Here is a 261,605-nt window from a genome sequence, read left to right on the forward strand (position 1 = left end):
CGCGAGATCATGGTTCGACCAATCAGCGTCTTGGCGGTACTTCAAAAACCAGAAACGTCGGCCGATTGGTCAAATGGGCGATCGAGCCGAGAATTTGACATACTGATTCAAGCCAATGCCTGCGAGAGATGGGTCGTCGCCGCCGACTTCATCTCCGAGCTCACACCTTCGCACCATCGGAAACATCCTTTCCGAACGCTATTACAGAGAAAGGAAAAATGGATACCGAGCACTTTGATTCTTACGTCCTCTATGGATCCTGCATGTTGACGGCTCAAAGAAATCAGCAAGGCTGTGGAGCGGCTTGTGTTAACTACCCGGACGGAAGCAAAGTCGAGTATGCCCTCCGATTCAACTTCGTAACCTTTAACAACGAGGCAGAGTATGAGGCTCTCTTGGCGGCCGGTGGCTAGCCAAGAGCATGAGCGCAAAACAAATCAGCATTCACAATGACTCCCAGCTCATAATGAATCAAATAATGGCAGACTTCGCAGCAAAGGATGCCTCCATGTCCGCCTACCTATCGGCAGCCCACCAACTCCTACAAAACTTCCAGGCCTGTGAGATTTTGCAAATTCCCGAGTTAGAGAATCCACGCCGATGCACTCGCGTTTAGCCGGCAATAAATGATAGGATCGGAAGGAAGGTGCGGTGGAGATATTATCCCACCAAGCACGACAACGGCTGAGGTGTGTACCGTGACGGGACGAGGACACATGGATGTCTCTAATTTCGCCTTCTTGTGAGCGGAACCCGCCCACCGATAAGTCCCAAGCTCGAAAGCTACGGTACCGATCGGCAAGATACACAATCGTCGACGATGTTCTGTACAAGCAAGGCTACACCACGCGGTATCAAATGCCTCACCAAAGAGCGGGGACTACATCCTTTGGGAAGTTCACGGGTCTGCGGTGACCATTTAGGGTCCCGGCCTCTGGCGCACAAAGTCTTCGACAAGGGTACTTCGGCCAACCTTACACCAAGATGCAAAGCGTCTTAGTCAAGAAGTGCGACAAATGCCAAGCGTTTCATAATATCCCTCACATCCCTGCCGAGCCTCTCTCACCGATCGTAACCCCATGGCCTTTCACCCAGTGGGGATGGACTTGATCGGCCCTATGCCGCAAGGCAAGGGACATGTCAAATATGCTATTGTTGCCGTAGATTACTTCACCAAGTGGGTAGAGGCCGAACCCTTAGCAACGATAACAGCAGAGTGGAAGATTTCATCCGGACGAACATTTGCTGTCGATTCGGAATCCCCTACGCCATCATCACCGATAACGGCAAGCAATTCGATTCGGAAGCCTTTAGATAATTCTGCACTCGCCTCAAGATCAATCTGTTCTTCGCTTCGCCACTCACCCCCAATCGAAAGGCCAAGTCGAGGCAATGAACAAAATAGTCAAGAAGCTATTGAAACGGTATCTTGACAAGGCCAAAGAAGCCTAGCCGAGAAGCTTCAGAGGCATTATGGGCCATCCAGACATCGTCAACGGCAACCGGGAAACACCGTTCTCCATAGCCTACACGTGACGTCCTTCTTTTGGATGCGGTGCGATTGTGTGCGGGCGTGCCAGACGGTCTACCATGCGTCGAGATGGTGATGAGGTTTGGGTCGAGGATGGTTTAAATGATGCGCCTATTTCGAGTTCGACTCTGATCAAACGATTGTGCCTAGAGAGGAACCGATCTCGGCCGTGTTCACGGCCGAGCTTCAAGGCCGTTTAATGGTGGTGTTGGTGGCGGGTTTTAGGCGGTGCTTCGGCGCGTTGCTCAGAGAGCGACGGTCGTATGATATATGGGGTGAATGAGATGACAACAGAGATGGTGCTTCGGCGCCTTGAAAATCAAGGGTCGTATGATATATTGATGAATGGATTTTCCTTATAATCTACCACTACTCCTAGGAAAGCAAATAAAGGTATTGAAAGTGCATTACAGGAAAATATAATTTGCTCCGTGGGAGGCTTTTGGTTTAGTGTTTGAACTCCTTGAATGTAGTCTTCAGCTTAGTATTTATAGGGGGAGTCCTGGAGGGACAATCGAGTCCTGCATGGTGGAGTCTGATCGGGGCAAGTGGGTAGTCAAATCGGCATTTGGGATCGTGAAGCATGGTGGTGTTACCCCCATAGATCCTGGTAAATCTCGACCACCGCCTGATCGTGGGTTTTGCCTCTTGGCCGTGGGAATGCATTTAATGCCCTGGTCTGGTGGTTGGTGATCTGACCTCAAGTTGTAAGATTACTTGTGAGAATATTGGTGCCTAACCACTCTGATTTCCATTACCAAATCTTGAATTCAGTCACTTCCCCTTTCCCCTCGTGCATTAAATGCTTCTTGTGACTAGTGGGCTTGCTACGATAGTCAGAGGCATTACTTCATTAAATGGGGCATGGGACCCGAGGCCACGTGGTGATTTAACCACAGTATCTTTGGCAGTGGCCTTTACGGCCTTCGGCTTCGACCTATAACACCTCGGTCGAGAGGTTTCGCCTTTGCAGCTTTTCTTTTGTTTTTAGGAAGGCAAAATGCTTAACGAAACGTGGCCGCTTCGGTTCATGAGTAGGTGCTAGAGCCGAGAGGAAATCCCTTCGGTCTTTAGGACCGTAATTTATTAAAGGCACAAACATTGCCCCACATCCCGAATTCTTTGGTCGCGGCTGGGCAGAGGCCGAATGGATTCTAAGGGATGAACCTTTGCATTCATCCGAAGTGATTGCTGGCGCCTTAAATGCCTACGCGAGCCGTCATTGCCCAGACTTGCGCGAGCCGTCGTTTCATCTTGTTAAATGAAACTACGGCTCTGGGCTTTCCACACGTCATCGCGCACGCGAGCACACTATCGACCGTTACGTCTCTCGAGAGAGTCATGCCCTTCGTCTCTCGAGAGACGCATGCCCTTTCGTTTCGAATCCTAGTGCCAAGATAAAAAGCCTTGCCTTCTTCATTTTTCTTTATACTTTCAGAATCCTCAAACGCCCGAACTCTGCCAAACCATTTCCTCAATCCATCAACCCTTCTAAAACCCCAAGTCTCAGCACTCCATTCCGTTGAACTCTTCACCCCTTTTTCTGAGCGCTTGGTTCCTCCATTTCAACCTGCTCGATGGCCCCCTCCGTGGCTTCTCCAAAACCGGGGTTGAGCCATATTCGCCGATCCTCGTGTTGTAGCCTGATCCAGATGGTTTCTCCTATCCTGCTGTCCACCAACTATCCTTCGTCTTGGAAAGTCGACGTGGGCCAAGGCCCTGGTGTGGCCGAGATTCCTTCCTGGCCCTGGGGGAGGATGACCTCCCTCCTTGTGAGGCCGTGGAAAGACTGTAATGCGATTGATGAAGATGGGAGGGCTTGGTATGATGTTTCCAACTTGGCCACGTTTGTTTGGCTTGGCACCTCGGTCGCACCCATGGCCGGAGCGACGGCCCTGCCGCCCCACGATTGTGCCCTGAATGACGGCCCCGCCATGGCTGGAGGACGGCCTTGATTGCACCGGTTTCACCCATGTCCATGGTGCGCTCGGCCATGGCACGGTGGACGGCCGGCTTCAACCCGCCACCCATGTCGAGTGGACGCTCGGCCATGGCTCGGTGACGGCCTTGGCTTTAACCCGGTCTCACCCATGTCCAACGTGACGGCCTCAGCCATGGCCGCAATCTGAAGATGTGGGCGGTGGAGGCATCGCTTAGGAAGAATCATCTACCTGCTCTAGCGAGGGATTAAGAACCGCCGTTCTTTTGTAATCGACCCCTTTCTTTTAATCTAAACGAAGTATAACCCCATTTTTCTCTTTTGACCGAATGTATGTTTTTCTTTCATTTTTGCCGATTGTAAACCTCATAACCCATTCTTGGTCGTCTCCCATAATGACAGGGTATATTTCTTCAAATACTGGTCGTTTATTGGCAAATTATGCTAATCTTCATCCCTATCTCTCAACTGAAACGCACCTCGGCCAAGAATTCGTTCGATAATAAACGGCCCTTCCCAATTGGGTGAAAATTTGCCGAACCGAGGGTCCTTAGTTCTGTTTGTGCCTAATAAATCTCGGTCCTAAAGCGACCGAATGCGGACTTCCTCTCGGCCCTAGCACTTACTCATGAACCAAACGCCACGTTTCGTTAAGCATTTTGCCCTCCAAAACAAAAGAAAAGCTGCAAAGGCGAAACCTCTCGCCTCTCGATCGCGGTGTTATAGGTCAAAGCCGAAGGCCGTAAAGGCCACGGCCGAAGATACTGTGATTTAACAAGATCTATGGGGGTCACACCACCATGCTTCACGATCCGAAATGCCGATTTGACTACCTACTTGCCCCGATCAGACTCCACCATGCAGATCTTTTCGGCCTCAATTGTCCTTCCAGGACTCCCCCTATAAATACTAAGCTCAAGACTACATTCAAGGGGTTCAAACACCAAACCAAAAGCCGCCTACGGAGCAAATTATATTTTCCTGTGATGTACTTTCAATTTGCTTTCCTATGAGTAGTGGTAGATTGTAAGAAAAATCCATTCATCAATATATCATACGACCCTTGGTTTTCAAGGCGCCAGAGCACCATCTCTGTTGTCATCTCATTCATCTAGGTGGCAAGGTCCCTACAATGTTACTAAAGTCTATCCACACGGCGCTGTGGATATTACAAATGGGAAGACTGGTTTCGAGTTTAAAGTAAACGGTCATAGACTCAAACACTACTTGGAGGCGCCGTTTGACAGTGCAAAGTCGGTGACTCTGAAGGAACCGGTGATTTGACCACCAGGCTTCTGCAAAGTCTAGCTACAGACTTAAAATAAAGCGCTCATTGGGAGGCAACCCAATTTTTCTAAACTCTCTAATCCTTTTAATTTCAACAAAATAATAAAATTTAAAATTTAAAAAAATTGTTGTTTTCTTTAACTAGATGTTTTTTTTATTTTCTTTCTACTCCTAACACATCATTGATCCAATGCAGGGCGCAAAAATCAGCAGACAAACATCAAAAGCAAAAAAAAAAAAATCCTAGGTCGAATCTCGCACTCACAGAAGTCTACACAGGAACGACACAACAATCAAGAAACATCAAAAGCAAAACAAATCCTATGCTGGAATCCTGCACCCAAGCAGCAAATCTACACTGGAATCATGCACCCAGCAGCAAATCTACCACATTTCCAACAACAAAAGATGCAAGGGATTCGAAATTATACCTATGAGATGCACGGATTGGGGGTCCTCAGGGCTTTTTGCTGTTTTGTCTTTTGAGCTTGTGTGTTTATTGCCCTTTCCCTTGAATCTCTCTTGGATCCGCAGACCTTACACAGCGAGCACCAATATGAGTACCTGCATGGGCAAAGAACACACATCTCTACACATCACCCACAGCTCCCAAATCAGGACCCAAAACAAATTCTGGAATTATTCTTACCTTCGGATGGATATCGGAAGGCACTGGTGCTGCGAGATTGAGGACCATCATGGATGCAGGAGGAATTTAGTGACGGCACTGGCAGAGGTTTGAGACACAGGCATTTACCAAGAGGCGTCCAACACCTTCAGATCAGACTCCTTAAGGTTAGCATGAAGCCAATCAACAGCACCAACGGGCTCATTTGTCGACACAGATTGTGTTGTAAACTCTGCTCTTGCCCCAACTACTGACGAAGCCATTGCACGAGGAACCCAACCATATGAGAAAATTTGGGGCTTTTGACAGAATGCATGTGAACCAGAGTGGAAAAGGCGATGATGACCCAAGAGAGCCCTTGCTATGAGATCTACAAATCATTCGAATTTGGGTTGGGAATCCAATGGATGGCATCAATTCAAAAGCCAATATAAAATATATATATATATATATATATATAAATGAATGAATTGCTGGTTTCGGTTGTGACAGAAGCAAAGAGAGACAAGGCTCTTGAGTTCTTGAGAGAGATGAAGAAGGAAGAGGGCGGAGATGGATGGGTTTCAACTGAGAGAAGGAAAATATGTTTGTCTGCTTTGCAATCAGTGATGGGAATGGCCAAAGTGTGGTGTTGGAGGAGTGAGACGAAGGGGATCTAATATTTTTCAAATGACACTACAGCGGCTGCATCAGGTTATATTGTCGCTGCCGAGTTTGACACAAGTGCGGAGTTGGAGGAGTTGGTCAGCGCCTTTATGCAAGATCTCCGCTCCTGGTCCTGCCTTCAACCCCTGTGGTGTCAAATTTCTGGGTATTTTCTTTCCCTTTTCTTTTCTTTTATTGTTTTTCTCATTTTCTGCCTTACTTTATTTTCTTTATTTATTTTTGTTATTCTCTTTTGCTTTCCTAGTTTCTTTTCCTAGAGTGTTTTCTTTATTTTTTATTTCCATTTTCTAGGATTTAGTTGTTTGGTCTACTCTTGTTTCTTTTGCTTATTTTCCACACCTTGAGGACAATGTGTGATTTAAGTTTGGGGGTAGGAAAGTAAATTTTATTTTTTTTTATTTTTTTTTATTTTTTATTTAGTCTTGTTTAAAATTTTCGTTTTAAAGTTAATATCCATAGATTATTTTAAACTTTAGAACAAATAGACATGGTGAAGATTAGTCCCACAATAAAGTCTTTTCTGTTTATTGTTGCTTAGACACTAATTCATGAATTATACTCTGAAATTTGCACATCACACCAACATGATTTGTGGGGAGTACGATTGAAATATTTATTGTTTGTCCCAGTGTGTTTTAATTTTTGTTCTATATAAATAAGTTAGTTTGTGTTATAAAGTAATAATTGCCTCACCCGAAGCTTTGCCTAGTAACCGGGCCAGTCTTGCCTAATCAGCAGTGATTCTCGAGTTAAATCGTAGAGTTTTTGGCATGAGGCAGGGTGGTTAGTTGGTTTCGTAGCCTTTTCAGCTTGAGTTAATAAGTCCTTAGGGGTGTTCTACACCTAGTGCCCTAAAGCCTTAGTGGTTTGGGAGTCATTGACCTAAAGCTCGCTACATGGGTTGAATCGAAAGCTTAAGGGAGCCGACATTGCACAATCACTACTGTTAAAAAAAAAAAAAAAAAGAGAAAAAAAAAAGGAGAAAAAGAAAAAGAAATGTGTGAAGTAAGTGTGTGAAGTATGAATAAAAGGGATGAGATGTAAGGGTTTTAGTCGAGTCTCTTTAACTATGATGGTTCACTTTACACCGAAGGAAGTTTGTGAATTCTTTTCTAATTGATTCTAAATAGCTTAGACTTAGTGGTGGGATGAATTGGATCCTTTGAATAGATGTTCTAGTTTTTAAAATTCGCTATGGATTGCAACTTGAAGGTGGAAATTTTGTTCTGGTTAAAGTGTTAGCCAGATGTCTAGTTTGTTAAGTTTTTATTTTTGTTTGAGTCTTGTTTTGCTTGAGGACAAGCAAAGAGCTAAGTGTGGGGGTATTTTGATGAGTCGATTTTATATTATATATTTAACCCTATTCTTAATATATTTTGGTTAATATTTTGGAAGAATTTTGATACTTTGAATTATATTTTCAATATAGGACTTTCGACTCTCTCTGGAGCAAAACATAATCAAATGGACGAATTTTGGAGTAATTCCAGTTGGAGGACATACGTGAGTCACTTAGCTTGATCGTATAAAAATATCAGACTTTTACACTAAGCGATGATTTCCTGGTGAATAAATGAAGGAGCGATGTGCAGTGCTGGAATAGTGACGTTTTGGGCTTATATTGCGGTTTTGGAGCCCAAGATCGTGGCCTTCTGGAGAAGTGTTCGGAATATTTTTATCTTTAAAACGAGCTATCTTGGGCCAGATTTGGAGGAGATTTGAGACCAAAACGTGGCTGGGCAGATTTGGGCAGATTCTCCTAATCCAATTTGGACTTTATTTCCTAGTCTGATTTTATTTTAACTTAATTTCCTTGTGGGGATTGGGTAGCTAGGTTTTAGGAGGTATTTAAGCTTCTTTTCACTGCAATTTAGGATCTCCTTTTAGAACTTCTTTTTGGCTTTTGGAGCAATTGCTAGGGTTTTGGATTTTCGCTACTTTGTGTTTTCATTCTTACTCATTCGAATGATATTTTCTTGGATTTCAATTATGATTATGTGTAACTAATTCCTTTTGCTAGGGCGAGGCCGTAAGCCTTAGCATGAATATGTAGTTTTATTAATTTGCTTATGAATGGATGCATGTTTGCTTTGAATTATTAATCACTGTGTTTAAAACTATCTATCTATTTTAATGATTGATCACCATTAGGATATGTAGACAAGTAATTTGATGCAATTTCTGTTGGAACATCACCTGAAATTGAGGAGGGCTTCTTGTGATTAGTAATTGTAAGTTCACTTAAGGCGAACATCACGCTCTTAAGGGTTGCATGGTTTTTCAAAGGGTTTTCACAAAGCTTAATGAGTCTTGCATGTTTATATTTGATCTGAACATCACAGACGGATTGCATGTTAGATATTACGTTTTCGCTTGAACATCACAAGGAAAATATGCATTAGGAAAACCTAACCTTCAAAGCATATATGTGGAAATTCATAAGTATTTGATAGAATTGCATAGGATTGCGACGGTGTTGGCTAAGCCCTAGTTTTCTCTAAATTGTTAGTCTTTAAAAAGAAATCGTTTTTCTTCTTTGCTGTTATTATTTCCCAACTTTCAGATTTCTTTTACTGTTAGTTTAATCTTTTTCAAATTCATAAACTTCAAATCTTTGATAAAATCTATTTTAGTTATTAATTAAGAGTTAGTTTAATTACAGATTAGTCAAACAATCTTTGGGGACAACGACCTTGCATGAGCATTTATACTACAATTACCTTGTATTCTTGCAAGTATTTTCAGTGATTTTAACCCTGTTTGCGCAGGTACTAAAAATCCTATCAACAACCTCATTGAATACAAAATATAATGCAAACAATGATATCGGTGGTGTATTTATTGAGGTTGTTAATAGTTCATGTCAATGAGAGCTATATTCAATTTCTTTGAATATGTACACTACTATAACAACATATGATGTTGGCAATAATGCAAACGATGATGTGCGTCGGTGGTGAATTCATTGAGGTTGTTAATAGTATATGTCAGTGCATAGTTGTGTTTAATTTCTTTGGATATGTAAACTATAAAATCACATTCTGTACACACAAGTTCATATGATTTTATATTTTTCACATATTCTTGGTACACATATGTTTATATTTATATGATGTCATATTTTTCACAAGTTGAATCTCCAGAACATGTGAAAAATGACTATTGAACTCGAGAACCCTTGATATTAAAAGACTTGGCGTCATTGTTAGCATTATTGCCGACGTCATATGTGTACATATCCAAAATAATTGACGACAACTCTGCATTAACATGTACTATCAACAACCTCAATGAATACAAAATCTAATGCAAACAATAACATCGGTGGTGTATTAATTGAGATTGTTAATAGTTCATGTCAGTGTGAGAGTCGTCTTCAATTTCTTTCTACTATAACAGCATATGACGTTGGCAATAATGCAAACAATGATGTGCGTCGATAGTGAATTTATTTGGATATGTACGCTACTGTAACATCATATTATGTACATACATATTCATATAGTTTTATATTATGTTCTGGATACGCACAAATAAAAACAAAAATTGAAGAAAGATTTGAAATAGTAATAATAACAAATCCGGTTTCCTGTTCACACAAATCAACGGGGGACTAAGTAAGCTCTGAATTTTTGATAATTTGACTAACTAAGCTCTGGTTTTTTTTTCCTTTTTTTTTTTTGGGTTTGTTTCCATCTTTTGACTAATTAAGATTTTTGATCAAATGTCGTCATGAAGTTTGTTTCCAGACTGGCCCCTCATTTCTTTTTCAACCTCTTTGGGTCTGCGTGCCCGCGAAGTTTTTGTTTGTAATTCTCTTTTTCGCACTAATAAAAAAAAATCTTCGACCAAACCGATCCAAACCCACATCAAATCCTAAATCTAAGTCCATTACTGGTTGTACCTAAAACACAGAACTTTGGCTCCTATGGTTTCTCACAGATTTTCCCAAGCTTTTCATTTGAGGAAATAAAGATTGAAACTTTGGGGATTTGAGTTGAAGAATCTGCTTACCTGGGAAAGAATAGAGAGAAACTCTTATTTGGTCGAGCTAGACATGGGCTAATTCATCCCAACTCGAATCAGGGAAAATGAGTCTTGACACAGAGAGAATTCAAAGATAGAGATTTTATTCTTTGTTCTCGTCATTTCCAATTTAAGATCTAGTAAAAATCATTTAATCAGTTATAGCTTTCAAAAATCACATGAAAATGGCGAATGAGAAATCAAAGAGAAAACAAGGGGCTTTCTGCTGTCTTTGAATCAAAGCTTCTCAGCTATGAATACTCTGTAACCAGATCTGAATAAAAAGTTTGCAAAGCGTTTGAGAGTTGGGAGACCATATACGAACTCGCTTGGTATTAGAGGTTTTTCATTTTTATTTTTTTCGAAATAAAAGATTCTTTGTTTAATCACATAACTACATGTGTCAAATAATTAGAGAAATGACATATATGGTATATCAAATTGGGGACAGCACAACAGTTAGGTTTTTCCCTAAAGTTTTTATAAGTCATTTAACAAAGGGGTAAATTTATCTTTAAAATTTTGAAAATAAAGTGAGTAAGAAAATATGATATGCGAGTGGAAATAATAGCGCTTTTTCTTCTTTTATTCCTAGACTGCACTTTCATCGATTAGGGCAATTTTTTTTTATAGATATTAATAATTGGGCACAGTCTAGACTTTGAAATATTCTTTTGTTGCTTATACCAATATATATGTCAATTTCGACTGAAACAAGTTGACTAATTGTAAAGGAAATGAAATTTACTTTTAATATATATATATATATATATATATATATATAAAGCAAAAAGTAGAGAATGGTGAAACATTCAAATACCAAAAAATGCCCTTGATTAAAGCAAACATTAAGAATTGAAATTATTAATTAAATGAGGATAATATGGTAAATTCACATTTTTTAATATTTAAAAAAATTAAAATTAAAAGAAAAATCAGATAATGGATCATATTTTTATGGAACACAACTAGAGGTGTCAAACGGGCCGTGCCGTGCTGGCCCATCCCATTTAAACTCGTGCTTTTAACGCTGTCGGGCCGGGCCGGCTCATTTAATTTATCGGGCCGTGCCGTGCCAGCCCATTTAGTAAAATTATTGATCCCGGCCCGCCCAAAGCCCATGTCCATATTGAAACGGGCCGGGCCGAGCTCGTACCGTGCCCGTGCTCGTGCTCGTGCCACACTCGGGCCCAAGAACCAATCCATTTAATTTGAATTTGTTTCACTTCATTTTTTTTTTCACTAGATAATTCAAATTATAAACATTAAAAATATAATTAGAGGCAAGAAATGATGAACTATTTGAAAACATTAATCAATCAAACATCCAAACAATATGAAAATGGCAAATGGCAAATGGCAAAAAGTGTGAAACTCTACAAAGTCCACTTCAACTTTTCATCTTTAAACAACTTATTATTTTATATGTGAAATAATGTCTTGCTTTGATTATAAGATAAGCATATATGTCATATGTACTGATTAGATATCAAGTCCAATATTGTTTAATTAATTTGTAGTTGATATGTTTAATTCGGCCCTATTAAGGGATGACATCATACAAATTTCATAACAGTGTTTGTGATAAACTGATAACCAGTGTGAAAGTATAACAAATAGTCTTACTACTCCACTAATTAATCTTATCTTTGTTTTTTTGGTCTGGTAATTAATCTTATCTTTAACAAGTGCCGATGTGCATGATATTCACATGTTGCAACAGTGGCATGGACATTGATGAATGAAAGAAAATACAAGTGTACGATATATATTTCACGATCTTTTGATTGGATCTACCCAAAAAGAGTCGGGATATGTTCTGCAGCAGCAATATCTTTTCGTCATGTATGCTAATTAATGATACGTCATATATTTATTATTTAAGCATGTTCAATTTTCAAAACGAGAAACATAATCAAGCCAAGCCATGTGAATATGAAGACATAAACGAAAATTATGGTTTAGTTAGTGGGAATGCTTAATTGGAGATAATAATAACAATTAGTGGCCAACGAGAATGCACAACACATCTGGACATTTAAAATACTGTAGATTAATCTTTATAATTTGTTGGGGTTCTTGGGCATAGACCTTCCCAAAAAATGTGGGTCTGTATTGTATTCTATGTTGAAGAATCAACACCCGATTTTTTGGGATTTTGGTGAAGTTTTTTAAAAGTTCATATATGTAGTCAATCAGAACTTTCTACGAGTCAATAGAAATTTAGATGTATTAATATAAAAAATTATAATGCAATAAAAAGAGATATAATTCTTTATTTTCACATTGCCCTAATATGTTGTTTCATTTTGTTGCATCCTAATTTCAATTTGCGGTTGGATGATTTGATGCACGCAATTCATATCCTATATTTTATTGTCCTGTTTTCAAAGAAGCCACTAATTAACACGTAAGTATGAACGGTGACATAAAAAATTGATAACAAGACAAATGACGTAAGGCAACAACGGAATGGATGACGTCGGACGACTCGCCACTATGCACAAACGTGGTGGAGTAGTGTACATAAATAAGACATGAACAGATATATTTCATGATCTTCTGATCTGCACAGAAAAAGAGAGTAAACTGTTTTGTCAGCCATAGGGTTAACTGGGGAAAATAATAATAATAATAATTTGTGGCAGATATAAACTGCCACTTGTATGTTCTACGGTATTCTATATTCAAGAGTCAAAACACGAGATTTGTATGTCTTTTATTTTTTGTTTTCTCAAAAAAATAAGCAGTTCGTCGCAGATTTTTTGGATTATCAGACGAAAATGACCTATCTGTTTCTATAGTTTAAAATTTGGTAGAATTGTAGGGCTTTTCGCTTTCAGACCATGTCGATCATTTCTGATTCATTATCTGTCCAAAGCCATTTTTTTTTAAAAAAAACAATAAATAATTAACATATAAAAGAAGTTGGGTCCAATGTGAAATGAGGTGGATCCTTGTTATTGTATTAGACTCAGTAATCTCTGGTACAACATACACTATTAGCTAATCTTATGACACTTGTCCTCATTCTTGCATCATACTTTAAAACACCCAATTAGAGTAGTTGCCCTTCCTATGACATATCATTATATTGTCTTTGTGGTGAAGTAATTATGTGAGTTCTGTTTTTAACCTTCAAAATGAAATTGAAGCTCTTTAACACAATTAAAACCCAGGTTCTATATTTGTTCCGGAGTTCGGATAGGAAAATACTTAACTCCTTATTCGAACACTATATGTGTTCTTACTATTTGGGATTTTAATAGGAAAATATGTACTTGACTCCTTACAAACAAATCACAGTCTGAAAATCTGTCTTTTTATTTATTTATAATTATATTGAGGTACATTTACGTACGTGGCCACTGTGATATTTGTGATGGCCTTTTGTCAATTGTTTTCAACCTTATTGTCTCTTTCAGTTTGAGTAGCTTCACATGGAGATAACATGGGGAGTAATATTTTATTTGGGACAAGTTTTGGACTACAGTACAAACTGAATATGGCTATAAATAGGGCAGGCATAATACAAGGATGCTGCACCAACACATCAAGCTACGAGCCAATACCCGTTCTTTAGCCCTAGCCTTTGAAATCCCCAAGGCTCCCTACCCTAAGTCATCATCATGCTTGGCGACCTCGCAAAAAATTTGTTTTCTAAAGTTGAGGCTAGCCTGTTTTCCATGTCTGATAAGAAAATCTTGGACCAAATTTATGCAACTCATTATGTCAATGTTGATACTTCCTTTGATGAGGATTCTCTTTTCGAAATTGTTGAAAACATCCTCAAGCATGCAATCCAAACTGTCGACAAAATTGTGCAGGTACTTTATCACAAATATTCTTATTAATTATATATTATCATACCATTGATCATTATTAATTATTATTAATATCTAAAGCACTGCTACATAAACTTGTGGGTTGTTGCAGGGTACCCAAGTGCATGAGGAAAACATAGAGGAGAAGCCCCTCAAGGCCAACTTCAGTACACCATTATGCATACTTAAGTCCATAGCCAGCGAGGTAATTACCTCAGAAAATAAATAATATTTTTTTTTTATATTGCTCGTAACAAATTTTCATGTACATACATTATTTTTTATTATTTTTTATTGTTTGCTTTCATATTTTTCATATTAAAACTATTAAATACTTAAATTTTCAGATGCAATGCAAACCTCCTGGTGAGAAAGTTGCCCATGAAACTGCCCTTGCAATACTGAACAAGCTGTCAAACTATTCATGGGAAGCAAAGGCAGTGCTGACTCTGGCAGCTTTTGCTATGGAATATGGGGAGTTCTGGCTCCTTGCCCAGGCTCAGGAATCGGACCGACTTGCCAAATCAATTTCAATCCTGAAGAGAGTCCCTTTCCTCCTCAAGCCCTCAAACCTGCAAAAAAGAAGGCAAGCAGTGCTTGAGCTTAACAACTTGATCAAGGTTACAATGCGAGTTATCGGGATCTTCGATCAGTTCGAAAAGCTTTCCAGTTACGATCCAAAGGATGTGCCGGAGTTGGCCTTAGCAATGGAACATATTCCAGTGGATGCGTATTGGGCTATTGTGACTCTTGTTGCGTGCGCAACTAAGGTCACTATTCTCACCAGTGATGAGTACGTTAACTCTTCATTCTTAATTGATGTCTGACAAAAAAAAATTCAATATTTGTTTAGTACTTCAAAATAGTATGACCATGGTGGTTCCCTTTGTTTCAGGGACAAGGAGCATGACCTAGTCCCATACGCTCAAAAAATCCATTTCATCCTGAACACGCTTAACATACAGCTGAAAAGTTGTAGAAAACAAGTTGGTGTGTAATACTTGCAGATCCTTCATTAGGAGTCATATTATAATATTAATGAAAAATGATGAAAAAGGTAATTTTTTTATAATCCACAGAGGACGCAGAAGCTTACCGGAGGATAAGGAAAATCTTTCGAACTCCTACTGAAATCAAGGAGGTTTTCAAGGCCCTGATCTACAGCAAAGACAATGTTCAGCCACTGATTGATGGTTCTGCTAAACAAACGGTTTGCTCTACTGCCCTTACAGATTGCTGTTTAAGAAGTATATTATGTTTTTAATAGAGTGAAATTGTGGTGGCCTAATTGTTTAAACAGGTTGATATCGACATCCTGAGGAAGAAAAACATACTACTATTCCTTTCAAGCCTAGATATCACTGATGACGACATTTTTATCCTCAAACCCATTTATGAGTTCACTAAGAAAGAGGACGAGCATAAGATTGTGTGGATTCCAATCGTCGAGCAGTGGACCGATGAGCTGCGAAAGAAGTTCGAGACCCTGAGGATCAAGATGCCGTGGTACACAGTGCAGATCTCTGCACCCATAGCTGGTATCAGGTTCATCAAGGAGGAGTGGAACTTCAAGGGTAAGCCTACATTGGTGGTGATGAGCCCACAAGGAAAGGTTGAACATTCCAACGCATTCCACATGATTCGGGTATGGGGACCCAAGGCCTTCCCTTTCACAGAAGCAAGAGAAAAAGAAATCTCAAAGTCTCTTCAATGGTTTGGCAATTTAATCAGAGAGATTTATCCGACTCTACCCGACTCTGTAAGTTCCTTTTAATTAATAATTCCAACAAAAACCATACATTTATCAAAGCCATACATTTAGGGTCCCTCTGACATTACCCGTATTTGAATCTATGATGTTAATTTGATGATAAAGCAAGTTTTTGTGGTTTAATTTATTTTGATCAAACAGAAAGAGGATGAGTACATTTTCTTCTATGGAGGCAAAGACAAAGACTGGATGAAACAATTCAAAGAGAAAGCAACTGCTCTTGCAAATGATCTCATCTTGAAGGAAGCAAAGATTAACATAAAGTTGTTTTGTGTGGGGAAAGACAGCAAGGGAGAAGATGACTTTGGCATTCTATGGCGCTTCTGGACCGGAATAGAAAGCCTGTTCCACACCAAGATAAACAAGCAGGCCGACTCAGCCACACTAGAAATCCAAAAGCTACTTTCTTACAAAAATGAAAGTGGATGGGCTGTGCTCAGCAAGGGGTCTTCTTTGGTTGTCGCTGGTCATGGTATCTCAATTTTGAAGGTGACAGAGGACTTTGACAAATGGAAGGGACAAGTGAGAGAGAAAGGCTTTGAGTTTTGTTTCACAACATACTATGCGAAGATTGGCCTTACACCTTGCTGCCGCCTTGATATTCCAGGCTCTACCGGGAAGGTCCCGGACACAATGAAATGTCCCGATTGCAACCGTAGCATGGAGACTTTTATCAGTTACAAGTGCTGCCACATTGATGCCCCTAGTGTGCATCATTAAGTTCTGGGTTTCGTTCTTTTAGTACCACTGCTAGGCAGTGAATATTATGCTAGAATAAAAGGGTATCTAATTTCCCATTCCTGTAATGTGGAGTACAGATTGTGTAATTGTTCTATTATGTTTCTTTCGGCCAGATTATTCATGGCAGTCTTTGTGATGTTAATGTTTTATTGGTTAATAATGTATTGAATAATTTCAATGTACTGGTTGTTGGCTTTGAAAGGCATTACAAGCATGTTTGAGCGTCTTATATATAGCCCTTAGGTGAGGCCTTATCTTTTAATCATTGAATCAAGCTAACCCAATTGATCAAAAGGGTAAAAGATAGGACTTTACCTAAGGACCATATATTAGGTCTCACTATAAAATGACTCTTGGAAATAGATTAGTTTGGGTTAGGTTATGCAAGGGTCAATGCCTAATTAATTGGGTCAATGGTTTATTAATATATATATGAGACTTGAGCCTTAGGCTCTATGATTTAAATTAAACCCAATTGATTAATTGATTATTTTAAAATTTAAATATTAGATAATGTCTTTAAAACGTTATCTGATTGGGTTGTCTTTTGTGAGATACAGGCACCCTACAAATACATATGTTCTCTTATAGAGAAATATACATCAAATTCATAGACAACTTCATATCATATTCCTATATAAACCTGAAGGATAAACACACAGATTTCACCAGAAATCAAAGCCCCAGTAATAGGACTTTGATTTAGATAGTTGTATTTTGATGGAGTAGATGCTTGCAAAACTGTAAGTACTTAGTAGGGGCGAAATTTTGTTTCAAGGATATTGCAATTTTGCCAGTCTCTATCTGCAAGAACAGTCAGTTCTGCAAGCCTCATATAATATCTTTGGTATGGATCTTTAAAACATACCTATCACTACTACGTTTCACTATTTGCGCGACGAAACATTGCGCGACGAAGAACAACTCGTCGCTTAAAACATACTTGCGCGATGAAAATGACTATTCGTCGCGCAATCCACTGAAAATTTGCGCCACCAAACTTTTTCGTCGCGCAAAATGTATATGCGCGACAAAACAATTTTTCGTCGCGCAAACAGAGTTAAAAAAAGCGGGGGGAATTTTTTTAGCGCGAAACATTTGCGCGACGAGAAATATCGTCGCCAAAGGCAACATTGCGCGACGAAGAAATTCTCCGTCGCGCAAAAAGGACAGTCCCCTCATTTAGCGCGACGGAAAGACGTTTCGTCGCGTAAGAGAACAAGAGATATTTTATTTTTTGGCGCCAAAATGACCTGGGTGGGATATTTTCTTTGCGCGACGTAATTACATTTCGTCGCGTAAAGTTCAACGCTTACGTGATTTAATATCTTGTGTTGCGCGACGGAATTTTGTTTTTGCGCGACGAAATTTTGCGCGACGGAAAATTCCAGCGTCGCGCAAAAGTAAGATGTCGGCAGGTGTTTGCGCAACGAAAAATGGGTTTGCGCGATTTAATTATTTGGTTTTTTGACGGGAGTTTGCGCGATTTAATAAGTATGTTCGTCGCGCAAAGTCCTTCTTCTTCATATTAGAATTCTGCCATTGCAGAGGCGAATGCAAAAACAAAGCATTCGCCTCTGCCTTTCTCTCAACCTCTCTGCTGCTGGGATTTCAATACATTGATTGGGTAAGTATTTTTCGTCATTAGTTTAAAAGTATTAATTTAAGTTCGTACTAAGGTTTTTTAATTTGTTTTCGTTAGGGATATTTGTAATTAGCGATTGGTGGAGAACGATTGAGAAGGTATTTTATTTGTTTTATATATGTTTAAAATGTTCTTGTGAAGTTATATTTATATTATGTTGTGCGTAACGTAGTACAATCTGTTAGATGTACGAAGTTAATTGAAATTAACTTCGTGCTTTTATTTTTATGTTTAGTAACACTTAGTTTCCCGTTCGAGATTAGTTGGATTTCGTGCATGGATGCGTAATGCATGACTGCGGTCCAATTAATTCTTGAATTGTCCCATTATTTGGACAGTTTGGTAATGCATAGTGTTGTCACGTAATCTATGGCTACAGGATTAGGTTTCGATTGTGGATATTTCGTTGTCATCTCGGTACGTTCTTCGGGTGGTACATAGGTATTTATACCTATGGCCACCTCAAGAACTGAGCGAGATGTGGCGAAATTCATCCATGTCGAAATCTAATATCATGTAGTCGTAGGTTACGTGGCAGGAGTATGCATTCCCGAATGGGATAGGACCCTTACCGGAGGCATAAGGTGACATTATAACTTCGTATGAAGTTGTTGTGATTGTTGTGTTGTGATTCTGGTTTCAGGAATTATGGACAGAAGGTGGATACAAAACCGCAATGATGCGCAGATTTAATACTTGGATGGAATCGAGGATTTTATTGAGTTTGCACGTAGACACAACCCGGGTGCAACTAGAATCCGTTGTCCTTGTAGGAGGTGCAACAACACGTTATGGGAGACAATTGAAAATGTTGGATTTCATTTAGTAAGGAATGGAATGATTGAGACATATAGCATTTGGAACCTTCACGGGGAACAATTAGAGCATGCTTCGTCTTCAAATGCCACAAGAGTGGACAATGTTCAACCTATTGTGGATGCTAATGATCAAGTCATGGATATTATACAGGATGTTTTTCCATTTGCATCGACCAACATGAATCAAGAAGAGCAAGATGATGTGCCTACACCAATAGACAGTGCGGAGTTTGAACAATATGAGAAATTGTTAAAAAATGCCAACCAAGAGTTATACCCGGGGTGCGAGAGTTTTTCCGTTCTCAAGGCCATTGTGGAGCTAATGCACGGAAAAATAAAGTATCGTATGTCGAACCTGTGTTTCGATTACTTTTTGGGGGTTTTCAAGAGAATGCTTCCGACGGACAATTGTTTGCCGAAAGACCATAAACAGGCGCAGAAGGTGTTGAATGGTCTTGGATTGGGTTATGAAAAAATCCATGCTTGCAAAAACAATTGCATGTTATTCTACAAAGAGCATGAATCGTTGGATACATGTCCTATATGCAATGAGTCGAGGTTCAAGATGACATCTCAGAATAGGACGACTAAGATCCCACAAAAAGTCATGCGTTATTTGCCCCTAAAACCTAGGTTGCAGCGATTGTATATGTCGACGCATACTGCCACAGACATGAGATGGCATCAGGAAAAACGGGTAGACGATGATGTGATGCGGCATCCTGCAGATGGGGAGGCATGGAAAGAGTTCGATCGAACGTTCCCGAGTTTGCTGCTGATCCCCGAAATGTTAGATTGGGACTTGCCACTGACGGATTCAATCCGTATGGGGTTCTAAACCAACACCACAGCACTTGGCCGATTTTCGTATTCCCATATAATTTGTCGCCTTGGAAATGCATGAAAAAAGAATACATGATGATGACTGTTTTGATAACTGAGGATCCTGGGAGGTCAATCGATGTTTACTTAAGGCCGCTGGTTGATGAGCTGAAGGATTTGTGGACAAACGGTGTTCGCACGTATGATAAATCAACTGGGAAGATGTTCACTTTGCGGGCAGCAGTTATGTGGACTGTGAATGATTTCAGCATATGCAATGGTTTCTGGGTGGAGCACAAAAGGTTATATGGCATGTCCTGTATGCAAGGAAGATGTAACTTCTGGTTGGCATACCTGGAAAAGTTTGTTACCTTGGTCATCGGAGATGGTTGCCATGGGACCATGAGTGGAGGGAAAAGATAAAGAGTTCGACGGAACACCGAGCCGCTTAGACCCAGAGAATGGTCCGTGATGAGATATTGACCAGCTTAACTGTTGATTTTGCTCCCTTCGGGAAAACAGTTAGTCGATCGACCTTCTACACATATGAACTGGACGCACAAGCCTATGTTTTTGAGCTCCCATATTGGTCGAAACTAAAATTGAGGCACAATCTAGATGTGATGCATGTTGAGAAAAATGTATTCGACACATTGGTGGGCACGATTCTAGATATCGAGGAAGACAAAGGACACGATCAAAGCTCGCCTTGATTTGGAAAGAATGGGCATACGAAGGGGTTTATGGATGAATAGGGACAATGATAAAGCTAGAAGGGATCTTGCATTCTTTTCTATGAAACCGAATGACAAGAAAGAGTTTCTCAAGTTTGTATCACAGAAAGTTTCGATGGGTATGCTTCTAATATCGCACGTTGTGTGAATGTTGACGGGGGTAAATTTACTGGACTTAAAAGCCATGACTGCCATGTGTTTATGCAACGCCTATTTCCTGTTGGTATTCGACACCTATTGCCGGAAGATGTAGTGAAGCCAATCATTTTGTTGTCCAGATTTTTTTCCCAACTGACGGCGAAAACTTTGCGAAAAACGGACATGTTTCAGTTGCGCCATGACATTGTCCAAGTCCTATGCAAGTTTGAGATGATATTTCCTCCAGCTTTCTTCACAAGTATGATGCACGTGATGGTTCACTTGCCAGAAGAGGCATTACTTGCTGGTCCTGTCAACTATCGCTGGATGTATCCAATAGAAAGGTATATAATCCTTATCATTTGTGTATGCATCATTATCACATGCTTGCTAATTTCAATCATATCGTTTTATTTTGGCAGGCTTCTCGGAGAGCTGAAAAAAAGTGTACGCAAGCATAAACCCGAAGGATCAATCGTAGAGGCTTGGGTTCAATATGAGTCGCTTACTTTCTGCGGAATGTATTTAAAAGATGTGGAGACGGTTTTCAATCGTCCTCAGCGCAATCATGATGGAGGTATGAGAAATGAAAAACTTTCTGTTTTTGCCCAAAGCGCACGACCCTTCGGAGATCCCGGACGCGAGAGTCGCTTTAGAAATGATATGGAGGTAGCGTATTGGTTCGTACTGAACAATTGTGATGAGATCATGGGACACTTATATGAGCATGAAGAGATGATGAAGCGAGAACATCCATCACATTTGGTTGGCCAGAAACACCGTGAATTGTTTCCACAATGGTTTTTGGATTCTGTAAGTTATCAGTGTTTGTTATTTGAGAAATATAAATGTTTTTTATAAATTTTGTCAGACTAACATATGAATGGTTTTGTATAATATTAGGTGAATAAGTTGAAATCATCGAATTCACCAACTTACAGTGATGAGTTATATAACTTGGCGTTCGGCCCGATTCGCGCTGAATTGTTCTCGGGTTGTAATGTCAACGGTGTCAAATTTTTGGCCGAAGCACGAGATGACAAGTTGTGTACTCAAAACAGCGGTGTCCATATCCTAGGTGGAGGCGAAAGTACGGACATTGATTTCTATGGCAAACTCACAACTGTCGTGCAATTGCTTTACAAAGATCGATACCAAGTGATCATGTTTAAGTGTCGATGGTTTGACACCAACCCAAATAGGCCGGGAAGTGTTAAAATCGATCATGGCTTACTATCTGTGAACATGAACAGAACTTGGTATGATGACGACCCTTATATTTTGGCAAACATGGCAACACAAATTGTGTATCTAGATGACCCTAAAGCCGGAAGCGGTTGGAACGTTGTTCAAAAGATGGATCACAGGAACGTGTATGCTATACCAGAACTAGACCCAACTGACAACAACGTCAACAATGTAGCTGACCAACGTTTAGAATCTTCAATGGAAAATGATGCGGAAACACTTCGAGATACTAATGTTATACAAGAGCCATTTCAAATACAAGGAGTGTCTTCAATCGAAATACCGATTCACTCAATTACAATTGACCTCGGTGATCTTCCGCGATATGATGTTGCAGTTTGCCCGAGCAACGACGATGATGTAGTTATAGAGGAGGCGGAGGAAGAGGAGGAGGAAGAGGATTGGGAGACCGAAAGTGATGATAGCAACGATAACGAAAGTTATTATAGTTTAGATGATGAATGATTAATTTTTTTTGTAATTTTATTATGTTAGTGGACATATTTTGTGTAATGCAAATGTTTTCATATATGTACTTGTTATATCCAAACATTATATATGATACCAAGTGAAACATTATTAAAATAATTGTAGTTATAAACCATTGGTAAATAAATATAGCCAACTAATTTGTATCATAAAGTTTAAATTTATTTTCACAAAAAACTTTTACAAAATTAAAACCATAAAACCGAAAAAATGAATACAAAGAACATAAGATTATCAACAATCATTCCATTCTCAAATCGAAAGAAAATAGAATAAATCATACTTTCATACAATTAATTATATGTAATGATGAATACTTCAAATTAATAATATGTGAATGCAAATAACCTTGCGCGACGAAGGCATAATTGTCGCGCAACTTTTGCGCGACGGATAATGTACACGTCGCGCATACTCTATCATTTGCGCGACAAATAATATCGTCGCGCAAGTGCCTTTAGCGCGACGAAGAACAGACCTCGTCGCGCAAACATATACATATATATATATATTTCTGAAATATACACACGTATATAGTTGAAATTGACGATCGAAGTAGTTCACTGTATTCACATAGGGTTAAACAGTATAGCTGTAAAAAATCATCAAAATCAGAGTCAAAATAACCGTTAAATCATGACTTTTCGTTTATAACCGTCGAAACGTTTTGTCCCATTACTTGAGCTCTGAATGTTTTTTTTTTCTCATTTTTGACGTATAAGATCTCGAAGTATAAACAAACATATTTGACGGCTAGATTACTGAAACTAGTTTCCTAGAATACGTATTCCATAAAAACACAATATTCATAAAAACTGAATAATTCCTTTATACATTCCTTCAGTCTAACATAAGATTATGTGATGTCTTGTACTGTAAATATCTGAAATTGAAGATCGAATTACATCTCTGTATTCATATAGGGTCAAGAATCGTAGCTGTAAAAAATTTTCAAGATCGGAGTTAAAATCACCGCTGAATCGGGACAATTTGTTTAGAACCGTCGAAACGCTTTGTCCCGTTACTCAATCTCTGAATGTTCATTCATTATGATTTTTGACGTATACGATCTTGAACTATGAAAAAGAAGATTGCCGGTTGGATCATTGAAACTAGTTCAGAGTTCGGGTTTAGGCTTAGGGTACAGGTTTTAGGTTTAGGTACTAGGTTATGGTTTTGCGCGACTAATATGTGCCCATTCATCGCAAGAAAATCAATAAAAAATTCCCTCCTCCCCCGCTCCAACACTTAGTGAAATTTTTTGGCAAAAGTTTGCGATTTAATACGTGCCCATTCGTCGCAAAATCAATAAAAATTCCTCCTCCCGCCTAACACTTGGTGAAATTTTTTGGCAAAGTTTTTGCGACGAATAAGTGCCCATTCGTCGCAAAATCAATAAAAATTCCTCCCTCCCGCTCCAACACTTAGTGAATTTTTTTGGCAAAGTTAGTTTGCGCGATTTAATACGCGCCCATTCGCTATGCAAAATCAATAAAAAATTCCTCCTCCCGCCTCCAACACTTAGTGAAATTTTTTGGCAAAGTTTGCGCGATTTAATACGCGCCCATTCGTCGCGCAAAATCAATAAAAATTCCTCCTCCCCGCTCCAACACTTTGTGAAATTTTTTGGCAAAAGCCGCTTTACGCGATTTAACACGTGCCCATTCGTCGCGCAAAATTTTGTGTCAACAGCTAGCATGCGCGACGAATACACATTCGTCGCGCAATCTCATTGCATTGATTTTTCCCCGCAAAATCAAATCCCAAAATTTTGGGCGGCTAGACAAGTATGCGCGACGACACTAGTTGTTTTGTCGCGCAAGGTATATCTGTTCACAACTTTGCGCGACGAAATCATGTTTTTAAGTCGCGCAAATGTCAAATTTTTATAATGTTGCGCGACGAAAATGTTACTTTTTCGTCGCGCAAAGTTTATTTTAATGAACTTTGCGCGACGGATATCTTTATTCGTCGCGCAAAGTCGAATAAGTTTTCTGAAAATCGCGATCTTCTCCTTCTTCCCCAATTTCTCAAACCGAGCCCTAAACCTCCATTTCTCTCCGCCGTGACCTCAGCCCTTACTCCGCCCCAAATCAGACCCCCGCCGCCACCGCCGAACCCAGGAGCTTCTCCGCCGTCGCCGTCCATGCTGCCGCCGTGAATTGCTCCGCTTAGGCCGAATCTTCGCCGCCGTTGTTCTCTACTCCGCCACCAAATCCGGCAATTGAGGTATGCTTTCTGGGCTATTTTTCATGCTCTAGCTGATGGTTGTGTAGGATTTGATTGATTGTGTGCATAGGGTAGTCAATTTGAAACCCTAGGTTTCGGCCGGTTTTGAAATTAAAATTCCGGTCACTTCCGTCCGTTTTTCGGGGTAGGTCCGAGAACAAAAGTGCCTCCAATTGATGTTTTAAACCTAGGGTAGGAACCTTGCCCCTTAATTTGTAGGATTTCCCGGGGATTGTTATCGCTTAGGGCACCCACGCCGCCGCGTGTGGTGGCGCGTGGGGTATCTGTGGCATAGGGCATTTTGTCCCAGTGCAAACATTTCGTTGTCACGAGCACGTAGGTGTGCTCGGATTGGAATTTGGTTATCGTTTGAGTGTCGAACGGTTCGAACCTATTGTGCGATTTTAGGGTTTGATATGTTCGGACCGTTGGATCGAGCTGAAACTCACGTATGTGGTACCATGTATTTATAGGATCGTTTAGGAATCGACGGATCGTGGATCGGAGTCCCGGATACTCCGAAATCGCAAACCCTAGGTCAAACTATGATTTTAATTAGTTAGTTCAATTTTTTACTGACATTGTATGTGCTACATTGGATTAATGAAATTGTGCAGATGTCAGACTTGATTAGACGTCGTAGGACGGTGACGGCTACACCGAAGTTCGAGCTCGGCCACCGTATCACCGCCATCGCCCAAAGATCGATGGAGCAGACCACGCTAGCTGGTCCTCGGGGATCCCAGCGGCTGCATCATCATCTTCTTCGGTGGTGCAGCCTCTTAGCGCTAGGCGGCGACACCGCCCGCTACTACCACCGACACCACATCCATCGATCAGATCGGTGCCTCGGGGCACCTACATGTAATACCCTTCCCCTTTCATTTTTTTAACATTTTTTTAATTGGGAATTTTATGGTTCAATTTGATTGTATATGTAACAATATTGTCATATCCCTTTGCAGCCAAGAGGAACACCCGAGGGCCGTGTCGGCACCTGAAGACGGCGAAGGTCACCCGGTGACCAACAATGACAAGATCGGATATAACGAGCGCCATCGGGCTGCACGGCGGACTTGCATAGCTCCTTGGCCCACGACATTGGGCACGTCGTTCGGACCCATTGCCCGATGCAATGGAAGTCTTGGAAGGTCATACCTGACGAGATCAAGATGCAAGTTCGCGGCCAGTTGTCGGTATTTTTCCTATCTTTTAATTGTTTTTCTTTCAAACTTTATATATTTCTATTACTTAATGTATGTAATCAATTTATTGCAGACGAACTACGACTTAGAGGACATCAACGAGGAGACTTTGGCGTACGTCAACAGACTCTTCGGTGAGAGGTACAAGCAGTGGAAGAGCGACTTGCACCACCATTTCCAGGCGTTTGATGATCCGCAAGTCGCTCTTCAGGAGGGTTGCCCGAATGAGCTTGAGGGGCGGGAGGATAGTTAGGCGTGGCTCTGCGCTCATTTTCAGGCGCCCGATTATGTGGTATTTTTTTAATAATATTTGTTTAATGTTTATTTTATTTTTTATATCTCATTATTATTTAATTTATTTATAGTTCAATGATTACGTTTTATTTTTTGTATAACAGAATAAAGCCCAAGTGAATAAGGGCAATAGGAAGAAAAAGACTCTTCTTCACCATTCCGGCTCCAGGCCCTTCTCATATAGGATGGATGCACGGTGTCGGGTAAGAATAATATAATTTATATTTAATTTTTAATACGTCATTATTATTAATTTCTTTTGTTCATACTAATATTTTTCTTCTCTTGTTCAATTAAGTCGAAATTCTGCAGATCGACGCCTTTGGTGACGTTTATGTTCGACTGGGAATGAGTTGGCCGAGTCCCTTCATGTAAGTATTATGTATTTTTAATTCTTATGTTACACTTTCAATTTATATGCATTTTTTTATTTATATTTTATGTAATGTTAAACAGACGACGATGGTGGAGAGGAGCCAGTTGGTTCTTCAAGAGTCCGCCTCCCAACTTCCTCCCGAGACTCCGATCAAGTCTGTGGATCCTCCGCATGATGCTGGATTTCATATTTTGACGCAGACGTTGGATCAGACTCTCGGGAGGAAGCCGGGAACGTATTGTAGGGGGATGAGGAATGCCCGACGAGGGAACCTCGACCGCGTCATCGTCGCAGCAAACATCAGTGACTGCTTTGACATCGCGGGTTGCCGAGCTTGAGGGTCGATGTCGGTGATTCTGCAGTCCCTCGCGCGGTCCGGCATTCCAATCCCGAATTTTAGTGCGTCGACCTCCGAGCCCGTCCACCCCGAGCATCCCCAGCACACCACGGCCCCTGCAGACACCCATACCTCCGAGTTGCATGTGGCATTTACCAAGTAGATTTCGGAACATTATTTGATTAGTTTTTTATTTTTATAATTATTTTTACAATTTGTATACATTTATTTTATTTTATATAATAGATGTTTTCTTTACGATTAATTTTTTTTATTGTAATTTCATTTTAATTAAAAAAACCAAATTTATTTTTTTACAAAATTAAAAATCAAATAATAATAATTTTTTAATAATATATATTGCTTTTGCGCGACGAAACGTAAATCGTCGCGCAAAAACATTTAAATAACAAATCGACAAATATATTTTAATCTTGCGCGACGAGTAATTTCGTTGCGCAAGATAGTATGCGCGACGAATAAGAAGTCGTCGCGCAAGGTTCATAGTTTCGCGCGACGGACAATTCCGTCGCGCAGTTTTTTTGCGACGACCGCTGTTTCGTCGCGCAAATATTTGTGCGACGGACAATGAGGTCGTCCCCAAATGTTTTTGAAACGAAGTTGTTATACGAGCGCAAACTGCGCGACGAATGTCATTTGTTCGTCGCGCAAATCCTTTCTTCACGAACTTTGCGCGACGGATGTGCGCGACGAACTTCGTCGCGCATAATGATATGCGATTAAAATCATTTTTGCGCGACGAATACCCTTTCGTCGCGCAAAGACTAAAATGTAGTAGTGTATCTAAAAGGTTACCAACAAAAAAAAAAAAAAAAAACAAAGTTTCAAGAAACCAACTACTTAAATCTGAAATGTATAACGATGACAATCAAAAAACCTACACTCATAGACCTGAGCTGCAAGAGTAAGCACTGTGAATAACACAAGACGAAATTTACAGTCTTGTTCTTATTCATTTGTTTTGACTGTCTTTCCCAAATTCAGAGTTCCTCTCTCGATTCCCAAACACCTATTTACAGCAAATGTCAAACCAAAGAAAATTTGTGTATATAATCTCAAAACTAAGGAATAGAACAACATTGATGAAATAAAAACCCAAAAGTAAAATCCCTGAAGCCCCAAAATCCACAGAAACAGAAAAACACATAGAAGTAATGAATTTAATTTTCAACCAACCTATTCCCAAGTCGCTTCAAAAAAATCCAAGCCAATGTGAAACTTTATTGCACAGAAAAACTAAGTCATTAATAGGAAAATAAACGAAAACTTCAAAAATTCGTAAATCAACATAAATCTAAGACCTAGAAGTGAAATCGGAATTTATAAAAAAAACAAATGAAATTGCATAAATGGCATGAGTCGTGTTCTTGTAAGTTGGAAGATGGAGACTTGACCATCGTGGAATTGAAATCTCGTACTTACGTCCAGAGGATGCAACGCGGTGTTGGTGGCAAACCCAGCGACGGCGCCGACGATGGCGGTCTCCCACTGCCACTACGACGCCGACGACATTTGAATTGCACGGCAGATTGAAAAGCTTGATGCGTCGGACTACAGCGGCAGCCGCCAGGTCTGAAACAACCACTGTTACCTTGTGCTGTGACTTTTCTCTTCAGCCGCTCATATAACTCCGTCGTTTCAGGATTTCAAATCGAAACCACTAGGTCTTGTACCAGTAACAAAAGACTACCGAGGGAAGAGAGATGTAACGACGAAGTTGGGTTATCGATTTTGACGGAGGAGTCTCTCTTGGAGGTCTGGTCGTGGGCAAGAGTTGAGGGAGGGAGAGAGATGAGGAAAATTAGAAAGATTTGAGAGTTGAGAGGGCGCCACGAGAGTTCAAGAGTGAATGTTTTCGAGCTTGGGGGAAATCTAAAATTTTTAGGTCTGGAGTGAACTCTCTTAAGGAGCTAGCGTGTTTTAAAAGACGACGTTTGTAATTTACAAGCGTCGTGTTTTAAAACTCAAATTGATTTTAGTGGTATATTACGACGGTTTTGTAAAACCGTCGTCTTTTAAAACACGACGACGGTTTTAAACTTCACCGTCGTCTATTTAGTGTCGTGGTTTCACAATTTTGTAGTAGGGATAATTATATCATGTCATGAAATTTGGTTAGATTTATGGAGTTGAGAAAATAATGGTAGAAAAGAGGGTAATGGAAATAGTCTTTTATGTAGTTGAGTCTGACCATTGTAGGGACCAAGTCCAGGCGAGCCCGTGTGCATAGTAGACTAGGAAATCGGCGGTATAATTGTCGATTGGTTGATTTGGGCTTGGAGATCAATGGTGTAGACAAGACGCGACTAACAAAAGGGAATTATGAGATGATTGAAATGAGTGTTAGTTCATATAAATTGGCATTCGGGACCAAGTGGTATAAGCATGGTATGAGACGTGCATGTCCACTTGTCCAGTTATATGAATTAACGGGAGTAGATGAAAGGCATTCATGCATAATTATTATTAATGTGGTATTTGGTTGTGTGATTGCATGTCACTTAATATAATTATATCAATCTACTGTGGTAAGGTCTCATGTCCATACTGAGCGGTGATTGCTCATCCCTCACCCGATTTAATTTTTCGGTTGAATTTGTGGGCAAGACAAGGACTAAACCAGTTGAGGCTGATTTATATAAGAATGATAGAGCTGGAGCTATTTTTATAAGAGAAGTTTATTTTAAATTCATGTTTCGGCTTTTATTTATTTTATTTTAGTTTTTATTTTTTAACGCACTGGGCGCAGGGTTTCCATCGACCCTTGGGTTTGGGGTGTGACATGTAGTAAGGAGAAATTATTGAGTGCTGCTATTTTCATCTATTGTTCTATTTTCTCTTATCTTCAAAATTTTAAAGATAAATTTACCTCTTTCTCCCTCATCTTGACGAAACCCCAACCGGCCCACCATCCAGCCACACATCCGAACCCCACCTCCTCTCTTCCTCCTTTCTCTCTTTACCCCTCCCTCTTCAACAACCAAGGCCCACCTTACCATCTGTCTCATCTTTCCCACGCACCCACCCACCCTCCCCCTCCTCCCTTTTCCTCCATATTTTTCTCCTCCCTCCTCTCGACAGCCACCCCCTATGAATGAATTAATTTTTTTTTATTCTTCTTCTTTTTTTCATTTGCTATGATTTTAGGTTGAATAACTCACATGGTTATTGGGTTTTGGATTGGCTGGGGTTGAAGGCTTGAAGCATGCCTTCAATGAAAGCAAGGGGCAAGCTGTAGGGACTTGGGACTAAAGGGTGTTAATGTATGCATTTTGAGTTTTTCTTTTGGCTTCTCTTAACAACTTTGTAATAGGATTTGTATTGTTATTTATCAAGCTCAAGTTTAGATTAAGAAAAGCTTCTCTTGGTGTTCTTATCTAACTTATATCCTATGGAGGTTCAAGCAATTTGACAAAGGTAAGGTGTGCATTGCATATCATTGCATTAAATTGTTTTTATAAAATGATGACTAGTCATCTGTTTCTCGTATGACTAGTTATCCTTGCTCTGTTGGATTTCCAGCTGGATAACCAACTTCTTTGTCCTATTCTCCTTTCTCTCTCTGCTACAGGTGTGATTCTGACCTAAAGGAATTTCAGTCTGTAAAGGCTACGAAATTCCTCTTTGGGCAGCCGTCTCTTTTGTGTGGAAGTTTTGGAAAGATTGTTTTGCTATCTTTCTCTTCTTCTTCCTCAAGAGAGAACCAAATATTTCATCTATGAGTTTTTCCAATTGATTTCTTATTTGAAAAACTGCATTTGAAACACGAATTTGCATCTAGCTACTTAAATCATTCTCTCATTTATATCTAGGTTAGATTCAAGACTGATTTCTTCAAGAGTATGGCTTCTTGAAGAAATTGGTCATTCTCCTTTGAATCCAAATTGGTTTTGGTCTGTGTTGGAGCTTGCAAGCTAGTGCCATGGGATGAACGAGCTGGAGAAGGAGTTGCCATTGCCATGAAGAACTGAGCTTCAAGTTTTGCTAAGTTTGAGAAGAAGATTGCACGAAGGAGGTATAGCTTATATTCCTAAATAGATCTAGGTGTTTCTTGAGCTTGGTTGTGTTTCCTTTGTAAGAATCTTTTTCTACTTAGTGGAGTGCCTGGTCGGTTGATGACTCCCAGTTTTTCCCAATAGTGGTTTTTTGGGTGAACAAATTCTGTTTTGCATATCTGTAATTTTTCTGGGTCTGTGTTCTTGGTGGTTGACTAGTCATCTTTATCTGCTGTTTGGTATTTACTTGATAATAATGATTTCACAAACTTTCACCATAGTTGTTGCTAGCACAGAGGATGCCTAAATTGATGGGTCCTTCTGAGTGCCTAGGTTGTCACTAGTAATCTTCTAGAGTTGCAGGTACTTTGTAGCATGCTCTGTGTGTTCTCTTAATTGTGGTTGTTCATGACTAGCAGTTGACTAGTCATATGTGTATTTGGTGAAGGTCTAAAGTGTGTGAAGATTGTTGTGTTGATGTGTCTTGTTTGTGTCGTTAAATTTACCTCTCGTCACCTAAGTACCAATTTCAAAGAGGTGTCTTTCGGGAATTTTTTTGAAATTGTGATTGGAGAAGAAGAATAGAAAGAGGTTGATGTGTTTGTTTTGGTTATGTTTTTAATTTTTTTACTTGAGTTCTGGGTTTTATTTGAATTAATAATTAAAAGGAGGAATAATGGTGAGTGGAAAGATAGAATTGTGTTTTTTCAAATTTACATGATGAATGGGAAGAGAAAGTTAATGAGAAAATAGGAAGGGGAATGCTAGCAACCTTCTCTCTAATCTTCTCTTTTGGACATTCTCCCTTTTCCTAATGACATATGTCATTTTCCTTACTCTTAAAACAACTTCATTAGCGAAGGACCCACTAGTATAGTGGTTTGGAGTATTTACTCCCTTAGGCAAGGTCCTGAGTTCGAGTCTTAGCATCTTTGTAGTCAAGGGCGGAACCATGAATTTTTCAACGGGTGGGCTAGCTAAAGTTATTAGCTTAAATTTTCATGATTAATTTTTTTGTTACTTCAATTTCTATAGTCTTTCTAGAAATAAAAGTAAACACTAAATCATATAAACCAAGCTAATTCACAGCTCCACAGACTAATTTTCAATAAGTTTTAACATAAACTAAATAGGGTTTAACACCATAGTGGATGAACATCTAAGGCTTTTTACCTAGATTGACCTTAGATTCCTTCATGCATTCATATTATACATGAAAAGTTATTTTATGTCAAAATATTGACTAAGTATGAAAAATGAGTTTTCGGAATAATCATTTTCTCAAGTTAATTTTTGGCGGCTTTTATTCCTTACACATCAACTAAGAAAACTTGATTTTGTGGGTTTTAGTATGAAGTATATATTGACTTAATGAGCCATCATTGTTATCCTAAATCGTATTTTGCAGTAAAGCTGATTTTTCATATTTTGACTTGGTGAGAATTTGATTTTCTAGTATTTTTTTATTTAAATCCAAATGAGGGGAACTTCTTTATTTACATTTTAAACTTAAGTAAATTGAATAATATAAAAATAAATAAAAGTAAAATGACTGTAGGCTATAGCCCACTGTAGTCCTTGACAGGGGCCCTGGTGGTGCAAGTGGTGCACAGGCCCCTGATTCTTAAGGGCCCCAAAAAAAAAAATTCTTTATATTATATATATATATATTCATAATATGAAAATTCTATATGTAGTATAGCGTGCGAGATGTTTACACAAGGGCTTGTCTAGTGGAGTTAGCTCCAGCTCTTGTCCATTTAAGAAAGAGCTAGAGTTCGGTTCTTACTGAAGTCAGTCTATTTGTCTATTTTATATTAGTTTTGCATTATAACTAAAAAATTTACATAAATATATATATATTATAAAAAAAACCTAGAAAGCCTTGAAATAAAGGAAACGTCCAAGCTAAACACAGGAGGCCTGGAAAAAAAAAAAGAAAAAAAAAAAAAGCTAACCACAAGAGGAGTATATATATCCCCCAAACACTTTCTACTCCTTACCTATCGTTCTTTTTTTAAGTATTTTCTTCATTCAAAACAAAACAAAGAAAACTTCATGTTTTCTTCTTTCTCTTAAACTCTAATTTTCTGGTAAGTAATCATCATCATTCATCAATCTCTCTTTGGTTATTTTTTCAATCCTTTCACAATTTTTGTTATTCTTTCAATTTTAGGAATTTCAATACCAAAAAGAGAAAACTCTTTTCATAAAAAACCACTCAAAATCAAATAGTCAGATTCAAATCTCAATTCAAATTCAGATATGTAACTAAATTGTTGTTGACATTTGTGTGCAAGTACTCTTTAATTGTGATTGCCAATTTTTTTTCCTATGAAACACGGATTACTTATTGGAGGTAGCAAGGGAACTTGTAGGGGCACAAGGAGCTTATTTTTGTACCAAACATTTAATTTTATCAAATAGAAACATTTAAATTTTTATAAATTTGATTTCTGATTGTCATTACATATTTATTGATGGTGACTTTTACTTATAAAAAAATTGTTTATGACATTAAGTTATGGCAAATTTTTATTTATAGTATTTTCGTATTAGATTATGTGAGGTCTCAATTTAAGTTTCGCACAGGGCCTTCAAAATCTCAGGGACGGCCCTAGTCCTTAATGTGGTTCCGCCCTTGCTTGTAGTGTATGTATCAAATATCATTTTGTTCTCTTTGCCGCTCTCAGCATTTAGTGCTAGTATCAAATATCAAATTTACAGGTCATTGAGAAAGGAAAGTTAGAAAAACTAGATAGAAGAATAATGTTGCGCAGAATGTCCCAGTATTGCAAAATCATACGCTATTAGGTTAGCTTCGCGGAAACATCCTTGAGTACTTGTTTGACCCCCACCTTATGAAATATGCTGCTTCTTTTTTTTTTTTTTTTTTTTAATAATAATTTTTTTTTATAATTATTATAACATGTGTGAATTCTAAATGCAGAGGCTCGGAGCAATAAACGCCATAAATCTTTTGCCATCAAACTGTAGCAAAGACCTTTCTACTCCTTAACTTTACTAGCTAGAATATTCTGTCAATATGTATCTTTTGCCTGAAAAAATATTAACTAATTGGAAGGGAAATGAAATTTACGTTAAAAAAAAAAAAAAAACAGTAAATCACGTTGTAGTACTAGAAACACGCATTACAAACTTAATTAATGGGACAATAACTTTTCCATCTTCTTCATTATTATTCTGGACAGTAATTCTTGCAAAGGTTCATGTGCTGTCACAAATTAATCTGGAAATGTTTCCAGCGGTGATTGTGAACTGTAGCAAAAGACCTTTTGAAGAAAATTAAGTTGCTACTTTTCCGTTCTGAAGCCAAACCGCGCCATTCTTTCCTTCACAATTGTCTTGGCAGGATTGTATTCTTCCACATGGCCCCTTTGGTCCATCTCCAGCAGCACCAAATAATTCTTCTTCTTGTGTAATTCGAACATGTCCTCGATGTTTCTGATTCATTCTGGGTGGGGTCTAGCTGCGTAGCAAGACAGTCTTTCCGCAATGTGCAACAAGTATTTGTCTTCCTCCTCGTGTGCCTTCCACTTATTTTCCCCAGCAATGGGGATCCACACAGTCTTATACACATCCATGTTCTCCTTTTCTATTCGTTCATTAACGTGCTTGATAAGTTTAATATGAGCTTCAGAAATATCCAATCCCGAAAGGAACAAGAATAGTTTACTGCCGCTCAGTGTATCGAAATTCTTGAGATATTTCTATTTGGACAAAACAAAACAAAAAAGCACAATAATGGAACCAGTCTTTATCAGTAATATAAGAATAGCAATGCAAAACTTTAGTAACATGCTAACCGGATTGGGAGTGTAGGCGTCAATGATCGATCTCGACGGCACATCAAAACCTTCGAAAATGAAGTGTTTCAACTTCGCCGAAGATTCAGATATTGTCACACACAGCGACTTCAGGCACTTCAGGATGTCTGGGTCCAAACGGAGAAATAACTCTTTAATCTTCGTTAGATTGTCAACTTCATCCTGTTTAAATAATTAGGAACGCAGTAATTAAGGTTCATGCCAAAAATCAAATTACAGAGTAACCTATTGTTTAAACATTTACGAGAGAGAGCAAACCAGTTTCTCGGTAGAACCATCAAATATGGTCGTCTCCACATCAACCCCGCCACCTATTCCTTCCGAAGTTTCTGTGTCAGTCATGGCAAACAGGCTCTTCTTAGCGGCCTCTATGATGGCTTGGTTGGTTGGAAACTCTTGTCTTGGGTTTAAGGCAGAACACAGAACAACTTTTGGGACACCTTAATTAGGACAGTGTCGTATAACCAGGATCCATCTCATTATTATACTGCCAATTGCCAGATGCTATGTTTCTGATTGGATCCAACTTCTTCTTATGGACCTGATATATATTATATACATTAATGCTTTTCTTGTTTCAAAAAATTAAAGGGCTTTTGACTGATAATAGTCAGAATAATAATGCCTTCGTGATTTGATTCTTGAATATAGATTAATACAATAAAAATTCTGCACCAGTTTGTGTCTGCCACAAATTTTTATTATTTTCTCCAGCTAAGCATTCCGACACTAATCGTAGTTTATCTGACATCTCATTAGCATATACATAACATATATTATATATACGTTATTTTTTTCATCCAGTATCCATACCAAAAGTGAGAATGTGATACGAGGACTCCAGACTTCCGTGTTAATTAGTGGCTTCTAGAACACATAATAAAATATAAGAATATTAATTGTCGGCATCAAATCATCAAAGCCAAAGTTGAATTTAGGATGGAACAAAATGACACAATAAAATATAGTATGATGGGGGCACATATATATAGGTGACTGTTGCAGCAGCGCTGCATAGAGGTGGGCATGGTCAGGAGTGGATCGGTTTTATTTTAAAATTGTGATTGAATTAATCACTTTATAATGATTTGATTTTTGACAAAAATCACGAAGGAAACTGTGAACACAAAAAAAAACCATTTAAAAACAGTTTGATTTGGTTGGTTTGGAACTAGCCTAATTTTGTTTCTTTTTTGCATTTCTTCAATATTGTTAGCCTAATTACATAAAAAAATTCACATACCTTTTTTTTTCATTTTCTAGTGTGTCAAACCATCCTGAAAGTCAACATGCCATGCAAACATGGGCTTAGTCAAGTTGGCTAGATAGATGTGCTCATTACTTTGCACCAGAATTCGAATCTCCCTACCTGTACCTTAGATTAGATTAATTAAAGTAGAATATCACTCGTATAAAAAAATAATAATTAAAAAAAAACTCAACATGCTACAAAACTTCAAAGTTCAAGAGTTATTATAGCTACAATTTAAATATCGATAACTTCTAAGTTCCATCAAACTTCAATGAGTGGAATACTGTGTGAACACCAATATGCATAGTTAGAGGTCTTTCACATTTGTATTTGGTGTCAAAGTTTGTCCAAACATCAATTTTAATCTTTTACCATTAATTTGTCTCCAAAAGAGAAGCATTTCTCTAAATGAAATTCAACCTTTCGTTAATTATATGGTTAGCATGATTTATATGATTTAATATATACTTTTATTTCTAGAAATTTATAAAAAAATGTAAGTACCGAAAGAAAAATTATCATTAAATTTTAAGTTAATAACTTTAATTAACCCACCCATTGAAATTTTTTAGTTCCGCCCTATTATGGGATGACATCATACAAATTTCATAACAGTGTTTGTGATAAACTGATAACCAGTGTGAAAGTTATTGTCTTACTACTCCACTAATTAATATTATCTTTAACAAGTGCTATTTAATGATACGTCATATATTTATTGTTTAAGCATGTTCAATGTTCAAAACGAGAAACATAATCAAGCCAAGCCATGTGAATATGAAGACATAAACGAAAATTATGATTTAGTTAGTGGGAATGCTTAATTGGAGATAATAATAACAATTAGTAGCCAACGGTTACTTGTCTCTGATTGTACACTACACAACACATCTGGACATTTAAAATACTGTAGATTAATCTTTATAATTTGTTGGGTTTCCTGGGCATAGACCTTCCCAAATAATATGGATCTATGTTGTATTCTATGTTGAAGAATCAATACAGGATTTTTTTGGATTTTAATGAAGTTTTTTAAAAGTTAATATATGTAGTCAATGAGAATTTTTTACGAGTCTATAAAAATTTGGATATATTCAATAAAAATTATAAGAGCATTCACAATGGACTCTCTAAGCCACCTCCTTAGACAAATTTTAGGGAGGAATGATAAAAATGCAACTCCAACCACACTCCCTATCCACCTCATAAAATAGGGAGTCCTCTAGGAGCTCCTAAATATGAGGAGAGAGAAAGGACTCATAGTGGCTCCCTATAATTTAATGTTGCTTTATTTGATGAGTATTTCAAACCTTTATTTAATGCTAACCATTTTTTATTTTATTTTTTAATAGGGATGGACCAATCAAAAAAGAGTTATAGCATTTATGACTCTCCAAATTATGGAGTATGGTTGGAGTTGAAATTTTTTAGAGAGCTACTAAAATAGCTTTCTTAGAGCATCTCCAACCGATGTGTCAAACGTGCCATATAGATGTTTAACAGCTAGAAATAACATCTCACATCACTCCAACCGATATGTCAAAGCTGATGTGGAATGAAGGCTAGAGGTTGAGATGTTATTTTTGACATCTCAAAAGCAAGATGTCAAATGAATATTTTATTATTTTTAAAGACAGCTGACTATTACTTTCATTTATTATTTTCCTTTTTTATTTTTTTTATTCTTTATCTTAAATGATTTGACTGTTACAATAATTATTTATTTGACATATCGGGTGGAGTGTAAAAGTATGTAAATGTCAAATTGCCACATCAGCCATCAAATTTAAATTTGATGTTTGGTATTTGACATCTCCCTCGGAGATGCTCTTATATTCTTAGCCAAATTTTAGCTAAAAAATAAAGAGCGTCATTGTGGATGCTCTAACGCAATAGAAAGAGGTCTAATTCTTTACTTTTACACTAGGCTCTCAAAAATTCAGAATCAGCCTAGCTAAATTCATACTTTTCCTATAATTACTAATTAGGAATTGAAATTCTCATCAAGAATTGAATTTCACCTATGAACGATTCCTGCATTTACTTTACATCAATGACTTGAAAAGTAAATAGGGCCCACACAAAATTAGGAATTGAATTCTTGATTTTGGAGAAATTCAATTCTTGGATGTGAGGTGATATTCTAATTTCTGGAGAACTAATCCATTAGGAACTCATCTTTTTTACCCATTATATCCTCATACAATTTTCAAAAATCCAAATTTTCCATCTACTTTAACTCAATAACGAGGACATTTTAGTAATTAGTACCATTTTTACCCCAATTATGGTTTAGTAAAAAACTTCAATAGGAATCCGAAATCTAACTCTCCTCAATCCATATTGTTTAGTATACAACTTCAATAGGAATCTGGAATCTAATTCTCCTCAATCCAACTCCTTCTCAATTCAATTCCTTATAATCCAATTATGGATTAATAAACATATCATAAATGTTTTAACACATAATTACGAATTAATAAACATGTCATAATTCAATTATAGATTAGTATAAGACAACCCCATCACCAATTGCTCTAATATCAATTTGTTGCATCCTAATTTCAGTTTGCGGTTAGATGATTTGATGCACACTAATTAACACGTAAGTATGAACGGTGACATAAAAAATTGATAACAAGACAAATGACGCAAGGCAACAACGAAATGGATGACGTCGGACGACTCGCCCCATATGCACAAACGTGGTGGAGTTGTGTACATTAATAAGACATGAACAAACATATATCATGATCTTCTGATCTGCACAGAAAAAGAGAGTAAATTGTTTTATATTTAATCATGCATGTTCAATTTTCAAATACGAGGAACATAAACATTCACACTTTGTCAGCCATATGGTTAGTTTAGTGGGAATGCTTAACTGGAGAAAATAATAATAATAATTTGCAGCAAAACACGTGATTTTTATGTCTTTTATTTTTTGTTTTCTCAGAAAGATAAGTAGTTCGTCACAGATGTTTTAAATTATCATCTGAAACTGACCTATTTGTTTATGTAGTTTAAAATTTGGTAGAATTGTAGGGCTTTTCGCTTTCAGACCATGTCAATAATTTCTGATTGATTATCTGTCCAAAGCCATTTAATTTTTTTAAACAAGAAATAATTAACATATAAAAGAAGTTGGATCCAATGTGAAATAAGGTGGATCCTTGTTATTGTATTAGACTTATAGAAATCTTAGCTAATCTTATGACACTTGTCATGATTCTTGCATCATACTTTGAAACACCTAATTAGAATAGTTGCCCTTCCTATGACAGATCATTATATTGTCTTTGTGGTGAATCAATTATGTGAGTTCTGTTTTTAACCTTCAAAATGAAATTGAAACTCTCTAACACAATTAAATCCCAAGTTCTATACCGGAGTTCGGATAGGAGAATACTTAACTCCTTATCCAAGCACTATATTTGTTCTTATTATTTGGGATTTTAATAGGAAAATATATATTTGACTCCTTACAAAGAAATCACAGTGTGAAATCTGTCTTTTCTTTTTATAATTATATTGAGGTACATTTACATACGTGTCCACTGTGATATTTGTGATGGCCTTTTGTCTATTGTTTTCAACCTTATTCTCTCTTTCAGTTTGAGTAGCTTCACATGGAGATAACATGGGGAGTAATATTTTATTTGGGACAAGTTTTAGACTAAACTGAATATGGCTATAAATAGGGCAGGCATATTGCAAGGATGCTGCACCAACACATCAAGCTACGAGCCAATACCCGTTCTTTAGCCCTAGCCTTTGAAATCCCCAAGACTCCCTACCCTAAGTCATCATCATGCTAGGCGACCTCGCAAAAAATTTGTTTCTTAGAGTTGAGACTAGCCTGTTTTCCATGTCTGATAAGAAAATCTTGGACCAAATTTATGCAACTCATTATGTCAATGTTGATACTTCTTTTGATGAGGATTCTCTTTTCGAAATTGTTGAAAACATCCTCAAGCATGCAATCCAAACTGTCGACAAAATTGTGCAGGTACTTTATCACAAATGTTCTTATTAATTATTATTATTAATTATATATTATCATACCATTGATCATTATTAATTATTATTAATATCTAAAGCACTGCTACATAAACTTGTGGGTTGTTGCAGGGTATCCAAGTGCATGAGGAAAACATAGAGGAGAAGCCCCTCAAGGCCAACTTCAGTACACCATTGTGCATACTTAAGTCCATAGCCAGCGAGGTAATTACCTCAGAAAATAAATAAATATATTTTTATATTGCTCGTAACAATTTTCATGTACATACATTATTTTTTATTTTATTTTATTGTTTGCTTTCATATTTTTCATATTAAAACTATTAAATACTTAAATTTTCAGATGCAATGCAAACCTCCTGGTGAGAAAGTTGCCCATGAAACTGCCCTTGTAATACTGAACAAGCTGTCAAACTATTCATGGGAAGCAAAGGCAGTGCTGACTCTGGCAGCTTTTGCTATGGAATATGGGGAGTTCTGGCTCCTTGCCCAGGCTCAGGAATCGGACCGACTTGCCAAATCAATTTCAATCCTGAAGAGAGTCCCTTTCCTCCTCAAGCCCTCAAACCTGCAAAAAAGAAGGCAAGCAGTGCTTGAGCTTAACAACTTGATCAAGGTTACAATGCAAGTTATCGGGATCTTCGATCAGTTCGAAAAGCTTTCCAGTTACGATCCAAGGGATGTGCCGGAGTTGGCATTAGCAATGGAACATATTCCAGTGGATGCGTATTGGGCTATTTTGACTCTTGTTGCTTGCGCAACTAAGGTCACTATTCTCACCAGTGATGAGTACGTTAACTCTTCATTCTTAATTGATGTCTGACCAAAAAAAATTCAATATTTGTTTAGTACTTCAAAATAATAAGACCATGGTTGCCTTTGTTTCAGGGACAAGGAGCATGACCTAGTCCCATACGCTCAAAAAATCCATTTCATCTTGAACAAGCTTAACATACAGCTGAAAATTTGTAGAAAACAAGTTGGTGTGTAATTACTTGCAGATCCTTCATTAGGAATCATATTATAATATTAATGAAAAATGATGAAAAAAGTAATTTTTGTATAATCCACAGAGGACGCAGAAGCTTACCGGAGGATAAGGAAAATCTTTCGAACTCCTACTGAAATCAAGGAGGTTTTCAAGGCCCTGATCTTTAGCAAAGACAATGTTCAGCCACTGATTGATGGTTCTACTAAACAAACGGTTTGCTCTACTGCCCTTAGAAATTGTTGTTTAAGAAGTATATTAGGTTTTTAATAGAGTGAAATTGTGGTGGCCTAATTGTTTAAACAGGTTGATATCGACATCCTGAGGAAGAAAAACATACTCCTATTCCTTTCAAGCCTAGATATCACTGATGATGACATTTCTATCCTCGAACCCATTTATGAGTTCACTAAGAAAGAGGACCAGCATAAGATTGTGTGGATTCCAATCGTCGAGCAGTGGACCAATGAGCTGCGAAAGAAGTTCGAGACCCTGAGGATCAAGATGCCGTGGTACACAGTGCAGATCTCTGCACCCATAGCTGGTATCAGGTTCATCAAGGAGGAGTGGAACTTCAAGGGTAAGCCTACATTGGTGGTGATGAGCCCACAAGGAAAGGTTGAACATTCCAACGCATTCCACATGATTCGGGTATGGGGGCCCAAGGCCTTCCCTTTCACAGAAGCAAGAGAGAAAGAAATCTCAAAGTCTCTTCAATGGTTTGGCAATTTAATCAGAGAGATTTATCCGACTCTACCCGACTCTGTAAGTTCCTTTTAATTAATAATTCGAACAGAAACCATACATTTATCAATGACATTGCATGCATGCAATTTGAACCAAATCCATACATTTAGGGTCCCTCTGACATTACCCGTATTTGAATCTATGATGTAAATTTGATGATAAAGCAAGTTTTTGTGGTTTAATTTATTTTGATCAAACAGAAAGAGGATGAGTACATTTTCTTCTATGGAGGCAAAGACAAAGACTGGATGAAACAATTCAAAGAGAAAGCAACTGCTCTTGCAAATGATCTCATCTTGAAGGAAGCAAAGATTAACATAAAGTTGTTTTGTGTGGGGAAAGACAGCAGGGGAGAAGATGACTTTGGCATTCTATGGCGCTTCTGGACCGGAATAGAAAGCCTGTTCCACACCAAGATAAACAAGCAGGCCGACTCAGCCACACTAGAAATCCAAAAGCTACTTTCTTACAAAAATGAAAGTGGATGGGCTGTGCTCAGCAAGGGGTCTTCTTTGGTTGTCGCTGGTCATGGTATCTCAATTTTGAAGGTGACAGAGGACTTTGACAAATGGAAGGGACAAGTGAGAGAGAAAGGCTTTGAGTTTTGTTTCACAACATACTATGCGAAGATTGGCCTTACACCTTGCTGCCGCCTTGATATTCCAGGCTCTACCGGGAAGGTCCCGGACACAATGAAATGTCCCGATTGCAACCGTAGCATGGAGACTTTTATCAGTTACAAGTGCTGCCACATTGATGCCCCTAGTGTGCATCATTAAGTTCTGGGTTTCGTTCTTTTAGTACCACTGCTAGACAGTGAATATTATGCTAGAATAAAAGGGTATCTAATTTCCCATTCCTGTAATGTGGAGTACAGACAGGTTGTGTAATTGTTCTATTATGTTTCTTTCGGCTTGATTGTTTATGGCAGTCTTTGTGATGTTAATGTTTTATTGGTCAATTATGTATTGAATAATTTCAATTTACTGTTTGTTGGCTTTTCAAGGCATTACAAGCATGTTTGAGCGTCTTATATATAGCCCTTAAGTGAGGCCCTATCTCTTAATCATTGAATCAAGCTAACCCAATTGATCAAAAGGGTACTGTAGCTGCCGGCGCGTGGGCACTGTAGCTGAGGCTCACGATTATATATAGCCCTTAAGTGAGGCTCACGATTTGGAAGTTTTCCGGCGATGCGATATCGCTTTAGACACCCACGCGCTGCCGCGCGTGGGCACTGTAGCTGAGGGGCATTTTTGTCCCATTGCAATCCTCTCGATGTCACGAGCGCGTAGGTATGCTCGGATCTCATTTTGGATACCGTTAGAGTTCCGAACGGATATCGCATATCGCGTATTTTCCGGGTTCGCTAGGTTTGGACCGTCGGATGGTCCTGAAATTATAATATGTTGATCTGGGTATTTCCAGGATCATGTCGGATTCGACGGATCGTAAAATGGAGTCCCGGATACTCCAGAAATGCTAACCCTATGGTTAGGGTTTTAGTAACCGTCCGATCGTGCGATCGTGAGCGATCCGACCGTCCGATCTGGACCAAACTTGCAGGACGTGTGTCCTAGACCTTGTAGAACCTATAGGAACTGTCGGATCATGATTTGGAGGTCATGGGCCCCGCGGGCCTGTTTGACCAAGTTGGGTAGTTTGACCCCGGGTTGACCTCTAGACTTTCGTTGTGTAGTTCTATCATCCCAGGAGGGTTAGAATGACCTTAGTGACAGGTCTTGGGCGTTGTTGAGTTAAATGGTTTATGCGTGATTTTAGGATATTATTATATAATTTAAATTGCAGAATTATCAGATGCTTTGCCAGGGTTGAGGCTTGTATAGAAGTAGAATTTATATTTTATATATTAAATTGTGTGGATGGATAAAGGTAAATAAAGCGATTGAATGTTAGCTTACAGTGCTATACGCACTACCCCACGTACCCCATATTGTGATCATGTTGAGGGTGGTGAGAATGTAGCCAGCCCCAGTGTGAGGTCGCACGCGTCTTTGGATTAGCCGGCGTGTTGGACTCCCATACGTGGCGGGTGCGTCCCGGACGTATGAGGAGATATGGTTGTGTGAGGGCTGGTGAGAATGTAGCCGCCCAGTGAGGTCGCACGCGCCTTTGGATTAGCGGCGTGTTGCGGACCCCATACGTGGCGGGTGCGTCCGGCGTATGAGGGAGATGTGATTGTGTGATGGCTTGTGAGAATGTAGCGTGCCGGTGGTGAGAATGTAGCCAGCCCAGTGTGAGGTCGCACGCGTCTTTGGATTAGCCGGCGTGTTGATGCACCCCATACGTGGCCGGGTGCGTCCCGCGTATGAGGGGAGATATGGTTGTGTGAGGGCTGGTGAGAATGTAGCCGGCCCGGCAGGAGGTCGCACGCGCCTTTGGATTAGCCGGCGTGTTGGCGGACCCATACGTGGCGGGTGCGTCCCGACGTATGAGGAGATGTGATTGTGTGATGGCTGGTGAGAATGTAGCTGCCGTGGCTGGTGAGAATGTAGCCGTGCCGCAGAGGTCGCACGCGTCTTTGGATTAGCCGGCGTGTTGACCCATACGTGGCGGGTGCGTCCCGACGTATGAGGAGATATGGTTGTGTGAGGGTGGTGAGAATGTAGCCGTGCCCGGTGTGAGGTCGCACGCGTCTTTGGATTAGCCGGCGTGTTGGCGGACCCACGTGGCGGGTGCGTCCCGACATATGAGGGGAGATATGGTTGTGTGAGGTGGTGAGAATGTAGCCAGCCCGCAGAGGTCGCACGCGCCTTTGGATTAGCCGGCGTGTTGGCACCCATACGTGGCCGGGTGCGTCTCGGCGTATGAGGAGATGTGATTGTGTGATGGTTGGTGAGAATGTAGCCGTGCCGTGGCTGGTGAGAATGTAGCCGAGCCCAGCAGGAGGTCGCACGCGCCTTTGGATTAGCCGGCGTGTTGGCACCCACGTGGCCGGGTGCGTCCCGGCGTATGAGGAGATATGGTTGTGTGAGGGCTGGTGAGAATGTAGCCAGGCCCGGTGTGAGGTCGCACGCGCGTCTTTGGATTAGCCGGCGTGTTGATGCGGACCCCATACGTGGCGATGCACGTCCCGACGTATGAGGAAGATGTGATTGTGTGATGGCTGGTGAGAATGTAGCCGTGGCTGGTGAGAATGTAGCGTGCCCAGAGGTCGCACGCGTCTTTGGATTAGCCGGCGTGTTGGACCCCATACGTGGCGGGTGCGTCCCGACGTATGAGGGGAGATATGGTTGTGTGAGGGCTTGTGAGAATGTAGCCGGGCTCGGTGTGAGGTCGCACGCGTCTTTGGATTAGCCGCGAGTTGTGCCCCATACGAGGCCGGGTGCGTCCCGTCGTATGAGGGGTGATACTGTGATTGTGTTTGATGGGTTGTGATGGATAAATATTAGAATGTATGTAATTGTGTGGTGGTAATGGTTTATTTGATATTAGGAGCCAGGATAGATACGGAAGAGCTATGTGTGGCTTGATCCCTTAGCAGGGTACGTAGGCAGCCTGAAGTTACTAGGTGCAGCCACAGATTAGACCCCACTTAGGTGGTCTTATTGAGATTGGTTTGGACCTCGTTGATGGTCCCGAAACTTGGTTGAATTGAGACTCGTCCTGTGGACTGAGCAAGTGAAGGTGTGCATAAATAGATTTTGAATTTGGTATATGCATGTTTGATGCATTAAGTTATTTTAAAAGCATTGTGGGCAGTTCTGCTAGAATAATTTGAAGGCCGGAGGCCATTTATGTAAATTGCATGAGATTATATTGTGCATACTGCCAGTTGGGTTATAAATGTGTTTTATGCGGGTGGAAATTTTGGGGAAATGTTCAATTTACAGGGGAGACTCTGCAAATTTCGGCAGAAGTCTCGTGCCTCTAATCCTCTCGTAAACGAGGACATAGATTTAAGGAGTGAACTGGCATGGGGTGATGCCGGGGTCTCCGCAGAGTTTCGCCTCGGGTTCCGGGAAATTCGGGACGGTCCTGTCACCTGTAAAACTATAAGCACTTGGTAGGGGCGAGACCAATGACTTGAGTATTATATATAAATATATATGTTAATTTACTAATACTAATTGATGTTGGCAATAATGCAACCGGTGGAACACTTTCCGGCTGGGCTGTCCATTGGAACACTTCCCCCAAGCCTTGAGCTAGGCGCTTGCTGGACTTGCTCTAAGGGGGAGATCCCTCCACTTACTTAGACTCTGGTTTTGGACGCAAAGGTAGCGGCTAAATGTGCCACCTTATTAGTTATTCTAGGAACAAAAGACAAGACCACCGCCTACACAGCCGCCATAATGCTTCAAGAACTATTGCAGCGCAGATCGACGCCCCTTCACCCCAGCCCCTTTAAACACCCCAGCTTCATCACGTATCACCCAGCCCCACCCATCACGCAACGTTTGTGACGTTCATGCCCCGTCACAATTGATTTTAACAAAAGTCATCGGAGGGCAGGACCATTGTTGAGTGCCCATGCTTCGATGTTCTCCGCCACCTCCTTGGATAGGTGTCGTCTCCTTCCCCTACTCCTTAGTCTGCAAAAATTCAGTTTGCTATTTGATCATAAGCTACACAGCCTCAGCTGGGTGAACCGGAATCCCTTCAAATACCAGATTGTTTGGCACTTCCATAGCCGCCAGAGCCCGTATGCAATGGAGCTCAGCAATTCATCCCTCCTGCACTCGCAAAAACGATCACACAACTCCAACCATATGTCCGCAAAGGTCCCCCCCTGCAACGTCCGAACATCTAATTGAATGGAGCATGCAAACTAAAACAATCGTGCATAGTTGCAATGGAACAGAAGATGGGCTACCGTCTCGTCGGGTTGCTGACAGGATGGGCACGCCGAATCAATCTGCATACCCGCTGCCTCAAATTACATCGCACAACTAAATAGTTCCGACAGCATCTCCAGATGAAGTGACGAATCTTGCCCGCCACGTTCAGTTCCCAGATTGATTTCCATAGCCGTCGTCCTCCTCTATCAACACTAGTTCCTCCATCCCCTCGTCTTCCAAGGAGGCCATTGGAATCCAACTCCACTGCCACCCGATACCCCGACTTTACAGTATAGATCCCATCTTTTATAAAATGCCACATCAAACTATCCGGACATCCAAAGCGACTAAGTGCCATGGCCAGAATGGAATCAGCATACTGTTTTCAAAAGACCAGTGGTGCCGCATAACTGGATCACGAATTTATGATATTTAACTGAGGCACAAAATAATTATTAATCCCAAGTGGTTGGTTTAAATTGAGTTAGGAAAGACCTGAAATATGAGCCATGACATTTGTACGATGCCAATATATATATATATATATTTGTGGAGAAGATGTTTCTATAAAATAAAAGCACCTTGAGAGCATGTTTACAAATCAGTAATTGATATGTTTACGTCATCGACCAAGTCTTCCTTCGGTGAAAAGAGTTTACAAACAACTAGAATACCTACATAGACTAGTTTATGAGAGTGATACTACATGTATTGACCAACTAAGGATGGATAGACAATCTTTTCATAAGCTTTGTCAAATTTTGGTCACTAAAGGAGAACTACGATTGACTCGAAATGTGTCCACATAGGAGATGGTTGCAATTTTTTTAAACATTCTTGCACACCATCATAAGAATCGCGTCATAAAATTTAATTTTACTAGATCGGGGAACTGTTAGGACATATTTTCATGAGTACTTGAAACAATGATTCGATATCTATATCTAGGTCAAATTCTTGATCAATTTGTTCAAGAATGGTTTCTTGAAGAAGTCGATTCCTTTTTACATCGAATCTACATTTCATACATTTGTTACTATCTAGAGCTGAGTTGTGGTGTAGCTGATGGACTAGGTGCCACTTCCATAAAGAACAAGCTTCTAACTCAACTAAGTTTGGATAAGAATGTTGCATAGGGAGGTAGTGCTCGTTTTCTTAATAGATCTAGGATTGTTTGAGCTTGAGTTTACTTTTGCCTTCTTGACTTAATGGATTGCCTTGTCGAAGTATTGACCCCCAGTTTTTCCCAATAGTGGGTTTGTGGGTGAACATGTCTTGTGTGTTTATCTGAATTTTATGTCTAGCTTTATCATGTTTGTAATATCTATGATGTTGATGAATGCTCAGGCACTATACATCTTAGTTGTTGTTAACACAAGAGATGCCTAAATTGACGGGTCCTTCTGAGTGCTTAAGTTGTCACACAGTTATTTTCTAAACTTGCCCGGGTTTTTGATTTGTTTATTGCTTGTGTGTGCTGATCATTGTGTAATCTCTGGTGTGTGTCTAGTAATAGGCTAGTTATATAGTTGTTTGAAATACTTTAGTCAGATCCTTGAGCAGCTTGTTTAGTGTTTGAATTTACCACTTCCACCTAATTACAAATTTCAAAACTTCAGAACCATGTTAATGAAAAACTTAAAAGGTCATCATTTATCAACTATGCCTAGTGGGCCAATGGCGATATTTAATTGCAACAACATGTGACTAACACCTCAGCAACATGTGAAACCAATGTAGAGATGTGTATTAACGTAATAATCTAACAGTTGAATGGCTAGGATTAGAAATAATATTCCCAACATATATGTTTAGATCAGACTACTTCCAAGCCATATATCATCATGGATGTCCTAACATTCAAAAAGCCAGTCTCTCAAGTAGATAGTTACAATAGTGTGGAGAACGCTGAGGCTGCTGATCAGAAGAGCCTGTTTGCCCAGACTGACACAGAAATCTTGGAAGGCATTTATGCCACTCATGTTGTTTGCCATGAGCACGATGCCCTTAATGTTGATTCTCTTTTCTCCATCACTGAAAGCATCCTGAAGTGTTCGAAGCAGATCGTCGATCATATTGAGCAGATGGTATGTATGCAAATATTACTTGTTCTTTTTCAAGTAATGAATATCAAGTTACTGATGGTATCATATCATGGCTCTTTGCTCATTGCTGTTGCTTTCTTTGGTTGTTCTTTGTCATTTGATATTAATTCGCACAAAATATGCAATGAGTATGTATTTCATTTGGTTAACATGTAGAACGTACAAATCCTCACGGAACCCATTGGAGAATTTGATCAAATATACTTCAAATCCTCAAAATCAATTGTCGGAAAAAGGAATTCAAATCTTGTCAAACAAGTTCCTTACGTTTTTTTGTTTTTTGATTTAAATGTATTACAAATTATTCGGGTTAATCGGACTTGGGAATGTATAGGAAAAGTTACTAGAATGGGGGTTGTATTTCTTTGTACTTCTGAAGCTTCAATCTTACCTGTAATTGATTTGCTTGTGCCTTTGTTTGCAGACCCCACGAGTAAATGCTGAAACCATAGATGGAATAACTATCCCACCCAACTTCAGCACCACGTTGTGCATTCTAAAGTCTATTGTCCGTGAGGTCATTATCTTTCATTATTATACCTTAAAAGTTAGTTTTCTTTTCTATTATTTAATTTCTTTTTCTAAATCGTTTGGCGAGAACAAGAAGAATTTCTAACTTGGGACATTTATGTAATGTAGATCAGAAGAGAAATAACACTGACTAAGAGATGAATGATGATATGTGCCGTGGATATATATGTATAGTCATGATTCTTGACAATATTAAGTCTCTTCATGTAAATACATTATATCTAGTCATAGTAATGAGATATGAAATTTCAGGTGTCATGTAAGGCTCCAGGTGAAAAGAATTCCCACGACGCCACGCTGAAAATACTTAGCAAGGTGCCAAAGTATTCATGGGAAGCGAAGGCTGTGCTGGCCCTGGCGGCTTTTTCTTTGGAATATGGAGAGTTCTGGTTCATTGCCCAGCATCAACGATCTGACCAACTTGCCAAGTCTGTGGCATGCCTTAAGGGAGTAGCAGTCCTTCTCAAGCCCGAAAACCTCAAGCAACGAGGCAAAGCACTTGCTCAGCTCAACAATGTGATAATGACCACGTTGGAGGTGATTGATTGCATCTTAGAATTGGAGAAGCTTTCCAGTATTTATAATGAGGTAAAGGAGCTGAGAGAAATCTTGACAAGTGCAAGGAAAGATATCCCAGTGAATGTCTATTGGTGTATCGTTACAACTGTGGCTTGCGGCACTAACTTCACCCTTCTTACTAGTGATGAGTAAGTTTTCATCCATCTTCTCCATGCCAATACTTCATATACGCTTAATTCATCTTATTCCAATGTCATCAAGTTAGTCATACCTAGACTATATTCAAGTGACAGTGATTCACTTAATTAATGATCAACTGTTTAGATTGATAACCGAACAACAAAAGGCGTACCTTATAATTAAGTTAAACAAAAGAAAATTATATGACTGCTTTAATTCTTCCATTTCAGGGGGAAGTCACACGATCTTGTCCAGTATGCTCAAAAGATCACAATCATCCTTAAAAACCTTAAGGGACAGCTTAAAAGCTGCAATAAAGAAATAGGTGGGTTACTTGTTGAACATTTACAAGGAAATGTATGTTAAAATATTTGATTTGTATGTTGTATTCTTCTCTATAAGAAGGTACATATTCATATATATATATACACACACACACGTGCATAAAACAACCAAAGTAAGAAAGTCCTAGATATAAAAATGTTAGTTTTAGGGAGAAGAGAGGTTTAGGAAAATGGTTGATATTGTTTAGGACAATAGCTTGATAATGAATAGAAAACTTTTTGAAAGGATAACAAGATAATTTTATTTTATTGATTGAAATAAGAAGGGTACAAGGGCTTTAGAGTTGATTGTATACAAGAGGTGATTGATGTGAGTTTAGACAGCTGGTGGTTTTTTCAGCTTTCTTAACTTGAATACATTAGTGGGCTGTTATAGCTATATATAGAGTGGCTAAACCGACTCTGTAAGTGGGCTTTTTGTTTAGTTAGGTCGGTTTGCACAGTAACCGACTTTGTCTAAGTAATTTCAGCCATATATTGTAGTTTTCTACTAGCTTCATTAACTAGTGTTTAGGGAATACAACCACCGACTTTTCATTCTATATTATTCTAGAAAATTCTGCTGTCTTGTAGAAATCTCTCTCAAATGTGCATTAATGTTTAACACTTCTCCTTAATGCACATTTGTGTAATTCCGAGCATGTTACGTAGCATTTCGAATCTTGGTCTAGGGAGTGCCTTAGTAAAAATGTCTGCAATTTGCTCTTCTGTCTTGCAATACTTGAGTTCAACCTTTTTGTTTGCTAAGACTTCTCATAAGAAGTGATGCTTGATGGCGATATGCTTTGTCCTGCTGTGGAATACAGGATTCTTCGCCATTGCTATAGCAGACTTGTTGTCGCAAAGTATTTCAATAGTTTCTGTTTGGCACTCTCCCATATCTTCAAATATTCTTTTGAGCCAAATAGTTTGACATGCTGAACTTGCTGCTGCTACATGCTCGGCTTCTGCTGATGATAGAGCCACAGTCTCTTGTTTCTTTGATGACCATGAAAATATTCCTGATCCAATTGTAAATGCATAGCCTGATGTGCTTTTCATGTCATCTACTGATCCAGCTCAATCACTGTCTGTGTAGCCAAATAGTCTTGGATTTGTAGTGGGCTTATACCATATGCCATAGTCAATTGTGCCTTGCAAGTATCTTAATATTCTCTTTGCTGCTCCATAGTGTATTTGACTTGGATTTTGCATAAATCTTGACAATAAGCTTGTCGAGTACATGATGTCAGGTCTTGTTGTTGTTAAGTATAGTAAGCTCCCAATAAGACTTCTATAAACTGATTCATTAGCTTTACTTGATCCATCTTCTTTTCTTAATTTCTCATTGGTAATAAGTGGAGTAGCTACAGTCTTGCACCCGTACATTTTGAACTTTTTCAAAAGATTCTCAGTGTACTTTTTCTGGCATATGAAGATTCCATCTTCTTCTTGGTTTATTTCATTGCCCAAAAAATAGTGCATCAACCCAAGGTCACTCATCTCAAATGTTTTCATCATATCTTTTTTGAACTCTTGAATTATATTTTCATTGTTTCCAGTGCAGATGAGGTCGTCCACATATAGAGAGACGATCAAGATATCAGACTTACCTTGAGTTTTAGTGTAGAGAGTAGGCTCGCTTTTGCTCCTCCTGAAGCCTGCGTTGATGAAGTACTTGTCTATGCGGCTGTTCCATGCTCGTGGTGCTTGCTTAAGTTCGTACAAGGCTTTCTTTAGCTTGAGTGCTTTATTTTCTCCTCCTTGCTCAATAAATCCTTGTGGTTGCTCCACATATATTTCTTCTTCGAGCTCTCCATTTAGAAATGCAGACTTTACGTCTAGCTGATAAATTTTCCATTTCTTTTGAGTGGCTAATGCTACCAGTGCTCTTATAGTATCAAGTCTAGCAACTGGTGCAAAAGTCTCGTTGAAGTCTATGCCCGGCTGCTGCGAATAGCCTTTAGCTACTAGCCTTGCCTTATGCTTTTGTATTGATCAATCAGGATTAAATTTGGTCTTATAGACCCATTTAACCCCAATGATTTCTTTGTCTTTTGGGCAATCAACGAGTTCCCATGTTTTGTTTTTCTCAATTGTTTTAATTTCTTCTTCCATAGCTTTTCTCCAAATTTCTTCTTTTACTGCAACTTCAAAACTTTCTGGTTCTATAGTTATGAAGTTGCAAGTTTCATATATATCTTGGAGTGATCTAGTTCTTGGTTTTGGTTCTGGAGAGCCTTCATGTTGTATAGCTGGAGGAGTTGTAGGTTGAGGAATCGTACCTGGAGTTTCTTCATTTTCCTCTCTGCACGGTTGTGTTATAGTTACACTTTTCTTTTCAACTTTTTCTTCCTCCCAGTTCCATGAAGCCGATTCATCAAACTCAACATCTCGGCTTATCATGAACTTCTTAGTTTTGGGATTGTAGATTCGATAGCCTTTAGATTGAGAACTGTATCCCAGAAATATACCAACTTCAGATTTTTCTTCTAGCTTGTGTCTTTTCTCTTTAGGGATGTGCACATAGCAAATGCATCCAAATACTTTGAGATGCTTTGCTGATGGCTTTATATTGCTCCAAGCCTCAATAGGAGTCTTATTTTGTAAGGCTTTTGTTGGGCATCTATTTAGCAAGTATACTGCTGTATACACAGCTTCTGCCCAAAATGTGTTTGGCAAGCCTTTTTCAAATATCATGGATCTTGCCATCTCCATGATGGTTCTATTTTTTCTTTCTGAGACTCCATTTTGTTCAGGAGCATAGCCAACTGTTAGTTGATGCTCTACCCCTTCATCTTCACAAAATTTGTTGAATTCTTTAGAGGTATATTCTTTTCCTCTATCACTTCTTAGAGCTTTAATATAGTGGCCACTTTGTTTTTCGACATGGGTTTTGAATTTTTTGAAGATATTAAATACTTCTGATCTTTCTCGCAGAAAATAAACCCACGTCATTCTAGTATAATCATCTATGAACAGGATAAAGTACCTGTTATTATCAAGAGATGGAGTCCTCATGGGTCCACAAACGTCTGTGTGAACAAGCTCCAACAAGGCCTTAGCTCTCCAAGCCTTTCCAGATGGAAATGCTTGTCGATGTTGTTTGCCAAGTTGGCAACCTTCACAGACATCATGGATCTCTTTTATGTTTGGAAGGTCTCTCATCATATTTTTTGATAAAGAGTTTTTAGTGCATAAAAATTAAAGTGGCCAAATCTTTTATGCCATAACCATGAATCTTCTACTTCTGCTTTCATGGCTGTGGCTTTTACATGTTGCCATTGGATAGGAAAATTTCTATTTTCCATCTTTACTTTTGTTATTATATGATTTTTATTTCTTTTATCAAATATTGTGCAGGAGTCTCTAGAAAAGTGCAGAGAGTATCCATTTTCAATCATTTGTCCAACACTTAATAGATTATGCTCCAGGCTAGGTACCAGTAGAACATCTTTTATATATTTAGTTCCTTTATTAATTTGGATGGAGATTGTACCTTTCCTTTTGTCTCCACCAGTGTTCCATTTCCTAGTTTTACTTGTGATTTTACAGACTTATCTATGTTGGAAAAGATACTTTCATCTCCAGTCATGTGATTACTACAGCCGCTGTCAATATACCATTTTTTGTTGGTTCCTTCTGATGTGGCTTGATGAGCATAGAACACATGCTCATTCTTTTCACTTTTTTCTGAGTAATTGGCTTGATAGTTCTTGGTTCGACAGTCTTTTTCTATGTGCCCAAATTTTTTACAATTTCGACATTTGGGCTTGCCACGAAACCAACAATCTTTTTCTAGGTGGTTTGTATTTTTACACACCCCGCAGGGAGGATAGTTTTTTCTTCCCTTTATTTCTTTTTTATTTCCCCAATTCTTATTGGATTTATAATTTTCTTTTCTAGAACTTTCTCCAATTTTCCTTTCCCCTTCTTTAGTTTTCTGAGACCTTAAATTTATTTTTGACTGAAAGGGGCTTTCAACTGAATTTTCATTTCACCTACTCAGTCTTTTCTCATAAGCTTCAAGAGAGCCAATTAGTTCTGTCACTGACAGACTAGTTAAATCTTTTGTCTGTTCAATGGCAGTAACAAGAGGATCATACTTATCAGGAAGACTAATAAGTATTTTTTCTACAATTCTTGAGTCATTAATATTTTCTCCATAGGCTCTCAATTGATTAATTATTATTTTTATTTTAGCATAATAGTCTTGTGTGGTCTCAGAATCCTTCATTTTAATATTTTCAAACTCTCTTCTCAAAGTTTGTAGTTTAACTGCACGTACCTTGGCATTGCCTTGAAATTCCTCCTTTAAGGTATTCCATGCTTCCCTTGCAGTTGTGGCTCCCATGATTCTTGAAAAATCGTATCATGCAAGGCTTGTTGCAGGGCATATAAGGCCTTCGCATCTTTTTGTTGATCTTACTTCAGTTGCCTCAACTGTTCCACAGTTGGGTTTTCTGGATTATTGAAACCACTATCAACTATGTCCCATAAATCTTGAGACATAAAATAGGTCTTCATTTTAATACTCCAGAAGTCGTAGTTTTCTCCCATGAAAATAGGAAGAGGGTCAGAGTTTTGGCTAGTGGTAGACATGATGGAGGAGTAGTGAACCAACGCCCAAGGTTGATCGGAACTAGGCTCTGATACCACTGTTAGTTTTAGGGAGAAGAGAGGTTTAGGAAAATGGTTGATATTGTTTAGGACAATAGCTTGATAATGAATAGAAAACTTTTTGAAAGGATAACAAGATTATTTTATTTTATTGATTGAAATAAGAAGGGTACAAGGGCTTTAGAGTTGATTGGATACAAGAGGTGACTGATGTGAGTTTAGACAGCTGGTGGTTTTTTCAGCTTTCTTAACTTGAATACATTAGTGGGCTGTTATAGCTATATATAGAGTGGCTAAACCGACTCTGTAAGTGGGCTTTTTGTTTAGTTAGGTCGGTTTGCACAGTAACCGACTTTGTCTAAGTAATTTCAGCCATATATTGTAGTTTTCTACTAGAACTTTCTACTTGCTTCATTAACTAGTGTTTAGGGAATACAACCACCGACTTTCCATTCTATATTATTCTAGAAAATTCTGCTGTCTTGTAGAAATCTCTCTCAAATGTGCATTAATGTTTAACAAAAAAGATTGGTCTAGTAAATTGATTAGGAAGTAAATCTCCTAAATTTGCTTGTTCTTGCAATATTGACGATTTCTTTTCTTTCTTTTCCTTATTTAACACAGAGAAGCTACAGACCTACATGAAGTTAAAGCAGCTCTTTCAAGTTCCTACTGAAATTATGGAGGCTATTAAGACCCTGATATTTTTCAAGGATGACATGAAGACGACCATTTTTTATGGTTTTACTAAGAAACTGGTTTGCTCTCTCATATCACGTTGCTTCTTCATTTGTATTTGGATCTTTGTCATGTGCTTGTTTTTGTTTGAACTTCAACAAGGACAGAAGAAGAACGGATTAGCAAGCACCACATTTCCTTATCGCATGCATAAATTATTTTTATCAGGTTCAGATAGACATCCTAAGGAAGAAGAATGTGTTATTATTCATTTCGAGCTTAAACATATCTGACGGTTACATTTCGCTTCTCGAACCCATCCATGAGCTTACAAAGAAAAAGGATGAGTATACGATTGTTTGGATTCCAATTGCGGAGGAGTGGCATGAAGAGCAGCAAATCAAGTTTCAGACCCTGCGGGATAAGATGCCATGGTATACAATAAACCAGACTAACGCGCACATATCAGGCATCAAGTACATTAAGGAGGATTGGAACTTCAAGGGTAAGCCTATGCTGGTGGTGTTGAACAAAAAAAGTCAGCTCCAACATTCTAACGCTCTCCACATGATTTCAATGTGGGGATGCAAAGCCTTGCCTTCCACACAGAAGAAACAAGAAGAGCTCTTACTTTCTCTCCATGATACTTGGTTTGCCGCGGTAGTAGGCGAAATTCACACATCTGTATCCAAATGGGTAAGTAACTTCTTTTTGAACATGTACAAATGGGTGTTTTAGACCTCTTGAAGGCGCTTACTTAATTGACACAAATTTCTGATTACATCTTGGCCCAACAGATGAACGAGGAGAAGTACATTTTCTTCTACGGAGGGGATTCAGTATGGACGAATGAGTTCAAGGAGAAAGCAAGCGCGGTTATAAATGGTGACATCATAGAGAAATCAAATATTTCTATTGAGTTATACCATGTGAAGAAGGGTGCAAATAATAGTGGAATGGTTGACAAATTTAGCACCTTCTGGGCCGCCATAGAAACCATGTTCCGCATCAAGGTTAGTAATAAGCAGTTAGACCACGTTGCACAAGACGTTCAGAAGCTACTTTGCTTAAAAAATGATAAGAGTGGATGGGCTGTTCTTCTCCACGGCCGTAAAGTGGTGACCATTGGTGCTGGCCCGACAATCTACAAGGCCCTGGAGCACTTTGACACATGGAATCAGAACGAAACAACAATAACAGTAGAGACATTGGGAAATTGTTTCAATGCTGAGCATGAGAAGGAGAAGAAGAAGGAGTTTGAACAAACTGGTCACGTTTGCACCTGCTTTGACATCTCAAGCGCCGCGGGAAGCACTTTAGAGGACATGATATGCTACGAGTGTGGCAGTCTCATGGAGACTTTCATCAGCTATAAGTGCCACCATGTCGAGAAAAATGGTACGTATACAATGATAACTGAAAGTAATGTTATGTAAAGTGCGAACAATATATGTTGCACCTGCCATTATTCCCAATGCATTGCTCAAGAATTCTTTCTATTTATTTTTTGTCGTTTCGGCAGATGATAGTCGCCAGATATTGCCTGCATGGACTAAAGCGTGGAATCTGACAATTTCTGAAGCTTCCGCAAAGCTAAAGGAACTGATGTTTGGTGATGGTCCTGTGCCATTGGACATGATCCTTGATGCTCTATCCCAATTTGGGAGTGATTATGGGAGGACCAAAATCAATTCTAGTTGGGTATAATCACATTTGTTCAAAAAATTGGGTGTTTGCCAAAAATTTAAAACCACTTCAAATAGGTATTTAAATCACTTACCCTCTGGATAGAGGAAAATAATTGGGATTAGTTAAAAGTCAAGAATTGAAGAGGAGAATTTGATATTTCCATTGTTTGGCAACTTAAAGCACGAAATTTATTAAATAACTTGCGGAAAAAATTGTGGAAATTGGGGATAAAGATTTCAAAGTTTAAATCCCTCCAAAAGAGGCATCATTTCACAATTTCTATTGAGAATGAATTCGTTTTTCCTGTAATTTTTGTCAATTACAAAATTCGACATGCATAAATCCAAACACTGAAATTATTTAGTGCCAGAAATTTAAACCATGGAGATCTAAATTCCATCATTTTAAAATTTTATGCAATTTCAAGGAGAACGGGAATCACTCGAGGTCTTTTAATGAAAGTTTAACTATACCAATATTATGCCTATTATTGTTACAATATGGCCAAAAAAACCTATCACTACAATCTATGTTGCCTATTATTTTTACAATATGGCTAAAAAACCTATCCCTACAATCTATGTTGTACAGTATAAAAGCACTTCTATGTTGGTAGCCAAGCAATAAATTGAGTCTATGTAAACGCGCTACTAACATAAAGTGATTATGCTAAAATCACTTCTACAGAAACACTCCCAAACAAAATTTGATTTGACCAAAATTTTCCTGAACTTCGAACAAGTTAGCCATTGGAAGATTTACACTCTAAGTAATCCTAACCGCCAAGAAGAAGGATCCATACTTAAATTAGGTTAAATGGCAGTGTATAAAGAAGATTGAAAGTTAAAGAAATTCTCTGTACACAATTCATCTCAAAAGATATAAAACTGTTCACCATTGATCCCTATATAGATTCCAAACATATTTCAAACCCATTCAGAAATTTCTATGGACCAATTCCAACACATTTTTAACCATTGAAGATTGCCCTGCCACTTGCTGATTTGATTTCCAATTGACGTACCATTTGAGTTGTGAGTTGTGATTCTGCTTAATTTCTTGCTGCAACCACTAGCAATCATTCCTAACCTTAGCCGCACTCTTACTCCCTCTCTCCCAAATTAAAAAACTCAATAGAAGGGGATGAAGAAGAAGAGTCACTACCCCTCCTCCCCGCTCATCTCCTCTCCTCTCCTCTTTCGTTTTGTTTTGGGGAAGTGAATAAGTCCCTTTGGCGTTTTGAATAAGCCTTTTATTCTCCATCATCTCTTTGCTGCAATCTACCCAATTATTTTTTGTTTTCATTATTAATTTTTTTTTTTTGGTTGTCATTATTGTTGGATTGGCATATTTGTCCAATGTCATGCGCAATTATGAGCTGCGCTACATCTTAAGAAAAGAGACATCTGCATATAATGTGAAACCCAATGAATAGTAAAACTGTGAGCCGAACTTAAAAGTCTAGTGAAAACCAGTAAAATAATTAAGACACAAAATAGAAAATTAACTTAAATTAAATTGATTACTAGCTAATGTAATTTTAGAGACAAAAGTGGTAATTATGCGTGTATCACAAGCCCAAAAAAAAAATCTTCTTTTATTTTTATTTTATATATATATATAAACAAACGTAATCTTCCATGGCTAAAGGGAAGAGAGAGAGATAGCTGTTGTGGGGGTGGAAGGTTGGGGTCGATGCGGCTGTACTAGGGTTTTGCTTTAATTTGTTTCGTTTTAAACTCTAATCTTTTTTACACGGGCGATATTAAGGGAGAATGATTCAAACACAAGACCTTGGGTGCATAGATAATTGTTCTTAACCACTTTAACTGTAGTTTCTTCTTTTTAAGCTCTGATTGAAAAATTTAAAAAAAACTATTATTCATATTTTAGATGATGTGGCTTATCCACATAACCTGCCACATAAATGTGGTACAAAAAAGGTGGCCTCCTTAGCATTACTAGTGCCAAATTTTCTGAGAGCAAACCTAACAATAGAGCCACAGTACAAAAATTTTTGAACAGTACAAGTACTTAGTTGACTGTTGAACAAACATGTGATGAAAGGTAGAATGAGAAAATAAGGTGGAAATAACACAACTCTATGACTCGCTCCGAACGAAAATGCTGGCTACATTTTCAAATAAATTATTTTGATTCTGTTCAGATCCAATCGGACTTATTTATTCCCAACTCCACGACTTGCACAAGTAGCAAAGTCGTCCACCGCCATCGACTTTGTTACTGCCAACGTCACCTTTATCTACGTCACTATTTTTTGTTTTTCGATTGGATCTATTATAGTTTGTTAAAATTAAGGTTAGTGGGGGATGCATATTTTTAATATTCAAGCACGTTCAATTTTCGAAAACGATAATGATAATTAAGAAGACTTAAGCCATGCGAATGAAAGACATGCGACTTTCGATAAAATTCAGGCTAGTGGGACTGCTTAATTGGATAAAATATTAATAATAATTAGTGGTCCAGATGGAAACATCCTTTAATCTTTAATCACCACTTGCCCGGGACCTTGGGCATGCACCTTCCTAAGAGACTTTTTAAAAAAAAATTTAAATTTATTTTAAAATTAAAAAAAATAATGGATAGTTATGTTTCATAAAAATAAGATCAATTATCTGATTTTGAATGTTAGAGCATCTCCACCCACAAAGGCTAAGTCTAAGGCAAGGGCAAGCAATAGCTGCCACTATTCACGTGAATAGTGTCAGCCTTTGCATTTGTGGTTCCACCCATGAGGGCAAAGTCTAGGGCAATTCTAAGGCAATTACTATTCATTGTACTTTATTTCCTATTTGTTTATACTTTAAACCATTAATTTTGATAAGCTTTTTAGATTATATTTTCGGTTGTCACGTGTCACTATTTATTATAAAATTTTCATTTAAAATTTAAGATAACATTTTTCAAATAAAATTTTCAAATAAAATTTTTGGATAAAATTTTCGGTTACCACGTGTCCATATTTATTATAAAATTCACATCTCACTCATCATACAATTGAAATACCTACTCACTCATCATACAATTGAAATATTCTTGGTCCTCATAGTCCGACACAATGGAATACAAGGACAACTCCATCATTGGTGGAGGCGGTTCCACCGGATCACGACGTGGGGGAGTATTTTCCTTTGGAGGACGTAATAGTGTCATTATTTCTGACACGGAACGCACACAGGAACGACTGCGGGCATTGTTCACTTGAGAAACCATGTGTAATGGTTTTTCTCTTTTTGGTTTTGCCGTGACTAATCTATTAAAAAAAAAGAAATTGAAAATGCAAGAAATATATATATATATATATATATATATAAAGACATTAAATTGAATAAAACGGATTTTTTTTTTTTTACCTCGTTGCCAAGATTTTGACCTCTTTGAACGTTTGTCCACAATCCTCCGGCTTTGATGGAAGATGACATTTGTATTTTTGCACAAATGAAATTTTGTAGTACAAAATTTGGTGTGGAAAGTGAAAAATATTGGAAGGAGATGAGTTTTTATGAAGATTTGGTGTAGAAAGTGAATAAAATGGTTAGGTATTTATAGGGAAAAAATACATAATTTTTTGGTATTTTAAAAAAAAAATTTAACCATCAAATTTCTGGAAAAAGATCAAGCGCCCTGTCGCGACACGTGGCACTTTACCGCTGGATTCGCAATGATGAGAAATCAAATTTTTTACCGCGCGTGTAATTCACGTGCCAACAAGAAAAATTTGTTTTATCGGCGCTAACGCCACAAAACTGGCTTCACCAGCGTAGTTGCCCTTGGCTTGCTCGGCTGGTGGGACCCACCACGAAACCGGCTGCTTCTCTTGCGCTGGAGCCATCTCGGCTCGCCAGGCCCTTTCCCAGCTTGGGTCCCGCTGGACTCGCTCTTACAAGTTTGAATATTTAACCGTTCTCGCCTTTTGCTATATACGTAGATAATAAGCCCGCAACGCCATTATTGTTAGCCGCGAAGTTGACCACTGACGCCCACCACGGCAATACTTATCACAATGCTTAGTTTACATCTAAGCAAATAGTTACTTTCAATTATACATGTCCTTTTTACGAAATGCAGAGCCACTGTGAATTTTTCTGTCCTTGGCCAGAAATAGGGTGAAATTCCTCATAGTCTCTCTGGGCCTCGGAAGGGAAGGTTGTTCCGCGGTTCACCGCTTGTTGGCCCCTTCCTCTGAAAAAAAAATAAAAATGATACATGTCCTCGAACTCATATAGATCCAGATCAAGCTGGTGCTGATGTTTGCCTTGAACTCATATTATATATCAATCTAAAAATACAAAAACATATATAAAGGCATCAAATTAAGAAATGTTTCTTCCACATGAACGTATGGAATTCCATCATCTTGTTCATGAAGAAATGTCCCACGTTTGAAGTGGGAACAATGAAAATGGAGACCCATAGTTCACGGGTTTTCTTGTAAGTGGTCCTAAGGGGCGGCGAAGCCATTCGTCCTCCAAAACCCTTACAAAACCTCTCCTAAAAGCTAACGACTTTCTAAAATTGGATACCAAAGTGGGGCGCGAAATCAATTTTGCCAGCTTAATTCCTCGACACAACATTTCCAGTAGTGAGCACGAGTCCCAGCGATGAAATTTGCCCAAACACTTCGTGTACATGAATTTTCAGGGTATTGTCAGGCGATGGAACTTAGGTTTTTCTGGCCAGATTGTCTCCTAATGGACATATTCGTTGTCGTAAATTGTGCGCTATCTCGAAAGCTGGCGCTACTTCGTTGTCGAGGATATCCTCGGCAGAAATGAGTTTTTGTGTAGTGGATATATATTTCACCCCATTACAAATTGATTTTTAGGATGAAACCTCAACTTTTTTCATGATATTAGAGCAGGTTTGCCCACGTGTGAAGTCTCCACATCAACCAATTAAAATTTCATAGAATTGAAGGCTTTTAATAATAAAGAAAAAAAATTACATATTGACGTGCATGAAAAGAAGTTGGAACCAATATGAAACGGGAGGCAGTCAGATATCATCCGAATCTGAATGCTGCAATACATTGCACATGGCAAATTGGGAATAAAATAATGAGGTGGAACCTTGTTACACGTTGCTGCCTTAATTAAGGTTTCCAAGGTGGAGAAGCATATAGTACTATAAGTAGGGCATGCAATAGGTAGGCACTTTACAAGTCGTCGTTTGCTACAAGTCAGTTATAAGCCATCTTAAAAAGCTTCCAAGTCATATATCATCATGGTTGTCCTAACATTCAAAAAGCCGGCCTCTCAAGTAGACAGTAAAAATGGTGTGGAAAACATTGAGGCCGCTGATACGAAGAGCCTGTTTTCCATGACTGACACAGAAATCTTGGAAGGCATTTATGCTACTCATGTTGTTAGTCATGAACACGATAGGCTTGATGTTCATTCTCTTTTCTCCATCACCGAAAGCATCCTTAAGTGCTCAAAGCAGATCGTCGATAACATTACGCAGAAGGTATTTCTTGCACTTTCCAAAAGATATTCTAAAAGGGATATTGCTTCTCTTCTTCCCTACAAAGAGATGACACATGTGTAAAAATTTGACCCGTGTGTAAAAATAATTCATGAAACACAAAAAGAAAAATTTCTACACACATGTCACACTGTCATTGACAGGAATTTAGGAGCTCCTACTTATGGGAGGAGGGAAATATTTAAGTGGGTTGTATTTCTTTGTAATTTCCAAGCTTCATATGTTTCACCCTTGATGGGAGTTTTTGAGTGTTAGAACACTTGTAATTGATTTTCCTTTGACTTGTTTGCAGGTCCCCCGAGTACATGCTGAAACCATGGATGGAATAACTATTACACCTGGCTTCAGCACGCCGTTGTGCGTTCTAAAGTCCATTGTTCGCGAGGTCATCACATTGCATTATAATTTATTTTCTTTATATCATTCTTTAATTTATTTATTTATTTTAAATCAAGGGAAGAAGGGATTTGAATTTGTTACATTTTCTAACATTGAGAAGGTTATTAGGTACCACTTAAGTCAAGAGCTACAATCAGTGAAATATGAGATCCATGAACATGATGATTATATATATTCTTGATTCTTGACATTAACTTTACGAATGTTATTATTTATATGAACTTATTCCAGGTGCCATGTAAAGCTCCAGGTGAAAGTTATGCCCACGACGCCACGCTGAAAATACTTAACAAGGTGTCAAAGTATTCATGGGAAGCGAAGGCTGTGCTGGCTCTGGCGGCTTTTTCTTTGGAATATGGAGAGTTCTGGCTGAGTGCCCAGCATCAACAGTCTGATCAACTTGCCATGTCTGTGGCATTCCTTAAGGGAGTGCCAGTCCTTCTCAAGCCCGAAAACCTCGAGCAACGCAGCAAAGCTGTTGCTGATCTCAACAATGTGATGATGTCCACGTTGCAAGTGATTGATTGCATCTTTCAATTGGAGAAGCTTTCCATTAGTCATAACGAGGTAAAGGAGTTGAGAGAAATCTTGGCAAGTGCAAGGAAAGATATCTCGGTGAATGTCTATTGGTGTATCATTACAATGGTAGCTTGCGCCACTAATGTCACCCTTCTTACTAGTAATGAGTAAGTTCCACTCCATCTGATGTCCATGCTTACATATCATGTATAACACTTAATCAATTGTTTAAATTGACAACCGAACAATATAACATGTACCAATAAACTGCTCTGTACGTAGTATAACTGTTTTAATTACTTCATGTCAGGGGGAAGTCACACGACCTTGTCCAGTATGCTCACAAGGCCACAATCATCCTCAATAAGCTTAAACAACAGCTTAAGATCTGCAAAGAGGAAATAGGTTGGTTTACTTGATTACCATTCACAAAGATGCATATGTTGCTCTTGCAATGCAATGCAATGATGAAATTCCTTTTTTGTCTTATTTAATACAGAGAAGTTACAGACCTACACGAAGCTGAAGCAACTTTTCCAAATTCCTACAGAAGTTATGGAGGTTATCAAGACCCTGATTTTTTTCAAGGGTGATGCGGAGACGACCATTTTTAATGGTTCTACTCAGAAAATGGTTTGCTCTATCATAGCACATTGCTTTTGAATTTATATTCATATGATCCTATGCTGGTTTGTTATGTGCCTTTTTTGCTTGAATTTAATCCAATATGATTACAACGGCTAAGATTACGATTGATCCATTTCTTCTTTTGATAGACTAATATTTATTTGGGTGCATGATTATTTGAACAGGTTCAGGTGGACATCCTAAGGACGAAGAATGTGTTGTTGTTCATTTCGAGCGTAGATATATCTGAAGATTACCTTTCTCTTCTCATACCCATCCATGATTCTCTAAATGAAAATGATGATTATAAGATAATTTGGATGCCAATTGCGGAGGAGTGGACAGAAGAGCTGCAAGTCAAGTTTGAGAGCCTGCGGGTTAAGATGCCATGGTACACGGTAGGGCAGATTAGTGCACAGGTAGCAGGCATCAAATACATCAAGGAGGATTGGAACTTCAAAGGTAAGCCTATGCTGGTGGTGTTGAACACGAAAGGTCAACTCCAACATTCGAACGCTCTGCACATGATTTCCATATGGGGACCCGAAGCCTTGCCTTTCACACATAAAAGAGAAGAACAACTCTTGAGTTCTCTCCAAGATACATGGTTTGTTTCCGTAGTGGGCGCTATTCACCCATCTGTATCAGAATGGGTAAGTTCTTTTTAACAGATCCTATCAACGTGTAGATACGCATTTTGTAATTAGCTTAACATCTAAGAAACTTACTATATATAAGTGTACTCTTAAATGGATTGTCGTTGTTGATTTTTGCATGGATTGTCTTTAAAGGATAACAACAATCATTGAGTGGCAGGCGGGATATAGAATGTTGGCATTTTTCTTAAATGCAACCATAGTGACTGAAAGCTAACTTTGTGTGAATCCTGGTCCAACAGATCGAGAAGGAGAAGTACATTTTCTTCTACGGAGGGGATTCCTCATGGACGACTCAGTTCCATGAGAAAGCAAGTGCATTTATAAATGACGACGTCCTAACGAACTCAAAGATTTATATGGAGTTATATCATGTGGGGAAGACCGCAGATAGTAAGGGAGGGGATGACAGCTTCAGCACCTTCTGGTCCGCCATAGAAACCATGTTTCATATCAAGGTTCACAATAAGCAGTTTGATGACGTGGCAAAACAAGTTCAGAAGCTGCTTTCCTACAAAAATGATAAGAGTGGATGGGCTGTGCTTGTGCAAGGCCGTAAGCTTGTGACCATTGCCGCTGGTTCCACAATCTATAGTGTTTTGGAGCACTATCCCCAGTGGGGTCCTAACGTAACAATAACAGTAGAAAGTTTGGGAACTTGTATTAATGGCGAGCATGAGAAGGAGAAGCAGAAGGAGGTTGAACTAACTGGTCACGCCTGCAGTTGTTTTAACATCTCAAGCGTTGCCGGAAGCACCCTAGAGGCCATGGTATGTCTCGAGTGTGGCAATCCCATGGAGACATTCATCAGCTATAAGTGCTGCCATGTCAAGAAGAAGGGTAAGCACACAATGATAATTAAAATCAAAGTTATGTACGGTCCAACCAAGTACAGTAAGTTGCATACACGTGTTATATGATCACTTAGTGTCAACTTCACATGCAAAAAATTTCACTTTCCTAAAAAATCAGGGCTATTGGTGTATGATTCACAAACTGGCGTGGATGTTGCACTTGCCATTAAACCCAATTTGATTTTTTTTTTTTTTTTTCTCTTCCCTTTGTTTTTTTTAGGTCTCATATTTTTCTTCTCCCTTTGGCAGATGAGAGTTACGAGATGCAATTTATAAACACAAAAGCGTGGATCGGGACGATTTCTGAAGCTTCCGCGAAGCTGAAGGATTTGCTGTTTGGTGTTGGTCATGTTGACCCGAACATGATCATTGACCCCAACAATTTGAATGAGGTTAGCATTTGAATTCTTATTCAAATCTTCAGACTGGACTAGGATTTTTTTATGTTTCTGTCAAATAAAAATAAATAGATTCTTGACCTATTTCAGTTTTAACTCATTTTCCTACCTTCAGATACTTCGATATCTGACTTAATTATTTGCATTTAATATATTAGTAATAAGAACTTATATCGTGGTTTTTTTCTCTTTGTCTAAACAGAGCTACCCCTCTAATTTGAATGGCCTGTCTAACAAGAAACTGTTCTTGTTCTTTTCGAGCTTGAATATTTCTAAAGAAGATGTTTCATTCATCCATAGAGTTGTTGAGCGAACGAAGATGGATAATATCAATGGGTACAAGACGGTTTGGATCCCCATTGCGAAGGAAAAGAAGTGGAATGAGGCCGGAGCGATAAAGAACTACAAGCAATTAGCGAGAAATCTGAAATGCTACGCAGTAAAACCCCGTGCAGAACGCATCGATATTATCAAGGAGAAGTGTCAATTACCCAACGACAAACATTTTCTGGCCCTGGTGGTGACGGACCAAAGGGGGAAGGTGATAGAATACAATGCGATAAACACAATTCGGAAACATGGAATGACCAAGTTTGGCTTCAAAAATTAATTACGCCACATGAACCTTTGCAAGAAGTACTCTCCATGTCCAAGATAATAAAAGAGTGAATTTTAATTACAGTTGTGTGGCATGAAAGCTTAATTACAGTTGTGTGAATTTTAATTTATAACATGAAAGTTTAATTTTATTTTTCCTCTTCTTTTGTTTAATTTCATTTCATTTCAATCAACCTTCCACATGTATCTTGAAACAAAACCGACACAATATGCCACCAGTCATACTCTATATTATTGTTGATTCGTGCTCTTGCAAATAATTTAATTTGGTATTTTTGAATAGTCTATTCTAGGTGTTCGAAAGTTTACATCATAACATATTTTCATTTAATAATATGTATTTTTTGGTTGCAATATGTGTTTTATCATAAAATTTATTGAAAATTAGTTATAATGAAGCTATGAACTAGTATGGTTTATGTAATTTAATGTATACTTTTATTTATAGAAAAATGATAGAACTTGTAAGTTATAATATATATATATATAATGAGATTTTAAGCTAAAATTTTAGCTAACCCCCATTGAAAAATTTATAGTTCCTCCTCCCTTCCATGTCTTGTTTTTTTTTTTGTGTGTTGAGAAATTCTGGAATTATATTCATAATGCAGCCAAAAAAAATCACTAGCCACACAATGCCAATACAAACTAGCAACAAAGGACCATTAAAATAACATATCAATCTAACATCAAAATTAAAACAATCTGGGGCTCCTCCATTACTGATCACACATGATTGAAGATACACTTGTGAGAATATGAAGATAAAAAGTCTCACATTGGAAAATTAAAAAACCTTGCAAGGGCTTATAAGGAGTTGGGATACTCCTACCATTACCAATTGGTTTTGGGGTGGTGTTGAGTTGTATTCTAGCTAGTTTTCTTTTAGCTTTCCTTGACAACTTTGTAATAGGACATGCAATGTATTTCCCAAGCTCAAGGTTATTGAACTATGTTAAATTGTTATCTAGTTGTTCTCCGGTGGTTTGTTCATCAATGACTCAACATAATTAAGGGATGCAAAGGTAAATTTTGCATTACATTCATTAGAATGCATTAGGTTATGACTGGTCAACTTGTATGTGTTTGACTAGTCATCTTTTGTGCATCATGAGGTCTGCCAACTCATTACATTTCCAACTGGATCCTAAAGAATTTTGTCTTATTCTCTGATATTCTTTTGCTGCCATCTGTCTGTTTCTGACATATGAATTTTGGGTAAATGGTCCATTAATTATTTGGTAGCCGTCACTTCAGGAAAGGTGTTTTTGAGAGGTTATGAGTTTTTCCTCCTTGGCTCTCCTTTTCTTTGGAGTGATTTCTCCATCTTTTCATAAATGAGTTTTTCAAATTGCTTTTGAAAACTGCTTTAAAAATGAAATCTGCATCTAGCGAAATCAAACACATACTCATATAGATCTAGGTCAGATTCTAGATTGATTTATTAAAGAGTATGGTTTCTTGAAAAAATTGATCATTTCATTTTGAATCCAAATTTCTTGTTCCTGTTTAGAGTTAAGTTGTGTAAGTTGGTGCCATGGGATGAACGAGTTGAGGAGGTAGCTGCCATTGCCATGAAGAACTAGCTACAAGCTTTGCTAAGTTTGGAAAATAAAATTGCATGGAGGAGACATAACTCGCTTCCTAAATAGATCTAGTTTTCTTGAACTTGCTTCTGATTTCTCTATAAGAATCTTCTTTGCTTAATGGATTCCCTGGTCAGATGATGACTTCCAATTTTTCTCGATGATGGCTTTTTGGGTGAACAATTTTCTGGGTTCGTTGTTCTTGCCTTTCTGGTGTTGTGTTCATACTGTTGACTAGTTATCATCTTAATGTTGCTGTTTATTTGATCTTGATGTATTCACACACACTTCTTACCTTAATTGGTATCAGAGTTCCGGCTCTTAACGCAAATAGAGAGATCCTAGGAGGATAGTTAGTGTTTTAGTGATGTTACCATGGAAATGGACAGAGTTGATAGTTCTTGCGACTCCTCTCTATACTTTGATGGGAATAATTACGCTGCTTGAAGAGAAAACTTTGAGATATTCCTGGATGCTCTTGATGAGCATGCATATGAATATGTCACAAAAGAGTGGACTCATCCAGTCAAGACTATTGATGACCAAGATGTACCAAAACCAATATCTGAATGGTCAAAACCTGAGTATCTTGCTGCCAGTTCCAATAAGAAGGCCAAAAATGACTTAGTTCCAACCTTATCTAGCACCTAGTTCTCTCACATTCAACATATTCTGACAAGACCTGCCCTAAATTCCTTGAAATCCGAGACGAATCTCGTCTAATTTCGGCATCACTCGATGTTGGGCCCACATTTTAATAACTGAGACTTTCTGCCAAAATTTTGGCAAAGTCTGCTCTGTAATTTGGAGAACCCCAAAAATTTCAACCTGCAAAACAATCACAATATATTCCCAACTAGCAGCATGCTTTCAACATTCAACAGTATAAAATGAATGGCCTCTCTGGCCTTACAAGTATATCCTAACACTATGCCAAATTTTACTTTACATTACACCATATAGACATCGACAAATCTAAAAACCGATGCTATTAGTATTTTAGACATCGATTTTATAATTAATAAGACTAAAGGGGTATAAAGGCATCAGCACAAATTTTAGGGGTTTTTTACTGATGACGTTGATTATACTTTAGCATCGATGATATAATTTATTGATACGTAAAGTGTTTTTTAATAATTTTTTTTTTAAGCAGAACAATTATACCAACGCCAAAACCATGTCAATGCCGCTATAGTGATTTTTTTTTAACAAAACATTTTAACTCTCCCCCGCATCCCTTTCTCTTCTCTCTCGCAATACTCACTCTCTTCATTTCTTTTCCTCCATCGATTTCTTCTACATCATCAATCTTTGCCGCCATCCTCTCTATCCTTCATCTATCTCTACCGCCATCTTCTTTCTCCTCTGTCTCTACAGCCATCTTCTCTTAAACCCTAAAAATTAGAACCAATAAAACCTAATTTCTAAGCCCTCTTTTGATATCTCTGATTTGATTTGATTCGAATCCAGATCTGAGGACGCGATGGGCGATTTCAACCTCTCGCGCTTCATTGTCGCCATTATTCATATCTGAGGTAAATTTGGCGACTACTTCGTATAGAGATTTGACGAGTAGCAAGTGACGAATCCAACAAGGTATCTGTGTTTTCAGAGGAATATGAGTATGACTAGTTGTGTTGGCTCAGGTCCAATGGAATATGAGTATGACTAGTTGTGTCCCTTGGATTTTAGCATATAAAATGTGTTCTTGCCTAATATGTCTATTAAGCTATTGGGTCAGTGTGTTTTATTCAAATTATTTTATTTCAACATTTTCTTGTATTTTTTTTAATTGTTCTTGTTCGTTTACTTGCTATTATTCTGCTGAAAAATATCAAATGAAAAACTTAACTTTAAGATTCTATGGAACTCAAATAGCATATGAGTTCTAAATTAGTCTATCATGTTATGTTCTACATTCAAGTGGACTAAGTCAGTTAACCCTTGGATTCTAAAAAGTACATATGGTAGTTCTCCCTTGGCTTTTAGCAGGTCAAAAAAATTTCTTATCTGTATTTTTTTTCCTACATAGAACCGTTGAAAATCCTTTTTCTTATGTTATTTTGAATTTCTGATGATGTCATAATGATATAGTTGTTGAAGTTTTCTTTATATTCTTTCTCATTTGTTTGGTGTTAGTGGTTTCCTTTTAGTTGTTTCTGTTGTCTGAAGAAATTAGCCAATTCTTGCTTCTTTTTTTTGCCTCTCTGGCATGACTACTCTTCTTCCCTAACACATGCGTGATTAAATGGTTTTAGTGCCAGATCCACTGGCTTCTATATAGCACTTAAACTTGTCACAATTAGATTAGTCATGCTAAACTACACCAGTGATTGCTTTAATAAACAAGTTTAAGTCCTTTGGACATTTGTTCGTTTGAATTCCATCTCATCACATTTGCCCTTGAAATGAAGGAATAAATTATTTTCCTTGTTGATGGTCAATTTCATGGTTTGACAGTTATTTGATGATGTTCTGAAAGTTTTTTTTTGGTTGAATTTTGCAGGGGAGTTGGAATGTACAGTTCCAAGAAACCCAAAGATGAGAAGGAAGCAGTTTCAAGCATCTTAGAGGACCTACTTGCACAAAATGACATGGTGAATATATTTCGTTGAATGTCCATTTGGTTTTTTGGTTTGGTCTTGAAGCCTATGAGTAAATTACAGTGATCATTTCGGCATACGGCTCAGTATCTGTGTAGGCTGATGCTTGTTTTGATGAAGAAGGTTTCTCCTATGGAATTTACACTAAAGCTATCAAGCTCATTACAGCAGATATCGTGACTAGCTATGTATACTCATTGTTTTGGGGATTCCAGGTACCTCACATGTTATCTTATAATGTGTGTATTGGAGATATGATCGACTATTTATATACTCAATATATTTCTGTTTGTACCTCACATCTTATCAAATGCTAATTTAATTTGTTTATTGGTTTCTTCCTTCTTGATTCTATGACGCAAACCAGCACTCTGGCAGGAAATCAAGTTCCAAGCTACTTTGTTTGGGAAGTCCTTTTTACCATGGCAATTATTGGATATGGCCTCTTGCTCTTCGCTCTTCTAATTGGAAATATGCAGAATTTTCTACAATCTCTTGGACGGAGGTACTACTTTCTACTATCGTTTTTGCTTCTTCAGTGAACTCGCTCTTTGGCTCATATACCTCACCACATGTATCAACGGTGCGTATGTCCTAGGATACTCTGTTAATTTCATGCTTCGTCTAGGTTGAATAGGCAGTGTAATCCAGTAGCTTACTCAGGTTTTCATAACCAGAAATTTTAATACTCTCAGGTTCAGACATACTACAGTAGGTTGAGGCCACTAAGCTATAGAGGTGCAGACATACTATTTTGGTAGTATGTCCTGAACCTGAGTGTAGAAATTAAACTCAGAAATCTCGACCCCCAATTCCCACTATTTTTTCCGAGTATCATTTAATAAGTTTCATGTTTAAGTTGAAAAACAATGCAAATATTAATATTTCCTCTTTACTTCCGGACTTTTAACTAAATTCCGAATTAGTTTTCCTCCGTTGGATGGAGGAATCATTTGAAGAAGAAAAAAAATTGTTATAATGCTTTCTTGTTTCAAGAAATGAATTCTATGAAATTTTAGATTTTGGAAACAGTTTATAGTAATACTTAATCATGAAAAGAAAATAAATAAATTAAAGAAATTAAAAAAAAAAAAAATCATGTTTTGATTCTTGAATATAGAATAGACTCAATAGAGCGCAATTCAGTCCCTTGACCTATTGCCAGGGCTAGAGTGTAAACCGTCCCCAAAGACACCAAGTATGTGTGTGAACATGTCCCACTATGCCCACTAGCCCATTGGGCACATGCGTGGTCTTTTTATTTATTTATTTATTTTTAAATAATATTTTTTTATTAGAATTAAAAAATAATAATATGGGTAGTTATGTTTCATAAAATAGGACTTATTATTTGATTTTGTTTTTAATTTTAAATTTTTTAATATAAAAAATATGAATTTATCATATAATCCTCATTTAATTAATAATTTCAATTCTTAATTTTTGAATTAACCAATAATATTTTCTGGTTTGAATTAACCAAAGATATTTTTTGGTATTTTAAATGTTTCATCATTTTCTGTCTTTTGCTTTATATGTCCCACTATGTCCATATAACAGACACATATAAGTGCCAATTAAATTTGTGTTTCCCACTAATTATTATAATTTTCTCCAAAGAAGCATCCCCCGTTACCATAGTTTATCCAAAGTCGTGTTTAAGTCTTTCATCAACATGCATGAATAAATATATGGAATATCATTATTGTATGTACCGAAAGAAATTGTGGCTTCAAAATAAAACATTTTATTCTTTTTTGTGCATATCCAATCGAACATCGTCAAATATGTACTTCGACTTGTATTATATATATACTCAACTCCACGACTTTGCGCACAAGTGACAAAGTCGTTCAACGTCATCGATTTTGTTACTGCCTTACGTCACTATTTGTTTGAACAAAAACGATCATCTGACGTGCATGGTTGGTACGAGGACTCCAGAGTTGCGTTTTAAATTAATGGGCATATTTACTTATCAAGAAAAGTAAAAGTCATGAATCCATATCCAAGATTAGAGCAAACCCAAGACCTTTTCGGATTTACAAATTATCCACCAACATGAAACTGCTGATAGCGAGACTCAAACATTGGTGGGGGGATACAGTACAAGGACCTTACCAACTGAACCAACCTTTGTTGGCAAGGTATATACAATGTTACATATGTGTGTCGAGTAAGAAAGCTAATAAAATCTAATCAAAATGTGTATAAAAAAAAAAATTAGAAAGAATAGTTTTGTAATTATTTATTATCTAAGTTCTCTAACAAAGTCTATTTTTATTCTTTTTCTAAATGAAGTCCTTGATGATAAGAACACAACTTAAATATCCAAGATTGAACTGCAACAGGATTGAGACTAGAAAGGCCAACCAACAGGACTAGGGAAGCTTCTCTCCTTAAAGGGTTCCAGTCTGTCTTAGCATTGAGAAGGGAACCCAAAAGCATATTAACATGTTCCCATGTTATGATTATTTACTCCAATTAAGCATTCCAACTAATCTTAATCTTATCCAAAGTCGTATACCTTCCAAGTCTTGCTAATTATGCTTTTAATAGTAAGTATATGACATATCATTAGCCTACTTGCCCAAAGAAATTGTGGCTTTCTCAAACTAATACAATTCATTCTTTTTCTATGCAGATCCGTTCAAAAGATGGTAAAATATATTCCTACTTGTATATACAAAGTCAGCACCTGGAAAATGATTAATGTTTTCAAAAAATAGAGATCTCGAAGTTGTTGGATATACAAAGGTTGATTGGGCTGGCTCCGTTATAAACAGATGCTCTGCTTCATGTTACTTCACTTTTGTGAGAGGTAACCTAGTCACTTGGTGGAATAGGAAACAAAATGTGGTTTCTCGATCTAGTGCTGAAACAGAGTATCGAGGAATGACTCATGGAGTTTGTGAATTACTGTGGATCATAAGACTATTGACAGAATTGGGTCTCAAGCCAGGAAAGCCAATGAAGTTACATTGTGATAACAAGTTAGCCATCGATATTGCCCATAATCCAGTTCAACATGATCAAATTAAACAAGTTGAGGTGGATAGAAATTTTATCAAAGAAAAAATTGAGAAGAAGGTGATTCGCCTACCATTTGTAAGATTAGAAGATCAATTGGCAGATATCTTAACCAAATCTGTTTGTGGAAGAGTATTTCATGACTCACTTACCAAGTTGGGTATTGATGACATATATGCACCATCTTGGGGAGGAGTGTTGACGTGAGTCTCCTAATTAATCAAGAAGATTTATTTCCTTAATTAATTAAGGGATTTACTTTCCTCTGTTTTATAATTGATAAATCATTGTACAATTAGAAGATACTTTCCTAATTTTTTATGTATCTAATTCCTTGTAAAGCCCACATGTAAACTCTTATATATACCTCCTTATGAAGAAGAATAAAGTTAACATAATACATTCAAACCATATTCATATTTTAGCAAGGATAAACCAACCGGGGCGCCAATTTTAGAACCATCAAATACGTGGTTCACTTTTTTGTTATCGATAAACCAAGGTTTGGAATCTCTCCTCAGAGTCAGAAATCTCCATCCCACCGGGCCTGCTCGTGAATCTCAGCTGCCTTGCCATTTTGTTCTGAAATAAATAAAAGCAAATGACAAATGTACCCCCACTGTTAAAATTGCAGATTACATGTTCTGTATTGTGCCAAACGACAACCAACACCAAAGAAACAAGAGACCATCTGACCATGATATGACACCAGCTGGTTCTTCGCGCATGCATGTGCTTGCACCTTGCAAGAAACAAAAAAAACAAAACAAAAAAAAAAAAGCGCGAGTGGCATAAATAAATACCTTGCAAATTCTTGGCTTCTGCTTGAGGGGCCGGCGTTTTGACTATTATGATGACTAGACTACCATGATTATGGCCTATAAGAAAGACTTTTTACGATAACTGAGTGTTGAGTCTATAAGAAAGTCGCCTATTCATGAGGGTCTCTAGGGCTTCTGCCTGTCGAAGCCTTCTGGAAAAGAGTTGCAGTCTTTAACAAAAGTTTTAAAGTATTGCCACTAATTATTACACTGTTTTCTCTAATTAATTTTATCCAAAGTCGTAGACCTTTCATTATATTCACATGGAACATGCTTCAATAATAATAAATTATTTTATATGACATCTCTTTAGCGTAAATTATTTTTAGTCACTAAAAAAAGCTAAAAATGTGACTGAAAGCCTTTTTAGTCACCAAAAAAGTCAAAAAATGTGACTAAAGCCTTTAGTAACCCTCACAACAATCACCAAAATTGGTGACAAAATGGTGACTGTTGCCACTTTTTTTTTTGTACTGGGAGCAGCCAAGCATGAGATTGTGACAATGTCTGAGAAAGAGAAAGGAGCTGAAAAGCCTTTGGTACGAATGTCTACAAATTGTTCATTGGAGGACACTAACTGTAGAATAATATTTTTTTCGATAACACGCTCCCTGATAAAATGAATGTCAATTTGTTCCATTGATTGACTAACTTTTTATTTGAACTAGGGAGAGAATGTAACACCCCGACCCCAAATTTAATTACTCATTTAAATTATTTAATTGAAATTACGAATTTACCCTTGGGGTAGGGGTAATTTGTTCAAATTGACAGGACTCGCCTCGAATTTTTCGGAACCCGAGACGAATTCTGTGGGAATCCCAGCATGCCGGGCTCACCCATTAAAACTATAACCTCTTTTCCCAAAAAGGAATAAGGGCATGAGACTTTCTCCCGAAATTTCGGCAAAGTATCCCCTATAAATTGAACATTCCCCAAGTTTCAACATGCACAAAATTCGCAATTTAATATCCCAACAGGCAGCACGCACAATATAATTTCATGCGATTCATATAAACGGCCTTCGGCCTTCAAATGATTCGAAACAGAACCGCCAGTACTGTTCTTAAATCAATTTAATGCATTAAACAATGCATATAACAAACTCAAAACTAAATTATGAATGCCTACTGAAATCAACATAAAATAACTTCTTCAAATGTCCAACATACGAGGTTTTAACCTCTTATCATACTCGCATCTCGTTTTCACCCAAATTTCAGGACCAATCTCAATAAAACAATAAGAGCAAAGTTTAGCTCGTGGCTGCACTTAGGCTGCCTACGTACCCTTACTAAGGGATCAAGCCACACGTAGTTTTTTTCCTAAAACCCTTTTTACTTTAAATCACAATTCACCAATCACAATCTCACATATCTCCCCATATGCCTGATCTACCAACGCCACGTATGGGGTCTGTCAACACGCCGGCTACTCCTACGACACATGCGACCTCAACATAATATCACATATCTCCTCATACGCCGGATATACCAACGCCACGTATGAAGTCTGTCAACACGTCAGCTACTCCTACGATACGTGCGACCTCAACACAATATCACATATCTCCCCATATGCCAGATATACCAACTCTACGTATGAGGTCTGTCAACACGCCGGCTACCCCTACGACGTGTGTGACCTCAACATCATATCACAAGATGGTACTTATACCGTGTAATCAAACATATTTATAATATATATATATATATACACACAATTTTCACTATTGCAAAAACCTTAACCACGATATAGCATCCGATAGTCTCTCACTGTAACACAATAAATTAATATCATAATCCCACATAACCAACATACAATCAAGACTTGTCACTACGGTCATTTTAATCTTCCTAGGAAGGTAACACTAAGTCTCAAGGTCAACCGAAGGTCAAACTACCCAACCTTGGTCAAACGGGCCCACGAGGTCCACGACCTCCAAATTCCGATCTGAAAGTTCCTATAGGTTCTACAAGGTGTAGGACATACGTCCTGCAAGTTTGGTCCCGATCGGACAGTCGGATTGCTAACGATTGCACGATCGGACGGTTACTATAAACCTAACCTTAGGGTTGGAATTTCCAGAGTATCCGGGACTCCGTTTTACAATCCGTCGGATCCTACACGATCCGAGGAATACCTAGATCAACATAAAATAAATTTAAGACCATCCAACGGTCCAAACCTATCGAACCCAGATAACGCGCATTAGGCTATATCCGTTCGAGACTCAAACGTTAACCAAATTGGAATCCAAGCACACCAACGCGCTCGTGACATCAAGGGGATTGCATTGGGACAAAAATGCCCCTGAGCTACAATGCCCACGCGCCACCACACGCGCTGGCAGCGCGTGGGTGTCCAAAGCGATTAAGCATCGTCGTAAAATCTCAAAATCTCGGCTCAAGACTCCTACCCTAAGTGTAACACCCTATTTGGAGTCACTTTTGTTCTTGGGCATACCCTAAAAACTGGCCGGAAGTGGCTAGAATAGCGATCTCAAAATCGGTCGAACCCTAAATCGAAAATCAGATAATCTATGCTCAAAATTTATGAAATCCTGCCCAACCATCAACTAGAGGTTGAGGAATAGATGGATTTCCACACCTGGATCGCCAAAAATGGCAGCCGGACGACAGAGAACGGCCGTGAAGTTTCTGTCAAAACCGCTCGATTCCCGCCTTATTCCGACGAAATCACAACGATCGACAACGTGACTGGCTAGGGTTGAAGAGGACAACACCGGCCATTACCGCCCCACACTTTGGCACCAGATGAAAGAACGGCCGCCAAAACGTGGTCGGCTGTGGTGGTTGTTGCTAGAGAGGAGAGAGAGAGACTGCGCGGGGAGAAGGGGAGGGAGAGAGAGAGAGAGAGAAAACCAGATTTTTATCAAACTCTTTTTCGCCAAAATTACGGTTATGCCACTGAGGGTATTTTGATCGTATCTCTCTTATTACAACTCCAATTCGAGCCCACTACGTGTGTATAGACTCATCTCAGTACCACCTACACAACCAAACCACTCGTTGTACCAAAATCCTTCCAGATAAGAAAATGACCAAATTACCCCTACCCCAAGGGTAAATTCGTAATTTCAATTAAATAATTTAAATGAGTAATTAAATTTGGGGTTGGGGTGTTATAGAGAAATATTCAATTTATGGAGTAATTTTTTGGTGTGACCATTATATGACCACAACATGGGACGGAAATACCCATAGAGCAATAGATCTAGTTGGTAATCTGGTTTTGATTGGTTAGGTCAATTCTCAATCTCCACACGTGAATTCTAAATGGTGCTCGATAAGATTGGTTGGTGTATTCAATTAAGATTTTAATAGATTTTAAAGTAGTTAGAACTTTCTGGAATTTATAGAGTTTGATAGATTTTAATAGATTTTAAAGTAGTTAGTACCAATTGAATTTCATAAGAATTTTGATGAAATTTGTTGGAATCTTATCACAGAGTTTGATAGATTGTTTTTATTCCATTTTTATAATTATAATAAACTTCTATAAATTCGAAAATTATAGTGGTAGGTCATCATGTTTGATGTTGGTGATGGTAGTACAGATGGTGTGGTGGGAATGGTAGATTCATTAATGGTGGTGGGGAGAATGGTGAAAATGACCATGTCAAGTGGTGGTGGTGGTGGCAGTAGGAGATGGCAGTGGTGACGACGGTGGCGCTGACAGTGATAGTGACAGTGGCGGTGGTGATATGGGGATGGTAGTGTTGTTGGGGTGTAGGTGGTGGTAGTGGCTTTGGGATGGCAGTGTTGAAGGTGATGAGGTGGTGACGGTGGAGGTGGTTATGATGGTGGTGGTGGTTGAGGTAGAGTAGTGGGGTGGAGATGGTGGCGCTGAGGTGTTGGTGTGTTTGGGTGGAGCCGATGATTGTGGTGGTCGTCTTAGTCGTGGTGAGGATGGCGAAGGTGGGAGTGGCAATGACGATGATGGTAGAGGCAATAGATGTGGCAGTGGTAATGGTGGCAGTGATGGTGGCGGTGGTGGTGACAGTGGGGGTAAAGGCAAGAGTGGTATTGGTTGTGGTGGTGGATGTTGTAAGGGTGGTGACGGTTAGGGTGGTGGTAATGGTGGGAGTGGTAGCGGTGGTGGCTATGGTAGAAGTGTAGGTGGTGGCGCTGGGGGTGGCTAAGGTGATGGTTGTGGTAGAGGTGACGACGGTGGGAGTTGCAATGGTGATGTAGTGGTGGTTGTGGATGTGGCGGTGTGGACGGTGACAGTGGATGTGGCAATGGTGATAGTGGTGGTGGCAGGGGCGGTGGCAGTGACGATGTTGGTGATAGCCATGACAAAATAGGTTGGTGGGGGAGGTGCATCAGAGAGAAGGTTAAGGGTTGTGCCGTTGGTGGTTAGTCAGTGGTCGCAGGGAAGGAGGTGGCTGGGTGGGGAGTGTGGTCATCAATGGTCGTGCGGCTAATAGAGGTGGGGTTTTTTTTTTCCTAAATGTTTTATATCTTTTTGTTTTTATTATTTTCCTTTAAAATTTCGAATTTGCCCCTTAAATTGATGAAAATTTATATGGACATTCAAAAAATTGACGGCGAGTCCCTAATTAGTCATTTTTATATAATTTAAGTAATTAATTTATTGGAATAAATTGACAATTATAACAAAGGGGCAAAACTAACCGCAATTTTGCCTAAATTTAATGGGAAGCATGAGTTACCAAAGAATATTTATTTTAAGCTTAACAATATTGAAAAGAAGAGCGCAATAACATTGCAGTACTTGAAACAAAAACAAACATCGGTGGGCACCACAACATAATATTGTGGCCCATTATTTTATCAAATGAAGACATCATAGCACAAAAAATAGGAAGAATAAAGGCAACATCATGTTTATGCTTCATCAAATATACTCATTTTAAGCCAGTGCAGTCATCAATGAACGTGACAAACCAACGGAAACCATGAGAAATCACATGGGTAGGGCCCCATACATCAGAATATACTAACTCAAAAGGCATTGTAGCTTTATTATTACTCAAGGGAAAAATAGTACGGTGGCTCTTGGCCATTACACAAGTCTCACATTTGAAGCTAGTCTCATCACACAAACTAAATAGTGAAAGAAACAAATGTTTAAGATAACCAAATGACAGATGTCTTAAGCGACGATCCCACAGCCAAAATTGTTGCTTGTCTTTGACACTGGCACTTTGGACTTTATTAGAGACACAACCACAAATTGCTGCAGCAGATAACTATAAGTAATACAACCCTCTATCCGTTTATCATGCCCAATCTTCTCGTGAGTCTTGAGATCCTGGAAAAAATAATGGGAAGAATAGAAAGTAGCAGACGCATTAAGTGTATCAAGTAAACGCTCAACAGATAACAAATTGCAACGAATATTTGGAACGAAGAGTGCATAGGACAGAGGTAAAGAAGAAGTGAGGTGGATGGTGCCTTCACTGGTAACTGGGGAAGGTAAACCATTAGCACTAGTAATATAAAAGTCATGAGGGTTATGAGACAACTCATCAAACATATTATCATCAGAAGTCATATGATCAGAAGCACCAGTGTCAATTATCCAAGTATTAGAACTCATACATGGCATGGTATAAGAAGCACAAAGATTTGCAAACGGGGTCGGAAGACGAGCCTCATTTTGAGTCACAGTACAGGCGGCCTTGGGACCGTACATATGAGCTTTGTAGTCAGCAAACCAATCGAGATAACCATGCTCTTTAAAAGACTTCTCAGAGTAATGATTCTCATTACAATGACGACACTTAGGAGGACCGTCAAGAGAGCTAGGGGTAGAGCCAGAAGGACGAGACCCAGCAGGAGAAGAAAATTTTCTGGATGAGGAGCGATCGGTCATGTCGTGCTGTGCGATCGGTGGTTGACGTGTTGGGTCAACTTTGAGGGCCATTAAACCTCCTCCAAGCATAGCGGATTGACGGGTGTCTTCCTCCAAGACCATGGCATAGGCTTCGAGAGGGGGCAGAACAAGACTAAGAGCAAGGATATGGCTACGAACACCATCATACGGTGGATAAATTCCTCCAAGAAAATCATAAACTCGATTGGCTTCAATTTCTTTCAGACGACGAGCCCCATCATCATCATACTTAAACTCATGTGGATGCAGACAATCAATCTCCTGCTAGATAGTATGGAGTTTTTCATAGAACACTTTGACAGAATCATCATTCTAACATGTATGTATGGACTGCAGTCGGAGTTGAAACAATTGAGAACTATTTTGAGTCACAGTATAGGTCTTTCGAGCAGCCTCCCATATATCAAAAGCAGTATCACCATGTTCAAACATGGCCCGAACTGGCTTAGTCATGGATTGAAAGCCATAACTGCACCAGGCAATTATCTTCTTCCCATTCGGCATAGACAGCGGAATCTGAAGACGTTCCTCCCATTAATCCAACTTGCCATACGACTAGTAGTAATTGTAATACACGCACCATGAGACCAAGAGGCATAATTGGAGCCGTCCAATTTGTCAGAAGTAATCGAGGTAGAGTAATCACACGAGGGACGTTCCTCCTTTGTTGCAGACGCATTAGCACCCACCATGTCTTTGGAATAATCATCCATGATAACAGCATAAAAAAAACACAACACGAAGCAAATATGACAAACCCAACACAGGTCACCAGAAAGTCGCCTCTGATGCCAAGTCAAACAATATGGGTATAATATTTTTCATATATATTTCATTCTCCGAAATACAAGGTTACAAACCCTAGTAGAGTTATACTATGAAATAAGAAAAGTCCTAATTACATAATATCTATACAAAAGGAAATAAATAAAATCCTAATAGAATAATAAGGAAATATCCTAATACGACTAGGATATCTCGCCAACACAAACGCGTCTTCTTCTTGACATGGCAGCACTTATAGCTGAAGAATGTCTCCATGGAATTGCCACACTCGTAGCATACCATTGCCTCTAGGGTGCTTCCAGTTGCACCTGGGATGCTAAAGCAGCTGCAGACGTGACCAGTTTCTTCAACCTCCGTCTCATGCTGTTGATTAAAAACTTGTCCAAAGTTTTCTACTGTTAGTATTACGTTCTGATTCCAAGTGTGGTATTTCTCGAGAACCGTATACATTGTCGAACCACCAAGGGCCACAAGCCTACGGCCTTGGATGAGCACAGCCCATCCACTCTTGTCATCTTTGTAGGAAAGCAGCTTCTGAACTTGTTTTACCACGTCCTCAATCTGCTTATTGATAACCTTGATATGGAACATGCTTTCTATGGCGGACCAGAAGGTGCTAAAGCTGTCATCCCCTCTGTCATTATTTGCGTTCTTCTCCACAGGATATAACTCAATAGAAATCTTTGGTTCTTTTTTGATTTCATCATTTATAAGGGCAGTTGCTTTCTCCTTGAACTGATTCATCCACACTGAATCCCCTCCGTAGAAGAAAATGTAATCGTCTTTGTTCTGTGGGAAATAAAATGTATATATAGAGTTAGTTTCCAACTGCGCGATGTTTGCATTTAAGAAAAGTGATCACTTTAAATCCTAATTTTTCATGAGAACATATTATCTTCAGCCTGCAATTGAATCCTAAGTTTTTAAGGTTCTCCTTTAAAATCATCCACGGAAAAAAAAAAAAAAAAAAAAAGGGACCAAATCAGAAGTTATTTAGTCATTTGCTTACCCTTATTGTCGTTCGATTTTGATTTGATACACAGTGTTTGCCTATAGACTTTAGAACACAACAAATTTCTTATATCTATTTGATTTTTTTTGTGTGCATGCATTACGTGTATGTGCAATTAGCATGGACAACGTAAATTATAAAATGAACATCCATCAATTTGTTAGGAAGAACTCACCCATGTGGATATCTTAATGCCATCCATTAACGCGGAAAAACATGTATCTTGGAGAGAAAGTAAGAGCTGTTCTTCTTTTTCCTGTGTGAAAGGAAAGGCTTGGCATCCCCATATCGAAATCATGCGCAGAGCGTTGAAATGTTGGAGCGGACTCTTTGTGTTCAACACAACCAGCATAGGCTTACCATTAAAGTTCCAATCCTCCTTGATGTACTTGATGTACTTGATGCCTGCAATGTGGGCACCAGCCTGGCCTACTGTGTACCATGGCATCTTAGCCCGCAGGGCCTCAAACTTGCGTTGCAGATCTTTAGTCCACTTCTCTACTATAGGAATCCAAACAATCTTATACTCATTATTATCCTTTGTAAAATCATATACGGGTCTGAGATGAGCAATATAATCCTCAGATATCTCTAGGCTCGAAATGAACAACAACACATTCTTCGTCCTTAGGATGTCGATGTTAACCTGTTACAAATTAACATTATGCACGCAATTATAAAATAATGTGCATGACACAAATTTGTATATATCTTTATTCGTTCAAAATTCACAAGAAATTAATGTGCTATGATGAGAGAGCAAACCAGTTTCTCAGTGGAACCATCGAAAATGGTTGTCTCCGCATTATGTTTGAAAAAGATTAGGATCTTCATAACCTCCATAATCTCAGTAGGAATTTGGAAGAGCTGTTTGAGCTTCATGTAGGTCTGTAACTTCTCTGTATTAAATAATACAAAAAAGGAATGTCAGCATTGTATTGCCAGAGCAACATATGCATTTCCTTGTGAATGCTCATCAAGTAAACCCACCTACTTCCTCTTTGCAGATCTTCATCTGTTGCTTAAGTTTATTGAGGATGATTGTGATCTTCTGAGCATACTGGACAAGGTCGTGTGAGTTCCCCCTGATATGAATGAATTAAAACAGTTATACTACGTTCAAATCAGTTCTTGGTAAATGATACTTGGGCGATGTTTATACGTTATATTGTTTGATTGTCAATCAAAACAATTGATTAATTAAGCGTACATGATGTATAAGCATGGAGAAGATGTGGATGAAACTTACTCATCACTAGTAAGGAGGGTGATGTTAGTGGCGCAAGCTACGGTTGTAATGATACACCAATAGACATTCACCGAGATATCTTTCCTTGCATTTGCCAAGATTTCTCTCAACTCCTTTACGTCATTATAAGTGGTGGAATACTTCTCCAATTGAAAGATGCAATCAATCACTTGCAATGTGGACATGATCACATTGTTGAGATCAGTGATAGCTCTGTCGCGTTTCTTGAGGTTTTCGGGCTTGAGAAGGATTGGCACACCCTTAAGGAATGCCACAGACATGGCAAGTTGGTCAGATTGTTGATGCTGGGCACTCAGCCAGAACTCTCCATATTCCAAAGAAAAAGCCGCCAGAGCCAGCACAGCCTTCGCTTCCCATGAATACTTTGACACCTTGCTAAGTATTTTCAGCGTGGCGTCGTGGGCATTCTTTTCCCCTGGAGCCTTACATGGCACCTGAAATAATTGCATGTGTAATTACTATGATGAGTTATATATGTACTAACTGATAACCATGATAACCATTGCAAGAATGAAGAAGAAAGTAAGCAAAGAAAGAATAGGAAACCTCTAGATTGATTGCTCTAATTCTCGGAATATACAGAGAGAGACTTAGCTTTCATAAGCTATTACACAACGCTAAACAGACTATTAACCATCTAACAATATTGGAATCTTAACAGCGTGCTATTAGTTACAAGGCCAGCTGTAGTCAACAACTCAGTCAATGGACACCTGTCTTCACTAACATGAATCTGACTAATATTGTCTAGAATCAAGATTATATCTACAAACATATACTAATTAATCATGTATCTCAATTTCATTCATTCTTGCGGTTGGTTTTGTGACATTTGTTTTTTCTCCATATCCTTTTCATTGTTAGAATGAATAATGTTTCCCAAATTCGAGTCCCTACTGATGAAAATAAATTAGAAGGCAATGAAATTACCTCTCGAACTATGGACTTTAAAACGCACAAGGGCGTGCTGAAGCTGGGTGCAATAGTTATTCCACCCATATTTTCAGCATCTGCTTGGGGGACCTGCGAAACAAGTCACAAGCAATAAATTACAAGTGTTTTAATACTCAAAAAACTCAGCTCAACGGTGTAGTATATAATAGTACCATACATACCTTCTGGTCGATACTATCGACGATCTGCTTTGAACACTTAATGATGCTTTGAGTGATGGAGAAAAGAGAATGAACGTCAAAGGAATCGTGGTCATGACTAACTTCATGTGTGGCATAAATGACTTCCAAAATTTCTGCGTCACTCATGGCAAATAGATTCTTCTTAGAGGCCTCCATGTTTTCAATACTTGTAGTAGTACTGACTACTTGAGAGATTGATATGGAGGCCGAGCCCGTGGGGATGGCTTGCTTGGAATGGAAACTCTAGAATTTGGGGTTTAAGTCAGAACACAGAATAACTAGGATGGCTTGTCTTTGCAGTGAGTTCGGTATGCCTGCCTACAGCCCTATTTATAGCCTTATAAGCTTCTTCACCTTGGACACTAACTAGGGCGGTACCGTATAAGAAGGATCCACCTCATTATTATACTCCCAATTTGCCATATGCTATGTTTCACTTTCACATTGGATCCAACTTCTTTTTATGCGCATGAATGTGTATTAAATGTTTTTCCCCCTCCGTTTGGATGAAGGAATTGAAAAATCACATAGAATTCTAAAATGACGGAATTTAAATCTCCATCATTTAAATTTCTGGCAATTAATAATTTTAGTGTTTTTATTTATGTATGTTGACTTCGTAAAATGACAGAAATTACAGGAAAAACAAATTTTTGCCCAATAGAAATTGTGACATGACACTTCTTTTGGCGGAAATTAAACTCGAAAATCTTGACCTCCAATTCCCACTAATTTTTCTGCTCATCATTTAATAAGTTTCATGCTTAAGTTGAAAAATAATGCAAATATCAATTTTTCCTCTTCAGTTCTCGAATTAGTTTTCCTCCATCCAAATGGAGGAATTGTTTGAAGAAAAAAAAAATTGTTATAATGCTTTCTTGTTTCAAAAAATGAATTCTACGAAATTTTAGACTTTGGAAACAGTTTATACTAATGCTTAACCATGTAAAGAAAATAAATAAATAAAAGAAAAAAAATCGTGTTTCGATTCTTGAATATAGAATACACTCAATAGAGCGCAATTCATTCCCTTGACCTATTGCCAAGGCTAGAGTGTAAACCGTCCCCAAAGACACCAAGTAGGTGTGTGAACATGTCCCACACTATGCCCACTAGCCCCTTGGGCACATGTGGTTTTCTTTTTTATTTTTTTATTTTATTTTTAGAATTAAGAAAAAAATAATATGGGTAGTTCTTATTAATTGATTTTGTTTTTAATTTTAATTTTTTTAATATAAAAAATATGAATTTATCATATTATCCTTATTTAATTAATAATTTCAATTCTTAATATTTGAATTAATCAAGGGCATTTTCTGGTATTTTGAATGTTACACCATTCTCTGTCTTTTGCTTTATATGTCTGGCTATGCCCATAACAGACACATATAAGTGCCAATTAAATTTGTGTTTCCCACTAATTATTATTATTTTCTCCAAAGAAGCATCCCCCGTTACCATAGTTTATCCAAAGTCGTGTTTAAGTCTTTCATCAACATGCATGAATAAATATATGGAATATCATTATTGTATGTACCGAAAGAAATTGTGGCTTCAAAATAAAACATTTTATTCTTTTTTGTGCATATCCAATCGAACATCGTCAAATATGTACTTCGACTTGTATTATATATATACTCAACTCCACGACTTTGCGCACAAGTGACAAAGTCGTTCAACGTCATCGATTTTGTTACTGCCTTACGTCACTATTTGTTTGAACAAAAGCGATCATGTGACGTGCATGGTTGCCTCGAGGACTCTGGAGTTGCGTTTTAAATTATTATCAAGAATAGCAAAAGTCATGAATCCATACTCAAGATTAGAGCAAACTTTTCGGATTTACAAATTATCTACTAACATGAAATTACTGATAGCGAAACTCGAACACTAGTGGGGGAATATACAATATAAGGACCTTACCAACTGAACCAACCCTTTTTGGGAAGGTATACACAATGTTACATATGTGTGTAGAGTAAGAAAACTAATAATACTAATCAAAATATCCAAGATGATAAGAACACAACTTAAATATCCAAGATTGAACTGCAACAGGATTGAGACTAGAAAGGCCAACCAACAGGACTAGGGAAGCTTCTCTCCTTAAAGGGTTCCAGTCTGTCTTAGCATTGAGAAGGGAACCCAAAAGCATTTTAACATGTTCCCCATGTTATGATTATTTTCTCCAATTAAGCATTCCAACTAATCATAATCTTATCCAAAGTCGTATACCTTCCAAGTCTTGTTAATTATGCTTTTAATAGTAAGTATATGACATATCATTAGCCTACTTGCCCAAAGAAATTGTGGCTTTCTCAAACTAATACAATTCATTCTTTTTCTGTGCAGATCCGATCAAAAAAGATGGTAAAATATATTCCTTCTTGTATATACAAAGTCGTCATCGACTTCGTTATGCCCTACGTCAGCGTAATTTTCAAAATTTGAGAACTTTTGTTAAAGACTTGAACGTGTTTACCGGCGACTTTTTCAAAGATTTTTATTTTTTTTATCATAGAGAACTTCAACAATATCAATATAACACTTCAAATGATGCCGGTGGTGTATTGATAGAGGTTATTAATACATATAAGCAGTGCTGTCGTTTAGTTTGCTCATATCATACGGCTTCTTGACTTGTGCAGTGCAGCATCTGCACATCTACATTCTCAATCGGATCTGCACACATATATGATGGAAGTTGAGATTCCATCCCAAAATTATTTGGCAAAATGAGGAGTAGCCCAACTCCTTATAAACCCAGGCTAGGTCCAATAACATTTCAATGTAGAACAAACACTCTCAACAATATACATAAAGTTGAAGCCAACAACCCAATAATTAATCTAACATCACATTCTGTTACCTTGAGAACCCTTAATTTTTAATTAAAGACTTCAAGGGAAACTTTTGGTGAACTATGCCTGTGGTAATATTTGATTGTAAAATGTGATTATGATCACATTGGCACTTGCTAAAGATTAATTAGTTTAGATTAGTCAGGCTTCCCACTAGTTATCAGTTTATAATCTATATATATAAAGCAAAAGGTAGAGAATGGTAAAATTTTCAAAATGCTAGAAAATATCTTTGGTTAATGCAAATAAGAATTGAAATTATTAATTAAATGAGGATAATATGGTATATTAAAAAAATTAAGATTAAAAGAAAAATTAGATAATAGATCATATTTTTATGGAACACAACTACCCACTATCTTTTTTAACTCTAAAATAAATTAAATTTTTTTTATAAAAAGAAAAAAGAAAAAAAAAAGCCTCTTATGCAGAAGAGTGCAGAGAGGCTAGTTTTGTATGATGTCAAACTTTTTATTATTATTATTATTAATTTTTATAGAGAAAGTGATAATTGTATTAATAAATTAGGCCTAAAGACCATCAACCACAATGACAAATACCTATAAATGGGCAATACAAATATGAAAGCATAAAAAACCACACAGTGTTAATCAAGATATAGGCCATAAAAGGCCAGAGAAATTTCGGCGTAAAAGTTGCATGCCTGAACAAACTAGACATGAATCGCAGGGCCCAAATCTACCAATACAACTACAACTTTTAAACTCTCATAAGTACAAAATATATGTAGAGACTAGAAAACAATCAAATACCCAACTCAAAAGGAGATGCAATTATTACAAAATAAGAAAACTGCAAACAAATAATTAAGATGCAGACTCAGACCTCTACCAGCTCATTGTGTTTCTAGCTGGGTCTTAAAGAATTTAATCTTATTATTTGATATTCTTATGCTACCAAATGTATGTTTCTAACTTATGAATTTTGGGTAAACGGTCTCTTCATTCTCTTTGGTAGCCGTCACTTCAGGAAAGGTATTTTTGAGAAGTTGACTAGTCATCATTTGAATATTGTCCGCTTTGGGCCCCTCTCTCTGCCCTAATGGTTTTGTTTCTGAGAACTCACAACCAGTGGGTCACCCATCATGGGATTGCTTTAGCACAAAGTAACATAACTAAGGAGTTTCCATGATCTCTGAAGTCAATAAGCTCCCAAAAGGTCTCGTGTTAGATGGAGGTGAGCATGTACATATAAAGCACATCACTCCCTCTCCATTAGTCGAGGTGGGATGTTACATAAGATATGACATCGTACAAATAGTTGATCGAAGGTACAAAACTCACAACTTTTTCTCTAAACTGTTAACAATTGGCTAATCTATAAAAAATTAATCTTTCAACAATCGCCGATCACGAGGAATAATAGTTGATCGAAAGTCGCGTTTTAAGTCTTTAATTAACAAAGGTTCTCCGGTTCAATGTTAGATTAGCGTACAGATGGAAAGAAATTAAAAGAGTACTGAATTGTTGGCGTCAACTTTAACTAAATAGGTTGTATGTGTGCAGTGCAGATCCCATCGTGAACGTTAATATACAATTACAATAATAGTAACGTACGTCAAAAGACTCTCTAAAAATTTATAGTATTACAACTCATCATATCCACAAGAAGTAAACAAAACGGACGTCATCAATTCCGTTACTGCCAACGTCATTTAGTATAGTAATAAACACGATCATATATGTTTCAAATCTTCGAGGAAATCAAAACTATGTCCCATTTTTCCCTTGCTAAAATTTGAGATTCACAGAACATGCTGGATGTATACAATCTTGAATTTCTTCATGTTGGATGAAAATGACAATATGCAAGTGCAGTTGTTGGAGCTATTCCAAGTGATCAGTTAAGGTTGAAAATAGATTAGAATTAGACTAAGGAAGAGTTCATATTCCTTTCAGTATAACCAACAACAACAACAACAACAACAACAAAAAAAGGAGAATTGCACAGTAAAATATAAGAATATTGTCAATTGACAATGTGATGAAAGCTGTATCCATCTATATATATATATATATATATATATATATATATATATAGGTGTGTGTATTTTCGTTCTAGTATGATCGAATATAAATTTATATTGACAGCTGCCAGAAACAAAGAAAAACATCAACTTGACCTATTTTTGAGTCTATAAAAAGATGAAGTACATGAACAATTTTCTGCACACCAATTTTTCAGTTTCGAGTTAATTAACCCGGTGGGTCACTGAAGCAACGCCCTCAAGGTACAATCGGTTCCCTCTTCCTGTTGTCATTTAATCTTTCTTTTTCTTTTTCTTTTCCTTGTTTTTTAATTGTGATAAATTATATTTCAGCCTTTGGAGACAATAAATGATGATGGAGAATGGTATACAAGGTAGTACCAGAGACCATACTTCAGTTCGTATAGTAGACGAAGGAATTGGGCTCGAGGCGTTGGAAAAAACAATGAGTAAAAAGCTTTGCCCTCGTTCACCCTCCTGGGCTGCCAAATGCTGCATCTTCAGAGTTCCCCCGGTGCTCAAGAGACATAAACCAGACGCATATGAACCTGATTTCATTTCAATCGGTCCGTTTCACAGGGGAGGTAAACAATTTCAACACATGGAAAATGTGAAACAATGGTATTTAAATAATCTTTTGTCACGCAGGAATCTGAGTTTGAAACACTTAATCGATCACATTGTTGAGCTAGAGCAATCCGCCCGTGAATTCTATGCTGAACCACTTGATCATCTAAGCCAGAACGACATGGTAGAAATGATGATACTTGATGGTTGCTTTCTGATTGAACTGTTTCGGAAGTACCAATCTCATCAGGAAGATGTTGATGACCCCATCTTCAGAATGGATTGCATGTTCCAATATCTATGCCATGACCTCTTGCTGCTAGAAAATCAGCTACCTTGGTTTGTTCTCCAGCATTTATATCACCTTACCCTCGACCCCTATAAATCCAGTCCCTCCCTCACCGTACTCATGCTCACAGCCTTCACATCACAAAAACCATTGAAGCATAACTGCGACTCCTATCTAGGGTATGTTTATGAGGAGAAGCATGATAAAAATTGCAAAACTCTGCACATACTTGATTTGATAAGAACTTCGATAGTTTTCCCATTCCAAGACCACAGAAAAGAAAAAGAAAAGGAAGCGAAGGAGAAAAAGAAAAATGTTTGTAGACCAAAAAGAAGAAGAAAAAGAAAGAGCAATGACCAATTGGACACAGATATGGACTCGGAGTTTCCTCCTGCAACTGCTCTATCGGAGGCAGGCGTTAAATTCCGAAGCAATACAAAAGCTGGCAGCATAATGAATATCGAATTTGAAAAAGGGGTCTTCTGTTATTTTGGATACAAAAGGGGTACTTTTGAAATCCCACACCTATCAATTGGGGAGTTGACCGACCCATTATTTAGGAACCTCATTGCCTTTGAGCAATGCTATCATCACCATTCGCATGAGATAACATCTTATGCATTTTTGATGGATAAACTCATCGCTTCCAGCAAGGACATGGAGTTTCTGTGTGATAAACGGATAATAGATAATTGGTTGAGCGCTGAAGATGGTGCCAAGTACTTCAGCAAGCTCTGCAATGACACCGTGCTAAAAAAGTTCTACTATGAGGCACTCTGCGAAGAAGTGAATATGCATTACAAGGTTAAATGGTACAGGTGGCTTGAAAAGTTGAATCGTGACTATTTTGCAAACCCATGGAGTGTCATTTCTCTCATTGCAGCTGCTATACTTCTGGCTCTCACTGTCGTGCAGACTGTGTATACCATTCGCGGTTAGCTTTGAAGGACAAATGTTAATTGTTTCTGTTTTGTTGTTGTTGGCACTAAGCTTTGCAGGAGAAGTGTTCGGTTTTTCTGCTAAACTTAGTGTAATGCTCTTGTTGTAACTTTCTACTAAAAACAGCTCGAGCGTTTTCTGGTAGAGAAAAACAGCTCGAGCTACTTTTGTTAGAAACTTTTAAATTACTGTTTTTGTTGCTTGGTCTCTATGAAGCCACGTTGGTGGCATTTGTGTTGGCTATTGTTAGCCTTTCCTTTTAGTTGGTAATAAGCTGACCATCAAGTGGGCAATTAAGATTGTAATAGATATTTGGTAGAGAGAGTTGCCCTTCAAGGGTGAAACAAGTTTGGTCTGTAGTGCTCCAAACCTCTGAGTTCATTCTCTTATTTATCATTCTCTTTCTCTTATCTTTGCATATTAATCTCTTGAGTGATTTGCTGTTAGCATTACCAAAAAATTTCCAACCTTTTCTTCACTATGTATCTTGATGTACCGAATGCAGGGAATCTCAAACATTCGAATAACCCTACTAATCAAACTTCATCATCAAGTTTCTGATATGTTTCCCTTACAGTTCTAATTCAACATAGTGGTACACGTGCCTAAATCTATAGGCCATCTGAAAACCCCAATTCTGGAATCTCTAATCTCTGAAATCTCAATTCCTGAAAAAAAAATTAATTTCTCCAAATGCCAAGTATGTCATGTTTCTGAAACTCATGAATTTCACAAATCTCAAATCTTCTTGTCTCAAATTCTCTTCTAAATCTTCTTCTTCTTCTTTATTATTCTTCATTTCTTCAAATCTTCTTAATTTCTAAGAGATCATTAAGTTCCTGTCTTCTCTTTCCTTCTATCTTAGTCTCTCTGATTTGGGCCAATGATTGCGTTTACTGTTTTGGGATAGTTGTTGGGTATGCAAATATTTGGCGGATTAGATTGGGCATGTGAATCATGATGGTTAAGCGTATTTCAAGCATGGGTGCAAAAAAATTCTGGCATATGTTTTACCAAGTATATGGACAAGGCTTGATTCTCCATTATATTTGGTTGGAGGCACAAGAATTTGGTTAAATCTACAAGTTAGTTGGGCCTTTGTTCTCAAAAGGCTTTTGTGAAAACAAGTAGTCATCGCTGAAACATATAAATTCGTCACAGTTAATCACATTTGAGGAAATTTCTGCTTAACTTCCGTCACCAATTGTCTAATGTGACAGACCCGAGTCGTCACACATCTTCCCTATATGTGACGAATAGTTTGTAACCCATATGTATCAACTTGGAGTTTAATCCAAAGATCGCAAACACTGTCTCTCCCCAACTCACGGATTTACATAATTTTTGATTAAGATGTGATTCACACCTTAATCATATAATTTAATAAAACCTATAACTAAGGGTCAGTTTGGAATTGCCGAGCTGTGAAAATAATCGCTTTCAGATTTGCTATAAAAGAAATCAACTGTAAGATAAAGTAGTTTGGGATTTGGTAAACTTTTTGTTAAAAATGTTGTTGCTACTAATTCCTGCATAATCAGAACATGATTGCCACATAATCATTAAACCCAGTGCCTTTTCAAACGATTCTCTGTATAATCAGAAAGCACCTCATTAGCTGATTTCCCTTATGATCCGTTTGGTTCACGGGAAAGGAGGCTTCAGAATGAGAATTCAATTGCTTTTCCATATTTGGTAAGTCCAGGTATGGGAAATGGTTGCCTAGCACATGGGAAAGTAGGGGGAAAGTGAAACCCTCCTCTTGACTTAGGTTCTGTTTTCCCTCCTCATGGGAAAGTTTGGGAGAATGAGCCAACATTTAATGCACAATTTTCATAACTATTTTGTCCCTATGATCAATTTAGAACTACAACGTATCATTAAATGCATTCTTTTTTTATTTAATTTAATATGGGTGTAATTGGAAAATTATACAAATTTTATTTTCCATTCCTATTCAAAACAAACATAGAAAAGGAAACAAAGTGAAATCTCTCGGTTACTTTCCCGACATTACCAAATGTGGGAAACGAATCTTTCATTATCATTCCTTGGGAAATGACATGGGAAGTGATTTCCCCTCAAATCTATTCTGTGAACCAAACTGGGCCTTATAGCTTTCTCTCACAGTAATTTTTAAAAATAACTGATTTTCTCATAATTTACCAAACGGCCAAGGCTTCTAAATTTTTTTTTATAAAAAAATCACTTATCAGCCCAAATAAGCAATGTCAAACAGGCACTAAAATTTGAAGAAGATTAAAGTAAATAAATAAATATTTCACATCGAATTTTCAGCGGAAACAAATCACATCCAAAATTTTACTTTTTTACATTATTTTACAAGTTAGAACTACTCAAGAGCAAACTAAAAAGGTAGCTCATCATTCAACCACAAGCTATGTACACAATACACTCTATAGGCATGTCAAAATCATCACCGAATTTTGTTAATTGAAGTTGACAAGAGTGGTTGGACTATCTTGATCACTTTCTTACTTCTTGGCTTCTTGTTAGAGTTTGGGCTGCTTCCTTTCGTTACCAATGTGGGTTAAACAAATCAATAAGTAATTTTCAATTCTTGTATATTGATATGTGTAAGGATTATTTATATTATATTTGTACAATAAAGATATAAACGATAATAGCCTTAAATGGTAGTAATTACAAATATTTGTTGAGCAAGTCAACTATGGTGATTAAGAAGAATTAGGTTCTTCTCCCTTGATGACTGCGTGTGCGTTGGCACTCTTTACGGTTTGAAACATGCTCCTCAAGCTTAGAATGCCAAATTTACTGGATATCTCCGTTCTCTTGATTTTACCATATTAATTTTTTGAATTTTAATTTTTTTAAATATGAAAAAGTGTGAATTTACCATATTATCCTCATTTAATTAATAATTTCAATTCTTATTTGCATTAATCAATGACATTTTCTAGTATTTTGAATGTTTTATCATTCTTTGCATTTTGCTTTATATATATACAAGGGCATTTTTTGGTATTTTGAATGTATTACCATTCTATGCCTTTTGCTTTACATATATAGATTATAAACTGACTAATCTACACTAATTAATCTTTAGCAAGTGCCGATGTGATCATAATCACATTTCACAATCAAATATTGCCACCGGCAAGTCTGACCCACCAGGCATAGTTCATCAAAAGTCGCCCTTGAAGTCTTTAATTAATAATTAAGGGTTCTCAAGGTTAACGACAGCACTGCTCATATGTATTAATAACCTCTATCAATACACCACCGACATCAATTGAAGTCTTGTATTGATACTGTTGAAGTTCTCTATGATAAAAAATAAAATAAAAATCTTTGAAAAAGTCGCCTGTAAAAACGTTCAAGTCTTCAATAAAAATTGTCAAATTTTGAAAATTACGCTTTTCTGGATATTGATTGAGAAAAAAAAAAATAGTGACGTAGGGCATAACGAAGTCGATGACGACTTTGTATATACAAGTAGGAATATATTTTACCATCTTTTGATCGGATCTGCACAGAAAAAGAATAAATTGTTTTAGTCTGAGGAAGCCACAATTTCTTTCGGCAAGTACTTACTATTAAAGCATAATTAACAAGACTTGGAAGGTATACGACTTTGGATAAGATTATGTTTAGTTGGAGAAAATAATCATAACATGGGAACATGTTAAAATGCTTTTGGGTTCCCTTCTCAATGCGAACGTGAAGAATCAAAGTATTTTTTATTTTAGTTTTTTGGTTTCTTTTATTGAGGAAAATGTAATAATCCGTACTTTAGAACTTTAGTTAAAGACTCCGACTTTTTCCCAGAAGACTTTGTTTTGTCATTTTTTATTTGCAGAGAAGTACTGGTGAATTACATACCTGTAAGACAGACTAGAACCCTTCAAGGAGAGAAGCTTCCCTAGTACTTGGTGGATCACCCCACATTTCTCTTTATTCACCTTATATTCTAATTCAAATTTTCACCATTTCTAAGAAAACTCCATTATCTTCCCAAATTACTCCTAAATACACACCTATCAAAAAAAAAAAAAAAAAAAACTCATCAACCTCACGCCCGACGCCCCGCTATCTAGAGAGATAAAAACACTGTTATCAAATGTGTATATTATTCTATTATTATTATTAAGTTGTAGTAAATGTTTTGATTTTATGTTATTTATTATTAAAATTCCAAGGAGGTTTTGGTTTTATTTTCAGTAATCACACTTCATAGTCACCAGAGCTTTTAATTTTGTATTATCAATCATAGTTTTGCATGTGGCCATCCTGACTCCAGTCTTTCACATACTCTCCAAGATATCTAAGCCAATTCATCAAAGACAAAGAAACTCAAATTGACATTTTTATTTTTTTCAAGGGCAGGGAAAGACGAGTTAGATTCAGTCTATAGGTGTGAGGATAACTGTCATACCAGCCCCCCCAAGAAACTCAAAATTGAATTTGACTTATTCTACGTAATGGGGTGTATGGGAGTGTGTGTATAGATGTATTAGGGTTAAGTATTAAGTAGTATGACATTTTTTGTCTTTTTACATAATAATAAAACTTAAGAACTTAATGATTTAAATATTGGGATGAACAAAGAAAAGTGTGGGGTTTAAATAGAAAAACTCTTTAGATATACAATTTGAATCTCTTTGTGATTAATTACTTAGTTGAATGAATATGAGAATACAGTGGGGGCGCGGCAAACTCTACTACTTGGACTAGACACCTGATAGTGAGACCAAGCTTTCACAACATTTGAGCAAATTTCTGCACAGAGAATATTCGGGGGTTGATTCTTCGCCCTTCGAGCTTCCTTTTTTCTCCTATTCCTTGATCCCTGCGAACAAGACCAAAGTAAATAGACCACACTAATGGGTGTTGGCCAAAGATCATCCGATGCCTAAGCTAGTTAGATGATTTTGAGAAAGATATGAAAATAACAGAGAAAGTTGGAGTTTTCTTTACGGTACGAGAGAACTGGGTGGTCGAAAAATAGTAGTGCTCTTGCCTTCTTGGATTTTTCAGAAAATAATTCCCACAAATCTCTAATTTATGGTAATATTCCTTCTTCTTTTTTTATGAAGGTAATTTTCCTATTTTAAGTTTAAATGATTGGCCAATTAAATGGAGCACAATTATTGACCTACAAAATATTTCCATTATCCATGTGGTGTCTCATAATTAGTTGAAGAAATTATAGACTAGTACGGTATCACCACATCAGTTGATAATACTTCCACTCAAATATTGCCATGTGTTTTTAAAAAATATAAAATATAAATATTTTTCCAGCTAGACATTTGGGTCTCAATTTTACCCTTTAGAACAAAATTTTAAGAAGAAAAAAAACAAGACGATGACGACTGCCGCCAAGGTTTGCATTGAGTCTACCCCTTTCTGCCGCCCCTTCCCCATCTCTTCCTTCATCTAAGTTTCTCTCCCTCCATCTCTCTCTCTCTCTCTCTCTCTCTCTCTCTCTCTCTCTCTCTCTCTCTGAGAATCAATTTATTTAATAGTTTGCTTTTATCATCACATTCCATGGGGCCCAACCTTATCTCTGCATATCAAGAATTTCTAAGGGTTTCTTAGTTAAGTTTTCTTTACAGATCCCTCTGGATATGTGTTTCTCGGATATTCTCAAAATTGGATAAAGAGAACTTGGATATGGAGGTTTTGAGAGAGATGATGGCAACCTAGATGAGGAGACTGAAGGATTTGGGAAGGAAGGGGGGTGGAATACAAGCAGAAAGGGAGGGAGAGGTGGAGTGGGATTGCGAAGTGGATAGAGGTGGGAGGGTAGGGCACGACGGAGGGAGACTGAATTGGATAAAGGTGGATGTGGCACAATCTTTTTAAAATCTTTTATTTTAATTCTAAAGGGTAAAATTGAGACCTAATGTCTAGCTGGAAAAACATTTAAATTTTCTTTAAAAAAAATACATATGTCAATATTTGAGTGGAAGTATCACTAGCTGACGTGGTGATACCGTATCATTCTATAATTTCTCAATTAGTTGCCAAAATATGTATTCTTAACGTCATCATTTTTGGTTATTGTCCAAAAAAACACGTCATCATTTTGGTTATTGCCCACGTCACAAAGTTAGGTCACCAGCTATGCTTTTCTATTTCTTTCTTTTTCAAAGACATATTATTTTTTTAAAAGAAAAAGAAAATTAGTGAGCAAGGCAGTGACGAAGTCGATGACGTTGGACGACTTCGTCATTTGTGGAGAGTCGCGGAGTTGTGTATAAACAATATGTCTCACGATCTTCGATCGGATCTGCAGAAGAAAGGAGTAATTTATTATAGTTTGACAAAATTAAGGTTAGCGGAGGATGCAATTTTCGAAAACGATAATGATAATTAAGAAGACTTAAGCCATGCGAATGGAAGACATACGACTTTCGATCAAATTCAGGCTAGTGGGACTGCTTAATTGGATAAAATATTAATAATAATTAGTGGTCCAGATAGAAACATCCTTTAATCTTAATCACCACTTGCTCGGGTCCTTGGGCATGCACCTTCCCAATGCTTACCAATCTCTTCGCATGCACTTCAATGCTTGTAAGAGACTTTTTATATAATAAAAAAAAATTAAAAAAGATAATGAGTAATTGTGTTCCATAAAAATAAGATCAATTATCTGATTTTAAATGTTACAAGTTTGAATGTTTAACCATTCTCTGCCTTTTATTCTATATATACAGATAATAAGCCCGTGCCTCGTCATTATTGTTAGCTGCGAAGTTGACCACCGATGCCCACCACAGCAATACTTATCACAATGCTTAGTTTACATCTACGCAAATAGTTACTTTTAACTATACATGTCCTCTTTTCGAAATGCAGAGCCACTGTGAATTTGTCTGACCCTAGTCAAGAATAGGGTGAAATTCCCCATAGCCTCTTCAGGTCTCGAAAGGGAAGATCGTTCCGCGGTTCGCCACCTATTGGCCCCTTCCTCTGGAAAAAAATAAAAATGATACATGTCCTCGAACTCATATAGATCCAAATCAATCTGGTGATGCTGTTTGCCTTGAACTCATATTATATATCAATTTAAAAATACAAAAACATATATAAAGGCATCAAATTAAGAAATGTTTCTTGAAGGCTTTTACTAATAAAGAAAAAAAATTACATATTGACGTGAATAAAAAGAAGTTGGATCCAATATGAAACGGGAGGCAGTCAGATGCCATCAGAATCTGAATGCTGCAATACATTGCACATGGCAAATTGGGAATAAAATAATGAGGTGGATCCTTGTTACACGTTACTGCCTTAATTAAGGTTTCCAAGGTGGAGAAGCATAGTGCTATAAGTAGGGCATGCAATAGGTAGGCACTTTACAAGTCGTCGTTTGCTACAAGTCAGTTATAAGCCATCCGAAAAAGTTTCCAAGTCATATATCATCATGGTTGTCATAACATTCAAAAAGCCGGGCTCTCAAGTAGACAGTAAAAATGGTGTGGAAAACATTGAGGCCGCTGATACGAAGAGCCTGTTTTCCATGACTGACACAGAAATCTTGGAAGGCATTTATGCCACTCATGTTGTTAGTCATGAACACGACAGGTTTGATGTTCATTCTCTTTTCTCCATCACTGAAAGCATCCTTAAGTGCTCAAAGCAGATCGTCGATAACATTGAGCAGAAGGTATTTCTTGCACTTTCCAATTCTTCCCTACAAAGAGATGACACATGTGTAAAAATTTGACACGTGTGTAAAAATAATTCATCAAACACAGAAAGAAAAACTTCTACAAACATGTCACACTGTCATTGACAGGAATTTAGAAGCTCCTATTTATAGGAGGAGGGAAATATTTAAGTGGGTTGTATTTCTTTGTAATTTCCAAGCTTCATATGTTACACCCTTGATGGGAGTTTTTGAGTATTAGAACACTTGTAATTGATTTTCCTTTGACTTGTTTGCAGGTTCCCCGAGTACATGCTGAAACCATGGAAGGAATAACTATTACACCTGGCTTCAGCACGCCATTGTGCGTTCTAAAGTCCATTGTTCGCGAGGTCATCACATTGCTTTATAATTTATTTTCTTTATATAATTCTTTAATTTATGTATTTTTTAAAATCAAGGGAAGATGGGATTTGAATTTGTTACATTTTCTAACATTGAGAAGGTTATTAGGTACCACTTAAGTCAAGAGATACAATCAGTGAAATATGAGATCCATGATGATTATATATATTCTTGATTCTTGACATTAACTTTACGAATGTTATTATTTATATGAACTTATTCCAGGTGCCATGTAAGGCTCCAGGTGAAAAGAATGCCCACGACGCTACGCTGAAAATACTTAGCAAGGTGTCAAAGTATTCATGGGAAGCGAAGGCTGTGCTGGCTCTGGCGGCTTTTTCTTTGGAATATGGAGAGTTCTGGCTGAGTGCCCAGCATCAACAATCTGACCAACTTGCCATGTCTGTGGCATTCCTTAAGGGTGTGCCAATCCTTCTCAAGCCCGAAAACCTCAAGAAACGCGGCAGAGCTATCACTGATCTCAACAATGTGATCATGTCCACGTTGCAAGTGATTGATTGCATCTTTCAATTGGAGAAGCATTCCACTTATAATGATGTAAAGGAGTTGAGAGAAATCTTGGCAAATGCAAGGAAAGATATCTCGGTGAATGTCTATTGGTGTATCATTACAACCGTAGCTTGCGCCACTAACATCACCCTCCTTACTAGTGATGAGTAAGTTTCATCCACATCTTCTCCATGCTTATACGTCGTGTATGCTTAATTAATCAATTGTTCAGATTGACAATCAAACAATATAACATATACATCGCCCAAATATCATTTACGTAGTATAACTGTTTTAATTCATTCATATCAGGGGGAACTCACAGGACCTTGTCCAGTATGCTCAGAAGATCACAATCATCCTCAGTAAACTTAAGCAACAGCTTAAGATCTGTGAAGAGGAAATAGGTGGGTTTACTTGATGAGCATTCACGAGGAAATACATATGTTGTTCTTGCAATACAAAGCTGACATTCCTTTTTTGTATTATTTAATACAGAGAAATTACAGGCCTACATGAAGCTCAAACAACTCTTCCAAATTCCTACTGAGATTATGGAGGTTATGAAGATCCTAATCTTTTTCAAGCATAATGTGGAGACAACCATTTTCGATGGTTCCACTAAGAAACTGGTTTGCTCTCTCATCATAGCACATTAATTTCTTTTGAATTTTGAATGAATAAAGATACAAATTTGTGTCATGCACATTATTTTATAATTGCGTGCATAATGTTAATTTCTAACAGGTTAACATCGACATCCTAAAGACGAAGAATGTGTTGTTGTTCATTTCGAGCCTAGAGATATCTGAGGATTATATTGCTCGTCTCAAACCCATATATGATTTTACAAAGGAGAATAATGAGTATAAGATTGTTTGGATTCCTATAGTAGAGAAGTGGACAGAAGATCTGCAACCCAAGTTTGAGGCCCTGCGGGCTAAGATGCCATGGTATACGGTAGGCCAGGCTGATGCCCACATTGCAGGCATCAAGTACATCAAGGAGGATTGGAACTTTAATGGTAAGCCTATGCTGGTTGTGTTGAACACAAAGAGTCAGCTCCAACATCTCAACGCTCTGCGCATGATTTGGATATGGGGATGCCAAGCCTTTCCTTTCACACAGGAAAAAGAAGAACAGCTCTTACTTTCTCTCCAAGATACATGGTTTTCCGCCATAATGGATGGCATTGACACTCAGATATCCAAATGGGTGAGTTCTTCCTAACAAATTGATATGGATGTTCATTTTATAATTTACGTTGTCCATGCTAATTGCACATACACGTAATGCATGCACACACAAAAAATCAAATAGATATAAGAAATTTGTTGTGTTCTAAAGTCTAAATAACTTCTGATTTGGTCCTTTCTTTTTTTTTTTTTCCTTTTTTTCCTTGGATGATTTTAAAGGAGAACCTTAAAAAATTAGGATTCAATTGCAGGCTGACGATAATATGTTCTCATGAAAAATTAGGATTTAAAGTGATAACTTTTCTTAAATGCAAACATCGCGCCGTTGGAAACTAACTCTATATATACATTTTATTTCCAACAGAACAAAGACGATTACATTTTCTTCTACGGAGGGGATTCAGTGTGGATGAATAAGTTCAAGGAGAGAGCAACTACCCTTAAAAATGATGCAATCAAAAAAGAACCAAAGATTTCTATTGAGTTATATCCTGTGGAGAAGAACGCAAATAATGACGGTGGGGATGACGGCTTTAGCACCTTCTGGTCCGCCATAGAAAGCATGTTCCATATCAAGGTTATCAATAAGCAGATTGACGACGTGGTAAAACAAGTTCAGAAGCTGCTTTCCTACAAAGATGACAAGAGTGGATGGGCTGTGCTCATCCAAGGCCGTAGGCTTGTGGCCATTGGTGGCTCGACAATGTATACGGTTCTCGAGCAATACCACACGTGGAATCAGCAAGTAACAATAACAATACAAAACTTTGGACAAGTTTTTAATGAAAAGCATAAGGCGGAGGTTGAAAAAACTGGTCACGTCTGCAGCTGCTTTAGCATCGCAGGTGCAACCGGAAGCACCCTAGAGGCCATGGTATGCTACGAGTGTGGCAATGTCATGGAGGCATTCTTCAGCTATAAGTGCTGCCATGTCAAGAAGAACTGAAGAAGGCGTCTTTGATCACCTAATAATTAATAATGCGCCACGCAACTACGATCGAGGTTCCAGAGGGTTAAGGAATGCATGTCTTTTTTCGCATTTTAGTTCGTGTCTTTATTTGATAAAATAATGGGCAACAATATTATGTTGTGATGCCCACCGATGTTTGTTTTTGTTTCAAGTACTGCAATGTTATTGTGCTCTTCTTTCAGTAATGTTATGCTTAAAATAAATTTTACTTGGTAACTCATGCTTCCCATTTAATTAAGGCAAAAATGCGGTTAGCTTTGCCCCTTTGTTATAATTGTCAATTTACCCCTAAATCCTTTTTTTTATTCAATAATTTAATTACTTAAACTATATATACAAATGACTAATTAGGGGCCCGTTGTTAATTTTTTGGATGTCCATCTAAATTTTCATCAATTTAAGAGGCAAATTCGAAATTTTAAAGGAAAATAATAAAAACAAAAAGATATAAAACATTTAGGGAAAAAAAAAACCCCACCTCCATCAGCCGCACTACCATTGATGACCACCCTCCCCACTCAACCACCTCCTTCCCTGCGACCACCGACCAACCACCTCCGGCACAACCCTTAACCCTCTCTCTGATGCCAACCTATTTTGTCATGGCTATCACCAACGTCGTCGCTGCCACCACCCCCGCCACAACCAACGTCACTGCACCACCACCATTGCCACATCCACTGTCACCATCAACACCGCCACATCCACTGTCACCATCAACATCGCCACATCCACATCCACCACTACCATCACCACTGCAACTCCCACCGTCGTCACCCCTACCACAACCACAACCATTGCCTCAGCCACTCCTAGCGCCACCACCTACACTACCACCACAGCCGCCACCGCTACCACTCCCACCATTACCACCACCCCAACCATCACCACCCCCACAGCCTCCACCATCACCTCCACCACCACAACCTCCACCACCACAACCAATACCATTCTTGCCATCACCCCTACTGTCACCACCACTGCCACCATCACTGCCACCATTACCACTGCCACATCCATTGCCTCTACCACCATCGTCACTGCCACTCCCACCTTCGCCATCCTCACCACGACCACGATGCCACCACAATCGTCACTGCCACCCAAACGCACCACCACCCCAACACCACCACCTCCACCACACCATCACAACCACCCCTACCGTCCACCCCCATCACCTTCACCACTGCCACCCCAACGCCACTACCACCACCCACAACCCAACAACACTACCATCCCCATATCACCACCGCCATCACTTTGTCGTGCCACCGTCGTCACCACTGCCATCTCCTACTGCCACCACCACCACCACTTGACATGGTCATTGCCACCAGTCTCCCCACCACCATTAATGAATCTACCATTCCCACCACACCATCTCTACTATCATCACCAACATCAAACATGATGACTTACCACTATAATTTTCGAATTTATAGAAGTTTATTATAATTATAAAAATGAAATAAAATAGAGTCTATCAAACTTTATGATAAGATTCCAACAAATTTCATCAAAATTCTTATGAAATTTAATTGGTTCTAACTATTTTAAAATCTATTAAAATCCACTATTAAACTCTATCAAACTCTATAAATTCCATAAAGTTCTAACTACTTTAAAATCTATTAAAATCTTAATTGAATACACCAACCAATCTTATCGAGCACCACATAGTATTCATGTGTGGAGATTGAGAATTGACCTAACCAATCAAAACCAGATTACCAACTACATCTATTGCTCTATGGGTATTTCCGTCCCACTGTTGGAAAATGCTAAAAATTATGGGTGTGACATACCTTCACGTGGTGTTATTAGTACACGTGTTATAATTTAGATGCACGATAAACTTGATATGTCATTACCTAGATTAAAAAATAAACACACATGTTATAATATGCATGAATTGGTAACACGTTGTATAATGGTCACACCAAAAATTTACTCCATAAATTGAATGTTTCCCTCCCTAGTTCAAATAATAGTAAATTTGGCTTACACCCTTTAAATTCAATTTGCCGTACCTAAAACCCTTCACTTTTTGTTCCCATAAATAATACCCAATTGTATAAGTAAAAACCCATGACTAGGATCTAACTCAGCAAATTACCTAATTAAGCATAAAATCTGATTTATTGTACTTTTCAGATTCCAAAAATACCCCCAACTAAGCCATTATTGCATTTTGTATATTAATGTATGAATCAATATGGAAATAGTTTTTAATTGGATTGTATATAATGACAGATGTTGAATTTGGAAAGATCTCCAAATGGTTGTAATGGATGTAAGAATTAATTTTGAAACATTTAAAAAAAAAATTTAACAATAAATTCAAATTTGGGTAATTGGTTTGTTTAATAAAATGTTTATGTTATTTTCTTTTTATGAATTATACATGACTAATAATCCACTTTATAATTGTTTATGAATAAAACTGTACATACTGATTATGTTGAAAAAATAATGTACCTATTACTTATTTGTTTTAGGAAAAATATAATTTACCTAGTATGAAAAGTGTACATAATTATCTATTCCAATATACCTACATTAATTTTAGTGTACTTACAATTAGGATTTAGGTATTATATGTCATCCAATGTACCTACTGACAGAACCCGTCCCGAATTTCCCAGAACCCGAGGCGAACCTGCGGAGACCCCGGCATCACACCCAAGCCGGGTTCACTCCTTAAATCTATGTCCTCATTTACCAGAGAGGACTACGGGCACGAGACTTTCTGCGAAATTTCGCAGTAGTCTCCCCTGTAAATTGAACATTTCCCCAAAATTTCCACCTGCATAAAACGCATATTATAACCCAACCGGCAGCATGCACAATAAAATCTCAAGCAATTACATAAATGGCCTCCGGCCTTCAAATGATTCTAGCAGAACTGCCCACAAAGTTCTCAAAATAACTTAATGCATCCAACATGCATATAACAACTTCAAAATCTAAAAACGCACACTTTCACTTGCTCAGTCCACAGGACGAGTCTCAATTCAACCAAGTTTTGGGACCAACAACGAGGTCCAACCCAATCTCAATAAGACCACCTAAGTGGGGTCTAATCTGTGGCTGCACCTAGTAACTTCAGGCTGCCTACGTACCCTACTAAGGGATCAAGCCACACGTAGCTCTTTCCTATCTATCCTGGCTCCTAATATCAAATAAACCATTACAGCCATACAATTTCATACATTCTAAGATTTATCCATCACAACTCATCAAACGCAATCACATATATCACCCTTCATACGACGGGACGCACCCGGCCTCGTATGGGGCCTGTCAACACGCCGGCTAATCCAAAGACGCGTGCGACCTCACCACTAGGCCTGGCTACATTCTCACCAGCCCTCACACATCCATATCTCCCCTCATACGTCGGGACGCACCCGCCACGTATGGGACACATCAACACGCCGGCTAATCCAAAGACGCGCGTGCGACCTCCTGGGTCCGCTACATTCTCACCACCGGCACGCTACATTCTCACCAGCCATCACATAATCACATCTCCTCATACGTCGGGACGCACCCGCCACGTATGGGGTGCATCAACACGCCGGCTAATCCAAAGACGCGCGTGCGACCTCACACCGGGCTGGCTACATTCTCACCACCGGCACAGCTACATTCTCACCACCATCACATAATCACATCTCCTCATACGCCGGGACGCACCCGCCACGTATGGGAGTGCAACACGCCGGCTAATCCAAAGCGCGTGCGACCTCCTGGTGCGGCTACATTCTCACCACCCTCAACATGATCACAATATGGGGGGGTACGTGGGGTAGTGCGTATAGCACTGTAAGCTAACATTCAATCGCTTTATTTACCTTTATCCATCCACACAATTTAATATATAAAATATAAATTCTACTTCTATACAAGCCTCAACCCTGGCAAAGCATTTGATAATTCTGCAATTTAAATTATAAATAATATCCTAAAATCACGCATAAACCATTTAACTCAACAACGCCCAAGACCTGTCACTAAGGTCATTCTAACCCTCCTGGGATGATAGAACTACACGGAAAGTCTAGCGGTCAACCCAGGGTCAAACTACCCAAACTTGGTCAAACGGGCCCGCGGGGCCCACGACCTCCAAATTTCGATCCGAAAGTTCCTATAGGTTCTACAAGGTCTAGGACACACGTCCTGCAAGTTTGGTCCAGATCGGACGGTCGGATCACTCACGATCGCACGATCGGACGGTTACTAAAACCCTAACCCTAGGGTTAGCATTTCTGGAGTATCCGGGACTCCAGTTTATGATCCGTCGAATCCTACACGATCCTGGTAATACCTAGATCGACATATTATAACTTCAGGACCATCCAACGGTCCAAACCTAGCGAACCCGGAAAATACGCAATATGCGATATCCGTTCGGAACCCTAACGGTATCCAAAATGAGATCCGAGCACACCTACGCGCTCGTGACATCGAGAGGATTGCAATGGGACAAAAATGCCCCTCAGCTACAGTGCCCACGCGCCGCCACACGCGCCGGCAGCGCGTGGGTGTCTAAAGCGATATCGCATCGCCGGAAATCCTCCAAATCGTGAGCCAAGACTCCTACCCTAGGTAATACACCTAATTTGGAGTCACTTTTGTTCTTGGGCATACCCCAAAAATTGACCGGAAGTGGCCGGAATCGCGATCGCAAAACCGGCCGAATCTCAATTCGTAGATCGAGCTACTTAGCCTCAAAATTTATGAAATCCTACCCAACCATCAGCTAGATCATGCAGAAGGGATGAATTTCCATACCTTGATTGCCAAAAATGGCGGCCGGACGACGGAGAACGAAGCCGGCGAAGTTTCTGTCAAAACCGGCGCTTTCTCCTCGTTTTTAAACACGGCTCTGGCGGCGAGACCCTGGGGTAGGAAGAGGACGGCAGCCGGTCATTTTGGTACCGGCCCGTCGACTTTGGTGGCCGGACGAGAGCACGGCCGGCCAAAGCGTGGCGGCCTCCATTCTTGTCGCGAACCAGCGGAGGGAGAGAGGCGCGGAGAGAGAGAGAGACTGACGGGGGCAATTCCGTCTTTTAACCAAAAATCCATTTTCCAAATATTTACGATTATGCCACTGAGCTTCTTTTGATCATAACTCTCTCGTTACAACTCCGATTCGAGCCCACTACGTGTCTACGGACTCATCTCACCGTGCTCTACGCAACGGTACAACCGAAATTCCCAAATTCCTTCCGGGTAAGAAAATGACTAAAATACCCCTATCCCACGGGTAATTTCTCAATTCCACTTAAATTAATTAAACATGGGATAAATTTGGGGTCGGGGTGTTACACCTACCATTTGAATAATATACCTACTACGAATAAAGTACCTATTATTTATCTAATTAATGTACCTATTTTTTTCTATAAATAATATAGCCTTTTTTGTCTGAATAAAGTACCTATTATTTGTTTTATTAAAAGCAATTTTTTTAAATTAACCTATTTTCTCTCTCCAAACCTTTTTTTTCCTCTAATAATGTACCTATTTTTCCTCTCCAAATAATGTACCTATACACATTTACAGATATATTGTAAAATAATTTACCTGTGGGTAAATAATGTACCTATATTTTATATAAATTATTGTGTACCTATTTTTAATTATGAAAAATATACGCAATTAAAAGTAACTGACTTTGTTTTTTTTTTTTGGGTAAATAATATACCTATATTTTATATGTATATATTTATATTATATTTTTCATAGGTACATTATTGGATATGTAATTTACATATTTTTTTTTTTGTTTGCAATTTTAGTGGGCGAGATGTGAGAGGGAATGACAACTAAAAGAAATGGGGTGATTGATATGCTATTAATAGGGAGTATATTAATTACAATTATGGCAGTTAATGAAATGCTTGAAATAAAATTATAAATAAAATATGAAGTTTAGTGGCAACGATGTAAAAACATAGAAATACTACGACCTCTTATATCCTACTGGTCATTTAAATTTGAAACTGGGTTTTACACATAGATTTATAGAGTGATGGGTATATGTCTAGGAAATAGAAAATGTAGGGGTCTATATTGGACAAGCTCTTCAAATAAAAATTTAGTCAATCAATGGAACAAATTGACATTCATTTTATCAGGGAGCATGTTATCGGAAAAAAAATATTATTCTACAGTTAGTGTCCTCCAATGAACAATTTGTAGACATTATTACCAAAGGCTTTTCAACTCATTTCACTTTCTCAGACATTGTCACAATCTCATGCTTGGCTGTTCCACTCCTGAGATTGCGGGGGGATGTTAGAGTCATATATTAGACAGATCAGATTGTGACAAGTGGCACTATCTAAGCCTAGTTTTGTTAGCTCAACTGTTAGTGTTGTTAGAGTATTGTTGATGCACAAAAATGGATGAACACTATTGGACCCAACTTAGGAGTGAGGATGTCTTTGGTCTTGTGGGCCATTCGGTAGACGTGAGTAATCTACAAGACAAAGAGCAATGGTAAGACCTTGGGTATTTGTGTGATACCAGTCGAAAGCTCTCCGACACTTCATTTAGTTTAAGGACAAAGTGATTAATATATTGGACAAAGTAAGGACTTGGTAGCCAAAATCAATGTTACCTCGTTTTCTGGGACTTTAGCCCTTTTTATAGAAGACCAAGGTGGTAGACCTTGGATTATTATTTCGATGTGGGATTGTGGGCATTGCCTGAGAGGTTGCCACCTGGCTTTACCCAAACTGGTGTGGCAAGTGCCTTCTTGAGCTAGACCGGCAGGTTAGGTTACCGAAGGTTAACCTACTGCCGATGGTTTATATGTTTAGCCTCAATGTTTGCACTGGGCTCTATGGGCTTCCCTTGTAGGTCCCATGTTCCACATGGCATGAAACTAATGGCCAAGATCATCATATATGGTATAAACAAGTATCTCAATCTGTTAGAGAGGTTAGAGTGGTGGTTGTTATGCTAATGCTCTATATAAACACTTTAATCAGTGTGTTGTACAATCATCTGAGCTATTACAATCAATAAGATCATTTATTTTCTCTATTGCTTAACAAGGAACAACTTGTGTAAGTTTATCCATTTTCAATTTCAATCAGTAATATAATCTTAATCAGCAACAAGATCATCAATATGTTCAATGGAAGAGAGACTGCACAATAGAAGAAAAGAGTTCCAGAATTTTTTTATTAAAACATTAAATAAAAAGAAAAGTTGTAAGCAAATATCAATATTTTTGGCTATATAGATATAAGCCCACTAATAATATAGTGATGTAAGGCAGTGACGAAATCGATGGCGTTGGACGACTTTGTCCCTCGGGCAGAGTCGTGGAGTTGTACAGAAAAAGAGTATTGTTTCAGATTGAAGCCAGCCACATACAATTTCTTTCGGACGTACGCTAAAGAGATGACATATAAAATAATATATTATTATTATTAAAGCATGTTCCGTGTGAATATAATGAAAGGTCTACGACTTTGGATAAAATTAATTAGAGAAAACAGTGTAATAATTAGTGGCAATACTTTAAAACTTTTGTTAAAGACTTCAACTCTTTCCCAGAAGGCTTCGACAAACAGGAGCCCTAAAGACCCTCATGAATAGGCGACTTTCTTATAGACTCAACACTCGGTTATCATAAAAAGTCTTCCTTAAAGAAAGAGGACAAGTTGACTTGCACAAAAAGAAGTTGGATCCAATGCGAAACGGAGGGAGGCAGTCATCATCAGAATATCTAAATGCTGCAATATTATTGTTGCATTAGGCAAATTGGGAATATAATACCGAGGTAGATCCTTGTTAAACGTTACTTACTGTCCTAATTAAATAGTTGTCCAAGGTGAAGAAGATTGTACTAGACTTGTATAAATAGGGCAGCAGGCAGGCAGGCAGGCAGGCACTGAACTCACTGCTAGGATAAGACGACTATTACAAGTTTTCTGTCTTCTTCCTTCAACCCCCAAGAGTTTTCAGGCCATCATCATGGTAGTCATAACAGTCAAAACGCCGGCCCCTCAAGCAGAAGCCAAGAATTTGCAAGGTATTTATTTATGCCACTCGGGGCTTTTTTTTTTTTTTTTTTTTTTTTCTTTCTTGCAAGGTGCATGCACATGCATGTGCGAATAACCAGCTGGTGTCATGTCATGTTCAGATGGTCTCTTGTTTCTTTGGTGTTGGTTGTCGATTGGCACAATGCAGAACATGTCATCTGCAATTTTAACAGTGGGGGTACATTTGTCATTTGTTTTATTTATTTCAGAACAAAAGGGCAAGGCAGCTGAGATTCACGAGCAGGCGACGGGAAGGTCCGCCGGGGTGAAGATTTCTGACTCTGCGGCGAGATTCCGAACCTTGGTTTATCAGGATAACAAAAAAGTGAACCGCGTATTTGATGGTTCTAAAATTGGCGCCCCGGTTGGTTTATCCTCAACTCTTTTATACTATATCAAAAAATAATAATAATAATTTCATAGATCCCTTTGATATCATAATTTTTTACTTGCTATTTTAAATGAATGCGTTTTTTTTTTTGGTCTAAATTTTCTAACAGGTTGAAGTCAAGAATTTTGATAAGCTGATCACGGGTAGGAATCTGTATTTGTTCTTTTCGGGACTGAACCTTAATCATCTTGATATCGACAAGCTCATGAAAATATATCTTGAGGGAAAGAAACCACCCAATAACCACAGGATTGTGTGGATCCCCGTTGTGAAGACGTGGGATCAACACAAGTTTGATAATTTGGTGGCTCAGATGCCGTGGTACTCAGTGGAGTTTTCTCGTCCCGCACAAGCATGCGTCAAGCTGCTCGAAAAGGATTACAGCTACCACGAAAGGCAAATCGTGTTGGTGATAAATCCAGCAGGGGTGGTGAAAAACAAAAATGCTCACCCTGCGATTCTACGCGATGAACGATTTGCAGAATTTCCTTACTATACCTAGGGCCAAGGAACTAAGAAAAAGAAGAAACGTGAAATCTTTTCGTGCAAACGTCTCACAGTCTGTCAACTGCTTCACAAGATTGCATTGCAGAAGATAATAAACGATGGAAAATCATCATCGTAAAACGGTCTTTTATTATAATTATGTTGCTAATTAATGTGTGCTTTCCACTATTTCCATATGTCTTCATGTTAATTGATATCTCATTATTTTCGTTTCTTCTTTTGAAAATTTAAAAATGTTTTCCTTTCTTATTTAGAAACCTGGCTCTAATACCAACTGACGTAGTGTGACAAATAAATGGCTAAAACCACAGCTTAGAACATAAAACTCTTGAATCTACTGAGAAGATATGAGGAAACCTCAAGGTTTATTTGATAAACTTGAATAACATAACATAACCCTAGCCACTGGTATAATATGTTTAAATACTCCTAAAAATAAACAAAGGAATTAAAATAGGAAAAGAACAAAGTTTCCAAAAACTGTAAAAACTTTAAAATTGGATTTCGGACTACTAAACGATCTCGGATGCCCCAAAAAGCTCATGCATCATATAAAAGCAATGTGTTTTACTCATGACACCGTTCTCTTTGAATCAACCGGTCATGGGCCCGATTCTGAGCTCGAAGCCCAAGTTCGCAGTTTGTCCGATTTGCCCTTGCACACGAGTCGCTCCAGCTCCTCTTTGAGTGCTTCCGCCATTTGTTCTACATCATTATGTTACTAGAACTTTTTATTCATGGCGCATATTTCCCGTTGTGAAGTTCTATGCGGCTTCAAAGGTTTTACTTTGTTGTGGTTTATGTTCTATGCGGCTTCAATTCATTGATAGGTCTAGTGACCCTTGGTTCCGTTAGTTCAATTGACATTGTTGTAGAAAGCACTCCAAGATCTTATTATCAATAGACTATACAAATAACAAATGCAAACCAATAAGAAGAATCGAACGCACACACCAAGAAATAAAGCAAACAATCACAAAAAACATAAGAATTTATAGAGGTTATGCATTGTGCCCACATCTTCTTTCGTAATTGCCCCCGAGAAATTTCACCAGTAATAAGAATAGCTTTGGTTAAGAAAACCCCATTCATTCTTATAAACCTTATATCTTAATTTCTCTCACACCCTTGGGCCAACCCAATTTGATACCTCCCTTGTAATCTAAATGTTCAATGTAGCTCCCGAAAGTCCTAATTACACTTCATAGGCTTTGGGTTACAATTTAACTTGAAATAGGAAGCGAGAGCCCATTAAAAATAGGATAAAACAACAAAAATTAGAGAGACCCGCGAAAACCAACCGATCTCCAACTAGTGATGTAATAACCCGGTCCTAAATAAATTTTTATTTGTTAATTTATTTAGATAAAAGACCGTTTTACCCCGAGAATATTTTATTGGGTTTAAAGTTGACTTTTTGACCAGAAAGGAATTTGGGAATTTTGATAGTACTGTTGCGTAGGGCACCGCGAGATGAGTCCGTAGACATGTAGTGGGCTCGAATCGGAATTGTAACGAAAAAGATATGATCAAAATACCCTCAATGGTACAATCGTAAATATTGCAAAAAAGGTTTGATAAAAATCAGAAAACCCTTATTTCTCTCTCTCTCCTCCCGATCGCGCCTCCTCCCTGTCAAAACAGCAGAGGCGGGTTTTCCGCCGCCACCGCTTCCTCCAGCCACCATTCGAGGTGGCACTAGTCCCAAAATGACCGGCTGGTCTTCCGCTTCCAACCCCAGCCAAAATTGCAGAAAATCCAGCGGTTTTTCCGAATTTTCAAACCGCTCGTTCTCTCTCATTTCTCCACCAAATTTAACGTTTAAGGTGTGGATTTCTACCTATTTTTCATGATATAGCTGATGGTTGGTTAGGATTGCATCAATTTTGAGTGTAGGTAGATCGATTTTCGAATTAGATTTCGCCCGGTTCTGGGATCGCGATTCCGGCCACTTCAGGTCACTTTTTGGGGTAGGTCCAAGAACAAAAGTGGTTCCAAATAGGGTAGGAGCCTTAAGTCGGGATTTTGAGATTTTCCGGCGAAGCGTAATCGCTTTGGACACCCACGCGATGCCGACGCGTGTGGCGGCCGGTGGGCACTGTAGAAATAGGACATTTCGTCCCAACATAATCTCCTAGTCCACACGAGTGGGTAAAGGTGCTCGGCTTTCAATTTGGATACCGTTTGAGTATCGAACGGATTTCGCCTATTGTGCGTTATTCGGGTTTAATAGGTTTGAACGGTTGGATCGCCATGAATTTAATATATGTTAATCTAGACATTCTTAGGATCGTGTAGGATTATACAAATCGTAAAACGGAGTCTTTGATACTCCGGAAATACTAACCCTAGGGCTAGGTTTATAGTAACCATCCGATTGTGCGATCGTGAGCGATCCAACCGTCCGATCCGGATCAAACTTGCAGGACTGTGTCCTAAACCTTGTAGAACCCATAGGAACTTTCGGATTGGAATTTGGAGGTCATGGGGCCCATGGGCCCTTTTGAGTTTGACTTTTGGTTGACCGTGAGTCTTCTGAGGTAGTTTCACCTTCCCAAGAAGATTAGAATGACCGTAGAGGAAAGTCTTGATCTTTAGTTGAGTTCTGTGGATTATGTGGGAATAGGATATTAGTTTATTGTTTTAAACTAGGGGAAATCGGAAATAAATATTTTTATTTATTGTGGGAGATTATTTGATGGTTAGGTCACACATGGCGTAAGATTTTTCGGCGTGTTGACAGACCCCATATGTGGAGTTGAATTTTCCGGCGTATGGGGAGATTATTTGATGGTTAGGTCACATGTGGCGTAGGATTTTTCGGCGTGTTGACAGACCTCATACTTGGCATTAGATTTTCCGGCCTATGGGGAGATTATGTGATTATTAGGTCTCACACGTGGCGTGAGATTCTTCCGGCGTGTGAGATAGGCCCCATATGTGGCATTGGATTTTCCGGCGTATGGGGAGATTACGTGATTAACAGGGAGATGAATAAAGGTATTGTATGTGGTTAGAATCGGAATTTAGTGAAAGAACTATGTGTGGCTTGATCCCTCAGTAATGGTACGTAGGTAGCCTGGGGTCCCACCCAGGTGCAACCGCTGATTAAAATTTACTCATGTTGTTTTATCGAGTTTGGTTATGACCTTGTCGTTGGTCCTGAAACTTGTTTAAAACGGAGAAGGGATTAGATAATTGTATATACTCCTATTTGGCTACGGGAGGGTGGTGTTAGTATGTTGTGGTCGAATTAGGGGCAAAACCCATTTGGATTGTTATACGATTTGGGATGAGGCCTTAAACTACTCGTGATTGTATTAGGAGGTCCAAACCTCGAATGTTGGATATTTAGGAAGTTAGATGATGGAAATTGCATTTGGCATTCATAAGTGTTTGAATTTATATTTGCCCTGTTTAAGGTATTATTTGGCTTAAGGACTTTGGTGGTAGTTTGGTTATAGATTATTTGAAGGTCGGAGGCTGATTATATGAATTGCATGAAACTATATTGTGCATTCTGCCAGTTGGAGATATTAAATTGTGAATTTTGTACAGGTTGAAATTTTTGGGGAAAGCCGACTTTATAGGGGAGACTCTGCTAAAATTTCGATAGAAAGTCTCGTGCCTTTATTCTTTTTTGAAAAAGGAGGTTATAGTGTTAGTGAGTGGGCCTGACATCGGTGTGATGTTGGGAATTCCACAGGATTAGTCCCGATTTTCGAAGAATTCGGGGCTGGTCCTGTCAAGTGAGCACTCGGTCACCCAAACACACCTAAAATCATTAGAAAAATTATTGATCTTTGATAAGGAAATGACAGGTCTCTGCATCTCCTGTGATTCTCTGGAAAATTCTAACCAGTTGGATGGCAATTCTCGACTGATCACCTGCTATTGTACGATCTATGCATCTCGCTAACAAAATCTGACCTATTAATAGATTTGTTAGTATTGGCTTTCCTTGGCAAAATCGTAATGTTGCTTGTAATTTTTAAATCCTACTCAAGCTCAAATGTTTAGTCTAGGTTTAGATAGGTTTAGACATAGTCATCTCAAGGTTGATACAAGTTGAAACTCATGGTCCTTCATGCAAAGTGGCAAAAACCTCCTGTTGGGGTCATCAAGATCAACGTGAAAGGTGCCTCTAGAGCCCATAATGGGGACTGGTGGGGACTGGTGGCGGTGGCTTAGTGGCGAGGAATGAGGATGGAGACTTTGTTGTTGCAAAGGCTTGTCTTTTTTCCCTGGGTTTCATCACCAGCGCATGCTAAGGCCTTTGCACTTAGGGAGGCGTTTCAATTTGTTGGTGATATGAGCTTTAATCACTTGCAGGTGGAGTGTGATGCTTTGGAGCTTGTCCAATCCTTGCGCTTTTGCCTAATACTTACATTATGAATATCTCTAGAATGGCCAACAAAGTGGCCCATAGACTAGCACAACTATCTTTAACTCTGACCTCAGCATCCACTTGGTCTTGGGAACCTCATGTGATCTTCACTGATGCTTTGGTGAACTTGTACCTAACTTTCGATTTACCCTCCATCTTTTTTTTTAGGGAGTTTCACTAAAACACCCAAAATGGGGATTGAAATTATAAAAAAACCCAAGCACTATTTAAACATATAAACACACCCAAAATCCATCATTACACACACTCAAAACCCATTTATAAACACACCCAAAAAGTTGACTTTGGGGTTGATTTTGGGTGTGTTTCTATATGTAAATAGTGCTTGGGTTTTTTTATAAATACATGTCTAGGATTGGGTTTATTTATAAATTTGTATTTTTTTTAAAGAAAATTAAGGATATGGACTTCTTTTTTTGCCAATTTCCCCTTACCGTCTAAATCCGCAACATTTCATCCAATTTGCTGTTGGCAAAGTGGTCATTTTGTACGTTGAAAATAAATATAAATAAAATAAAATAATTTGAATCAATAATGATAGAAATAAATTTTTTAATTTTTATTTTTAAAAAAAAGAGTAGAGAAAATGTTATCCTCAGTCTTCATATTAACCTCTGAATTTCTGCTTACCAACCCCATTTCCTATAAGTCTCATACTCTTCTTCCCCAAAATCAAACACATCGCATACAACAGCACCAAAACCTCTATCATATATTTGAACAAAAAAACCCATATGTCTAAGACCCGTGTCTTAGGGAAACAAGCGGTGAGCAATCCCACATCGCTCAGGGAGGGAAAGGTGAAGTGCTTTATATAATTAACATTGTGAATTGGTTAATGTGATTAATATAGTGTTTTTAGCCTTTTTAAATATCGTTTTAGGCTTTGAAATATTGCCCCTTCCTTGAAAAATTTTTGAATCCGCCGCTAGTTGTGTGCATGGCCTCCCTATAGACATCCCCTTCCCATGTCAATTAATCCCTCACTTGAGATCCATCTTTGAAAAATTCGAGCCCTAACCTTCGCGCCTCCCTCTTTGCCAGCTCTCATTCTCCCTCTCTCACAATTCAATCAATCATCGCATTCGCCATCCATCTCGTACACTGCTACTTCACGTTATCGCACTCTCTTTGATCACGTCACATGCACTCAACGGATTTCACCTCGTTGAATCTCACTTGATCTTGAGGCTTTTATTGCACTACTTCATTCTTCGTATGAACCAATTTTTATCGCTAGATGAAATTACCTATAGGATGACCAAAGATGCCTAGAGGGGGTGAATAGGCCAATTTAAAATTATAATCAATAAATAAAAATAAACTTCAGTAACATGGTTGATATGGCTTATCAATCCTGAAACATACTGAGCATAAAATAAATGAACATGCAGAGAATTATTTTATGTGGTAAAACTCTGTCTCTTAGGAAAATTCACGAGATTCCTCAGTCCAAAACAAATCCACTATAGAATGATGATTACAAGAAGTACTCACACACTTATCCTAGACACATTCTAGATAATATTTACAGACTTCTTCGTAACTCAACTTCTATCACAGGAGGATCTTTCGACACTCCTTATTTTGAATACAATATTGGTCATGATTGATTAAAGCTCGCACACGGTCTTAGTGCCCTCAACAGTATGAGTTACCAAACATGCAAATGAATGCAATATGAATGATGAAAGTATTTGATAAATCACCAAGTAAACATAGAACACTTGATGACTTATCTCAAAGATATGCATAGCGGCTTTTCTTAGGAATTCTAGAAGCTCAAAACAAATATATATCAAAGTCATAGTTTGCAAAAGAGATGCATACAATGTTTTATACAAAACCCATTCTCCTCTTTGCAAGAGAATTGCAAAAAGCCATGAATCAATATCTTGCCATTGATTAGATTTCATACTTTTAGAATCCTAATTGATTTCGTCAGCTCTATGGCTTTCACTCTAACCAATTGTTTATAGAAGGAAACACTATTAATCATGGAAACCAATTTGGTATTAATTAAACAAGCTCTCCAAGTCAAAGAAGAAAAAATAATGTTTTAACTTAAATCAAAATATGGTTCAACTAGGAAAGAATCTCAAGAGATAAAATCTAAATCCTATTAAAAATAGGACTAACATAAAAGTACTTGAGTGAAAATAACTCTAGCTAGGAATCCTATAATGAATGCATGATTATGTCATGATTTACCTGAAATCAAGTTCCTCATATCGATCAAGTCATATTTTGAAAATCCATGATTAAATATGTTGCGCCAAAACTTCTAGTAATAGATATTCACACACTAATTCCTGACCTATGCTAGAGTCTACAAAATGTCAATACAATTTTCATACTAACACTAGAACTACTTCTTGATGGATTTGTTTGTTGGTCCCTCCATTTTGTTTGCCGACTAGCTCGATCCAGTCGTTAATTGCGGCCATAATATCAGTCGAACCGCACCATATCTAGCCCTTAGTTAAAGCGTCTTACATAATGACTATTATTATTAAAATCCCAAATATGTTCGCAATTTGCTGATAGTAGATGGAAAATAATGAGGTTGATTCTAAGAGTAGCGGTGATGTTATAAAAGCTCAACCATTAAGCATAAAGGAAAATAAGGAAAGGGGGTTTGTATGAAAATAAACTTTATTTATTATTTATTTAGGGAGTATTTGAACTTAAAACATTTTGCAACACTAAGAAGAAAAAATTGTACCACTAAATTAAGAGCTAATTGGTATAAGAAACTGAACTTTTTATCAGTAAAGGTAAAATGAACATTCATCCCACGATGGAATAATTTAAACTAATTACACACTAGGAGCATATATATATTATTGGTGAACTGTATAGTATGTCTGCAATAGGGTGAGCACCAGAAGGATACAAGCTGCAACCAAAGAAATAATTTTCCATGGGTTAGATAAATACTCACGGTTCAATATTTCTAGCCACTTGCTCCATCCTTTGCCGTAGTATGTATTCACTCGAAAGCAGAGTTCACTATAGTAGAACTTTCGAAGCAAGGTGTCATTGTATAGCTTGTTGAAGAACTGAGAACCATCTTCTGGGCTCAACCACTTACCTAGTACTTCATTTTCACAAAGAAGTTTCATATCCCTGCTGGAGCAAATGAGGTTGTCCATCAAAACTGCATACGATGTAATTTTAGGGGAACGGCCATGATAGCACTGCTCGAAGGCAATGAGGTTCCGGAAAATTGATTCAGTCAGCTCTCCAATTGCTAGTTGTGGAATTGTGAAAACTCCATGTTTGAACTCAATGTTCATTATGCTTTCAGCGGTGCCGTTTCTGAATTTAACGCCTGCTTCAGATAGAGCAGTCGCAGTGGGAATCAATTGTTCCTCTAAGTTTTCAAATGATTGATCAATTTGACATTTGAATGGGAAAACTATTGAAGTTCTTATCAGATCAAGTATGTGCAAAAGTCCATCATCATGGTCGTCGTCATCGTTGTCGTCATCAACCACAACAACAGCCTCACCATCTTCGTCATCGCCATATTTTTTTTGAGTCTGCGAAATTTTATCGCCATGATCATAAAGATAACATAGATAGGAATGGGAATTATGGTGCAATGGTGGATGTGAGCTGAAGGCCTTGAGCGTAAGTACAATGAGGGAGGTATCATCAGGTTCATCGTAGTTCCTGGTAAGGTTATACAAGCGCTCGAGGACAAACCAGGGTAGCTGATTTTCTAGTAGCAAAAGGTCATGGAACAAATACTGGATCATGCAATCCATGTTGAATATGGGGTCATTGATGTCCCTGCGTTCCTCATCATAGAAATTCCGAAAAAATTCCATTATGAAGCAACCGTCAAGTATCATCATTTCTATGAAGTCATCCTGGTTAATATGATCCAGTGGTTCTGCATAGAAATCACGAGCGCGTTTCTCAAACTCAGCAAAGCATTCTTTTTCTTGATCTAAAACCTTGCCAATGCGTTCGATGAATATTTCCAAGCTTATATTCATGCGGGAAAGAAGGTTATGCAAATACCACTGTTTCACATTTTCCGTGGCTTGAAATTTTTTATGGCGTCGGCTATGAAGGGGTCCGATTGAGACGATGTCAGGTCCATATGCCTCTGGGTTATGTCTCCGCAGCAGCGGAGGAACTCTGAAGATGCAGCATTTGGCAGAGAAAGGTGAAATATTAGGGCGCAGCTTTGCTTTCATAGTGGCTTTCAATGCTTCAAGTCCACCTACGTCGTCTTTTGTAACATTTGAAGTATGACCTATACTTGTTTGTATACCCTTTGCCATGACCCTGGAGCAATCTAAACGGGCTGAAGCAAGTTAGTTACACCAGAATATTGAACCAAATTATAATTAGCCAATAAACTTAATAGAATGTTATTGTAATTAAAATAAGGGATAATTGTCGAAATGTCACTTGAACTTACACGTCAATTTCAATTTGTCGCTTTAAAGAAAAATTTAAGAGAAATGTCACATTAATTTTTCAAATTTCATGTTTTGTCACCTTACTTTAGCACCATCCAATGTTGTATTCATTTTGAAGGGTATTTTAGTCTTTCCATTTTTTAAAAAAAAAATAGAGAAAAAAGAGACCTCTCTCTCCCTTTCTCCCCCACCCCAACCTCACCTGCCCCCAAAACACATCGCATAAGACCCTCTGTCCCCCCTCTTCTCTCTCTCTATGACCATGTATAAAAAAAAATTATAATGATTTTTCCATTTTTAAAATACCCTTGAAAATAGAAAAGACTAAAATACCTTTAAAATAGATGGAAAATTGAATGGTGTTAAAGTCAGATGACAAATCACGGATTTTGAAAAATTAAGGTGACATTTCTCTTAAATTTTTCTTTAAGGTGATAAATTGAAACGAAGGTGAAAGTTCAGGTGACATGTCTACTAAATTTCCTTAAAATAAAGACATCTTTTATTTTTGGGTTGTAATGCAATGATTAGAACAGTTCATATTTTAGGTTCTTAATATTATTCATACAAAACATATCATATAAATCGAAAATTGTTTAGCCTTTTGGGTTGAAACTTTTCTCTCTTAGAGTCTGTTCTGTATGTTTTTCTTATTATCCAAATTTTCCCCCTTTATGTTTTTCTTCTTTTAATAGCTATAATGATGCACATCAGCTCTAGTTCTTACAATGAATAAACTTCCACATCATCTTTGTTTAAAACTCTTGCATATTGCAACGAGTTTGTAGCTCAATTAGTTAAAAGCATTTACTCTTATACCCGAGGTCCTTGGTTCAATTATCCCTCCCCAAATATCGCTTGAAAATATATATATATATAAAGCTCTTGGATTTTATGAGAACTAAAAGCTAAGAAACATTGAAATATTTGTGTAAGTGTTTTGTCTCCCTTGATGCAGAGGCTAAATTTATATATCCTATGTTTATAACTTGGGCGTTGCAAGAGCAAAGTTATATATAACCCACAAATACAATTATTTCGTCTCAAGCGATCTTCAATTTTAACCTGCCTAAATTGATTCAGAGTAACAGATCTAAATTGGAGTGATTATATTTAGAAACTAACTCAAGAACACAGTTTTGAAGGACCCATATAGCCCAACCTAACGCATCTTCTCCATGGACCATGCACCAAAACAAAAACAAAAACAGAAGAATATTCTCTGACGATTAACAATGACAACTTCTACTTCAAAATCAAACAAAAACAAAACAGCATGTATTGTAATTTGTATGTATACCTTGCTAATTACAAAGGGGAGAGAGAAACAATATTGTACCTTTCTCTTAGAAATGCCCGGGTAGTGAGAGATGAGAAAGCGTTTACTTTCAGATATCAATGCTTGAACAAGAGGAGGAGGGATGCGACAACAACTACAAAGCAAGGATTTGGAGTTGAACTTCCTCTTCTGAAATTTGTTGAAGCACTTCATCTTTTTATATATAGACTAACATGCTGCTCTCCTCCTTCTTCTATTTCTTTTTATTTTATTTTTTATTGTTGATCATCATCAACTTGATGTTTTTATTGTTGACGAAGACCTTGGCATGCAATTTCTCTTTCTACTGATGACAGCTGGCCAAGAGTAATATTTTATTTTGATGTGCACATGCAATGCTTGCAAAAGCATATTTTACGTATGCAGTTTTCAGGATTAATTGTGGATCAGATCTGCACATAAACAAAGTAATTGTTGGGAACCGAAGCCAACAACTGGCTCCAATTTCCTCCGATACATACGCCAATTTTATATCATGTGCTGTATTTCATTATTTATTTTTAATTTTCAAAACACGCACCAAAAAAAAAAACAGTATTAAAAGTGCAATGATGCCGATGGTTTTTCTCAATCTTTGGCAGTGGTTATGGCGGCGGTACCTCCTCGTCTTTCAGATCTTGGGGCTTTTTTCGGGGTTTTTGGCTGTTATGTTTTCTTTAGCTTTTCAATTGGGCCCTTTTATGTTTATTTTGTTTGGGTTTATTGCTTTCTTCTAAACGTATGAGAAGTCAGGAATGAAAAAAATTCTCTTTCCTTTCATACTTATTACTAATATGTAAACATACCATGAATAACATGCTTTTCAAGGTAGTATTTGCATTTGTCGACAAAGCGAATTAAATAGGATAGAGTTGTTTGAGAGCAAAAACCATCCTCAAATTAGGGTGGCCTCTAGCCAAGTGCAAGTTCTTTGATAAATTAGATTTGGTGCTAATGAAGTTCATCCCATATTCAGCGTAAATTAGCTATGTAGAAAGTGACATCTAACCCGTTTAAATTCTTACTAGCAGACCTATTGCAAGTTCACACAAGAAACCAAAATAGACGATGCGTGGACCTCTTTTGGTTTGAGATGGGTTTGTCTTCTGACCCAAAATAATAAAAAATAAAAAGAAAGAGAGAGAGAGATGTGTTTGTCAGTTTCTACTGCCATATGATGTTTTTATTTGTTTGCTTCTATGGAAGTTCTGCTAATGTGGACTTTCCTTTTCTACTCAAGCCTGATATATTGTTGGCTCATTTTAGAGTATAATCTTTTGGAGCTAATGTAACACTCTTCCTTTCACTAAAATATCTGATTAATCTTCCTCAAAAACTGAATATATTTCAGATAGTACTGTAGGACATGTCATATTATATCAATGAAAGTGATTCGAAATATCTGATTCTCATCACTGAAGGATATATATATATATATATATATATATATATATAACACATAATATTTGATAAGAAAAATCACAAAATCTAGCTTTTCAAATTTTTTGTGGTTCTAGTGGCGGTGAGGGGTTAGACCATCTCCAACCCTTGGGGTGGAAACTCAAATTTTGAGTTTAGCCTCCAAAAACCATCTCCAATCCATGTATTTCGGGGGGTGAAAATTTGAGAAATCTCAAATCTTGGGTGGAATTCAGTCCCTTTTTGCTGGACTGATAATTTTGTGGGCCCAAAATCTGCTTTTTATTATTTTTTTTTGAAGCCCATGTGCTGCACAATGTTTCTTGGGCTTTGGTTCTGTTGTTTGAGCAACTTTGTGCCAAAAATCTGATATTGCTGGTTTGTTTGTTTGTTTTTTTGTTTTGTTTTGTTTTTTTTGTTTTAAATATTCCAACAACTATATTTGTAATCAATAATCATGATTAATTTTAAGCAATCTCAACGGCAAAATTTAATGATTGTCGTTTATTTAAAAATGCTTAGATAATTTAAACACACTTACATAATTCAATGAAGAGTTCGAATTATTCCGGGCATACGTATGGTATTATACTTATTTTTATTTTTTAAGTGAAATTCAATTATGTTTTGGAATTTTATTTTTTTTAGATTAAAATGTTTAGAAAATTAAATCACGAGTGTTGAAACAAAAAAAATGTCAAGAAAAATTAACAAGAAACAAAATTTAGGGGTTAATCATTCTTAAACAATTTAATAAAGTTGCAGACTCAAATTATGAGTCTACAAGGTTGGAGGAAAAAAAAATTTGAGTCCTGAAAATACATGAATAGTTGTATTTTGGAGGGTGAAAATTTGAGTTTAGCCCCAACATGGTTGGAGATGGTCTTAGGGGCTAAAACTCAAAACTTATTATTTTAATTTTTTATTATTTTATTTTTGATAAAAATCAAACCATATAAGGAAAGCAACACAACAATTTTGAGCAAAATTAAAAAAGACAAACACTTATTTATTTATTTTTTTCATTTTCATTTAATTTTGTAGGTACTAAGAAAAGATATCTAAGTGTTGGATTTTAAAGCATAGAGATGAGTTTATGTGAGAAGAAGATGAAGATGAAAGCCTATTTATTGAGGTTTGAATGTAGAAATGTAATTAGAATAAACAAGTAAAAGGTTTGAAGTATATTATAAAAAATAAAAAATAAAGGTAAGAAAAGGCTCAATTGTCATCGAAGGCACCATATGATAGATCCTCATAGGCCATTGCATTTGTTAAAGCGGCTTTTGCTGCACCCTTTTTTTATTTTCTAAAGCTTACTGTGGGGCCCACTCTTGCCCAGCCATGGCCAGCACTTGTATAACCAGCCCCTTATCTTCCTTAGGCCAAACACAAGCATTAGAAAGTTTTTTGTTTTTTTTTTTTTTTTTTCATTTGAGACCAAATCTGGACCTAGCCCAAGAAAAGTCCCATTAGACATGCTTTTACTGCTTTAATAGTACTAGTAAACCAACAACACAAAAAATAAAGACATCACAAAGGACAACCAGCCCTTATTGCCTAAGTTTTAAGTACAAAACATGCTTAGAAACGTACTTCCATGTCCAGGTCCAGGTCCAGGTCCAGGTCATATATATAATCATGCACAAAATACCATGAACAAGCTAATTAAGAAACTGGTCCTAAATAATCAGCGTCCAAACCGATCACAGCACGAAATTCCCTCTTTTCTGGAAGCCATTGAGTACCAATGACAACGAAGCGAACCACGGTGTCTCTTTCGATCTTAGACGATAGCTTGTCATTCAAGAACATTGGATTGTCTCCACGCACGTATTGGTAATCCGGCATGTTCTTGCTAGATAGAAATACAGTTTCAGGCTGGACCGCATTGCAAGAAAACTCCATATCTCAGCACGTCCTGAACAACACCCAGCAAGACCTCTCCCTAGAAAAGCTTGAAGGTGATGCCGCTGAAAAGAACTGGAAACTCCACCTCCCCAGGTCCCTGCTTCACTCTGCCATCTCCTATGCTGTCCACAGATGTGACAGCAACATAGTACCCAACATCTTTGGCTGCCTTTCTTTGAGCAAAATCGTCAAGCAGGTGGTGTACGATTGATCTTTGGAGCATAGGTCCTAGGCTTTCAGCTGGGACTAAAACATCCCAGGGCAACTGTACTTTGAGAAACATAGTGAATTAACTGTTTTTCTTCTTAAAAAAATACTACATATTCATACAAAGAGAACACTGAAGAATACATATAATATATATACACACACAACACAAACACAATAGCTAGGGTTTGCAACAACTACTTGTAGTTAATTAGTATACCTACCACCCTCATAGTAAATTGTCACCTGCCTCAATCCTCAGTGTAACGTGTAGACAGCTGCATAATTAATGTGGGGTTTAATTCAAAATACCTTAAATATGTTAGCTGGTTTGCTGTAGTCAGGGCTACGTTCTGCTAAGGGCCTTTCCTCCAATGGAATGGTGACGGGAGCTGCTTATTAATTTCCTGCATTCATGGTGGTTCAGCTGTAATTGCTGTTTTAGTAGCTAGGTTCGTTCTGGTCCCTAAAGCATTATATCAACTTTTGTAGCAATTTGAGAGTTGGCGGGATGGGCTGGGCTTAATAGAGGGTCCACTTTTGAAGGCCTCGGCGAATGAAAGGGCCATGTAACCGAGGAGGCTTTTTTTTAGGCCAAAATTCACTTTTGGTCTCTATAGTTTGGCATATTAACCATTATTGATCCTATAGTTTTAATTCTATCAATTTTGTCACTGTAGTTTCGTATTTGTAGCAATTCAAGGACATGTTAGTATTTTTGTCAATATTTTTAACGATGCAATGGGCAATTTCGTCAACCCAAAACCCTTAAGCATAAAAGCTTGTCTGAAATTCTCTTCATTTCATATTAGGACTCGAAATTCAATCACTAATCCCAATTTTTGAAGAACCCTAAACCCAAATTACCAATTTCAAGCCCTAATATAAAATTAGGGAGGTTTCAAACGAGCTTTTGTGCTCAAGGATTTTGGGTTGATGAAATTGCCCCTTACACCGTCAAAGAAATTAATAGGAATACTAACTTGTCTTTGAATTGCTACAAATACAAAACTACATGATCAAAATTGACGGAATTGAAACTATAAGGTCAAAAGTGGTTGAAGTGCCAAACTATAGGGACCAAAAGTGACTTTTAGCCTATATAAGTGTACATCTCTGCGCTTGGTTTGCGGGGAAAGGTGCTTATTAGGAAGGGAAATCATTAATTTCCCATGTTTGGTGCCGAGATATAGGAAAAGGTTTACTCAAAATGAAACCCTTCTCCATTCCACGTGAATTTGACATCTCTGAGGTCATGTTTGGTTCATAAGAAAAGAGGCTTGAAGATGGAAAATCAATTGTTTTTATATATTTGGTAAGTCCATGCATGGAAAATGGTTGTCTGACACATGGAAAAGTAAGGGCAAAAGTGAAGCTCTCCTCCCTTCATGGGTTTTGCTTTTCTCCTCATGAGAAAGTTTGGGAAAATGAGCCAACATCATGATCATGTTGTCCCCATTAACAATTTAGAATTACAATATAGCATTAAATGCATTCTTTTTTTATTTGATTTCATATGGGTATAATTAGAAATTAAACAAACTTTGTTTTACATTCCTATACAAACCAAACGTATAAAAGAAAATAAAGTGGTATTTCCTGGTTACTTTCCCATGATTACCAAACATAAAAAAGGAATCTTCCATTTTTTATCCCTTGGAAATGACATGAGAAATTATTTCCCATCAAATCTTTTCCACGAACCAAACGGGCCAAAGGTGATGTTCGACTTTCTGATATTCAGTCCATTCTCTACCTCTGGCTTCATTTTTTTTTTTTTTTTCCAAATAATACGCGTATCCAAGAACAACAATATAAACCAACACTATTAAGTGCATGGGCCAAGATGCCATGGATTAAACAAACAAAAATGCTAGAATTGATCTGTTTTAGAGTGCGAACAGCAAGTTATCCAGGATAAAAGTGTATATTAATTCCTTGCTAAGAAAAACAGCAAGAGACTTCAACCTTTACTCAGAAAGATCCGAAGTTACTCACATGATATTAACATTCCAAAGACAGACTGATACAGTCAGCAAAAACACTAAGCTACAAAGGGATTGGCAAGAAGGTAACCAAACTAAGAAACTGGTCCTAGATAATCTGCATGCAAACCAACCAACGCCTGAAATTCTCTTTCTGATTCAAGCCACTTAGTCCCAATGACAATGAAACGAACCGTGGAGCCCTTCTCAATTTTAGACATCTTGCTATTCATGAATACAGGATTCTCCCCAGGCACATAATCATAATCAGGCATCTTCAGCTTAGAGAGATAGATGTTTTCAACTGGGCCACAACTCAGAAAAACTCCATGCTTCAGAACTTTGTGGACAACACCCTCTGCAATCTCTCCCCTGAAAAGCTTGAAGGTGATGCCGCTAAAAACAACTGGAAACAGCACATCCCCAGTATGCTCCCTGACCCTACCCTCTCCTATGCTCTCCAGAGTTGTGAGAGCAAGAAGGTATCCCAGATCCTTGGTTGCCTTTCTTGATGCAAATTCATCCAGCAGTTGGACCACAATTGACTTTTGGAGCATCAGTCCTTTTATATCAAGGCTCTCAGCAGGGATGACCACATTCCACGGCAACTGTACTTTGAGAAACATGGTTGCTTTTTCCTACCTGCCATACACCAAAGAATGAATCAGCAACTAAAAATACATTAGTTTTAATCCATGAATCCTTCTCAAAAGTACATTAGATTTTAGGAAAATAGAACTTACGAGCAGAACCAGTTCAACTATGGGCCCTACATTGCCCGTGAGAGGAGGGGTGTTAACCTACCGGCAAAAACTATTTCCGTTGTTTCTACGCATGACTCAAAGACCAAAAATCCAGTTGTCTCTTTATCTTCACCTCTCTCTATGAAATCTTTGGATTCAATCCATTTGGAAAATATATCCTCATTACCATATGCATGTCATCAAATGCTGTATTATTAATTATTCTACATACCACAATCACATTTCTTTCTCAATAAAGTAACTAGACAGAATAAGAAAGGTAAAGTTATATACGCTTGCAATGAATGCTCCCCTGCTTCCTCAACACTCATCTCACTATCTCTTTAATCTGGCACTCATTCCTAACTAGAATGACCAACCAAACAAAGAAAAGCCGAAATAAGATATCTTATCAATCCTCATCCCATGCACCAACCTTTATTTTAGCTTTTGAGATCTTGAGCAAAGGAATAAATAAATAAAAACAATCCAATATAGAGCTCCAAAGAAGATGCACTAACGCTAAAGATGCCTTCTTTAGGACAATCTTATCTACAAATTCATTTCTTATTTTTCTACTTCATTTCAGAGTTTTGGTCCAATTAATCCTTAACATCTAAACAATTATTTAGCTTATGAGATCTATATATATCACTTCTCTTTAAGTACTCCATTTCCCAAATCTGATATCTGTAGACACAGAGACCAATAGTTATGGGTCAAGTAATACTTTGTTTCTACAAAGATGTAGTATAGAGCAAACATAAATGCATTAACCAAGTACATGCAAAACTACATCAGTCACCAGTTCCTCCGACTCCATTACCATATATTGCAAATCAAAGCTTTATCTATGAAATGAAGTCATTTTGCTCAAAACACAGATACAGAAAGCTTAAAATACTTGAAAGCACTTGACTTTAACCTTATAGAGGTAAAATTTAAAGGCCCTGAGACCAAAAAAAACTGAGGATATTGAAATTTGCGAAAGCTTAACAAAGAGGGCTCAAGGGCAAGAACCTGGTTACGATTTAAGAACAAAACCCGATAGAAAAACTTACTGAGGCTCTACAGGTGGGACGAAATTGATGTGTAAGAAAATTATTGGAAGGTGTTCACGCAATTTGTATGAGTGAGACCATGCAGCACCGTGCTTTGATATAACAAGCTGCTTAGGGATGTTTGGCAAGTTGGTCAGCATAACCGCTAATATCAGATAAGGCCAATTTAAAAAGGTCACACCTATTCATCCTAGTTTTTTTTCTTATACAATCAATATCAGGGGTGGGTGATTCGAAAACATGACCTCGTCGGGTGTACCAATAGATGCTCTAAACTACTTGACTCACAATTCCCTTGCATTCTAGTTTTTCTTTTTTCAAATACATCCTAAAGTCAATACTTGAAAAACTAACAAAACAAAACAAAACTACAGCAAGTTTAATCACATTTGGTAAAACTGTTAATAAAACTTGTTTGTGGAAAAAAAAATTATGTGAACAGTTTTTCCGAAAAGAAAAAAAAAATTTATTTCTCACTCCCCTCTATTAGAAAGAGAGGCTTGGCTCTGAAATGGAAATGAAAATCGAGTGTTTCGTGGTTTAAAAACACTCCCCACCCAGCAATCCCTAGTTGTTTGTTGTGGAAAACCAAATTCCATTCCTTCTGGCAGGTGAGTAGAACTCATACGCTGATACACATTAGCAAGAACTAACTGCCCCCAGTGAAACAAAGTGAAGCAGCAACTGACTGATACTAGGTTCTTTAATTTTATTTTATTTTCTTTGTTTTAACTGATAGAAAACACTATAAACAAGATTCTTGAAAGACATACAAGACAAAAGCAACAAAAGAAACACAGTATGAGTCTAAACCATAATCACCATTTTCCCATTCCCTCGTGATCTTTCTATCTCCGTGTCTAAGGTAAAGAGGCCCTGACACCACAAAAAGCTGTTCGATCTATTCACATGTTCTTCAAACCACACACAACCATTTTACCAAACCACAAAATCACATCACTCAAGCATTCACTGTGAAGCAAATTTCACTAACTGAATCAACAAACCCAGATCGAATTAATCAATTTATATGAAACCCATTTACTCGAAGAATCAAATAATTCAAGCGCAAACTTACATATACATAGAGAGATAGATAAAGATTAGGGTTTGCAAAACCTTAAAGCACGCACCTTTGAAAGGCTAAGACCTTGAAGAGGAAACGGAAGCTTCAGGAGCTTGGGCTGAGACAGAGGGGCGAGTGCTCAACCGCGTGGAGCCCAAAAGACTGGTCCCTCGGACGAAGAAGCACGAGCTCACTCACTGAGCCAACGTCTCTGGTCCTCAGCCGAGCAGAGCTTGACTGCGTGAGGGAGAAATTTTGATATGCTTTATATGTCATGCCTTAAGCTACAATTGCAGCCACCTGTTTCAATTGCTGAAAGCCACGTGGATAACTAGCATGCCCATTTTCATATTTTGGAGCCAAAAATACATTAACAATGTTATGTCTGACAAATAAAACAAATATTTCCTCAAAATGAAAAGAACAATTATACATTCTAATTCACGGACGCATTTGTTAAGTTATTATTCCCATTGAGTAATACATTTGACTCCTTGAGTGGTGTAAATGCCATTTGAAGGGTCAATTTGGTTGGTTCCTTGCTCCCAATTTTGGTGTTACCATAGAAAATACTTCTCAATGAACCTCTAACTTTCTGTGTTCGTACTGAATACGCGAATGTAGTGTATAAAGTACTATTGTTAATGAAAGTATAGAGGGTCAATTCATTATTTACATGAATAATTCTCTTCAGTCAGTTTTCCAATGTCAAAGCTGAGCATAACTAGTAGCAAACATGTTTTTGTAACTAAAACACTCAAAATGTCTCTTCCCAATCAAACTGTCCAGGTTTTTTAACCACTATTAATGCCAATTTAGCATTGTAGCACCAGTTTGGGAATACATTTTGCTGCCCATGTCCACATCACAAAGAAAATTAAGATCTATTGCCCATGAGCATCTTAAAGGGTAAAACTGAACTAGTCTTCCTATCAGGTAATTACAAATTCACAAAAGCAAACTTTATATAGTTTGAATCTTTACAAATCCAGTCCATCAGGACCAGTAACGGGACCAAGCAAATCACCCTGTAAAGTGGCAAGCATCATAAACTCCTTTGTTATATCTTCCCTCCTCATCCATCTGACTCCAAACACCTCGAAGCGAACCACAACATCTTTCTCTATCCTCGCAAGGTCATCATGCAAGAAGACGGGTTTTTCCCCAACAACATAGCGGTAATTTGGCATTTTTCGAGCAGAAAGAAAAACATATTTAACAGGTCCACATCTCAAGAAAACCCCAAGTCTGTGTACGTGATCAACAACTCCTTCCAAGATCTCTCCCTTGTGAGGCAGGAACATCCGACAATTGAAAACTACAGGGAAGAACACATCTCCTGAGCTGTGTACAACTTCTCCTTTGCCGATCCTCTTTATGCCAGTGACTGCAAGAAAGTATCCAAGATCCTCGTCTGCCTTCTCACTTAACAAACCCTCCAAAAGCCGTGTTACAATGAACCTCGAAGAAACAAGTTTGTCCCTGTCTAGATTTTCAGCAAGGACAGCCACTTCCCTGAGCAGTTCCACTTCATAAAACATGTTCAGATCTACTTCAAAAACTGGCCAAAAGAAACAAGGTTACAAAGGTTTCAGAATCAATCTACCTGCTTCTTAGGAAACGCATAAAGAGAAAACAAAGGCCCCAGAAAATTGAAAACAGATAATGAAAAACGAGGACCTCTCTAAATAATAGAACCGGTGGCCTAAAGGGAGCTAATTAACTATCAAGCATCGACTGGTTGAATGGTGCAAATACAGAATCATATGTATCACCGTATCAACAGCAGTAACAAACTAGGTATATATTCAATCAGGAATTAAAATTTCCAAATAACTGGAACAAGTCTGTTAAATGAATTTTCTAAGTGGAAACCTGCTGGTGGTGTCAAAGTCAACTCAGAAATTGGGCAATGTTATTTCTATCAGACACAATTATCAGAAAGACCTTGCTAACGAGGGAAACATGATACATAACATGCATTCAAGAATCATCCATTCACAAGAATCAAGAAGGCCACATACATTCTCTCATCTGACTCTTATAAAAGAACTCTAAATCCATTCTTAAGAGATGCATCTCTTCCTCTTCGGCACTGCTAGCCAAACAGTTGAGCACCACTCAGTTTGTTGGGTATAACTCATTAAATTCCCTTCAATCAAATATACAGTTGATTAAAAAATCTCAGTTATAATCATATTACAGTAATTGAAATAATAGTAGGATTCTTAGAATTTCAATTTCTCAACAGTAGAAAGCAAAATTCTCTGCTCCAACTAATCTTTAACATCTAGACAATCCTTTAGCTTATCAGATCCTAACTTCTCTCTGTAAGTCTCCATTTCTCCTAAAAATTTATCATTTCACATATCTGATATCGGTAGAGCAAACATAAATGCATTAACCAAGTACATGCAGAGCAGTTCCTATGACTCCATTAATATACATTGCAAATCAAAGCTTTATCAATAAAGTCATTTTGCTCAAAAACCCAGATACAGAGAGCTCACAAATACTTGAACGCATATGACTTTAATCTTAAAGAAGTAAAATTCAAAGGCCATGAGACAAAAATTACAAATCTGAGGATATTGAAATTTGCGAAAGATCAACAAAGATGGCTTAAGAGTAAAAACCTGGTTACGATTTGAGAAGAAAACCCGATAGAGAACTTACAGGGGCTCTGAAAGAGATCCACAGTTAGGGCGAAATTGATGGGTAAGAAGAAATGGAAGGCTTTTCACGGAGTTTGAATGAGTGAGAGACCACGCAGCACTGTGTGTGCAGTTATGCTCTCTCAAGGTGCTTTGTTTTATAACGAGCTGCTAGGGGATGTTTGGCAAGTTGGTCATCGTAACCCCTATATCGGATAAGACCAATTTAATAGGTTGCCACCTATTCATCCTATTTCGTTTTTCTTTTTCTTTTTTCCTTAACACAATTGATATTGGTTTTCTTGTTTCCAATACATCTTAAAAAAGAAGGAGAAGAAGGACACAACCACGGCAAGTTTAATCATATTTGGTAAAATTCTTAATGAAATTTGTTTGTGGAAATTTTTTATATTATATAGTTGATCTGAAATTTTTAAATAAATTTTAAACTCGTATTTGTTGAAAAGGGAGGCATAACTCTAAAAATGGAAATGAAAATCAAGCATTTTGTGGTTTAAAAATCCGTGTGTCTTTTCCATGTATTACTACAAGTAACGTTCTTTTCATGCATCATTGTAGTAACGTTCTTTTCATGCATCATTGCAGTAACGTTCTTTTTGTATATCATTGTCAATAACGTTATTCTCGTGTATCATTGAGTTACGTTATTCATATGTATCGTTGGCAATCACGTTATTCCTGTGTATCATTGGTCGTCTCTCAGAGTCTGAGTCACACTTTTTTGTTTATTTCTCGTTTCTCCCATGTAGAGTCTCTTGTGACTATGAATTACACATTTTTATTTATTTCAAGATTGAGAGGGAAGAAGAATTTAGTGATATGAGAAATGAAGAAATGGCATAATATAATCATTCTTTTATTAAGTTGCAAGATTGATTAGTAGATTCAGTTTGTGGTTAATAGATATAGTTTGTGGTAGTAATAGTGATAATTTGCTATAAGAATTCTAGGTCTCCTCTTTGACGTAGGATCTCAAGTGCTTGAGTAAATTCTTAATCATTTGAATTGCAAGCCTCTTATGTATACGTTCAATTTGTAATACCATGTTTAAACATCCAATCTCATATTTACCTTCAATTGCAATCCTCAAACACCCAATCTCATATTTGAACCTACCAATTAAAATTTGGTCCCTCTAATAGAGATAGAGAGAGTTGGAGTACCATTTAATCTAAAGATTTAGTCAGACGACCAAAATGTAATTCGGGAACAAATTAAAGAAGATTTCCATCAAAAACCTTAAAATGGAAAATCCGTTTTCTTTTCTTTTTGCAAAAAACAAAAGGGTACAAGTGCTGCCAAACAGCGTTTTAGATATTTACTCCCCCGCCATGGATAATAAGAAGTCAGCAACATAGCCACAAAATAAAGGAAGAAGAAGAAGTTACGCTGTTCGTTAGCCTATCGGTTGAACCCCCAAAAACCTCACAAAACCCTCGACAATCTCACAGTTTCATCCATCAATTGTGTTTGTTTAGTTTCGACATTTTCACTAAATTGATGCACCTCTGTCTCTTTATTCCGTGATGACTCTTGTGCCCAGTCGTCAACTTTACCCAACGAGCTTATTCGACTCATTCCAGAGCTCCTTCTCAAAGTTCCATGGCCCCCACATCCATTTATTCAGGTGCGGATCCTCCATTCCTTTCAAAAAGCACACTTTCTATGCCACCCACTACACTATCAGCTCTACCTTAAACCCTGAGCAAAACCCACTAAGGAAATCAAATTTTGTTAGGAAAAATCAACCCATTTCTCAATATAAACCCAAGAAGAATTTTTCTAGCAGTAGTTGGATTGATAAATGGAATGAATCCCACAAACATAATTGCCCAAAGCCACCCCGGGCTGTGTTGGACTATCAGAGTAGTGAAAGTGGGAATTTGAGTGGTTCAGGATATGCTGAGGGTGATAGCGGTGGGGGTAGAAATAGTAGTGGTAGTACAATGGAGAAGATTGTTGAGAAATTGAAGAAATTTGGGTACGTTGATGATAGTAATGAGAATAAAGGGGAGGTGAGAGACAGAGTGATGGAGAAAGGTTCTGTGGAGGATATATTTTATGTTGAGGAAGGAAAGTTGCCAAATTCAAGAGGTGGGTTCTCGGAGGAATCACCATTAGGGATAGAGAATGTGTTTGGAGGTGATGGTAAGGTGAGGTTTCCATGGGAAAAGCCAAAAGAGGAAGAGAAGCAAGAAGAGGGTTCAGTGAGGAGGAGGAGTAGGACTTCATTGGCAGAATTGACGCTTCCCGAGTCAGAGTTGAGGAGGTTAACGAATTTGACATTTCAGAAGAAGCACAAGACTAGGATTGGTGGTGGTGGTGTTACTCAAGCCGTAGTGGAGATGATCCATGAGAGATGGAAGACTTCAGAGATTGTGAGATTGAAAATTGAAGGGCCACCAGCTCTTAACATGAAGAGAATGCATGAGATATTAGAGGTTTGCTTCTTATGATTTTAGTTACAGCTTTCTGTTTATGCTATTTTGTTTTAAGTTATATTAGACAAATTTACATATTTTATCATATTTTGAGCTGTAATTATTGATTAGATATTAATTGAAAGGATATATAGGGATTTTTTTTTTTGGGTCAAAAGGATATACAGGGATAAAACACAGAAAGTATAAAACAAAACTTGTATTTTACATCTCTGCAAGAATTTCATGTCCAGTAGAAAATGGAGGGCTGCCTCTGGTTCTTAAATATATGCCACAGAATAGCAAATGGACCTAGAATTTGAAGCTCAAGGAATTTTCTTCGCTGTTGAACCATGTTGATTGGTCAGTGGAACTGAACACAAATATCTAAACATTTATTTGTCCCTTAGTTGGTGGATGTTGAAGGTAGAGACTCTTGTCCAAATTGTTTGACAAACAGCTTTTGTAGGCTTGAAATGATCTGAATTAAAAGCTTTCCTTTTTTCCTTTTCACTTGGTATTTATTTTCTGTAATGAAATCTTTCATTAAGAAAAAATAAAGAAAGAAAAAAGTAAAAGTTTTTAGAATAGCATATTTGAGAATTTCTTGGGTGTTCCTATCCAATTTGTTTTTAATTTAATTTTGTTCTCTGTTGTTATGATCAGCGAAAAACTGGTGGTTTGGTGATTTGGAGGTCTGGCACATCCCTTTCCTTATACAGAGGTGTGAGCTATGAGGTTCCTTCAGTAAAACTAAACAAGCAGATATACAAGAAAAATGACACTTCTTCCGCACCTTTTCCAACTGTTGCTGATAAATCTGTGGGAGACTTTGCTGAGCTTGCTTCTTATAGTAATGTAAAAACACCCAAAGAAAAGTTAGAGAATACTTCCCAGGAGAAGGAAGACACAGAACAATTGGCAGAAGTGAAGTATGAAGATGAAGTAGACAAACTTTTAGATAGTTTAGGCCCTAGATTCAAAGATTGGCCAGGATGCGATCCATTACCTGTAGATGCAGATATGCTCCCGGGGATAGTTCCTGGTTACCAGCCTCCCTTCAGAGTACTTCCTTATGGAGTGCGATCTACCCTTGGTTTAAAGGAGGCAACATCTTTAAGAAGGCTGGCTAGGGTTCTTCCACCACATTTTGCTTTAGGTATGCATTTTCATGTGTTGCACATAATTGACAAGATGCTTATTTGATTATTGTATACATTTTGTCTGTAGGCCGAAGCAGACAGCTCCAGGGTCTAGCAGTGGCCATGGCTAAATTATGGGAAAAAAGTTTGATTGCAAAGATTGCACTGAAACGTGGTGTTCAGCTGACTACTAGTGAGAGAATGGCTGAAGACATAAAGGTAATGGGACTCGGTTCGATTTATGACTTACTCCTACCTAATTATTGTCAAGGTGCACCTTGCCACGTACTTATGTTGCATTCAACTACTAACTCAAAATTGGTGTGCTGAGTTTCTAAATCAATGGGTGAATAGTACCTCATATAGTTAGTTATTGAGTCCAGCTATCAGTATCTATCATGTGAATATTTTAGTAGGCAACTGGGAACTGGAATATGATATTCTTGGCAGATTACATTCGTAGTGTTGGCCAATTGGCTACTTATTAAGAGAGAGATAAAGAAAAAGACAAGATTAGCCAGGTCCAACTCTTTTGCTAGAGATTATTAGTTAGTAGTATGAAAGTAAGTTGACTCACTGAGAGAAGTTTTACATCAGAAAGGGAGTGCATCCTTTAAGGAAACTGAGAAATAAATTTATTTTTGTCTAAGGGCATACCGAGTGCAATGCAATGTCTGTCTTGTTCATCCTTCCATAATATCATTCTGACTGTTATATAGTCAATGCTTTCTTCATTGCCTATTTTGTGGGAATTAACCAAATCAACTCTTAAACATAAAATTATAATTCTGTGTGCTGTTACTTTCAGAAATGCTTTACAGTTGTGCCAGAGAAAGTAGTTTTCTTTGTTTTCCTAAATTATTTTGCTTCTGTGTTCATCCTTTTGTCTGGAGTGTATATCTAGATGTTTTGGCATCGGAATGGCATCTCTGTAGATAAGGTTATTCCTTTACGATAAGATTAGAGGTTCTGGGCCTTCTGGTTAGTTTTTTTCCAATTGCTACTTATAACATGCATGGTTTGTTAACATTGAATATTAAAGGCTAGTATATCACTCCATATATTCATTTGTAAATAATTGGTAATAAATCACTTCATCGCCCACATATTTACATCTCTTCATATTAGCTAATGTGTATTCTTGATTCATATTTATACAATTAAATGTTATTTATTTGCTGCAGAGATTGACGGGGGGTGTCATGCTATCTCGAAACAAGGACTTCTTGGTCTTCTATAGGGGGAAGAATTTTTTGTCACCAGATGTCACTGAAGCGTTACTGGAACGGGAGAGATTGGCAAAATCCCTTCAAGATGAAGAGGAACAGGCAAGGTTGAGAGCTTCAGCCATGATCATACCAAATGTTGAAGTAGCACAACACTTTGGTACCGCTGGTACACTTGGAGAGACTTTGGATGCAGATGCTAAGTGGGGAAAGAGGTTGGATAAAGAAAAAGTTATGCGAGAAGCAGACATATTAAGGCATGCCCATCTGGTCAGAAAGCTTGAACGAAAGCTTTCCTTTGTAAGTACAGAAACTTGGGATTGTCTTGCAAAATTCTCATTGGATTTAGTATAAGAAACATCTTGTAGTCTAACAAAAAGTCTTTCTGTCATAAGTCCCTTTGAATACTTAATATGCTATTTTATATCACGCTGTTCCAGTGCTAGAATTTCGCTTCCTTTGAACTTTTGAATTTTGTCTGTTAGGCTGAACGAAAGCTAATGAGAGCTGAACAAGCCTTATCTAAGGTAGAGGAATCTTTGAAACCATCCAAGCAGCAAGCAGACCCAGAAAGCATTACTGATGAGGAGAGGTTTATGTTTCGTAAGCTTGGGTTAAGGATGAAAGCTTTCTTACTTCTTGGTATAACAAGTCTCCATATACCAATTTATCATGCTGTGATTTTATTATGGTTTACTTATCGAAATTTGATTTCTTCAGGTAGACGTGGAGTATTTGATGGTACAGTGGAGAACATGCATTTGCACTGGAAGTACCGGGAGTTGGTCAAGATAATGGTGAATGCTAAAACTTTTGAACAGGTCAAAAATATTGCATTAGCACTTGAAGCAGAGAGTGGAGGTGTCTTAGTTTCAGTAGACAAAGTCTCCAAAAAATTTGCTATAATTGTGTACCGAGGAAAGGACTATCACCGACCTTCTACATTGAGGCCAAAGAATCTTTTGACAAAAAGGAAAGCTTTGGCACGCTCTATTGAACTTCAAAGACAGGAGGTATCACTAAAAATTTGAATGCTAATAACTGCTGGTTTCATAAGATATTATGACCCATATGCCCGGAGTGATTTGCCACTACATGTAGGAGGCTTTAAATTGCTTGATATGTTTTTGTGAACAATAATGGTCCTGACTTATTTTTCTCTTTGTTGAACAGGCTCTTCTAAAACATATTTCAGCTGTGCAGAGTAAAGTGGACACTCTTAGATGCGAAATAGTATGCCCGTTTATACATTTTAGTTATTGCTATTACAAGTCTAACTATTTTAAATGGCAGGAGAAGTATATATACCACCCACCTTTTCCCTTTTCATTCTAAGTGGCTCGTGTTTCACATTGATAGGAACAAATGGATAGTGTGAAAGATCAAGGAGATGAAGCATTGTACAACAAATTAGATTCTTCTTACCCTACTGACGATGAGGATTCTGAGGTTTGTATTTACTTGATCTTCTAAGTTTACTCTTTTTGTTAGTTAAACCAGTTGTTCTAACATCTTAATCCTTTTGTTCTCCTTTTGAAGGAAGGAGATGCTTATCTTGAAACATATAACAGTGAAAACGATGGTGAAGATGAAGGCAATTACTCAATTTGCAATCCTCACCTGGAAACCAATTTTCCATATTTCGAGAATCAGGATTCTCAAACAGAATTGGAAGTTCCTCAACACCATTTGCATGCAGTGCCGATGAATTCATGTGCTGGATCGGACCAAGATGAGGAACGTGACTCCCTACAATGATGGTATCAACTGAATGTAAACCATTGGTAGAACAGCATTCAGAAATTGTCGAAAGGGTTGTGGGAATAGCATCCTGGTTGCTTGGAATATTGTACAGACAATTTTGGGAGGCCGACGTATATGTAACTTTACATTAGTTTTTTGGTACACAAGTTTCTGTCATGATCTCTTGCCATGTTTTTTAGTTCTTGTGGGAGGAGTTGGATGTAGCTGGTTTGTAGAGCATATTGATGTTTTCAGGCCTCAAACTTGTGTAACACTTTTGCTGAATAAGCATTCTATGTAAATGAACATGATTCTTCAATCCCGGTGGATATTTTTCATCACTTACTTCTGTCTACAGCTTCACAAGCTTCATTATTGATAATGAAAGATTTACTCTTTGGTTTCATACAGACTGGGATATCAAACAGGCCCTAAGTTTTCTTTCTTATTTTTCTCAATAAGGGTTGGTAAGTAAGCTTTTGCTCTAATAAATTCAAGGAATTGCGTTATAAAGCATTGCTCTGATAAATTCATGGAATTGCGTGGTTTTAATTAGTTTAGGCATATGTGTTTCATCTTCTCTTTTCGGTTGAGTCGTTCATCTTCTATGCTGTCAAAGTGGTTTTAATTAGATTAATATATATTAATTATAGTCCTCATCAATGCTTCCAATCTCAATTATGTAGAATTCCCAAAGCCTTAGTGCCAAAGCATTAGTTTTCAACAACTATGTTTTTAATGCTTCCAATCTCAATTATTTTGAGCCTCTATATTATTTCATAAACCACACAAGAAACTGGAGATCAGAGCCATTCAATTCAATCCAATTTTCCTCTCCACAAAGACATGGATTGCTTAAGGTTTAGTGGCCTCCATGAAACTTCTGCCAACCCCTATGAGCTTTTGGTCCAGGCTGCAACTCTCATACTCATTTGACATTACTTGTTAGGCTTTCTCATCACTTCCTTTGTGTTCCTCCACATCTACTTCGACTTCCATTTCCTCCAAGGCATTTTCAATGGATTCAGAGGCTACCCTGTCGACTTGACATACAACTCCGACTCCCACACCGCAGCGTGGTTTCCAGGTGTCATGTTCTCCATGGCCGGTACTTGGCCACACCGTGGCTCACGAGCCCTCATTTGCAGAACTTTTTCCTCAATTTCTTTGGCAACCCTCCAGCTGTCACTTACCAAAGAGAACTATTTCGTCTGTCGGATGGTGGTACTATTGCACTGGATTGGGCAGTGAGTTCTTATGTGTTGCCTAAAGATGACACAACCCCTATTGTAGTAGTGCTTCCTGGACTGACCAGTGATTCTCAATCTTCTTACATAAGACATCTTGCTTTCAACACGGCCAAAATGGGATGGAATGTAGTGATCAGCAACCACAGAGGACTTGGTGGTGTTCCAATTACTTCAGACTTGGTTTACAATTGTGGATGGACCAACGATATTCTTGAAGTCTGCAATCGCCTCCACCATAAGCATCCCAAGGCTCCATTGTTTCTCATTGGAACAAGCATAGGTGATTACAATCAATTTTCTTCTAGAGTAGTACATTTCGCTCGAAATTTCCATATAACTTATCTCGATATCGATGTTTTTCGTAGATGTTTCTACTGACATTGAGTATATGTTAGGTGCCAACATCTTGGTCAAGTATCTTGGAGAAGATGGAGACAATGCCCCAGTTTCTGGTGCTGCAGCCATTACCAATCCTTGGGACTTTCTCATTGGTGACAGATTCATTCGCCGTACCCTGCTGCAGAAGTTTTATGACAAAAGCTCGAACACTTGGCCTTGAATGGTACTCACAGTCACAGCTACACCAGCATTGCTATTCCTGGCTTGCGAATTGGAATGGCAAGATGCGTTGCATTCGGCATTACCATGCTACCTGTGATGTGGGCAAGTTTGAGACTGTGGACACGTTTTATAGGAGCACAAGCAGCTCCATTTATGTGTGCAATGTGTGTGCCTCTGCTTTGTATCAGTGCCTTGGATGATCCAATCTGCACCAGAGAAGCCATTCCTTGGGATGAATGTAGAGAAAATATGATGTTGTTTTGGCCACCACAAAGCATGGGAGTCACTTAGCTTTCTTTGAAGGAATTTCTGCGTCTCGGATCTGGTGGGTGAGGGCTGTGGATGAGTTTTTTAAGGTTCTGCATTGTGGCCAATATATGCATGTAAATAAGAAGATGAAGACTTCTTCTGGCTCAGAGTTGCCATTAGGCTCTACAGTTGATCAGGATAAGAAACTGGTTTTATTGGGCAAGGTTGCTGCAGCTGTTGCATTGGCCAAATTAATTGCCAAGAAACTTGGCTTTGCGGCCTGATTTGTTAAAATTATAAATAAATGTGTTATTGATCCATTCGACTGAGTGCCTGTCAAGTAAACAAGCAAAATTTGATGTTACTTGTAATTTTTCTGAGATGTATGTTCTAAATATTTTGGATGCAGAAAGAATTCTGAGTCTGTATGGTTGTATAGCTGTGTTTTTTTTCTTTCTGAAATCATTCAATCAAACAGCCAGGCCACTTGCATATTCAAGATGCTAAACCTTATCAGTAGGGCCTGGCTGTTCCTTAGTATATAATTCATAATTGTCTATTCTCACCCTAAAGTATTTTTGCTATACAATTGCTGATGTGATCAAGTTTAAGTTTTGGATATTGCTTGCCTCCTTCCTTGTAAAGGGATATTTCTCTGTCCTGGGAATCACGACACATATTCATTAAAAACATAAAAAGAAAAACTTCTGCACATATATTACACTGCTGTTAGTAAAAATGTTCCTATTTACATGATAAGGAGGGAAGTATTATCCCTTTTAAGTTTTTCTTCCAGAAAAACACAGAGCTATGTGGCAGAAAGCAACAAAAGAAAAAACCATATATGCCGGGTTTCCTGCGAGGAAACAACTTGGACTAAAAATGACTGACTGGAATTTTAGATTCATGGATGGGTTAAAAGACTTGGAGCCCACAAAGCGACCCCCAAGCCATTAAGTTTGACACGCCAATGCAAGTTGTGTGACGTGTCCTTTTGACTACGACGTCCCCTATATAGCCATACGCGCTAAAAAAAAAAAAAAAAGAAAAAGAAAAACAAACTTGAAAAAAAGTCTCCTTGACCAAAACCAGATAGTTGACCACGTGTTAAATGCGTTCTAACTGGAGAAAAGAAGTTTAAGTGGAGCCAAGCATATAAGGCTCCACTTCTGGAAACTCGGCACAACTAAACTTGGCTCCACTTATATATTAACTGCCACAACTAAAATTTGAAGTTCCCGGCACAAACGCGGAGACAGGGAGAGAGAGAAGAAGAAGATGAACATGGACCAATATATCCTTGAAGCACTGGAAGGTGAGTTTTTGTTGTATGAGAGTCTTCCAGTACTAAACCAAAGAGCTTTTGTGCCCTACACAAGCAGACCCATCACTGAAAAGGGGCTTGATAAGCCTCCTAACTCCATGAACATGAACAAGAGGATGGTACAGTTCCTGAGGAAAATTTGGGCACCTGCAACTGCCCGAATCGTAACCGGAGAGGACTGCAGAGAACGTGGTTTTAGCCACATGCTCAACGAGCGCATGAGGAGGGAGAAGCAGAAGCAGGGCTACATGGCCTTGCATTCCATGCTGCCTACTGGAGCCAAGGTTGGTGTTTAATCAATTAAATTAAATTATTGAGAGCTGTCTCACTACTCCAGAATTGTCATCTGTACTTTTTTTCGTGTGATTTAAAATGAGGAAGGACTAAAAAAAATATTGTGTTGCATTTTTGCAGAGTGATAAGAACTGGATTGTGCAAATGACAGCCATGAATATTCAGCAGCTGCAGAGGTATAAGGAGGAGCTGAGAAAGAGGAACATGGAGGTTGAAGCCATTTTGGTGGCAAACGAAAAGGAGCGAGTGAATTGGAGCAAGATTAGATTAAGGGTGGCAAATCCAACATCAGGGGTTGATTCTATGCTGGAGGTTCTTAGGTGCTTGCAATATTTGGGGTTGAAAGCCAGAAATGTTCAATCTAATTTCTCTGCCCAGGAGTTTTCAGCAGAGCTGGAAATTGAAACCAAGGTCTCTCTCTCTCTCTCTCCCTCACAAAAGTATTACAACTCTTTTTTTCTGGTTCTTTTCTTCAAATGCTAGCAAGCCTTTCTAAATTAGAGAGTTCAAATCATTTGTCCCCTGTCATCAAGAAAAAAGAAAAAAGAAACAAATTTGCTCTTCAAAATTGGAATAAGGTTGCTAAAGGACATTGCCTCCTTGCTTCTCATGAGCTGTCTTCCTTGCATATTTTCTACATTTCAGCTCTATTAATTGATTTGATTTTTTTTTCTTATTTAGAAGTTAAAATTAGATTTGAGAAAAAGAAAGGAGGTTACATAATTGCCCATTTAATCACAAAAGTATTATATGCGTAGTTGAAGTATAAAATTAAACATGCGCGAAGTCATGTATATGCCTAACATAAAATACGACTCTCCAACTCTCCACGTTTCTCTAATTTGAACCACATATCACACTCACTGTTTACCAATCAAGGTTGAATAGTAAACCTCAAAAATGTGTCACCTTTTGTTTCTTGGCCAACAATGACACCTACGTCTAAAAGCTTCGTGCATGGAAATAGATGGGAAGGTATCATAGAAAAAGTCCTATTCCCAAATTGAAATATAGCAAAATGCACACGTGGTCTTTCTCACCAGTCACCCTCGCGGCCTTTTTATATATATATATATATATATATATATATAATTCTGAACTTCCTCTATTTTATTGTACTTGTTGTAAGATTGGGGCCGCGGAGATAGAAGAGGCCTTGCAAGAAACCCTCTATGAAGCTGAGAGGAAACTTCGGTTTTCAATTCCAGGCAGGTGAAGGGAAGAAGATCCATTGAATTCTTTCCCCAAGAAAAGCAGCACTGATTGATTGCTAGCGTAAAGTCAGCTCAGTTGGCTTCACTTTTGACCTTTAGTATTGTAACTATGGTATTGGACTTGGGGTGAAAATGAAAATAAATGGATCCATTTTTGTTTCTTAGTGGATTGAAAATTTGATGCCGTCAATTTGACTATACTGCCAAGCATGAAACTATATTATTATACTCTAATTGAGCACGAGGATAAGATATAGATGGCGTAATAATATATGAATGGCTGATGAGCTATTTGTATTAGGTGAAACAAAATATAAACTAATGATAAAAGAGCCCCCAACATAGGGGTGGAAACTGGCTTGAAATTTCCCCATCATATTAAGTGTGTCCACTCTTTCAGGATCAGGTGTGGAAAATCCGTTCTAATCACGTTTCAGTATCATACAATAATTTCCGAAGTCGGCCATTTTGCATCCCTTTTAAGTTTGGCTGACATAATCAAGCTGCAAAACAACGTCTACATGGGGAGTGAAAAATGCTATAGACCAAATGAAGCTTTGAAGAGGAGGAGACTGGGAAACTACAGCCTAATTGACAGTCCAAAATGGAGATCCTATTTTATCCTCGTTGTGAGAAGACTAAGAACGCAGCGTTGTCAGATTGACCAGTCTATTGCCATGACCTCTTTAGGGTAAAATTTGGTAAAATGTGTTAAATTCATATGGAGAACCCCATCAATTCAAGCGTTGGTACTTATAACATCATTTGGCAGTGATTTTAAATCGGTCCCTACTTCTCCATACAATCACTTAAAACCACTTAAAATATTTGTATAGAGAAGTAATTCTCTATAAAAGTGATTTTTGACCTATCCAAATTCACTCCCAAACCAACGGCACTTGATTAATATCATGGTTTGGCAAGGTTAAATAACAAAACCGCTTGTTGCTTTGAATCCTAATGCCTTCATTCAGAGGCCAAGTCCACCGTTAATAGAGTTCGTCTCGTGAGCCAAGTTTTCACTGATTTGATTCCCAATTCCATATCTTCATATAAATCATGTTCCATTCTAATGCGTTCTAGAGAGTAGCGACAATTCTAATGGGTTTCAATCAATACAAACTGGCAGCTTACACAAACTCGTAATTGGCTAGCAAATCAAAACCTCCTAACCATATTGATGCCTCTAAATGTACACATCATGTAATATGATATAAGTTGTGACTAACGAAACACAGATTTAAATTCCAGTTCTCATACATTAAATAGAAAATTGAGATCATTCGTCTGAAACCCCAACTGTAAATTTAACTTCCATCTAAAGCGTAATCAACGCAAGTCGAAACATAAACAAAACTGAATAGTAATGAGCAAAAATTTGATCGGCATCAAAGTCTTCAGAAACAACACGATTAGATATCTAGACAGCAGGAAAGGATCTCACTTAAGAGGAATGAACCTCGAAGAGTGGGTGGCACCAATACCAGGCCTACCGTGCTTGACAGGCTTGTATGAGATTGAGAACTCAGCAAGGTAGTGGCTGATCATTTCAGGCTTGATTTCAACCTGATTGAAGGTCTTACCATTGTACACACCAATAATGCTTCCAATCATTTCTGGCACTATAATCATGTTACGCAGATGAGTGCGGACTGGTTCTGGCTTTTCACCGGGTGGAGCCTCCCTTTTCTGTTCCAAGCAACAAAAAACTCATGATTAGCAACAAACTTTCATCAGCCAATACAACCACCGGCAAGAAGACTCAGGAGGAACAAGGAACAAAAATACTTGATTCTGACACCAAAATAGTATTTTACAACATCAATGCTCATCTGTCACCAGCCATTAATCCAGATAATAACAAACACTGGCATTCAAGTGAAATTCCTATTTATATAAACCCACAAATACAAGTTCCACTACCAACAAGTGCATAAAAGTTACCAATCCATCAGTCGAAATATAGCTCAATGTAAATTCAATGATGGGAGAACAATGAATTTTCTAAAGTAAATTTAACTCAAAAATTAGTTCAATTTGGTTTTCGCTAGATCCATTGCAATTTTTTAAACAGCAGGGCCTAACAAATCACAACTTACATACTGCCCTGCCAGCACCCTTTCACATTCCTACTATGACTTTTAAGGCCCTTAAAACTACCACATTGAGCATACAACTTATTTCTACAGTGAGCATAACAATTCAGCACAAAGCTTATATGAACGTAATAAGAAGAATGGGCGGGCAAACCAACACAATACCATATTTAATAATCAAAATGAAACCAAGCATATATGGAATAACAGTAATACTTGGTTTATACTTTCATAACACAAATCATTTGCACTAAGAAAAATCAATTTTGATAGAAATTGATGCATTGCACATATGCTTGAGCATGGGAGGCAACTTCAGGATAGACATTACCATCAACTATAATATATCAAAACCGTTATTAGATCACAACTTTGAATACTAAGTATGAATTTTAGCTGATTACTTGGAGAAAATGAAAAGGCGAAAATAACAAACACATCTGATTCACAAGTAACACATCAATCATCAAAAATCACATAACCCAACTAAATACAAGATCCAAACACAAAATATGTAACATTTTTCAACTAATAGCTTCAGGAAAATTACCGCTTTGCGCAGCTTCTTGATCAAAGCCATGGGCTTGCGCTTGAGACCCCTCTGAAACCTATTCATCACATAAAATCCAAACCAACGAACTCAAACCCAATTCACAAAACCACCAACAAAGCACAAAAACAGATTTTATCTAGTGATTCTAGTGAAATATTTTACCTTCTGCGAGCTCTGGCAGGGAAGAGCTTAACAAGCTCATCAGTCGACATGTCAAGAAGAGCATCCAAATCGACACCTCTGAAGCTGAACTTCTTGAACGTCCTCTTCTTGGGAACTCCAGCTGCCGCCACATCGGTCTCAACGTCCGCCTGAAAACCCAGATAACATACAGAGAGTTAACAGAGAGAAATTAAGAGTGAAATGATGCGATTCACAGAGAATGTGGAGTTGGAGCTTTACCATGGTTGTGGAGCTTTCGGAAACGGAAACACTAGGTGGGAGAAAAGCTCAAAAACCTTTGGATCTGTGGCCGCTAGGGTTTTCGAGAAGCAAGAGGTTTTGCAAGCTGAATTTATATCTATTCGATTGGGTGGTGGTGCTCTGGGTATGAGTAGCCCTAGAACGAGATTTAAATTGGGCTCGGTTATTGGGCTGATCAGGGGGCAAGGAACTGGGCTCTAATTAAATCAAATCCTTGGAGTTTTTTTTTTTTTTTTTTTGGGTGGGGTCAATTTATTTGGAAATTTTCTAAAAAGAATATGGTTATATAATAAAAGATTGGGCTGTTATATAATAATTTTTTCAATAGTACGTTTGTTATTGCCCAATATGCAAAAATATCTCTCCTTTGTGAGTATGTATTATTCGTGAAAAAATGCCTATGTACATATCTTGACACACTAGATAATGCTCGAATAATTTGGCATTTCCTAAACAATAAGTAAGTTGGGCCAGGTTACATTGGTAGTTTGCTATTATACCATAATATAATGTGAGCATCCAATTCAAAACGAATTGGGAATGAGTAAATAGGTCGAAGATGTTTTATAGTATTAAGCAAGGCTTCAATTCCCTCATGTGGGATTCATACTCATAGTAGTTTCTTAAGTGATAAACTGTTAATAGCATCCGTTTATCTCAAATATATTGGTCGATCTTTTTTCCCCATTGGATAAAAATGTGATCATCTTCTTACTATCATTCTTTCTTTTTTGCGTGTGTGACAAAGTAGCATTTTATTTCATTTGCGTGGTTTTATTTTGTTTGTTCCTTTTTATGTATGGTACGGTTTTGTTAGTGTTATTGAATTATTTTCTTCCTTTTTATTTTCTTTAAACAAACCTGTCACAGAAATGTGTATAAAAGTCCAATGCATTCTTAAAATTTTCCATTTACAGAATTTCAAATAAAGACGCAAACATGGATCAATCTAATTTGTTAGCGTCTTTGAAATTTCAATTTTCTGAATGACAGCTCTTAGCTTCTGCTGAAGGCTTGGCCTTGAAGGGGACAAAACAAAGTCTTTCCAACAAGAACCAGGCTCCAGTATAAGGCTTGGGTTCTGCATATAAAGCTCGTATATGGATTCTGCATCAGAGTTCAAACTGCTTAAGTTTGTCAAGCATTTGATTTCTTCAATATCTACCAGTAGCCTGTTGACTCCATCCTTCCATCCTATCAGCTGCATATTTACACACAAATCCTAGTCAGTAAATTTCATGCTATGCATATGCACGATATAGCTCACGTTAGCTAGCTAGCTGATCACAGGATGTGACAATTAACGTGTACTAACATAAAAAATAATCATTAACACATCAAGTCTCTCGTCACGTAATGAGACAAATGTGTATAAAAATATAGTCTCGATAAGTTAGGAGTTACGAGACTTACCATAGGAGGGCCAGTCATGGAATTGGTGCAGTAGAGCCTGGCATTATCAACAAGCTGGCAATATCCGTAAAAAGCGCTAGCAAATCTCTTGTGGGATTGCAACTGTGAATTCACCCTCACTGCCCTCCTAACCATTATAGCTCTTCTGATGCCTCTAACAACAGCTAAATAAGCATCACAAACAACTCCAACCAACTCAATTCTGTATGGTTTTCTCTTGGGTTCCTGTCCACTATTAATCTTCAGCTGGTCATGAAGATCCTCTTCTTCACCCACTCGTTCCCAATAGTTTTCAGTAATGGTGCCATCCTCAGCCACCTTGTACCCAACTCCCATCCGGTACCGGCATTTGTGAACGTGCCGGGCCATGTCGATTGTCTGCTCAACAAAGGGTGCCCACGACAGGGTGCCATCCATGATCACATCCCGTCCTTCGTTGAGTGCAGTCACTAGGAGCGATGATGCAGCATCAGTGGATGATTGGTGCACCTGTGTTGGTTAATCAGTCATTTCATAAAATCAGATAACTTGACTTCTATAATGGGATGCTGCAAATAAGGAGAAATATCACTAAATTAATAGCTAGTCCTTATGATGTATGTAATTCATTTAGTAATATGATTAATTGTTAATTAATACATCAACTGTTACATTGTTAGACGAATTTATGTACTCCGAAATTTTGATCCCCTTAACATTACTCTTCTACAATATTTCATAGTTTCTCATATCATATCTTGTGTGTGAAGCAAAAGGTAACACATACTTACATAGCATAAGATGTCTTCATATTTCACTTCCCATGTAACAGATATATAATAATATAGCCGTAGTGAATGATTGTTGATACATGTTAATCTTATAATGAATCTCTGAGATGACATGAGAGAGATTTACCAATTCAGCAGTTTGGAGCATGTCAGTGTGGTGACCTCTAGAGCTGAGGGCTCTGTAAATCACATCTGTCTCTTTGAAAGCATCTGCCTCAACAACCACAGCCTTTGCTGCTGCTCCTGACCAGAATGGCCTGCATATATATGCCCGACTAATTAGCACACTCCATCAATATCATTAACTACTACATCATCAATAAATAATATGACCCCCAAGTATTACTCTTTGAGAATGTCTTTGAGCACAGTGCTCTTGCCAGCGCCCATGCCACCACCCATAAGTAGAAGCACGGGGCTCCTCTCACTATGGGCCACCGGCACCATCACGTCCGTACATTGTGATTCTGCCTTTATTGCTTTCATTTCCTCCACCAACGTAGAGAACACCCTTGTCACTTTTAGTTCCTTGCTGATCCTCTCAAATCTCTGCTTCCTAAACCAAAGTCAAATACAGTCCCAAAGATTAGGCACAAATGATATAAAATAGTCCCATTAATTTCTAATATTCTCCTAACACCTGCAAAATATTCTTTTTCCCTTTCTAAAATGTTACACATACACACTTATACGACAAGTTAATTTGGTACGTGCTGAAACCCGTAGGGTTTGGCTCAATTGGTGGGGGGATATATGTAAGAATTATAAGCTAGGTTAATGGTTTGAGCTCCTTCCATCTACTTGTATTCTTTCAACACAACTATTGTTTTGACAGGAAAAAAAAACAACAGTTATCTTAACTTTCTCACATGACTTGGATTTTACGAAGAAATTATAACTTTTCACATGACTTGAATTTTACGAAGAAATTGTAAAATCATGTATGACTTTTGTAGGATCCATCCACCCTATGGAGGGAGTTAGCGTATGCGCGTGGTATTTCTAAAAGGAAAATTCATAATCGCCATTGCTAATGTGTCCAAATCTGACAGTTCCCAACAGATGCGTTTGTTGTCATATGTTAGTAGATCGGGTCGACATATCTTTTGTGTGTTCAAGTACTGATTTTCTGACCACAATGAGTAGTACATGAAAACGACTCGGCCTTAGTCTTTATTGAAATATTTATTGTGTCATTCTTTTGTTTTTTTCTTGGAGGGCTAAGTATTTTGTGTTTTGAGGTTTTCTTTTTTATTTAAATAAATTTTAAAAAAAAAAAATTGAGAGCGGAGAATTCAAACACAAGAACTGAAGTTTAAGGGATAAATACGGAAACTATTAAAAACAAAGTTGGTGGAAGTCACTAACGCATCTCAGAGGAGAGACTTATCCATTCATTATTGGCTTACTTTACTTCCTCTTTAATAAAGTAGAGATGAAAGGCTTGTCGTTGTTGTAAGTACAAAATTCTTAAAAAGATAGGCCAAAAATGGTTTGTTTATCCAAAGTAGGCGACTTCCCTGGCATCATTTCCAGGTCAACTATTGAGAGGACGAAGGCAGAGGCTGGGTTTTGCCTTTTTTTCTTTCTTAATTTTGATTTTTTCTAAGCGCAATTCGATATTGGATTATTGAAAACAGAGGGTACAAAAAAGCGAAAAATATTTGTTGATGTTGTTAGCGTAAGTGGCTCGATACAAGTCATAATTCTACGGTTGAAATATATGTGGACTATTCCTTGCAAATAGAGCAAGGGCTAGTGGAGCAAAGGCAAAAGCCTCAGTGAAATCCTAGTGGCGACTTAATTAGTTGGGATACATTTTGCTCAATTTAATCTATTTTTTGTACTTTTCTTTTATCAAGAAGAATAGGAGGAATAGTTTTATTTGAAAAAAGGAAAATATATTTATGTGCTATAAGTAAAGGAAATAACTGTAAGAGAAAGTAACCTGGTAGCTGTCAATACTAGGTCTTTGAGCTTCGTTTTCTTCTTAGTCTCTACATTCAAAACCTGCAAGTTAGCCATGGAGAAGTTGATAGATAAAGAAAAAGAATATAAAAAGAAGGTGAATAAATAATAAAATAGAAAAGAAAAGAAACCCAAATGTGCTAGAATAAGAATGTAAAAATATTTACCTGAGATATCATAAGAGTAGCTTGACTCCAATGAAATGCAAAATAAGTGAGGATGCATCTTTCAAATTCTTGCATTAAACTTATGCAGAGAGAATCTGCATCTGCTTCTGAAGCCAGATATGCATAGATGCTATCTTCACACCCTTTGGATTTTCTCAAGTAATCATAAGCTAACTTGCATAGCTGGGGACACTCATTTGCATCTAAAATTCCCAGTTGCCTAGCTGCACAAACAAATTTATAAATAAATAAATAAATTTAATGCATTTTTTGAAATAATTGTGTGTTCATGACAATAATTACCACACAAAAAATAGATGAAATTTGTGAGTAAAATCCAATAAGCTACCTAAGGTTTTTCCTACATGATATAACATTACCAACATAATGGGAGAATCTCTCGATATTTCCGACACGGCCGGATTCTGTCCTGTCTATCCGTGGTGGGGAGATGTTGTTTGGGGCTCTCAACGCCTTGGACGACTTTTTCCGGCGATAGCTACTGGTGGCGGCTGCGGCTGCGGCCGCGGCAGCCACGAGCCCAACAAAGAAGGCAGATAAGATGCGCATTGTGAGGTTGACCTTGGCATACCCACCAACATCTAAAAACATATCATCAAACAGAATTTTGATATTAGAGAGAGAGAGAGAGAGAGAGAGAGAGAGAGAGATGGGTTGGCTTAAGGCTTACCATGGTGCTGCTGCATCTTGTTGAAACTCAGAGCAAATTCACTTTGAGTATAGTTTGGGCGAGAGAAATGCTTTGGCTTTGACACAGCTTTCATTGGACTCACTCGACGGGATTGAGCATTTGTTGCTGTTTTTTTAATGACTTTGACAACGAGGGGCCGCCTTTACAAAATGTGGGTCATGATATATATTATTCTATTTCTATCACAATAATTTGATTCTTTTTTCTTTTTAGTAAATATCTTTCAACATTGAGAAAATAAATATGATTGTTGCCCACGAGAGTCATGTGGTCCGATAATCGAATCTAAGAATTTCTCCTAACCGAGTTAGATTTTAGTTTTGTTATTTTAAAATGAAAAAAAAAAAAAAATTGTAATAATTTTGGAACAATATAAACCAAAAGCTTATAATTATGTGACTCACTCCAGTCATCGGTTCAGAAATTCTCATGGAATATGGTGATCACCATTTTTCCTTTGAATCAATAAGGCCAAATAAAATGATATAGTATTGTCAACGTGTTTAATCTGTATAATATCTTAAAGCATGGATGTTGCCAAATACCTTCACCGGAAGCCGGACAAGAAGTCAAAATCCAATGCAAATAGAGAAATAATAAAGAATGAAAACAAAGCAATAATGGAGTTGATGCCATGTGATATTGAATCAAATCGTGATGATGATTGATCAGTAGATGTGGATTCAGAGTTGAAACTTGTCCACCACCAAATACACCATCTTGTTTCCTTAGTGCGTTTCCACTAGTTGCCCAAGCCAGGGCACGACAGGCCCAAGCCTAGGCTGCGCGTTCCAGCAAGCCAAACTTGTCTGGACAAGAGGCGGGTCCTAAGAAACCTGGCTAGTTTGTAGGCAGCCAAAGGTCAGGACTATTACTACTCATGTGAATAGTAGCGGTCATTGCAAAAATTTGTGGTATTCTCACGTTGTTTCTTTCTTTTCGGCCGAAATGGCACACAGAAGGAACTTTTGGTCCTTCTTCTTTTGAGTGAGGGGCTTGCCACCACCAAACCCCGAATTTGGGCTTAAATAGAATGTGAGTAGATGGATATGTTGCGTCCGATATCTGACTTTAATCAAACGATTGTTCGGCCGAGTAAGGAACCTCTTACCTAGGTTCTTTTACTACCTCGGGGTCAAGGCTTTATGTGAGCTACCAAATGATGTGGAGTGGGTGGAGATGAAGATTGAAGGTGAAACGTAATGAAACGAAGAACAAGTGCGAAAAGTAAAGATATTTAAACTTAAATATAATTTAAAAATAAATGCGTAAAGTAAAGTGCGAAAGATAAATAACATAAAGATAAGAATTAAAGTGCGATAAAATGATTCAAAACGATAAATAAAGCAAGAACGAAATGAAAGCGATAAGAACAATAAAGTAAAATGAACTTGAAATTAAACTTAATTGAAGTGCGATAACAATGAAAAGTAAAGCAATTGAAATAAACTTGAATTTAAATGACAACAAAATATAAATTGAACGAGAATTTAAACTTACACTAAGAAAAGGAAGAACTCGCTACACTAGGTGTATAAAAAGTAAAATCATAAGTCTATGAAAAGAAAAGTGCGAGACGAAAGATAAGTTTGTATTTCTAATGTTGTGTGTATTCTGTCTTCATTTGGTGAGGTTTATATAGGGCATTCGTTAGTCCATGGGCTGGCCATTGAATGACCAAATATCAACTCTTTTAAAACTCTTTCCTTTTGAAGCCCTTGAATTCGTGGGATCACATTGGTGGAAATATTCTGATTGCTCGATTCTCTCATGTTTTGAAGTATGCTGAACTATCATCAATCTCCTTGATTTGTTTCCTTGTGAGGCCTCCATCACATGCACATTGACCTCCAGAAATCTTGAGCGTGAATCCGTGGCTTAGGTCTTGACCTTCGAGATTTCATCTTGACATCTGGTGGAACCTTGTGCCCCTTGAGTTTTTAGAATTCTAGAATTGGCTTACCATTTGACAAGATGGGTGGTATGGGAACTCCAAATATTTGGACGTTGGGCTTGGCCCTACATTGGACTATATTTGAGTTCTCAAATATTTGAATATTGGGAACTCGGCGGACATACCTCCCGCCGAACTTTAACTCCCTTTGCCCGACTTTGCTTGCCCAAGTGTTGAGAGGAGAGCGTCAAGGTGTGCAAGGAGAAAATTCGCCATGGCCCAGTTTTTTGTAATGAGTGGCTGACTAGGTATTTAAGGAGTGTCTGGCCCAACTTTTTGAGAATGAAGCTTTAGACCACTTTTGCAAGGATACGCGGCTACTTTTGCAAGGATAAGCTCGACTACTTTTGCAAAAGGAAGCGTTCGACCATTGCCTTTGAAGAAAAGACCTTGAATAGAAATTAAAGAAGGTATTTACCTTTTATGGAAATCAGGCCACCTTTTTGAGAAAGCACTTGCCCTAAGAATTCCGCTAGAAATTCTCGGCCCTTAGGAATTCTTGTCGCTAGGAATTCTCATGAGAATTCTGAGAATTCTTCGCTAGAAATTTTTGCATTAGGAAATCTTTTGTCGCTAAGAATTCTCGGTTGAGAATTCTAGTGAGAATTCTCGACTACTAAGAATTCTTGGCTGGTAGGAATTCTCCTCGCTAGGAATTCTCGGTCGCTAGAAATTCTTCCTTGGCAAATTGGGTGAATTTTGACCACTCCCAAACACCCCTATTGACATGGCAATCACTATTCACATGAGATATAAAAGAGGAATTTGTATGGTGTGGAAAGTGAAAAATAAGACTAAGTATTTATTTTTAAAAATTCTGACATTTTTAGTTTTTTTTTTAGATTTTTAAATTTTTTTGTTGTTGCTAACGTCATTGTTGACGTCAGCACACTTAGTCTAGAGGTCAAGCTGGTTTAGCCTACGAGCTAACTCGATTGTGTGGGTCCCATAGCTTGCCCTCACAAGCGTGGCCCCCTAGAAGCACTTCCCTGGGCTTGGGCCCTATCCTGCCAGGGCTGCTGTCAATGGGTGAAAACGCTCTTAGAAGCTTGTTAGTTTTCCTTTTAAATTAAATATCACCACCACTTAAAACATGAAAATATGGATTTAATTAGAGAACTTTTTGAGTTTGAAGGAAATTAGCAGACTCCTAAGTCGATGGATTATGTAGCTACCAATCTAAAAAGCTTGACTGTCTCTAACTTCATCACAAACCAAGACTGCTTCAAATAGTGTTGTGGTTATTTTCCTTTTCAACTAAAATTTATGTTGTATTATGAGCATTCCTACATTAATCCTTAGTAATATATTTTCATTGAAGGGTTGTGATGTTTTGTATCATCAATTTGAAGGATTCTTTCGTAATTGACGTATGAATTGGTTTATTGGAGAGAAAAGAAGCAGGCGATGATAAACGTGGTCCTCAATTACACCTTCTTCATCTACAAAGTTTCACTAAAACACCCAAAATATGAGCTAAAATTATAAAAAAAACCCAACATGGAATGCACTTTAGAAATACACCCAAAATCCATTTACTACATAAGAAATTGGTGTTGAAGTCGCCCAATCCAATTTTATAAAAAGCCCAAAACTTTTTTTTTTTGGTTACAAAAGTCCAAAACATTTTATTACAACACAAATGTAACTTAGCTACCATAACAACCACCAAATCTATGCAAAACAAAGCTAAAATTTCAGAGAACAATTTCAACAAGAAAAGGCTTCAAAGGTAAGACATTTAAAAACCAAACCTTTATTGTAGTTGTTGACTGTCTCCAAGACAAAATTTTAACTTGCTCAAAAAAGAAAGATATTTAGTCACAAACAGTATAGGATAATAACACTGAGTTTCCTCTAAAATCCTGCATATCTACCACCGTAAAGTTCTATAGGGTAATAACACTGCTTGTTTTCAATGAAATCCTATTTTGAAGCATGTCTACTACTATAAAGTTGTGTAATAACACTTCTTTTTTCCTATGAAATTCTATTTCTAATGCATTTATTTTCCTTTTGAAATCCTATTTCAACTACCCCTTGTAAAATTAGGGTACTGCTGATTCCTTGAAATCCTATTTTATGCATGTCTAACCATCCAATATAGGGTAATCCTACATTACCCATCCTTAGAAATCCTATTTCTAATATACCCCTTTTTCAGTATAGGATAATAAAGTTTCATATAAAAAAAATGTTTAACGATGAAGGGACTCAAAAACCAATTGAATATACTCATATTCAAAATTAATATGATAACATAATCAAATATCACAAATGCTCAAACCAAAACACAAAAAGCAAATCCACAACCAAACTTTTGAAATCAATCCAAATTATAAACAAAAAAAATTAAAATCAATAAAACTGAATATCTAATACAAATTAGAACGAAATTAGAAGCTTATCTCCAAATCGACAATAACAAAAATTATACATGGATCTACATTTCAATTCAAAAATTATGAAAACTTAACCGCAACTTAATTAATATGAAATCACCCAAATCATACTACAATAAAATCAAAAAAGTATTTTGTGACGTATTGAATTGGTTACATATTGAGGAGATAAAGAACCTCGATCGACGGAAGTGCGCACATCCACAAAAGATTATGGCTGATTGGCTTTAACGATCGTCGGCCTTGACCGATCCTTTCTAAACGTGGTCCTCTTGGTTTTACTAATTTAATACTAAATGGGTAATAAAGGTATTTCATTTAAGTAATTAAACTAAAAAATGTAATAGCTTCAGTTTTGGGTATATTTTGGGTGTGTTTATATGTTTTAAATAGTGTAGGGTATATTTATAGTTTCATGTCTAGAATTGGGTATTTACAATATTTTTTTTATGTGCAAACTGTGTAATCGGCATTTTGAGTTAACTCAAAGAGAAAGAGAGACATAAATTATTTGGTTTTATTAACATTTTAAGGGTGAGCATCAAACCTGCTAAATTATTTAAACGTGCCAAACTTTGTTGTCAAACTTAATTACTTTTTGTTCAAATTTTGTCATTTCGTACCAATGGACTTTTGTCGCGTGTTAAAGGAAAAAAGGAAAGAAAAAACCCACTCCAAATCGGACAGATCAATTCGACTCGCCCTTTTTGTGGTTTTGTTTTTGTTTTTTGCAATTTGAATGCCCAATCCTAGTCCAAATGTAATATGGAATCCATTTTACGTATGCAAAAAAACAATAAACCAATTCATAGTTTAGTGGTTAGAAACTCAGCATGCGAATGTTAAGTTTTGTATTTAAAAGGCAACCTAAGTGCGTGAGAAGATGGTTAGAAGGCAACTTAAGTGTTTATTAATTCAAATGGGGATGAAACGTGTAAAAAGTTTCAACGGTTGAAATCAGTCGTAAACTTCGATGTGCTACTTTAGCCAAATGATAATGCACATTCAATACTTTAACCAAATAATAACTGCAATCATTGAGAAGAGCTTCTCCTCAAATTAAATATTTTATCCTAATTACTTAAACAAATAATTAACTGAGGAAAATTTTTCTTAATTTCTCTTTAAATGGTGTATTTATTTATGTTTATTTGGAAATTATGATTCCAGAGTATGGCTTTCAAAAGAAAGTTGGTAGAGGAGGAGGCTTTGTGGTGATAATGGTGATGTTAATGATTGCCACTGTGCTTATTTTTTCACCAAAGATCCTCTTTATTTCTCTCCACATCCTTCCAAGTTCTCTGTTCACTAGTTAGGCATGTCCCAAAAGTCACTTTTTTTAAAAAAATTCTTCTTTTATTATAATTATATATATACACACACACATGGTGATAGAATTTTATTATTGTAAAAGTTAGTTGACTACTTTGAGAGAATATCGACGAAATAAGGGAAACTTTACCATTTTGAGAGCACCCCGACATGGAATAACAGAACTTTATTGATAAAACAAAAAAAAATTACTTGATTATTAATAGTCATTCTTGTGCCCCATGAGCCAAGCATCGGCATATAATCTTTTCAATGAAAACACCTTACAACAACCATGAGCAAAATGCAGAATCAAAAGTCACTTTAACGTTTTTTGTCTGTTTGAATAACTTGTAAAAAAAGCCACTTGACTCTAATGTGTCATAATTAATTAGCACGATGTCTCAAAAGATTTGGGAACTTGACTATATCATCTTCCTTTTATATAATCTGTCCCAAACTAAAATAATGCTTTATCCAAACAATAATCTTACAGGCACCAAACAATTCTTCTTTTCCAGTTAAAATTTTATCCTAATTAATTAAGAATGAACTAATTAAAGGGCACTGTTTGACACATGTATAAATAATTTATCAAAAATATAAAGAGAAAAATTTATGCACACATGTCAAACTGTGATTGGTAGAATAAGTGATCCATGCGTGTTAATGCGCTTGTACCGCTAACCAGAGCGTTTGGTGTTAAGTTCTTGAAGAAATATATAAGTTGTGAACCTAATATGTGGTGGAAGCGCAACCCTTACGGGATAATAGCTATTGTGTCGGGCATAATAAGGACATTGCCTTTGGAAAAAAAACCCTTTAAATCTTTCGTATATAATCTTTAGTTGACTACAATTCCTAGATTCAGCTGCAGATAGCCCTTCATGTGCACAAAAAATATCCAACGAAAAAAATTTCAGAAAAATCATGTACATAAGACGTCTAGCAGAACCACCCCCCTCCCCACTCTTCATTTTGCAAAACAAAATTCACAGGCAGGCCAGGAATGAATAAATGCCTAAAACTACAAGCCTAACATTGTTTTTCTCTTCACTTGTTCTCTCAAATCTTCTTCAGATGGAAGCTTGCCATTGCCCTTTGAGGTCGCAGACCACCATGCCTTCAGCTCATCCTGCAACATATGATGGGGGTGTAACCAGCAAGAAAACAGAACAAAGGTGATAAAATTTTAAACATCTTCACATGCATTTCCTAGGGCGAATACAGATCCTGTTACGACAGAACCCTTGTTAAAGTGACACAATCACATAGAGCATGAACTTATGTAATTTGGCATACAACTTGAAAAAATTAAAGCTAGCATACAACCAAACCCAATTGGCAACAAGGCTTAACATTCCTAATATGGAATACCCTCAACACACCCTCTCATATGTGGCGCCACAAAAGCCAAACACATGACAGACTAGGTGACGTGGAATACGTATGACTATTGGCCTGACATGTAGATTGCCTCCTCTAATAACCTAAGAGAATTACAGCATCAAACTCAAAACCAATCGGCAATGACAATGCAAGACTTAATATGGGCTAAACCGCCAACCCAGAATACCACATGCCAAGAAGACAATGGGCTTACATAGTCAACATCAATGAAATGTAAGCATGTTTACAAGTTACAACCAATGAAGCCCAAAAAATTGGAGGAATCAAATTGATCAAACTAATAGTTGGAATGCATAGAGGGCCATACACTGCGAGTTGAATCAAGTGGTTAGAAACTGAGATTATAATTACCTCAAGGAAATCATGGTTTGACACATATTGGCTCTTGACCAAACATTTGATTCCCCCAACAACAACAGCTATAGAGTCCACATTCTGTGGACAAGTCTCTCTCTGAGAACCTGTGCGTTAAGAGAAAGAAAAACGAACAACGAAAACAGAGAAAAAACCTTAGCTTAGTTATCAAATCTTCTTCCTGATTTAATAAATATATTCAAATCTTCTTCTTTGTCTATGGATTATCTATAAAGTTAGTTGAGAAGCAAAAATTAAATTCTAGTTATACCAGTTATGCAAGACACATAGTATCCAGTTCCCCCAAGTCCTTCTCCCCACTTCCCAAGCCGCAGGCGCAGGAAAAACCCCTCCAGTTGTGAGAGTGACGTATGGGAATTCATCCATCTGATTCCAGAAAATACAAATTACACATTAGAACAAGATTAAATACTCAAGAAAAAGAATCTATTCAAGCTTTAACTTAGATAAAGACTCAAGGAAAAAGCTGCATAAGTGTTCCTTTTAGTTGTACCGAGTTCTATTTATTTACTCTTGGTCAGATTTTTCCAAGGTTCACAACAATATCTACTGGAGTCGGTAGGATCAAGTCTTATTAATTAGGTAATTCAGCCACTTGTAAGTGAATACAGGGAGCCACCCAATTTCTTCACATGCTAAGTTTCAAAGAACATGCCATCAGAATCCAATGGTTTATTGACTAATTCACCTCATCTTATAAGTTCTTTAAAGTGTTGCTTGGTAGAATTGTAATTCACTATCAATATTCTTACAACTACAATCCAAAATTTCTACTTTGTATTTACCCAAAAAATAAAACTTCTATCCTCTTGTCGGTTTCCTTCAAAGATTTTACATCTACACAAGATAGAAGAAGCCTTGTCCAGTCAACTGATCAAAAACTCTATTGAGGATCTGCTTGCCTAAAACGTGCTGCTTGTTAAATTTCTATGACCAAAAATTTTGAGAGCACAATTATCTTAGGGTGAATAAATTTCATAACCCGAAGGCCCCAAAATAATCCATATATTTTTTCAAAACCTTAAGAGGTGCATACGCCAATTACCAGAGCTCATACGAAGTGTGATTCAACAAACTACATTATATATGCAAGAAAAAATCCTCTAAAAATATTTGACAAGAAAATATAATTTACTATTGAGGGGCCAGTTTGTATGCTCTACTTACTTCACGACATCTGTGCGAGACAAGCGAAGCCTTCTTATAGAGTCAAAGATTCCTTTCGGTACATCTGAAATCTGTGCATCGACAAACTTTGACAAGGGCATTAACTTATTTTCCCCAGGGCTTGAAGAATTATATTCCTTAATTGAATTTGGATGAGATCTCATTTTCTTCGAGACTATCATCTTATTCGTCTTCCAGCTCAAATTAAGATCTGCCTCTATTCTTGAGTCATCCTCATCAAATAATGTATGAGCAATAGAAGCTTGAAATTCACTCTCCTTACCAGTTAGGAGCTTCACATCATTTATTGAATTGGGCTTCGTTTCACTCTGACTGCAGTAATAATCTAAACAAGAAACATTACAATCCAATTGAGATTCTCCCATTGAGGGCGCATTAGGACATGCCACGGCCCAATGACTGCATTGAGAACATCTAATGCAGAACGAAGGAAAATGTTCAGCTCCAATATAGGACTTGCATTTACTGAGTAATTCCTGAAGTTCAGTGTCTTTTATCTCTGAACACTCTCGTAAATGGTGACCTTTTCTGCCACAAAAGAAACAGGTCATGTTTCCATAGGCGGCATTACCTGTTGCACCAGATGGGGTGATGTGCTTAAGAGCATCCAATCTCCTAGCAAAAGATGAAGCCATTGCTTCCGAACCTCTGAATTTAGGGGAAGGAAAGATAGGGTTGAATTTGGACATGGACTTTTGATCATTCTGGCCTTTATTATTGAAAGAAGATGAACCCTCATTGTCAGCCGCAAAATTCTGAGGATCATTACGAATGACAATAACTAAATCTTCAGCAGACTGCTCCTTGTTCCCCACATTTTTGCGGTCATCGGAGCACTCAAGAACTCCATCAGTACTCTGTATGTAACGATTTAAGATTGATGACGGAGCAGGTGTTTTTTGAGTAAATCGAGTTATCCACAAGCTTTCCAGAAGGGCAGTTCTACGACCAAATTTATCAGTTGTCTTCCCTTCAGCTTGTGGGCTAGATTCAACATCCTCTACACTCTTTTTCTTGCGTTTACCCAGAGAAGAGTTAGAGCTAGCTCTGTCTTTCTTTTTATGAAACCGAAAGTTGCATGGATTCTTTTCCTCTGCAGAGTTAGTGTTGCCTTTCTCCTGAATACATGCTGCTTTTTCAGATGAACTCTTAGATCGGGCTGCTGAACGTACTTCATTTCCAGATGAAGATTTTCTGCTTAAATTAATTTTCTCCCCATGAAAGGCTTTTGGAGTGGTATTTGACTCAAGTTCTGCTGATATTTCTCCTATTTGATGATTGTCATTCAACATCCTTGCTTCTTGCTGCTCTGCCTTTGGGCAATACAAGGACTGAAAAATTGACTGGAAACCGATATTTTTTAATCCAGCATTTTGGTTCTTGTTGCATGTGATAAGCTTCTTATCAGAATGCGCATGTCCATGATCAGGATGTGCAAGTGTAAGAGCAAGAGAAGGTGCCTCATCTTGCATTGATTTTGAATACCCCTTCACCATGCTGGACATCCAATTCATGAAGGAGCTATCTTGTCTAATATAGGATATGCATGCCGGCATTTCTTGAATTTGCTTTCTGAATCTTTTACTCCCAACAATGAACTCGTCTTCAAAGTTCCATCTCTTCTTTCCTAATGAAAACAACCCTGCACTATTACAGCTCTCAACACTCTCATGGCTATCATCCTCATCTTCTGACATTCTTCCATTAAGATCTCCATCTGATAATGCTTTTTCTTTGCCTTTCCTTTGATATTTTTGGATTTTACTGTTAGTTGGAGAGTCTTTAACCAGAACAGATTTGTTTCCAGGAAGCATTTCCACATCCTGCTCAAACCTGTCTTTAACCCCTGGGGAAGATTCTAATCCTAAAATCTGACTCTCTGCACCATAAGCATGTTCACTTTTGAGATTTTGTAAATCATTCTCAGCAGTTACCTCCATTTTTTCCAAAGGCCTTCTGCCTTGGGGCCTTTGATTCTCCACTGGAGAACCCAAAGCTTTACTTTCATTCACTGGGTGAACTTCAGAGGTCGAAACAAGATCCATTTCCATTTTCTGATTGCCAACATCAGCATGTCTATCTCCACCAACAGGATCCCCCAATAATGGTTCATTTTGTTCCACAAAAGGTAGTATTTGATCTGATTCAATTAACAAGATATCAGCCCCTTCTCTGTCAACATTACCTGGAGGTGTATAATCAAATCAATAACATGTTATATGTAAAACACATAAAAAGTCTGTGTTTCAGGGAAGGCAACATGGACTGAAAGAACGGCTCAGGATCTGATTTTTCCCCCGAGCCCCTAGTGAAAGTAACCAATTTTAAAGCAATTTGAACATTAGCTGCTGGAGCTTTCTAAATTCATCTACCGAATTTACTTTGCCATACTGAAAATGAGAATAGCAGGACGCACCTGACAATGTTGGAAAATCTTTTTCTCTGGTCTCAGGTATTTCATCTACTTGGAAATTGACTGGAGTGCAAATTCCCTCCTGATTATATGGAACAGATACTTCCACTGCTGCTTTAACGTCCTCCACATTACCACCAGTTCCTGCAAGGAGGGGTTCCTCAATAATTCTGGCAACAATTTCCCAGGAAATAAATAAACAAACAAGAAACATAAGAAAATCCTACTACAAATTTATCATTCTACAACTCAACAAATCTTCTTATGCTTAAGAAAGTGAACTCAACAAACCTTCTTATGCTTAAGAAAGTTAGGCCTACTGAACTCCCGAATACATAGGACTTAATATGCCTAACAGAACTATCCTTACCCGTCTCATGTTCACGACTCGACCCACATGCAGGCATGATGCCAGCATCGCTTGTGGGAGACATCGTCATATCTTTACAGGCAGCTTCACTCTTTAAATGCGATGACGTTTGTGGTGTTACAAAATTCTCTTCATCAATAGGCTTGTCAGTAGAAGACCTCCCGCCTGTATTGCTTTGTGGTGGTGAAAGAGTGACATTGCTTGGACCTGCATCCTAGAAAAGTAAGATTTTTTTTTATTGGAAAAGCTGAAATCAGCTCATTTCAGACTCATACCTTTGTCTTTAGACCAAACTAATTCTGACAGGGGCTCAGCGGCCACAAATGTCATGTGTATCGTTGAACCTGCATTTGCACCTGCACCTGAATCACTGTGCAATATTCTCTGAATGCACTGATTTGAATATCCCAGAGCAAGTCCTAAATCAGTCCCAGGTTCTATGTTCTCATTGTCCACTTCCATTTTTAGCTTGATTAACTCCATTGTAAGCTATCCTGAAACTCCAAAGGGAACCTAGTTAGTCTCTTTTCATCATGCTAAACATGCAAACTATGACTACAAGACTATAATTATCAGTTTTCATTCAAGTTCCAGGCTTACAATAAAAGATATGTGATGAACCACCCCTTATAATTCTAGTTTGAAAATCATGGGCACAACATTTAAAAGCAATCCTATAAATATGTAAGAAAACGTAATCCCCTACGGAAATGAGGCACCTTATAGCTAGATAGTAACCATCCTTTTCTCACAGAACAAAAAGGGGATAAAACATTAGTACATCACAAGTCCCGCCATCAGCCACATTATGAACTATAAATCCTTGCCTTTGTGAAGAGAAGGTAGTTTTGACAATTAAATATGTATTGCTTGAAGCACATGCAACCTTTCTGACACCTGTATGAGATAGATGTAACCTACACATCAATCTGTCTCAGCAATGAGGATTCTTAACCGCAAATCAGAGGGATTGGCAGTTGAAAGCCATAGAATTCAATTACCTGTGATATTAATAAAATATTTAATTAGGTTTCAAAATTTATTCATATATGGTGTTTTTTTTAGGAATTTGATTAAATGCTTCTATTGTTGAATTAAAAGATATAATTGATGAAGAAATGAAAGAAAAAATATTGTTCGACAAAAATTGAATCCGAAAAGCTTAAGCTGTTATGGAATTGGCCAACATTGTATATCAAGCTAACACCCTCCCCCACGTGTAGCCTTATCCTACACGTGGAGAGGCAGAGAGACCTATAGGTGCAGCCCCACCCTGCACCTTGCAAACCAACAAAGAAGTGGGGAATAAGGATTGGAGATTTTGAACCCAAGAACTCCTGCAAACCATAACTTTAATACAAAGTTAGACACAACCATTGAACCCCAAGCTTAAACTGTTACGGAATGGACCAACATGCATGTAAAGCTAACAAATTTATTGCTGAGAAGGTAAGAACAATGGAAAGCACACGAGGCAAATTTGAAAACACACCATGATAAATTTTTGTTCAAGAGTTGAGAATTACACCGAGAAGTTGTTTCGCAGAAAGGGATTGGCATATCTAAGTATCCAGTTCCCTCTGACCCAAACAAGTGCAGAAACTAAAATTGCACACTGCTGAAGATCTTTCTGTAAGAACAAACCAAAGAGCATGAAAACACTGCTCACAAAGTTGACCTCTTCTTATATATGATTCTGTATGACACTAGCCCTGATAAAAGAATCTGCGATATATATTAAGTTTCGGGTTCTTCATCACAACTATTTTCCGTTCTTTTTGCTAGGGGAAACAAAAGTAATGGTCTTCATATCTTGACAATAGCTAATAATAATAAGGGTGGGTTTCCAAAGGTCATAAATGGACTGAAGGTTAGTCCTTTTCTATGCCAGAAAAAACCAGTTCATTTTAATCAGCCACAACGAAATATCAATGGCATAGCGGTTGCACTCGCAAGATTATAATTTTAAGCCAAAAAAGAAAATACACTCTATATCCCAGATGCAATTATTCTGAGGTCATATTATCTGAAAATATAACAGAAGCTTGAGATAAACTTTGAAAACAACATGAAATTTTAATATGAGTTGAACTGACTTCTTGATTCTTCATGACAAAACTCCACAAGACGATTCTTTCCCATTTGCATGTGCTTACAAGTTACAACAGTGTGTTCAAATGGTAATCTCAACCTTTCTTTTGTTAACTTATACAAAATCAACACGAATTTATTAACCAAAACAAAACCAAGTTCGAATTACATATGTGATCAGAAATTTGCAAGACAATAACATGGGGTTGGAGAATTGAAGTAGCACCAAAACAACAATTGAGAAAAACCCAAAATAGAAAAAGCATTTATAGTGAAGACCCGTGTACCTGTTGTCCCTTGAATCCATAAATTCTTCTCAAATATGCCAGAGAGAGAGAGAGTGTGTGTGTTTGAGTATTAAAACAGATGGAGAGGGAAACAGAGAAAGAGGCAGAGAAGGGGTTGCAGTTGAAGCAAAAGAATGCCTGCCAATGCGTCCTTGAAGCAGAGAGTTACAGGAAGCTCTAACCTTTTGCTTAGATTCTGAGGGATGAGGTTCAGGGGCTGCCACGTGGACCCACTGCATGCCAACGACACTTCTGGAAGAGTCATTATATCTGTCCAGCTTCAGTAAAAGCGGCATTACTTGTAAAGGCATATACAGTCCACATTTACAAAGGAAGTCCACTAAAAATGGTAAGAATTTACAAATGAAATAAAAAAGTGGAGTTGGGTTCTGAAAATTTTTGGTACAAGAGAAGAGAGATGTCCATGTTTGTTGGCAGTGCATGCAATGTAGATGCCGCTTTACTGACTTAAGAGACAAAGGACAAACGGGAGTCGATTTCATTTTGCCCTTTTCTGTTTTCACTTCTAAATCAGAAACTTTATTATGTCATTAGATGTGTCGCTTAGCCGCTAATAGCAAATATCCACCAAGTAGATTTTTTTTATTTATTATTTATTTACGGCTTTTCGTGGGGTCAAAACTTCCTAAAACCAAATAACTAAGAAAGATAGGAGACATGGCATGACTACGAGATCAAATAATCAATCTAATTCTTAATTCTTAAGGTATTTAATTACGAACCATGACCAGAACATTACATGCATTTGAAATTTTTACAGCACTTGATTATACTTGCGGTGGCATCTATAATTGGTAATTTGTGAGTATCTTTTATACTAAAAAAAAAACTGATAGATGGAGGTAAACCAATCTTCCATTGTACAGCAGAAGAGGACAAAAGTTCTTTAACTCTACAAGAATGAGGCTGCCAACTGTTATTCAAGGCCCACCTTTAGGATAAAAATGAAAATGATACAGCCTAAGGCCATCTTTAGTTATGGACTATATTCCAAATATAGCCCTAAAATAATCCAAAATTTATGGCCCTTTGGCCCTTTAGCTCTCCAATCAAACCACATGTACCCCAGTTTTGGCCTATGCCAAATTTTTTGTGGGTCTCATACATGTACTTTTGAAAAAGATAAATTATCAAGTGCGAGTAAGAGTATGAATCATCTCGTGTAAATGCATATACAAAGCCCAACATTAAAAATGCTAACGTCGTCTATGACTGGAGATGGCCTAACATTATGGTCACCATAAACTCTACAATTATGGAAGGCAGTGGCTTTTGACATGGACTCCCCAGTATGATTAATCCTAACATGCAATTAGTAGGTTAAACTTGAACCAATTCTTGCTATAAAATAAAAAATTAAAAAATTAAGGGTCCATTTGATAATCATTTCAATTTTAGTTTTTAAATTTTATTTTTTGTGCTAGAGTAACAAAAGTGAAAACAAAAACTAAAAACTGAAAACTGAAATCCATTTGAAATTGTTTTGACTTTCAAGTTTTTGTTTTCACATTAGTTACTCATCCCTCTCATCTTCTCTCTCAATCTCATCCTCACTTCCATTCTCACTCTCATTTTTCTCTATACTCTAACACAATAAATAAATAAATAAATAAATAGCGATCTAAATCATTTATTTTTTAAGGCATCTAATTGTGATCGTAAAATAGACGAACGTAACGTTTTAAGAAAGCACTAAAATGACATTATGAATTGAATGGTCAAAAGATTTTGAATTCAAGTTATTTTTTCGCAGATATGATATTTAAATGAATACCTAAAATATAGATGGTTCAAATTATTGAAATACAATACGAGTGGACCCTACAATGGTGTGTGTGTGTATATATATATATATATATAATTATTGTCAATGACATGTTTACTAATCCGTAATTAGATTAAGAGGAATTGAATTGATGATGAATTGAAGTAAGGAGGAGTTGGATTGAAGAGAATTAGATTACAGATTCCTATCGAAGTTGTTTACTAAACCATATGGATTGAGAGGAGTTAGATTCTGGATTCTTATTGAATTTGTTTACTAAATCATATGAAATTGGAGAAGGAGGAGTGGTACTAATAACTAAAATGACATTGTTGTTGGGTTAAAGTAGATGGCAGAAATCCTCCATAGGTAGAATTCAATTCATGATGAGAATTCTAATTCCTAATTAATAAACACACTATAAATTCATTTCAATTTAATATTAGGGTTAACATCCATGGCCCTATCTCAACCACCAGCCGAGGGTATGGACCCTTCGACATCGCTAGTGCTTTTATAACGTTTCAGAAAGGTGGGATTGGTCTCTTTCAAGCCTCTCCATCCATTGGGACAGTACATGAGGGCATGTTGTAGAATAATCCACAAATACTAGTTTCTTTCGTCATAAAAGGCATTGATAAGATTAGGGTTTATCACGACTGGCAGTGACAGTGAGACTAAATGGGAGGAGCAATCATAGGAGAAAGATGAAATCAATGGTCGTGATTCTGTTCCAGCTGCCAGTGCAATGGGAAATTTTTGGATCTATTCGTTATAACTTTAAAAAGTGCTTGCCAGGCTGAGAGTTGAGGCTATCAAACTCACTATTGATTAGGTAGAAAATCTATTTGCGATAAGTGACATATTAACGTAATTTGAACATGCATATTAAATGCTTAGAAGTAGAAAGTTATCTTGTGTGATCGCAAAATGTGGATTTGGGTGCATGTTTTATGATGATCAGATTGAATTGATGAAGAGTGTGACCGTAATACTGTCATATAATATTATTTATTAAACATATTATAATATAAATAGATTATAACACTATGTAACGGCTTTACGGTCATAGCGCAAAATCTCTAGTTATTTCGGGGTGCGCAGCAAATTACTCTGGTCTACTGGAGGTAGGAAGAAATTTTGGTCGACTTGGGATGGTGAGGTTGAGGCTAGAAATGAACCCCAAGCTTAGTCCAGTAATTATAAGTTGTAGCCCAAATACAAATTTCTCAACCTTGTCCAGAATCTCCTGATCCATAATAGTTTTTGTTGATTCTGGCCATTAACATGTGTTTTTTTTATAAAGATAATAAACCATTAACATGTTGAAGTGTTTTAATATGTCATGTATTTGTAACTTATAATACCCGAACATACAGAGCTTCACCCATATAATTCCTCTTAGCTTGAAAAATTTGGCGATATACGCAAAATAAAATTCCAGAATAGACAAATGCATAGACATATTATGTTGAAGGTTTGAAGCCAATACAAACCTTTACCCATATAACTTATCTTAATTTGTAACAATTGATGTGAAGATTTGGAAATAGAATCCAAGAATATGAAAGCAGATAGAAAGACAAGACAGCTTATGTCTGAAATTGACTAGAATGACACTCTTCGCACGGTACTCTCATCTCCTTCGGGCAAATCTCTGCCCCACTCCAAGTAACAATCCTTTCCCAATCGCACCTGTGTGAAGTCCGCATACCAGAGCCACAGTTCCACCTATAACTATCCATTTCCAATCAATGCCATTGTCATTTTGTCTTGTATTTTTTATGGTTTGACCTTTTTCTTCTTCACCAGATGCTGGCTCCAAATAATTCATGCTTCCATCAGAGGATACCTTAGTGGTGATTCTAGCCATCAGAGCACATTTAGATGGAGATGCCTCTGATTTCCTCGCATTCTGGTATGCTCTCATACCAGAGTGTAATTTCTTGACAGTGCACCACATCCCATGACGGACACCCAACTTTGCCACATCTTTTGGGATCCCCATGTCTTCATAGTGTACGAGGGTAACCTCACATGCAGATAACTGTCCATCCCCCTTCCGAGACTCAACTGCATTTATTTTTCAAATACAGCGAATGAGTATAAACCATTACATTGTCGCCAAGATTGACCAACTTCATGCTGCAAAATCAGATTGTTAACCGACAATTCTTACCAGCCTTGATAATCCAACTAGAGAAATAATGTTCCACACGTCTGGGCTTGTCACGCTTAGGCAAACCTGGATATGGAACACCCTGCAATTTTGTAGCTCACACAATAAGACTCACAAACATATGAATTAAACCTAGTTACATGTTTTATCTGAAAAATATAGTAGACATGATGCTCTCTTAATATGGACAGAATAAATCAAATGCACAGCATGCTGAGATGAGAAAAATTTTACTACAGAAGAAAGAAAGAAAAAATCATGTCTTGACTTCCAGGTTTCATGGTTTTGTTTTGTTCTCCAACTTTCAAATCTAACTCAAGTAAACCTGCCTGACCCATTCTTGTACTCCTTCGACAATGTGTGCCGATCAAATCAAACCACTTTCTTTTCAGTTACACTAGGTTAGCTTTTCTGATGATCAATTAGATTCAATCCAACACGTCTCAGATCTATCCTATGTTTGACTCATATCAGAAACACAATGACCCTGGTTTTTTTTCTTTTCTCTAAGGTGAAAAATATGGAATTGCACGCCATTACGGATCTCCATCCCTGTTTTTACAAGATCAACACAATCTCCTCACTCACTAAGTAAAAGAAGCAATTGATGAAAGAAGGCTATAATGCAAGCAACAATGAGGATATGCTTTAACAAGTACCTTTGTCACACAATAATAAGTTTTTCCAGCCTCCCATATTCTTCGACCAATTAAATATTCCCGATCACTGCAGAAAAAAGGGAACTGCATCGCAGAGAAACAATGTGGAAAACAATCATTCATATTTTCAACTAGAAAGAGATGCAAGGAAAGCATGGAATCAGCATACAATTGCCTAAACCCTTTGTTCCACAAACCTTTTTAATCCAGTGAACAATCATAGTTCCAGTCTGAGGGCATTCCTCCAATATCTTACAATATGTAAGCATTGGATCCCATTTTGGTCGAAACTCATCATCCCAGAAGAAATCTCTGACCAACTCGTGAGTTGCATCCTCAAAGACAGTTCTACTACAGTATACAGTGGGGCCTGTCTGATAAGCAAAACCACCATCAGATACTAAACAAGAATCAGGGTGACTGAAAGAGCTACATGAATCGTTTTATTAAGCAATAAGAGAGAGGAAATTATAGCCAACAAATTTGTTAGGCATTTTCAAACATCCAACTAGATTTGAGAATATATGGAAAAAGGGATAACATATGTGCTTCTACAACTTCTGCAAACAAGATTGGCTAGAAGAACATCATACTTGAAATGCAGATGTCAATTGAGGATTATAAAAATATATGTGAAAAAAAGCAACAGGTATACAAAACAGACATCCCTGCCATTAACAATTTCTTGAAAACAACTATTTACATGTCGATAGTTCTCAGACAGATGTTTTCAGCAGATGAAACACAGAACTTAAATGCTAAAGGGGAGAAAAGGTCAAAGTCAGAATCTACCTCAGGATCATGACGCCATGCTTTGTATGCCATGCTCGGGGTAGACCTCTCCATCAAACTTTGCCATTCCATCTCTCCATCTCTCCCTCCAATTAAATTCACTAGGTGCTCTAAATCAGTTTCTGTGACAACATCCTGGACTCTCTCGGCACCTCTAGTGATGGATCTGTGAGAAGTGAAGGTATCATGAGGCAATGAATCAATTAAAGAGACATCAATATTCCAAGCACAATAGTTTTCAAGGCAACAATAAGAGACAACAAAAACAGTAAAATTATAAGGATCGCAACATCTATACAACTAATAAAAGGGGTTACTCTTTGATTTCCAGTGTCTACTCAACAAAAGAAAATATTTCTTGCTTCTCAAGTGAATTAAAGAATACATAGTAATCTGACATCCCCAGCAAACTAGACTAACATAGCAGTAATAATACAAATAGCCCCAGTAACATGAATAACCATCCAACCTCGAATAAAAAGATTGTAAAAATCCCATCATAAAGAAGAAACAACCGAAAAGCCATTCAAAATTCTAACATCATAACATCACCACATTCAAAATTCCAACTTTGGAATAGGCAATTACTCTGTAAAACCGAAAGGCCATTAAAAATCATAGAGTTCATTCAGTTCCACAAAATTCCAAATGCGTTCTAGCCCTCTAACCGGTCAGCCATCATATGTGTGGCTTCTTGCGTATCTGCCCAACAAATACGGAATTCATTTAACTAAATCTTTTGGAAGTCCTTAAATTTGTGTTTTCAGTATGTTAGAAAAGTATGACTAGATTACATCTTCGAACTAATATGTCCTCCACTACACGAATTACATAATTAAAATGTTGAACAACAATATCGAATATCAAAATACATTGACAAAAGAATCCGAAAACATCAAATTCAAAATTTTTTAAAAACTATAAACTCCGAGCGAAACCGTAACACAATTCAAATATGTTTACAAAGGTTTACTATTGAAAGCTGAAACAGCTAGAAACTCACCCAACAATGTCAGTGCCGTCGGCCGAAAGCTTCGGCGCGGCTAGGGAAGCCGAAGCCGCCGAGTCCGGAGCCGAAGACGGGGCAAGTTTGCCTTTACTCTTGAAATTGGTCCAAATCGTACGGCAAATGGAGAAAGCGGAGAGCGCCGTGAAAGCGAGCCAGAGCCGGCGAGCGCCAAAGCCCGGCGGCGCGGTCCAGAGGAACCGGACCTTGCTCCGAAGCCCAAGGAAGAGGAGGCCCGTCCACCTGGGCCTCCATGACCACCCGATCACCAAGCCTATCATGACGGCCAACCATATCGGGACTGCGCAGAGCAAAATGTCGACAAATGTTTCGGTTATCGAGGGTTTTGTGAAGAACTCAACCACATACTCCACCAGATCGTAGATCATCGCCTCCATTTTCTTTGAAACGAGCTTTTCCGAGAAAGTGTTTTCCCGAGAAAATGAGAGCTCGAGAAAACGGACCTACATCGGCGTTCGATGACCGATCCCTCTCTATGTGTAAAGCGATCCAATAGAATTAGGAAGAAGAGGAGAAGGTAGAAAAATTCTAGAGAGAGAAACAGCGAGAGTTTCAGGCGGTTGTACGGTGATATGACGTGGCAACGTCAGGACCGTTGATGGAGGTTGGGTTGGGTGTGAGTTGTGTTTCATACGTCAACTTTTTGGCGCGTGGAATGTCTGGTATGCGGATTTTTTTGGCAGGTGAGGCACACGAGTGAAACAGAGAGTGGGCGGTCTGAGATTGAGGTTAAAGGCCATGTGAGTTCTTGGGGATAAGATTTTTTATTTTTGTGTAGTTAAGACGACCCTTGAACTGTTTAAGAGACCTACAGATATTCTTTTGTCGCTTATGAAGATCGTGTGCTTTCCAGGTAGATGACACATCAGTGGACTTGCAAGTCGTCTTGTGACATCTGTCACAGGTTTTACCTTATTCTTCCCCTCAGCGCCACGTGTACTCCATTCTATTTTTTAAAAAAATTTATTAATGATTTGGTCGAAAAAATGATAGTGAAATAAATTTACTATTAATAGTAGTCATGTTTTTATAAAATAAATTTTTATTATAAGAATATAGGAATGCTAGTTATCTTCTTTTTTCTTTTTCCTGTCACCTGATATAATCTTTTAATTTTTAAGTTACACTGTCAATGATCATCATCGTAATTACTCGGACCACTATAATCGTATTTTATATGATAACAGTTAGATGGGGTAAATGATATTTCGATGTGATTTGAGTCTTTGCAAGGATAATCTTTAAATAAGTGACTTTCAAAATAAACGTAAGTGAACATGAAAGCAATTCAACCCAAATTAGAGTCATTACAATTGACTAATCGAGGCTTTAACGTGCCAAACCAGGCATGAGCTGTCTTCATTGCAATATTAGAGGGAAAGTGCGATGCTGCATGCTGTGAGTTGTGACACAGTTTTGGCATCATCAACAAAATTGTCAAGACACAACATTAATTAATTAGGACTATGATGAGGCATAGACATTAGATAAAGCATAATATTGAGCCCATTTTCTTGAGTCTGTCCATGGGCTAGGACTTTGATTTCGAAAGGTGAAAGGTATGGTTGAGCATTTCAGACCGAAAACTGGTCAAATTAGACCGATCGATATGGTTTTATATTATTTTTGTTGAATTTTCGGTGTTGAACCGAACTCTCGTTTAAAGCTTTAAAAGTTCTTTCCTTCTAAATTTAACATTTTTCATTTTACATCTCACTTGAAGGTACTCTAAGATGGTAAATGGCACATTATTAACATATATACATAATACATTTACATATACAAAGCTATTGAAATGAAGTTTCCGAGGCTAACACAACTTTGTGTTTGCAAAAATGTTGTGATTGTGATGCCCAACAAAATTATCTCTTTCGCTCTTTGAAAATGGACTTTCCAAAGCATTTTAATTTGCTATTGAACACTTTATAGAATTTTTAAATGGTCAATCACAAAAAAGCACACAAAAGTATATGGAGAGGAAAAGAATTCCAAATGGCTTTATCGAGCATAGGAATTACTTTATATCCTACATACTCAAGATGTCTCTCCTCTTTTGACTCCCCTGGGGATTACAAAGTATACACATGACACAGTAATGTATATGATTATCTGCTGACGTATCTAAGGATCCAAATTTGATGTTAATTCTCTTATGATTGTACGGTTTAATAATGGTTGCCAAAATCAATGAAAAGGATAGAACATGATTTGGGTTTAGCTATATCAATTACATATCTTATGAAAATATCTAAACATGTGTGTTTGTTCGAGGCGCAACTTCACATAACAATGTGAAATACATTATAAACGGTGAATGTCACGTTTACTTTTATGAACGAATCCCGCGCAATGTGCTAGAAGTAAATAAATTTTCCTCTAAGATTAGTAGAGCAGTAAGATGCTAATTCAGGTGAACAACTATTCTGTTTGACAATTGTTCTTTTTTAATGGATTATTTTTTGACAATTAGCCCACACATTGAGTGCTTCACTGACATCCTCCTCAGAAGGACTGTATGAAGCATGGATATGGCCCCTCATATACTATAGCAAACAGTTTCCACATTCATGAGGCTCATAAGCCATCTCTGATCAGGCCCCTACCCAGACCTAAGATTTTACTGCATAACTTTATGTAGCATTCCCATTTTCAGAAACATATGAGTGCAGATTCAAGTAGAAACATTAGTACTTGTAAGAGCATTAAATAAAACCACATGGTATATGGGACAAATAGTTATTATGTGGTGGGGGCTTAGGCTAATTTAGTGTTGGTTTTTCTTTTTCTTTGTTTATACAAGCAATACTAAAAAAAAAGAAAATCGAACCTAGGATCTCGAGTGCAAGAATAAATGGCCTTAAGTAACCACTTCATCTACAAGCCCGTTACAGTGTTAGTTTTTCATGCCGAAGTGGGATCTGACCCACATGGGATTTTATCAAAAGGGAGGAATATATTATATGGGGTAAGACTATTAGGAGCTGGGTTATGATGATGGCAGTCATAAGGTGAAAAAAGGAGTGAATTCAAAGCTCATCTTCATGCAACACATAAAGTGAAAGCTCTCCCTTGGCTTATATTCTTTGCAACTCCCCACAAGCAAAGCCAAATTGGCAGAAAAGTTCAACCCCAAAAAAGATGATACATTCACTACACAAACACAACTTTGTTTTTATTTCTTCCTTTTCATTCAGTCATATTTTCACACAAGCCCCTATCACTGTTTTTCAACGGACTTAGAAGAAACATATAGAATATGCACAGGGTTGCATTTGAAAACAAACCCAGATGAAAATAGTTTTTTATTATTTGTCTCTTCATCCAATTTGTCAAACATTCAGACATACAAATAATGGATGTAATCGATCTTAGACTAGATGTAAACCAGAAGAAATTAGTCCTACTTTAATTTCTTCTCCTCATTAAAAGAAGTGAGTGATTCTTGGTTGAGTTTGCTTTAAAGTAAAAACTATAAAACCTGTGAATCTGTGATACATTCCCTGTCCGGACTGAAAATCTTCTCATTTTGTTTCATTGTTCTTATTTTTCTTCAAATCCCATTTTTGGCTGTAAATGAATGGATGGAGAAAAGTAAACATCGAATGATAATCCAAATGTTAAAAATAAAAGGGCAGATATACAATATACACTTACATGTTGAAATGGAACAAGATTGTCGAAAGCTCTCGGCATCCGGACATTGATCAATGATGCATAAAAGTGTGTACATATAAAATGGTCAGTAGGAAGGAATGTATTGCAGGCTTGTTTTGTGTTGGGGGGAATGAAGCCTGGTCCGAGATCATTCGGATGATCATGTTCTTTGCTTCAAAGGAATGGTCTCGAACCAGACAGCATTCCCCTCAACTATTTGTGACTCATTTGATCCAGAGAGAGAGAGAGAGAGAGAGAGAGAGAGAGAACTGTTTGTGTATAGATTTTGATTTGGCCATGCATTGGTTTTCATGGGGCCTTTATATACGTGAAGATGAGAGGAGTGTTTTATGTGGGTCAGGTGACATGGTAGTGCCACTTTCCACGGCTTCCCTGTCATGCTTATTTGCTTTTCACAAAGCATTGGAAATCAATTTTAGGCTCCATTTGGTGTTAGTACCTCTCAGCCTTTAGGAGGAGGTTTAAAAAAGAAGGCCAAGTTGAGTAAGAAAAATAAAGAAATTTCATTTATTTCCTTACCTAATTTTGTTTGCTTCAAAGACAAGAAATTTTCTACTGAAAAAAAAATCAAAATTTGTTTGTTCTTAGAACCAGAACCACAGCAGTTCTAGGAGAAGGGCAAAAGTAAACTTGTCAAAGGGATTGACCATTTGATGTAGTTTGGTGAAAAAGATGAAGACCATTTGTTATTGACAATAAATGGCCTCAAATGACGGAGGACTGGGTGCAGAATTCAAGTCAAAGCAAGAGCAGCTTTTAGCATGTAATTAAAGACAAGAAGAAACCTCTGTTACCTGCCCTGCTCTTTCTTGTAGCCTATTTGTTATGATTAGCTCTTTAAAGAATTCGGTGTTTATCTCTACATAGATGATCAACATTGCTGTGGCATACTGAACAATGATTCTTAAGCTGAAGTTTAATTAGCGGATTAGCGTATGGTAATCTTGATTTGGGTGTGTAAAGAGTATAGGGTGTCTGTCTCTTTTGATTATTTTTCAAATGCGAAGATGGTGTGGATGATAGGTGGAAAAGCTTTCACCGATTAAGGGCGTGTACGTGCCAACGGGATCTAATCTAGTGGAAAAGGATATTGATTTGCAGATAGTAGTCTCATGTTCAACTCCCACGACATCTTAGTAGTGTGTGTAAGAAAACCCCCTCTCTTATCTAACTTTTGGCCAACCCAAAAAAAAAAAAAAAAAAAAGATTAAGGGCATGTACATCTCTAAACAGTGTGATTCCAAGCTTAAATGGAAAGAAATTGCAGGTTGGCCTGTTAAAGATTAAGCAGATCAACCAAGAAAGGAAAAAAAGAAGAAGAAAAAAGAGCAATAGATGGTGTCGAGAGCAGTTATTTGAAGATTTAAAGTTGAATTTCTTGATATGGGTAGTCAAATTGTTAGACAGAAATTATATCAGACATCTACCGACACATGTTACACATGAAGAAGTGGGTTAAGAAGCAAACATGGCGGTCCTATGCCTTTAATAGATCCCCACATCCTATTAGGCAAAATATATATATGAGCATAAAAAATTATAGAGACGTGGTCATATTTCCATTCGAAATGAATGCCAAGCCTACTTATAGGAAAATCCCTACTGCCCAATGCACTGCAAAAGGACATAGACAATATGATCCTAGAAAACATGCACATGTGATCCATTGATAAATTGATCAGGCAGTAGGTATGAGGTGAACTGTAAATTCAAACGTCTCTTACGTTCAATTCAACCCCTTAGGAAGACCAAAATATCCAAATTTACTTGACGCGTATGATTTGAAGTTATTCCTATCTTGACCTTACTAAGGTCTTGACCCAATGCGAAAATCGATTGTGGGAGCTTTCCTCCTTACCCTAAAAATAAAAACAGAAAGCGTCTCTGCTGAAATTACGAATTTTATTTTTTGGTAGTTTCAAAGTCAACATTAGTTACATTGATAAAAAAATTCAATTTTCTGCAAAATCACCATTTAGGAATTCAGATATGTTCTAAGTTAGGATTGAAAGGCCTGTAGTACTTATGTACTTGCCTAACACTCTTCTAATCTTGCCAACGTGGTTTAGCCCAATGAAAAAAGATCTTGACCTATATGTTCAAATGGTGATTTGCAATAAGATTGAAGAATGACTTTCCTTGCAAGCAGTGCCAAAGTTACCATATCCTTGTAGTGTCATGAGGCATGTCCTCCTTTGTTAAGAAGAGGGTTTGTGATTCTAACCAATTCCAAGATTGCGTATTATGTTAATAGGAATTTAAGATGATCATTCATTGCTAGTAGAATTGGGGGCAAATTGCAGTATACTTCATGTGAGGGGCTGCTGATGTCAATAATATTCCGTTCTAATGGAACACAGAGTGGACGCAATGCCCTCCATGATATAGTTCCCTAATTAGGCTTCTGATTAGCAAGATAGAGACTGAGCTGTGAATTTTGGACCTTGAACATGGTAGAAATGCCAATTTGCTAGAGTCAGTCGCTCACAAGTAAGGACACATGTAAAGAAAAGCAAGTGGTGTGAACTCAAGAACTTATAGTGGAGCAAAATCTAAAGCCTCTGTCCTTTTGACTGGGAATTTTGCTTCCACAAATGAGGCAAACTGTGCTCACAAAGTCGTTTTTTTTCCCTGTTCAACAACGAAAAACTACAACATTGGGCACTTTACTCTCTATGGATATCTTTTTCTTTTGTCTTTAAAGAACTTTTCATAATGAAGCTTACTACAATTTAATCAAATCAAGGATTTCCATAGCACAATTTCCACCTTAAAGAAAGCACAGATCAATGGGGGCCTTGCCTTAGCTTTTTATTTCTCTCTATTATAGTTACAGTAAGTAAACATCACTTCCCATACACCATGATGTAACCTGGACATACAGGTACACAATCTTCACTGAAAACATGGATGTTTTCATCATCTAAATGTTACAAACTTACAAGTAAGAATATTGACTCTGCCAATAGAAATTCTATTTGTTTTCTGTCTAGGGGGAAAAAAAATAAAAAAAGGGATAAAATTCATTTATTATAAACTGAAGTACAGACCAAAATTAAAAGAAGCAGGCAGATGGTGCCTCATTATTATTGTTTTTAAAATAAGTTGCATAGAGAAATAGGTTGACCTCCAACATTTAATTAGATTATTCAAACAAGTGCAAACTGTCTTCTTGGGAAATAAATAGCTCTTCATATACATGAGTGGATATAAATTACAGAAGATGTACACTTACACATTACACACAAACGATGCAGCAAGTCACTGCCAGTTACAGAAGCATGAAATGCAAATAATTTAGAGCAAGTCACAAGATTGAGACAGACACTGAAAACTCTCTTTTTCTTATAAATTACGAAACTCACCAGAAAACTCAAGATTGAACAAAAATGTCCATATGCTGTCCATTTAGGCTGGTAGGAACAAACTTGTTCATCTCATCCATGTTCTTAGTCTCATCAATGAATTCAGAAACAGCATTACCCTTTTGGATGTTGATCTGAGCTACACTTTTTGGAGAACCAGCATAAGTGGTGTCTTCTTTGCAGTTACCCATACTGTGACGATTTCCTCGACCAAAAGTTCCTTTGCTTCTATCTCCGTGGGATAATTTGACCGTATCACTGCAGCTCTTCCTCCGGCCAAGCTTTGGTGATTTTGCACGAGTTGGTGGCAGCTGGCATCCAGAGAAGCAAAACATTAAGAAACTTGAGCTGCTGTTTACACATATATTAAAACTATAAATTCATTACTTCTTACTTCCTCTAAAAATTTAGCAGAACCTGTGGTTTGAAATAGCATATCAGTATCTCATACAGGGTAAGAAGTAAGAACGAGATAATTCTCTGTATGACCTTTTTAAGTTCAGTCTTAGGTGGAGGTCCCTCATGGTAGAAGCTTGGCATCGGGTTTGCCTTAAACATTAAACTCCTTCTCAGTTGCTTGATAGCTGCCTCCTTCTCGTCCTTGAAATTCCAAGATTGTGAAGCAGCCAAAAGCAAAGAAAATATTAGAACGATCAGCCTGAACTAAAAAGCATTAACAGATCAAAAGAAGTGCCAGAAAGCAATGGACCCGCAGACACCATCTGTTCAACATTATGTGAGAGAGAGAGAGAGATAGAGAAACTTGAGAAAAAATCAAACCTTGGTCCTTGCTTCACTTTGAGTTTTTTCAGCCTCCAGTGCTAGGTGTTTCTCCTCTAACTTTGTATAAAACTAAAATTTGACAGCATAATAATGGCTTAAAGTTAAGTTCTTAACTAGGGCCATTTTTCATCATGGAACTTATGAAATTAACTGCACATAATAAAAATCAGTGAAGGCAATACCTCCTTCCTTTTCTCCGCACGCTCAGTGCATCTAAATGTTGGAGCTGATGCAGCAGTTGCTCTGGACCTAATAGTCCGTGATACTGTGCTATGCATGTTCAAGGAATAGAATTCAAATTCAAATAAGAAATGAGTAGTAGGAAAAAGATAAAAAGACAAATGAATCCAGCTAAGACTTCAAATTGTAGTAGGATACGAGGAAGCAACAGAACAGGAATCTTCCTCATCAAGATGTTTCTTCTTATCTGGTTGCAAAGGCTTCCTTGATATCAAAGGTGATATTGGCTGCATAGACAAAGATGTCATCAAGAAATTTTACTGCTTCAACAGAGATAATACATGCAATCAAGTCAAAGAAAAATCAATAGAAAATCTTTCAGTATATTACAAACTTCTAGGGCAGGGCAGGGATATGTTACAAAGTTACATCCAAAAGAATAAACAAGAACCAACCAATACATAGGGAATATTAAAACAACCAATATTGCATTTCTAGGCTTAGTTGGCAGGACCTACCTGGTTATGCTTTGTGGTATGAAGATGTCGCAGATCACTTGTGTTTGATAATTTATTGCCACCATTTCCGCAATCAAGTACAGCACTGACTGGACGAGTTCCACATAAAGCACGCTTTTCAGTCGCCAAGGTAAATGGCTGTGGAACAGTGTGTTTTGTTCTAGCATTTCCAGCAGCAGATTTTGATGTGTGATTTACAGATGTTCGTGACTTATTACTATCCTTCATTTTCCGAGAATTCAGTTGGACCTTCTCCACAGGCCGGTCATTCTCAGAATTCAAGCCTACTGCATTCTGATCTTCATTAGATTTTTCAACATGACTCATTTGAGAAACATCAACAGAGTTTTCTGTAGTACATTCCTTCACTTCATATTCCTTTACTTCAATGCTCTCTTCCAAATTTTGGGGTTCACGATCTCCATTAATATGCTCATATGACTCGGAAATCGCATGATCGCTGGGAATTCTCTCATGATTTGAATCATGAGAAAGACCTTCTGAATAAACTATCACACATTCTGATTCCTTGTCCATGCAAATATCTGTAACTTCTATCCCCATTGCACTTGCAATACAGAAAAAACACATAATTGTATCAATACCATTATACGTTTATCTGGTTTGCAAACTAATTGAGTTACGGTTTTTAAGTCATCCAAATACAGAACAAGTTCACCTCAAAATAATACACATAAATAACTGAAAATATTAGATACTATCCTTCTGGATATGCTGCTGCTGGGAAAAAAACTAATTTATTGTTGCTTACCAAAAAGAAGAAGATGAAGGACAGAGGGGAACAAAAGAAGATGCAAGAGAAGATTAAAGAGTGAAAAAGATAGAATTGCAATAAGTTACAATATAATGTGTTAAACATTGCACGTTAGAAGGCACACCACATGAAGAGAAAAAAAAAACAAAGCAATTGCAGAACAGCTATAGTATCTAACAGAAATGTGACATGATTTTAGTTTAGGATACTCAACATGAGTTAGAATCATTATGATTAAGTTTCTAAAAGACAGATGAGAACGCCCCTTCTTTCACAACCACCCCTCCAAAAGCCAAAATTTTTTTTCCTAAAAGGACAAAGCTCCCCTATGTTTCACTTTTCCAAGAGGAGGATTTGTATACTAAATTTTCTGCAGATAAATGGAGATTACCCTGAAGTAGCAAAAGAAGATGATGGTTGAGCAAAAAATATGTCAGAGCAAGTGAGGAGAGATGATAAAGAATACAAACAATTAAGAAAAATTATTCCATTCAGTGAGTATGATGCATTTGGTGAGTATGATGTTAATTATTTAACACAAAGTAGCAAGAGACAGAATCATTTGCTTTCCCAACAACCAGAGATGCGAAGACAAATAAGGGGAACAACACTAAGAAATAAAATAGGTAGGTGTGCTCATTCCATAATTCCAATGATGAGTCAACATAACACCTGAGAAATCGCGAAATAAAGTCTCAGGAAGAGTAACACAGAAGAAAAAGACTGCAAGGTGTTTACAAAGCAAAAGAGAAGCACTTTGTACTAAAGTTAAACTCAATAAGAGGCAATTATGCGACACGAGCATAAGTATATGACAGAAAAGCAAAAACAAAGGGATTTCAACAAATATAGAATCTCTTTAATAAACAAAGTCACTTATTAACTTCACTTTCAAATTTTATGCAAACTAACAAATATGTAAACATACACTAAGCTTGAATTTAAAAGGTATAAGGATCTCACAACTCAAATCTTTTGGAGTAAATGCAAAACAAAACACACCCAATTTTCCAAACAAACACCGAAAGAGCATGTGCAAGAAATTAGAACAAATAAAAACGGATTATCATGGTTAATTACCCCAACTGAACCCAATATAGCGATTAGCTTCGGCTGAGTAAATAAGTTTTTTTTTTTTAATTCAAAAATAATCAGGCATTTTTCTTTGACACATACACACGCAAACCAATATAAGGACAAACCCATTTCACCTCAAATGGGCTAACTTGTAATGAATAGTAACCACATTTGAGTAAAGGCTTAGCTTTCTCATGCCCCAGATACTGAAAATACACCAAAATCCAAACAATTTCGTATCTTTTCTGTGCTGCATTTTCTCAACATCCAAACAAAGATCTACAGTGACGGCCTTCACTTCACACACAAAGCAAATAAGTACATACGCATACATGATACACATATATGCAAACAACAGATTCAAAAATCTGGGTATTCATATAAAAGCAGCAAAATCAAGCCAAATGCACATGGAAGCATAACCAGAAACAGATCAAACAAAAACGGCATCGCACAAATCGTTGCTACATTTCATGCATTCACAAGCATAAGCATTTGAAGCAGATCGAAAGCCAGAAACCGGAAGAGAAGGTGGCAAGCGTGGTAATTTACTCACGGTTTTAGTCCGAAGTTTGAAGAAGATGTAGAGGATTTCACTGTGTGTGCCAGTGAGCCTCTTCGCCTCTGTGTGCACGGGCCTTGTCTCGCTCGCCTTATCGAGCTGTTATGTTTTCAAGCGTAGTGAGTTTTCTGTTGCTTTCTTATATATGCGCACTGCCTCGTCGGCACTAACGCCGTTTCTTAACGGCCTTCACCTTCTTCATTAATCATTATCTTGAAATAAATTAATGAACTCTAATTTTCCACTTTTTGCAGGTATGGATAAGAATTTGTCATTAAAAATGAGAAGGATGAAAAAAAATAACAATATGGAGGGATAAATAATATTTTTGTATGTTAATTATTAAAGTAATTTTTCAATCGATAACTTTTTCTAAAATATAGCTTCACTACTCTAATGGAACACTTGTTTTCATACTCACAATTCCGAATTCAATTTTCGTCTCTCTTAAACTTTAAACTTTTTCTTTCAAAAAAAATTCTAGAATTGCAATCATAATTCAGCTAAAAAAGCCAATAGCCATAAATGCCTATTATAATAACGGAACGATGTAACATCAACATTAAGACAATTTAGTGCGTCTCCACTAACGATTACGTTGGAATACATAAAAATATGACATTACTAAACCTTAGAATACATTGGCCAATTAATAGTTCTATGTAATTTAGTGGTAATGAGGTGTTTTTTCATTAAAAAAGAATAAGAGTGGTAAAGTACTACAATTTAGAAGGAAAGGGAGCTCCTTCTATTTTCAAATTTATACCTTTTTTTTTAGGACAAACAAATTTATACCTTGTTGGGAGAGAATCATTAAAGCATTATTTCTTTCTTTGACAGCATTAAAGCCTTCTTTTTAGATGCGTTGGTATTCCCAAAAATTAGCAAAAAGAAAAAGCATATGGGTAAACAACAAATAAAATAAACTAGATAGAGCCTTCTTTTTTTAAATTGACTATTTGGGGTTTGAACTGAAGGAGAATTGACCAACTACAAGCATTGCAAACTAACTAGCAGCTTTGTTTAATTTATAAATGCATGATTTAGGAAAATGTTGTATATTATTACTATTATTTTCTTTGAAAGCAGTGCTTAATTATATGATTAACTTTAATCCTTCTTTTTTTTCCTTTAAAAAATATTTTTTAAAGGATAATTTGGCAAATTTGTTGGTGCTAAACGTGAGGGTTAGAGGCCTTGACGGAGGGGTTGTCAAATTATGAAGAAGATGTTCATGACTTAACCAAAAAGCAATGAAAGAGCAAACGTTCCATCTGTAATTATTGCATAGGCCCCCTCCTTTGATTATTCCTGCTTAACCCTTTTGATAAAGCCCCAACACCCTCTAATTAATCCATCAATCCATTTATTTTCTTTAAATGCCCAAAATACCCATGCTCATTCTCTTAAACTTCATTATTAACAGCTATGTCATTCGGGACATCTGCCAGGTGTTTTTCAACTTGATGTGTGATTACTGATTTATTCATCTCATTAGAGGGGGGAAAAGAGGCAGTGCAGTGCAGCATCAACTAAAACTTGATATACAGTATTTGCTCATTCCTTAACAGCTTTAAATTTGTAGGGTTACTAATTTTTGTGTGATACGGATCGTAGATGTTCTAAGTATGATCCTCATTTCTTACTTCATTGTTGATTTGCACGGTATATGATAGTACGATACTTTTATCTTTCTATCTCTCTTTCTTCTTAACACCTTGGGATTTTTACAAATTCAATTACACATCTTCAATAATTTATGCATGCAACAATGCAAGACCCACATGCGATAACTGATAGCCGATATTCCTATGTTGTACGTAAGTTTAGAAATCTTAATTGCAGGTAACATGGTATCCAAACAATAAAAAATGAAGATGGAGGATTATGACTGTTCAACCTCCCTCAGCTAATTAATTTTTATCAAATTAGAGAATCCTAAACATGCAGTGGGTGGAGGAAAAGGGTCTAAACAATTGTGGGGTGAACCGAAAGTGAGGTTATAATTGATATTAGTGGGTAGTTGAATGGCAGATTAATTGAAGATAATGAAGATTATGGAGCAGATAAATGTGTAGTTAGTAATGGACAGGATGAGCCGGTGGGTGGGTGTATGTAAGTGAGCTTGTGAGCTGTGAGGCTCTATGACTTTTGTGGTGTTGTTGAAGGAAGTCGGAGAAAGGGTGCCATTTAAGGCATGTAATATTAAATAAATCAAGTTCATGTAGGGACACACCCGTGATTGGGGCCCACATCCCCCATATCACGGCTGAAATTCAACATTGAGCCATTGATCACGGGTCCCACATTGGACATTTAACATGCCAACGGACATGATTGCCTGTGAAAGTTTTGTGTGTATTATGTGATAAACTTTCATTCCTCTTCTGCTTTACTATGGATGGCTTACTATGGATGGTCATAAGAAGAAACGGAACTTCCCCACGTCACTAACGCATAAGAAATTCAAAAGGTGATATTTTAAATTATTTTAATGTACGAGGAGGAGGTTCGAACTCGGATACAAGGGAGCATGCACAGTGCATTCCTCAACTACCTAACCCACATTTGCATTAGTGAAGTGAGTACTAATTTATCAAATATGAGGTTTTCTTGAAGGAATTAATTTTTTTTTTCCTTTTTGAGTGCAAAAGATATTGGAGAAAGAGGATTTGAACTCACGACTGAATGCTCTTAACCAATTAACCTACACACTCCTTGCAACAAATTATTTCTCAATAAGTACATGTTTGGTGGAGAATGAGAAAAAATTAAAGAGGAAAAAAATTAGGTGAACTACAAAAATTTACTATGGGCTACATAAATAAGCCCAAAAATAGGGCTTGGGCTTGATCGTTCAATTTCTTTTAGGGTCAAGATGAAATCAAACGGACCTACAATTTCATGTTCTCAATGCAGATGGTAATGTTGCAATTCCAAGAAGCTCACAAGGGCAAATCCGTCACTGGGAATTAAGCAACTACCACCACTGCGCTCTACAGCTTGCCTAACCGTACCGTTAGAGCATAACCGCAAGAACATCCCAACCAATCATACACGACCACGTGTCTATTTCTCATTGGAACAGCATGCCCAGCCCGCCGATATAAACCCGTCCCGTCACACTCGACTCAAGACATTTCACGAAGCTTTCCATCAAAACTTTCCCGCCCTTTACACACAGAGAGAGAGAGAGAGAGAGAGAGAGATTTCAATGGAGGCGAGTGTAGCTGTTGTTGCAGAGGAGCTCAAGGCCATGGAGATAGCGAACGACAAGAAGCCTGTTGTTGTTGGTGATGATGGTGGCGAGGCCAAGAACGCTACTACTGCTGATATCGCTGCTACTGCTGCTGATAACGCTGCTACTGCTGCTGAGTCTCAGAAGAAGACGAAGAAGATGAACAAGAACCGAATTCATGTTTCCAACTCCAAGCGACCTTTCCTCTTCTACTGCAATCTTGCCAAGGTATAATCTATATATTCATAGAAATGTGTTTACGTTTTCTCTCGCTTTCTTGTCTCATGCGTCTTTGGTTGATGAGAAACCAGAGGGAAATAAAATTAATGGATGGCCGATAGGGTTTTAGTACGTTCTTGCAATGTTTTGTCGAATCTTGATCTGATTAACCAGAAAATGTATCCATTATTCACAATTCGGAAGATTTATGGCGCTTTAGGATGTTCATTATCCCCTGAACTGAATCAATCCACTAGTTTACAATTCCAGTACATGAATTAATCTGAATTGCAATTTTGTCAATTTTCTGAGTGATTAGGGTTCTTCAATTTTGTGAGTGAATTAATTTGTGTTTGCCTCTTTGTAATGGAGCTTTATTGAATGATCTATTGTTTGTTGCAGAGGTACATCAAGCAGTACAATTCTGTTGAGCTCTTTGCCTTGGGCATGGGTACAACTTCTTGAAACTCCCCCTTTTCTCTTGCATATTTATTTATTTCCACATACTATTGAGTGATTGAGTAACAATATTGGGTGCAGATGGTCTTCTTTGGCCAGTATCTGCTATTGTTTGGTAATTTTGTTATCTTCTCAAGATGCATAATTTTCTTTTAATTAACTTGGGGAAGTAATTTGGTACAGCTATTCCTACTGTGATCACAATTGCTGAGACTCTCAAAAGGAATGGACTGGCTGTTGAAAAGAGTAAGTTTAATTTATGGCTTCAATTGATATTTGTTTCATTTACAATGCTATTTTGCTAATATCTTTATCATAATGGTTTGTTTGGGGTGATTGAACAGAGATAAGCACCTGTACTGTTGTCTCAAAGCTGGTGGATGTTGAAAATGGACGGATTGTTCTCAAGGCTCAGGTTGTTTAATCTCTTCTTAATTAAGTGCTGGAATTTGTGCCTGCCTTTGATTATCAGAATTGTCATGTTATTTGCTAAATTGTAATTATTCTGCATTAATCCCCTAATTTTCCCTTCTTGTGTGATCTCATAGATTGCGATTTTGCTGGAAAAGGCTGAGAAAATAGAGGTGACCGCTGTTGCTGTAGCATGAAGGCATTGACTCAGAAATTGATTCCATCTTTGGATTTCAGAAATTTCTTTTTTCAGTAAAGTTTGAGTTTGAGACATATGATGATGTATATGAGATAGATGAGAGAAACAAGATTAGTCCTTTGCTTCACAATGCATGTTTTCTTACATGCTCCTTGCTTTATAGTTCCCTGTTCTGAGATCAAACCTACTGTTGACAATAAATAATATGGTGTTTACAGAGTTTTTTTCTTTTTCTTTCAGCCCTCTCTCTCTCTCTCTCTCTCTCTCTCTCTCTCTCCCTCAACTAATTTGTGGAAGGTTGATTTTTCTTTACAATTAACGTGGTAATAGAGTCTTCGATGGAAAGTATACATACAAATCATCATTACAGAAACACAAGGGCGTAAACAGAACGATATACCCCAAATATGTAAACTTAGTTTATCCAGCCAACAACACTAAAATGGAAGAAACATCACTGCAATGACAACTTGGCAAGGGTCAAGGCTAAAACCTTGACCCCATTAGATATATCTTGACTGGAGGCATATTCTTCAGGCTTGTGGCTGTAACCTGCAAAACCAAATGGACATCAGTATATACGAGTCTTGTATCGATCACTTGATCCATCATAGGGTTACCAGCAAGTGGAAATGATTCCTCGTTTGTACACAAAAATAGACAGGATATTCTACCTTTGTAACATGGAATGAATATCATACCCATCGGGGATACTCTGCAAGGATATGAAAATATATCATCAGAATCTATTTGTGGAAAAAGATAATTATGGCATTCTCTTCACCATCTGAATTTCTCCAAATAAAGGTATGTTAAATGCTAAGTAACCCTTTGCGGATTATGAATAAGCATGTACTAAACAGCTGAACTTCTGATGAACATGGGATAAATAAACCATGGTTTTGTTTATTCATTTTTCTTGTTTTCTCGGGGGTAAGACACAGGGATAAATGTAGAACTCCCAGACTCTCTCTTACCTGGCCATGAACAGTGAATCATGGTAAGCTCGGCTAATCATAAACTTGTGTGTTAAGTTTAGCTCTTTCGATGAAGCTTCCATTGCATCAAGTATTGATTTATCAGAAAGTGCTGGTGGATCCTGATTTACAATTTTGAATTCTGATAGATTGACCACACGTTTACTGGCTATAGTAGTTGCAGATTGATGGATTTTCTCAATTACAATGTTTCTTCGTTCTTCATCAATGTCTCTTGTGTCTGCAAAATGAAAAAAATATACATATATTATATATAATCCAAAGATTGGTATCCAAAAAGCTCAAATTATGGCAAAGCCATGAGAAAGGGATATACAATGATCTTCTAAAACTTCAGTAAATTTAACAACCACAAAGTACTGTAAGGAAAAACCAACTTGGTACTATAAATTGTATGCTGTACTTGAAAAGGTAATCCCACAAAGCATACCAATTTCTAGATGTGATTTGCTCGGGATGCTGTTGATGGCTCCAGGATGTAGCTCCAGAATACCTTGTCAAAAGGAATTATTAACAACAATAGCCAACACGAGCGCTAAAACAGTTTGACAAAATATTGAAGAAAGTCAAAGAATTAAGCCATTGTCCTACATTTAGGTGTGAAGGAAACACAACTTACCAACTGTACCAACAGTATCAATAGATCCAGATTCTAAAACATGTCTCTCAACAGCTAGCGCTAATTCTGCAGCTGCCAGTCCAGCATCATTTCTGGTACAAATGATGTATGAAACAGTTATGCTTCATGTTTAATGGAACAAGTATAACAAGAAACTGGTAAGGATGACCTCATTCAAGATAGCTCATATTTGACATTAGGAAATATAATACTACTGATGCGCATCTGCAGTCACAGTAATTCCTGGAAGGGACTTGAAATGAGCAAAGGGGCAAAAAACCAAGATGTCAAAATTGCACAGAACCAAAATAAATCGAAGGAAAAATTTAGAATGATTAGCAAAATTGAAAACCTCAGGCGAGGAAACTGCAGTAGAACTTGTATTTGTAATGCAATCTCAGTAATAAAAGGAAATATTATACAGATTCATAACTCACTCTGATTTTAACCCAAAAAATAATTAGTTTAGCAGGACGAGTCCTTTTTCAAAAACTATTGGGGAAATATCATGAACACTGGGTGGGTGGGGGTAGGGGGTTGGGGGCCAATTGCATATAATCCTGGACCTCTTCAACATGGAAAGTACACCAGTTGATATAGTCCTCTTTTTACAGCCTGCAAAATAATTCACCTATTTGGCATTAGGACAGCACCCGCATGGCCTCCATTGCCTTCAAAATCCACTTTTATGCTTGCTGGGGCTGCAATGGCTGTTACAATGCCGACTGATATACCTGGACCAAAAAAACACACGGTTGATCGGTATAAGATACGATGCCTAATGTCAGGAATGTATATGTCAAAAAAGGCCTACCTTCATCCTCCAAAATAGGGCCCTGCTCAATATGCAATTCCACAAAAGCAGAGTAGCTTCCTTTTTCCAGGAACACGCTGGATAAGTCCCCTTCATCTTTGGTGTATCCAGCAGATTGTGCAGCATCAAAGAAGGAAATATTTTGACCATCAACTGTTGTCTTCAGAGCATTAGCAAGTGCCTTACTCCCCGCCATTAGGCGGCTGCACAATATTTTAATTAGATATAGGGAAAATGTAGAATGGATTTACTAAATCAATACACCTCATTGTTGGAGTCAAGCCAAAATTTAAAAATTAAAACATAAAGTGGATAAAAGGTTTTGAGCAGAAAATTAACTGAAACATCAGTATGGCTTCTTGTGAGTTAAACTGTAAGCGGTCCTAACCTTCCCAGACAGCTGATTCCAAAGCGTGTCGGCTCTTCTGAGGTGAACAAGATAACTTCCAGCGATCGTTTAGGTTTGAACCCAGACCTGCCAAACAGCCAGTTGCATAAACAGAGAGTTGGAACTACATTTCACCTTAGGAAAGCCACATACAAAATTTGAAATTGTACTTTCTGATAAGGATATTTTCCATTACCAATACTTCCACAATGTTACAATCTACTCAATATTCTGATTTAATTAGTATTTTATGTAGGATAGACATGTTTGGTGCTTCATCCTTGTCTCCCTTTCCAGAGACTGCAAATGATTTAAATTGATTTTGATTTTTTGCATCATTAAGTTTCTCAAACAATAATTCAACTTATAAGATGATAAATGAAAATCAAGATACCATGGAACATGTTGCTGTAAACCCAATGTTATTATACACTTTTGGGGTATATTTGGATGAAAGGGTACGATACTATTCAACTACAACAAATGTTTCCAGTCTCTTGCTGAATCATTTATAGATGAGTGTGTTGAGATCAACTCCCCTTGGGTCCAGACTTATCCTACTTCTGGTTTGAAAGCAGATGGCCATCTGAATAGTTCAACCGTGCATCTATGTGGTTAACTTATACTACCAGAAGAGAGTTAATTATAAGCCTCTTAGCTAATAAATAAATAAAATTGGATCACCCATGAATGTAAAACTTAATTGCTAATAGAAATGCTAAAGGGATACATTACAGGGAGAATATCTCGTGGAGCCAAATCAAGCATGCTAAGGCTCCAGGCTCGCCCAAATAAATTAAGATGGCAATTTTATGTTCAGACTTCGAAATTTTTTAATACCTAGGTGCATATTAACATCAGCCAGGACTCACGAAAGGTGCAAACCTTTTTAGTACGTTGATGGCTTCTATAGCACCTAGAACACCCACAACCCCATCATACTTTCCGGAGTATGGAATGGCATCAATGTGAGAGCCAGTTCCAACTGCAGAAAGATCTGGGTTATAGCCTTCCCTGCATATAGGAAAGCAAGACAAAAACATGGTCAACAAAATGAAAGTGTTATATAAAGAACAATGTAACCAAACTAAACAAGGCCCAGCTCTGGGCTACAAGGACGAAGGAGGACAAAAACAGATAAGTACCAAACTACCACCCCCAAAGAAGTTGGGAATCAGGGTTTTCCAAAGTTTAATTGAAACCCCAAGTTTATAACCGTACCATGTTAAAATGACAGAATTGAATACAAATAAAAGTTACAAGATTGGGGCAAAGTACACTCACCACCGACCAAATATGTTACCAATAGCATCCTCTCTAACAGAGAGACCCGAGAGTCCCATCAAGTTTTTGATGAATCTGCAGTTAAACATTACCAAAAACAAAAACAAAATTAGAGACATAGCAAAGGTTAAATCTCAATATTTGTATGCATTACCAGAGTTCTCATCCTGTCATTATCCGCTATTATGCTCAATGTGTTGGATTTGTTTTTATCATGGAAAAAAAAACTTCAAATAAAATTCTTACACTTACTCCAACTCCAACATATAAGATATATAACACACCATTGAGATGCAAAATGCATGTAGCCTATTGCGCGTCAATCTATACATACAACATAAATGGTACAGAATGCTGATATTCTACAATCAAGCAAAATTTAGTAAGAAATCGGAATGGATTGGCTAAAATTTAAGCTTTGATTGATAGATACTGATATAATGACATGCATACCTACGAGCCAATACATCCTTTTCAGAGTACAAGATCCTGGTAACTGATGGGGCAGGTGTATCCGAGAAAGTTGAAAGTTCATCAATCTAAAAACCAAATATTCACAAAATTAGCTCAGATATGAACAAATGAACACACCCAAGTTTCTCAAACAGCTTTATTTATGAGACACTTTATAAAACCCAATAAGCCAAAGTGACCAAATTGGTAAAAACCAATCAAGAAATTGTAATATTCGTCACATTTGATTAAGTACCTGTTTCTGCAAACTCCGAGTGTCAACGGATAGTGAAGAGACAGTGTTCTGAAAGCTCAAGTGTGGCTCGTGAATAGGGTAGCCAGAGAAATCATCCATTGTTTTGATTGTTGGGTCTTCATCTTCATGAGCTAAGATTGTAGTGAAGGAGCAGAGAAAGAGCACAATAATTGCTGAGTGAGAGAATTTCAGAGACATGATTTTCTGGATGGGCTTTGGTTGATTGATTGGTGAAACTAGTTATAATTTTAAGATGGGGTTGTACCGCACGGCTGCCTAAGATGCCCTTGTGTGCTTATTCCATCCGTCGATGCCAATCTGACACTGCTTTTGTTTTGTTTTGTGTTATGGTTAGTGACACTGACCATGTCATTTTACGGTCATATTGCTTTATGATTTTATTATAGAGAAAGTTATAAAAAAAATTGACAAATTTTCAACTAGCTACTTATTTTGGTTCTCAATGCATCATAATTTTTTCACTTAAAAGTACATCAAGATATTTTACTGAAATATTGAACTTGAAGGATTTTTGTCTAAAATGTAAAGTTATTGAACCTATGCGAAAGACCATTCTTTTTAATCTCATTTGCATCATGATATTTTACTGAAATATTGAACAGATATATAATTATGTATAAATAAGAGTTTAGGAAGGATATTTTGTCCTAGCACATTAATGTAAGATGAACAATATATCATTATAAACATCGAACCAAATATAATCATGCGAACACATCACCAAACATTTACATATTTATTTATACCATCCTTTAAAAAAAATAGACCGATTATGGTCTATAATTTAATACTCATTTGCTTTATGGTTATTTTTTATATAAATTTATCACAAATACTCTCAAAAGCTTTTTTTATATAAAAAGCCCTTGACGATACTTTTGGAAGAAAGAGAGAGAGAAAAAAGGTGCCGACTTTAATCGGTTAATCCATATGATCAAAAGAAGGCGGGAAGAGTCGGAGACCCAAAACCCAAAATCAAGGTTTCTCCTTTTACAGAGCGTGTAGAGAAAGCTTTCAGCCTGCAACAATGGAGACCCCGAGCCCCAAGCACACGTGCTTAAAGCTCCAACTCAAAGAAGCTCAACAACCCATCTACGTGAAGGGCACGTGGTTCCAGTCCCGCTTCGACCTCTCCATCACCGACGGCCTCAACGCTTGGATCTGCCACGCGTCGGAAGAACAAGTGAGAGACCGAGCGGCTCAGTGGGATCAGCCGGTCTCGGAGTACGTGGCGTTGGCCGAGCGCTACCTAGGGTTTCAGCACCCAGACTCCGCCTACGGCTTCGCCGATGCCGGCGACGGCCACAAAAGAGTAATTAAAATTAGGGATTTTATTTTGGGGGAAATTGTGTTTATAGTGTATTTGTGTGTGTGATTGTGTAATTGTTGTTTGTGCAGTTGTCATGGACTTTTGAGAAGGAAGGGACCAAGCTAGAATGGCGGTGGAAATGTCAGCCATCGCCTAATAGTAAGCAAACCACAGCAGCAGTATTGGATTTTCTCATGGATGCAAATGTTGGGCTAAGTGTAAATTTCCTCCTTTTTGTAATTTTTTTAAAAAAAATACTGAAGCAGTGTGTTTTATGAACATGAATGATATGACTTTCAAGTGCTCTATACTCTATATACTTTGTTGGAATCTACCCAATATGAACTCCCTCTTTGAATTTTTGAAATTTGGTAATCAAAGATAAGTTGTGGCTTATGTTTTGGAAGAATTTTGTGTTTCTGAAGGAACGCAGTTGGGTCAACTTTTTCACATAAATGCCTATGATGTTGTGTCCATTTGATGTTACTTACACCTGGTCCTGATGCATTGGGTTTATGGAGAAGCCGATGTTGCATTAGACTGATTTTTTTAGGCTTCCAAATTGTTGCTTTGGATTGTCTAATTTGGTTGCTTGTCTAATTCATGTTAGTATATGAATGTGTGAATGTATAGGAAGAAGTTGTGAGAAAAACTCAATCATTTGAGAGATTGAAAGTGGAAGCTGAGAAGTGTCTAGCACAGAGTGAGAAGCTTACCAATGAGAAGATAGAATTTGAATCCGCTATTTATGCAAAGGTGCACCATAATATATCTCTATGATATACTCATCGATATTGTTTTTTATCTTTGTGTTCTCAAAATGTTTTTTTACTTTGTAAATGGAGCTTCAAACTCCTTTTGCCATATAATACAATTGACAATCATTGCACTCTAGAATGTGGTGTTCCGCAGATGATATACCCTTGTGAGAGTTGGTTTTTCATATGAAGAATGACCTGCAATGGTTTGGAGTCAAATTTTTTATGTCTTTGTTTTTCAGATGTTCTTTAGTTTTGAACTAATCAGCATGATCATTCGAAATGAGTATTAGGCATTTGATTGACTTGATTGTTTTTATCCAACTCGATCATTTAATTGAGAATTATCTTTGTGCAAGTAATTCTTTTTCTTGAATGTCTTGACTGAATTTTCCTTAACTTTTTCTAGTTTCTTGGGGTCTTGAATTCAAAAAAAGCTAAACTAAGAGAGCTTCGAGATAAGATTTCAAAACAAGACATTGCTGGAAAAATGCCAGAAGAAGAGGAAGCGAGTTCAGACCAAACTGAACCTTTTGTCAGCGGTGATGAGAAAATCGAGGATGAATCTTTGAAAGATCTTCCAGTTACCTCCAAGGATGTTCCGAGGACTAGGTCTCGAGGTCGTGGTCGAAAGAGGGCAGCAGACAATTAGGGTCTCACTTTTCAATTCTAAATCTCAGCATGTTTATGCAAATACCCGCTCCTAGGATCTTTGCTTACTTTTGTTTCTACATGTCTATTTTGTATCTTGTTGTAGATTTTTGTTGTTGTTGTTGTTGTTTTTTTTTTCAAGTGTTGAGGATTTTAGAGGCATACAAACTTTTGTAACTTCTATCATGAAATGAAGATGGGCATCTAGAAGATGTTTTTTTTCCTTCTCCCTAGCTGTGAGCTGTTCCAAGTTTTATATAAGTTCAGTTTAACTCCCGGTTGCTAATTTGCATCAATATTAGCAACTGGAAAAGGCAAACATAGCCACTACAATGTACACTGTTGAATCTTATATCATTGAATTGAAGAATACTACAATACTTTCTTGTGTTGCACGGTATGGGTATGAGCATGAATACGGAACGATTCATCTCAAAGAAAATCGGGAAGTGATTCAAGAGCTCCATCACTTTGTGCATCCTACAAAGAACTTCGAGTAACATTGAAATGATTGCATCATTAGGTGCTAAATCCCTCATACGCATTACTTAAACAAGCTCTGTCGCTTTGCAAACCTTATTTTCTCGAAGAAAACTCTGAATTACAATATTAAATGTAATGGGTAAGCAACCCTTTGAAAAATTGAGAGGAAAGAGAGCACGGGGTTTTGGTTCTTCGAAATGCATTCTTTGCAGCAGAAAAAAGGTTGAAATCTTTGGCAACATATGAAAGAGCTCTTGTTTCTCTTTAACGTATTTCATCATGCAACTGTCTAGCGCTTTTTTTCTTTCTTCGAAAGGTATGTAACTGTCTAGCTTTAATGTATATACCATCATATGTACTTTTCCATTATCTAAGTCAACCGTTACTTAAAGTTTCCTATAAATACATGTTCATTATTTGTATTGATTTCATTGCAGGTTTACTTCAGTTCTTTGATTCAATCTCCAAAATTGCTGGTTATGTGAAATCAGAAGAAAACAATGTCTACAACGAGGGAAGGAAAGAAGAAACCAAAGACAACAATAGAGCCTAGAGTTATTTCATGGGAGGAGAGAAAAAGCCTTGCAGACAAGGAGGCTGAGGTCCTGGAAAAACAAATAGAGGATCTGAAAACATGGGTACTATATTTCATTCATTTTCTATTGTCTAGTTTTTCTTCCTGTATGCATATTATAGATGTTTGGTTTTCACTTGAGCATGTCATAAATCATTTGGACAATTGATCACGTTGATTCTTACACCATGAAACCAATGCACGGTCAAAGACGTTGAGAGATGTTACATTGGTAAAACACAATCTGTGACATTAAAAGACTTAACATATGCATTTTTTTTCATCTCATTTTGACAGACCAACATGATAGATGCCATGAATGAGGAGCAGCTGAAGGAATACTTAAAGAATAGACCAGATGAGTTGAAGACAGTGAAGATCCACAAGAGCAACTCTAAGCAAAGAGTAAAATCACATATGCTTTTTCTACATTTTTAAGTGTATGTTTGCTTTTAAGTTTTAACAAGTGCTATGTACTGATATTGCAGATCCAAAGGGAAAAGCCTAAATGCTCAACCTCTAATGGCATTATGGCTTCGGTTTGGAAGTTCCACAAGGAAGAGGAACATGAGAAGAAAAAACAATTGTTAGAATTTTAGGACATAAATGAATTGTGTAATTGTTTGTTTGAATCATAATTGTCGTTGGCTTGTTTATATACTACATAGAATTGTGAATTTCATCAAAATAATTTAATTGAAAACTACAAAACAAAGTTGGTATAGCTAAGCATGTGTATTGTGAATGTAATCAGGCAACAAAAATTTCAATTGAGTGTTTGAATTGAGGATAGACCCCAGCGACTAGCTAAATGTATTTGCTCCAATCTCAAAATGAGCCCAGCTTTCATCATTGACCGAGGTTTGGTGGCTATCGTTAACTAAATTCAAAAATCTGTTAACTTTAATACATGGCAAGTGAAGGATCCACTTTTGTGTTGATGTGTCGATAAAAAAATCCTCAAAATAATACATAATATTTTAAAAACATAATTAAAACAAATTTAAAAAAACAAAACAAAGAATTTTCTCTACCTTCATCGTCTCTCTCCCCTAGCCACCTTCTCCGACACAACCCACAAATCCGCCAGCGACCCACCCCAACAAACCCTCCCGACGCCGACCCAACCTAACCCCTACAGATTTGCCCTTCCGCGACCAACTATATCCTTCTCTCCTTCTCTTCCTCCCTCTCTCCTTCTCTTCGCAGTCATATCCAATCTAATTAGTCTGGGTTTTGGGACAAAAACTTAAGGGTTGACTCAACATGAGCTTTTATCAATCAATAGTGAATGCCCTTTGCAGACCATAGCCACAAAGCACGCCGCTGCTGGTAATTTCATTCTCTAATTTTTCAAGAATTTATATGCGTGCTTAACTTGAAATGCTAGGTTTCAATAACAGAAGTTTGGGTTTTCTCATTTTTCATTGATCGGTTTTTAGTACCCTTCCTCTTTTGTTGCCTTTTTTCTTCTGCTTGCATCAACTCCTCTTCGTTTTTCTCAACGCATGCCTCAATTGAATTCTGCTGATATTTGAATCCATTGCTTTCTTGGCCACCAACGAGAACAAGAACTTCAATTTCCAACCTGGTCTGGATTCTTCTATTTAAATATACGCCCTTTGTTTTTAGTTTGCTCTTCAGTTTCAACTCGCGGGTAAGTTGATGCTAGTTGCCTGTTGAAGTTTTTACAATGCAATGGTGCAAGTACGGAAGAGTAATAAGCATTAATGATGTGAGTCAATATGACTTGAAAGTAAAGGAAGTAATTGTTATGTGTGTAATATGTACACAGCTTTGAGTCTCTGGAAACAATCCTTGGATGATAGGAAGATTAGAAAGGCATTTTATTCACAGCTCTAGTTGCTACCATTTATCTACAGTGATCAGTTCTTCCAACAATCCAAATTACATCTTTTATCAAAGTTTAATGCTGTTCAGCAGCGACATTTCAGCTCTTATTGAAACTTTTCTCCCTCTTAAAAAGGGTTCAGTATTGTTAGACCTTTCTTACCGAGTACAATGGATTGTATAATTTTCCGTTTAACATCAGAACCCCACCATGTAAACCATTAATTTATAGTATGAAATTATTGGGTTTCATTTTTGGAGAGTAACAGATTTTGCTATTCCTTTTGTGTTTGTCTGCAGGACACTGTTGTTTGACTGTACGTACCTTGTCCAAATTCTTAGCAATTAGAAACAACAATGCTTGCTGGAGTGAAGTTCATACCTCGAGACCAAATTGATAAAGTAGAGTCTATCCTTCTTTTGTTTTGTTTTCTTACTTGTTCTTTCTAAAGAGTAGATTAATAGTTTTTGCTATTGGTAACAGGATGAGAATTCCAGTGCTCCTGCAAAACAGAAACAGAAACAGAAACAGAAACAGAAGAAGAGGTCAGGTAGTCATGATGATAAGCGTAGGAAGGGAAAGAGGAGTTCTCGATGTAGTAGTTCAGATGGTGAAGATCTTGAGAGAATAAGAAGGGGTCTAGAAAAAAATGGTATTCGCCTGATGAGTATTCATCATCATCATATTCTTCGGGCAATGAAAGTGAGGGAAATTCTGATCATGATAGAAGAAAGAGTCAGAGTAAGAGAAAAGGAAAGAGAAGTAGTGAGGATATGTCCAAGGATGAGGTCAGCTATAGGTCAAAGAAGAGATCGAGTAGTGATAAAAAAGAATATATATCAGAAGATCATTCTTCTCCTCCTTCTGATGGGGAAGACAGTGATAGTTATTCTGATAGGAAAGAAAGGCGCAAGAAAGATAGTAGAAAAGACGGAAAGAAAAAGAGTAAAAATAGGAGTCAAAGAAGCCTTGTGGATGAAGAATTCTCTGGTTGGTTATCTATGCGATTTTTCTAAAAGGTTTTTTTAATCTAATGATATGATGTTGATCACATTCATGCTCCTTTCCTTCATATAGATGGTGGTAGAGGAACTAGTCCTTCGAAAGATGGACAAATTGCAAGGAAGGAAATTGGCTTAGAGTGGATGCTTAGACCTGAAGGAAAAACAGATAGAACACCTACAGTGATTGTTGAGGAGCAACCAAAGGAAACTCCAGTTGAGGAGGTACGCTTTCACCTTGTAAATCATGCATCTAACCTTTGTAGTTGTAGTGTTACAAATGGGCTGCTAAGTTTTTATTATATAGCCAACATAGTCCTGTTTGTTTGGTTGGTAGTGGTCAGCAATGAGATGGCAGAGGAAAAGGTTGAGTAACCCCATTAATTGGGCGCAGATCAGCCATGACTGTTGTCCTTAACAAAGTGGTCATGTGCCACTGACATGACCACTTTTGTTAAGAAATTTAAACAGAAGCTATTATTTGGACTAACTAAACAGAAGATTGTTAGTTTAGGAGGTTAAGTGTCACATGTTATACAGTTCAAGGACTAAAATGAGACATGGATTAAAACTCAGGGATTAGTGAAATGTACCCCCCAGAACAGGTTACCTCCTTCTACAAATAACAGGTGGTTTGTGATTCTTGTAGTTAAGAAAATAAATATTTGTTTTAGAAGAGAGAAACTAGATCTTTAGCTACTCATTTTGATTGCTGTGAAAGGTTTTGTTTATGAAATTGTTTTTATGGAGTTGTGTTCTTCTGGATTCTAGTGATGCCAGCATATAATATGTTTCCCTTCTAGCTTCTGCTCCAATGGTGGCTTAAATTGCATCACTTGGGATTTTTTTTGGGTCCAATATTATGCTTCCCTGCCTTTTCATTTTCTTTCAGTTATATGGTTGTTTACTAACTGCACTTTATCTTCACTGTGTGTTAGATAAAGAAGGTCAATCCCAGGGAATTAAATCCGTATTTCAAGGATGATGGAAGTGGTTATCCAGAAGATACAGATGAACCGAAAGCTGGTGTGGACCAACTTTTATCTCCCTCTGTTGTTGGGGATGGAGGTGCAAGTTGGAGACTTAAAGCATTGAAGCGTGCGAAAGAGCAAGCAACTCGAGAAGGACGAAGGCTCCAGGAGGTATGCTATGTTAGCTTTCTAGGTCTTAGCAAGCATCGCAAGTTCACTGCCTACCTCGTTTCGTTTTGTTTTGGTCTGAACCTTGTCTATTTTAATGCATTGGAATTATACAGGTTGTTGGGGAGCGTTGGGGCTCTCTTGGTCAACTAACAGTCTCTGTGGCATCTAATAAAGCTGCCCAATCTCGTGCTCATCTGCATGCCATAAAAAGTAGAAAGAAAGGGCTGAATGAGGATAACCAACCAAGTTCCAACAATCAAAGTGACATGGATAGTAAAAAGGTATATGGGAGCTCTCTATTTAAAAAAAGAAAAAAAAAAGAAGCTTAACTGTGAAATTGAACTGAAATTTATCAGCATTGTTTTTTATTTAAAAATTTTTATTTTTCATTTTTCTGACATGCTAGTTGGGTGTGGTTACTAGGACACTAGTCGGCACTACCTGAAGGATGTATCTCTCGGACATCCTAAAATGAGGGAGCCTAAAGTTCGAGATTCGTTATCCTGGAAAAAGCAAAAGAGTCTAGATGTTTCTACTAAGGACTCTGGTCTTATAGCGGAGGCAGTGTCTAGCTTAAATACGTTTTCCAATGATGGAAGCTTCATGTCTGAAGTTCTTGGTAAGCGGACTGATGATTTTAGTAGTCCTGTTTACGAAAATGTAGCAGACACTAGCAAACCTAGTGAAGTTAGTGCTGCATTTAAGGGTGAACTGAGTGCGAACCAGTTGGCAGCTAAGGCTTTTCAACTTCGTTTGAAAGGAAAGCATGAAGAAGCTGAGGAACTTCTGGTAAGAAACATGGCAATTACTCTCTCTCTCTCTCTCTCTCCCCCTTTCTTCGACGGAGGGATATATCATGTAATTTGGCTTTATATCCTATAAGCTAATATTTTAGTAGGTTGTATTAACCATACTCTGTCATGAGCAACAATTAAAATTTGATTAAAGTCTATTTACACCCCAGTTTCTTGAGCAACTTAGGATAGAAGCCTTCCAACTTCTGATGCAGTGCAGTTATATAAAGCTAATATTTTAGGAAGTTGTATTAACCATACTCTGTCATGAGCAACAATTAAAATTTGATTAAAGTCTGTTTACACCCCAGTTTCTTGAGCAACTTAGGATAGAAGCCTTCCAATTTCTGATGCAGTGGAATTGACCCTTCTGCAGTTGAGGCTTTTTAGGTTCTTAGTTTTGCTTCCCTTTGTTCACTGGCTCTTTCTTCAACTTTTCAAAATCCTTACATCATTGATGTGCTTGGATTGCACCCCTGCTGTTTTTGTATGCATCAAATTCATTTGTAAAGAAAGAGATAGCTATATTTACCTGTATTGGTATAATTTATACTTGTCTTACGATTATTTATGTTAACGCACTTGTCTAACAAACTCATAGGATGTGGACAATAATCATTTATGGGGTCATTATCTTTTATTTTCTTCCTTTATTTTTTCAGTTATTAACTGACATTTTTTTCTGTTAATAGAAAGAAGTAGAAAACATAAAGGCAAAGCAGGCTGATGGAGATAATTCAATTAGACCACAAAATGAAAGGAGCACAAGCAGGTAATGTTACATAATTTTATTCTTGATTCTTTTTGCCTTTTATTTGTTTATTCTAATGTTCTTGTGCTGTAAATAAGATGCAATTGTGTAAGAATTCATTAAGTTATAAAAAGGAACAGTGGAGCAAAGTAAGTATTTCTAACAGTGAACATGGGCCAACTCTTTCGGTTCTTTTTGCAGTCCCTGAAAAGGAGTCTTCATCTCTTGTTTTATTCCAGTGTGCTTTATCATTTCTGTAAACAAACCACAATTTTAAGGATCATTAAAAGGAACTGGTGCAATGTAGCATTTGTGACATAAAACATCATAAAACATGGGCCAACTCTTAGAGGTTTGCTTTGCAGTTCCTGAAAAGGATTGTTCTTGTGTGTTTTTTCCTGTGCACTTTACCATTTCAGTGATTTGTTTATTTTTCACATATACTAATGATTTTAATTATTGGTTGGAATTTTTGTTCTGATCACTAATCAGATAACCTTTTATCTAGATATGGTAAGCAGGATGTGTCCCTTAGGCAGAAGAAAAGGGAGGATGATGCTGATATGCATCTAGCTCAAAGGATAATGCAGAACAAAAAATACAGTATATCTGGCCAGGCAGATGATGAATATGACTATGATGATGATGGTCCAAGCAGAAAGTCTAGGAAGAAACGGGGAAGTGATGATCATAAGGTCACCCAGAAGAACAGTTTTGCAAATCGTTTCTCCACTCAGCAAGAGCGTTGCCTCTTTTGCTTTGAGAATCCAAGCAGGCCGGCACATCTTGTTGTGGCAATTGCAAATTTCTCATATTTGATGTTGCCAAAGCAGCAGCCTGTTGCACCTGGTCATTGTTGCATTTTACCGATGCAGGTGAGCTTAATTAGTACTGGATTATAACTTTGTACTGGCTGTTTATAAAAATGTGAGTGGGTATCATTTCTCAGTAGTAGAGACCCTAGGGATGTTTGTATTTGAACTTTGTACTGGATTTGTTTATAGTCTTTGGAAAGGATGGTGAACCTTTTTCAGATTGATGTGAAACATCTAAGTTGATTTGATTACTAGGGATGCAATCTTAGTTTGCTCTTTCTCTAATATTTTAAATGCTTTGTTATTATGTATTTGATTCCGATCTATATAATTCTCCACAGCATGTGCCGTCCACAAGAGCTGTTGATGACGACGTGTGGCAAGAAATTCGAAATTTCAAGAAATGCTTGATTATGATGTTTGCAAAGCAAGAGAAGGAAGTAGTGTTTCTTGAAACTGTGATGGGGTTGGCTCAACAACGCCGTCACTGTATAGTTGAGTGCATTCCTTTGCCCCATGAAATTGCCAAGGAGGCTCCTCTGTATTTTAAAAAGGTAAGGATATGTTCTTATTTTTCTTTAAAATGCATTGATTTCTGCTGCTTGTTTTGAAATGCTTTTACTTATTTTTCTGGAAAACTCATATGATTTATTCCCTTATTTTCTTGAATATTAAGAATCAAGTGACATTATTCTCTATCAAAAAATCTGTCATAGTAAATTTAGATACATATACATGTACATATACGTGTGCATGTCCAGCTTATAGATCTTGTCATACATGATACACACACAGACTAAAATGTTATATACATTTTAGTCTATATTGTTGAATTCACATTCTGACTTTAATTTTTCTGCACCTTTGGAAAAAAAAAAATCTCAGGCAATTGACGAAGCTGAAGATGAGTGGAGCCAACACAATGCAAAAAAACTGATCGACACAAGCGTGAAGGGATTACGGGGTTCAATTCCAGAGCACTTTCCTTATTTCCATGTCGAGTTTGGTTTAAATAAGGGGTTTGTCCATGTGATTGATGATGAAACACAGTTCAATAGCAATCTTGGGCTGAATGTTATCAGGGGCATGCTACAATTGCCTGAGGAAGACATGTACCGGCGCCGAAGATATGAGACAGTGGAGGCACAAAAGCAAGCAGTTAAGAGCTTTGATCAAGATTGGGCGCCTTTTGACTGGACAAAACAGCTTCACGAATCCTAAAACCAATTTGTTTTTTTTTTGGGCGTTATTGTAGATATAGAGAGTAAGGGATGACGAGGTTACTTGGGAGTTTTTCGCCTGAACACTTGTAATGTACTTGTAGCCATTTGGGCCATAGGTATACTTCTGCCTTATAGTGTAATCCATCCTCATAAAATATTTTAGAGAAATTTTATTGGATCCAAATTGGCTTGGAATTGTTTTGTTTTGCATTTTTTTTTTCCAACTAATTTGCTATATTTGGTAAATGGGTCAAATTATAAAGGTAAAACTAAAAAGTCATTTTTGATTCATGTAGTTTACCAATTTGGTTTTTATAGTTTCAATTATGTAAATTTTGTCTCTATTTTAAATCCTTCGCAATTCAAGAACAAGTTATAAATTCTATTAAATTTCCTCTAATTTTGTCCACAATGCCTCTTTATGTCAGCGACGCATGCTCTGTCGCAGAATTGAATGGAAATTTGGACGGAAATTTGGACTTGCTAGATATCTATAAGGGTTTGATTGTCAGAATAAAAATCACATGGACAAAAGTGAAAATCCGATAAACTATAAGGACCAAAAGTGATATTTGCCAATTGTAAAAATAACCATTGATCACCCGAAGGCCCAAAGGCTTTTTGGTGTGGTCGAAAAGGCCCAAAAGCTTTTTAGACCATATAAAGGTGTTTGACTTTGACTAGGGTTTTTCTTTTCACTGTTGATTTCCGTGGAGAGTACGCCAGGCACAGAGAGAGAGAGAGAGAGAGACACGTGGTGCATCTTTGTGCCTATAAATATCAACATAACATCATCATTCATCACCCGTGCCATAGCCCTAGCCATAGATAGACATAACCGTACACTTATCTTCAGCTTATAGCGGCGGTACCTTTATCTTTTGCCTTCAAATGGAATAGGGTATTGAAGGCTCAAAATCAATCAATCAAAGGGTTCATTCCATTTTTTTATACAATGAAATCACGGCCGAGAAAAGAACAGAAGATTCTTTCTGACTCTATCTCTCTCTACCTCTGCCGTGTTTCTTTGTATAAAGAGATGTACTGGACCCGTTCAATCTCTTTCGTTTAACAGGTACATGGAAGACAGTGCGTTTCTGCTATGAGCAACGAAGTAGATCTAATTCCTTTTGATTTGACAGATTGGATCTGATCTCACTGACGTTATTAACTATGTTTTTGTTCCTTACCCAATATAGTTGTGTTCTTGTTGTTTTTGTTGATGTTAGATATTTTGCAGTTACCCAAATAGATGCACATATTACGTATGTTGTTTTTGTTGCTGCAATGGCAGTGCAGAAGCAAGCAAGAAAAAAAGAAAAGGGTTTTATGCTTTTTGATGGATTGGTCATGAACCTAATGTTTGATCGTTAACCTCAGGTTTCACTGGATTTCTGGAGTTTTGGTGGTAGAGCTTCGGTTTTATGAAACATCCTTTTAATCAGTAAGAATGAAAAGTTCCCAGATTTTCCAAGCTCTTTGATTGTTATAAATTAACATTCTTTCTATAAATTTTGAATTTCAATTATATCAGGAAATGTTATGGGATTTGAAAACAAATCCAACACTCACTTATAGGGAGAGAATAATCGGCGTTCGAATTATTAGGGTGCTAAGTTGGGTAGAAAAAACCAAGTATAGCCGGACGGCTATACTTTTTAAAAAAACCACAGAACGGGTATAGCCGGTCGGCTATACTATTCATAATGAAGAAAAGGCGACCCGAAACAAGTATAGCCGCAAAACATGTACAGCCGCTTGGCTATACTATTTTCAAGAAAATATCACAGGATACAGCCGCGCGGCTACAAAAAGGGGATCACATTGCGGTTACGAGCTCACGTGTCAAAATAGGTATAGCCAATCGGCTATACTATTTTTTTCAAAAATGAAAAAAAACCAAGTATAGCCGGACGGCTATACGTTTAAAAAAAGCCAGAAAACGGGTATAGCCGGTCGGCTATACTATTGATAATGAAGAAAAGGCGACCCCAAACAAGTATAGCCGCGCGTCTGTATTTTATACTCCTCCTTGCGATTGTATCAAAACATGTACAGCCGATTGGCTATACTATTTTCAAAAAAATATCACAGGATACAGCCGCGGCGACAGAGTTTATATATTTAAAAAAGGGACCACATTGCGGTTACGAGCCCACGTGTCAAAATAAGTATAGCCAATCGGCTATACTATTTTTTCAAAAATGAAAAAAAAACCGAGTGTGTATATATATAAAAGAGGACCCTCCTTGCGATTTAGCCCCCACGTGTGAGAATAAGTATAGCAACTGAAAGTGTCAAATCTTCATTCCATTCTGGATTCACATTCTTCTTCACCACCCTGGTTTTCACCTTCTGCTTTTGAACATAAATTCAACAAGCTCTCAGTTGAAATGACAGATATTTGGAATCGCAACAATTTCTCAAAGCTCTTAACCTCAACAGACAAAATTCAGAAAGTTGTTTGGTGGAGAACCACCACATAGCAAAGTTGGGTGTTCATTGATTTGCTGGTCAATAATTAATGTGCCTGAACCCATGTCTTTTTCATTCCCGTGGGACAAGAGAGGGACTTGCATGTCACGGAGATAGCACTCTTAACTGACAAAGAAAATGTCCTCCACAGAAGCACAGTACTACCAGATTTTGTTTTGGTGAAGACGGGAAACATTACCAGCAGATTAAAAATAATAATTTCTTGATGACTTCAAATAAAATTACAAACCAGATTTTGTTTAGTGATATCAATATTCTGGAAATCAAAACAAATGTTTACAGCAACAGACAGAAAATAAGAAAACCATACACAAGGTGGATTTAAATACTTTCATTTACTGTTCTTTAATCTTTACAATGAAAGAAAACAAAAAGAAATAGATTCCTTTCTCTTTTATTTTTCTTTTTGCAGATACCCTCTTGTGCGGTTGGAGTTTTTAATACTAAGAAAAAAGCAACAAATAATAAGGCCAAATATCACCTGACGTTATCCCTAAAATATTTCCAGTATGTTTATTTTATGTCCTTCAGATTCTTATCATCCAAGTACGTGTATCGTACAAACCAGATTTCTTGACCTTCAATACAACAGACTTTTTCCATTAGAGCTAATCAATCACAATATATATATATTGTGCATTAAACAAAATTGAATGTTTCTTAAGCCTGCAACAATGTTGACTTTGAATCTGCTGTTAAATTGCATTTTGCTGTCAAGAGATATAAACAAATGTTGGCGGTAAGGTTTGTATGTACATAAGATTTTGAAAACAAAGCAAATTAACTTTCAGCTTACGTAACACACCAAAAAAGTCAATAGCAACCAACCACAATCCATTAAATGGTACCACTATAAATACACATATCTCTTCTTCACCCCAATTAATACACCACAAACAATATTACAGTACAAGAGAGAAAGAGAGAGAGAAAGAGAGAGCTCAGAGAGTTGAAGTACCATTCTAGGTAAAAGAAAAGGCAATCGGTTGATCATGTCGTCTGAATGTGAAGGTAAGGATTCATGGCCCGAGCTCGTTGGAGACAAGGGGAAGGACGCCGCGGCAACGATTGAGAGCGAGAATCATTTGCTGAATGCTGTGATTGTGAAAGAAGGAACATTTGTCACCGCTGATTTTCGATGCGATAGGGTTCGAGTTTGGGTCAATAAACGTGGCATTGTTACCAAGGTTCCTATAATTGGCTAATCCATACCTTCGAGGTCATGTGAAATAATGAAATAAGGAGTTGTATTAATCTCCATGCATTGTGTTCAGTAATAAATAATGTGATTGTCTTTCTGTGTATGTTATATGTGAATATCTAAGAATGGTTTGATAAAAGTTGACAGTAATTCCCTTAATTCTTCTCTATTGTTCTTGTTTTTGTTTTTGCGAGTGTATAAAAAAAGCTACAGAAGTATTTAATTTGGTCTGCCATAAGCTAAACTGGGATAGAAGGACCGAAATCACTACTCTGTTTTGGTAAATCTGCTATATTTGGTAGAGCCTTGGAAGAACGCTTCTTTACAAATGATGAATTTAATTTGCTAATAAATCTCAAATTTTAGCTTCCTTTTTCAAAAAAGGTTTCAAGTCAATTATATTAAGAAATGCTAAGTTTTTGAGTCAGATTTTCAAAACAAGAGAGGAGGTTGTCATGGATCATTAGATCACATAAGGAGGTTACCTCTTATTATTATTATTATTTCAAGATTTTTTCAATACTCGTATTGAACATATACATATGTATTTTTCATATTCAATACATGTATTTTTTACAAATTTTTCAATAAGACACACAAAATTCACGTATTATGCACATGTTACAGTTTTAACATGCCAAATTGAAATCATGCAACTTGGAGGGTCCTGTTGAACGACACCAAGGTCACCCCAAACACGCCCTTGGACCTCAGCGACGGCGACGAAATCAAAATCGCGAGTACACCTCTATCACCGTGAAGATCGACGGCTACGAGGAGAGCCGGCTCAGACGGAACCCTAGGCGTGCCGCATCGCAGATAGTTGCGGAGACTACGGTGGGTCGGTTGTACGTGGTCGGGGCCAGAGAGGTAGGGCTGCGAAGGAGAGGGAAGCAAAGCGCGAGTTGGAGAAAGAAAATGCTGAGGCGATTGAGGCCGTAGGGAATCGAAGGAGGGGCCGACCGCCCAAAGCTAGGGTTTTGAAGAGTGAGGTTGAAGATGAGAAGCCGGTGAAGGAAAATTTGGTTCCGGAAATGAGTACGAGGCGAACTCGGAGCTCAAAGAATGAGGAATTGGGGAAGATTCCAGATAATTCTGGTGTAGATGGTGGAGAGGTGAAGATTGAGCCGAAAAGGACACGTGGCGGTGCGAGGAGGAGGAAGAATGTACCAGAGGAGCTACCGGTGTGTGATAAACTGATGTTCCTGAGCAGAGAGATTTGGGAGACTCTGTAATAATTGATGTGAAGGACGATGAGGCTTCAAAAGGGTTGAATTTTGAGGAAGAGAGACATGAAGAGGCTGGTAAAGAGTTTAATGTTAGAGGAGAGAGTGGTGATAAGGTTGACAATGGAAGTGCGAGTGGTGATAAAGGTGAGAATGGAAGTGGGAGGGGCGGCAAGGGTGACAATGGAAGAAGTAGTGGTGTTAAGGGTGACAATGGAAGTGGTAGTGGTGTTTAACTTGTTAGAGTTTTGAAAGGTGTTGAAGAAGAAGAGAAAACCACATGCAAGAGAAAACCGAGAGCAAAGCTTTTTAAAAGAAAACCTCTGTATTTTGTATTGTATATTGCTCTATAACTTTCAGGCAAGCACAGTGTGTGCTATATAACCGTTTAGAGAAATAGCTGGATTCTCTTACATCACTTGAGAATCACAGCCTTACATTCAAAACGCCTTCTAAGATCTTTACACGTGGCTATAGCCACTTAACACTAACTGACTCCTCACACTTGTCTATTTTAGAGACTAAGTGAATACACCATTTCAGCTTAGGGACTTTAATCACACTCTCATCAGCTCACCACTTATATTTCAACACTCCCCTTTAAGTTGTGAGCTGATTTCACACCAAGTTTCTCTCTGAGATAGCAGAAACGATCCTTAGCCAATGCCTTAGTAAAAATGTCTGCTAGTTGCTCATTTGTGGGACAATAAATCAGATCCACAGTTCCTTCTTGCAAAGCATCTTTAATAAAATGATACCTCCGATCGATATGTTTTGTTTTCTGATGAAACACAGGATTCCTTGTAATGGCAATGGCTGAAATGTTGTCACAGTGGAGAGGTGTAGCTTATGTTTGAAGTTCTCCAAAGTCTTCTAGGACAAATCTCAACCAAATAGCTTGTGTTGTTGCTTCAGAGGCACTGATGTATTCAGCTTCTGCAGTAGAGAGGGCAACACAATTTTGCTTGACTGAGGCCCAAGCAAACACTCCACTCCCAAAAGAAAAAGCGTATCCAGATGTGCTCATGCTATCATCCACTGAACCACTCCAATCGCTGTCACAATAGCCAATTAGAACTGCCCCTTTTCCTTTCACATACTCTAGACCATAATCCAAGGTTCCTTTTACATATCTAAGGACACGTTTTGCTGTTCCAAGGTGTTTGCTAGTGGGACAATGCATAAACCTTGCAAGCAGACTAGCTGCAAACATAATGTCGGGTCTGGTAGCTGTGAGGTACAGCAGACTTCCAACAATCCTTCTGTAGTGTTCTTCACTTGCCAAGCCACTCCCATCATCTTTACTTAGCTTATCTGAAGTGACTAGAGGAATAGAAACCGGCTTACACTCATTCAAGCCAAATCTGCTCAACAGAGTTGTTGCATACTTCTTCTGATGAATGAATATGCTTGTGGGTGTTTGAATCACTCCCATTCCCAAGAAGTGATGCAAGAGTCCCAGATCAGTGATTTCATACTTCTCCTTCATGTCATTCTTGAAATCTTCTAGCATTTCATGATCATTTCCAGTGTAGACTATATCATCTACATAAATGGAAACTATCAGGATATTTTCTGCACCTCTTGCTTTGACATAAAGTGTAGCTTCACTTTGACTCTTTGTAAATCCACACTCAGCAAAATAACCATCAATTTCACTATACCAAGCTCTTGGCGCCTGTTTCAAACCATATAGAGCTTTGTGTAGTTTGTAAACCTTGCTTTCACTTCCTTTTACCACAAAACCTTCCGGCTGGTCTACATACACTTCTTCCTCTAAAATACCATTTAGAAAAGCTGACTTGACATCCAATTGGTACAGCTGCCAACTCTTCTCAGCTGCAAGGGCAATCAAAGTTCGAATAGTGTCTAATCTAGCCACTGGTGCAAACGTTTCATTGTAGTCCACCCCTGGTTTTTGTGAGTATCCCTTGGCCACCAGTCTTGCTTTATTCTTCTGCACTGAGCCATCCAAATTTAGCTTAGTTTTAAACACCCATTTAACTCCAATAACTGGTTTTTCCATAGGTCTGTCAATAAGTTCCCATGTCTTATTCTTTTCTATCATATTCAACTCATCTTTCATTGCCTTCAACCATGATTCCTCCTTCACAGCTTCTTCAAACTTCTCAGGCTCCATTGTGCACAGGTTGCATTGTGCCAAAATGTCATCCAACTTCCTCCATTTCAATGGTGTATGATCGAAGGTCTGAGTATCGTCCAACCTACTGCTTTCCTTGCTTGATTCTCCATAGGAAGTTGCTGAGTTTCCAGCAGGGAAACCAGAATTTTGAGGCCCTATAGGTGTCTCAAACGAATCCATTTGAGAAATTCTAGGCTGCTCCTCAAAGTTCATCATAACCACAGAACTGTCGGACACTTCTTTCCAATTCCAGCTTGTTCCTTCATCAAATACAACATCCCTTGATAAGAGTAGTTTTCTAGTGATAGGATCAAACACTCTATAACCCTTCTCACATGTTGCATATCCAACAAAAACTCCCCTTGTGCTTTTGGCATCCAATTTCTGTCTATTCTCCTCTGGTTTATGCACAAAACACACACTGCCAAACACTTTTAAATGAGCAACACCTGGTTTTCTGGTGCTATAGGCCTCAAAAGGAGTCTTGTCCCTAAGAGCCTTAGTAGGACATCTATTCAAGATGTACACTGCTGTGTGGACAGCTTCTGCCCATAGATAATAGGGCAGCCCTTCTCATGCAACATAGCCTTAGCCATCTCTACCACAGTCCTATTTTTCCTCTCTACCACTCCATTTTGCTGGGGTGTGTAAGCCATGGAGAATTGTCTTTGAATCCCTGCATCTTCACATAGTTTATTGAATTCACAAGAAGTGAACTCACCCCCTCTATCACTTCGAACACATTTCACTTTGTAACCACTTTGCAACTCCACCATAGACTTGAATTTTCGAAAACAATTTAGTGCATCCGACTTGTATCTCAAGAAGTAGACCCAAATCATCCTTGTAAAATCATCTATGAGTAACATGAAATATTTGTTACCTCCTAGAGATTCATTTTGCATTGGTCCACACAAGTCCATGTGTATAAGTTCAAGAGGTGTACTAGCTCTCCATGCTTGATCTTTAGGAAACCACTCTCTGTGTTGTTTTCCTAATTGGCAGCCTTCACACACTTCATTTACAGTTTCCAAATGTGGCAGCCCATGTACCATCTCTTTTTCCTTGAGTTGGTTTAGACCTTTCAAGTGTAAATGCCCCATTCTTTTATGCCAAACCCAAGTAGAGTTGACTACACCAGCTCTTAGTGCAACAAAATCATTTGAGGGTAATGATAATGGATAACATCTATTCTTTCTCATTTCCACCTTCATAACAAGGTTCTCAAGAGAAGAACTATCATAGATGCTGCACATGCTGCTCCCAAATACCAAATAATAACCATGTTCATCCATTTGGCCCACACTCAAGAGATTTTCTCTCAAACCAGGCAGATACATGACCTCTCTGATATACTTTGCACCAGAGTTTGTGTCAAGCACCAAAGTGCCCATGCCGGCTATACTTACAAGCTCCCCTGTTGGCATTTGCACCTTGCCTGTGATTTTTGAGTTTATGTCAATTAACAGCTCCTTCTTCCCAGTCATGTGGTTACTGCAGCCACTGTCTACATACCATTCTCCATTTTCACCCTTTTCTGAAATTGCACAGTTTGCAAAAAACAGATTCCCTCTTACTTCTACTTGGCTTGCATTATTTGCTTTCTGTCCTCCTTTGTTTGAAGTGCAGTCTTTGGCCCAATGTCCAAATCTTTCACACTTATAGCACTTGGATTGACCCTTATATCTGCATTCTCCATAGTGAAATTTAGAGCAGACCTTGCATTGAGGCTTCACCCCATCTTGCTGCACAGAATGTGATCCATTTGAAATCTGTCCAGCGCCACTTGCTGTGACTTCTGTCTAGACTCCCATGGTTTGTTGTTAGGCTTCCAACTCTTCTGAGACTTGGCAGAACCAGACTGAGCATTATTCTTGTTCTGCCCCTTTTGATCAATTGAGAAAGAACCAAATGCTTTCTCAGCTATGTCCACATTATGCATGTCAAAACGTTGCTCTTGACTCTTCAATATTGCAATAACCTCCTGCAATTCAATGGTCTCCAAACTCTTTGTATTTTCAATCACCAAACAGATAGGATCATAAACTCTACTAAGACTGATTAACACCTTTTGAACCAGCCTCTCGTTTGATAACACCTCTCCAAATGTTTTCATTTGATTTATCAATTCATTTAATCGAGTAAGATATGCAGTAAGTTGTTCACCTTCACGCATCCTCATATACTCAAATTCTCGTCTAAGATTCTGAAGTTTTACAGATCTAACCTGATCACCTCCATGATATTCACTGTAGAGCAGAGTCCAAGCCATTTTTGCTGAATCGGCATTTGCAATCCGAGGGAAGATCTGGTCAGAGACAGCATTTTGTATGATGCCCAGTGCCTTTGCATCCTTCATGAGCACAGCACACATCTCTGCTTCAGCTTCTTCCTCCGATGATTCTTCAACTTTCTTGGTCTTCATCTTCAATCGAGACCTGGAATCCCTTTCTACCGGACCCCACAGCCCAAGAGATTTGAAGATTGTCACCATCTTGATCCTCCGAACTCGTAGTTCTCACCGGAAAAGATCGGAGTTCGCACTCGAACTTCCGATCCAAATCCATCGCTTGTGCGAATCTCACGACTTGCTTCTCTTCTCCGATGCTCACCGAAGCTTGATTTTAGCTCGATGACCTTCACAGTTTTACGCCCAGATCAAGACATCGAACCTGGCTCTGAGGCCATGTTAGAGTTTTGAAAGGTGTTGAAGAAGAAGAGAAAACAACATGCAAGAGAAAACCGAGAGCAAAGCTTTTTAAAAGAAAACCTCTGTATTTTGTATTGTATATTGCTCTATAACTTTCAGGCAAGCACAGTGTGTGCTATATAACCGTTTAGAGAAATAGCTGGATTCTCTTACATCACTTGAGAATCACAGCCTTACATTCAAAACTGCCTTCTAAGATCTTTACACGTGGCTATAGCCACTTAACACTAACTGACTCCTCACACTTGTCTATTTTAGAGACTAAGTGAATACACCATTTCAGCTTAGGGACTTTAATCACACTCTCATCAGCTCACCACTTATATTTCAAAAGGGTTGAATTTTGAGGAAGAGAGACATGAAGAGGCTGGTAAAGAGTTTAATGTTAGAGGAGAGAGTGGTGATAAGGTTGACAATGGAAGTGCGAGTGGTGATAAAGGTGAGAATGGAAGTGGGAGGGGCGGCAAGGGTGACAATGGAAGAAGTAGTGGTGTTAAGGGTGACAATGGAAGTGGTAGTGGTGTTTAACTGTGCCGAAGTTACTCGGTCTTTAATTTGAAGTCTTGGATATGAATACGAAGTGGAATCTATTGAATGTCTAATAAGGGGTGAGATGAAACTAATTTAAGTGCAGTAGTGAGCATGATTTATATTGAGGGGGCTGGTTTAGCATTTGCAATCAAGGGCAAAAGCTCATAACCACTTAAGCTCTAAATCCCTCACAACTGTATATGCTTCTTAATATTATATTTCGGGTTCTTCAAGGAAAATATTAATTTAAAAAATGCAGTTTTTTTTTATTTTTTTTAAAATATAAATGATAATCTAAATTACTTTAAACTAATTTATTTTATTAAAATTAATTTCAAATCAAGAGGCTTGACTTACTATCTTAACCAATTGACATAACCCACTTCTGCGTAGAGAATGTACTTAAAACTATCTAAAATATTAAATGTTTGGGGCTTGGCCACCACGCACCACCTTTTGTTTTCTTTCAAGGACTGATATATATTTTTTCTTGCGCCTCAAGATTGATTGCCATTTGAAAATAATTATAATGTTTGGGGCTTGGCCGCCACGCACCACCTTGTTGTTTACTTTTTATTCTTGCGCCTCAAGATTGATTGCCATTGGCCCACGAAGTCGCGTTTTTGCTAATGAAAAACAACAAGAATACATTGTTTTGTTGATTGTGCCAAAAGCTTCTTTGACTTAGCCGCAGAGAAGTTTCAATAACATGAGACGTAATTGACTTGGACAGACCCATTAAATTTTTGGACCCTTCGTAATCACAGAACCATATCTTCTCTCTTGAATACATATAATTCAAGTAAATAATATAGATTTGTTAAAAAAAATTAGAGTACACAACTCTAATATAGATTTGTTATTTTTAATTATTTAATTAAACAGTGTTATGGTCCTTTAAAAGGAGGTGGAGGGTGTAGGTAGTTGATACTTGTGTGTGCTGAGAGAACGCACATACCAAGCACAAAACTTGCCACAACAGAAGAAGATATGGAGAGTTCTTCTAAGCTCCCCCTTCATCTCTGCCATGTCCACAAGCTTTCAATCTTCATCAACCGGACACATATATTCTTCCACTCTATAGCTTTAGTCTTCTTGCTTTACTACAGAGCTTCTTTCTTCTTCTTCCAAGACTCTACCAAAACCAACGCAACCACCGTAGCATGGCTACTTGTGTTTGTCTCAGAAATCCTCCTATCCTTCGAGTGGCTCCTCAGCCAGTCTTTTCGGTGGCGTCCCGTTTCGCGAACCGCGTTCCCGGAGAGGCTGCCTGGCGATGATAAGCTCCCGGCTGTTGATGTGTTCATCTGCACTGCGGATCCGGAGAAGGAACCGACTGTTGGGGTGATGAACACTGTTTTATCTGCCATGGCAATGGACTATCCGCCAGATAAACTTCATGTGTATCTGTCCGATGATGGTGGTGCTGCTGTGACTTTGAAGGGTATGAGGGAGGCTTGGAGGTTTGCAAAGTGGTGGCTTCCATTTTGTAGGAGGTATGGGATCAAGTGCAGGGCTCCCGAGGATTATTTCTCTGCAGAAGAAGAGGATGCTGATTTTGGCGGCAGCGAGTTCATTCAAGACAGAGAAGATATTAAGGTGAATGAGAGTTGAAATTATTGAAATTAACTGTATATCACCGATTTATTAGAGAGATGATATACAAAATCAACAGTTGATAGGACACAAGAAAACAGTACTCATATGTGACGATATATTATGTATTATATTAATGGTGTTTCTAGCTACCAGAGTTGATGGGGGAGATTTGGGTGCAGGAGAAATATGAGGCGTTCAAGAAAAGAGTAAGAGAAAAAGCAACGGTTGGAGACACAAGAAGCGGACCGAGTCTAGATCACCCTGCAGTGATTGAGGTATATATTAACATTTGGTATTGTTTTGGTTTTGATATAAATATATATATAGCGCTTAAAAGAAATCTTTTACTTTTACATCTTCTAAATAAATATTAATGAGTTTTTAGCGCTTTAATTGAGGTTGTTTTCGAACATCTACCATTGAGACACTAAGTTTTTTTTTTTTTAGCAAGTTAACATTCAAAAGAAAAACGAGAGTGAAACTCTAATAAGTATGTAGAAACCTATATAATTTATAAATAGATCTATATTTAAGACCCTAGTCCCAATATAGTTCCCAATTTTTTATAATTTAGTCATAATATATTGATAATATGTTGAGAGTAAGCCTTGGTTTGTGATCTCATCATCACAAGAAGCCAAGTTTCCAAAATGTCCCTATATATAAACGCAGTTAGCTAGATAGAAAGCATATTCCATACCCACACAAAAAACAAAAACAAAAAATAAAAACGAAAACAAAAAACAAAAGGAGAAAATATATGTCCCCACAGCTAACATGAATTCATGATCATAACCCATATCTGGAAATTTGGCAGGTTATACAAGAAACATCCAGCGATGATGCAATTCAAGAAAATGAAACCAAAATTATGCCTCTCCTTGTATATGTTTCTCGTGAGAAAAGGCCTTCTCATTTCCACAATTTTAAGGCTGGAGCGCTCAATGTTCTCGTATGTATCTCTCTCTTTCAATCTTTCGTTAATCTTCCTCCATTTATGCATCTACGGTAATATTCTTTTATCAAATATCTAGTATGATCATTAACCCAAAGTGATAGTGTGACATAATTTATACAAGCCCGACTATATGACAAGTGAACAATTTTTCTACGTATCTATGTATTTATTTATTTACGTGTAGATTAATATATTGTGCACTTATTGTTTTTCAGCTACGGGTCTCTGGTGTGATAAGCAATTCTCCTTACATATTAGGGCTAGATTGTGACATGCATTGCCATGATCCAAGTTCGGCTCGGCAAGCAATGTGTTTCCATCTTGACCCAAAGATATCACCCTCTCTAGCATTTGTTCAATTCCCTCAAAAATTTCACAACATCAGTAATAATGATATCTATGACAGTCAGCTGAGGTCGGTATTTTGGGTATGGATTCAAGGACAAAACTTCACTTTAGTTATACATGAATATATTTAATTACAAATTAGCTCCTAAATATAATTAATGAAAATCATATATATATATATATATTTTATCTGCAATAATATATCTGACAATTTTATGACTTGTTGGTCTTGACTACTTTCAAAGCTGCAATGGCAAGGTTTTGATGGGGTTGGAGGGCCAGGTGTGTCTGGTACTGGCTATTACATCAAGAGGTTGTCCTTATGTTCAAGCTCCATACATGAAGGTGTGTTTTTGTATACATTGTTTTACTTGGATCGACTTGGTAATTGAGAGTGCAACTGCAGGTCACACTTAATAAATACCAAACAATCAATCACCCAGTTTTTGTCAACCATTTCAGTTTGATTGTATTAATCTTTGCTTCAAGGAAAAAGCTATGGTTTGAAAAAGAAAATTAAATTGTTATTATCCTGACAAGTTTATCCTAGAACATCGGGAGCAAGAGAATGCTTTGCTCTTAACTATTTGAGCTATCAACCCCTTATCCATTAATAGTATACGTTCTTAGACAAGTTTCTATAGCTAATTACTAGTTTCACTTTTGAATTTCCAGATGGGGATCCCATGAAACTTAGAGAATCTTTTGGTCCATCCAATGAGTTCATCAAATCCCTCCACCAAAACAACAAGCCTGATATGCTCATCCACAGAAAGAATGCATTGCTAAATGAAGCCCAACTTCTAGCCTCTTGTGCCTTCGAAAATGGCACCGAATGGGGGGAAGAGGCAAGTACAGATACTATTAAAACTATACCCATTGAATCATTCAACTTAATAATTATTGTGGTCTTTCTTTCATTTATGGCAGGTTGGTTTCATGTATGGGTCTGTGGCGGAAGATTACGTCACAGGGTTTCGTTTGCATTGCAAAGGTTGGATTTCGGTGTATTGTAATCCACCAAGGCCACAGTTCTTGGGCAGAGGCGTCACCAATTTGGATGACTTTTTAGTCCATGTAACTAGATGGACCTCTGGGATGGTTGATGTTCTTTTCTCCAAGTTTTGTCCTCTTATATTTGGCCCTTTGAAAACGTCCACTTTCGTTCAAAGTATGTGTTATGCAGAAATGGCTCTTATCCCCATTTTCCATTTCTTGCCATTGTGGTGCTTTGCTACCATACCTCAGCTCTGCCTACTCAATGGCATTCCTTTGTACCCAGAGGTAATTAAAGATTTTTTTAATATATGTTTCTTCCTATCAAATATCTTTTGTGCAAATGATTCAAGATAAAGAGTACTTATCTTTAAGGAAATTCTTGCGCATAATAAAAAAAATATATCTTTTGTCACGATATCTGACAACAAAGACTGACACAGTCTGACAATCTCACAATATAAATATTTATCTTATAGTCATCCATTCTATTCTACTGCCCTCATAAAAAAATAATTCTCATCATAAAATCTTCAATTTGATTTAGTGTTATGCAATATCCTAATACATATTGGTCTTGTTATTCTTGGAATTTGCAGGTCTCAAATTCATACTTCATCGTATTTTCATTCGTATTTCTATCGTTGATTTCAAAACATTTATACGAAGTTCTCTCAACGGGATTTACATTTCGACATTGGATGAATGAGCAAAGGATATGGATGATGAAGTCAGTTATATCTGACTTATATGGCAGTGTGGATGGCTTCATGAAGAAAATTGGTATGAGAGAAGCCAATTTCTTCCTAACCAACAAAGTTGACGATGTTGACCAACTCAAGCGTTACAATATGGGGGTGTTTGATTTCCAAACATCAATATTATTTCTTGCTCCAATGACTGCTCTGGTGATCTTGAACATGGCTTCCTTTGCAGTTGGGATTTCTAGAGCCATCTTTTTGGGGGAGTTGGACAAATTTTTCATACAAATTTTCATACCCTTTTATGTCATTTTGATGAACTACCCTATCGTTGAAGGGATGCTGATAAGGAAAGACAAGGGTCGCATTCCACCATCAATCACATTACTCTCTGCCATAGTTTCCTTGATTGTCTATTTTTTGGGTTCTATTATTTTCATGTAGCAAGGCCAATAGGGACATGGCCCGTGTCCATGATATTTCCATTTTTCTGAGTTAATAATATGGTTTGTATGCTTTTATTGTTCTTATTATTATTTTTTAATACAACCGATAGTCTAAATTACGAGGGAAATGGAAGTTTCTCGCACACACAACTAAGGTGTCAAGATGGTTCAAACCTAAAACCATTGCTTTGCAAGTCAATGTTATTTTCTTTTCTTTTTCCAGTACAAGCGATAGTCTAAACTACAGGAGATGGTGGGTTTCTCACACACACACACACACACTACTATGATGTCATAGAGGTTCGAATCTGCTACCACTATTCTGCAAGTCAATATCCTTTTCTTTTATTCACTAAAGAATTCTACTACTTTTGCCTTCAAGTTAAGCATTCTATAGAGTGAAGCTATAATATGGAAGAAATTTCACCAATAATTGTGTTTGTTAATGACCAGAGCTAAGCCCAACAAGTTTGGGTTGAACCTAGCCTAGCCTAAACTCAACATAATTTAAGCCCAATATGTTTCTCCTGCACAGCAACATTACATTAACAATATAATATGCCTCTCCATGACCATGCCCATAATACTTCTGGACCTTTCAAAATCACTTTATGGCAAGAGAAGAGAAAAAGCTTCAACCATTGAGTTCAAGTTGAGACTAACTACCTCTTAGTTTAACAATTTTTTTCGTTTAATATTTTTCCTTGTTTTAATGTTAAGAAAAACTCAAATTTGAAATCCCTCTTTAGTTAACCAAAAAAAAAGTCCAAATTAGGGAAGAATGACATTATTTTAGACTCGAATTTTTTAGAGACGTAAAAATAGAAGTTTTAAAATAAAACTTACAGGTAATATTCATCAATTCTGACAAATGTATGATTTGTTTTTTTTTATTATGACAAAAGTATTACTAATTATGATAACATCAAACTTTTGGTGGACCCCTCATTGTCTAACACTCGATTAATAAGGGTTTAGGGTTAGAAAATGCTGACATGGCAAATAACTGTATCATCTTAACCAACCTAACTAATTCCAATTACAAAGAAACCCTCACAAAAGATCAAAGATTCTTCCGAGTATCAAAGATAACTGTATTATCTTAACCAACCTAACTAATTGCAATTACATGCAATAACTTGCTTTAAGCCCCCAACTCTGCAATGTTAAAAGGCTAAAAGCAGAGCTGTTCAACACTCACATGCATCGTCCCAAAGCCACACTCACCGCCTCATCAACCTTTCTCAGGATTTCTGCTTAAACCCCTATTTTTCTTTTTCTTTCCATAACCCATCAATCTCCTCCAACAAAACCCACTTCCCAGAATTCAGAAAAACCCAATTCAGTTCATCAACATCTCTGCTTTTTTTCTTCTCCAATGTCGACTTCTTCTTCTCACCAAGAAAACCCGGAACCCAAGAAAGTCCAATTCCCATTGGACTCAACTGCGTACCAAATCCTCGATGAAATTGGCTTCGGCGTCAGCGCTGTTGTTTACAAAGCCATATGTTTGCCGATGAACAACACAATCGTGGCAATCAAGTCCATCGATCTCGATCAATCCCGGGCCGAATTCGACAACATTCTACGTGAAACCAAGATGCTCTCTCTTCTTTCACACCCCAATATCCTCAGCGCCTATTGTTCTTTCACTGTGGACCGTCATCTTTGGGTCGTCATGCCGTTCATGTCCGCCGGGTCTCTCCAATCCATAATCTCCTCTGCTTTCCCCGACGGCCTACCTGAGCCCTGCATTGCCGTCGTCCTCAGGGAGACACTGAACGCCATGTCGTATCTTCATGACCAAGGGCACCTTCACAGAGACATCAAGGCTGGTAATATCTTGATTGACTTCAATGGGTCGGTTAAAGTTGCAGACTTTGGGATTTCTGCTTCTGTTTATGAGGCCAATTTGAGTGGAGAGTCTTCGATTCGGTTAAACGACGTTGCTGAGACGCCGTATTGGATAGCGCCTGAGGTGATACACTCGCATAACGGCTACGGATGCAAGGCGGATGTATGGTCTTTTGGTATCACAGCTCTGGAATTGGCTCGTGGGGGGCCTCCTCTGTCTAACTTGCCTCCTTCAAAGTCTCTGCTTTTGAAGATCATGAAGAGGTTCGGCTTTTCGGATTATGAAAATCGTCAGGACAAGAATTACAAGAGCAAGAAGTTCTCTAAGGCCTTTAAGGACTTGGTGGGTTGTTGTCTTGATCAGGACCCGAACAAGAGGCCCACTGCGGAGAGGTTGCTGAGGCACTCGTTTTTCAAGAATTGCAGGGGCTTGGATTTTCTGGTGAAGTATGTGCTTCTGGGTTTGTCCAGCGTTGAGGAAAGGTTCAAGAAAACCAGGGGTTTGGGTGGGCTGATGAAGGAGAAGGGTATTAATGCTGAGCATGACGAGGATGAAGAGGAAGATGATGAAGGTAGCTCAGCGAGGCAGAGGGCTAAGCACAGAAGGATTAGTGGGTGGAATTTCAATGAGGATGAGTTTGGTCTCGTCCCTGTGTTCCCAGTTGAGCCTCAAGGCGATTCTGCTGTGAAAATGGTTCGGTTTGGTGGAGAAACCATCATCCAGGACAGGGGAGTTGAGTGGAGTGAGTCGAATCCGAGTTCACCGGGTCGGGTTGGGGAGGAGGCCAAGAGTGAGAATGTGGGTGTGATAGGAGCTGAGAGGGAAGCAATGGCGGTGGGTGAGCATAGTGAGAATGTGGGTGTGATAGGAGCTGAGAGGGAAGAAATGGCGGTGGGTGAGCATAGTGAGAATGTGGGTGAGACAAGGGGATTGTTGGGTGGTGGTGGTGTTGATGAGGAAGTCCTGGTGGGTGCCCTGAGTGGAAATGTGGGCGGTGGTTTGGATAGGGAAGCACTATTGGGTAAGCTGGCGGATTTCTTAGGGAGCTTGGATGAGCAGAGGCAGAAAATTCTGAAATTGTATGGCCTGTTGAGAAGGGGGGAATCTAGACAGGTGATCAGAGAGCAGCAGGTGGGGCAAGTGATTGAGAGGCTGAGGGTGGAGTTGGAGAATGAGAGGGAGAGGAATTTCCAGTTGGATATGGAATTGGAGATTCTAAGGATTCAGATTTCTGGTGCATATAGCAGCACTGGGGCTGGTATTGATTGAGATATGTGAGTTGAATTTTGAGGCAGGACATGCATGCATATTTGCAAACTGCAAGAGAGTTTTGCTTTTTGATTAATGGTGAATTCTTGGCATGCTTTTGTGTCTAGTTGTTCTCATACAGAAGAATACAGATTCCTTTGTTGTACTTTTGATGGACACCATTTCATCTATTGAGGTCATTCATGCAAATTGCCAACATCTTGTATCGGTCTCATTGTTTTCACTATTGATACTGATACAAAACATTTATAACATTTGTCTGTCAGAGTCCGTTTGTTTTCTTATAAAGGGATATTAGGGAGTGCGAATGCTAAGAAGTTACTTAGGAATATGAAAAGAGTCATCCGTTGTTTTAGGAAACATTAGAAGTCTGTTTAGGGAGGAGGAAGAATCATTAGTAAGCAAATTGTAAAAGAGACAGAACCTGCAGTCTTGAAGATCTCATTTCGACAGAACAATCTAGGTTTGGAGTTATTTATCGACTACATCATGCCGTTTGTAGGCAAAGAAACCATCAAACAGATGTGACCAATGCGTTCTAGAAATATTCCAGCAATAGCAGCCATTGGCAGAGATTTCAGGCTGGCACAAAGACCCTGTTTTATCGTCGGAGGGCCAAAATATTCATGACATCCAATGAAAGTCAAAGACCCTGTTTGTTTTCTTATAAAATAATAATAGTATGGGTCAGGAATACTTAGAAATTATTTATAAATGTTAAATAGTCATCAATGTTTTGTGGGAGCATTAAAAGTCTGTTTTAGGGAAGAAGAAGTATTGATATTTTCGATATTTCTCCTTAAGAATCGAGACTTGAACAATGTATAGCCGTGCGTTTATTCTACTTAATAATAAATAAAAAATAACCCTCCTAGGTGCATTATTTATACTTTATAGATGTTAATTTGGTATAGCTGCATGATTATACGAAATTTTTACAAATTACAAGTTAAAAGTTCAACCACTATATAATATTTGTATTCAATAATATATGTATAATACGTTAATTTTGTGTGTATTATTGAAATTTTTATTAAAAAATACTTGTATTAAATATAAAAAATACATACGTACATGTTCATTATGAATATTATATGTCCACTTTTTAAAAAATTGGGGAAAAAAAGAGTATAGCCGTACGGCAATACGATTTCTTTTAAAAATAGGGTATATCCGGTCGGCTATACTATTTCTTTAAAAATAATTACGTATATATTCAATACCAGTATTGTACGTTCACTTTTTGAAAATTAGGGAAAAACACAGTATATCCGCACGGCTATACTATTTCTTTTAAAAATTAGAAAATAAATTACCCTCCTAGTTGCATTACTTATACTTTTATAATTTGGTATAGCCACGCGGCTATATGAAGAAATGTATTTTATTCAGCAAAATTTTGGCAAATTACAACTTAAAAGTTCGGCAATTATAAAATATTTTAATATATATTATTTGTATGCAATAATATATGTATAATACGTGAATTTTGTGTGTATTATTGAAAATTTTGTCAATAATACATATATTAAATATGAAAAATACATATGTACTTTTGTTCAATTTGAGTATTTTACGTTTACTTTTGTAGAAAAACATCGTATAGCCGGTCGGCTATACTATTTTTTAAAAATTAGGAAAACCAAGTATAGCCGTCCGGCTATACTATTTCTTTTAAAGGCTATAATATTTCTTTTCAAAAATTAGAAAAAACCGAGAAAAAGAAACTCACTCAAATGTCTACATATTTATACATTAACAAACCAATATCCCATATTTATAATAACTTTAAGTGGTTATCTGTATCTGTACTAGGTCTTGTGACCTTTGTGTTGGTCAGTCCTTATTTAGTTAGGAGTTTTGTTCCTTACTATGTTAGAATTTTGGTTACTTACCTATTTTACCTTATTGTAATTGAGATTTATTTCCTATTGTGTATAGGGTTAACACATCTTTATACTTCTTTATAAATACTTGAATATATATTTGAGAATTCCCCACACTTTGTTTGACATGGTATCAAAGCAGTGACACCAATATTGAGAGACAGAGAGAGCCATGGCAGCTCGAAAGCGAGCTTCAACAGACTCGTCCGCACAAACCAAACCAAACGAGACCACCACACGACCCAAACCCAAAGAACCTCTATTAACAGACCCGCCAATTGCACCCCCAAAGTCAGGTGTAATTCTCAAGCTCACGCTCTTCTTCTCAATCCCATACTTTTACCTCATCTTCTATCACTGCAAGATCGAACATGAACTTCGAAAATCGATTCTCATCAATGCGGCTCTCAGCCTTGCCGGGTTCTTCGTCACCGTTAAGATGATCCCCGTGGCTTCCAGATACGTTCTCAGGCGCAACCTCTTTGGTTATGACATTAACAAAAAGGGTACCCCGCAGGGCACTGTCGAAGTGCCTGAGTCATTGGGTATTGTTGTTGGAATTGTTTTCTTGGTCTTGGGAATCCTATTCCAGTATTTCAACTTCACTGCAGATTCAAATTGGCTAGTCGAGTACAATGCAGCATTAGCATCCATATGCTTTATGGTATTGCTTGGATTTGTAGATGATGTTCTTGATGTACCTTGGAGGGTGAAATTACTACTGCCATCCATTGCAGCTCTACCTCTGCTGATGGCCTATGCTGGACATACAACTATCATCATACCGAAGCCTCTTATTCCATATGTTGGGCTTGAGGTTTTGGATCTAGGATGGATGTATAAACTATACATGGGCCTTTTGGCGGTTTTCTGTACAAACTCCATCAACATTCATGCGGGCTTGAATGGTCTTGAAGTTGGGCAGACAGTCGTCATTGCATCTGCTATTTTAATACACAATATCATGCAAATTGGAGCATCTGCAGATTCTGAGTATAAGATGGCACATGCATTCTCTTTATATCTTGTCCAACCCTTATTAGCCACCTCGTTGGCGTTGTTCTCTTACAACTGGTATCCTTCTTCAGCTTTTGTTGGAGATACATACACATACTTTGCTGGGATGACGATGGCAGTAGCTGGGATTTTAGGCCATTTTAGTGAAACACTCCTGATTTTCTTTGTCCCTCAAGTATTGAACTTTCTCTTGTCACTGCCCCAGCTTGCCGGCATTGTTCCATGTCCACGGCATCGTCTTCCTAGGTTTGATCCTGGCACTGGACTGCTGACTGGGACAAATGATGGGACGCTTGTAAACTTTTTTCTAAGACGATTTGGCAGGATGACGGAGAAGTCGATTTGCATCTGTCTTCTAGTTTTCCAGGCCATCGCTTGCTGCTTCTGTTTCGTGCTGAGATTTTTCCTTGCTGGCTGGTACAAGTGATGCGGAAGAGACGCAATACCTTTGGCTAATTTATTAACATTCATGGACTATCCACGCACATTTCCTTTCCGGTGGAGGAAGCATGTTGTATTATTTCCTGCAAGCGGGTCCAAGCCAGGGATGCAAGAGTACATCTTTTAGATTTATTTCCTATTGTACTTAGGATTAACACATCTTTACACTTCTTTATAAATACCAACATATTGGAGAAGAATACAATCTGAATATATCTGAGAATTCCCATACACTTTATTTAACATTTTGTGCTTGAATTATAAATGCAACCTATTGTCTTTATCACCAAAAAAAAAAAAAAGAAAAAAAGAAATCAGATTTTCCAAAAAGTTTTCAGTTTAACGGGTCAAATTCATGAGCTTTTCACAGCCGGAGGTGTGGTTGTCATAAAATAAGGTTATCCCCAACTATCTAAGTACGTGTATCGTACAAAGCAGATTTCATGGGCGACAAAATAATACAACTGCTGATTGACCAAATGCTATTCTGCGTTTGGTATACCAAAACATTATTCTTCATTTTGCTTCTACTGTTAAGGCCACCGATCGGGACAATGTTGGCGATCGATTATAGAACGTGTGATATACAAGCAAAGTTCTAGTCAATAAAGAGCACCCACACCCAACAAGCTATAAATATGCATTCATTTCTTCTCTTTTCTCACACAATACATTTAAGAGAAATACTACAACTCTAAGCTCAAACTTAGAAAAAGAAGAAGAAGAAGAAGAAGAAGCGAGAATGGCATCTGATCAATGTCAAGGCAGCACAGGTAAGATATATATAACAGGACTTTCGTAATATTCATGGTCATGTCATTTAATATATATACATGTAATTAATACAATTATTTTTTTGTTCTAAATAGGTAAGTATGTATGGCCTGAGCTGCTGGGAGTGGAGGGGACAGTTGCGGAGGCAACAATTGAGAGGGAGAATTCTACCGTCAAAGTTGAGGTGGTGTTGGAAGGAACCATTGTCCCTGCAGATTTCGTATGCGTACCTGATAGGGTTCGTGTTTGGGTCGACACAGATGGCTTGGTTACTAGGGTTCCTGTAATTGGTTAACTTAATTATTAATATGTTATGCAAATAAGGAGTGGTAATATACTCCATGCATTATTTGTGTTGGAAGCAGCCAATTTTGTTTTGTTATCTCAATGTATTCTGTGTGAAGCTCAATACATATAAGAGTGGTTTGATAAAGTTGACAGTAGTTTTCATTTTCTCCTTTCTTCTTCTTTCTGTTCTACCGCAGTAAAGGTAAAGCTCAATATACAACACTTCAAAACATTGAAAATGGTGATAAATAAATCTCTTAACAAGGGCTAGCTAGTAATAATTGTAATCTGAAAACCTTAATTAGCAAATGCATTCAAACTCTACCTCAAAAAAATCATCAACTACCGATGATTGGTCGACTTGAATTCCAAACCAACGAGAAAGATTCTCTGTGCAGCAAGCCAATTTTCATGCCTCCAAATGTCTCACACAATGGAAAAACAGAATACTTTAAAAGAACGTGAGTTCTTGAGCACCCTTAAACCAATTTTGCAAGGGGAAATTACTAAAATTGATATTTTAACCACCCAAGTAAACTATAGTACATGAAAAAGGCGTCTGCTTGACCCGATGAGGACACCGGACACAGAAGCGTGGTTGATAATGTTGACCACCTCTCCAACAGAAATGTGTTCTATCCATTTGAGTCTCATCCCTATTAGAGAAATGGCAAATAATTGTGGTTTAAATAGAGAAAAGACCTGCTCTTAAGATTACTTACTTAGAGCGCACAGATCCAATTCTTAGACTGAAAAAATATGGGGGCAAAACAGAAGTGATGAAACAGAATTTCACTTGGGGCTGGCTATGTTTGAAACTAAAACCAAAGAAGCACTGAAATAACACTACGAATTCATCTATAGATGCAATACAGCTAATTTCACTGTTTCATCAATTTAAAGCCAGTGCACTGATCCTGTTGTAAAAATAAGTTGCTGAAAATTGATTGTTACAAGAGGGGATTAAATGTTTCAAATCAGAGGGTCAAATTTGATGAGCTAAACAGTTTTGTGTCTATCTAGCTCCAGCATGATATTAGCCGCGGCAAAAGCCCTTCCCGTGCTCATGCCAGACCTTAAACTAGTCCAATATATAATTGTTCTGTTTGAAAACTGAAACAAAGAAGAAAAATTAAGATACGGAGCAACTCTTCTCAGAATCTCAAAAGGAAAGGTGCTGAGTTGGAATCCCATTCTAACTAAGGATTCTTGTGGTTCTGGAGGAATGTTTGACTTTTGCAGTCAACCCTAGATTGCTCAATCAATAAAGCAAGCAAAATTGTTCAATCAACCAAACCAAGATGCGAAATTTGAAATGATGAGTTTTTCTTAGCTCCCAACATTTTTTTCAAATAATGTTCAAGTTTATTATATGTACCAGTCAAACGCAGATTTTAAAAAATCACATGAGCGTTATTCCTCCTTATTTTTCCAATTTTATTTTACATGTATTTCAGGTTTTGTCAACAGCACTTATCATCCAAGTAGGTGATGTGATGAATCGTACAACCAGATTTCATTACCGTCAATAAAACTGACTTTATTGCTGTAATTTGTGACCAAGTACTTGTTCTTCATTTTTATAACAACAAAAATTTAAGTTCATACTAGCGAGATAGTTAATCTTGGCGATGAAGCATCCAATCGAAATAGTCAATAATGATCAGCCACAAGCTATCTCTCCAATGTTTGACTATAAATATACATCTCTTCCTGATGCCAATACCTCACAAACAAAATATTGCAAAGAAAGAAAGATCTTATTCAGAGAGGAAAAGTTTGCATATTAAAACACAAAGCAAGGATGTCATCTCAGTGTCAAGGTAATGAACAAGTTCTTCTGTACGATTACAGATGCATGGTGTCTTTAGTTAATATACTGCAAGTTTTAATTTTTGAGTTCGTATATATGCAGGTAAGGATACATGGCCTGAACTTCTGGGAGCTCAGGGGACAGATGCAGAGGCAACAATTGAGAGCGAGAATTCTTTGGTTGATGCTCAGATCGTGCTAGAAGGGACTGATGTCACTGCTGATTTCCGATGCGATAGGGTTCGCGTTTGGGTTAATACTGAAGGCATTGTTACAAGGGTCCCTATAATTGGTTAAATTAGACTCCAAGGACTTCACATCAGGGTGGTTTGAAGAAATTTACGTGAAATAATAAAATAAGGAGTTCTATTCTCCATGCATTTGTATAATTGTTTTCGAAAATAATTTGTTTTTCTTTCTATGTATTCTATTTGAAGCTAATAAGAACGGTTTGATAAAGTTGACAGTAACTTATCTTCTTCTCTTCAATTAGTAATTGTTTCTGCTCAACCAGTAAAATAATAAATAGGCATGGGTTGGAAATTGGCTTTCTATTTTGGTGTTTGGAAAGTTCCACAGTTACCACTCAATCTTTAATCCATGTCCATCAACGAAGCCTCTGAAATTCATCTATAGATGCAATACAGCTAAACCCAGTTGGGAAACAAAAAGAAGATAAAATGATTGCAAAATCAAGAGGCTACTGCCAAACTGAAACTTATTTTTTTCCAGCCAAGCGAAGTGCTCTACTAAAAGAAAACATCATTTACCAAATATTGTATTGTTATGGACTAAACTTTCTTTGGGGAGGGACAACCTCACGAAAACCTTATGAATCATCTGCAACGCGCAAACGATGATCAGTTCCATTGGCCATCACGCTATCTATCATGTTATACTTCTTATAACAATCCTTTTATAATATTCACGGTCATGTCATTTAATATATATACATGTAATTAATACAATTATTTTTTTAGTTCTAAATTAATTCATGTAATGCATATGCAGGTAAGTATGTATTTCCTGAGCTGTTCGGAGTTTTTTTTTTGGGGTGAGGGGGTGGGGGTGGGTGTGACATTGCGGAGGCAACAATTGAGAGGGAGAAATCTTCGGTCAACATTGAGGTGGTGGTGGAAGGAACCATTGTCCCCCCAGATTTCGTATGCATACCTAGATAGGGTTCGTGTTCATACTAGCCAGATAGTTAATCGCTTGGCGATGAAGCATCCAATCGAAATAGTCAATAATGACCAGCCACAAGCTATCTCTCCAATGTTTCACTATAAATATACATCTCTTCCTGATGCCAATACCTCACAAGCAAAATATTGCTAAGAAACAGAGAGATTATTATTCAGAGAGGAAAAGTTTGCATATTAAGATAGAAAGCAAGGATGTCATCTGAGTGTCGAGGTAATGAACAAGTTCTTCTGTACGATTACAGATGCCACTAATATAAGCTAAATTACTTGTTATGGTGTCTTTAGTTTATAGACTGTGAGATTTTATTATTTTGTTCATATATATGCAGGTAAGAATAGATGGCCTGAACTTCTGGGAGCTCAGGGTACAGTTGCAGAGGCAACAATTGAGAGGGAGAATCCTTCGGTTGATGCTCAGATCGTGCTAGAAGGGTCGTTTGTCACTGCTGATTTCCGGTGCGATAGGGTTCGTGTTTGGGTCGATACTGATGGCATTGTTACAAGGGTCCCTAGTGTTGGTTAGTTTAGACTCAAGACTTCACTTCAGGGTGGCCAGTTCTGTTTTAGCTGGACTTGAAGAAATTTACGTGAAATAAGGAAATAAGGAAATAAGGAAATAAGGAATTCTATTCTCCATGCATTTGTATAATTGTTTTCGAACATAATTTGTTTTTCTTTCTATGTATTCTATATGAAGCTAATAACAACGGTTTGATAAAGTTGACCAAACCTATTGCATTTTCCACATCTAGGTTTGCCTTTGTGCCTGCACACACCAAAGTGATACTTTTGACAGACTTGGCACTGTGGTTTCACACTACCTTGACTGCTATTTCCTTGCTTGTTTTGTGAATTGAAACTGTTGTTCCAATTCCCTCCAGAGCCATTACTCCAATTTGAGCCACTATTGTTGTTAAAGTTTCCACCTTGAGACCAATTTGAGCCCTTTTTGTTTTGTCCTTGCCATTTTTGATTTTGCTTTCCCTGAGAGCTTTTGTTAGCTCCAGAAGCTTGATTATTTCCAACTCTGAGACTGCTAAAAGCTTTCTCAGTTCTTGCCAATTTATCCCTTTCATCATGTAGATCCTCTCTCTTATCATAGACTTTGACAGATGCAAGAATTTCTTCAACTCTAATAGTGTCAAGGTCTCTGGTTTCTTCAATGATTGACACTATGGACTTGTACCTCCTACTTAGACTCATCAACAATTTTTGAACAATCCTTTTCTCTGTTACATCTTCTCCTAGAGATTTCAGGTTGTTTACAGTTTCAAAAAATCGAGCCAAGTAGTCATCCAAAGATTCAACATCATTCATTCTCAAATATTCAAAATTAGCTCTAATAGCTTCTAATTTCACAGCTCTTACCTTTTTATCTCCTCTGAACTCTCTTCTTAGAATTTCCCAAGCACCTTTTGTAGTCTTCTCATTTCTGATGCGAGGAAAGAGTTCATCTGTCAGTGCTCCTTGAATAAGACTCAAAGCCTTGGCATTTTTGATCTTATCTTCTCTGGAGATAGTAGGTGCTTCCACTGGGATTTGCTCAGCCTCACTCTCTTCATCTCCAGTGCCTTCAGAGCCTGCTTCCTGCTCAATAATCGGTTGTGGTTGTATTCCAATCTCCACAGCATCCCATAGGTCATATGCTATGAGTATAGTCTCCATTTTTACTGACCAAAAATCATAGTTTGAACCATTGAACTGTGGAGTTCGTAAATCTCCACTTGCAGAATCTGAACCCACCATTTTTATGTGAGTCTCAGTGAACCACACTATAAAAGAGCAACCTTTATCCCTTATAGAGATTTCAGGAAAGCCCCTTTTCTCACAGCTCACGCCCTTCTCTCAAATCGGACAGTGCTCGATACCATGTTAGAATTTGGTATGGGCAATGATTTCCGCTCTATTTTATCCACTTACACTCTTTTTAGTTATAAAAGGAGTGTAAGTGGATAAAATAGGAAAAAAAGGAGTAGGGAAATCATCACTCTTTGGTATTTAGCTTCTGGTTTTAGTAGTGATTCTGAAAACCAAAACTAGTGTAGGCAGCGTATGCAGAGGAGAGAAAAACACACAGAGAGAATGAGAATGTTTTCAGTCTTTTTGTTGTATTGCATCAGAGCCAAAATCACACTATATGCATGACACAAGCTGCCAAAAAAACAGATCCTAAAAACTAGGACACAAGGACACTCATCTCCAGCCATTCAAGGTCATTGGAGGCTATGATTCTTACACCTAGGCTAGAAATTGTTACAGCAGGAAGGACTAAAACAGCTAAGAATTACAGCTGTAGAGTTTCCTAAAATAGTAAGAAAACTAGCCGTTGGATAACAGCTATTACCAAGAAAGGAAAGTTCTTCAGCTCCTTTGATTTCTTCATTCTCTTCACTATTAATCTGCAGGATTAACATCTGCAGCTTGATTCAAAACTAGTACGCAGCTTAACTTTCAACAACAAGCTATAAATATGCATTCATTTCTTCTCTTTTCTCACACCATTACATCACATCATCACAATACATTTAAGAGAAATCGCCAGGGAGCAAATATACTACTACTCTAAGCTCAAACTAAAATAAAAGAAGAAGTGAGAATGGCATCCGATCAATGTCAAGGCAGCACAGGTAAGATATATATAACAGACCTTTTATAATATTCATGGTCATGTCATTTAATATATATACATGTAATTAATACAAATTTTTTTTTTTTCTAAATAGGTAAGTATGTATGGCCTGAGCTGCTGGGAGTGGAGGGGACAGTTGGAGGCAACAATTGAGAGGGAGAATTCTACCGTCAAAGTTGAGGTGGTGTTGGAAGGAACCATTGCCCCTGCAGATTTCGTATGCGTACCTGATAGGGTTTGTAACACCCTGACTCCAATTATTTCCTATTTTAATTTAATTAAGAGAAAATATTAATTTACTCTTGGGTTAAGAGTAATTTTGGTCATTTTCTTATCCGGGAAGATTTTGGGACCACGAGTGGTTTGGTTGCGTAGGTGGTACTGAGGACGAAACCGTAGACAGGTGTAGGCTTGAATCGGAGATTTAATGAAGTTTTGGCGATCAAAATAAGTTCGATGGCGGAACCGTAATTATTTCGAAGAGTTTGGTAAAAATCAGATTTTTCATTTTTACCTCACTCACTCTCTCTCCCGCACAGACTCTCTCTCTCTCTCTTCCGTTTCTCTTTCCCGACTCTCTCTTTCTCTCTCTTGATTCTCTCACCCTCAAGAACGGAAGGGTGCACCGGTCCCATTTGATTTATCTCGAAGTCCCGATCACAACCCACCCCATTTCCCCGGAAACCTCAAATCCGAGCGTCAGTTCTGTAACACCCGACCCGTTTATTTTCCTATTTAATCTAATTTAGGGAAAATATTTAATTATTCCTGGGTTAAGGGTGATTTTGGTCACTTTCTTATCCGGGAAGATTTTGGGACCGTGAGTGGTGTGGTTGCGTAGGTGGTACTGAGACGAAACCGTAGACAGTGTAGGCCTGAATCGGAGATTTAACGAAGTTTTGGCGATCAAAACTTGTTCGGTGGCAGAACCGTAATTATTTCGAAGAGTTTGGTAAAAATCAGATTTTCAGTTTTTACCCCTCACTTTCTCTCTCTTCCTCCAGCGTACTCTCTCTCTCTCTCCCGTTTCTCTCTCCCGACTTTCTCTTTCTCTCTTCGATTCTCTCGGCTCAAACGGAAGGGCCGACAGGTCCCATTCGACTCGTCTCAAGCCCGATCAAGACCCACCCAATTTCCCGGAAACCTCGACGTCGGTTTGGTTCAAACCGGAAGTTTCGGTTGTTGCGCCGTCGTCTCGCCGTCAATTCCGTGAACGGTGAGGTTTCTTCTCCTTTTACGTATTCTAGCGACTGTTGTTTAGGTTTGGATCGATTTTGAGTTTTGGAACCGAATTGGAAACCTAGGTTTTGGCCGGATTTCAATTTGAAATTCCGGCCACTTGCCGTCCGAATTGGATGTTGCCGTAGTTGAAAAAGTTGCTCCACTCTTCGAGTAGTATCTAGGATTGGAAGGGTGAGCGTTGGTTTGGAGATTTTTCCGTCGCCGGAAATCTCTCTACACACCCGCGCCTTTGCCGGCGCGTGTGGCGGCGCGTGGGCAAGGTGGGTGAAGTTGTTTTTCGTCCTGTTGAGATCCTTAGGCTGTCACGAGTGCGTAGGATTTCGCGGATCTCAATTTGGATATCGTTTGACTATCGAACGGATTTCGCATATTGTGCGTTATCCGGGTTCGATAAGTTCTGACCGTTGGATCGTTTCCAAATTGAAGTATGTTGATTTAGGTACTCTTAGAAACCTATAGGAATTCGCGGATCGTGAATTGGAGCCCCGGATGTTCCGATTCAAGAATGCGAAGTTTAGGAAAAGCGCGATCACCGTGCGATTGGGAAGCGAATTCCAATCAGAACCGAACCTTAGGATATTCCTTTGGACGTGAGCGCACCGGGAACTTGGGGATTTAAGTATTTTCTTTCGTGAATTTCCGTTTTGGAAGTACGTCTGTTAATCAAGGATTTGTATCTTGGAATAGGTACTTCGGTTGATCACTCTCAGCAGGGACCCTCACGGGGCGGGCACTTGGGATTACTTGTGAGTGGACTTTGTTTTAAGCATATGCATGGTTTTTATTTATGAAAGTTTTGTGCATATACTTTAAATGACGGTGACTTTGATGTAATAAGTCTTTGGTCGATGATTTGAAAATGTCTATATATCTTGGATATATATATTTTGAATATGAACATATATATTTGAGTATGATGATTATGTTGATATGGATTTTGGGATGGCTATCTATATTGTCTATGTATAGAGTATGAGAGGTTGTTGTGGTGAGATTGTGGAAAGATAGGAATTTGATGGATGGTTGTGAGATATGAGTATGGTAGGTGAGTACCCTTCCCTAGTTACTAGGCTTCCCACACACGTCGTTGGCAGTGCCGGTGGGGTGGGAAGGCCATGAGATTACTGGTCTCACACATGGCGTTGGCAGTGCGGTGTGTGAGACACTTTCCATACGTTGGCGGCGTATGGGGAGAGTATGTTTATTGCTTGAGTATCATCACACACGTCGTTGGCGGTGCCGGTGGGGTGATGATACGTCTGCGCTTCGTAGGACTTGATATGAGATTTGTGAGCTACACGTGTCGTTGGCAGTGCCGGCGTGTGAGCTATGGAGTTCCGTCCCCCGGTTGGACTACTCATCCCTGGACGCGGGTTCGGTTCAAAATCCTGCGTACCAGCCAACAATCCCCCGGTTGGATTGTCTCCCCGGTACATTAGTTTGGAGTGGAGTATATATATACTATACTAGAGTCCTAGCTATATGTATACTTATATATGGGTATTTACGGGTGTTGAGAGTTGCATATATTTTGGGAAATGAGTTGTGAGCCTGAGTTGTGGAGATGTTTTGGACTTTGGGATTTTTGTGTTTGAGTTTTGGTTTCTGAATTGTGAAACTGCATGCTAGAGCATTATTTTTACATGGTGGGGTTACTATGTTGTTTTTAAAGTGAAACTTTATTTCATCCACTCACATCTTTCTGTTTTGCGCCCCAGACATGAGTTGCTCCCTGAAGGCATTCGAGCAAGTCACGAGCTCGAACTTGTCGTCATTAATAGGGTCTGTATAAATTCTTTCTACTCCCCTGTTTGTTGTAAACAAATTCTGTAGACGCTCTGTTATTGCCCATGTTAGGCTACTACTTGAGGCCGGAGGCCATTTTGTGTTGGATTGTAGTATGTTAAAAGCATCTTGTGCAGTTGGCTTGTTTATTGATGTAAATTATTGCGGGTTGTTTATTTTGGTTTGAGCATTTTACAGGAGACTCTGCCAAAATTTTGGTAGATTGTCTTGGGTTTTAGTGAGTGGGCCCGGCATCGGTATGATGTCGGCACCAAACGGGTCCGCCGATTCTGGGATATTCCGGCGAGTCTGTCGATTCCGATGGTTCAAACCGGATTTGTCACGGCATTGCGCCGTCGTCTCCGCCGTCGTCTCCGCCGCCCAATCCCGGGAAATAGGTGGGCTTTCTCCCTCATTTTATCTGCTTTAGCTGTTTATGGGGTAGGTTTGGATCGATTTTGAAGTTTGGAAGTTGATTTTGAAACCTAGGTTTTGGTCGGTTTTCAATGTGAAATTCGGCCACTTGCCGTCCGAATTGGACGTTGCCGTAGTTGAAAAAGATGCTCCATTCGTCGAGTAGTATCTAGGATAGGAAGGGTGGCTCGTGATTTGGAGATTTTCCGTCGCCGGAAATTTCTCTACACACCCACGCGGTGCCGGCGCGTGTGGTGGCGCGTGGGCAAGGCTGGTGAAGTTTCTTCTTATCTTGATGAGATCCTTAGGTTGCCACGAGTGCGTAGGATTTAGCGGATCTGAATTTGGATGTCGTTTGACTATCGAACGGATTTCGCATATTGTGCGTTATCCGGGTTCGATAAGTTCTAACCTTTGGATCGTTTCCAAACTGAAGTATGTTGATCTAGGTACTCTTAGAAGCCTGTAGGAATTCGCGGATCGTGAATCGGAGCTCCAGATGTTCCGATTCAATAATTTGAAGTTTGGAGAAATCGCGATAACCGTACGATTGGAAGCGATTCCCAAACCTGTAACCGGACCTTAGGATATTCCTTTGGACGCACACGCACCGGGAACTTGGTGATTTAAGTATTTTCTTTTGTGAATCTCTATTTTGGAAGTGCGTTATATTAATCAAAGGTTCGTATCTCGAAATAGGTATTTCGGTCGATCATTCGCAGCAGGCAGGACCCTCTCGGGGCCGGGCAACAGGATTATTTGTGAGTGGACTTTGTTTTAAGCATATGCATGGTTTTATTGATAAAAGACTTGTGCATAGATTTTAAATGTGATTTTGATTTAATAATTATTTGGTCGATGGATTTGAATATTCTTATGCGTATTGGCAATATATTTTGAGTATGGATATATATTTGAGTATGAGGAATATGTTGATATGGATTTTGGGATGACTACCTATATTGTCTATGTATAGAATATGAGAGGTTGTTGTGGTGAGATTGTGGAAAGATATGAGTTAGAGGGATGGTTGTGTGATGTATGAGTATGTTAGGTGAGTACCATTCCCTAGTTACTAGGCTTCCCACACACGTGCGTTGGCAGTGCGGTGGGGTGGGAAGGCCATGAGATTGCGGGTCTCACACATGTCGTTGGCGATGCGGTGTGTGAGACACTTCCCACACGTGTTGTTGGCGATCGACGTATGGGAAGAGTATGATATTGCTTAGTATTATCACACATGTCGTTGGCGGTGCGGTGGGGTGATAATACATCTGTCGCGTAGGACTTGTTATGAGATTTGTGAGCTACAAGTGTCGTTGGCGGCGTGTGAGCTATGGAGTTCCATCCCGGTTGGACTACTCATCCTGGACGCGGGTTAGTGTTCGAAATCCTGCGTACCGCTAACAATCTCCGGTGCTGGATTGTTTCCCGGTACATTAGTATGGAGAGAAGTATATATATTATATTATATTATAGTTATATATATATATATATGTGGTTACGGGTTGATGAGAGTTGCATATCTTTGGGAGTAGAGTTGTGGTTTTGAGATTTGGAGATTTGTTAGATTTTGGGATGATGTGTTTTGAGTATTTTTTTTATGAATTGTGAACTGCATGCTAGAGCATTATTTTTACACGGTGGGGTTATTATGTTGATTTAAAATGCAAACTTTATTTTTGTCCACTCACATATTTCTGTTTTGCGCCCCAGTGAGTTACTTTTGGAAGCGTTCGAGTAGGTTGCGAGCTCCAAACATTGCATCGATAGATAGGGTCTGTGTAAATTCCTTCTACTCAACTGTTAGTTGTAAACAATTCATTAGATGCTCTGTTATTGCCCATGTTAGGTTGTTACTTGAGGCCGGAGGCCACTTTGTTTAGGGATTGTTGTATGTTAAAAGCATGCTGGCAGATGAGATTTATATTATGTAAATTATGTAGGTTGAATATTGTTGGGTTTGAGCATTTTACAGGGGAGACTCTGCCAAAATTTTGGTAGGATGTCTTGGGTTTTTAGTAAATGGGCCCGGCATCGGTGTGATGTCGGCACCAAGACGGTCGCCCGGTTTGAGAAATTGAGGCGGGTCTGTCGGGGTTCGTGTTTGGGTAAACACAGATGGCTTGGTTACTAGGGTTCCTGTAATTGGTTAACTTAATTATTAATATGTTATGCAAACAAGGAGTTGTAATATACTCCATGCATCATTTCTATTGGTTAACTTAATTATTAATATGTTATGCAAACAAGGAGTTGTAATATACTCCATGCATCATTTCTGTTGGAAGCAGCCAATTTTTTTTTTGTTATCTCAATGTATTCTGTGTGAAGCTCAATATATATAAGAGTGGTTTGATAAAGTTGACAGTAGTTTTCTTTTTCTCCTTTCTTCTTCTTTCTGTTCTACCGCAGTAAAGGTAAAGCTCAATATACAACACTTCAAAACATTGAAAATGGTGATAAATAAATCTCTTAACAAGGGCTAGCTAGTAATAATTGTAATATGAAAACCTTAATTAGCAAATGCATTCAAACTCAACCTCAAAAAAATCATCATCAACTACCGATGATTGGTCGACTTGAATTCCAAGCCAACGAGAAAGATTCTTTGTGCAGCAAGCCAATTTTCATGCCTCCAAATGTCTCACGCAATGGAAAAACAGAATACTTCAAAAAAATGTGAGTTTTTGAGCACCCTTAAACTAATTTTGCATGGGGAAATTACTAAAATTGATATTTTAACAGATTTCACCACCCAAGTAAACTATAGTACATGAAAAAGGCGTCTGCATGACCCGATGAGGACACCGGACACAGAAGCATGGTTGATAATGTTGACCACCTCTGTAACACCCCGACTCCAATTATTTCCTATTCTAATTAAATTAAGAGAAATTATAAATTTACTCTTGGGTTAAGGGTAAATTTGGTCAATTTCTTATCCGAGAAGATTTTGGGACCACGAGTAGTTTGGTTGCGTAGGAGGTACTGAGACGAAATCATAGACAAAGGCGGTAGGCTTGAATCGGAGATTTAACGAAGTTTTGGCGATCAAAACAAGCTCGATGGCGGAATCAGAATATTTCAAGAGTTTGGTAAAATCAGATTTTTCAATTTTACCTCACTCTCTCTCTCTTCAGCGTACACTCTCTCTCTCTCTCTTCCGTTTCTCTCTCCCGACTCTCTCTTTCTCTCTCTTGATTCTCTCGGTTCCGAACGGAAGGGCCGCACCGGTCCCATTGGATTCGTCTCGAAGCCTCGATCACAACCCACCCCATTTCCCGCCGCAAACCCGATTCCAAAGCTGGGTTCGACCGGTTTTTCTCCGGTTTTCACCGCGACGGCGCAGCGATTCCGGCCAGTTTTTCCGTCGAGTGTGGTATGTTTTCGAACCCTCTCAGTATGCTCTAGCTGATTTTGGGGTAGGTTTGGATCGATTTTGAAGTTTGGAAGTGATTTTGAAACCTAGGTTTTGGCCGGTTTTCAATGTGAAATTCCGGCCACTTGCCGTCCGAATTGGACTTGGCCGTAGTTGAAAAAGATGCTCCATTCGTCGAGTAGTATCTATGATTGGAAGGGTTGTTCGTGATTTGGAGATTTTCCGTCGCCGGAAATTTCTCTACACACCCGCGCTGCCGGGCGTGTGGCGGCGTGGGCAAGGCTGGTGAAGTTGCTTTTATCTTGATGAGATCCTTAGGTTGTCACGAGTGTGTAGGATTTTGCGGATCTCAATTTGGATATCGTTTGACTATCGAACGAATTTCGTATATTGTGCGTTATCCGGGTTCGATAAATTCTAACCGTTGGATCGTTTCCAAACTGAAGTATGTCGATCTAGGTACTCTTAGAAACCTATAGGAATTCGCGGATTGTGAATTGGAGCCCCGGATGTTCCGATTCAATAATTTGAAGTTTGGGAAATCGCAATTACCGTACGATTGGGAAGCGATTCCCAAACTCGTGTAACCGGACCTTAGGATATTCCTTTGAACGTATGCGCACCGGGAACTTGGGGATTTGAGTATTTCCTTTTGTGAATTTCCGTTTTGAAGTACGTTATATTAATCAAGGGTTCGTATCTCGAAATAGGTACTTGTCGACCATTCACAAGAGAGACCTCTGGGCGGCGAGCAAATTTGGGATTATTTGTGAGTGGACTTTGTTTTTAGCATATGCATGGTTTTATTGATAAAAGACTTGTGCATATATTTTTAATGGTGATTTTGATTTAATAATTATTGGGTTGATGGATTTGAAAATTCTTATACGTATTGGCAATATATTTTGAGTATGGATATGTATTTGAGTATGTTGAATATGTTGATATGGATTTTGGGATTGACTATCTATATTGTCTATGTATATAGTATGAGAGGTTGTTGTGGTAAGATTGTGGAAAGATATGAGTTAGAGGGCTGGTTGTGAGATGTATGAGTATGTAGGGTGAGTACCATTCCCTAGTTACTAGGCTTCCCACACACGTCGTTGGCAGTGCCGGTGGGGTGGGAAGGCTATGAGATTGCGGGTCTCACACATGTCGTTGACATTGCCAGTGTGTGAGACACTTTCCATAAGTGTCGTTGGCAGTGCCGGCGTATGGGAAGAGTATGTATATTGCTTAGTATCATCACACACGTCGTTGGCGATGTCGGTGGGGTGATGATATCGCTCTGCGCGTAGGACTTGATATGAGCAAGGATTGAAATATCGGCCGATACACCGACATATCTGTCGATATATCGGTATTTTCAACCGCCGACACCGATATCTGGGGTAAGGCCATATCTTCCCTGATCGACGATATATCCCCGATAAGTGCGATATTCCGATATTTTGCCGATATCCCCGATATTTCCCGATACCCATAATATAACCCAAAAAAAAATCAGAAGTTTTGAAGGCAATTAAAGCAAATTGAAACCCAAAAATAGTTAATCCTTGTTCAAAACCAAACTGTAATCATGTCAACATTTTGTTTACAGTTTGAATCTATAAATGAGTCATTAAAGATTGTTCAAACCTTGGTAGTTTTGAAGGGTGGGCAAAGAACTGTTCAGTTTTGTCACACATATAGTAAAACCAAAAACAGTTCTTGTTTTTCAATCCAGTTGGAAGCCTTATGTGTTTTGCAGATTCATGTATGTGATTATAAAAGTCTTGGATGTTATATATCCATGTACTTCGATAGTCCTTTATGAATTTTTCAAAATGACAGTGGCTTGATAAAAGGAACAAGAGAATTTTGAGTTCCACATGGCCATTAAGTAATGAACAATAAGTCTAAATTGATTATTTGATCAAGTGGGAGAATGTAAGAAGGTTTATTACATTAAACCTACTAAAGTGATCTTCTAATCAACTTAGGATTACAAAGACTTATTGTTTATTAGGAACTCAAAACCTATCTCGATTAGGCAAGCCTCAAACAAAGTGTTCAATAAGGATAATGAAGGCTTAAGGGTTCCTAGTTCTACAAGGATTGGAATGGATTAATCCTATAGCATGAAGGATATCTCTAAGTGTTTCTTGATGGGCAAGACACTTAGAGAGATGCATATAAATAGAAGGCTCCCTCCTAGATCCGAATAACACAACACAGCTAAACAGAAATTCACCCATCAGAGTTATAGCTATAAGGATCGGATTCTCAGGAGAAGAACTTCTATACCTTGCCAATCTGTTCCAGCATCATCCAATCTGCGCCAGCACCATGTCAGACTCAGGTTAGTGTTAAACATGTTATGGCTTTAAGGAATTAACATGTGGTATCAGAGCAGGTTATATCATGTTATACCTAACAAAACTCGTGCAGGAAAATTGAGAATAAATAACTGACAGTTTCAAGTTATAAAGTATGAACATGATAACAGTATAAAGTATGAACTTTATCATGTTCTTAAAGTTTTCTACAGATCATTGCTTACAGTTCTTGTGCCGTGATTGAGTAAGCCAAAGCGACTCAACCATTGCATGATCACTATACTCAAGGTTTATGATCAGAATTTGCACCATGATGCAAAACATGTCGAAAGGCTTTCTGTCCAAAGATGTCAGCAGTTTGATATGTCTTGCATCATGGTGGATCGACATGGAATATGGATAGATATGGATTAGTGAAAGGTTTTCTTCTGTCTAAAGATATAGAAGATGTTTTGCTCAGGAAATCCACATCTACTCGTTTTCCAGTGTCAATAAGCATGCTTGAATCATTGTCCAAAGATGTGATTAAGTATGTTTGATTAAAGTTCTGGGGATATTTATATATAAAGTGCTTATCTTGTTTTAAACATGTACAGTCAATCATAACTCGATTCGAACTCTCACTGGCTCAAATTATAAGAAATGGAGAGAAGATGTGGAAATTGCTCTTGGACTTCTGGATTATGAGATGGTTCTTACTGATGAAGCTCTATCAGTACCTGCGATTGATGCATCTGCTGAGACTAAGACTAAATATGCAAAGTGGATTAAGGCCAACAAAATGGCAATTCTGATCATGAGGAGGTCTATTTCGGAAGAGGTCAGAGGCGTATTATTGAAACTGAGAGTGCTAAGCTATTCATGGAAGCTATTGCAGAAAACTTCCAAGGATCCAAGAAAGCTGAAATTGGTTCACTCATGAGCCAGCTGACAGATATGAAATACAATGGAGAAGGCTGCATAAGAACTCATATTCTGAACATGGTTGAGATAGGAAACAAGCTGAAGGCTCTAAAAGTCCATGTGGATGAAACCATGATGGTGCACTTTGCTATTAATTCTCTACCTAGCATTTTTAGACAACTGAAAACTACTTATATTGCTCAGAAGGAGATATGGTCAGTTGCTGATTTGATAGGTATATGTGTGCAGGAAGAACAAAGTATCAGAAAGGACAAAGGAAAAGAACAAGTGTATTTGGTGCAGGATACTAAGTTTAAACCAAAGGAATGGACCAAAAACAAGAACACAGATAAGCAGCAAAGGAAAGATGAGTCTGCAAAGGGCACGGGTCCAGTAGGTTTGAAGTGTTTCTTCTGCAAGAAATTTGGACATTTAAAGAGAGATTGCAGAAGATACAAGCGCTGGTTGGACAAACAAAAGGGAAAAGGGATTCAAAACAAAGAGGGTGCCAAACAAGGATGACTTGAAGGTGTTCGTGGGAAATGGAGAAAGAGTTAGAGTAGATTTTGTTGGTTTAGCTAGTCTTGAGTTGGAGTCAGGTTTTATTTTGGAATTAGTTGATGTCGTTTATGTTCCTTCTATGACAAGGAATTTGTTATCAGTTAGCAAGCTTGTAAAATCAAACTTACAGTTTGATTTTGATGAGTCTGGTTTCTCCATTTTCAGAAATAAAAGTTTTATTGGTAATGGATTATTGATCGATGGAATGTTTCGTTTGAACTGCAAATTACCAAATCAAAGTACAGAGATGATAAATGTGTTAAGTTCAAAACAGCCTTGTAATGCAGAATCTTTCACACTATGGCATAAGAGACTTGGACATGTCTCGAAAGAAAGAATGAATCTCCTATGCAAAGAATCAATTCTCCCACCACTTAATCACCATGAACAAGATAAAACATGCATTGAATGTGCAAAAGGAAAGCTAACAAATCTCAGAAAGAAAGGGGCAATAAGAAGTGAGAAACTACTTGAGATAATACACACAGATATCTGCGGACCTTTTCCAGTTAATACACATGATGGTTTCAGTTATTTTATTACTTTTACAGATGATTTTTCAAGATATGGATATGTGTATCTGATAACAGAAAAATCCAAAGCACTGGAAATGTTTAAAATCTACAAGGCAGAAGTGGAAAACCAGCTGGATTCTAAGATAAAAGTTGTAAGATCAGATAGGGGTGGAGAGTTCTATGGCAAGTTCACAGAAAAAGGAAGAAATCCAGGACCTTTTGCAAACTTCCTACAGCAAGAGGGCATTGTTGCACAATATACAAATCCTGGAACACCGCAGCAGAATGGTGTTTCAGAAAGAAAAATAGAACCTTAATAAAGATGGTGAGAAGCATGATGTGTTGTGCAAAGCTTCCTACTTTTCTATGGGGAGAAGCTTTAAAAACTGCAAACTACCTTGCCAACAGAATTCCCACCAAAGCTACAAACAACATACCCTACGAAATCTGGTGTAAAAGAAAGCCTAGCTTGGCTCATCTAAGGACACAGGGATGCAAAGCAGAGGCAAAGCTGTACAATCCTATGCAGAAGAAACTTGATTCCAAAACAGTGAGCTGTTTCTTCATAGGATATCCAGATAGGACAAAAGGTTATAGGTTTTATTGTCCTAAAAATAACACTAGATTTGTGGAAACACAGAGAGCAATTTTTATTGAAGAAGAGGAGGAAGGATTAGATGAAACAGATTTTGTTTTTGATGAAGTTTTGGAAACTAAGGAAACTGCAGCTGAAAACCAAACAAGAGAAGTCACTATCTTACCTTTTGATGCCTTGAAGAAAACCAGCCAGAACGCTCCAGATCAGCCATAATCGGCTCCAGATCAGCCAGAATGGAAGAAATGCAGACAGATCAGCGATCGGCTCCAGATCGGCGGCTCAGTTACACTCAGGAGATCACAGAGACCTAAAAGGCCAGCCTTGTCAAATGACTACTTTGTTTACCTGCAAGAATCAGAGCATGACATCAATACTGAGGAAGATCCCTGCAACTTTCAAGCAGGCCATGGAAAGTGACAAAAGTTCACAGTGGTCTGCAGCCATGGAATCTGAACTAGAATTAATGAGCAAAAATGGAGTATGGAAACTAGTTAATTTGCCATTAGGATGCAAACCTATAGGATGCAAGTGGGTTTATAAAACCAAAAGGAATGCACAAGGACAAATAGACAGGTATAAAGCCAGATTAGTGGCAAAAGGTTACACACAAGAAGAGGGAGTTGATTACAATGAAACTTTCTCCCCTGTATCAACTAAAGATTCATTTAGAGTCATAATGGCTTTGGTTGCTCATTTTGATCTGCATTTTCATCGGATGGACGTTAAGACAGCTTTCCTAAATGGAGAACTGATTGAAGAAATATATATGAAACAGCCGGATGGTTTTGGCTCAAAAGGGGAAGAGAATTTAGTGTGCAAGCTGCAGAAATCAATATATGGTCTAAAACAGGCATCAAGACAATGGTATCTCAAGTTTGATGAAGTTGTTAAGTCCCAAGGCTTCATTGATAATCCATTGGATGAATGCATCTATATGAAATTCAATGGAAGGAATTTCATCCTCATGCTGCTATATGTGGATGACATTCTGCTAGCAAGTAGCAATCAGTCCATGTTACATGACACTAAAAGGATGCTGTCCGATCACTTTGATATGAGTGATTTGGGAGAGGCAAACTATGTTCTTGGAATAGAAATCAGCAGGGACAGAGAAAGGAAAATGATCGGCTTATGTCAGAAGGCATATATTGAGAAAGTGCTTAGAAGGTTCAACATGGGAAACTGTACAGGATGTGATGTTCCCTTCTCAAAAGGGGATAAATTGAGCAGTGAACAATCTCCTAAGACTGAGCAAGAGAGATTGGAGATGAAGGACAAGCCCTATGCATCACTAGTAGGAAGCTTGATGTATGCACAAGTCTGCACTAGACCAGACTTGGCATTCTGCATAAGTGTTCTTGGCAGATTTCAGTCTAATCCAGGTCAAGCACATTGGATTGCAGGCAAGAAAGTATTAAGATATTTGCAGAGAACTAAAGAGTACAAACTGGTCTATAGAAAGGTTGAAAATTTGCAGCTGGAAGGATATGCAGACGCAGACTTTGCAGGATGCCAAGATACTAAGAAATGCACATCAGGAGTTGTTTTTCTATTTGCAGGTGCTGCAGTGGCATGGAAGAGCATGAAACAGCAGTATGTGTCAACCTCCACTATGCAAGCAGAATTCTTAGCAGTTTATGAAGCTACTTCAATGGCAATGTGGCTTAAAAATTTCATGTCTATGCTAAGAATTGTGGATTCAATACAGAAACCGATTCAGTTATGGAATGACAATACTGCGGCAGTATATTTTGCACAAGGAAATAAGAGATCAAATGGAATGAGGCATTTGCATTTAAAGTTCTTATCTGCGAAGGAAAAGATTCGAGATGGAGAGACTGCTCTAAGTCACATTGGCACAGATTTTATGATTGTAGATCCTTTGAATAAAGGGTTGCCTAATCATGTTTTTCACAGGCATGTGGCAAGCATGGGATTGCAATTCAGTTTTGATGCCTAAAGTCAGTGGGAGTCAGTGGGAGCTAGAGTTCTTACAGTTATGTTTTAATTCTGATTTTGTTAACTAGTTTTATCTAGACAGTTTTATTTTGCAGATTTAATTGAATTGCTTTTATACAATGTTCTGCATTTGCTATTTATGGATGACAAATAGAACAAAGACCAAACTGTAATCATGTCAACATTATGTTTACAGTTTGAATCTATGAATGAGTCATTAAAGATTGTTCAAACCTTGGTAGTTTTGAAGGGTGGGCAAAGAACTGTTCAGTTTTGTCACACATATAGTAAAACCAAAAACAGTTCTTGTTTTTCAATCCAGTTGGAAGCCTTATGTGTTTTGCAGATTCATGTATGTGATTATAAAAGTCTTGGATGTTATATATCCATGTACTTCAATAGTCCTTTATGAATTTTTCAAAATGACAGTGGCTTGATAAAAGGAACAAGAGAATTTTGAGTTCCACATGGCCATTAAGTAATGAACAATAAGTCTAAATTGATTATTTGATCAAGTGGGAGAATGTAAGAAGGTTTATTACATTAAACCTACTAAAGTGATCTTCTAATCAACTTAGGATTACAAAGACTTATTGTTTATTAGGAACTCAAAACCTATCTCGATTAGGCAAGCCTCAAACAGTGTTCAATAAGGATAATGAAGGCTTAAGGGTTCCTAGTTCTACAAGGATTGGAATGGATTAATCCTATAGCATGAAGGATATCTCTAAGTGTTTCTTGATGGGCAAGACACTTAGAGAGATGCATATAAATAGAAGGCTCCCTCCTAGATCCGAATAACACAACACAGCTAAACAGAAATTCACCCATCAGAGTTATAGCTATAAGGATCGGATTCTCAGGAGAAGAACTTCTATACCTTGCACTGCCAATCTGTTCCAGCATCATCCAATCTGCGCCAGCACCATGTCAGACTCAGGTTAGTGTTAAACATGTTATGGCTTTAAGGAATTAACATATCTATCATGTTATACTTCTTATAACAATCCTTTTATAATATTCATGGTCATGTCATTTAATATATATACATGTAATTAATACTATTTTTTTAGTTCTAAATTAAATCATGTAATGCATATGCAGGTAAGTATGTATTTCCTGAGCTGTTGGAAGTTGGGGTTGGGGGGGGCAACAATTGAGAGGGAGAAATCTTCGGTCAACATTGAGGTGGTGGTGGAAGGAACCATTGTCCCCCCAGATTTCGTATGCATACCTGATAGGGTTCGTGTTTGGGTCGACACAGATGGTTTGGTTACTAGGGTTCCTGTAATTGGTTAATTATATTATTATTAATATGTTATGCAAATAAGGAGTTGTAATATACTCCATGCATTATTTGGGTTGGAAGCTGTCAGTTTATTTTTGTTATCTCAATGTATTCTGTGTGAAGCTCAATACATATAAGAGTGGTTTGATAAAGTTGACAGTAGTTTTCTTTTTCTCCTTTCTTCTTCTTTCTGTTCAACCGCAGTAAAGGTAAAGCTCAATGTACAACAGCTTTACTCTTCAAAACATTGAAAATGGCGATAAATAAATCTCTTTACAAAGGCTAGCTAGTAATAATTGTAAACAAAAGCCAATGGGATTGATTCTCCGTGCTGCAAGCCAATTTTCATGCCTCCAAATGTCTCACATTGGCCAATGGCATTGATTCTTGAGCACCCTTAAGCCAAATTTTCAGGGGAAAATTACAATCTTCAGGAGCATCTCGTATGTATTGTGATAATCATGCGGCATTACATATAGCAGCAAATCCAATCTTCCATGAGAGAACACGACATATTGAGATGGATTGTCATTTTATTCGTGACAAAATACTTGATGGTACTGTTTCTACATGGCATGTGAATTCTTCACAACAACTAGCTGATACATTTACGAAAGCTTTGGGCAAGGAGAAGTTTTCAGCTATGTTACGCAAGTTGGGTGTTCTTGACATTCACCCTCCAACTTGAGGGGGAGTGTTAGAAAGTAAATGTATTTTAGATAGGAAAGAATTTGTAATTGATTCATATATCCAATCCTTCCCTTAGATGGAATTCTTAGATTGTAGGATTCCTTATTGTACAAGGAAAACTCGAGTATATATCTCTATGTTATTAATGAAATATCCATTCAAGCCAAATATATTTTTCTACAGTATTGGCTGTTCAAAAGTAGAGACCCTAGGGATGTTTATATTTTAACTTTGTACTGGATTTATCTATATTCTTTGGAAAGGATGGTGAACCTTTTTCAGTGGATTTGATTACTAGGCGATGCAATCTTAGTGCGCTCTTTCTCTAATAAGAGCTGTTGATGACGACGTGTGGCAAGAAATTCGAAATTTCAAGAAATGCCTGATTATGATGTTTGCAAAGCAAGAGGAGGAAGTAGTGTTTCTTGAAATGCCTGATTATGCTTTTTGATCGATTGGCCATGAACCTAATGTTTGATTGTTAATATTTGATGCCTCAGGTTTCACTGGACATCTGGGTTTCATAATATTTTATGAAACATCCTTTCAATTAGTAAGAATGAAAAGTTCTCAGATTTTCCAACCACTTTGATTGTTATAAATTAACATTCTTCCTATAAGTTTTGAACTTCAATTATATCAGGAAATGTTATAGGATTTGAAAACAAAGGTCTGGCGAGTGGGGACTTACGTGTTAAAATAAGTATAGCCGGTCGGCTATACTCCTCCTTGCGATTATATCCGCCTAGAGATTATGATATTTTCAAAAAGTTGACAGTAATTCCCTTAATTCTTCTCTATATTTCTTGTTTTTGTTTTTGCGAGTGTATAAAAAAAGCTACAGAAGTATTAATTTGTTATGCCATAAGCTAAACTGGGATTTGGAAGGACCGAAATCACTACTCTGTTTTGGTAATTCTACTATATTTATATTTGGTAGAGCCTTGGAAGGACGCTTCTTTCCAAATGATGAATTTAATTTGCTAAATTTCAAATTTTAACATCCTTTTAAAAAAAAAAAGGTTTCAAGTCAATTATATTAAGAAATGCCAAGTTTTCAAGTCATCCAAACGGAGGGTTATTATTATTGTTATTATTTTAATATTTTTATGTCACATAAAGGATCATCTAATTAAGGACGTGAATCGTGCAACCAGCTGACTTTGTTCTATTTTATTCACACTTGTATAAAACATCCTTATATATACTGTTGACCAAGTATGTGTTCTATTTTATTCAAGGACGTTACCTCTAATTAATCTATCTTTTTTCACGCTATCTGACTACAAAGACTGGCACAGTTTAACAATTTCACAATATGAATAGTTATCTTATAGTCACAAGATAGCCCAGTTTTTGCATAACCAACAAAGTTGACAATGTTGACCAACTCAAGCGTTACAATATGGGGGTGTTTGATTTCCAAACATCAATATTATATCTTGCTCCAATGGCTGCTCTGGTGATCTTGAACATGTCTTCCTTTGCAATTGGGATTTCTAGAGTCATCTTTTTGGGGGAGTTGGACAAATTTGTCATACCTTTGTCATTTTGTTGAACCACCCTATCGTTGAAGGGATGCGGATAAGGAAAGACGGGGGTCGCATTCCACCATCAATCACATTACTCTCTGCCATAGTTTCCTTGATTTTCTATTTTTGGGTTCTATTATTTTCATGTAGCAAGGCCAATAGGGACATGGCTGGTGTCCATGATATTTCCATTTTTCTAAATTAATAATATGGTTTGTATGCTTTTATTGTTCTTATTATGATTCTTTAATACAAGCGATAGTCTAAATTATAAGGAAAATGAGGTTTTTCGCACACATTATTAAAGGTGTCAAGATGGTTCAAACATAAAACCATTGTTTTGCAAGTCAAGGTTATTTTCTTTTCTTTTTCAAGTACAGGCGAAAGTCTAAACTACAGGAGATGATGTGTTTCTCACACACACTACTATAATGTCATAAAGGTTCGAAATTGGTACCACTAGTATGCAAGACAATACCCTTTTCTTTTATTCATTAAAGAATTCTACTGTTTTTGCCTTCAAATTAGGCTTTCTATTTAGTGAAGCCATAATATGGACGAAATTTCACCAATAATTGTGTTTGATAATGACCAGAGCTAAGCCCAATAAGTTTGGGTTGAACCTAGCCCACCAATATGGAAGAAAGTCAACATAATTTAAGCCCGACATGTTTCGCCTGCACAGCAACATTGCATTAACAATAGGATGCCTCTCCATGACCGCGCCCATAATACTTCTGGACCTCTCTCTCATGTTGAGCGCCCTTTCAGAATCACTCTTATGTGGCAAGAGAAGAGAAAAAGCTTCAACCATTGACTTCAAGTTTAATGATTTTTTTCGTTTAATATTTTTCCTTGTTTTAATGTTAAGAAAAACTCAAATTTTTCCTTGTTACCCCCAAAAAAAGTCCAAATTATAAAAGAATGACACGTTATTTTAAACTTGAATTATTCATCAATTCTAACAAATGTATAATTTGTTTTTTATTTATTTTATAATTATGACAAAAGTATTACTAATTATGATAACATCAAACTTTTGGTGGACCCGTTGACCAAAAAAAAAAAAAAACTTTTGGTGGACCCCTCAGTGTCTAACACTCGATTAATTCTATCACAAAACATAAATAATAGGATTAAACATTGTTAAAAGACTTCCTTCCCAAGAAAATGCTGACATGGCAAATAACTGTATTATCTTAACCAACCCAACTAATTGCAATTACATGCAATAACTTGCTTTAAGCCCCCAACTCTGGAATGTTAAAAGGCTAAAAGCAGAGCTGTTCAACACTCACATGCATCGTCCCAAAGCCACACTCACCGCCTCATCAACCTTTCTCAGGATTTCTGCTTAAACCCCTATTTTTCTTTTTCTTTCCATAACCCATCAATCTCCTCCAACAAAACCCACTTCCCAGAATTCAGAAAAACCCAATTCAGTTCATCAAGATCTCTGCTTTTTTTCTTCTCCAATGTCGACTTCTTCTTCTCACCAAGAAAACCCGGAACCCAAGAAAGTCCAATTCCCATTGGACTCAACTGCGTACCAAATCCTCGATGAAATTGGCTTCGGCGTCAGCGCTGTTGTTTACAAAGCCATATGTTTGCCGATGAACAACACAATCGTGGCAATCAAGTCCATCGATCTCGATCAATCCCGGGCCGAATTCGACAACATTCTACGTGAAACCAAGATGCTCTCTCTTCTTTCACACCCCAATATCCTCAGCGCCTATTGTTCTTTCACTGTGGACCGTCATCTTTGGGTCGTCATGCCGTTCATGTCCGCCGGGTCTCTCCAATCCATAATCTCCTCTGCTTTCCCCGACGGCCTACCTGAGCCCTGCATTGCCGTCGTCCTCAGGGAGACACTGAACGCCATGTCGTATCTTCATGACCAAGGGCACCTTCACAGAGACATCAAGGCTGGTAATATCTTGATTGACTTCAATGGGTCGGTTAAAGTTGCAGACTTTGGGATTTCTGCTTCTGTTTATGAGGCCAATTTGAGTGGAGAGTCTTCGATTCGGTTAAACGACGTTGCTGAGACGCCGTATTGGATAGCGCCTGAGGTGATACACTCGCATAACGGCTACGGATGCAAGGCGGATGTATGGTCTTTTGGCATCACAGCTCTGGAATTGGCTCGTGGGGGGCCTCCTCTGTCTAACTTGCCTCCTTCAAAGTCTCTGCTTTTGAAGATCATGAAGAGGTTCGGCTTTTCGGATTATGAAAATCGTCAGGACAAGAATTACAAGAGCAAGAAGTTCTCTAAGGCCTTTAAGGACTTGGTGGGTTGTTGTCTTGATCAGGACCCGAACAAGAGGCCCACTGCGGAGAGGTTGCTGAGGCACTCGTTTTTCAAGAATTGCAGGGGCTTGGATTTTCTGGTAAAGTATGTGCTTCTGGGTTTGTCCAGCGTTGAGGAAAGGTTCAAGAAAACCAGGAGTTTGGGTGGGCTGATGAAGGAGAAGGGTATTAATGCTGAGCATGACGAGGATGAAGAGGAAGATGATGAAGGTAGCTCAGCGAGGCAGAGGGCTAAGCACAGAAGGATTAGTGGGTGGAATTTCAATGAGGATGAGTTTGGTCTCGTCCCTGTGTTCTCACTTGAGCCTCAAGGCGATTCTGCTGTGAAAATGGTTCGGTTTGGTGGAGAAACCATCATCCAGGACAGGGGAGTTGAGTGGAGTGAGTCGAATCCGAGTTCACCGGGTCGGGTTGGGGAGGAGGCCAAGAGTGAGAATGTGGGTGTGATAGGAGCTGAGAGGGAAGCAACGGCGGTGGGTGAGCATAGTGAGAATGTGGGTTAGACAAGGGGATTGTTGGGTGGCGGTGGTGTTGATGAGGAAGCCCTAATGGGTGCCCTGAGTGGAAATGTGGGCGGTGGTTTGGATAGGGAAGCACTATTGGGTAAGCTGGCGGATTTCTTAGGGAGCTTGGATGAGCAGAGGCAGAAAATTCTGAAATTGTATGGCCTGTTGAGAAGGGGGGAATCTAGACAGGTGATCAGAGAGCAGCAGGTGGGGCAAGTGATTGAGAGGCTGAGGGCGGAGTTGGAGAATGAGAGGGAGAGGAATTTCCAGTTGGATATGGAATTGGAGATTCTAAGGATTCAGATTTCTGGTGCATATAGCAGCACTGGGGCTGGTATTGATTGAGATATGTGAGTTGAATTTTGAGGCAGGACATGCATGCATATTTGCAAACTGCAAGAGAGTTTTGCTTCTTGATTAATGGTGAATTCTTGGCATGCTTTTGTGTCTAGTTGTTCTCATACAGAAGAATACAGATTCCTTTGTTGTACTTTTGATGGACAGCATTTCATCTATTGAGGTCATTCATGCAAATTGCCAACATCTTGTATCGGTCTCATTGTTTTCACTATTGATACTGATACAAAACATTTATAACATTTGTCTGTCAGAGTCCGTTTGTTTTCTTATAAAGGGATATTAGGGAGTGCGAATGCTAAGAAGTTACTTAGGAATATGAAAAGAGTCATCCGTTGTTTTAGGAAACATTAGAAGTCTGTTTAGGGAGGAGGAAGAATCATTAGTAAGCAAATTGTAAAAGAGACAGAACCTGCAGTCTTGAAGATCTCATTTCGACAGAACAATCTAGGTTTGGAGTTATTTATCGACTACATCATGCCGTTTGTAGGCAAAGAAACCATCAAACAGATGTGACCAATGCGTTCTAGAAATATTCCAGCAATAGCAGCCATTAGCAGAGATTTCAGGCTGGCACAAAGACCCTGTTTTATCGTCGGAGGGCCAAAATATTCATGACATCCAATGAAAGTCAAAGGCCCCGTTTGTTTTCTTATAAAATAATAATAGTATGGGTCAGGAATACTTAGAAATTATTTATAAATGTTAAATAGTCATCAATGTTTTGTGGGAGCATTAAAAGTCTGTTTTAGGGAAGAAGAAGTATTGATATTTTCGATATTTCTCCTTAAGAATCGAGACTTGAACAATGTATAGCCGTGCGTTTATTCTACTTAATAATAAATAAAAAATATACAAATTTATAAATAAACCCAATCCTAGACATGTATTTATAAAAAAACCCAAGCACTATTTAAACATAGAAACACACCCAAAATCAACCCCAAAGTCAACTTTTTGGGTGTGTTTATAAATGAGTTTTGAGTGTGTGTAATGATGGGTTTTGGGTGTGTTTATATGTTTAAATAGTGCTTGGGTTTTTTTATAATTTCAACCCCCATTTTGGGTGTTTTAGTGAAACTCCCTAAAAAATAACCCTCATAGGTGCATTATTTATACTTTATAGATGTTAATTTGGTATAGCTGCATGATTATACGAAATTTTTACAAATTACAAGTTAAAAGTTCAACCACTATATAATATTTGTATTCAATAATATATGTATAATACGTTAATTTTGTGTGTATTATTGAAATTTTTATTAAAAAATACTTGTATTAAATATAAAAAATACATACGTACATGTTCATTACGAATATTATATGTCCACTTTTTAAAAAATTGTGGAAAAAAAGAGTATAGCCGTACGGCAATACGATTTCTTTTAAAAATAGGGTATAGCCGGTCGGCTATACTATTTCTTTAAAAATAATTACGTATATATTCAATACCAGTATTGTACGTTCACTTTTTGAAAATTAGGGAAAAACACACCATACCAGCACGGCTATACTATTTCTTTTAAAAATTAGAAAATAAATTACCCTCCTAGTTGCATTACTTATACTTTTATAATTTGGTATAGCCGCGCGGCTATATGAAGAAATGTATTTTATTCAGCAAAATTTTGGCAAATTACAACTTAAAAGTTCGGCAATTATAAAATATTTACAAATTTATAAATAAACCCAATCCTAAACATGTATTTATAAAAAAACCCAAGCACTATTTAAACATAGAAACACACCCAAAATCAACCCAAAAGTCAACTTTTTGGGTGTGTTTATAAATGGGTTTTGAGTGTGTGTAATGATGGGTTTTGGGTGTGTTTATATGTTTAAATAGTGCTTGGATTTTTTTTATAATTTCAACTCCCATTTTGGGTGTTTTAGTGAAACTCCCTAAAATATTTTAATATATATTATTTGTATGCAATAATATATGTATAATACGTGAATTTTGTGTGTATTATTGAAAATTTTGTCAATAATACATATATTAAATATGAAAAATACATATGTACTTTTGTTCAATTTGAGTATTTTACGTTTACTTTTGTAGAAAAACATCGTATAGCCGGTCGGCTATACTATTTTTAAAAAATTAGGACAACCAAGTATAGCCGTCCGGCTATACTATTTCTTTTAAAGGCTATAATATTTCTTTTCAAAAATTAGAAAAAACCGAGAAAAAGAAACTCACTCAAATGTCTACATATTTATACATTAACAAACCAATATCCCATATTTATAATAACTTTAAGTGGTTATCTGTATCTGTACTAGGTCTTGTGACCTTTGTGTTGGTCAGTCCTTATTTAGTTAGGAGTTTTGTTCCTTACTATGTTAGAATTTTGGTTACTTACCTATTTTGCCTTATTGTAATTGAGATTTATTTCCTATAGTGTATAGGGTTAACACATCTTTATACTTCTTTATAAATACTTGAATATATATTTGAGAATTCCCCACACTTTATTTGACATGGTATCAAAGCAGTGACACCAATATTGAGAGACAGAGAGAGCCATGGCAGCTCGAAAGCGAGCTTCAACAGACTCGTCCGCACAAACCAAACCAAACGAGACCACCATACGACCCAAACCCAAAGAACCTCCATTAACAGACCCGCCAATTGCACCCCCAAAGTCAGGTGTAATTCTCAAGCTCACGCTCTTCTTCTCAATCCCATACTTTTACCTCATCTTCTATCACTGCAAGATCGAACATGAACTTCGAAAATCGATTCTCATCAATGCGGCTCTCAGCCTTGCCGGGTTCTTCGTCACCGTTAAGATGATCCCCGTGGCTTCCAGATACGTTCTCAGGCGCAACCTCTTTGGTTATGACATTAACAAAAAGGGTACCCCGCAGGGCACTGTCGAAGTGCCTGAGTCATTGGGTATTGTTGTTGGAATTGTTTTCTTGGTCTTGGGAATCCTATTCCAGTATTTCAACTTCACTGCAGATTCAAATTGGCTAGTCGAGTACAATGCAGCATTAGCATCCATATGCTTTATGGTATTGCTTGGATTTGTAGATGATGTTCTTGATGTACCTTGGAGGGTGAAATTACTACTGCCATCCATTGCAGCTCTACCTCTGCTGATGGCCTATGCTGGACATACAACTATCATCATACCGAAGCCTCTTATTCCATATGTTGGGCTTGAGGTTTTGGATCTAGGATGGATGTATAAACTATACATGGGCCTTTTGGCGGTTTTCTGTACGAACTCCATCAACATTCATGCGGGCTTGAATGGTCTTGAAGTTGGGCAGACAGTCGTCATTGCATCTGCTATTTTAATACACAATATCATGCAAATCGGAGCATCTGCAGATTCTGAGTATAAGATGGCACATGCATTCTCTTTATATCTTGTCCAACCCTTATTAGCCACCTCGTTGGCGTTGTTCTCTTACAACTGGTATCCTTCTTCAGCTTTTGTTGGAGATACATACACATACTTTGCTGGGATGACGATGGCAGTAGCTGGGATTTTAGGCCATTTTAGTGAAACACTCCTGATTTTCTTTGTCCCTCAAGTATTGAACTTTCTCTTGTCACTGCCCCAGCTTGCCGGCATTGTTCCATGTCCACGGCATCGTCTTCCTAGGTTTGATCCTGGCACTGGACTGCTGACTGGGACAAATGATGGGACGCTTGTAAACTTTTTTCTAAGACGATTTGGCAGGATGACGGAGAAGTCGATTTGCATCTGTCTTCTAGTTTTCCAGGCCATCGCTTGCTGCTTCTGTTTCGTGCTGAGATTTTTCCTTGCTGGCTGGTACAAGTGATGCGGAAGAGACGCAATACCTTTGGCTAATTTATTAACATTCATGGACTATCCACGCACATTTCCTTTCCGGTGGAGGAAGCATGTTGTATTATTTCCTGCAAGCGGGTCCAAGCCAGGGATGCAAGAGTACATCTTTTAGATTTATTTCCTATTGTACTTAGGATTAACACATCTTTACACTTCTTTATAAATACCAACATATTGGAGAAGAATACAATCTGAATATATCTGAGAATTCCCATACACTTTATTTAACATTTTGTGCTTGAATTATAAATGCAACCTATTGTCTTTATCACCAAAAAAAGAAAAAAAGAAATCAGATTTTCCAAAAAGTTTTCAGTTTAACGGGTCAAATTCATGAGCTTTTCACAGCCGGAGGTGTGGTTGTCATAAAATAAGGTTATCCCCAACTATTTTCCCAAATTTTGTCAACAATACCTATCATCTAAGTACGTGTATCGTTCAAAGCAGAGTTCATGGGCGACAAAATAATACAACTGTTGATTGACCAAATGCTATTCTGCGTTTGGTATACCAAAACATTATTCTTCATTTTGCTTCTACTGTTAAGGCCACCGATCGGGACAATGTTGGCGATCGATTATACAATGTGTGATATACAAGCAAAGTTTTAGTCAATAAAGAGCACCCACACCCAACAAGCTATAAATATGCATTCATTTCTTCTCTTTTCTCACACCATTACATCACATCATCACAATACATTTAAGAGAAATACTACAACTCTAAGCTCAAACTTAGAAAAAAGAAGAAGAAGAAGAAGAAGCGAGAATGGCATCTGATCAATGTCAAGGCAGCACAGGTAAGATATATATAACAGGCCTTTCGTAATATTCATGGTCATGTCATTTAATATATATACATGTAATTAATACAATTATTTTTTTGTTCTAAATAGGTAAGTATGTATGGCCTGAGCTGCTGGGAGTGGAGGGGACAGTTGCGGAGGCAACAATTGAGAGGGAGAATTCTACCGTCAAAGTTGAGGTGGTGTTGGAAGGAACCATTGTCCCTGCAGATTTCGTATGCGCACCTGATAGGGTTCGTGTTTGGGTCGACACAGATGGCTTGGTTACTAGGGTTCCTGTAATTGGTTAACTTAATTATTAATATGTTATGCAAATAAGGAGTTGTAATATACTCCATGCATTATTTGTGTTGGAAGCAGCCAATTTTTTATTTATTTTATCTCAATGTATTCTGTGTGAAGCTCAATATATATAAGAGTGGTTTGATAAAGTTGACAGTAGTTTTCTTTTTCTCCTTTCTTCTTCTTTCTGTTCTACCGCAGTAAAGGTAAAGCTCAATATACAACACTTCAAAACATTGAAAATGGTGATAAATAAATCTCTTAACAAAGGCTAGCTAGTAATAATTGTAAACTGAAAACCTTAATTACCAAATGCATTCAAACTCATCAACCACCGATGATTGGTCGACTTGAATTCCAAGCCAACGAGAAAGATTCTCTGTGCATGCAGCAAGCCAATTTTCATGCCTCCAAATGTCTCACACATTGGAAAAACAGAATACTTTAAAAGAATGTGAGTTCTTGAGCACCCTTAAACCAATTCTGCAAGGGGAAATTACTAAAATTGATATTTTAACAGGTTTCACCACCCAAGTAAACTATAGTACATGAAAAAGGCGTCTGCTTGACCCGATGAGGACACCGGACACAGAAGCGTGGTTGATAATGTTGACCACCTCTCCAACAGACATGTGTTCTATCCATTTGAGTCTCAGCTCTATTAGAGAAATGGCAAATAATTGTGGTTTAAATAGAGAAAAGACCTGCTCTTAAGATTACTTACTTAGAGCTCACAGATCCAATTCTTAGACTGAAAAAATATGGGGGCAAAACAGAAGTGATGAAACAGAATTTCACTTGGGGCTGGCTGTGTTTGAAACTAAAACCAAAGAAGCACTGAAATAACACTATGAATTCATCTATAGATGCAATAATACAGCTAATTTTACTGTTTCATCAATTTAAAGCTAGTGCACTGATCCTGCTGTAAATATAAGTTGCTGAAAATTGATTGTTACAAGAGGGGATTAAATGTTTCAAATCAGAGGGTCAAATTTGATGAGCTAAACAGTTTTGTGTCTATCTAGCTCCAGCATGATATTAGCCGAGGCAAAAGCCCTTCCCGTGCTCATGCCAGACCTTAAACTAGTCCAATATAATTGTTCTATTTGAAAACTGAAACAAAGAAGAAAAATTAAGATATGGAGCAACTCTTCTCAAAATCTCAAAAGGAAAGGTGCTGAGTTGGAATCCCATTCTAACTAAGGATTCTTGTGGTTCTGGAGGAATGTTTGACTTTTGCAGTCAACCCTAGATTGCTCAATCAATAAAGCAAGCAAAATTGTTCAACCAACCAAACCAAGATGCGAAATTTGAAATGATGAGTTTTTCTTAGCTCCCAACATTTTTTTCAAATAATGTTCAAGTTTATTATATGTACCAGTCAAACGCAGATTTTAAAAAATCACATGAGCGTTATTCCTCCTTATTTTTCCAATTTTATTTTACATGTATTTCAGGTTTTGTCAACAGAACTTATCATTCAAGTAGGTGATGTGATGAATCGTACAACCAGATTTCATTACCGTCAATAAAACTGACTTTATTGCTGTTATTTGACCAAGTACGAGTTCTTCATTTTTATAACAACAAAAATTTATTGTTCGTACATGTTTAAGTTCATACTAGCGAGATAGTTAATCTTGGCGACGAGGCATCCAATCGAAATAGTCAATAATGACCAGCCACAAGCTATCTCTCCAATGTTTCACTATAAATATACATCTCTTCCTGATGCCAATACCTCACAAACAAAACATTGCAAAGAAAGTGATATCTTATTCAGAGAGGAAAAGTTTGCATATTAAAACAGAAAGCAAGGATGTCATCTGAGTGTCAAGGTAATGAACAAGTTCTTCTGTACGATTACAGATGCCACTAATATAAGCAAAATTACTTGTATGGTGTCTTTAGTCCGCAAGTTTTAATTTTTGAGTTCATATATATGCAGGTAAGGATACATGGCCTGAACTTCTGGGAGCTCAAGGGACTGATGCAGAAGCAACAATTGAGAGGGAGAATTCTTCGGTTGATGCTCAGATCGTGCTAGAAGGGACTGATGTCACTAAAGATTTCCGGTGCGATAGGGTTCGCGTTTGGGTTAATACTGATGGCATTGTTACAAGGGTCCCTACAATTGGTTAAATTAGACTCCAAGGACTTCACATCAGGGTGGTTTGAAGAAATTTACGTGAAATAAGGAAATAAGGAATTCTATTCTCCATGCATTTGTATAATTGTTTTCGAACATAATTTGTTTTTCTTTCTATGTATTCTATATGAAGCTAATAACAACGGTTTGATAAAGTTGACAGTAACTTATCTTCATCTCTTCAATTAGTAATTGTTTCTGCTCAACCAGTAAAATAATAAGTAGGCATGGGTTGGAAATTGGCTTTCTATTTTGGTGTTTGGAATACCACTCAATCTTTAATCCATGTCCATCAACGAAGCCTCTAAAATTCATCAATAGATGCAATACAGCTAAACCCAGTTGGGAAACAAAAAGAAAATAAAATGATTGCAAAATCAAGAGGCTACTGCCAAACTGAAACTTATTTTTTTTCAGCCAAACGAAGTGCTCTGCTAAAAGAAAACATCATTTACCAAATATTGTACTGTTATGCACTAAAATTTCTTTGGGGAGGGACAACCTCACGAAAACCCTATGAGTCATCTGCAACGCACAAACGATGATCAGTTCCATCAGCCATCACACTATCTATCATGTTATACTTCTTATAACAATCCTTTTATAATATTATTCATGGTCATGTCATTTAATATATATACATGTAATTAATACAATTATTTTTTTAGTTCTAAATTAATTCATGTAATGCATATGCAGGTAAGTATGTATTTCCTGAGCTGTTGGAAGTTGGGGTGGGGGGGCAACAATTGAGAGGGAGAAATCTTCGGTCAACATTGAGGTGGTGGTGGAAGGAACCATTGTCCCCCCAGATTTCGTATGCATACCTGATAGGGTTCGTGTTTGGGTCGACACAGATGGTTTGGTTACTAGGGTTCCTGTAATTGGATAATTATATTATTATTAATATGTTATGCAAATAAGGAGTTGTAATATACTTCATGCATTATTTGGGTTGGAAGCTGTCAGTTTATTTTTGTTATCTCAATGTATTCTGTGTGAAGCTCAATACATATAAGAGTGGTTTGATAAAGTTGACAGTAGTTTTCTTTTTCTCCTTTCTTCTTCTTTCTGTTCAACCGCAGTAAAGGTAAAGCTCAATGTACAACAGCTTTACTCTTCAAAACATTGAAAATGGCGATAAATAAATCTCTTTACAAAGGCTAGCTAGTAATAATTGTAAACAAAAGCCAATGGGATTGATTCTCTGTGCTGCAAGCCAATTTTCATGCCTCCAAATGTCTTACATTGGCCAATGGCATTGATTCTTGAGCACCCTTAAGCCAATTTTTCAGGGGAAAATTACAATAAAAATTTGATATTTTAACAGGTTTCACCACCCAAGTAAACTAGAGTACATGAAATAGGTGCATGACCCGATGAGGACACCAGACACAAAAGTGTGGTTGAGTCTCACCCCCATGGCAAATAATTGTGGTTCAAACAGAGAATAGACCTGCTCTTGAGATTACTTGCTGAGAACCCACAAATCCAAGTGTTGACTGAAAAATAAAAATTCTGGTGGCAAAACAGAAGTGACGATTTGATTAGCCTTGAGACGGAGTTTTTATTTGAGGGGGGGAAAGAGACATTGCGGAGGCAACAATTGAGACGGAGAAATCTTCGGTCGACATTGAGGTGGTGGTGGAAGGAACCATTGTCCCCCCAGATTTCGTATGCATACCTAGATAGGGTTTGTGTTTGGGTCGACACAGATGGTTTGGTTACTAGGGTTCCTGTAATTGGTTAATTATATTATTATTAATATGTTACGCAAATAAGGAGTTGTAATATCCTCCATGCATTATTTGGGTTGGAAGCAGTCAATTTATTTTTGTTATCTCAATGTATTCTGTGTGAAG

The 261,605-nt window shown here is 37.8% G+C and overlaps 30 protein-coding genes, 1 long non-coding RNA gene and 8 pseudogenes across 43 annotated transcripts; 27 read left to right on the forward strand and 12 right to left on the reverse strand.

Moving 5' to 3' along the window:
• Positions 1 to 13,601: 13,601 nt before the first annotated feature.
• Positions 13,602 to 16,627, forward strand: LOC103323881 (protein SIEVE ELEMENT OCCLUSION B-like). Its single transcript, XM_008225902.2, has 7 exons — positions 13,602 to 13,904; positions 14,014 to 14,106; positions 14,249 to 14,694; positions 14,797 to 14,891; positions 14,981 to 15,111; positions 15,202 to 15,660; positions 15,814 to 16,627. The coding sequence occupies exons 1-7, from the start codon at positions 13,707 to 13,709 to the stop codon at positions 16,390 to 16,392; spliced, it is 2,001 nt and encodes a 666-aa protein (XP_008224124.2). The 5' UTR covers positions 13,602 to 13,706; the 3' UTR covers positions 16,393 to 16,627.
• Positions 16,628 to 33,927: 17,300 nt separating this feature from the next.
• LOC103323837 (uncharacterized) lies at positions 33,928 to 35,082 on the reverse strand. Its single transcript, XM_008225859.2, has 3 exons — positions 34,871 to 35,082; positions 34,592 to 34,774; positions 33,928 to 34,495 (listed from the first exon to the last, which is right to left on the reverse strand). Exons 1-3 carry the CDS (start codon positions 34,952 to 34,954, stop codon positions 34,235 to 34,237), a joined length of 528 nt encoding a protein of 175 aa, XP_008224081.2. The 5' UTR covers positions 34,955 to 35,082; the 3' UTR covers positions 33,928 to 34,234.
• Positions 35,083 to 39,590: 4,508 nt separating this feature from the next.
• On the forward strand, positions 39,591 to 42,633 carry LOC103323883 (protein SIEVE ELEMENT OCCLUSION B-like). Its single transcript, XM_089046176.1, has 7 exons — positions 39,591 to 39,873; positions 39,996 to 40,088; positions 40,228 to 40,673; positions 40,773 to 40,867; positions 40,958 to 41,088; positions 41,179 to 41,637; positions 41,820 to 42,633. Exons 1-7 carry the CDS (start codon positions 39,676 to 39,678, stop codon positions 42,396 to 42,398), a joined length of 2,001 nt encoding a protein of 666 aa, XP_088902302.1. The 5' UTR covers positions 39,591 to 39,675; the 3' UTR covers positions 42,399 to 42,633.
• Positions 42,634 to 48,265: 5,632 nt separating this feature from the next.
• LOC103323887 (protein SIEVE ELEMENT OCCLUSION B-like) lies at positions 48,266 to 57,084 on the forward strand. Its single transcript, XM_008225908.2, has 8 exons — positions 48,266 to 48,508; positions 48,951 to 49,043; positions 49,310 to 49,764; positions 49,987 to 50,081; positions 55,324 to 55,457; positions 55,606 to 56,073; positions 56,175 to 56,775; positions 56,900 to 57,084. Exons 1-8 carry the CDS (start codon positions 48,266 to 48,268, stop codon positions 57,082 to 57,084), a joined length of 2,274 nt encoding a protein of 757 aa, XP_008224130.2.
• A 5,229-nt stretch (positions 57,085 to 62,313) lies between these two features.
• On the forward strand, positions 62,314 to 74,074 carry LOC103323888 (protein SIEVE ELEMENT OCCLUSION B-like). The gene is made up of 13 exons (XM_089044497.1): positions 62,314 to 62,556; positions 62,867 to 62,959; positions 63,205 to 63,659; positions 63,803 to 63,897; positions 63,992 to 64,125; positions 64,305 to 64,772; positions 64,947 to 64,949; positions 65,024 to 65,615; positions 65,879 to 66,021; positions 66,230 to 66,618; positions 70,741 to 70,831; positions 70,936 to 71,052; positions 73,595 to 74,074. Exons 1-13 carry the CDS (start codon positions 62,314 to 62,316, stop codon positions 74,072 to 74,074), a joined length of 3,303 nt encoding a protein of 1,100 aa, XP_088900623.1.
• A 7,386-nt stretch (positions 74,075 to 81,460) lies between these two features.
• LOC103324227 (protein SIEVE ELEMENT OCCLUSION B-like) lies at positions 81,461 to 84,934 on the reverse strand. Its single transcript, XM_089044498.1, has 7 exons — positions 84,758 to 84,934; positions 84,573 to 84,665; positions 83,622 to 84,076; positions 83,363 to 83,457; positions 83,138 to 83,271; positions 82,548 to 83,018; positions 81,461 to 82,149 (listed from the first exon to the last, which is right to left on the reverse strand). The coding sequence occupies exons 1-7, from the start codon at positions 84,932 to 84,934 to the stop codon at positions 81,484 to 81,486; spliced, it is 2,091 nt and encodes a 696-aa protein (XP_088900624.1). The 3' UTR covers positions 81,461 to 81,483.
• A 5,068-nt stretch (positions 84,935 to 90,002) lies between these two features.
• Positions 90,003 to 91,442, forward strand: LOC103324226 (UPF0481 protein At3g47200-like). The gene has a single exon (XM_089044499.1). The coding sequence runs from the start codon at positions 90,003 to 90,005 to the stop codon at positions 91,440 to 91,442; it is 1,440 nt and encodes a 479-aa protein (XP_088900625.1).
• Positions 91,443 to 98,859: 7,417 nt separating this feature from the next.
• On the forward strand, positions 98,860 to 102,202 carry LOC103324225 (protein SIEVE ELEMENT OCCLUSION B-like). Its single transcript, XM_008226262.2, has 7 exons — positions 98,860 to 99,102; positions 99,384 to 99,476; positions 99,715 to 100,166; positions 100,312 to 100,406; positions 100,498 to 100,631; positions 100,747 to 101,214; positions 101,560 to 102,202. The coding sequence occupies exons 1-7, from the start codon at positions 98,860 to 98,862 to the stop codon at positions 102,139 to 102,141; spliced, it is 2,067 nt and encodes a 688-aa protein (XP_008224484.1). The 3' UTR covers positions 102,142 to 102,202.
• Positions 102,203 to 110,096: 7,894 nt separating this feature from the next.
• LOC103324170 (protein SIEVE ELEMENT OCCLUSION A-like) lies at positions 110,097 to 111,249 on the forward strand. Its single transcript, XM_008226213.2, has 3 exons — positions 110,097 to 110,221; positions 110,441 to 110,595; positions 110,732 to 111,249. The coding sequence occupies exons 1-3, from the start codon at positions 110,164 to 110,166 to the stop codon at positions 111,122 to 111,124; spliced, it is 606 nt and encodes a 201-aa protein (XP_008224435.1). The 5' UTR covers positions 110,097 to 110,163; the 3' UTR covers positions 111,125 to 111,249.
• Positions 111,250 to 118,280: 7,031 nt separating this feature from the next.
• On the reverse strand, positions 118,281 to 121,435 carry LOC103324223 (UPF0481 protein At3g47200-like). The gene is made up of 2 exons (XM_016791961.2): positions 121,316 to 121,435; positions 118,281 to 119,849 (listed from the first exon to the last, which is right to left on the reverse strand). The coding sequence occupies exon 2, from the start codon at positions 119,833 to 119,835 to the stop codon at positions 118,381 to 118,383; it is 1,455 nt and encodes a 484-aa protein (XP_016647447.2). The 5' UTR covers positions 119,836 to 119,849; positions 121,316 to 121,435; the 3' UTR covers positions 118,281 to 118,380.
• A 2,859-nt stretch (positions 121,436 to 124,294) lies between these two features.
• Positions 124,295 to 125,381, reverse strand: LOC103324169 (DNA-directed RNA polymerase V subunit 7 pseudogene; annotated as a pseudogene).
• A 1,358-nt stretch (positions 125,382 to 126,739) lies between these two features.
• Positions 126,740 to 127,442, reverse strand: LOC103324167 (DNA-directed RNA polymerase V subunit 7-like). Its single transcript, XM_089046406.1, has one exon. The coding sequence runs from the start codon at positions 127,440 to 127,442 to the stop codon at positions 126,912 to 126,914; it is 531 nt and encodes a 176-aa protein (XP_088902532.1). The 3' UTR covers positions 126,740 to 126,911.
• LOC103324166 (DNA-directed RNA polymerase V subunit 7-like) lies at positions 126,740 to 132,512 on the reverse strand. Of its 5 annotated transcripts, none has more exons than XM_008226209.2 (4): positions 132,363 to 132,496; positions 131,711 to 131,838; positions 129,754 to 131,247; positions 126,740 to 127,458 (listed from the first exon to the last, which is right to left on the reverse strand). In XM_008226209.2, the coding sequence occupies exons 2-3, from the start codon at positions 131,763 to 131,765 to the stop codon at positions 130,667 to 130,669; spliced, it is 636 nt and encodes a 211-aa protein (XP_008224431.2). In that variant the 5' UTR covers positions 131,766 to 131,838; positions 132,363 to 132,496; the 3' UTR covers positions 126,740 to 127,458; positions 129,754 to 130,666. The 5 variants fall into 5 exon arrangements, with proteins under 5 accessions (XP_008224431.2, XP_008224430.2, XP_016647279.1 ...); XM_008226208.2 differs by having other exon boundaries at positions 132,323 to 132,479; XM_016791793.2 differs by lacking the exon at positions 131,711 to 131,838 and having other exon boundaries at positions 132,363 to 132,512.
• A 1,169-nt stretch (positions 132,513 to 133,681) lies between these two features.
• CFM3A (CRM family member 3A) lies at positions 133,682 to 139,233 on the forward strand. The gene is made up of 9 exons (XM_008226207.3): positions 133,682 to 134,802; positions 135,448 to 135,940; positions 136,012 to 136,142; positions 137,108 to 137,449; positions 137,635 to 137,791; positions 137,870 to 138,162; positions 138,323 to 138,382; positions 138,509 to 138,598; positions 138,689 to 139,233. Exons 1-9 carry the CDS (start codon positions 133,888 to 133,890, stop codon positions 138,905 to 138,907), a joined length of 2,700 nt encoding a protein of 899 aa, XP_008224429.2. The 5' UTR covers positions 133,682 to 133,887; the 3' UTR covers positions 138,908 to 139,233.
• Positions 138,907 to 141,278, forward strand: LOC103324222 (embryogenesis-associated protein EMB8-like; annotated as a pseudogene).
• An 860-nt stretch (positions 141,279 to 142,138) lies between these two features.
• BHLH92 (basic helix-loop-helix (bHLH) DNA-binding superfamily protein) lies at positions 142,139 to 143,948 on the forward strand. Its single transcript, XM_089046285.1, has 3 exons — positions 142,139 to 142,560; positions 142,691 to 142,981; positions 143,700 to 143,948. The coding sequence occupies exons 1-3, from the start codon at positions 142,231 to 142,233 to the stop codon at positions 143,784 to 143,786; spliced, it is 708 nt and encodes a 235-aa protein (XP_088902411.1). The 5' UTR covers positions 142,139 to 142,230; the 3' UTR covers positions 143,787 to 143,948.
• Positions 143,949 to 145,021: 1,073 nt separating this feature from the next.
• On the reverse strand, positions 145,022 to 146,994 carry LOC103324162 (Ribosomal protein S19 family protein). Its single transcript, XM_008226205.2, has 4 exons — positions 146,836 to 146,994; positions 146,596 to 146,744; positions 146,431 to 146,488; positions 145,022 to 145,473 (listed from the first exon to the last, which is right to left on the reverse strand). The coding sequence occupies exons 1-4, from the start codon at positions 146,836 to 146,838 to the stop codon at positions 145,225 to 145,227; spliced, it is 459 nt and encodes a 152-aa protein (XP_008224427.1). The 5' UTR covers positions 146,839 to 146,994; the 3' UTR covers positions 145,022 to 145,224.
• A 737-nt stretch (positions 146,995 to 147,731) lies between these two features.
• On the reverse strand, positions 147,732 to 152,018 carry LOC103324161 (calmodulin calcium-dependent NAD kinase-like). Its single transcript, XM_008226203.2, has 8 exons — positions 151,866 to 152,018; positions 151,555 to 151,776; positions 151,175 to 151,398; positions 150,988 to 151,049; positions 149,386 to 149,595; positions 149,167 to 149,296; positions 148,270 to 148,758; positions 147,732 to 148,057 (listed from the first exon to the last, which is right to left on the reverse strand). The coding sequence occupies exons 1-8, from the start codon at positions 151,957 to 151,959 to the stop codon at positions 147,806 to 147,808; spliced, it is 1,683 nt and encodes a 560-aa protein (XP_008224425.2). The 5' UTR covers positions 151,960 to 152,018; the 3' UTR covers positions 147,732 to 147,805.
• Positions 152,019 to 158,358: 6,340 nt separating this feature from the next.
• On the reverse strand, positions 158,359 to 165,888 carry TZP (zinc knuckle (CCHC-type) family protein). Of its 7 annotated transcripts, none has more exons than XM_089046441.1 (9): positions 165,688 to 165,888; positions 164,137 to 164,310; positions 163,585 to 163,803; positions 163,310 to 163,516; positions 162,943 to 163,083; positions 160,506 to 162,711; positions 159,589 to 159,704; positions 159,315 to 159,416; positions 158,359 to 158,688 (listed from the first exon to the last, which is right to left on the reverse strand). In XM_089046441.1, the coding sequence occupies exons 3-8, from the start codon at positions 163,790 to 163,792 to the stop codon at positions 159,325 to 159,327; spliced, it is 2,970 nt and encodes a 989-aa protein (XP_088902567.1). In that variant the 5' UTR covers positions 163,793 to 163,803; positions 164,137 to 164,310; positions 165,688 to 165,888; the 3' UTR covers positions 158,359 to 158,688; positions 159,315 to 159,324. The 7 variants fall into 7 exon arrangements, with proteins under 7 accessions (XP_088902567.1, XP_088902565.1, XP_088902566.1 ...); XM_089046439.1 differs by having other exon boundaries at positions 159,315 to 159,424; positions 160,506 to 162,666; positions 165,688 to 165,869; XM_089046440.1 differs by lacking the exon at positions 164,137 to 164,310 and adding an exon at positions 164,802 to 164,939 and having other exon boundaries at positions 159,315 to 159,424; positions 160,506 to 162,666; positions 165,688 to 165,869.
• A 3,023-nt stretch (positions 165,889 to 168,911) lies between these two features.
• LOC103324159 (uncharacterized) lies at positions 168,912 to 172,627 on the reverse strand. Its single transcript, XM_008226197.2, has 6 exons — positions 172,107 to 172,627; positions 171,104 to 171,269; positions 170,509 to 170,685; positions 170,312 to 170,395; positions 169,653 to 169,734; positions 168,912 to 169,546 (listed from the first exon to the last, which is right to left on the reverse strand). The coding sequence occupies exons 1-6, from the start codon at positions 172,505 to 172,507 to the stop codon at positions 169,110 to 169,112; spliced, it is 1,347 nt and encodes a 448-aa protein (XP_008224419.1). The 5' UTR covers positions 172,508 to 172,627; the 3' UTR covers positions 168,912 to 169,109.
• A 6,347-nt stretch (positions 172,628 to 178,974) lies between these two features.
• LOC103324158 (TPX2 (targeting protein for Xklp2) protein family) lies at positions 178,975 to 183,183 on the reverse strand. 2 transcript variants are annotated; one of them, XM_008226196.3, is made up of 7 exons: positions 183,060 to 183,183; positions 180,652 to 181,219; positions 180,332 to 180,420; positions 180,136 to 180,223; positions 179,951 to 180,022; positions 179,660 to 179,770; positions 178,975 to 179,481 (listed from the first exon to the last, which is right to left on the reverse strand). In XM_008226196.3, exons 2-7 carry the CDS (start codon positions 181,213 to 181,215, stop codon positions 179,179 to 179,181), a joined length of 1,227 nt encoding a protein of 408 aa, XP_008224418.2. In that variant the 5' UTR covers positions 181,216 to 181,219; positions 183,060 to 183,183; the 3' UTR covers positions 178,975 to 179,178. The 2 variants fall into 2 exon arrangements, with proteins under 2 accessions (XP_008224418.2, XP_088901900.1); XM_089045774.1 differs by having other exon boundaries at positions 180,652 to 182,098; positions 183,060 to 183,181.
• Positions 183,184 to 186,071: 2,888 nt separating this feature from the next.
• Positions 186,072 to 187,830, forward strand: LOC103324155 (uncharacterized protein At2g34160-like). Its single transcript, XM_008226194.2, has 5 exons — positions 186,072 to 186,531; positions 186,925 to 186,973; positions 187,165 to 187,227; positions 187,326 to 187,396; positions 187,530 to 187,830. Exons 1-5 carry the CDS (start codon positions 186,280 to 186,282, stop codon positions 187,587 to 187,589), a joined length of 495 nt encoding a protein of 164 aa, XP_008224416.2. The 5' UTR covers positions 186,072 to 186,279; the 3' UTR covers positions 187,590 to 187,830.
• A 48-nt stretch (positions 187,831 to 187,878) lies between these two features.
• Positions 187,879 to 192,718, reverse strand: UAH (ureidoglycolate amidohydrolase). Its single transcript, XM_008226195.2, has 12 exons — positions 192,404 to 192,718; positions 192,148 to 192,233; positions 191,695 to 191,769; positions 191,296 to 191,424; positions 190,411 to 190,497; positions 190,023 to 190,225; positions 189,840 to 189,942; positions 189,209 to 189,300; positions 189,020 to 189,082; positions 188,569 to 188,809; positions 188,266 to 188,306; positions 187,879 to 188,143 (listed from the first exon to the last, which is right to left on the reverse strand). Exons 1-12 carry the CDS (start codon positions 192,599 to 192,601, stop codon positions 188,046 to 188,048), a joined length of 1,416 nt encoding a protein of 471 aa, XP_008224417.2. The 5' UTR covers positions 192,602 to 192,718; the 3' UTR covers positions 187,879 to 188,045.
• A 579-nt stretch (positions 192,719 to 193,297) lies between these two features.
• Positions 193,298 to 195,369, forward strand: LOC103324154 (DNA repair protein XRCC4-like). Of its 2 annotated transcripts, XM_008226192.3 has the most exons (4): positions 193,299 to 193,736; positions 193,823 to 193,951; positions 194,367 to 194,489; positions 194,901 to 195,369. In XM_008226192.3, the coding sequence occupies exons 1-4, from the start codon at positions 193,452 to 193,454 to the stop codon at positions 195,141 to 195,143; spliced, it is 780 nt and encodes a 259-aa protein (XP_008224414.2). In that variant the 5' UTR covers positions 193,299 to 193,451; the 3' UTR covers positions 195,144 to 195,369. The 2 variants fall into 2 exon arrangements, with proteins under 2 accessions (XP_008224415.2, XP_008224414.2); XM_008226193.3 differs by lacking the exon at positions 194,367 to 194,489 and having other exon boundaries at positions 193,298 to 193,736.
• Positions 195,370 to 195,515: 146 nt separating this feature from the next.
• LOC148919954 (uncharacterized) lies at positions 195,516 to 196,861 on the forward strand. Its single transcript, XM_089047593.1, has 3 exons — positions 195,516 to 196,263; positions 196,497 to 196,604; positions 196,688 to 196,861. Exons 1-3 carry the CDS (start codon positions 196,126 to 196,128, stop codon positions 196,796 to 196,798), a joined length of 357 nt encoding a protein of 118 aa, XP_088903719.1. The 5' UTR covers positions 195,516 to 196,125; the 3' UTR covers positions 196,799 to 196,861.
• A 528-nt stretch (positions 196,862 to 197,389) lies between these two features.
• LOC103324152 (CwfJ-like family protein) lies at positions 197,390 to 203,972 on the forward strand. Its single transcript, XM_008226191.3, is given in 12 exon segments — positions 197,390 to 197,531; positions 198,351 to 198,452; positions 198,535 to 198,676; positions 198,679 to 199,041; positions 199,129 to 199,277; positions 199,991 to 200,194; positions 200,308 to 200,475; positions 200,618 to 200,983; positions 201,681 to 201,760; positions 202,248 to 202,614; positions 202,896 to 203,108; positions 203,440 to 203,972. Coding segments are annotated over 11 exon segments (2,433 nt in total). The 5' UTR covers positions 197,390 to 197,531; positions 198,351 to 198,407; the 3' UTR covers positions 203,776 to 203,972.
• A 624-nt stretch (positions 203,973 to 204,596) lies between these two features.
• Positions 204,597 to 205,244, forward strand: LOC148919955 (uncharacterized). The gene is made up of 2 exons (XR_016124371.1): positions 204,597 to 204,852; positions 205,158 to 205,244. It is a non-coding gene; the product is annotated as an uncharacterized LOC148919955 (long non-coding RNA).
• Positions 205,245 to 207,176: 1,932 nt separating this feature from the next.
• LOC103324221 (glu S.griseus protease inhibitor pseudogene) lies at positions 207,177 to 207,633 on the forward strand (annotated as a pseudogene).
• Positions 207,634 to 214,937: 7,304 nt separating this feature from the next.
• On the forward strand, positions 214,938 to 219,216 carry LOC103324220 (quillaic acid 3-O-glycosyltransferase CSL1-like). The gene is made up of 8 exons (XM_089047374.1): positions 214,938 to 215,683; positions 215,863 to 215,958; positions 216,501 to 216,635; positions 216,857 to 217,069; positions 217,235 to 217,334; positions 217,665 to 217,837; positions 217,920 to 218,273; positions 218,585 to 219,216. The coding sequence occupies exons 1-8, from the start codon at positions 215,075 to 215,077 to the stop codon at positions 219,128 to 219,130; spliced, it is 2,226 nt and encodes a 741-aa protein (XP_088903500.1). The 5' UTR covers positions 214,938 to 215,074; the 3' UTR covers positions 219,131 to 219,216.
• A 1,097-nt stretch (positions 219,217 to 220,313) lies between these two features.
• Positions 220,314 to 222,982, forward strand: LOC148919956 (serine/threonine-protein kinase BLUS1 pseudogene; annotated as a pseudogene).
• A 1,329-nt stretch (positions 222,983 to 224,311) lies between these two features.
• LOC103324148 (uncharacterized) lies at positions 224,312 to 225,695 on the forward strand (annotated as a pseudogene).
• Positions 225,696 to 226,270: 575 nt separating this feature from the next.
• On the forward strand, positions 226,271 to 226,814 carry LOC103324150 (glu S.griseus protease inhibitor-like). The gene is made up of 2 exons (XM_008226189.2): positions 226,271 to 226,373; positions 226,470 to 226,814. Exons 1-2 carry the CDS (start codon positions 226,343 to 226,345, stop codon positions 226,667 to 226,669), a joined length of 231 nt encoding a protein of 76 aa, XP_008224411.1. The 5' UTR covers positions 226,271 to 226,342; the 3' UTR covers positions 226,670 to 226,814.
• A 1,580-nt stretch (positions 226,815 to 228,394) lies between these two features.
• LOC148919957 (glu S.griseus protease inhibitor-like) lies at positions 228,395 to 228,944 on the forward strand. Its single transcript, XM_089046463.1, has 2 exons — positions 228,395 to 228,485; positions 228,578 to 228,944. The coding sequence occupies exons 1-2, from the start codon at positions 228,467 to 228,469 to the stop codon at positions 228,769 to 228,771; spliced, it is 213 nt and encodes a 70-aa protein (XP_088902589.1). The 5' UTR covers positions 228,395 to 228,466; the 3' UTR covers positions 228,772 to 228,944.
• Positions 228,945 to 229,702: 758 nt separating this feature from the next.
• Positions 229,703 to 230,408, forward strand: LOC148919958 (glu S.griseus protease inhibitor-like). The gene is made up of 2 exons (XM_089046522.1): positions 229,703 to 229,890; positions 230,009 to 230,408. Exons 1-2 carry the CDS (start codon positions 229,872 to 229,874, stop codon positions 230,200 to 230,202), a joined length of 213 nt encoding a protein of 70 aa, XP_088902648.1. The 5' UTR covers positions 229,703 to 229,871; the 3' UTR covers positions 230,203 to 230,408.
• An 11,020-nt stretch (positions 230,409 to 241,428) lies between these two features.
• LOC148919959 (uncharacterized) lies at positions 241,429 to 243,089 on the forward strand (annotated as a pseudogene).
• A 7,687-nt stretch (positions 243,090 to 250,776) lies between these two features.
• Positions 250,777 to 253,171, forward strand: LOC148919960 (serine/threonine-protein kinase BLUS1 pseudogene; annotated as a pseudogene).
• Positions 253,172 to 255,192: 2,021 nt separating this feature from the next.
• On the forward strand, positions 255,193 to 256,584 carry LOC103324151 (uncharacterized; annotated as a pseudogene).
• A 563-nt stretch (positions 256,585 to 257,147) lies between these two features.
• Positions 257,148 to 257,760, forward strand: LOC107880534 (glu S.griseus protease inhibitor-like). Its single transcript, XM_016792287.2, has 2 exons — positions 257,148 to 257,303; positions 257,400 to 257,760. Exons 1-2 carry the CDS (start codon positions 257,273 to 257,275, stop codon positions 257,597 to 257,599), a joined length of 231 nt encoding a protein of 76 aa, XP_016647773.2. The 5' UTR covers positions 257,148 to 257,272; the 3' UTR covers positions 257,600 to 257,760.
• Positions 257,761 to 259,334: 1,574 nt separating this feature from the next.
• LOC148919961 (glu S.griseus protease inhibitor-like) lies at positions 259,335 to 259,909 on the forward strand. The gene is made up of 2 exons (XM_089047589.1): positions 259,335 to 259,432; positions 259,543 to 259,909. The coding sequence occupies exons 1-2, from the start codon at positions 259,414 to 259,416 to the stop codon at positions 259,734 to 259,736; spliced, it is 213 nt and encodes a 70-aa protein (XP_088903715.1). The 5' UTR covers positions 259,335 to 259,413; the 3' UTR covers positions 259,737 to 259,909.
• Positions 259,910 to 261,605: the final 1,696 nt, after the last annotated feature.

The sequence above is a fragment of the Prunus mume genome, linkage group LG2 (assembly GCF_029339155.1).
Source record: "Prunus mume cultivar Tortuosa linkage group LG2, ASM2933915v1, whole genome shotgun sequence".
Lineage (NCBI taxonomy): Eukaryota > Viridiplantae > Streptophyta > Magnoliopsida > Rosales > Rosaceae > Prunus > Prunus mume.

Coding starts and splice junctions, on each gene's coding strand:
- LOC103323881 (XM_008225902.2), top strand. CDS start 13,707: ATGCTTGGCGACCTCGCAAAAAATTTGTTTTCTAAAGTTGAGGCTAGC. Junction 15,112..15,201: donor ATGGTTCTGCTAAACAAACG/GTTTGCTCTACT, acceptor TTGTTTAAACAG/GTTGATATCGACATCCTGAG. Junction 15,661..15,813: donor ATCCGACTCTACCCGACTCT/GTAAGTTCCTTT, acceptor TTGATCAAACAG/AAAGAGGATGAGTACATTTT.
- LOC103323837 (XM_008225859.2), bottom strand. CDS start 34,954: ATGACTGACACAGAAACTTCGGAAGGAATAGGTGGCGGGGTTGATGTG. Junction 34,775..34,870: donor ATGGTTCTACCGAGAAACTG/GTTTGCTCTCTC, acceptor TTATTTAAACAG/GATGAAGTTGACAATCTAAC. Junction 34,496..34,591: donor ACGCCTACACTCCCAATCCG/GTTAGCATGTTA, acceptor TTGTCCAAATAG/AAATATCTCAAGAATTTCGA.
- LOC103323883 (XM_089046176.1), top strand. CDS start 39,676: ATGCTAGGCGACCTCGCAAAAAATTTGTTTCTTAGAGTTGAGACTAGC. Junction 39,874..39,995: donor CTGTCGACAAAATTGTGCAG/GTACTTTATCAC, acceptor GGGTTGTTGCAG/GGTATCCAAGTGCATGAGGA. Junction 40,674..40,772: donor ACTATTCTCACCAGTGATGA/GTACGTTAACTC, acceptor CCTTTGTTTCAG/GGACAAGGAGCATGACCTAG.
- LOC103323887 (XM_008225908.2), top strand. CDS start 48,266: ATGGATGTCCTAACATTCAAAAAGCCAGTCTCTCAAGTAGATAGTTAC. Junction 48,509..48,950: donor TCGATCATATTGAGCAGATG/GTATGTATGCAA, acceptor CTTTGTTTGCAG/ACCCCACGAGTAAATGCTGA. Junction 55,458..55,605: donor ATGGTTTTACTAAGAAACTG/GTTTGCTCTCTC, acceptor TATTTTTATCAG/GTTCAGATAGACATCCTAAG.
- LOC103323888 (XM_089044497.1), top strand. CDS start 62,314: ATGGTTGTCCTAACATTCAAAAAGCCGGCCTCTCAAGTAGACAGTAAA. Junction 63,898..63,991: donor GATCTGCAAAGAGGAAATAG/GTTGGTTTACTT, acceptor TATTTAATACAG/AGAAGTTACAGACCTACACG. Junction 66,619..70,740: donor CGGAAACATGGAATGACCAA/GTTTGGCTTCAA, acceptor TGAATTTTGCAG/GGGAGTTGGAATGTACAGTT.
- LOC103324227 (XM_089044498.1), bottom strand. CDS start 84,934: ATGGAGGCCTCTAAGAAGAATCTATTTGCCATGAGTGACGCAGAAATT. Junction 83,272..83,362: donor GATCTGCAAAGAGGAAGTAG/GTGGGTTTACTT, acceptor TATTTAATACAG/AGAAGTTACAGACCTACATG. Junction 83,019..83,137: donor ATGGTTCCACTGAGAAACTG/GTTTGCTCTCTC, acceptor AATTTGTAACAG/GTTAACATCGACATCCTAAG.
- LOC103324226 (XM_089044499.1), top strand. CDS start 90,003: ATGGAGAATGGTATACAAGGTAGTACCAGAGACCATACTTCAGTTCGT.
- LOC103324225 (XM_008226262.2), top strand. CDS start 98,860: ATGGTTGTCATAACATTCAAAAAGCCGGGCTCTCAAGTAGACAGTAAA. Junction 100,167..100,311: donor ACCCTCCTTACTAGTGATGA/GTAAGTTTCATC, acceptor CATTCATATCAG/GGGGAACTCACAGGACCTTG. Junction 100,632..100,746: donor ATGGTTCCACTAAGAAACTG/GTTTGCTCTCTC, acceptor AATTTCTAACAG/GTTAACATCGACATCCTAAA.
- LOC103324170 (XM_008226213.2), top strand. CDS start 110,164: ATGGTAGTCATAACAGTCAAAACGCCGGCCCCTCAAGCAGAAGCCAAG. Junction 110,222..110,440: donor AGAAGCCAAGAATTTGCAAG/GTATTTATTTAT, acceptor TATTTATTTCAG/AACAAAAGGGCAAGGCAGCT. Junction 110,596..110,731: donor GTTCTAAAATTGGCGCCCCG/GTTGGTTTATCC, acceptor ATTTTCTAACAG/GTTGAAGTCAAGAATTTTGA.
- LOC103324223 (XM_016791961.2), bottom strand. CDS start 119,835: ATGGCAAAGGGTATACAAACAAGTATAGGTCATACTTCAAATGTTACA.
- LOC103324167 (XM_089046406.1), bottom strand. CDS start 127,442: ATGTTTCTCAAAGTACAGTTGCCGTGGAATGTGGTCATCCCTGCTGAG.
- LOC103324166 (XM_008226209.2), bottom strand. CDS start 131,765: ATGCATCTCTTAAGAATGGATTTAGAGTTCTTTTATAAGAGTCAGATG. Junction 131,248..131,710: donor TAAGAGTCAGATGAGAGAAT/GTATGTGGCCTT, acceptor TCTTTTGGCCAG/TTTTTGAAGTAGATCTGAAC.
- CFM3A (XM_008226207.3), top strand. CDS start 133,888: ATGACTCTTGTGCCCAGTCGTCAACTTTACCCAACGAGCTTATTCGAC. Junction 138,163..138,322: donor TTGAACTTCAAAGACAGGAG/GTATCACTAAAA, acceptor TTTGTTGAACAG/GCTCTTCTAAAACATATTTC. Junction 138,383..138,508: donor ACACTCTTAGATGCGAAATA/GTATGCCCGTTT, acceptor TCACATTGATAG/GAACAAATGGATAGTGTGAA.
- BHLH92 (XM_089046285.1), top strand. CDS start 142,231: ATGAACATGGACCAATATATCCTTGAAGCACTGGAAGGTGAGTTTTTG. Junction 142,561..142,690: donor TGCTGCCTACTGGAGCCAAG/GTTGGTGTTTAA, acceptor GCATTTTTGCAG/AGTGATAAGAACTGGATTGT. Junction 142,982..143,699: donor AGCTGGAAATTGAAACCAAG/GTCTCTCTCTCT, acceptor ACTTGTTGTAAG/ATTGGGGCCGCGGAGATAGA.
- LOC103324162 (XM_008226205.2), bottom strand. Junction 146,489..146,595: donor CCTGCCAGAGCTCGCAGAAG/GTAAAATATTTC, acceptor TGTGATGAATAG/GTTTCAGAGGGGTCTCAAGC. Junction 145,474..146,430: donor TCAAGAAGCTGCGCAAAGCG/GTAATTTTCCTG, acceptor TGCTTGGAACAG/AAAAGGGAGGCTCCACCCGG.
- LOC103324161 (XM_008226203.2), bottom strand. CDS start 151,959: ATGAAAGCTGTGTCAAAGCCAAAGCATTTCTCTCGCCCAAACTATACT. Junction 149,297..149,385: donor CTCAAAGACATTCTCAAAGA/GTAATACTTGGG, acceptor ATATATATGCAG/GCCATTCTGGTCAGGAGCAG. Junction 148,759..149,166: donor TGCTCCAAACTGCTGAATTG/GTAAATCTCTCT, acceptor TAACCAACACAG/GTGCACCAATCATCCACTGA.
- TZP (XM_008226200.3), bottom strand. CDS start 163,792: ATGGAGTTAATCAAGCTAAAAATGGAAGTGGACAATGAGAACATAGAA. Junction 162,712..162,942: donor AGATTTTCCAACATTGTCAG/GTGCGTCCTGCT, acceptor ATACACCTCCAG/GTAATGTTGACAGAGAAGGG. Junction 159,705..160,505: donor TCTCGCACAGATGTCGTGAA/GTAAGTAGAGCA, acceptor TTCTGGAATCAG/ATGGATGAATTCCCATACGT.
- LOC103324159 (XM_008226197.2), bottom strand. CDS start 172,507: ATGGAGGCGATGATCTACGATCTGGTGGAGTATGTGGTTGAGTTCTTC. Junction 170,396..170,508: donor TTGTTCACTGGATTAAAAAG/GTTTGTGGAACA, acceptor TCTGCGATGCAG/TTCCCTTTTTTCTGCAGTGA. Junction 169,547..169,652: donor TAGTTGGATTATCAAGGCTG/GTAAGAATTGTC, acceptor AAATAAATGCAG/TTGAGTCTCGGAAGGGGGAT.
- LOC103324158 (XM_089045774.1), bottom strand. CDS start 181,242: ATGTGTTTTTTCTGTATTGCAAGTGCAATGGGGATAGAAGTTACAGAT. Junction 180,023..180,135: donor GTGCGGAGAAAAGGAAGGAG/GTATTGCCTTCA, acceptor GTCAAATTTTAG/TTTTATACAAAGTTAGAGGA. Junction 179,771..179,950: donor AAAGTGAAGCAAGGACCAAG/GTTTGATTTTTT, acceptor TGGAATTTCAAG/GACGAGAAGGAGGCAGCTAT.
- LOC103324155 (XM_008226194.2), top strand. CDS start 186,280: ATGGAGGCGAGTGTAGCTGTTGTTGCAGAGGAGCTCAAGGCCATGGAG. Junction 186,974..187,164: donor GCTCTTTGCCTTGGGCATGG/GTACAACTTCTT, acceptor AATTTGGTACAG/CTATTCCTACTGTGATCACA. Junction 187,397..187,529: donor GGATTGTTCTCAAGGCTCAG/GTTGTTTAATCT, acceptor GTGATCTCATAG/ATTGCGATTTTGCTGGAAAA.
- UAH (XM_008226195.2), bottom strand. CDS start 192,601: ATGTCTCTGAAATTCTCTCACTCAGCAATTATTGTGCTCTTTCTCTGC. Junction 192,234..192,403: donor CTCGGAGTTTGCAGAAACAG/GTACTTAATCAA, acceptor TTTGGTTTTTAG/ATTGATGAACTTTCAACTTT. Junction 189,301..189,839: donor GCTGTCCTAATGCCAAATAG/GTGAATTATTTT, acceptor CATTTGTACCAG/AAATGATGCTGGACTGGCAG.
- LOC103324154 (XM_008226192.3), top strand. CDS start 193,452: ATGGAGACCCCGAGCCCCAAGCACACGTGCTTAAAGCTCCAACTCAAA. Junction 193,952..194,366: donor ATGCAAATGTTGGGCTAAGT/GTAAATTTCCTC, acceptor GTGAATGTATAG/GAAGAAGTTGTGAGAAAAAC. Junction 194,490..194,900: donor AATCCGCTATTTATGCAAAG/GTGCACCATAAT, acceptor AACTTTTTCTAG/TTTCTTGGGGTCTTGAATTC.
- LOC148919954 (XM_089047593.1), top strand. CDS start 196,126: ATGTCTACAACGAGGGAAGGAAAGAAGAAACCAAAGACAACAATAGAG. Junction 196,264..196,496: donor TAGAGGATCTGAAAACATGG/GTACTATATTTC, acceptor TCATTTTGACAG/ACCAACATGATAGATGCCAT. Junction 196,605..196,687: donor AGAGCAACTCTAAGCAAAGA/GTAAAATCACAT, acceptor CTGATATTGCAG/ATCCAAAGGGAAAAGCCTAA.
- LOC103324220 (XM_089047374.1), top strand. CDS start 215,075: ATGGAGAGTTCTTCTAAGCTCCCCCTTCATCTCTGCCATGTCCACAAG. Junction 215,959..216,500: donor ATCACCCTGCAGTGATTGAG/GTATATATTAAC, acceptor GAAATTTGGCAG/GTTATACAAGAAACATCCAG. Junction 217,070..217,234: donor AGCTGAGGTCGGTATTTTGG/GTATGGATTCAA, acceptor CTACTTTCAAAG/CTGCAATGGCAAGGTTTTGA.
- LOC103324150 (XM_008226189.2), top strand. CDS start 226,343: ATGGCATCTGATCAATGTCAAGGCAGCACAG. Junction 226,374..226,469: donor TCAATGTCAAGGCAGCACAG/GTAAGATATATA, acceptor TGTTCTAAATAG/GTAAGTATGTATGGCCTGAG.
- LOC107880534 (XM_016792287.2), top strand. CDS start 257,273: ATGGCATCTGATCAATGTCAAGGCAGCACAG. Junction 257,304..257,399: donor TCAATGTCAAGGCAGCACAG/GTAAGATATATA, acceptor TGTTCTAAATAG/GTAAGTATGTATGGCCTGAG.